This window comes from Cyprinodon tularosa, unplaced genomic scaffold, assembly GCF_016077235.1.
Source record: "Cyprinodon tularosa strain WSP-4 unplaced genomic scaffold, ASM1607723v1 ctg57, whole genome shotgun sequence".
Classification (NCBI taxonomy): Eukaryota; Metazoa; Chordata; class Actinopteri; order Cyprinodontiformes; family Cyprinodontidae; genus Cyprinodon; species Cyprinodon tularosa.
This window is the reverse complement of record NW_024039307.1, coordinates 898575-1186932: the sequence shown is the minus strand read 5'-3', so window position 1 is coordinate 1186932 and position 288358 is coordinate 898575. Positions and strand designations below refer to the sequence as shown.

General features: G+C 39.5%; 5 protein-coding genes across 10 annotated transcripts; 3 read left to right on the top strand and 2 right to left on the bottom strand.

The window, feature by feature from the left end:
- Nucleotides 1-53593: 53593 nt before the first annotated feature.
- On the top strand, nucleotides 53594-121819 carry samd11 (sterile alpha motif domain containing 11). Of its 4 annotated transcripts, none has more exons than XM_038305987.1 (13): nucleotides 53594-54666; nucleotides 55456-55547; nucleotides 69701-69876; nucleotides 80370-80479; nucleotides 91052-91144; nucleotides 97076-97240; nucleotides 104798-104951; nucleotides 114174-114286; nucleotides 114800-114878; nucleotides 115019-115815; nucleotides 117127-117260; nucleotides 118562-118672; nucleotides 118919-121819. In XM_038305987.1, the coding sequence occupies exons 1-13, from the start codon at nucleotides 54213-54215 to the stop codon at nucleotides 119201-119203; spliced, it is 2763 nt and encodes a 920-aa protein (XP_038161915.1). In that variant the 5' UTR covers nucleotides 53594-54212; the 3' UTR covers nucleotides 119204-121819. The 4 variants fall into 4 exon arrangements, with proteins under 4 accessions (XP_038161915.1, XP_038161917.1, XP_038161919.1 ...); XM_038305991.1 differs by lacking the exon at nucleotides 53594-54666 and adding an exon at nucleotides 54827-54977; XM_038305990.1 differs by lacking the exon at nucleotides 53594-54666 and adding an exon at nucleotides 55279-55340.
- A 933-nt stretch (nucleotides 121820-122752) lies between these two features.
- noc2l (NOC2-like nucleolar associated transcriptional repressor) lies at nucleotides 122753-155202 on the bottom strand. Its single transcript, XM_038305992.1, has 18 exons — nucleotides 155183-155202; nucleotides 154691-154810; nucleotides 154313-154502; nucleotides 153990-154227; nucleotides 153205-153295; nucleotides 153033-153111; nucleotides 152828-152938; nucleotides 152632-152745; nucleotides 152305-152493; nucleotides 149424-149563; nucleotides 145496-145607; nucleotides 142729-142842; nucleotides 138916-139017; nucleotides 138513-138656; nucleotides 128715-128828; nucleotides 128417-128552; nucleotides 126889-126978; nucleotides 122753-123012 (listed from the first exon to the last, which is right to left on the bottom strand). Exons 1-18 carry the CDS (start codon nucleotides 155200-155202, stop codon nucleotides 122876-122878), a joined length of 2241 nt encoding a protein of 746 aa, XP_038161920.1. The 3' UTR covers nucleotides 122753-122875.
- A 4028-nt stretch (nucleotides 155203-159230) lies between these two features.
- On the top strand, nucleotides 159231-177696 carry klhl17 (kelch-like family member 17). 2 transcript variants are annotated; one of them, XM_038305929.1, is made up of 12 exons: nucleotides 159231-159805; nucleotides 162778-163042; nucleotides 164626-164747; nucleotides 164832-165053; nucleotides 167998-168114; nucleotides 168208-168421; nucleotides 168525-168669; nucleotides 169019-169186; nucleotides 171769-171857; nucleotides 171981-172054; nucleotides 172148-172329; nucleotides 175608-177696. In XM_038305929.1, exons 2-12 carry the CDS (start codon nucleotides 162829-162831, stop codon nucleotides 175834-175836), a joined length of 1776 nt encoding a protein of 591 aa, XP_038161857.1. In that variant the 5' UTR covers nucleotides 159231-159805; nucleotides 162778-162828; the 3' UTR covers nucleotides 175837-177696. The 2 variants fall into 2 exon arrangements, with proteins under 2 accessions (XP_038161857.1, XP_038161856.1); XM_038305928.1 differs by lacking the exon at nucleotides 159231-159805 and adding an exon at nucleotides 160130-160540.
- A 14448-nt stretch (nucleotides 177697-192144) lies between these two features.
- On the top strand, nucleotides 192145-208874 carry plekhn1 (pleckstrin homology domain containing, family N member 1). Of its 2 annotated transcripts, none has more exons than XM_038305927.1 (16): nucleotides 192145-192321; nucleotides 194505-194595; nucleotides 194751-194912; nucleotides 195564-195644; nucleotides 196856-196946; nucleotides 198494-198627; nucleotides 199890-200036; nucleotides 202318-202398; nucleotides 202502-202577; nucleotides 202806-202951; nucleotides 203551-203706; nucleotides 204815-205057; nucleotides 205359-205514; nucleotides 205707-205937; nucleotides 206156-206216; nucleotides 208121-208874. In XM_038305927.1, the coding sequence occupies exons 1-16, from the start codon at nucleotides 192248-192250 to the stop codon at nucleotides 208303-208305; spliced, it is 2115 nt and encodes a 704-aa protein (XP_038161855.1). In that variant the 5' UTR covers nucleotides 192145-192247; the 3' UTR covers nucleotides 208306-208874. The 2 variants fall into 2 exon arrangements, with proteins under 2 accessions (XP_038161855.1, XP_038161853.1); XM_038305925.1 differs by having other exon boundaries at nucleotides 205704-205937.
- A 5913-nt stretch (nucleotides 208875-214787) lies between these two features.
- On the bottom strand, nucleotides 214788-224906 carry perm1 (PPARGC1 and ESRR induced regulator, muscle 1). The gene is made up of 4 exons (XM_038306050.1): nucleotides 224804-224906; nucleotides 219545-223080; nucleotides 215690-215806; nucleotides 214788-215391 (listed from the first exon to the last, which is right to left on the bottom strand). Exons 2-4 carry the CDS (start codon nucleotides 223056-223058, stop codon nucleotides 215276-215278), a joined length of 3747 nt encoding a protein of 1248 aa, XP_038161978.1. The 5' UTR covers nucleotides 223059-223080; nucleotides 224804-224906; the 3' UTR covers nucleotides 214788-215275.
- Between the last annotated feature and the right edge of the window lie 63452 nt (nucleotides 224907-288358).

Below are 288358 nucleotides of genomic sequence, written 5' to 3'. Positions count from 1 at the left end.
TCTCAGATTATGCACCAATCAGTTACTTCCTTTTCCTGGTTTTTCCATCGTAGTGCTGTGTCGTATGCAGATTTACATAGGATCAAAATCTTAGATTCCAATAACGCAGATTTATTCCTCTAGTATAGGGAGTGTAGGGGTAGATAAATTACTTTAGAGGTTTTTATTTATTTATCAGAATGGCAGAAATGTCAGTACATTTTTTTTATATCAAAAGGGCCTTTATACCAGACTGTGCCGAGAACTGGTGGTAAATGTTGTATCGTCAAATCTGTTATGTCTGGTTGATTTTGTGTGGAGTTTTGTGTCTCTTTCTCACCTTCTCCCCATGCGTGATGTGGCAGGGACGTCCCACTCCCTGCTGTGCCTAATCAGAGGGTAATCAACTGGAGCTTAAAGAAAGAGTGGGTTCCTGAGACAGATCCCAGATTGCTAACCCACATCTTAAGTATAGTAATCAGGCTCCACTAGCGCTCAATGAGCTGTTAACGTTCTTCAGTAGTGTTTATCCATTGACTTTGTCCTCTGTTCCCAGTTTCTTGCTGTTGATTGCTCCTCTGTGCCTTGGGCCCCGTCCACACGAAGTCAAAACGAACATGAAACGCTGATATTTTCCAAAATGTTTGCCGTAAAGACGGAGACGTAAAATAAATGTGATCGTCCACACGAATGCATGAAAACGCTGCAAAATGTATGCCAGGCCTGTAAGTGGCGCTGTGGTGCCAAAGCAAAAATAAGCGACGAAATGTTGGGCATGCGCACTAATATTTATACATGGTTGCCCTTCGGGTCCATTTTCATGATTAAGTCAAATTCAGGTGCTGAACTATGTCGTCGATATTGCTCTGTTCTTCCTGGAGATAATCCAGAAGAAGAAGATTCTGTTGTAAGCCCGACAGCAGGGTGAGTAGCATTAGCAGCAACAGCGCCATTGTTGTTGTGATACTGTGTCGCGCATGCGTGTTTAGAGGCGACGCTATGACGCATGCGTGTAAAAAAAAATATGAGGTTAGAGCGTAAAGATGGAAACGCGAAAACGGCGTTTCGAAATCTTCCCACTCTGAAGGCTGAATAAAAAAAAGATCGTTTACAGACCCTCGAAACGCTGGCTTCGTGTGGATGAGAGGCTGGTTTGGTGAAAAATTTGTGCGTTTAGGCCAGGGTTCGTATTCGTGTGGACGGGGCTTTGGTCAATTCCAAATCCTCACCCGTTGGCTTGTGATGAAAGTCTTGGCTTGCTTCCCTCCAACAAATACCCACCTAAAGGCTCTCTGTATGAGTTACCTGCCTGTTCACCCTGACATGCTTCCTCGCTGCTGGAACCTGTCACCTCATCCCACCGCGCACTATATTACTCTTTTTTCCTTCTAGAGCGGAACTGGATCCTGAATCTGTCAATAAAAAGCAGAACCATGGGTTCTGGTTCAGCTTACATCCTTAAAATGTACACATTTTACAAATTTACTAAGAGATCCACCATAATAGTTAAACTTTGTTGATCTCACACTGGAGAAATTTACCTCAGCATTTAACCCATCCCCTTCTGGACCAGCGGGCTGCCATTGTGTGATTTTCTTATTTTTTCATCACCAGTTTTTGTATATGAAATATCAGGTTTATGTTCATCAATTCCATTCATTTGTTTTGAGGAAAATGTGGCAGTTGAAAGCAAACTAAATGAAAAACGGAATCAGAGCATCTGCAAAAGTAAATGAACCACAGCTGCACTGGTAAAGACAATCAGGTAAAAGACTCAGGTGAAGCACATGTTAGTGCTTGAGTAATCAATTAAGCAGACCAATCAAATGAGACGTCCTTGGGAAAAGTTTGGAGGTGCACTGGTTAAAAGGGAGACGAAACCAAACAAACCACTGTTGTGTCAAGGCATAAAGACCAGATCAACAATGCCGAGAGGAAGGGAGACATCTGAGGACGCCAGGAAGAAGGTGGTGACAGCCCATCAGACTGGGGAAAGCTATAAGACCATCTCCAAAAGATTCCAGCTTCATCCATCCACTGTAAGACAAATCATTTACAAATGGAGGGCACTAGGCATCACTACAACTCTGCCCAGATGTGGACGGCCGTCAAAACTTTCACAAAGAAGCACCAGAAAAATAATGATGCAGGTAAAGGCCAACCCACGCATCATCTCCAGAGAATTGCAGACCTCTCTGTCAGCGTCTGGGATAAATGTACATGTGTCTACAATCAGGCGAAATATCAATAGACATGGCATTCATGGGAGAGTTGCTAGAAGGATGCCTCTGCTCTCAAGAAAGAACAAAGCTGCACGTTTAAAGTTTGCCAGAGAACACTTGGACAAACCAGAGGCTTTCTGGAAGTCCATTCTCTGGACGGATGAGTCCAAAATTGAATTATTTGGCCACAATCACAGGCGCCATGGTTGGAGAAAAGTAAACACTGAATTTAAAGAGAAGAACCTCCTCCCAACAGTGAAGCACGGTGGTGGAAATGTGAAAGTCTGGGCCTGCTTTTCTGCCTCTGGACCTGGACGACTCCATATTATCCAGGGAACCGTCAATTCCCAGGGCTATCAACAAATTCTTGATCAGAATCTCCTGCCATCAGTCAGGGAGCTGAAGCTGGGACGGAAATGGATTATGCAACAAGACAATGACCCAAAGCATTCCAGCAAAAGTACCAAAGAATGGCTTAAGAGAAAGAAGATTTGCACTCTGGATTGGCCCAGTCAAAGTCCAGACCTCAATCCCATAGAAATGCTGTGGCAAGATCTGAAACGGGCAGTACATGCCAGATGTCCCTCCAACATCTCTCAACTGGCAGAGTTCTGCAAGGAGGAGTGGACAAAAATCCCAATAAGCAGATGTGAGACACTTGTTTGTGGTTACAGAAGACGTTTAGTTGAAGTAATGGCTGCAAAAGGCGGTTCCACAAGGTACTAACTGAAAGAGTTCACATACTTTTGCACTTGGCATATTTTCTGTCTTTGACAAATAAAATACTTTTGTTGAATAAATAATAAAAAGATGCATCTTTTTTGTCTTTGTGTTCCTTATCTGGAAGGTCCGCATTACAATTTGAGCTTTGGATGTTGATTTTACATGATTATTAAAATTTTTCTTTAGAAAACAATGGCCATGTTTGGATGGTTCACAAACTTTCAAGCAGCACTGTATATATATATATATATATAAACTTTGGCTGAATTTCTACTTCACTGCAGTAAAAAAAAAAAAACAGGTGTTTTGTATTGGCCTGTAGAAAAATGCACATACCAAATGGCTCACAATGTGACTATGGATGAGATGACTGCACGTACGCATCTCCGAAGCATTGGCATGTTGCTCCACAGGCGCAAGGAGGAGGTCGGGGTTCTCCGGTAGGGCGTCAGGGCGACATGGCATTTAGAACATCGGACACCTTTCTGAAAAACAAGATTGGGAGATCCCAGATGCAAAAAAGTGCAATGTTGCAAGGAGTTTTGTGATATCTGGTATTGCGTGGGTCCTCCTTGTGGCTGGCTCCGAATCCATTCGGAGTTCCCCCAACAGCTCCAAAATGGCAATGCTGGATAAATGATATGTTTTGATGATCGTTTCCTTGTTCATTCCAAAAATATTCACACGGAGTGAAAAAATGCGTTCTCTGCGTCTCCTTGCTTCATTTCGATGTCTCCTTCTTGCGACAATAACCGCTGCCATGTGTGCGCAATTACGCATACAGACCATTTGCACCTTCTTTTGAAACGTGTTAAATATAAAGTCAGATATCGTTAGCAAAATAGCTTTCAGGATTAATAAATCACTTTGCGAGTGCTAAATTAATATATTTACATGTTCTCCTCCCACAAGACGCACTTTTGCGTGTAAACGCCCCATATTGCATATTCATTGCAGAAAAAGTACTAAATGGATAAGAGACGCTATTTAGCACGTTTTAAAGACCAAATCCTTTTAGCACGCTGTTGATAGATCAGTTTGTACATTTTTTAGCGTGCGCAGTGAAATAGCTCACGTTTTTATACACGCAAACCTTTGATAGAGCCGGCCTTTAGAGCACAAGCACACTGCTAACCACTAGGCCAACACTCCCCCAATTAAGAACTCCCCTATGCGAACTTGCCCATAGATGAGTTCGTAGATGTTAACAGCAGATCTATATTGTGTTAATCCTTTTTCTCTGAACTGACTGCCACTCATTCATTTATTTGACTTTTTTTAACCAGTGGGCCCAAAATGTCTAATTTCACCATAACTCCCATTCAAAATATAAAAAAATCCCCCTGTAGGAGTGTCTTGTCATACTGTCTTGGGGGAAGGGTGCTTTGTAGCAGTTACTGTAGGAGACTGGTGATTGAGAACCAACTGCAGAGCAAGATTGCATGTGAACATAGTTCATATAATGCTTGGAAATTGTGTATACAAAGGAGTGAAAAATAGTTGAAAAACATAATCAATAAAATTATGCAATGACATCACCCTTCAGCATGAATTTCTATTTGAAAATGGAAGATTTTCCTAAAGAGTTTGAATGAGGTCAAATTGGATTTTAACTAATTCAGAGCAATCTAAACATTTTCCAACCAATTCACAATGCACACCTGAGAGGTAAAAAAAAACATATTTTTAAAATGTTTTAAATTATCTTCTTAATCAGAAATCAACAACCTTGAATGAAAGGTATAGTGGAGAATGTTCTTTTTCCGGGTGGATCATCAAAATAAGTGGTCCTCTTAAATGTCAATCATTCTGGTGATATGTTTACGAAATGCCGTCCTATGTGCTTGTCCCCATTTTAACTTGTCGACAGAGTGGAAAAATTGCAAATCTTCTTTTGGAAAGTAAGCTTGTATGAGCGACGCAAAAAGTAACTTTTAAACAGGGTACGAGGAGAAATACACTTGTGCAAGCTCTCGCATGCGTTTAGTAGGCATTTCCTCTCGGGAGCGGGTACAAGGTTTTGCATGTGCATTTTTTTAGAGTTTAGAGGGAAGGTCTTTTAAAAAATTTACGAAAATTCCCCACTATTGCTTTAGTTGATCGTAAACCTTCTGTGATTAAGCTAGTAACTAGCAGACATGACAGGACTCCTACCACTTGAGAATAGAACTAGACTTTGACACTTCAACCTAATAAGGCAGCGCAAACAGTACAGAAATCCAGCACCGAGAATCTTAAAGATTCACCCATGAAGTCCAACTTTGAAGAGCCTCCACCTCTGGAGTTTTCAGCTTTTAAACTACACTCACATCCTAATAGTGGGAGTGCCACTTCAATGAATCAGTAAAACAACTTTTTTCATCATAAAGGTTATTATCTGATATTGATAAATGTTTGCTGTCCACTTTTTATGTTTTGCAAGTGAGCTTGTATTATGAACAAGAGGAAAATGTCTTACAAACTCGCCATCACCTCTATTTTTCTGTTCATTAAAGAAGCTGCAGAGACTCGTGTCTTCAAAACTGTTCACCATAAGTTGATAGTAATCTGCTTTATAAGTCAGGACTCAACTGAAATATAAAATATCTAACATACCCACACAGCAGGTGAACTACTGTAAGTATTGAACACTCCACCCTTTTTCTCAGTAAATATATAAAAATATATAAAACATAAAAAAAAATCTGTGTGTTTTTGTTGACCTTTGGACCACCTTTACACTTTATTTTGTTTTTATGATTACTATAGTGTTTTTCCTGACTTATTGTTATGAACTATGTTTTTTAGTTGTGCATTTCTTTAATTCTGATTATGGTATATTTGATAACATTGTTTTTTTGGATATTCAAGAGAGACAATATCTTATATATTTATTGTATAATTGTTATAACATTTAACTGATTAATAATTTTGATCTGCAATTGAAATAGCATCTTCTTTCCTTGGCATTAATGAGTTAGTTTGTAGTTATTTCAAGTTTAACATTCTGCTGGCCTGAAAGAGTGCTTCCTAAAATCATGAGGTGAGATGCACGTTTTTGTCCGCAAGATGGAGCCAAAGTAGTTTCCTTTTGTTGAGGAATTTCTCCAGCCATTTGTGGTTATGGAACAGCAGAGTATCAGTTTCACCAGCAGGGGGTGCTGATGCTTCGTTTTCACAAGATACAAAATGTTGACAGCTTAAGTTTAGGGTAAGCAAATTATTTGTCAAGATTGGTTCCTGCGGTTTATTAGTCTCTGTGTTTAAAATGTCATACTCGTTTTACTTTATAATGAACAATGGAAGAATGTGAACAAGTTTAAATGATATAAAAGGATGCTTGCAATATAGACCATAAATATGTACTTGATTTTAGTGCCTTTCTCAACATTGTCTGATACTTTACAGATTAGCTTATTACTTATTACTTAGATTATTATTTTAAAGTTAATACTTTCCTTAAAAGTTTTATCATTTTGTTAAATTTCAAAATGATTTTGTGCAAATCAGTGTTTTAAAAAGAAATGAAAATTTGCTGCATAGATTCCTGAAAACATCTTTTAAGTTATTTATGGCTTTTTTTCTTCTTGATGATATAACCTTAAAAAGGCCAGGAAATGATTATAGTGATTTTCTACCTAGACTGGACTGTAGGAGGCAAGAGGAGTAAAGCATTTCTGTGTGTTTGGGAGCTTGAACATGTACAATGTGTGTGGAGGACTGGGGTCATCGACTACATTTATCATCATGAAGTCTTTATTCTTTCACCTTCCTCACAGCTGTTAAAATCATTGTGTATAATGGCCACTGGTTTGTTGGTGGAAAGAACACAAAGATCTGGATAATCCGCAGGTTGATAATAAACAGCCAAAGTCCAACAGACTTCAGATCAGCATCTGCAGCATTCTGGTTATTTTAGACGTATAATATATAGTCATGAAGTAACTAAAGATAACTAGGCCCAATTACTCTATACTAACTGTCTCTCTTAACTGGAATATCCACTTAAGGTCCACATAAGTCTTTTGGTTTAACGTATAACTGATATGGGCTTTAGGAGCTGGACTTTATCAATTTTAGCTAAATAACAGTTTTTTTATGGTTTGTTTTTAACTAATATTGTTGCACAACCACATTCTTCTTACAGAGTTTATACTTGTGTATATGTTGTTTTTTTTCTGATTATTTTTTTCTCTTGTGTGACGCCTTTTGCATGTACTCCAATCTCACTGGTTGGTTACCTCACTCAAATCTGGGCTGAACAGGATTGTCTGAAAGGAACCCTGAGGATTCTCTTGATGTGGATCACAAAGTTAAAATCTTCAGGGCCTATAAAGTCCAAAGTATGGCCATATTTAATATACCATAAATGGGTCCTTCCTGATTTAGATTTGCACATTTTCAGGCCTACCTTGATCGAAACAGAGCTCTTAGCCTTCGATGTTTAAATTTATTTATTATAATTTTTTTGTTATCACTTTAATGTTTAATAATTTTTCATTTAAGATTTTTTGCTATTGTGTTGCTTTTGTTTTAGGACATCGTGGCCAAAATAAATGAAATCCATTTGCTGCTGCCAGGATTTGAGTTCAAATTTGTCCACATGTGTGGAGCTTTTTTATAAGGTACAGTATGTAACGCAACACATTCATAAAACCAATTGGTTATATAGAAGGGGTGTTTTTTTTCTTCATTACATCTTTAAATGTTATTTTTGTGAGGCTTATTGCTTTTGGAGCTTACAGTTCTACATAGAAATTGATCCCTAAAATTAACAGCACAGGTTTAAAATTATTGTGAATTTTTACATGAAATTACAAAGTACAAATTATACTGACAGATTCCCACACGTCTTTGCGCCCACATGGATTATTAATTCAGCAAAACTGAGAGCTCCAAAATGTTGTGTTTTTTTTATTGCCAGGACCGCTTCACTTCCCGTTAGTAATCGTGATTGACTGCAGCTGTAAACTCCTCTGTGCCAACATGAGAACGGTTTATGTGACAGCTCCCATTGGAACAACCCACACACAGCACACTGGAAATATCCAAAGAGTTTACAGGATAGCAGATTTTAACAAGTCAGATTTATTTTACTGTAATTTATGAAAAACGGCAGCTTGTACCATTTTTCAGCTAAAAAAAACATTTAGATGTAACCCCATTTTAATTTTTTGACAAGTGAACAAAGTTTCCCAAGTTTAGAATAAGACTCAGAATCATCAAGAATTAAAACCTTGCATCTATGACAAATATTACAACTTTTAATTAAAGTTAAAATAAAAAGTTAAAATGAGTAAAAGTAAATATAAGTCATTGATACAAGAAGAATAAATAAAATTCCCCAGAAAGTTATTTATTTTCAGAAAAACGAAAACAACCAGAGTTATTTCAACCCATTGAGGCATGCGGGTGTATTTTAGCTCAGGAGATATAAAATTCAGTTGTATCCTTTTAGAAGCATGGAGGTGGTAGCAGCACGCTCTGGGATCGTTTTAAACCTTGGTAAACTGTACAAAATATGTTTAATAATACCAACTAAAACAGACTGAATACAAACCCTCTTTTTTTATTCATTTAGTTTACAGGTTTAAAATGAAAAATTATTTTAAATCAACCTAAAATTTTTGGATGTTTAAAATTTTACTCTGGTGGCTTTGTGTAAAAAAAAAAAGGCAAGGTACAGGGAATACAAATACAAATACAATACAATACAAATTTGGATTTGAATAATAACCTGGTCTGTAAATTAAGTTGAGTTATTACAAAGCCACTCTGACCCTTTCTAATTAAATGGACGATGAATTTGTTGTAGCTATATCTGATGTGAAAGACCTAAACCTGAGTATACATCTGCAGAACAGAGTGGCCCAGGTGAAACGGGCTGCAGGCACCGATCTCTATTCACTTGATTGCTGATTGCCCAAAAAAATGAAGTTATCGGTAGCCATATTGGTACTCCCCACTCCCACGGAGACGCACCATTAAAATGCCTACCTGTGTAGCATTTGGCTGCAAAAACAAGCAGTTTGCTGGCTCTGGGAAAACGTTTCACAGGTTAATTCACATCTAAGCTTACCTTTAGTCTGACTATCTCAGACTGACTCAAAGATATTGACTTAATTATTGACATGTCTAAGGTTAGAAAATAGAAAGTAGATTAAATAGGAAGTAATTCACTGTTAAATGTAAATGTAATAATTCTTTATTAAGTGGATGACGCTTTTTTGTAGTGTTTGTTGTATTTCAAATTTGTATTTCAAATTTAAAAAAGTCATGTGCTGAAATATATTTTATGTTATATTACATTAATTTTGTTGTGATGGATTTGTATAATATGTCATTTTACATGATTTATATACTTCATTAGCTTCATAATGACTGTGCATTGTGATGTGCCTATTTTTTTTTACATAAGTTACAGTAATCTACTTATTCTATGAAACACCAAGTGTGAGTCTAAGTGATGAATCTATCTTTATTTTGAAAGTCTTAAGACCCCTTCAAAATTAGAACAACATCGTTGTTTGACGCTGTAGCACACATATTGTTTACATTGCGACCGTCCTAACCAGGGAGCACAAATATGGCTATCTGCAATCCAATGAATGAATAGAGATCAGTGGCTACAGGCTTATTGATGCATCTGCAACTGCTGAGGTGTCAGTCTGCTCATCAGACAATGTTTCAGTTGTGAAGGATCAAATAAAAAGGCTGTTTTAAAGATTTTCTGTAAAAACTTACAGAAGGTCTCTATAAAAACATATTTAAAGTTGATAAAAGAGGAAAATAAAAATAAAATACTGTATGTATTATTTTTAGTTGTAATTCAGAACCCTTAGAAGATTGGAACCTGTTTTGATGTATGTATAGATATTTGAGACATTTAAAAGTTGCGGCATGCACAGTGACACAGTTTGTAGCACTGTTGCCTTGCAGCAAGAAAGTCCTCGGTTTGATTCCTGGGTAAGAATCTTTCTGCAGAAAGTAGTTTGTATGTTTTCCATGTGCATCTTTGGGTTTTCTCCAGGTACTCCGTCTTCCTCTCACAGTCCAAAAAACATGACTGTTAGATTAACTGGCATCTTTAAATTGTTATGTGTCTTTGTGTTGCCCTGTGACAGACTGGTGACCTGTAAAAGGTGAACTCCACCTTTCACCCATAGACTGCTGGAGATGGGGACCAGCCACAATGTGACACTGATGGATTAACCAGGAGAAGGTAGATGGAGTAAACCAGGCATGCCAAAAGGCGGTCCGCTATCCTGTGGGTTCAAGCACAGCTGACTTTCATTGATAGCTGATTAATAGGCTTTTGCTTAACTGTAATCATCAGAATCAGCAGTGTTAAAATGGCTCCAAACAAAGACGCTCTCGGGTGAGTAACTTGTAAGAAACTTTTTCTGTCTTACAGGTTGATGGATGGAACAATATGACAAGTCGGGTAGATAATGATGAGGAAGGAAGGACAGCAGTTTCAAATGGGAAAAAGGGAGATTAAAGTAAAAGGGGAGAACGGTGGATTGACAATCAAGGAAATAAATGGGAATTAGAAGAAAGCCGTTCAGATGAAGAAAGAGTTGTGGGAAGGAAGATTGTCAGAGAAGAAATGAAATTAATATTTTGGTTCAGTTCCGAAGATAAATAGTCATTTGAGACCCATTTTGTATTTCCAGAAGAATAAATAAGAAAATTGGGAATGAAAGGTGCTGCAGCTATGGAGGCCAGCAAAGAGTCTACTATGGAGAATGTGGAGGTGAGAAAGAAAGCAGTAATACAACAGGTTAAAACGACAAAAAATAGAAGCTACGCAGAAGCAGTGAAGATGGTTCAAGGACGAAGGACAGGAAAAATGAATCAAGCTCAGAATCAGGTACAAAAGCAAAATGAAAAAGAAAGATAATTTCACTCCAACAGTAGAGGAACTCGTTTTATTCATAGCATATGTCATCAGCTGCATAGACCAAGCATATGATGGAGAAAATCAAAATCATTGCCAGAGGAGCTGAGAAGTCTTTAGTACTGAAATAAGTTAGTTGGGAAAGCATTGTTACAAGGTTGGAGATAGAGGGCAGAACAGGAGCATTCAGAACACAAAAGATAAATAAATAGATAAATAATAAATAGTAACTATAGTAGATAAAGATGTAGGATATTGGGTAATTATACTATTGCTATAAAGTACAGTAGATAGATTTATTTGTTAGGTATACAGTGATTTTGTTCCACAATCCATACCAGTAGGTGGCGGTAATGCACTTTTAAAATTGCCTTCCAATAGCCTTTAAACATTACAAAAGGAGAAGAAGAAGCTGTGCTAAAGCAGGGAAACCTCTACAGCAGGGGTAACCAATTAAAAATCAGCTGGGTACGAATAAAGAAAATCAACAAATAGTAAAGGTCCAGAGACATTTATTTTTATAATCTGTTACTTTAAACAGAATTTAACACTGAAATAAAATTAGGTGTTTATGCACCCATGTTATACATTGACTTTTCAAATAAATAAAAAATATTTTATAAAAATAGAAAATTTGTTTTGCATTTTAGAATCTAAAGTGTTTTTTTTTTTCTTTTTTCTTTTTTAAGTAGAGAACAACAATCATTCCATTTGGTATATTGACAATTTCCTGATTGACGTATTTTATAAAACACCTAAACTGACGTTTTTATTTTTTATGGCTTAATGAGCCCAGTGGGCTCCTGGCTGACCTGCAAGGCTTTAAACCTGGGTTTGAATGGAGAAAAAGCCATTCTAAAGCACATATCAAAGTCCTCATTTTGAGCCTGGATCGATATTTAATTTTGATTCTGTTCATGGTGAGGAATCCTGCTTCACAGTAGTACAGTAGGTTGAGCCAAACATACTCAAAATGTGCAGGGTCATCTTTGAGCATAACATTTCCCTTTTCTGTCACCAGTTCACCGCAGTTCTTCCAGCAGTCCACACTTTCTTTCACTTGTTTTCATAGTCTTCTCCATCTTTTCCATCGCCCAGCTTGCCACAGGTTTGCCTGCTGTGTCTAAAAGCAGCTAATAGCAGCAGCGCTGATTGACACAGCTCATTGGCTAATTTGTATCACATGTAGCCTGGCACCGGAGGGATTTACCGTACAAACAGGACAAGCGGCGCAAGTGAAATTCGTCGGACAACATGCAGTAATTTATAAATGTTTTAAATCGGGTTGGGTTCAGATTAGGCAGCAGGTCTGCTAATCCGTGACCTCTGCTCTAAAACCTGCAGGACAGCGGCTCTTAGGGACCGACTTTGGGTATGCCTGGAATAAACAGTACATTTTCTATGCAATCATTTGATATATTAAAATCTTTATTCTGAGTAGTCTTAAGTAAAACAAAGGTATACCGAAAGCAAAGTTACAAATATAAACATTGATCGTTTTAGTTAGGAGAGCATTTTATGCAGAACTGTCCCCATTTAAAAACCCCCCTCACTTAATATAAAGTGACAAACTAAATTAGATGAAGGTCATAACGATGACAAAATACAGAAAGGTAGCGTTCATTGTCTGTATAAAGCATTGGTCATTTTAGTCTTTAATAACAGAAGCCATCATCTTTGGAGGAAACTTGTCTTACTTTGTTGTTACAGCACATGTCAACAGTTTTATCAAGAAGTTGTTTTGGAAATGCCATATTTTCTTTTCCTTTTGACAGCAATGAAGGAAACCTTTTTGTTTTATTTAATTGATTCTCATATTCTGTCAGAGCGAGCTGCCATGATGTAGCTGCTGATGCTCATTTGGCATTAAAGCTGTAGGACAGTCACTACCTTCCAGGTTATAATGCGCATCATCACAGCTTCTCATTTCCTTTTATCTCTGCCAACCTTTATCTACTTTTGTGGAAAGTCAGAACTTATTTTGCTTTGTGTTTCGGTTAAATTCTGTTCCCGAGATGATTAAAAGCCAAACATAGATGATGTAGATGATGTTTTATCGTTATCTTCCATCTTCAGGCGAAGTTGCAACCTCCAAGTGAGCAACCCGACTGACTCTTCAGATGATGTCAGCCCACATCGCCTTCATGAGGTAGTGTTACTCCTCCATATTGGTCTCATGAATGCTTCAGATATCTGTTGGACTGTAGTTAATTGGTTTAGTTAAACCTAGGAAATTTAATCTTGTTTGTTGCAAGGAACAGAGTAGCAGTGTGACAAGTTTGAAGTTCAAACTCATGGAGGGTAAACATCCTGAAGCCTGGACTCCAGGTGTAGTGGTTCTACAGAACGTTGTACACAGTTCTCCTGATGGGGGACTGCTGTTCTTAAAAAAAACTACACTAACAAAAGAAAGTTGCCTTCAGCCACCTTATATCAGAAGGCAATATTGATCTTTTGGGTTATATTATTGTTAAGGTGGAGTATATTCTTTACCTCAGGTTTCATCATACCTCTCTGCTGCATCTCCTCACATAGTTTAAAACGAAGGACTGAATGAAAGTTTCAGGTGTTGTGCTTGTTTAGTTTTGCATGTAAGGCCTTGTGCATTGGCTTTTTCTTGTAAGGGTGCATCCCATATGTTGCAGTGTGTGCAGCACATGAACAAACGTGTGCTCATGTGCTGCGGCCGATGCTGACTTCCTGAGGCTAATCACCACCTTCTTCCCTGCGTCTTGTTTTTTTTTTTTTTTGCCCATCTCTCTGCGCCTGTGTGGATGTTGTGTGGGCACCCTCTGGATTGCCTCACTGCCGAAGCATGCCGGACCCTGTTATCCAGCCATCCATCTGTGTTATTGATTTCTCCCCCCCCCCCCTTTGTAGAGTTTCATCTTTCCTTCACTTTTCCGTGGAGCAATGGAGAGAGAGCGAGGCCGGCGAGGGGGCAAGGCAGAGATCTGAGAGCTTGTAGGAGGGTGTGGGGTGTGGGGGGGTGGATGGAGCAACAGAGCAGCGGTGGAGCTTTTGAGTGAAGGGCTGTGAGAGGTTGGGAGAGGGGGGCATCCTGAGCCTGGACTATGGATGAGCAGAAAGAGAGCCGCACTTGAAGTGCTTTTTTTTCTCTCTCCCTCTCTTTTCGTTTCTGTCCATTCTCATGGGAGCACCCCCCCCCACCCCAACACACACATATACACACCCCACCACCAACTACCCTCCTTCCTCCTCCATCCTGCTCCAAAGCGCCTCTGGTACACACGCTCCACTTGCCACCCCCCTGCTTTTCCTCCTCCTCCTCCTTCTGTCTCTCGCTCTGTCCGCCTGCCTGCCGTCTCTGCTTCCCGGGGGGCCCGGGCAGTGCTGGCGGCACAGTCGTGATTTGCAGGAGATTTGTCTAAGTGAGAAGCAATTAGTGAGCCTAAGCACCACTAATGTATGCATGCTGGGGCCACTGTCGCCTCTCTTGCTCTAAAGTCCCAGGACCAGTTCAATCTCGGCCTCTGTCCGCTTTCCCCTCTCCAGGTCTGCTCGTTTCATCTAAATCTGTCATGTAGATGCCAACACCCATGGGTGACCCTCTCCTCTTTGATCTACAGCCATTATGCTCGGCTGACCAGAAGTTCTAAGATTTGAATCAGCATTTGTTCCTTTCTTTTCCTGCAAGTTCTGAAAATGGAGAATTCACAAGCAAAGCTGTGAATCCTGTAAACCTGAGTAAGGCTCATTAAAGTGACTCCTGTCCTTCATGTCCTCCCACCTGAGTTTCCACAGGAGATCTGAAGGAGGCTTAAGTGAACCTGTAAATTTAGATTTGTTAATGAGAGTGAGGGGGCAGCATGATTTATGTGCAGTAACTCATCCACACACACTGGTTTGCAGCCTCAAATGAACACCCAAACACAAACGCACGGTGAAGTGGAACATTTGTGGGTGGCAGGATTCCCTTGTTGTTTGCAAGCGAGCATGCATGAGGGATGTTCTGCTCTGCGCAACTCCTCAACTACTTGAAGATGAACTTTGCCCTTTTCTACGCGTTCACTCTCCCTTACCCAGACAAAAACAAGATTAAGTCTGCTCATCCTTGCGCTGCGCCGACTGCCTTCCAAGTGGGAGCCTACGTGGGCCGTGGGTGGTTTTGAAGCCGAGTGCTCGTTAATTAAAGATAGGCTAATTACTGGCGCTTCGCAGCCTGGCTTTTGCAGTGCTGATAAGAGGATAATCCTGGAGAGGAGAGAAAAAAAGCAGCGATCGAAGTGGTCCCGGGTAGACCAGGCCTCCTGCTTGACTGGGCCAGAAGAAAATACAGCCCCCCATCCTCTCTGTGCTCCCCTAAAGAGCAGGCTGTGCAATCAGAGTATAGAATATTCAAGTAGACTGCACTTCAACAGGAGGAAGCCTATATACCAGGCTCAGAAATACCAATCATTACTGGTTATACTCATGGTTTCTTTTTTATTATTCCTATCCTTAAGTTTGGCTTAGAAATAAGTACAGTAGCATGGCACTGAGTCCCTCTACTGACATTCTTACTTGTGCTGTCATGTAAGTCGATTTTCCTGTCATGATATCTGTTTTCAAAGATATTACATCCCACCATTCCTATAGGGTGCTTTAAATCTGTTTTATTGGAAAGAGTCCCAGACTGAACAGAGTTATCCTGGCTCTATCGAACATAGAATAATCCAACACTGCTCCTTTGCCACCTGTTGCTGCGAAGTGCTGGTCATGTGGCTGAAAGAGGGTTACCACACTACTCCATCGCCTTAAAAGAAAGAGAAATGTATCTGAAAAAACTAAAGGAGAACTCTCGTTTTCATCTTTTAAAGTCCCTGTCCACATTGGCACTGATATTGTGAAGCTGTGTACCCCTCTTGTCCTGTATAATGAAAAAAACCTTTAATATCTCAATGTAGACACTTTTAAAGACTCAGTTTGGTATATATAAATGTAATTTGGATATCCAGAATTATAAGAAAACAATTACCGGGGTAGAAAACCACATTGAACCACAGTCATTGCTGCAAGAAATGGAAATGTCATGGGAGCTGTACAAAACAAATTTTTGTTTTGTATCCACTCTGTCTATACAAAATGACAATAAAGTTTGTCTAAACCAAAAACATTGGAGCCGTTTTTAAATAGTTAGGCCTATTTCACATCCGTATAATATTATCCTGAATTTCTTTCCATTTAATCTCACGTGTAACCCAAAGATTTTATCAACTGGGACTGATTGACTAACAATCTCCCAGAAAACGAAAGCTGGAATTGACTTTCTTTGAATTATGATGTAGTTAATGTCAACATGACTGACACCTTCTGGCAAAGCATAGTTATTACAATCCTTCTCAGTAAAGAACAGAAATGTAGCTGGGTCTAAAAGGTATAACAGTTCAGAAAACACACTCTGCCTGTTAACCAGCCAATAAAAACAGGGAGGAAAAGCAGTACAGTTAACTTTAAGCACTCAATATATCTAAATCTATCTAAGGTTATTGCTCAAGTCATCTCATATAATTTTATATCACTTTTATAACTGTAGTTAGGTGTTAAAGTTTTAGCATTAGTGGTGGAGGTTTTTGATAAAGGTGACCACTCGATATATATGGTAAGTTATTCGGGGGGCATTAGCAGGGGGCGCAAAGGCATCTAAAAAAAGGACAATTTAGGGCCTTTTTACTCCCAGCCGCACCGTAGATGAGTTTTACATCTTATTTCATTGTTGATTGAGGGTAGGGGTGCTTTCCCAGTGCCAGCATGCATAAACCTCTGCAAAACAGCAGTACGCATAATTTGTGCTTATTTGCTTATAAAATCAGTGAAGATCGAGCCATTCATTTTATGCTTATTTCTGATTAAATCCTGTAAAACAATAGTTTTACTATACAAGGAAAGTGAAAGCCTTTCATTTAAAACCTCATAAGTTGTCAAACAGTAAAACATCCCTCATGCTACAGCCTTTGTAGGAACAAGCACAACCCCATACGGAAGAAGAAATGTTAATAATCACATTTACATTGCACCTCACACCCAAATGACTGTGAGGTTTCATGACCTAACTATCATTCATGCTTTTCTACCCCATATTTTGTCTCTGGGAGTTAGCCATTAGCACTTGCTGGGCTGTTCCCATATGCTGGGCCCTCCACAGATCTATAATTCAGAGGTGGCAGATGTCTCTATGCATAATTCATGAGTGCCGTTCCATGCCGGGCTAGGAAGCAAGCGAGCTAGCGGTAGAACCATCACAAGGTCCTCTCCTATAGAAGATCTGCTACATGTTGACCTGTGGGTCTTGCTTCCCCGCAGCTTTTTCTAACAAGCGAGCTACAGCAAGCTGTTCAGATATGGACAAAGTATTCCTTTTTTAAAAGAAGAATAAACCTAAGGGCAAAGTTTTATATTTCTACTACCCATGCCTAAGTAAGAATCCATGTTTGTTTGGTTTCAAAGTTCCCTGTACTTTTTTGCAGAGTAGATTCTGCATCATTGTATGTTAATTTGATGTTTGGAGCTGTGCTATATTTAGGTATTTATTTGTACACATCACCTTACACATATGTTGCAAATCACACCTACACACCTGCTAAGACATTAGCAGCCTGAGCAAATACAAAGAGCGGGAGATAAAACCCGTAGCGACACCCATGATCACAAGCTGCCGCCAGCGCCAAGTCTGGTCGGCGCTGAACCAGCAACCTGATATGTCCTCCGGAGCCTGTGGAGGGGGAGAGAGGGTGTGGGAGAGAAGCTTCCACAAAGTCTGGTCGGGCCGTAACCTGAGCTCCGGGCAGACAGCCGCGGTGCCATGCAGTCAGGCATGGAGAAGGAAGAGTGTGTGTGTGGGTGTGTGTGTGTGTGTTGGCTTCATATGGGATTGGTGACATGCTGCCACATGTTTGTTACCACACTTGGGACTGGGTCTTATAGGTGTGGAGATTAGAGGACCACCACATTGACACCAAAAGTATCTTTGATATTTACTGAAATCCATTTGAATACCCCTCTTTGTCATTCCCTCTCTGTAATTGATCATTATGAGACAAAATGTCCAATGTCAGTGAGTCATACAGCTTTTCTCTCATTAGGGCTTCATCCCTTTTCTCTTTGCCCTCATAAGCCTCCAGTTCGACCGTCATCCAAAACATCCGAGCAGAAAGCTGCTGTCAGCTGCCATAGTGCTCGCTGCTCTTGCCAGAATGCTGCCCTTTGCAGATGTAATTTGCAGCGTGTGTGGTCTGGAGCACATTTTTTTGGGAGGAGAAGATGGCTTAGGGGTGACGTGCTTTTCTTTGGACTGGTGGAGGGACAGGAGCCCTTGGTACGGCTGCAGTGGGCGAGGAGGTTAACTGAGCCACAGCAGAGCCAAGATGCTGCCTGGGATATTGACAGGTTGGGACCTGAGGGCTCCTGCAGGATAGGAACACACTGCCAGAGGCTTGGTTACCACCACCGCCTGCCTGCCTTGGAGGGAGGGAGGGGTGTGAGGAGGAGCGAAGGTTATTTGGAAGCAGTGAGGAAAGGCAAGAATCTGGGATTTCTCAGAGCAAAAAAGATTACATGAAGGACATGGCTTTCAACTTGGATTCTGTTTTTTTTATTTATTTGAATTGAACATCCTGAATTAATAAGCGAGAAAGTTAAAAGCAAATATACCCACTTTATCTAAAAATGTAGTTTTTATCTGTAGCCCCAATGTAACATCAGCATTCAGCATATGGGTTAAAACAGTGATATTTACACATTAATTGAATGTGAAAAGTTTAAAACATAGAAGTAGAGTTAAATCTATACAACAAATACATCTTTAAACAAATTTGAAAGCATTATACGTATATTAAAGACAGTTCTGATTCACAAAAAGCTACTACTTAACATTTTGTTTTTATTCCAAGACAAAATCCTGATTGAAAGTTAACAGTATAGAATAATTAGATCTTTTTAAACAATAACTGATAGATATTTTTATTTTATTTTTTAGAATTGATTTAAGAGCTAAACCCTCAACATACAGGATTGCATAGTCTGTACTTTTAAACAATATCAAACTAAGTTAGATAATATAACAAACAAGATTACGATGCAAACTAAATGATTTCTTTTTTTTACTCAGTGATTGTAAAAAGTTAGAAAACTGTTTGTATGAGACCTACCTATCAAAAAATTGCTCAAAAGATACTTTTTTTTAATATATATGTGGGTTATACATTTTCAAAAATAAAATCTTAATGCTAGAAGACGGCTTGTTCTGCAGAAATAAAAATGTCAAATTTTAGGTCATCTGGAAACATTCCTGCAACTTCTTTTGTCGTTTTATTGTGAGTAAATATATAAATTATGGCCTGCATATACTGACATATGATAAGGGAAGTCATCATCATACCTACTTTAGAAAAAACTTCAGTAAAGAGAGAATGTAAATTTGAACAGCTTAGGTAGAAAACAAAAGGTAGAAGGTGAGATCTGAAAAACTGTCGAAAAATGATGCAACAACTTCATTCAGCTCTTACATTAGCCTGAAAAAATATGATACAAATCGGCTATTTTTATCACCTTATATTTGTTTTCATGTATTATATTTAAAGCTAGATTTATGTTTAAACTCAAAAGGAAATAGAATAGAAAACTGTGAAAATACGTGTGAAGTCTGCATTTGTCGTTCCAACATCTTTCCAGAACTGCTTTCGCTTAGAAACGAGCTGAGTATATAGTCTTTGTGGTTCAGGGTCATTTGCCATGGAAACGGTGGGGCAGGTCAGAAGGTGGCTGGATTAGCTGAGGAGGCGCTGACGGCTGTTTTGTGATTCTCTGATAGAGGTGACCCACCCCTAACCTCCATACAGATCAATACTGCCTCCTTAAACCTTCATTTGGCCTCGTTTTGCACGCGCCCACCTCCAATTGGATTCAATTAAAGGGCTACCTTTCCTTTGAAGAGACGTCTTTTTTTCAGAAGTGCAAATTTTATGTTCATGTAGTGGTATTTATGTGGCTATATTGTGATGGAGTTGTATATTATTGATTTCCTTTGAGCCTGGAGGGTGTCTTTGGTGAATTTACAAAGAAATTAGTCTGGTTGGTGTTGAACAAGTGGGTAAATATGAGGTCAGCAAATTTCCAGTCTTGCTAAGATTTCAGAGAAATTATTTACAGAGAGATTGTGCAGGTGGAGGGAGTCCCTCCAACGCAGGAAAGCCTTTGAGAAGCTCCTTCCTGTCTCTTTGCCTCCTCCTCAATGCACTTTTGTTTCTTCCTCTCTCCCCCTCGTTCTCACTTTCACTACTCGTAATCCCCGCTGTTGACTACGAGGTTACGATATTCATATTGCAGGGAAGCATATCTATGTGGGTGCTTGTTTTTTTTTCTTTTCTCTCCATTCTGGGGTCACCCTTTTCCACTCCCCCACACAAGGAATCACCTCAAAGACACATTTGACTGACTGAGCCACAGCCTCTTCCGTTTGTTTGAATTTGCACTGTAGATGATTAACTGTGTATTCGGGCGTGTTAGGAGTCACAGTATATCTTCTCAACAGAGTAGAGCTGTCGTGGTCTTGGAGGGGCTGTGTCGCACCCAGGGCTCTGTGGAGCAGCAGCACAGGAAACGCGTCAAAGCGTAGCGAGTTAACTGGAACCAGATGTCTGAGGCTACCGACCGGGGGATTCTCATTGTGGAACAAGAGCGTCAGCAGGGGAAGTTCACTTCCGCTGACTGTCTCTCTGTGTTGGCCTTGTGTTGCTTTGTTTTTTTTTTCTCTATTTTGGGTTGGTCTCATATCTCTTGCTAGTAAACTACATACTGAAGAGCCACAAAAGGGAAACCCTTGGTACCTACACAGAGAAGTTAGTCATACTCCTGTCAGATTTCAGTTTAAACTGATTTTTTTCTAAACCAGGAAGTTTGTCTCCGATAGGCAATACATGGCCTTTCCTAAAAGATATAAAAAATGTAAAACTGTGTGTCAATCTCATCACCTAAACTGACATTTTTACGTTGGTTCTCAAAATATATAACCATGTAAAACAAATCAGTTTTTATTTACTATTTATTGGAAGTATGTTGTTAACCCTTTTAAACTTATCAGTGAAAGAATCTGTTTCGGTACCATAGAAATCAATCTCTTCCTAAAATCACTTTTTTCATATTTTCACTTGTATTTGGATGGTTTACCTTTAATGAGTGACTCAAAATTCTTTGAAGTTGTAAGGCCACATTATCATCACCCTAATGTTGATCTTCCCCCACAGATTTTGTGCCAGATTCAGATTTATAATGTCTAGCTTATTATTTATACATATTTTTCAAATGTAAAGGAAAAAATAACATTATTTTTTAAAATAAAAATAGGACTAGGAATTTGAACAATACCTCGGTATTCAGCGCTCTACTGTCCATACTATTTAGAACCATCTTTTTCTGCAGTTTAAGTACTGAGGATTTTGTGGGATGTCCCTACCAGCTTTGCAATAAAAATATTTGTCACTACTCTTTGCAACACATGCAAGCTCAGTTATGTTGGATGGGAAGTGGCTATTAATAGCAGTTTTTCAGGCTTGCCACAGATTAATTAGGTTAAAGTCTGGTATTTGACTGGAATATTCTGTCACACTAATCTGCTTTTATTTAAACTATTCCATTGTAGCCATGTCTGCATGTTTAGAGACATTGTCCTGTTTGAACGTGAAGCTTGCTTTACATTCTTACATGATGAACTGAACAAAGCTGTTTCAGGAGTTCAAAGCTTGGTAGGCTAAAATCTTTATTATTAAATTCAATTTACTTTTCAGGAGAGTTTTTAAAAATGCACAACTGCACCGCCGAAAACTACTTATAGGTATTTGCATCCGTACATTCATAGTTTTATCCTTTTATTAATTTATGTGTGTGTTCCACTAGGGGTGCAGTTAATAGAGGTAGGACACATTGTGTGTCCATTGTGGTCAGAGATGCTGCTCTGAGGAAACACTTTGGAGGTAACCTACTCACCTATGTTTTTTTTCTCCTTTCATTCATCCTAATTATACCTGGATCAACGGGGACACATTCCAATCAATTTCTATTGTGGAGTAAAAGGTGGTCAGTGTCAATAGCGTCGATAAATATTTGTAACGTGATTGTAATATTAATAAAAGTTGTGCAGCTTTTTAACATATGCATTCGTACTATTGAATAATGATAATATTGATTTAAAAAAGAAAAAAAAAATGATGTTGGTTTGTAGTTTTTTTTACCCACATGCAGAATCACATTGAGAACAAGTGAATCTTAACGTTTTATTCAGAAGCAACAAAAACTTAGAAGAGAACTACAGGAAGTCAGTTGAACTTTCTGGTTGGTCTGAGGGGAGAAAGAAGAAACTGGTTGATGACAATGATGACTGATTGACTTACTTGAGAAATGAAGGGGAGGCAGCAGTGGGCTTTGCAGACTGTAGCCCAGAGGTCAAGGAGAATGTGAGCGAGATCCGAGAGTGTTGGTCCTTGCAACAGATGTTATGCTGGAGAGCAGACTGGCAGGTGATAAAGACTAAGAACTGCTACACACAGGTAAGACCTTTTCCATGAAAACTGGAGATGAACTGAGGTTCATTGGTTTGCTGGAACAATAACAGTATTGACATTAAAAGAGATTCTCAACAAGATAAATTTCAACAATTAATGTATTCCTGGTTTAGGTCTTTGGTTGGAATACCATAAGGGGTAATCATCCGGCGGAGACAGATGATCCTTTGCCTCCTTATACTAATAATGTTCTCAGGTGTGCAGCAACACAGATCGGCCCAGCCACCACCAAATATCCTCTCTTACTACCTGCTTTTAACACGAATTTGTCTTAAATTTATTTCTTTTAAATCACAATTAATTGCCCAGCCCAGTTTTAATGTTGCAGAAATTAAATTCAAAGGGTCTGTTTTTAAGGCAGCGTAACGATTTTTATAATTCAGGTTGTTTCAAAGTTTTAGTTTTTATATTTACTGAACACAGCAATTGAAGTGTGGCAGCAGCTCTGCAAGGTTTCCTGTTTCTTCTTATATCAGTGTTACTCATACTGGGAGATGGAGTTGGCCTCCTTTCTCTGCCTGGGAGCATTGCATGCCCTCCACCATCTGATCCCCCACCCTCAAATTTATCCTGCATACTGTACAGTACGAATGTGCATTTTAGCTCGCACTCAGACACACACACAGTTATTTCCGCATGCACTGCTATCATACAGTGCACATAAACATATATGATTATGCCTACACTGCTGAGGCTGCACAAGTCCAGCTGAGCCTCCAGTCAGCCCAGTCTTGCCAAAGCTCTGGTTTGGCCTTACCCCAGTCTGTTTGCCACTGGAAGATTGCCCAGTAAAGTTCCCTAGGCAACAACAACACACACACTCACCATCTTGGGGTGACAAGTGTCCTCGGATATCATTTTTCAATGATAAATATCAAGGTGTGTCACTCTGAAACTAGACAATCCCATAAGCACAAACAGTTGGATACAAGTTTATGATTTTAAGTATTTTAATACACTATCAGTGTTTGACCAAAGCTGCATACTTGGTTGCTTGAAGGTGAATTGACAAAACCTGCAGGTCCTGCATAGCTCTGGGTGAGAGCTGCTTTCAGCAGGCCGTTAGTCTTATCATCATATGTACACACATGCATACACACACACACACACACACACACACACACACACACACGCACACACACGCACATACAAGCGATGTCCCCTCTGACCCCGTCCGTTTCCTGCCCCTGGCTGATCTATTGGCTGATGCCTGCCCTGTGACTGTAGAGCGAGAGAGAAAAAAAGGAGGGGAAATAATAAAGAATGTGTGTGTGTGCAATGGCCTGTCCCAGCGAATCGATATCCGTCTCGTATCCGTGAGCTGTGCCTGACCCCTGGCCGACCTTGCTCAGCGTTGGCAGTTGGAGTTTCTTTTTCATTTGGGTCTGAAAACATGAGAGAGACAAAGAGTTTTGCCCCATGACTAAAAAAGGACTTGGGTTTCTGAGGAGTGTGAAAAGTCCTCACTTAATAGTGACAGTCTGAGGAGGCAGTATTGGATTTGGAAAATGTAAAAATAGTAAGAAAAAAAATTGTTACCGTGTGATTTTCAATTTTGTTGCTGGTGATGCTGGTGCTTTTTTTTTTATTTTTTTATCTGAGAAGCATTAAGGGTTCTTAGAATCTGGAAAAGTTTAAAATTCAATTTAGGGGTTTTCCAGATTCAGATAAGTATGAAGTAAGAAAACAATTATTCCATTCCCATTTTTTCCCTCTTGTTCCATCCATCCATCCATCCATCCATCCATCCATCCATCCATCCATCCATCCATCCATCCATCCATCCATCCATCCATCCATCCATCCATCCATCCATCCATCCATCCATCCATCCATCCATCCATCCCCTGTTTTCTATGTGATTTTGATTTTAAAGCCTGACCGCTGCAGAATTTCTACCATTAATTCTTGGTACACATTTGTATTTAAAAATTGACTACAAAGGACTTGGGAACTATGGAGATTGTAGCGTGGAAGTAAAATAATGCTTGCCTTGTTTCATACAAAAAAAGAAAAAAGTTAATTCATTTAAAATTTTGCATGAAATGACCAAGTTCTGTTTAAGGCTAAGATACTCAAAGCCCCTGAGTTGATGTGCCCGTGTGCATGCACACATGCATAGGCCAATGTTTCTGAATCCAACTTGCCTTGACGTCAGTTTGCTAGTTAGACTCAGCCTTGCGTGTTGCTGTGTGCTGATAGAGGCTTTTGCTCCAAGGCTCAGCGAGGCTACTGGTGCTGGCCGCCGCCGGCATTAATTGAACCCTGCCGCGAAGGTAAGGGAGCAGAGGAGGAGGCTGTCAGCACGAGAGAGAAAAGGGGGGAAAAAAAGGGGGAAAAAAATAACGCAGTGAGGGCGAAGTGCCCCTGGGGGGTTGGGTCCCTGCCTGCCTGCCTTTCCTTCTCCTTCTCCAGCTCATTCCCCCCTCCCCGTCTAAATAGCCGTGCCGGCGCTTCAGGGCTTCCTGTGCCTTATCTGCTGATAATTGGGCACTGGAGCTCCACAGCTCACTTATGAAATATAGATTTCTGACAGAGGGGAAGGATGGGGGGAGGTAGAGAGTGTGCAGGCAGAGAAAAGCCCCTGGTTGTATCAGCTCTGCAGTGTTGCTCTGGCTCATTTAGCAAACACAACCCCGATAGTTATGGCGAAGGCCGCTGTGCTGAGCAGTACACACTGTCTCACACAACTGAAAGACAATGTTTTGCTTCTATTGTTTGTTGTACCTACAGGGCTCAAAGAACAATAAGATGTGGTGGTGACTGATGTGTACGTTATGTCAGAGGATCTGAAATCTTAAGCGCCTTAGAGATAAACCTGTTAATCACACCTTATATTAATAACACCACAGATCCTACTAATATTATTTTAATGGTTACTTTTAATTGTCCAATGTTTAAAAAAGTCTAAGGATTTTGCTTGTATTTGTTTGATTTTGCTTCAGTATGACCTGATTGTATGTTATGAAATACCGTATCCCTTTGTGCTTGTATGAAAAACTATGTTATCCTCCTGGAGCGAGTTTGGGATGCTGTCTGCAGTCTCTTGGGGTAACTTTATTGGATCACAACACGAAGAGAAAATCCCTATGAGACCGGGGCTAACTCACCACACATTTTTCTTCTCCAAAGTTTTTCCTTTTCCTTTGCTTTTAACAATACTGCTCTTTTAGAGTCTCAACTTATAGGTTATAATTAAAAAAGATTTAGTTAAAGAGTACTTATGTAAACATGTATTCTCTTAAAGTAAACCAGTGGTACTGAAGGATCTAGAATATATTTTAACTGGACAAAGAATGAGGCTTATGAATGTTCTCAGTGGTTATCAGAATCAATTATAATCAATGTTTTTTCTTTTGCAACACCAAAGGGTTTGTTTGCCAACATTTGTTAAATTGGCAAAGACCTAGAACGCTGCTAAAGGCTCAGAAACTCAGTGTGGATCTGAAATAGAGAATAGTTCATTTACAAAAGTGAAGGGAAAGTTTTTTGGAAACTATTTCTAAACAGCAACAGAATCCAAGTTTGTAGATTCAAAGCACTTTATCTAAGTAAGTTTATTATCATCATCATTTATTTTGTGGGGGAAGTAAAGCCAAGCTGTCGGTGTCAGATTAAAGGAAGTTTGTAAAGAAGGTTTGGAACAAACTAAATAACAGAGGTTTGATGAAGCCATTGGCTGCAAACTGCTGGAACATCAGTGTCTTTGTCCACATTTAACCAGGAATTGCATTGGCTTTGGCAGACTGTATGTTAACCAAGAATAAATCCCCTGCTCAAAAATTTGTGTGAAAACTTAATGGACAATTTAGCTGTAAGCACAAAAGAAAGGCTCTCAGAAGAATATTTTAACAATCAGATGTTTCAACTCAAGATGAGGTTTTCAAACCTTAAACAACTGTAGTGTGTCAACTAAGTGTCAAGCAATTGTTGGTAGTAGCATCATGCTGTGGGACTGTTCAACTTGCTGTCATAACACCACTGGTAAATTGCACTAAGTGAATAAAATAATGAAGGAGGATTAGCTCTTCACAATTCAATATGGCTCAACTTTGGACACAATTGCTGTGCTCCAATAGAAAAATGGTGCCAAACACATGAATTTGATAAGTCAGGCTAATGTTAACTTTCTGGCAAGGCCTTCCCAAAGCTGTTGCAAAATAGCAGATGATTAAAAGTCAAGAGTGTGGCAAGAAACCTTCCATTTAAAAGGAGCCTGAAAACGTCTGCCATAGAGAACTGGACAAACAGCTTTTTTTTGTTAATTCAAAGGGTAGTTGAAGGGAAAGAGTGCTAAAAGACATTAAGCAAATGTTGCTATGTGCCTATGTTTATATGTTATAAAAATTGTATGTTGTAAATCATTTTGAACCCCGGGTAGGTATACCAAATATAAACTTTTAGTTTGATAAAATGAAACTGCATCAGTTCAAACAGTCTGAACAAATATGTCCTCTTTTACAACATAAGGAGCATAGCATTAAAATCCAATAATAACTATGAAAACACAAGGAAATATCTACTAGTATAAAAAAATCAAATTTTATAAATAGAATCAGTTGCATGTCTCAGTTTTTTAAATTTTTTAATTGAAAATGTCTATTACAATGTAGACCCACTGCACAGATCGGTTTATTTGATCTAAACAGTCAAATGTGCTACAAAGAACACTATTACTGAAATACGTTTCCTGCAAAAATCTACTTTATTTACAAGGTAAAACAGGTTAGTATTAATCCTTTTCTTTACCAAGCTTCTTGTTTGGTTTTGTTTGGACAAAGTGGTAGTGTTGGTCAATAAAACACGAAACTCTCTGCACTGCGAGTCCAACATATTCTTTTAAATGACAATTAGCATGGTGGCCCAGTAGCTGATTTATAGCGTTGTTTTTGTTTCCTCTTGTTCCTCTCACGCTAATCACCTTCTTCTCCGACTGTTTCATCTTCAGTAATTTGCAAATAGCTTAATGTGATACAAACACATGAAAACACATGCAAACTTGCCCTTATATAAATATGCTAGTGTTCTATATTTCATTTAAACATTACAGCCAAGAAAAAGGAAATGGACTTTGCTGCTATTCCCTCAAGATTTCTTCTGGGCATACAGTTAATGTCTCTGCTGAAGGTCTGGTATCTTCTGACTTGGCCATCGACATCCACTAGCAGTCAGCTGCTTTTTTTGAAAGGAGTTTGCAACTTTTTTACCTTGTTATTTATTTTTTAGTATTCATATAATTTCTCTTCTACTTCTGTGTATTTTATATCAATTATAAAGAGAACACAATATTTGTAAGTCTTTGGAATTATTCACAAATGGAGAACACACAGAACATTGGTGATCAATGTTCTTCCCACTAGAATTACTCCTGGTGTGCATCAGCAAGCCATTCAGGAAGTCACAAAAGAATCCAGAACATCTAATGAGCTGAAGGCCTTACTTGTCTAATTCAAGGCTAATGTTCTTTATTAAAGGAATAGTACACCCAAAACATGATTAGCCTTCATTTTCTACTCACCTCCATGCTGAACAACACTCTGGAGTACTTTTTTGATATCTCAAATGCATCTGGAGATCTGGGAGGCTTCTTGCTGTCTGCTGACATTCAAATAATGGAGGTCCATGGCGCCCGAGACAGAAAGGTCCATAAAAGTCCACAAAAACGTGTCAATATTCCTCCATACTGCTCGTCCAATGTAATCCAAGTGTCCTGAGTGGGTAGCATCCAGAATTTACTCGAAACGAAGTCATTTAGAATGTTTTTAGAGCATAAACAGTAGTGTATAGGATTTCCTAATAGCGCCCCCATGCGCGCTCGCGATTCTACGGAAGCCGGCAGACCAAACCAGCGCATTCAGCTCGGCAAAGAACTCATGCTCTTCCTCAACACTGAAGTCCTCAGACATTTTTCTTTCGTTGTTTCTTTCTTTGCACAGGTAAACAGCACATTTCTTCTTCTACGCTTGCATTATCCGCAGACCAGACGCTGAATGCGCACTTTCTTCCGGTTTGGTCTGCCGGCTTCCGTAGCGTCGTGAGCGCGCATGGGGCGCTATTAGGAAATCCTATACACTACTGTTTAGAATCTAAAAACATTCTAAATGACTTCGTTTCGAGTAAATTCTGGATGCTACCCACTCAGGACACTTGGATTACATTGGACGAGCAGTATGGAGGAATATTGACACGTTTTTGTGGACTTTTATGGACCTTTCTGTCTCGGGCGCCATGGACCTCCATTATTTGAATGTCAGCAGACAGCAAGAAGCCTCCCAGATCTCCAGATGCATTTGAGATATCAAAAAAGTACTCCAGGGTGTTGTTCAGCATGGGGGTGAGTAGAAAATGAAGGCTAATCATGTTTTGGGTGTACTATTCCTTTAAGTAGCATGTAAACTGTAAGGTGAAAAACACAACAGGAGAAAAAAGCTCTCTCACAAGGAAGCATCTTGAATGCTGGGGAAATATTCTACGATGAGTCGAAAGTGTGTTTCCTGTTTGCTCTTCCATTAAAGTGACAGGTTTTCCAGAAGAAATCCCAATCAACAAACATTCAGACATGGTAGAGCCACTGTCGTTTGATATTGCTCTGCTGCTTCAGGACAAAGGCGACTTCTGTCAACTCATCATTTCTGCTCTCTGCCAGGAATCCTGACTGAGAAAGTCAGAATGCATTAATGCATCCTCACTTATTACGCAGCTTCTTCTGGACTATTCTGCTATGACTTTTAACTAATTTCAACTACTGTATTATAATTTTTTATATATTAAGATTTTTATGACATTTTCTTGGCCCAAAGAAATGAGTGGAAAACTTAAAAAATTACACTAAAACTTCAGCTAATTTGCTCTTTAACGTATTCTACATACCTTCAGCTAGAAACACCATTCAAATTTTAAAACCTTTCCGCACTCTTACTGTTTAAAGCAGCTTTTTGCTGTCTTTTACAGTTTTGCTTCAGTGAAGCTTCAAACGTTTTTAAGATGTTTTAAAGATTTTTGGTTTTATAATGGAGGTCAATGACGGAATCTTTGTGCTCCTAGAGTTGGCCGCTCTAGCCAAGATTTTACTTTTGGCAAAAAACTTCTGCTTACTGGCTCTGTGTTTAAACTACCCATACAAAATATACATCAAAATGAAGGTATTTTTGTCAGGATTCTGGAAATGTAACCCTCGTTGGTGTGTGGTTTACAGTTTTCCTACAGACTACGCAGAAGTTCTCACCCCCCCAATAGAAATCCAATGGTAAAGTTTCCAAAAATCACAGACGAAAATTCAAAACGACACATATTTTCGTATCGCCGCCTCTTCTTAACTATTTGATGTACAAACATGAAACTTGGTATAGAACATCTTCAGACCCTTCTAGCACTCACATTGAAGACGTTTTTTCAATATGATTTATGGTTTAGCTGTTTAGCTTTCTTCGAATTAACAACTCAGCTAAACAGCTAAATAGGGATGGGAATTAAAAACCTGTTCCTGTTCAGAACCGGTTCCATGTGTTCCAATTGCATGGCACTGTTTGTCAGCTCGCTTCACAATTCTCTTAACGATTCCAGGCAGCACTAGCCTAGCTCTGGGCAGCACGACTTACATCACGTTTTTTACGCATGTTACGCACACGGCATTCAGTAAGCAAGTACGACGTGACCAGGCGTAAGTCTAGAAAAGCAAAACAAAAGCGATCAAAGCGATTGGAAGTTTGGCTTCATTTTAAGGAAGGGAAAGATGGCAACAAAGTGCTTTGCAATCATTGCAAAGTGGCAATTACATCTGCGGGAGGAAACACATCCAACATGCAGAAACACCTGCGCACACAACATGGCATACATTACGATCGCTAAAGTTATGACCAGCATGGAAGGCAACGCTGATGGTAAGTAGCTAGTTTTATATCACTGGCTGTGCTTAATGTGGTTCCTAGTAAATCATATGCCATTTCTAGAAATAAACCCAATTCCTTCCTCTCTTTGGGGTTATTAAGGGAATTCTCGTTAATCCAGCCCTTGATTGCTATCAAGGTAGAAACATGAAAGTCGGCACATTTGTTCATCAAAGCTTGTCTATGATCCAAATATTATTTCTGTATCTATTATGTTTTTTGATTTATTAAACATAGTTCAACACAATTTTTTTCAAAGAGTTTGGTGTCTTTTCAAAAACATTTTGAACTTTATAATAAAGTGACAAGACACTTTGAAGTGACAAGATGGCTAACTCTCCTTATTATACCCATGGATATTTTTAGCTTCCTTCTAACACAAACAATCTGCTCTTTCCAACTCAAATTTTCATCAATGACAACTCCCAAGAATTGTGTAGAAAATACCTGAGCTATCTCAGCAGATTCAATTTAAATTAAAGTTGAGTCTATATTGTATGACTTTCTGCCAATAAAAGCAGCAAAATTTGATTATTTTTTTTAATATTTAAAGATTATTAATTTAATTTAAACCATGCAGCATAGTCAGCTAGTCCAGCTTTGTAGTATTCTAAAAACTATGTTTTCTAATATTCTTTAAAAGCATGTTGAAATAGACATTGGTCTATCGTTGGTATAGTGGAACACTATCCACTTTATACAGACGAATAACTTTGTCAACTTTTAATTCTTCCAGCACAATGCCTGTTTGGAAATTTATGAGAGAGTGGTTGTAAGATGGAATATTTTACCTGTTTGATAAGAAATAATAATTTTTGTCGTGGCCATCTGCAGATGTTTTTAACTGGGCAATGACATCACTTCCTGGCTGTGAAGGGGCTAAAAGGAAAACAAAATAGGAAAAGAGCCTTTGATAAAATCCAAAGGATTTCCATCACAAGCTGGAATGAAATCAGCTAGTTTTTGCCCAATACCTACAAAGAAATTGTATGTTCTATTGAATGTTATTTTGAAAGGAATACTTAGAGATTCTTCACCACTCAAAAAAAACAAAAAAACAAAGGTAGATCCTAGGAGGAAAGCTGATGTTTTATTTACCACTAGATAGATTTCATATTTTTTGAACACCTGATGAATGCTTTTATAAAATATTTCTTTTTTGCAGAGCCAATAGAATTTGTATATTTATTTCTCCAGAATTTAATTTATAGACAGCATGATTGAGCAGAGTATAATTCAAAGTTATCGACCTTCAAGGAGAAACATTTTTTTTTTCAAAGCACAATGCATTTCATAAATCTAATCTAACCACCTGATGCTATGTTAACATCAGTAAGAACATATGTTTTACTTTTTTATAGCTGCTTGACATGTGCTGCTAACCACCATACAGAAAAGGTGTGACAGGGGATTTGTATTAGAGCTGACCAAAAATGCTTCCCCTTACTTGGCATTTAGTTACCATCAGTCTGGAATTAGCCTCTGGAAATTGTCTCTCCAGTCCACTTGTGCATCTGAGTAATCCAGGGTCAGATATTTCCACGGGGATAATGTCCAAGTTCTATGTGGCAATGCCCACCTTTGTTTACGCTGCACCAGCCACAGTTCCATGGACGTGGCAGTGGGTTGCTCCGTTCCGTTGGATTTCTCCAGGTTGTTCACTCTTTTACGTCAAGGTCTGGTGTGTGTTTGTGTGGAGCATGTTTAGCTGCAATGGTAAAATAAGTGGTACTTCTTTAGTCTAGCCAGCGATGGCACCTCTTGAATCGAGCCTTTGACTCAGAGTGCCAATTAAAACAGAGGACTTGTACTATTTTGGACAGACAAAACATCTGTTCTCACAGCTTCCTGAGTGGAGCTTCCAGGATGGTGGGTTGGTTGTGTAAGCCTATGTATTTACACAAACTATATAAATGGGTAACTTACAATAAACCAATAGAGGAGAATTAGTCACACACAGCCCAACTGATAGACACACACTTATTGTTGTTTAAGTTGTTGGTTTACCTTTAGACAGCTACGTCCATCTTACCTCACTGGCCTTATTGCCTAACAGTACTCTGATGTTTTTCCTTCCAAACACAAAAACAGTACTTTTTGCTTTGTCTTTATTGCTTTAAGTTTTTTTTGCACATATCATAGGGTTCTCTGCTGTGCCAAAGGTCTTATTTCATTCAGCGAACATGTAGCTGAATTTAATGAAAATGATAAATGGTTCGGTGGTTGCTCTCAAGCTGCTACATATTGGGCTGGACTCAGAACCGTTTGAAGTGGATTTGTGGGGTATAAATAATGTGTGACTTTGCGCCACGGATTCTGCGGTATAGCATTTTTTTAGCTAGTTTGAATCAATCCTGGTTTTGGTATATAGTGAGAATGTAAATACCTCCAGCAGTTACAAAGCAAATCTTTGTCTAAAAAAGTTTTACAATGTTTATAGGCACCAACTTTACATCAAACTCTTATCATATCCATATTGCAATAATTTTTTTTATTAATTTGATTTCTGATTAAAAACATTGTAAAGTTTATTTAGTGTCACATAGGGTGTAATATGTAAAATGGGGTTGTTTTGATCTGTTGTTCATGAAGTAAGGACAAACTTTATTTCCATAAGGTTTTAAGCACTAATATAATGTAATCATTTAGGTTTCCTGATATGCTCATAATAGATATAAATATCTATAATTCTCTGAGCTGATTGGGTAAAACCACCAATTAGCAACTGCCTCCCATGTTGCAACTGCCTCCCAACTGCCAAATATTTACCATTTGTATGTGGCATGTTCTTCATCCATGACAATTCCAATGTTTTCCTGGTACATCTCAGATGAAAGCATGTCCCTCCATTTAGAAATGTCAAGTTTTACATCAGTAATGCCAGCTTCAGACACTTCGTTGTCCATAATAGTAACTAAAGGAGACAGTATTATAATTATAGCATCCCTCTGAAGCTTCTTTAAATGTTTCACAACTAGCAGAGTTAACTAATAAATCCAATTTCTTACCAGATCTGATCAGGAGGGACAAAAAACATCTTCCCCATCAACAAAGGCACAAATCCTCACCTTTTACAAATTTTTCAAAAAAGAAACAAAGGGGTTTTCCATCTAAAGTAAGCACAGCCATGTTTGTTTTACTTTATCCTGCCACTCCGGGTTGACGTGAAGCATGTCACTGCCTTAAATTGGTTTAAAACATTGCTGTGTTCAAAAATAAATACACCTGTTGGCTTCTAGCAAGATGTACTGTATTTTAGGGAGTTTGTGAATTTATAAATCTTGCAACAGTTCATCTTGCTTGCAAGGTAAGTTTTATTAACCCATTGGAATTGCATTTAGAATTTGTTTGAACATGTTTTAATTAAATGATTTTGAAATAAATTCTTACATTTTGGAATGGATTTTGTTGTAAAGGTATTTCAAAAGGTGCAGAGTTATCTGTTCGACCATGAACTGAGTTTGAATCACACTGTCATCTATCATCCTAACACACGTATTTTAGGTGTATGTTCACAGAACAACACTTGAGAGTAGGGAAGTTATTTTAATAAAGAACATTAGTCACAGCAGCATCTAATTACATAACATTGTGATCTGCAGATAAAGTTGAGCATCATGTAATGGTTATTTAAGCTTTGATCACTGAACTAAAATCCTTTGCTTGTTTATTGAAGCACAGCAGCTTATTAGCTTTGCAGTGTAAACATTAACCACTGCCGTCTCACTACATACAATGAAAAGAGTGAATGCTCGTTTCACAATTGGATTCATTGTAACAGGATGCCTGTAGCCCACTGGAGGCAGTGCATCAGCAAGTAGCTTCCTCCGCATCTTTGATCCGCAGCCTACACCAACCACTTCCCAGTTGGATCAGTTTGAATTTGTCATGTTCTTCCCTAACTCATACCATAGATTGGATCTTTCTACTGTTAAACAGGCTGCAACGTTCCAGATGTTCGCAGCTGTCTGCATCTGGTTTGGCTTTGTTCTGGGAAGTTATGCTTTTTTAACTTACCTCTATAAGACCTTTCCAGCCTCTTTTCTTTTACCACCTGGATGCTCAGTCTCCTCCTCCACAAAGGAAGAGATGTTTCCCTGTCTACAGAGTGGAGCAGAGGGAATCTGTAGGTCGAGCAAACATGAGGCTGCAGCCAAAGCTCCTGATACTCGCAGGTGATGGATAGGTTTTAGGGCAGATTTTGAGTAACAAACGTTGCTTACCTTTTTGCTTTAAAGTATTCATGAGGATCTTCCACCTAGACTGAACTTTTCTCCTACAGACTTGAGTGCACTCCTGCATAAAACAAATTTCACTCACTGGAGATTTAAGGTATTCATGTTTTGAACATTAAGTTTAGAAAGTCGACTAGTTTTTGATTTACGTTCTGATCAAAATGTGGAGATACATGCTTAGACGGATGAAAATGTAAGATCCTGGCAGATTTAAAGTCTTGCATCACTTTAAATATGTTTACATGTTTTATTTAGAGCGTATCTTTTCTAGTAACACCGGTGCAATCAAACAGCTTATATTTATCTGCCGTTTTCAGCAGATGCATCACAGCTTGAGCTGGTGCACATGAATCCTTTCCTTCACTGCTGCTCGCCCCCACACACCCTCATTGACAAACACATGAACATGAAGGCAGGCATCACACATACAGAATTAGCTACCCTGAGACAGAGCGCTGTATTGGGTTTTCTTCAGGAAGCGCAGCTCCTCCAAAGCGATGGTCAGATGAAAGGCAAAGAGTTGTATCGATCGGCCCAGAGCAGGGGGTGGTGGTGGAGAAGCGGTGAGTGTGAGTGGACTCAAATACAGAGCCTATCACTGTGTGTGTATGGGTGTTTGTCTGATGCAGGGCTGCCAGCCAGGCGAGGAGCAAAAGGCCAGAGGAGTATGAGGGTTGTGAGGGGAGGGCAGTGAGTTGTCGCAGTGGCCCCATGGTTCCACCGTAACCCCCTGGCCTCTCGGTGGAGAATCTACAGCACACACGCCTGCAAACATTCCCAACACCAGTCTGCTGTTGTTGATGAGAACTGTCAGAGAATGAAACAATATGGCTGCAAGCAATAGACACAGGGTTGACAAACACACAGAAACATCCAGTTATCTTGTCTCACACTTTAAATAGAGAGTATTTTAAACTTTCTTTCACAGGGCTAAATGTGACGATACTACTTCTACTGTAGGTTTTAATAGAAGGTGGGGAAGGTTATTTGTTTTATATGCTTAGAATCATGTAAAATTTAAATTTGAATTCAAATCTGTATTATGAATTCAATACTTTCATAAGAGAAAGTTTTGATCCTTTGTGATTATGCAGTAACTGATTGACAACCGAAAAACAAAACTGTCTATGTCAATGAAAAAAGTAACTTGGACTTATGTTATTTACATTTATATAATGTATTAGAGGTGCATCTTAATAGGAGCACACAAAAATTTTATCTGTTGCAATAATTCAATTTAAAAATGTTACATATGATATAATTATTACTAACATAGGTACAGTATGTATTCCAAGGTTTATTTCTGCTAGATTTGACGATTACAGCTTAAAGGTAATGTAAACCAATTTTCTTAGAAAAGAAGGACATGACAAAGGTCCAATGAGAAAGGATTTCAAATCCAAAAATTTAGTGTTGTGGTAAACGCAAGCATTGGGAAGTCTGTAAGAGCTTCTCAGCAGACAGTGGCGCAGCCTCAGCAAGGAGAGTAAAGGAAAAAGTTAACTGATAAATAAATGAGCTGTTATTACTATAATATGATATTGTTATATTTTTGGAAAGTTTAATGGAAGGAGGAAGTGTGTTAGAAGGAAAATGGACGTAAACAGCAATATAAGCAGGCTTGGGATGATTGAGAAGCAAACCGATGTGATGAGTTGTGGGTTTTGAGGGACATTCCCTTGGAGCAGACTGGGGTCGGACCCTGAGATTCAGGACCTACCACACAAACATGCCCTGGAGATACGGCCACAACTAATAATCTTTTTCTCTCCTAAATTAAGTGCATTCTGTTAAAATCCGAAAAGCAGTGGGAATTTTCCTTTTTCTTCCGAAGCTAACCATGAGTAGCGATAGAAGCCGATAACAAAGTATTCCTCCATATTTTATAGTTATGGACACTATGCTTGATGCTATACTATGCTTGCATCACAGGAGCTTATAAATATTTTATATCTACTGGTTGCACAAAGATGTGTTGTCTGGTAGCATTAATATATAAAGAATCTACTATTTAGAGTAGCTGGATATTCAGATTTTTTGAATGAGAAATCTGAATATCCAGCTTTGTACAACTGTGATGCAGCATTATATAGCAGCATTGGATTTTTGTCACATTTCTTTACCCAATAAATACATTTATCTTTTGCATTTTTCATTATGGATCCAGAAACAACAAGCAAGCAGCCAGCTGTGGCTTGTTTAAATCCTCCCCCAGCTGCCTTATCAGATTCATTTGGGCCAGTACAAGACCATGTGTGGACTTGGGTTAGGTGTTGTCGACCCCGTGTGTGCTTTGTGCCCCAAGGGAGAGATCGGCCCGGGCGGCTTGCTAATTGAAATGTGTTGGCGACTCATTGACGTCTCGGCTCCAGTTTCAGGGCTATTTCAACTGCGGTGCTGATTGCTGGTTTCACATCTCATCGGTAGGAGAAAAAATCAATAGTAGCTGGTACAACTCAGGTTTATTCCTTGCAAGCAGACATTATTGCTTTGCAGAGGTGAGTGTGATATAGATATATATATATTTTTGTCATTTTGTATTCAAGGTTAAGCCAGAACAGCTGGACTCTTCTAAACTCAAATGTCTTACCGGTTTTGGGAAGAGGTTTTCATTGAAATCAGGGAATCAGGTGTTGAACAGAATCAAAATACCAGGTTCTTTCTTCATTTTATGTAAAAATGTCTTTGTTTTTATCTTGAAGAATTGTTACCAATCTGGATCGTTACGTTAAAACCTCAATATAGCATTTGCATAAATATATCCCCCCCCCCCCAAAAAAAAAAAAAAAAAAAAAAAACTAAAGAAAACCTAAAAACATTAGTTAATCAAAACTAAACAAAAATGGTCAATTTCACAGCAGTGGAGGCATTTTAGAGTATCTACTGTGCAAAGCATCTAAAACAAAACGGGTGTGAGTTTATGCTGGAAGCCTGAGGGAACACAGTACAGGACTGAATGTTCCAGCCTTTTCCCACTCTGCCTTTAGACTTTTTAACAAAAATGTGTATTAATCATGACTTTTTTTTGTCTCCGCAAACTTAAGGTTACGACACAGACGTCCAGCTCTAATGTGACTTTTTAATTTACTTATGCTATTTACTTTCACCACTTTTTATCACTTTAGTTAAGAAAATTATGCGATACATAGCTAATTTACATTGGGAAACTACCAAGTATATATCCGATTATAATATTTTTTTTCTGTATACTTAGATTTTTCATTATATATTTAAAGCTCTGACGGATTAATTGAAGCTGGTCAGATTTATTATGAAGATGGATAGAGCTAAGTACAGGTCTATCCTGAAAAAACAATAAAACTATCTGCAGTTGACCAGTGGCTGGGGTGGAGGTTTTTACCCTCCAGCAGGACAAAAGCACCAAACAAATATCCAGAGCTACGATGGACTGGTTAGACCCAAGCAATGGTGGAAACACTTGGAAAAAAGATGTTTACTCATTCTCTCAATCCAATTATTATACAGTCATGATCCAAATGTAGACAGCTGTGTTCTTCTTCAGATTCTTGATTATTTTAGAGCCCACTTCAGCTTAAAGTATATTTATCTGGTCAAGTATAGTGATACAACAAAACATATCTCATAAGAGTTTAATTTAAGCACTGATCTCTAGACATATTCACGGTTTTCTTGAGAATAAGAAAATCACTTAAGTATACATCATTATCTATTATCTATTTTTTGGTTAATTGGCACAATCTGTACTTCCAGCAGTATGCACATTGGAGTTAAAGTTGCTTACCTGCTTATCACTTTTTTTGGGGGTCCTTATCAGTTTTCTTCCCATAATTGTACATTTCAATCAAATAAAAAGAAGTAAATAAAAACAAACCACTGGACTTCATTTCCACGTTTGAAGACGTTTTGCTTCCCATCCAGGAAGCTTTTTCAATTGTACATTTCAATATGCTATGGAGAAAGATGAGCAGAAAATGAAGGTCTGTAGATTAGCGCACTTTTTAAATTTCTATTTCTTTGTTTTTTGAGGAATAATTGTTGTACTTTGTGCATTATTTTTCCCGCCACTTATTTCCCTATGTATTTCTTTTTTTCAGCACACATTTAAAAAAAATCAAATACTATTTGAAGGCTAATTTATTTGAGCAACTCATTTCACTAAGACAAATATTATAGATGAATCAAACACAGACTGAAGTTTTCTAGTATTTATTTCTGGTGATTATTATTTTTCATGCACAGCTAATGAAAACGGTATATTTGACATTAGACAAATATAACTTTCTTTTGCTAAATACAAAAAGTGTGCTTGGTGAAAAGTTTGTTTAATACCTGCTAACAGGTTGGTATTTGCCAATAGGTCCAACAAACACGCAGACGAGCCTCATCATATTACATATTCTAATATATTACCTGTAGACCCTTAATTCTAGAGTGTTAGCCTAGTGGTTAGAGTAGTTGTGCTTTTAGAAGGTTGCCAGTACCCGGTTCAATCCCCACAGCCTGTACTCTGGGTTCCTGAGTGAGACCCTTAACCCCATACTGCTGACCGTTTGCACACAATGGCAGCCCACTGTTCCCCAAGGGGATGGGTTAAATGCATACAGTGAATTTCCCCATTGAGGGACAATAACGGGATTTACATAATTTGCTTTTGCTCTGACCTCATGGTGTCAGTATTTTTGCCTAATTTTTCACTAATTGTCCCCATTATTTGAAAGTTATACCTTCCAGGGGTCTAATGATTCGCTAAACTTTGGACATTAAAAAGGAACCAGAACATATCAATGAGTTCTGTGCACAGAGCTTCGTTTCGAATCAGTAAGCCGGATCTCTTGAAGGCTAATGTAGCCCACTATCTGGGCTTTGGCTGCTGGCGCTGGTACCCTTCAAACACAGAGAGAGCCCTTTGAAAAATGGATTGCGGAAGAGATAAGAAATAATTTATGTTCCTATCACTGCCTCGCACAAATATGGTGGGGAATACTGTGCCAATAACTCCCACAAACTCAGAGAGGCACGCTATCTTTTACTGCACAAATTATTAACGGCGCTTGGGAGGAAGGGGAGACGCTGTGCATTTTTTTCTAGATAGACTTGGCTCATTGCTTGTCGAAGCCTGAAGTTCGCCACCGAGCTTAACAACCAAAGATAAGGACTCCTGAACTGCAACGGGGGCTTTAATACAAGACGGCGTAAACAATGATGTCAATTTTTTATTCAGTTATTTAAAACTAAGCTGCATTGAGTAAAAGTTTCATTAAGACAAGATGAGAGACTGTAAAATCTTTGCTCTCTGTGTGCGTGTGCTCGTGTTGTGGTGGTGTGCGTGAACAGGGAATAAAAGGAGGAGGCGAAGGGAGGGGAGGGAGTCCAAAGGGGAGTGTTGAGGGAGGATACTCGGGGTCGGGTGTCCGCTCGCCTCTGTCGGCTGGCGTTGACAGCTACAGACGCTGGTCTAAAATGAGAATCCTCCTGGGCCGCCTGCCTGCCCATCCAGCAAGAAAATAAATCCCATGTGGAAGAGCCGCTGTGTGGGATCAGAGACAGCCGCCTGACCCCCCAGATCCGCTGGGGGAGGCCAAGGGCGCCGACACGACAGCAGAACCCCCTCCCTCCCAGTCCTCCTCCTCCCCTCTAGGTTTAATGTTACGCTGCCTGCTTGCCAACTCTAAAATTCTGGAGATACAGAGCTGCTGGCTGGCCCCACTGTTTCAGTTTTAAAAGGGGCTTAGGATCTTTATATATATATATATATATATATTTATCAAGGGTTTTGGGTATATTTCTAAAATGGGAGATAGTTCCACCTGTGCTGACAGGTGGAGACAGTCTGAAAGGATTTAAATCCTCAGTCTTCAGCTGTATTATAAGATGTGCTGGTGTGATTTCCTGCTCCAAAAACACTGTCTGGTGGGCAATTAGTAAAACACTCTTTGGATGAGTTTTCTGTAGTGCTGTTTAGTGATATCACCAGATGGGTGGCTGCAAAATGGCAAAATAAAAGCTTTTCCAAAGAGTCTTGTCTGAAATTCAACAGTTTTATCGGTATATTTCTCCCTTTTCATTTGTGATGTATCTTAACGTGTGCAGAAAAAAAAAATTATTCTCAAAGCCCAGTGCTTGTATCCCCTGAAACGTTTCCTGAAATTAAATTCCACAAATTCCAACTTCAGAGAGCTGAACTCCCTTCAGGACCTCAGAGAAGTTTCACGTCTCAATAAAATGAAAATTAGTTGGCAAAGGTAGCCCAATTTTTGAAGGTCTGGGCATAGTTAAGGACTACTGCTTTATTAATGTTATCTGTAGGATGCAGTTCTACAAGTAATAAAATGTTGTTAGGATCAGTATTGTGTTATTCAGTCTGAATGGTATACATCTATAAAAGAAGCCTCATGTTTACATTTTTGTTTTGAACATCTTCAACATGTGACACCAGTGTGAGGTCACACTGTGTGTGTTCTCACTCGATAATCCTCAGGTTCTCTGTAATACTTTCACTTAAGAGATTCAGCAGAGCCTGCAGGTGGTATATTCTGTTTTCTCACATTAGGCATACAGGCAGGGGGCTGAACTTGTAGATCATCCATGTATGTAAGGTCAACACAGACAGAATCAATACAGGAAAAGAAGACATCTGTGTTTTTGATTGATTTTTGGCGAGGGGCTGCCTCTTTTTCTTTGTATGAAGGAGGTCACCTGTCTCCTGAATGCAGGTTTGTGCTTTATTATGTTTTCTTATCAGATTTCTTTTTCTTTTTTTTGATCCACTAAAGAGCCCAGGAAACCCCTGTGTGTTGATATAAATGATTTGTGATTGCAAAAGTCTTAATTTCCTTTTTTAAAATAAAATGTGACCTGATATGATCTTTTTAGGTGGAGCGGAAACAGAACTGCAGTAACTTGTTTTAGTACTCTGCTCTTTGTAACTGATTTAGAGGGGGACTCAAAACATTTCCAAGCCCATTTCCTCAACAGATTCTGCGTTTTAAGATAATTTACAGCTTTAAGCTAAAATGCAAATACGCATTTTGAAAATAAATATAGCTCTGTAAGTTTTTATGTACATAACGCTACTTATAATGCAGCCAAACTTAGAATAGCATTAACCACTGAAATGTTTTTCTAATAACTAATCTGATGTTTGGTTTTGGGATGAATCAAAGGATCAACAGTGTGCAGCAAGGTTGGAGATGATCTGACGGATTTAAGTGCCTTGAGTGTCAGAGTTTGAATCATTTTATCTCACCTGCCAAATTAAGAAAAATGCAACAAAAACAAATTTTTTGCTTTGTTTTTGATGGTTGCACATATTGAGAGAATCTATTAGAAAATCTCAAACAGAAAAATATGAAGGTGCTCTATAGTGCTTCTCAAACTTTTCCAGCTTTGCTTTTTTTGACAACTTAATTATTTTAGATTAAAAAAAGATAAATCAGAATAAAATCACCTGACTATCAACAAAAAAGATTTCTCAAATGTTGAATGGATTAAGAGAGAGAAAATGTATCAAAACCAACCTTAATTTCAATGGATTAACTATAGTTAACCTGATTTCCTGGTTGCATTTTAGCTGCAGCACTAAGACCTGATGATCTGTAGAATCAAGACTAGTGTTGTGCCGATGCCATTTTTTGGCCCCGATGCCGATACCGGATATCTGGCTGAGCAGTATTTGCCGATACGGATACCACCTGTTTGAAATTGATGTGTGTGTGTGTATATGAAGAACTGCGTACTACTTGGATGTAAATTAATTGCCATCATGGCTGCCTACTTTTAACCTATTCTCATTATGAGTTCGTATGAAATCGTACGAAAAGTTATGCACCGTAATTTCGTACGTTTTGGACGTTTTTTTCATCGTATGCGCATGCGCATCTTACGCACAATTCAAGAACATAGAATATAAATTACAATTAGCCCTAACCCTAACCCTAAGATATAAAACAGCAACCAATGTAGTTAGAGACATGAATAAGTGATTATTACACTGTTTTTCCCAGTTTTACGTCCGTCCGCGGAGCTGCTTTTTTTTCCTGTCTGCCAGCACATGCGCACTGATGTGGTTTTTTGAGGAAAAACGTCCAAAACGTACAAAATAGTGTGCATAATTTTTCGTACCATTTCATATGAACTGATAATGAGAATATGTTGCTACTTTTGTGAAGCAGGAAAAAGACTGATACAAAGTGAATCTAATAGAACTTTTTATTGCCTGCCTGGAATGGGTGACAATAGTTGAATAAACTTTTGGCTCTCAAAATGGTATCGGCCCAACACTAATCAAGACATTGCTTGACTAGAACCTGTCTGATGACATGAGGTAGACTAAGATTAAAAAAAGACAATATATCATTCTCCAGGTTAAAGAAATTCAAATACAGAGGAGAGTTGTTGGTGTCTGAAAAGAAGAGCCTTCTAAGCCTTTAGGACTTCAGTGAACCTTAGCAAGAACTTTTGTGGAACTGGCCTGTCCACCAAAATGATTCCAAGAACCAATCAGCAGCTCATCCAGGAGGTCAGAAGAGAACCCTGAACATGGGATAAAATCCACCTTTGACATTGTGGCTTAGATAGGGATCCACTCTCAAACACCCTTCAATACAGCTGCAGCTGTGCAAAGAAGAGTATAAGTGAAAGGTTCTTCAAAAGTGTCATAAAGGACCTATTTCCAGTCACAAAAGCTCGATAGCAGATGTTGGGACCAAGGCTGACTGAACCATTTTGTCGTTCTCTTGGAGCCAGATCAGCATAGATGGCTTTTCATTAATGATAAATGTCATCTGCATTTGAAAACTGCATTGTCTTTACTCATTTTATCTTTGCCTGAGATTAAAATTATTTTAAAATTTGAAGACTCCCTGAAATTTCTGTTGCGAAGGTGAGTTTATTCAAACTTCAACTGTCAGAGTTGGTAGGTAAGAAGCAGAATGCTCTTGTTTTTAGTCTAACAGGTAACAAAGAGCTGTGAGGTTGTTTTCTGTAATTTCCAAATAAGTTTGACAACTTCTGTGTTTAGTGAAGTCCCATTAACTGATTTCCCTTTGACCTCTTGTGTTGGGCGTTTGTGATTTTTCTGTGGGAAAGTTGGGACAGGGCTATTGTCTCAGCTTTCAACAGAAATCCATCCCCTCCTTTAATAGTTAATTACTCTCGCCGTGTCTCCGGCGGCGTCTGGCTGTGGATGACTGGGGAAGAGACGGAGACGCTTCCGTCTGTCTTTCTTCCCTGTTTTCCAGCAGGGGCAGGCCTATATATTCTGCTGTCCGTGTCTGAAAGGCTGGCTCCAAGCGCTAGGGGTGGGCTCTCCCTCTCTGATGGTTTTCCAGTGAGTATTTGTCAGGTCAGACTGTGCACAGCCCGGCGGTCTCCGCTCCTCTCCCCGGGTTATTTATTACCTCTCTCTCCCCGCCGGCAGCGCTGCGGCTCCGGGGCCGCTGCCAACAACGGTGCAGAGGCGGGGGCCTCTGAAGGGGGGATCCCGCTGGACGATGAGGAGGAGAAAAAGACAACTGTTCCTCAGCTGTTTCATTTGAAATCCTCTGTGAACCTTTCCCTAGCGTTAGAACTCAAGGTTTATGGCTTATTGAACAATAGTTTGAAGTTGATTATTTTAAATTGTTTAAAGCCATATAAATGCATTACAACAATTAACTAGTAAGTATTTTGATAACTGATGTATTTGTTGATTATTTTTCAATTATTTGATTAATAATCTGATAGCAAAAGATTCCATAAAGAGACATTATGTAAGTTTTAACTGAAAAATATCTTTAAATTTTCTTTTTATTTGACCCTTTATGGCAAAAAAAAAAAAAAAATTGATGATCAGATTGACACCTTGGTAATCCAGTGCAGATGCATCTATAAGCCTTTAGCCTATTTTCCTTGATTTACTTCAGGTTTGAAGTTCCCGTTGTCATGATCTTGGCAGTGATGACTGGATTATTAGTTCAGTTCTTCCACCTGCTTAGCTTCACCCAGTTTTCATCTGCCCCCATCTGATCCAACTGTTCCAGCTCCTATTTATGCTGCCTGTTTCCAGCCATCAGTGCCAGATTATTCAAGCCTAGTGTGAGAGTTCTCTAATGTACCCTGTTGTTTTTTTGACTGCCTGATCCTGACCTGTTTCTGCCTCTGGGCTCCTTAGTTTGGCTTGCCCCAGTTCTGGTCTGTTTCTGTGTTAGGACTGCGGATTGGACTTTTCCTGTTAACAACATTGGATCCGTCCCCTTTGGTACCTCTGTGTCTCTCTGATCTACTGGTCTGGACACCTGCTTTGTCCTCTACTCTGGATTCTGCCTCTGGACTCTTCTGCTCTTCAGCATCTGCTGGCTCTACAGGCTGCTCTGCCATAACCCTGGAACTCTCTGGGCAGCTCCGGCCGCAAGTTGTGGAGAAGTCTTCCGACTGGTTTCCTCTCCTTCCTCTGGACATGGACAGAACTACGAATCAGGTTAGTGATTCACATGCTCGTTACTGTTCCCCGTCTGAGTTTAGTAGTCACTAACCTGAGTATCTATCTCTACAGAGAATCCAACAAGCCGGTCCCTGCTGACGAGCCACGCAATCCTGAGCAGTCAATAAAGCATTTTAATATAAAACAAACCTGTTCTGTCCGCCTAAATTCTGGGTCCTATTTTCTGAGCCTTAACACCCGCTATGTTTGGCTGATGTGGCTTCAGGGGTGTCCATTTTAAAAGTTTCAGACCTAGCAAACAATCAAAAACTTATATTCAAGATAGATTTTGTGAATATTGAGAAGCATCCTGCTCATATAGACACCAATGGCAACTCCAGGTAAAACTCCAGGTGTTTTGCAGCCTAGGTGGCACTATCATCAGCAAACTCTTTAATGCCTCTTTAAGGAAGATTTAAAAAAAATTTTTTTTTTACAGAATTTAATCCAGGTGAAACAAAAAAGTTCACCTTGAGGAGTTCTGGATAAAGCATTTTGATGGACAAACTTTTTATTAACTTCAATGCAAAATGTTTATTCATGTTTTATATATTTTTTACAATCCTGGTATAATTACTGCTCTTAGAGGGTTGCTCTGTCAGCTGTAGGCATGTTTTAGAGACTATACTCCAGTTAACGATTAATCGATGACTAAATTAGATGATGATTATTTCAATAATCAATTAATCATAATTAATCTGATTAATTGTTTCAGCCCTACTCTAAACACATATGGAGCCCTTTGCTTTGAATACTATATAAATGATTAGTAGCTGCTCTGTTTTATTTCCTCTACCTCTTAATAGTCATTTTAGCTCATCTATCTGTTGTTTTTTAACCTTATATACATGGCTTTGATGAGTTTTGCAGATGTTTTTAAATGTGCAAAATGTCAACTCTAAACTTCAATTTAAATTAGCATTTTTCTAAATCTAACAGGCTGTAACCCTATGAGGTAAGACCTTGCTACCAAAAATATATATTTTTTTCTAAAGCAGTATGTCACACATAGATAGGCCTCACATATTGCTAGCCTGTGAAAGTGACATAATTGTTGCTCACATTTACAGCGGAAACATGAGACCTACAATGATACTTTTGAGATTTTTTTAAATGTCTTCTTTCATGAAAATAAAAGAACTTTGTTTTGTTAAAAAAATTTTATGCTACAGACAAAGTTAAGGAGGTGCATAGTTTTAGTAGAAGGGGATTTTTCTGATAATTCCCCTAAATATGATGTAGCTGCCTAACTGTGAGCTTGTTAGGGTTTAATGGCTCATCTGGATGAAGAGAATTTCGGATTTACTTCTGGATTTGACTGGACCAAATCTACATCAGTGCTTTGATCTCTGGCTATGTTTAGGATCATTTCCCAGTTCCAAATGACTGACTGACTCTAATGGATCTTCCAGAGTTGCACTGTATTTACCTACTGTAGAGCCACATACCTATGAACTCTAAAGGCCTGGTTATACTCCCCGCAGCAGTGTGTCGCTGTGAGCTTGTCGCAGATATTTTTTATTTATGCCCTATATTGAAGCGAGTCTGTGCTATGTTATTCCATGCCGCAGTACATGAGGGACAATCACGAACTAGCTGTGGAAAAACGCAAGGGGCACGTTAGTGCGACAACGGAGGGACGTGAGGGTGAAAAAGAGCGGGGATCCAGGTGGAAAACGGGTCCCAGTGTTCTCCTCACCTCACTCTTCCAGCTGGTCCAAGTTGTTATACAAACAAAACAAGCCAGTAAGGTACCAAACAGGAAATACGCATAGTGTAGAGCAGATGTAGATTTGACCAATCAGAGGCCTCCTGTCTGCGTCATTGTCTGGAGAGGTGCACCAGAGTGTCTGTGGCATGGGCGGGGGCACATTTGCATTCACTGCGACACACGCAGACGACCTGGTTTCTGAGTATAAATCAGCCTTAACAAGTTTTCCTTTCTCTGCAGAAGAAAAAAAAATCTCCACAGCATGATGCTGCCACCACTGAGCCTCAAACTGCTGATGACGTTCAATGTAGGCCATTAGATGCATGTACTGTATGTAGCGAAAAAAAAATCACTATTTCGTCTCATCACTATGAAAAAACGCTATGTGTTGATCTATCACATCAAAACTCAAGATTGTAGGTTAGAAACTGGGAAAAAAAAGACTAAATGTTATTATATTAGTACAAAGAAGATTCTAAACCATGTGAGTCTGATTAGTTTTGTGAAATTATCACTGTTGATATTCTTTATTTTAAAAGTTGTGACAAAAACAAGAAATCAGAATAAAGATAATCCTCTTTATTATAATCTGGTTGTACGCTAACCTCCGGTTTCTCTTTTAAACAGGCTGGTTATGAAAGGTTATAGGAGGTTTCCCTGGTATTCAAGCTTTTTTTTAAAGCCACACCAATGCGGGTGGAAAAAATATACTCATTTAACACAACCAAATATAAGAAGATATGAAAGCTGGAGTGTTGTCACTGTTCAGGTTTGGGGAACCCCTCTGCGATTAGCCCCAGAGGGTGAGTCACGAACAGGGACGAGGAGTGGGTGTCGCCTTGGGTGTCCCCTTTATGACTAGTTTCATCAGGGCTCTCCCAGCGGTGCAAGCTCCAGCGCCAACGCACCGATCGGCGAGGTTTCCATTGAGACATTTCGATGTGGCGAGGGCTGGTTTGATGAACACAGAAGTAGAGAGTTTCTCATCTAAAACGTAGCGTTCCACTTCCTTGAAACGGCTTTGTAAACATTCGCCCTAAATGTCAGCAGTTCAAGATTAATGTCAGCAGTGCTGCTCGGTGCACTCAACATGTGGTGGCTGACTTTATTGTTAAGTTGAAATGTGTCGGCTTTCGATTTCATTTTTCACTCTGAGCTCACTTTGGCTGACTGATGGCAGTTCTTTTATATTCTTTGCTTTTTCTTTAGTTCTGTGTTTTAAATCTGCTTTGCTCTTCTCCTAATCCACAAAGCCACTAATTCCCTTACGTTCCCCTCAGACATCACAGCTCCTGGTGTCCGAGTGGAAACATGTCAGTTTACAGTCCACCGTCATAGTGAGGTAGCTGTTGGCAGAAGGTCTCTGCCAGTCTGCTGGGTGTTTGCCCCCCCCCGGTGCTGGATGCGGGCCCCGCTCCATCTCAGGCCAGGCTCTCTGCTCCCTGGCCCTCTCCTGCACCGCTTCCGCCTGTGGTGCGTGGTGTGCCTCCTTCCTGTGTGTGTCAGAGGCAGTTTGGGCTGATTTATAAGCTCTTGACACATGGTGCTTTGGACCCCTCCTCTGCTGCTGGAATGGCTATTCCATGTGTCTGTGGTAGATCCACCTGGGTGGTTCTCCGCTGGATGGGGGTCAGATGTGGTTTTGCTCTGCAGCGCCAGGAGCTCATCGAACCTGCCCCGCAGACAGCGTGGAGAAGAAGAAAGACGCTTTCAGAAAAATCTGCTTCCAGGCTTGTTTTCCAGTTAAAGTCACAGGTTTCTTATATTCCCACTTGTTAGGAGTTGTGCATCCAAACTTGCTAAACTAAAATACAAAGTATAAAATAAGCCAGTTTTAAAGGGTTTGTGGAGTTTTAAAAAATGTCAAAAAGTAAAAACCTCTTTTTGCTTTATAAGTTAAACTTAAATTGTATGCCATATAGGTCTGAGATCCAGATGTTTTTCTGCATTTCCTTTCAGCATCGCCAGTGCATGATTAGTTACTGATAACTGCAAATGTAATAAAACAGACAGTTTTCAAATACTTTACAAATAAAACTCTGAAAAGTGTGTCATGCATTTGTATTCAGCCTCCCAGAATTATCTGCAGAGGAATTTTCACCCTTCCTCTTCAGCTCAAAGATTGATTACGGTAAGTGTAGATTTGACTAAACGTATCTAAACGTAGAACTCCATCTGTCATCTTGGCCAGCTTCTTCGTTTCTGCTGAAGAAAAAGAACCCCACAACATAATGCTGCCAGCATCATATTTTCACCTAATGAAGCTCCCATTTAGGATAATCGGCAGTGTTATTTTTCTTTTTCGCCTTGCTGTTTTAGCCCAGAAGTTCAGCTTTGGTTGCATTTGACCAGAGAACCATTTTTCACAATGATTTTATTTGAGATGTAATTATGCTTATATTTAAAAATTATGTGTTGCTTTATCTTGGTCTGCCACATAAAATCCTGGTAAAATACAGTTATGACTGTGTGTATAACCAAAAATAATGGGAAAACTTCTTTAATAATAATCTGTATTTTAAAAATTCAGTCCAACAACATATGGCTCATTTTTACCAACCCACTCCTTCCATTTCTAATTTGAAAGCAGGAACAGCTCACATTTTCACAATTTGAGAGGTTGCGTCGGACATCTTTGGCTTCAGCATTTGGGTGGTAACAGGAGACAAGGTGGAGTCCTCGTAGGTGAAGTATAACAAATAGATGGTTGCATTCAGGCGGGAGGACGTAACCCACCCAGTGTGTTTGAGCTGCCTGTGGAGGTCTGCATGGGGACTCTACCTTTGCGGCTACCTCTGTCTCACCACAACTGGTCAGAAGTTTGCATACACCCATCATGGTCATGAATCTTTGATTCATTTGAAAACATTAAATCATTTATTTGAACTTTATTTTCACTGGGATGGATTTGCAGAGACATTCACTGATTTTACTGAAATGATTTAAATTTTACTTTAATTAATACTGACTTTAAATGGAGTGTATATTCTAATAGAATTGAACGTATCCTTCACACTGCATTTGATGCTGCATACATGCTTTTTGTAAGCAGGATTAAATTTTTGCCTTAACTCCTGCTGCATATTTAACCAGCTTTCTTGGGGGAGGTGCTTTAAATCAGTTATGTTTCTGGCATGAACCATTCATAATCCAGGTTTGGGCTCTCGAACTGATATGCTTCTTTTATGTATTCAGTTTTTATAATGGATTTATTATAGAATAAGTTTTTAGTGGAATGATTAAATTAGTGTTTTTGTGTGTCAATGTTATGTGACAGCCATGGTTTGGACTATACAGCGGCCAGAGTCTCAACCCAAGACAGACTTCAAAAGCCTATCTAATCTACTGTAGAGGCTGCAAATCATAAACTTCCCTTAACCTAAGCATAATGCTGCCACCACAATATATATATATATATATATATATATATATATATATATATATATATATATATATATATATATATATATATATATAAATATATATATATATATATATATATATATATATATATATATATATATATATATATATATATATATATTTATATATATAAATATATATATATATATATATATATATATATATTTATATATATATATATTTATATATATATATATATATATAAATATATATATATATATATATATATATATATATATATTTATATATATATATATATATATATAAATATATATATATATATATATATATATATATATATATATATATATATATTTATATATATATATATATATAAATATATGTATATATATATATATATATATATATATATATATATATATATATATATATATATATTTATATATATATATATATATATAAATATATATATATATATATATATATTTATATATATATATATAAATATATATATATATATAAATATATATATATATATATATAAATATATATATATATATATATATATATATATATATATATATATATATATATATATATATATATATATATATATATATATATATATATATATATATATATAAACTATCCCAAGAACCAATGAACAACTCACGCAGGAGGTCAGAAAAGAACCCCGAACATCTACAGCTCTGCAGGCCTCCCCTAGGGTCATCGGCCATTATTCAGAGAGACTGAAGGTGAAAACCTCCGTTGATCAAAAAGTAACTCATAAAATTTAACTTTATTAACTCAGACAACAAAAGTAAATAAAATATAAAGAATTTAAAGTGGTCTGGTGAAAGTTTGGGATAAAATACACCTTTGAAATTCTGGCTTTATACAGGGATCCACGCTCACCCTTCGAACACCCTTCAATACAGCTGCAGCTGTGCAAAGAAGAGTATAGGTGAAGGGTCCATTTAGAAGTGTCATAAAGGACCTATTTCCAGTCACAAAAGCTTGATGGCAGATGTTGGGACCAGGGCTGACTGAACCACTTGGAGCCAGAATAGCATAGATGGCTTTTCATTAATGATAAATGTCATCTGCATTTGAAAACTATATTGTCTTTACTCATTTTATCTTATCCTGAGGTTATTATTATTATTATTTAAGATTTTAAACATTACAAAGTAAAAAAAATAGCAGAACTGTCTCTCTCAAAGATGAATTTGTTAATACTTAAACTGAAAGGCAGAGCTGGTAAGTAAGGTGCAACGAAGCAATTTGTTTACTTAAGTCCAAATAACCAAATTGTTTTTAAGCTCTTGCGTCTATCCAGCAGAACCTGAAGATATCCATTTTCAAGCAAGCACCGTCTGAACTGAGAGTTATCTTGAACTAGGTTCACTTTGAACAGTAACACTGTGGTTACAGCAGCTTCCTGTTCAGGACAGAATCGGGACTTGGTGGAGCTCGAACACATTTCCTTTCTCCTAAGGACAAAGGTTTGGTTCAGACGGTTGATACTTGGACACAGATGAGTTTTTAAACAGGACAATTTTTCCAGACACATGACAACTGAAATGGATAAATAAGGCTAACTCAAACCATTACCTGTAATGGTGTAACGACACAACAATAGGTCCATAAGCAACAACAGGCCATAGACAACCGACCCGAAATATGCCCCATAAATACAGACTTGATCATTTGATCATTCTTCACCTTCACTAGACATGGATATACTTTAGTATATTCTGCTGTAAAATGAGTCTTATCGGGCTACCTTCAGCTTCACAGCCCCCCTCCTCACCCACGCTCTCTCCATTCATCTCCTGGTCGCAATCTTTACTCACTGTAGCAGCAACATCCACCTATTTTGGGAATTTTTTTCCGTTCTTCCAGCAGCTCTTCTTTGCTTTTTCTTTTCTGGAATCTGCTTAAGTACCTCTTTTTGGTATCCATCGTCGATAACACATGGTACGTAATGGTTATGGTTTTAATCTATGCTCTGGATTACCCATAATTCCAAGTCGTGGTGTAAAAAATAAAAAACTCAAATATATCATTCTTTTAAGATCTTTATTGCGGTTTGAAACATATTATATGAGTGTATTTTTTACCAACTGTATTATTGGTATGGTATTATTACCATATTAATTAGAAGTACCGCTGTCTGCTTTGCTATTGGTGTTGTGTTTAAACGGCTCACCATCATGTTAAAATCTGCCATGTGTTGGGGTATAAATAAGGTCCGGTCAGTCATCTTGATATTAGGTGAGTTTTAAGAGGAATTTTGTGCACCATTATATCTGCAATGAGACATCCTAGTCCACAATTGCGAAGGGGGCCAACCAGGTGTCAGTGACGGGGCCCCTAAGAGTTTGAAGGCCCCTAAGCAACTGCAGTCTCTGCTTACCAATATTTACGCCACTGATTGCCTGTTGAAACTTAAAGTTATTATGGAGGATTTTCATGCATTTTTAAAAAGACCTGCCCTCTCAACTTAAAAAAACAAATGTGCATGGGAAAGCATATACAAGCCTATTTCTCCTTCATGCTCTGTTTAAAAGTTGCTTTTCTCATAGCTCATACAAGCTTACTGTGTCTGAACGTCCGCCCTAACCCTTAAATCCCTCAATCACTATATAGAGCGGGGACCATATAGTGGTCATTATTGTGAACTCAGTTAACTGACTGTTCAGACAGATGATCACTGCTTCTTGCTCCATTGGTCACGTAACTCCTCCTCCACCACGCGGTGCATGCGCCATCTTTGTTATTAGTCACCGCTGTCGGGTAGCAACAGCCTATTGCAACAGCTGGCAGCTGTGACAGCAAATCCCATAATGCTTTGCGAGAAGAGCTCGCAAAAGTTGAGAAAGGTGAGCTTCAATGACTGTCTGAAACCGTAGCTCACCACAGATGTACGCCTAAACATGTGCATGTGCAGAAAAAGATAGCTAACGGGACGAGCAGGTAGGACACCCTTAAACATATCACCAGAATGATTGACAGTTAGGAGGACCACTTATTTAGATGATCCACCCAGAAATAAAGGATCGTCCTCTATACCTTTAATGCAAAAAAGGAAAAATGATCTCCAACATCCATAAAGACTAAAGCTCTAAAGGTTTGCGATTTCCTTCTTTGTCTAACTGTCATTCTACCAAATATTAATGATATGTACATTTTTAGGTTATCTGTACACCTTTTCGTTCTGTTTTTAGTTAAACACAGTTTAAAAGCAACTTTAATTGAACTCAATTAATTCACCTGCTGAATCCGAAAGCCTTAAAAAGTTCAATTTGATCTGATTTTGCTCAGAGCTGCAACATAAAGAAAGCATTCAGTCAAACTTCACATGATGTTTCTCTAATCTTTGATAAAGATTAATGTTTTCAGCTGGAAATGAAACCGTTATTTTACTCTTGATGAGTTGGTGGCTGGTTACTTCCACTCGCTCCCAGTTCTTCCTGGATGGGTCTGTGTCGCTGAGGCGCCGTCCCTCGCAGTCCCCCCTCCCCCGTCCCTTCCTTCCTGCGCTGCGCTCTCGCCAAGCCTCCGCTGTTTAAATGGGCCAAGTTGAGAAGCGGCGGAGAGTGCAAATCTTGTTTGGTCTGGGTCTGTGAACTTCAGCGTGACTTCAGCTACACCCTGCAGTCTCATTCTTAACAACTCTTTCAAAACTTCATGCGGCATTAATTACAAACTGAAAAATACTCAGTTAAAGTTTGGTTTCTGTTTAATGACGTGTGGCGATATGGTTTATTTTATTTTATTTATTAGATAAAAAGTGTAGGTGATATATAAATCCCAAATCCCCACGAAAAAAAGAAAAAAAATCGGTTTTAATAATAAAATCGTTTATATTTCTCCCAGTGATAGGACGAGCCGCTCTAAGCAGCAGTGATCTAACCTAAGTGGCTCAGGGCTTCCCAGCATGTCAGGTATTAACAGAGCGACTCAGATTAAATGTGGGAGGTAGAGCTGCGAGGCTGCCGCTGCGACCTGGAAACTACTGAATGGGAATCTATCCGGCAACTTTAGCAGACCGCTCTCTCACGGCGACACGGGGGCTCCTCTGCGTAAAACCGAGCGGCGCGTCTTCCAGTCTGGCTCAGCCCAGCTCGCTCGCCAGCAGGACGCTCAACTTGGATCAGGCGCGCAGCTTCTCACTCGGCTCCCACTAACATGCCTGCCATCAAAAAGGAGCGGCTGGATGGAGACGACATGGCTCTGACCGCCTTCAACCAGTCCGAATACCTGGCCCCTTTAAATGCCACCGCCATCCCAGTGGTGACCCCGCACCCGCCGCCCTACGAGCACATTTTCGCCCATCATCGCGCGTACTTGGGGCTCCACGACTCGGCGCTGCATCACCAGCACCTCCACCACCACACGGACGACTTGATGCTGGAGAGGTTCTCCTCCATCCCGGACTTTCAGCCCTTCTTCGATAACGGGGAGCCCTGCATCGAGGTGGAGTGCGGAGAGAACAAGGCTTTGCTTTATATCAACAAACTGTGTCAGGGCAGTAAGGGACCCTCGATCAAATACAGGGGCGAGTGGCTCACCCCCAACGAGTTCCAGTTTGTTAGTGGACGGGAGACAGCCAAAGACTGGAAGAGGAGCATCAGACACAAAGGTAAGATTAACTTTCATTCAATGTATGAAAACATTTTATCATCCCTTTTAAACTCCACTGTGTTTTGGAGTGAAAGGGTTACAGCAGTCAGTGCGTAAGGAGACAGATGGGTAAAAGGCGCATAGATAGCCTCCTCTCTCCGTCCGAGAGTTTGGCACAGACCCTGGGCTGCGATCGCTCTCCATGCCAGGGCTTCTGGATGGGATAAGATAAAAAAACAGGAAATATTCCCCTTAAAGCTTTATATCGACTTGGATCAGGTTGTCTTTCATGGGATTTGACGCTTTTACGCAGTAAAAGTTGGACTTAAAGTAAGTGTTGTGACTCAAATGAACTATATTGCCTTTAATTGTATAGCTGCTGTTTGGATACATTTTTTTTGGAGTGTGGTAGATCCAATTTTAAACAATTTAGCCAAATATTGTTGATTTTTTTATGTGTTTTTCTTAGTTGGTTGGGATGTATTTTCTGCTACGATGACCTCCAGTTTTTGCACACACAAACAGGGGCAGGAGTGACACATTAAGTGGGTGTGTGGGGAGGGATGTCCCCCCCAGGTCCATAATGATATCCTAATCATTTGTTATGCCATTTCTTATGGCTAGATGACAGTAGGCTTCTGTCTGGGTAGCTGTCCACACTGTGGATGCAGTTAATGTCAAAGTCAAATGAGTGTAAGTTCCATTTATCTGCTGGAGCTTTGAAAGTCTAAACTATCTGAAGCTGGTTTATAATGTGAGAAAATTAACTAGTTTCTAAATATCTACTGTATATCTTTTTTTTTGTTAGGGAAAAGTCTCAAGACTCTTATGTCCAAAGGAATCTTACAGGTGCACCCTCCAATTTGTGACTGCCCCGGCTGCCGGATTTCATCTCCAGTGGTAAGAATGCTGCTTCGTCTTCATGTTTAAATTCAAAATTAAAAGCTTTTTATTACTTCTAGAACTCAAATGCATCTTTTTGTTGTTGATGTTTGTGCTGAAAAGGGTTCAAAGATTGCTGAGAAAATCAAAATAAAGCAGCACGTTTACAGCATTTGTGGATAAAATACTGTATTAAAAAATATTTTTACTTAAAAAGAACTTTTTTTAGTGCGTAGGATTACTGTGTGATCATAGGATCACAGACAAGTCTTTACCAGCTGCATCCCATTTTGACTTTATGCTTTGGAATAAATTGGACTGATCTGAATCCAAACTGGGTCCCATATAATGATATATGGACCTACTTGCTTGTTAAGTACCTCAAATGAAGTTTGTTGTGATTTGGCACTTTTTAATAAATAAAAAACCTCTCCTGTTTGAAATAATCGATTGTTTCTGCGATGAAAAGATGCATCTACGTTTGGTTCGCTTGATAACAGTTGGGCTAGTGGTTCTGGTATTTTTCCGAGGGATCTATGTGAGCACATTCTAGACTTGCGTCTCTTTTACCCTTCATGGTGAGGACCCCACAGGCTCACATGTCAAATTTGATGGTAATTCTTCACAGCTTGAACAGTGGATCCTCTCTCTGCCCTTTTGTGTCGAAAAGAGCTCTTTATTTAAAAGCAGTGAACTGCCAATTAATTCCTCCAGACGTTAGACATATTGTTGGTCAGGATCATTACAGCCTGACTGAATCAGCTTCCTCCTCACCTGTCCGCCGTTGAACTCTTGTTTGCCTAGCTCTTTCCTCAGGGGCTCGAACCGGGGGCGCCGTGCCAAACCTTGAGGCCTTGCAGGTGTGTCACGATTATGGCATCACCGCACTCTTTTTTTTCTTCCCCCTGCGTCTGTGTGTCAGCTTTGAGCAAGCACGCCATCAAATCTGTTCACACAGGTGCAGCCGGCTGTGTGTGTGTGTTTTATCACCACAGAGCGCATCTGTCGTCGCTCCCAAGCACTAATCTTGAGGGAAGGGTGTAAGAGGCTTAGCGAGCTACTGAGCACGGCTACCGCTGATTATTGTGTGCGAGGCATGCAAGGCGAAGGAGGTTTTGATAAGCCGGAGGTGTTTGAGTGATATAGGTAAACTGGTGACATTTCTTTCAGCTGAGAATGGAGACCTACACCTTAACAGGAAAGGTCCCAGCCAAAACAAATTACAAAGAGGAGGGGGTCATATTTTGTATTTTACTTTATGAGATCCTGAGCGTGCAGAGTTGTGTTTAGGCTCATTACAGATTTGAGAGTGATTGGTTTTTTTTGGCCTGCCACGGCTTGTGCGGTTCCACTTCAATTAGAGCCTTGACGGAGAAAACTTTGTTACTTACGTAAGCAGAGATATGAGAGCCTTAAGGTTGTTGTTGCTGTAGTCTTTTCTCCTGCTTCCCCACTCCTTGTGTGGTGGTGAAGCCTTAAGCCTAACCCACCAAGTTAATATTACCCTAACCCCCCCACACACACTCACACACTGACGCACATGTTGGCAGTTCCATGTGAGGCAGTGAGGGTTAGGCGGAGGAGGTGAGGCAGCGGGACTCGTATAGCCTGTGCTGGCGTCTCTCCCCACTGACTGACTCCCCTCAGGGCATGGCTGCAGCACAGCACTCCCTCATTGATGAGCTCTCTGCTGCAAACACACACACACACACACACACCAAGCCTGCCTACTGACACAAATTACCTCATGCCGACATTTATTTTGAAAGTTTGACGGCTGAACTTTGAGTGATCTTGTTTCGCTTATAGGCATGAAGCAAGCGATCATAAAGTGCAGCAGCTGTTTGGAAGAGGTTTCACCTGCCTGCCCAGTAGCCGCTCATCATGACACAAACTGCTCAAGAGCTTAAAAATGGAGGGAACTTTTGATTATTTGGATTCCACTGTGACACTGGGTCAGAGCATCTTTTAAAAAGTTGATTTATTTTTTATTGGTGTAGAAAGACGAAGCATGTATGTAGACCTTTGATATATCATACACATAAAGTGACACATGTGAGGCATTCTGGCTAACAGCTTATGGAAAACCCTAAACTCAATTTCTTAGGGGTTTAGAGTTTTACATCAGACCTATAAAATCATTTTAATACACATAGTTCAGACTGCCTGAAAGTATGTCCATGTACTGCATTTTACAGCCTTTGAGCCCATTTTGCCTGAATTACAGCATGAGTGTATCATGGCGTGGAGGTGAAGAGCCCGTGGTTCTGCTGAGGGGTTCAGGAAGCCTAGCTTGCTTTAAAAGCATGTCTGAGTTGGTATTTATCCTCTTTCTCTTGAAAATAGGGTTTTTCTGCAGGGTTTATGTCAGGAAAGTTGGATTGTAGGACAAACTCACCAATACCTTATAAAGAAGGCAGAAGTACTTTTCACAATGGGGGAGGGAGTCATATCCTCCTGAGAAAAAAACAAAAAAGGTGCAACCTGCAGCCTCATCTTAATATCACTATGCAGTATTCTTCGTGTGACAAACTGATTGGACTTAAATAAATGTTAGCACACTATTAGGGTGGAAAGCATTACAGATCTGTGGGTGTATTATCTCTACTTAGGTGGTGTTTGTTAATGCATCGTAAAAATATTTTAAAGCGGTTAAGCCTGAATTAAGTTGTTAATTCCAAAACAGAAGTAAAATTTCAATGAAAAACATTAAAATAAGATGGAAATATAAATGAGAGTTTCTATTTATTCTGCTCAGTATCTGGGCCTATGTTTGCTAAGCACTTTTTTTTATCATCTTAAGTTTTGTCCCTACCCTGACATTTACTGACATCACAGCATATGGCCTTGAGCAGCATTAGAGGAAGCATGAAGTTCTCCTGATGTAGCTCAGCTCTGACTTTGGACTTGATCAAACACAGCAGACCAACTACTGGAAATTATATTCTTTACCAATTCATCACTGATTATGAAGACCCCTTGATCTCAGCTATGATCATGTCCTTTTTTACTCTCTACTCCAGACTCTGGGATCTCAAAATATAAATAAAATGTTCCTCTGAAAAGATTATGCCTTGTGATTATTTTAATTACATTAACACAAGCTTTTCTGCACATCCTATCAAAGCCTTTTCTGCTTGTGCACTTTATTTTCTTTATAAGTTTTCCTTACACTAAACTTTCTGTTTGTATTCTGCATAAATATGGCATTTTGTGTTTAGCAGCCACTTTTCCTGGCTAACCTTTGTTGCGAAGACTTGTCTATGAACTTTTCTTTCCTGTTTTTATTGATCTAAATGTCTGAGAACCAATATTTTGGGGTCTTCGCAGCTGGAAACCATTATCTGCACAATTACAAGAAATAAATGTTACAAATATCGCTATATCTGTAAGAAGTATACATTTAATTCCTAAAGTTTAATTACTAAAATACACACAGTCCTTTATAGTGTCTTAATGTCTTATGAGACTGATGTGGTTCTGTCATGTACGGCCAGAATCAGGCGATTCATCTATTATTGACCCTTAAAGTTAGTTTCTGTTATAAGTTGTTGGTTTATATATATTTTGTTTGTTGATATGTCTGGGTTGCGTTTAGGTGTGTCTGTGTGCGTGATTGTTTTTAAGTCCAGTGCTGGCCTTCTTGTTAGGCCTGCATGTGCATCAGTGTGTGTGTGCGTGTCTCCTCCCAGGAGAGCAGGGCTTCCTCTGCTCTGTTATTTCAGCGGAACTGGCGGAGGCTGGGAGGAAATTGCTCTCCCCTCCTCCTGCTTGTAAAGACCTCTTCCAATCAAGGGCTCCTTTCGACGGAGTGGAAATAAACCCGCTGCTAGACGCACATCTGCACGAACACACAGACACATCACGCACTTTTGATTCCTTTCCCTTAAAACTTTCAGTCTATCCCAACTCATTTGTCTCCATGAATGTTTGTGATAATTGCTGATGTTACTATGCCTTGCAAAATTGTTTGTGCCCATAAATGCCCTTTTTTTGGTAACTTGTCATGTTACAACTTCAGTCATATGGATCATTTGATAGATGTTTGATAGCTGCAGAGATTTGCTGTTTATTCAGTATAATCAGTCAACAGGAGGTGGTTAGCTGTACGTTAATCTGCTCATTATGAGAGGGCACGAAGAAGGTCTTTTCTGAAAGAAAGCCAAAATGCACGTACAAGGAACGACAAAGATATGAAGACCGATTAGAGGAATGTAACTCTTTCGCTTAATGTGGTGGAGTGTCATCGTATTTACCTGGTTACAGAGGTAGAAACACAGTGGTGGTAGCATCATGCTACATGATGGTACTGATGGATAGAGCTAAAACAAGAAAAACACTAAAAAGGAAATTTTTACATCAAATTATTTGCATGTTATGATGGCATAGTCACAGTTTAGCTTTGAAGGCAAGACATGATAAAGGCTCAATATAAATGCACCCTGATATTTTCTATCTTTACACCTCAAATAAATGAGAAACCCATATATTTTTCCATTCACTTATCTATGTAGACATTTATAGTTGTAATATAAGAACATGTACAATAGAACACGGTGTGTGGATACTTTTAAAAGGCAATGTGGATGGTTTGGGTCAGCTGCAGTGAGGGTCCATTTGTTGTGCGGCTTTTTTATTTTTTGTGACTGTATTTTGGATTGTATGTTGTCTATCCAGTGCTGCTATGGCAACACTAGAATCAATGTTTAATCACCATAGGACTGCAGTGTTGTCAAAAATATTTCTGCATGTTAGTGTGTGTCTGTATAGGTTATGGATTTTACCTCTGTTACATAGAGACCAGCTTATGTGCATGAAAACATTTGTTCGATTCCATCTTCTCCATATGAGCTATTTATTCAAAATTGAAAAAAAAGAAAAAAAGTTAGCCATCGGCTTCAGTATTTGTGCTCCCGAAAAGGAAGACGCTGGATGTATTTTCATGCACTGTGTTGCGTCGTATGAGTGCACTGATGTGATTGATGTGAGTGTGAGTGTTTGGGTGTGCGCTCTGCTAAAATATGGCTCAAATATGTTGGAGCATCTGTCTATTAGCCTAATGTGGTTAACGCGATGACGCCCATGGCGGTGTCTGTTGAAAAGCCGCCTCCCCAACATCTGTGAGTGGTGTGTGGAGAAATATGCACTAGCCAGTCAGCTAGTTTTGGCTGCTTTAGTGCAGATGCAGAGCAGCGGGCCTGTTATGTCAGTCTTACACATTTCAATGATTAATCAGTGCTTCCAAAAAACACTTTAAAGTATGCAGGTATTATGGGCTGCAACTAGATTGGTCTTCCACCATTAATCTGTAGTTAAGGTTATCTGTCTCTTCTCTAAAACTATCAGCAGCATTATCTTCGATTTAAAAGCCAGTTTCTATTCTTTGTCAAGATGAATTTTACAAATTTTCATTCTTCCTTAGTCTGGTGTCCCTCTTGGCTCACCCTTTGCTGGTTTGTTAAGGGGGAAGGAAAGGTACGGTTGTTACCTGTCTGAAGCCTCACTCTGGGAAACTCGGTGGGACTACACCCACACACACACACACCCACACACACACACATAGAAAGAATGAGGGAGGAAAGAAAGAAGAGGGAAGGGGGAGAGCAAGAGGCGCGCTTGCACGCCTGACTGCACCGGTACTGACCTCCCAGCGCCGAGCCGGCAGCCTCCCCTCCACCTCGCCGCCTTCCCTCGTACCAGCCCCCCTCCCCCCGCCTTGTGCCGCTCCACTGGGTTGCAACTGCCCGCTCGGCTCAGCACACGGGGGCCGAGTGCAAGAGAGCGTGCGTGTTTGCCTATGCGTGTGTGCATGCGTCCGTTTGTGTGTGAGGTGTGGGTTTTGGTCGCATGCCTGTTTGCCCTGAAGCACATTCTCACTTTTTTTTTCTCTCCTTCTCACACATGGCCTTCAGCAACCAAGTGTTGCCCATGGTCTATATGTATGCCACACACAGCTTTATGTTTTTGCCTCATGAAGCTGTGGCATTGGTATATAATCGCATGGCTGAGTAATTGTTGCGTTTATGAAACAAAACCTTATCTTTTGACATTGTGAGGAATACAATCTTAGAACATCAGAGCCTTAAACTTGAACTTTAAACCACACTGTGCTGCCCTTATCCTGAGTGGAGTGTAAACATTATTTGGCTTTTAATAAATCAGGCTCCAACAACATTCTTGCTCACATCTAGGATCAAAATACTCTATATTTAGCAAAAAACTGACATTTAAGTTTGATTTCTTTTAGGGCTGAGTGATATGAAGAAAATCTAACATCATGATATATTTGGGCTACACCGTGATACACGATATATATCACGATATGTTTAAATTACCTTCAAAAACAAGAAAGTGCATAAAATTGCACTGATATTCTCATTCGAACTTTTGGTTTCAAATGTAATTTTGTTTTATTTTAACCAGCTCAAAGCTTTTCACTAATATTTCTGCCACATTATGTCTTTGGGTGTCAGTATTAGACCTTTAACATGATCCCAGCAATCAAACAGGAAACAAAGCAAAAATACGCAATACTGAATAAATTGCAAAATAAAAAAGGGCTCTTTTGTGCATAATAAAAAAAAAAGGGTGGAATGAAAAATAAATTGATCTTAAATTACCAAAACAAAAGTGGAAATACCGTCCAAAAATTAGATTAAGGGCAAATCTGTACGTATATGAGCATTATCAGAGAGTCTCCAAAATCTTTGCACTGATCTTTACGGGCTGGGAATTTTAAAGAAGCACAAAAAGTTATCAATTTGTGAACATTGCCAAGTTTAGACAACGCCTGCAAAACCTCTGAACAAGACCACATAGCACCGCGGGTATCAGAGCATCTAAAAATCATTTAAATAACGTAATAAATAGCATCTGTGATTTCCCTCCACCTCTTCCTGTTTCTCTCATTTGAGATCACTTTTTCAAACCAAGAGGCCAATGCCATCAGCTTCACAGCTGATTTATTTAATGTTTTAATTGGTGTGCGTGGAGACGCTGACATGCGGGGTTTACAACATTCTTTATTTTGCAGCAGATATCTCTTTTGGACTTCTTATAAATTAGCAACTTTTGTTCGACATCCTGGGTGTGAAATCCAAACCACTGTCGTATATTGCTTAGCTGAAAAACCTGTTGTCGCCATATTTTGTTTGCCGGTTGCTGTAGTGTGCATGCGTGCCGTGCAGAAAATAATCCTGTTTGGAGGAGGGGTTTATGATGCATTCAAAATGCGTGGGAAAAATAAAATTCTCAGTAAAATAGATGCAGACGGCTTAATGTCGTCATGCGAATTTGTTATCGATGGCTGCGCTAGAGTCATTTTTAATATCGTGGGTGGAAAAACTTGAGATACATCGAGTATATTCGATATATTGCCCAACGCCAATTTCTTTGATTATATATATAGACAAACAGAATTTGATTGTGCGAACATGCTAGATGGTTGATGGGTTATGGTGCATTATATAAAAAAGTTGAGATTGATCAACATATGCAAATAAAATGCTTATTAATGCAGGTTTAACCAATATACCTTTGGAAAAAATATGTTAAAAGTGAAAAATTTATATAGAAAATTTTCAAGTAAGCTTAATTTGCAAGTAGGTTTAACATTAATAAAATGTGTGAAAACTCAGCACATATCAAACCTCTGGTCTGTTTTCTATCTCCCTCTGCCTAACCCTGAACAGAAAGGCCCTGGCTGGGTTCTAGATTGCTATGAGGCAACATAACTCAGAACTGCTCCCAGCTCAGAATCAGATTAAGTTTATTGCCGTTTAAATCTATTAAAAACATAAAGAATCCATTTGTTATTTAGCTACAGAATCAGACAGGATTCACTGGCCAGCAGTATCCACAGAGGTGCTTCATGCCACCAGCTGGCTTTTGTTTGCATTTTTCAACAGTTGTTTGTCAGGTGTGTTTGTCTATGCTCATATGATTTGATTATAACCAAACAAGGCAGATTTAAATCTTTACTGTGGCATGTACTGAATGGTTGGCTGTTCTTTTGTGTGGTCATTGTCTGAAGGTTTACCACAAGAGTTGAACAGCTCGGCTTAGTTAGTGGATGATCATTTTTGCTGTTGCTTAAACTTTTCCAATTTTACATCTTTTCTGTAACATTATGCTCAGATGTTATCAAATAAACCTCATTAATGAGTTCCTGGGATAATCTGTTTACTGTTAACCTTTTTGATTCCTCACATCCAACTATTACTTACTCTGATTTTTCACAGCAGGGAGGTTATCAGATGCCAGGTCTGTTATCAGTGTCCAAGTTTTAGAAAATGTGAATTAGAGTCACATTTTCCTACATGAACCTATAAAAATGTCACGCCCCAACATTTGATTCATAGATAAAGAGGTGAATGTTGACCAGAAAACTAGTTAGACCTTTAGATAGGGTTGGATTTTACTCATGGCAAAGTAATAGTTTGTTTTGGCCCTGTTTCAAAGCTCTTAGGTTATCGCTGTAATGACCGCCTCAGCTCCCTCTCCCACCCTCCCTCCATCTCCATCCCTCATTCTCCCCCTCCCATTCACCCTCAGTGCTCGCGCCAAGTCTGCCCGCCATCCCGCCTCCACAAACACACACACACACACACACACACACACACACACACAGTGAGGTAACGGCAGACAGGCGCGTGACTCATTAGGCATTCGTCCCCCAGGGAGATTGCCGGGGGGGCGCGTGTGAGGCTGGGAGAGAGCGGCGCAGCTGCAGGAATGTCACGGCCAGCTACTGCTGTGTGCGTGTGGGTGTGTGCTTGCACACGCAAGCTGGAGCCAGTGGCAGGCTACTGCACCTTTCAGGAAATAACGCAAGGAGAAAGAAGAAGGAGAGAGAAAATAACCCACTCATTAGTTCACTTTTGGACCAAGAAATTATTTAAAAGTCTAAAGAAATTTTGGAGAGAAAGCTTATGGTATCTCTTTGAAGAAAAACACCCTTGCTGGCTTGACTTCTGTTGACTTTTTCTATTCCAGAGAAGCATTTTGTTCCTTTTAAAACATACTGCTGCTGCAAAGTGTTGCATAACAACATCATCACAACAGGATGTTTGTGTATGATTATATAGAAAAAAATAGTCCTACAAATGCATAGATAAGGACACCCTTTAAATGTTACCTTTTACATAATTTACTGTTTTATCTGGCCTTTTTATTCTGACATGATGTGGCACAACTTAACTAAACTCTACTTATTTGAAATAATCATAAAGATAAAGTTAATTATTATCTGGTATCAACCCCCTTTTGTAGTTTCTATTTCAATTTACAGTCACTGATGACTTCAATAGATGGCTTGTATGATAATCACTGCTTGATGCAATATTTGGCATATGAATCAAAGCTGATGTGTATCTCTATCGACTTATTGTGCCTTAAAATAAGAAATTGATTTTAAATTTCTAAACAGATGCTACCATATTTTTTTATAAGTGAAATATGTGAAGATACAGGAACATATTTTAAAGTGTAAAAGAGATCTTTCCAGCCAAGCAGTCTGTTTTAAAAAAACAAACAAAAAAAACAAACTTGGGTGATACCCGAACTGAGCAGTTTTTCTTCTGCCCTGGCTGTTTTATTTTCATAGGTAGCACCACCTACTGTTTTGGAGGCCAACTGCAGCATTTATTGTAAACACAGAACAACCTGCTATGGAGGTTAGACACAGTTTTGACTCGCATTGAATGTTCGACATTGATTTCTGACCTGGGACCAGTTTATTTCATCAGAAATTGTAAGAGTAGGGCGTGCAGGTGGTGCATTGGCTTCCTGTTAAAAGGGACTTTTTCCTCTCCACTGTCGCTAAAAGCATGCTTAGTGTGAGGGATTACATTTGAGTCAATGAGTCGATGCAATCAACTGGTTTTCCTTAGATAGAAAACTTTGAATCAATTTGACTGTATGATCTGGTGAACTGTAAAGTACCTTGAGATGACGTGTGGTGAATTGGCGCTATAGAAATAAACTGAATTGAATTGGTTAGAGAGTATGGTCAATGTTCCATTCTATATCAGGCTAGGGCAGCATGTCCTCCGTCCTAATCAGTGTGATTGTATCCAACTTTATTCTGAAAAACCATAACATTATATTGCACAGCATTGTGGTTTTGTGGTGAATTATATCCTTTCTATTCTGCTTGTTGGTCTTGTGTCTGTAATTTGACAGGGTGTGTTGAGATACACAATCTGGTGCTTGAAGGAGAGATTTGAAAGCAGTCAGACAGGAAAATCTCTAGTCTACAGTTTTTGGATGTAAAGTTACTTAACATTTGTCCTCAGTCCCGATAAACCCATCTTTTCTCTCTTTTGCATCCATTGTTCTACTGACTCCTTCTTCTACATTTTTTCTTCTTCTTCTTGTTGTGTTTATTGGCGGTTGGCAACAAACTTAATAGTAGCATTACCGCCACTTACTGGTATGGAGTGTGGCTCTCGTTGGTCTAACGCTCTTTTTTCTACATTTTTTGCTTCTGTGGCAGTGTTAAGAGCACCACCCTCTGGCCTGGCATAAGTATTGCAACGCCTTTTACTGCTCCTCTGGCTTCATGCGTTTTCATCTTTTCACTCAAACTTTTCAGTGTGGAAAGTCTTTTCGACTCCATGTGGACATAAGCAAGAATTGAATAACTGCATTTCACTGGGACTTTAGAGGAGATGGCTAAATGTGTTTAAATAGTGAAATGGTTTGATCTGATGTGCTCTTGGTGCCTTCATTTTGTAAAAAAGCCGAAAGTAAATCTGCATATTTTTATATAGAGCAAATCTGTACGTATATGAGCTATAGGTCATACTATAATAATTTTTTTATATTCTTTCTAAACAGCTGCGTTTGCTTTAAATATCTTTTTATATTTGTCTTGGTGCGTATCATATGGAGTTTAATTGCAGTAATTGCTGACCCGATGAGGCTGTTTGGATCAGTGTTATCAGTGTTACTGCATGCATGTGCCTCTATATGGATGTTTTTCTTTTTGGCATCTAACGTGAAGCCCAGATATATTTCTTGGCTGCCTGACTGTCAGACTGAAAGCGTGGGAGGCGATATTCATAGAGGTGCTTTTAGTGGGACTTTTATGAGAGACTTTTTTCCATGGCTGAAAGGAGGTTGACCACACACACACACACACAGCAAGGTTGCACGGGCTCAGCAAACACCCCCGCGTGTTTGTGTGTGCACATGCTCGGCTCTCTTCCTTCGAGCACGCCTGCGTAGGGGCTGCCAGGGGTGTGTTCTGCTTCATGTTTTGTTTCGGAGAGCCCTCCTCTGTGCTACGGAAGTGTTGCCGGAAGCAGTGGGAGCTCACCCCCGGTTCTGCGTCAGTGCCACTAAAGAAAGGATTGGGGCTTTCCGGGAGGAGGGAGGAAGGGATGGGGGCTGTCAGCCTGGGTATGTCACGGCCATGTGGGTGGTTGTCTATGCGCGCACTCATAGGCGCAGTCACGACAACTCTTAGAAAAGCTATTCTTGTATCCACTGCATCGCATGCTTGCTTTAAGTAAACCGCCTGCTTTGGAGGGGAATTACAGGTGTCTGAGAGAGTTTGCACACTTTTACATGTGCTGATGTTCAGTTTAAAGTTTGCGTATATTTTTTTATTGTTTTTCTTAAGCTGTGAGGGAGATTTGGTCCTGACCAAAAGGGCTAATTTGCTCCAAAGTCGTGTTTTTTTCCTGTTTGCCTCCTTTGTCATCCTGTTTGGGCCCCAGCACTAAATTCCTACACCCTGATTATGTGAGGAAGGACCTGTGGTATCACAAAGTAAAACCAGTATCCTTAGACGCTGGAGCACAGCTTGCAAAAATCCCCAGAAGGAGAAAAAAAAAAGTAAGAAAAAAAAAATCTCTTTCCTGGCAAGACAGAAAAAGGAAAGCAATGTGCAGAAGCCTGTGGCCTGCACATCCTAAGGGATGTTTTCATCTTTCTCTGCTCCCCCAACTTGTTTTAATGTCTGCCATTTGAGCTACTCCAGAGGGGCTGCACCTGTTTGCCTCTCGGCTAGGAGCCCCCCGTATCCCTCCTCCTGCCCCCGCCTGCCACTCAAGCTACTGCACCTCCTGGGAAGGATGGATGGAGCGAGGAAGGAGTGGAGGAGTGTGGGGTTGCGTGTGGTGGAAGGGATAGCTGCAGGGCTTGAAGGCGTCCGGGAGCCAGAGCAGAGATGTAGGCACAGAGAGTGAAAGAGAATAGTTTCCAATCCAAGTCCAGTCTCCCACACTGGACAAGGCGCTCCTACTTTGGAGTGTTCTCTCTTTAATGTTCGACCCTCCACATTCTCCTTTATTGCTGTATTTTCTCTCATCTTCTCTCTCCTCCCGTACAAACCCACATCTGCTCGCCTTCTCTCCCGTGTTAGCTTGTCCTTTCAGCCTATTGTTCCTTTGCTCTTCTCCAATTTCTGACTCATTCTTCTTTACTCCCAGCATCTCCCACTCCTCGGAGCTAAGTTTTTCCTCTGCTCCCCTTTCTGCCCCTGTTCGTCTTTTTCTTCTCCCTGATGGCACTACGTAATCTGCAGTGACCTCTTTAGGTCACATTAAAGGTCAACCAGCTTTACTCTTGCACTCCCCTGGGGCCACACTCGTATAGATGCCTTTTCTCTAATTCTGGCAGCTGTGATCAAAACACTCTGCGTATGATTCAGCTGATTTGATTCAAAATACAAAATACTGATTTCAAACCATGTATTTTAAAGTTATGTTTAATCATGGATACATTTATGTGACCTGATTTAGAGAAAACAAAAACACAATATCAGTTGTGCAAAGAAACAGAAAGAAAATGCTCTTGTTCTGCAATACAACTAAATAAAACCAAAATGCAGCTTAGTTGATGTTGCTCTTTATTTTCTTTATAAGATTGTAAATAAACTGAATAAAACTGGAGTTTAACTGTTCTTATGTGATAAACTCTGTGTGAATGCTTATCATTTTGTACTTTGGAGATTGTGGTTAATATGCAGCCATGCTTTTTGCATGGGTAAAATAGAGGACTTTTTGTACCGACTATTTGTCAACTGGTACGTTTCGTACCCACTTTGACAACCGGTTGTTTAACGTCATTTTAAATCACCGTAATGATTTGCCCATGGTGAACTGTTTAGAAATTAGGTTTTGTTGCTCCAGTAAATAAAATCTGCCAACAGGAGTTTTTTTTTGGAGTTATTTCGGTTCAATCTGGGTTCATCATCTGTTACATTTTAATAAGATCCGACTGGCTCTAACGTAGATCCTGACCAAAAACAATAGAAAATCCTCAAAAACTGAATTACAGCTCGATTAAATTATCCCTGAGATGCGACCATTTTTATTGTTTATCTCCAGAGTTCATCAGAAATATGAAACTACCAGGAAAAATAAAGATTTATATTTCTTAAAATTTAAAAACTGCATCAATACAAAAGGCCAGCTTTAATATTTCTCAAAACAATTTAAAAACCAGCCTAAAGTAATTATCTTTGTAGGAGATTTATATATATATTTCTGTATATAATATATATGTTTTTTTTAAGACTTTAATTTAACTGATGCATTAAATTAGAACAATTAAATTGTATTTTACCTGGGAGGGTGGGGAGGATGATTGGGGGACATATTCTGTCATTTTTACCACCTAAATGGAATCAAAACCTGCAAAAAACTAAAACTGAAAAATATAAAATCTTCTGGAATATTATATAATTAGATAAAGCTGTATTTGAGTTTAGAGATTTTTTTTCTTATTGTTGGTAATTATTTCTTGGTAAAGAAAAATGTAACTACTAATAAGAATAATTCAATATGTGATGGTTATGCCCAAATATATCAAGTTGAAATGAGGGTTTGGAGTCTCTAAGTCAACAAGGGTCATAAGTATTTCCAGCTGAGTTAAATTGCTGTTAAGCAAACCTTTTAGTTATTATTTTTTAATTTTACACTGCTTTGAACTGTTTTTCATATTAAATATTCTCTAAATGTTCCCTATAAAAGATCCAGTTCCATATTTTGATATAATCATTAATTATTAGCTCAAAATAAAATATTGTGAACCTCATTTTGTTTGTATATTTGAAAAACACACATTTCTTGTTTATAAATATGCTTAAAAAAAACAGTTTCCCAGGTGGTTACGAGTCGTCTGAATGATCTCGCTAAGCTTTCTTCTGGTGTGGTTTGCAGAACCGCGGGCGCTTGGCAGAGAAACGCACCATTCCTCTTCCACCCAACCGGGTTCCCAAGAAGGAACTGGCCTCCATTTTTAGCAGTGACGACAGCGAAGGTAGCGAGCGGGCCAGTGGGGATCATGCCCACATCAAGCAGGAGGAAGATCTGCATTACAGTATCATGAGAAAAAGGTAAGACACCACTAGATTCAAAGGCCATGAACTGTGAACAGGATTTTTTGTAATGCAAATTTGCAGCTGTGTTTTTGAAGAGCCTTCAACTTGTGCAATTTTGATTTGTTTATTTTATCAATTAATATGTAGAAAATGTGTGATGTGACTTTTTATATAAACAATTTGCCTTTCATGGCCTGGTTTATGTGTAAGCAGAATTATTGCCTCAAAGACTGATGCCCCATTCGAACTGATGGACCCTGATGCTGATCTGAAAGTTCAAGAAAATATTTGCTTTAATTGAGTCACAGTCTGATGCTTCATTTCATCAGTATAACACGATGTGTTGCAACCAGTTGGATCCTGAATAATTCAAAACTAATTTTATTGACCACCATGTCGGTCCTTCCTGAAAGGGACAGCTGTGTGCACATCCAACCAAAAGATAATAATAAAAGAACTAAGATAATGTTTTAGCAATGCATAACTTTAGCCTTTATTTTTTAAGATATTTCTGACTAAAGGTACAGCTAAAATAAGTTTAAGTTACTGTCCAAAGGACATTAACGCTTTGCTTTGAATGAGCTCCAGCATCTAATACAGTATATTTCACTGTCATTATAATCAGTAAAAAACACTTTGATTTGTTCAGGAAAATCTATATTCCCTATATAAAAAAATTAAATGTGGTTTTGTAATTTAGTTTTGCATGGCAAACATACAAAACTAGGTCCAGAGTTTTAAAAAGTGGCAACTCAATGTAGTGGTCTGGTTTGTCAGGGATCCGGCTGATGTAATCACTGATAGTAGAACTAAGGGAAGATGAAAACTTAGGTGATAAACGCATATTTAATCCCAGAGGGGTTTGGTGTTTTGACCAGCAGTCATTTCATGGTCATTTAACAATTGAGATGGCTCAATTTCAGACAGAGATGCTAAATTTGGACACTTGGAGCATTTAGGCTGATCTATTTGTTTGTGCTGCTGCTTTTCAGGTAGAATCTCTGCTGCCTGCTTTATCCATGCTTTAAATTGATGGGGAGCAGATTGATTGGAGGGCATGGATTAGGGTGGCATGGGTTTTTTTCTTCTGCTTTTATCTATTTTACTAGCTGTAAGCATTGCGGGTAAAAGAAAAGAGAAAATCCCACATTAATCAAACAAATGTTTGAGGTGTAAGTCCCATTCGGTCCAAATGAATGCAGTCATACTTTTTTTTTTGCTCTTATTTTAAATATTTCCAGTTACCCGGTTATTATACGGATTTTCCACTCAGTTAGCATTTTTGTAAATCTTTTTGTATGATATAATTGGCATTCAAAATGCTGAATCGGTTCGTTGATGGACGTAGAAAGTCCCTGGTTGCATCAGAAACGTCTTGTTAAACCTCGTTAAAGCGGGGGATGTTTTTCTTGTCTTGAGGCTTCCGTGTGACGCAGCGGACAGCACAGCAACTGTGAACCTTTAAATGGATCCACTAACCTCGTTTAAGAGGGCCTCCCCTCCCCCTGACACTTGTGCCGCTGGCGTGTTAAGATGATAATGAATTTAAAGAACACTTATGACTAATATATCAGGTTTTTACCCTTTTGAAAGGCGGCGGACACGCTGGAGCCGCAGCTCCGGTCTGTCGTTGGCATCTGTCTGGGCTAGGCTTTATGCCTCCGACGTGGGTCTGGACAAACAGGATAATGGGATGTCCAATCATGAAAATGTGATTTCCATTGACCGCAACTCCGTAAGTGAGTCGTAGAAGGGTCTTAACAAATTGGATTTGGTCAATGGATGTGAAAAATACAGGGCCTCTGTGTACATGTGTCAGTGTGTCTGTACTGTCTCTTCCTCACGTCATCGGGGCTGACAGGAGGTCTGTCACACCCACTCAGCTGTAACAACTTGTCTACTGTAACTGTACTCTAATACATTCATCAGATGTGTCATGGCAATTTTCCCTAAGTTTCTGTTCCCGACTGAGCAGTTGATCTTCTGAGCTGCTTTAGAGCTCTCACTCTCCTCCAGTTTTTTGTAAAGTTAGAAATTGCAGTGCAGTTTTTTTGTCCTGTAAAGAGGAGTCTGGTTTATTATAAATAATGTGCAGTAAACATTTGGAAGGGAAATATTTAGTAAGATTAAACTAAATGTAAACTTTTTATGGCCAACATGCTGAATCGTCATGCTGCATTCTGTGAATCTATGCCCACTGAGAAAGCATGGTGGTGGCAGCATTATGCTTCTACGTTTATTTTAAAAAACAAAGACTCTGGAATTAATTAACTGATATATGGAGCTAATTACAGGCTAATATTAAAAAATATGCTGTTAGAGGTTCGAGAAGACCTAAGATCTTGGAAATTCGATTTCCAGCAGGAAAATAACCACAAACATAGAGCTGGAGGTAGTGAAAGGTTTAGATCGAAGCATATCGAGCAGATAAGCCCAGTTAAAGTATCAAGAATCTGTGGTAAGGATTGAAATTTTAGGTTTAAGCTGACTTTGTCTGAACTTTTATAAAAAACATTTCAGTCAACAGGCGATTTTTTGCTGTAGTTATTGTGTAAAGGGAGTTCCACAAAGTATTGACTCTTTGGGGCTAGAAACAATCGCATGCATTTTGTATTTAGCTTTTAGTTGGAAGATAAAATTTAGGCTAAAATTGTCCTTCAGCTTCATGGATATTTACTACTGTTTTAGATGTCCCACAGACATGTCCAATTAAAACTACTGAAGTTGAAACGGGCGAAGTTGTATGAATACTTCATCAAGCACAGTTCCTCTGGAGGGGAGGTGGATATGTAATTTCTGGGAACAATAAAACTAAAGGGGAACTTTGTCCTTGCTTTATGTTCTGTGCTACAGGCTTATTTAGTCTTTATCTGTATTACAGATGCATATCAATTTCAGAATTTATTTAAAAAAGTCCTGGTGTAGAATCACCTTAGTCCAAAGATACACTGACTTTTAAGTTCAAAACATAGGTAACAGTCTTTGCTGATTGTAGAAGTGTTATGATGACATCTCACTTCCTCCTAATCACTAAAGTTCAGTTTGGGTAATGATTTGGAAACTGCTGATGATACCTACCTTTCAGGATGCACCCTAAAAAATATCCAACACACATGTTGATGAATACCAAACATCAGCCCATATTTTTTTTTAAAGGAAAATTTAATTAACCGAAAGATAATACATAAAATAAACTAGATTAGGAACAATACTTCTTTGTTATTACGCATCTAAATTTCAATTGCAAGAGAGCATGGATCATTCCTCCCTCCCTGCAGAAGATAAGATCTTTCCATGGAGAAGCATTGGCTCTTACTCCCTAAGAAAACAAAATCTCATTTTTCATAGAATAGCAAGCATTTCTCTGTCTGAGTGCTTTGACATTTTGTCCTCCTGGATTTATCGAACAACTGTGTCATTACCTTATGCCAGTTGGGGGTCATGGACAGTGTGATATTACTGGAAATGGCTCTACCCCCAAAGCGCTAATTAGAGAGCTCGGGGGTTTTATAGCTTTTTAGCGGAGCTTTCCACTAGAAAACATGTTTGTCTTGTTTGCGTGCATTTACCATGGAAACACAGTCAGTACATCGTAGCTGCTTCTCATGTGTTGGCTACCAGCAAAACATTCATTATTTTCACACGTAACTGTATTGTTTCTTTATACATGTTTACTGGGAAAAGATATCTGGAGCTCAAAGCTTAAGGTTTATCACCTTCAGCTGTGGCGTTTGCAGGTCTTACACATTATGTCCCCTTAAAGTGTTTAGGAAATCCGCTTCAGCTGAGAGTTTTGTGGAAGCATGAATGAAATGCTCTAAATGTTGCTTCAGAAATAAACATCTCTTAATATTAGTTGAACATTATTAAAAAAGAAGCTAATAAAGAATGTAAGAATGCAGAACTTCTGTTCGACACAGCAGCATTGCAGTTCGCTCTGTTTCAACGTATATTTCTTTCCTCCCCCTCTCTTGTCTCATTTATTGACCTCATGTCAGCTTGTACAGCTGGTATAAGGGAAGCTAGACTACTCTTACTCATTTATGTATCTACACCTGTATTTATTCATTACCTTGTCTTCCCACAGTTGGAAGTTAAGGATTCAGTGCTGAGGAGTTGTGACAGTTGTGTACGCTTTCACTAACAGGAACCAGAAGAACTTTCCAAAAGAAATGGAACACGTCCTGCTTTAGACACCTTGTTGTGTTATTGTTTAGCTCTGCTGTGAATTAAGCTACGCCCAAGCCTCTCTGCACTTCTCTCGTTGAATATTGCATCTTGCATGGCTGTATTTGATTGTTGCTGCAGGCCACCTGCACAGGTTGGAGCAGCCTGTATGCACCAGATGTTATGCAGCACTCACACCCCGTTTCTCTGTTTCCTTCGTTTCCCTTTCTCCGTGCACACCCTCATATCCCCGCTGTCTGACTGTCAGCGCCTTCCCAGTGTTGGTGTGAGACATGGCGTCAGGGTGCTGGGCTGCCAGCTTCTGCCAGCTCACAGTGTGACCTCCAACTCTGCTGCATCAGCTTCATGTGCCAATGCCACAGTGGGGCACTTCTGTGCATTTATAGTGAGACGACTCCTAGTGTGAGCGGAAGAGTCTTTTCATGTTGCTTTAGCTGGTTCAAACTGCTGTGAGTGCTTTAGTGTAGGAAGGCAAATCCATTTATAGGAAAAGGTTTTGCTTCAGTGTTTGCCTTTTTTTGTTCTATTTTCTCTTGCATTGCCAAAAGCCTTTAAACAACTTTAATGTCCAAAATTGAACTAGTCTTCTTAACTTCTTGACTTCTTAACAAACTACATGTATACGTCTGCTAATAAAAAACAGATTTCTCTGCATAACTGAGTTGATATTTATTGACCCATTGAACAAGGAGACTCTAACTGCTTAATAAAGTAATAAACAGTTATATTTTATAAAATAATTAATGTAACTATAGGCTGAGAAGGACATTTAGCCTCAGTTCTCATAAACTGTCTTCAGAATAGTAAATGAAGCTGGTTAAATATTTCAGAGGAGAGCATTTCATAAGAATGTAGCACTGGGACGTTTTGCTGGATTTCTCATATCCTGGACATATTTTACAGGAGATAGAAAAGACACTGTAAAATGTCCATCTAATGGGACTCCCAACGTTGACACAATACTATATCCTACTAATTCTATTAGGTATCATATGTTGTCATTGGGGACTGGTGACCTGTCGAGGGTGTACCCCGCCTCTTGCCCATAGACAGCTGGAGATTGAGACCCCAGTCGGGATAAAGCGTGTCAGAAGATGGATGGATGGATGTTTTCATTGGACGCCATCAACAATATGATTTTTTCATGCATTTGAAGTTATCTGTGTAAAGCTTTTGTAAATTTTTAGCCATCATATTTGAACCTTTTGGCATTAAAAAAAAAATGAGTACACCCTGAAGTGAAAATGTCCAAAGTGTGCACCGAGTGTTAATAGGGAGTTCCCTAGAGCTTCACTGACTGCCTCTAGAATTCTCTTTTCACTGATCTATGACAACAATATAGACTGGCTGGATGAAGGACACGTTGCACTCCATCATCCTACATGTATGCTTGATGGTGCCCTACAAATGTTCACGAGGGTTAGCGTCTGGAGAAATGCTTGGCCAGTCAAGCACCTTTACCCCTAATTTCCTTAGCAGGGCAATGGTCCTCTAGAATGTGTGTTTGGGGTTGTTACTTTGTTGGAATACTACCCTGTGGCCCAGTTTGCCAGTGATATTTTGCCTCAGTATATCCAAGATTTTGGGATTCATGGGTCCCTCAGTGAACTGTAGTGAACAGCCAGAAGTGCTCTTACAACCCTAAACCATGATTCCCTTACCATGTTTGTCATAGTTCTATCAATCCATTTCCTTATTCTTTGTGTCTTCTGCAAACTCTTTGCAGGTGTTCTTGTGCATCATTGTTAGAAGAGGCTTTGTTCTAAGACAGCAGCTATTAAGCCAAATTTCATGCAGTGTATAGTCAGAACACTGACATGTTGACACTCACCCCTCCAACCTCTTGCAATAATTATATGACTATTTTAACTAAAAGAATCAATATTTGAAACTTCTTATATGCACTCCACTACTTTGGCTGATCATTGCAAGGCCTGTTCTGAAAGAAGCCTGGGCTTAGGCTACTGTATATTTGGGGTCAATCAAGTATCTTTATGAAGAGCAATAATGCAGCTCTTTTATTTATCCTCAGAGGCTGTGTCCGAACATCTGCCCTAATCGCTATATAGGGCACTATGTAGGGATTAGGCCATTTTAAATGAGTGTCCGGACATCTAGTGTATGAAACATTTGCGGATTCCAAATTTACCACAATGCACTTTGATCATTACTGATCATCAATAGTCACTAATGATCAAACATATCCCAGATTCTCCTCAGGCTCTCCTCTCAATTAAGTCCACTATATAGTCCTCGCTCTATATAGTGATTTAGGGATTTAGGGCGGACGTTAGGGCATAGCCAGTGAGCTTTTCTTTCCAATACTAATCGATACGGAATTATAAAAAATATTCGCTATTTATATTGTTCTCATGTGTAAAAGGAAACCATTAATGTAAATTTCAAAGTTCTAAAAATGAATGATTTTTTTTCTTTATTGACTTGAGCAAGTAGAGGCTTGTTTTTAGCACTGCTATTTGCTTCAAGATGGTATGGTTTATATATGGGCTGAATCTTTCTGTGTGCAGTTTGCTTGTCCTCCCAGTGCACACCACTGAGTACTCCATCTTCCTCCTGCCATCCAAAACCATATGTGGAAGGGGACTTGGGGTTTCTAAATGGCCCTTAGGTTTGAATATGTCTTTGGGTTGCCCTCTGATGCACTGTGGACCTATCCAGAATGTGTTCTGTCCCTCTATAAAACAAAAAAAGACATTGAAAACTGAATCAAGTGATAGCTTTATTGAGCCATTGTATAATGGCACAGATTTAAAAGGGATGATAGAGCAAACTATCCCCAGTCTTGTTTAATTAGTCATGTTGAAAAACAGTTAAATCTATGACAGATTTTTCAGTGCAGCCATGTATTCGTCCACTCATTCCCTGAAGGCCCTGTGCGCGCTGATGAGGGGACAGTATTGACCAGTTAAGGGATGAGCCAAGGATGAGATGATTGTCTCCGGCGTGTGCCTGGTTGATAAGGAGGCGGCTCATGTCCTTCTTAGCTATCAGGCCTCATATAACCCTGTCTATCCTCTCAGAGGCCCCGTCCTTCCCAGTTTACCGTGGCCTTAGAAGCTCCTTAGGGAGCGCTGACTCAGGTGACTGGGTTTTAAACTACATCCCCAACCCCCTCTCCATCTTCTATGAGTCGAGGATGACCTTGTCACCAACCACAGGAAAGGGGGAGGCAGAGCAGAGGTGGGTTGGGATAGGGCTAAGCCCTCATTAGCCCAAGCTGAGGCGGGACAGCTCAGGAGAGGTGCACTAATTACCTAACTAACAATGTCCTTGGCGTTCATGGCTTAGAGTAGCCACTTCGCCATGGGATAATAACCCCCTCACCTCTCTGAGAAGTTCAGGATGGCATTATCATGATCACTTTAAATGATGGACAGAGGGTGGTGTTATAAAGCAGCAAGCTGGCTGATTGATTTGACTGCAACTTCTTAGACTTATGCACTGTAGAGTTTGTGAAGGATGTATTTTTTTGCTGGAGTCACTGTGTGATACATTGTAATATGACTTTTAACTATCCTTCTTTGTATCTCATTTACCGTTTAAAGAAAATCATGGGGCTCTCAGACGCAGATAGCTACCAATTTTAGCAAGATACACCCTAAAAAATGAAGTCTGTAATTAGTCAAAAAAAAAGTATCAAGTCGAGGTCCAATCAAGCGTCTCCTTGCCTAGCAACCAATGGGGGCTGTTTTGTCTGGGGCTGTTTTCTGAGTCACTGGCTCTCTGTGACTGAGAGGTGACTGGTGAGGCCAGCGTGACGCCCTCAGCACTACCCTTCAGCTTTACTGTTAGTGTGTGGAAAACAGCTTGGCGACCAAAAGCCTGACATTACAGCAGGAGCCTGTAATCATGGGACTGTAAAAAAACCCCAAATCCAGCAGCCGCAAACAGTGTGGCCTCGTCACGGTGGTGGCAGCTAAGGACCATTCACCGCTTCTTCCCTGTTAAACTGTGCTTACCGTGTCATACCAGACCCCCTTCAAAGATGATTGAGCTTTTGGTAAGAGGACAATTCAAACATTTATAGAAGATCTTTGTTTCCAACGAAATATGACGCTGATATGTTTAAATACAGGATGGATGGAGGAATGTGGCAATACTGAAGAGGCATGAAAACTTCTCAAACCTAATATATATGTTCACCACGCTTTACAAAGCCATTGACACCTCTTTGCTACTTTCATAATAATTTCACCAAATTTTTCGTCAGTATTTCATGTGTTGTGTCAGGGGTCTCTAACTAAAATCCACAAGGTTTGTTGCCCTGCAACTATGCTTCACCACACCTGACTCCAATAGGATTTCGTTAGCAAAGCTTGACTGCTTCTAAAGAGGTAGTGTAACCATTTGATTCAGGTTATTAAAACAAGGGAGACATTTAAAAATTGCAGGATACCAGCAATGGTAAATTAAAAAGAAAAAGTTGCATCGTTTTTAACTATTTTTGTAAATAACAATATAAGACAATATAATTGCTTGGATTTAAATGCAGGTTGTCCATTCTGATACTGTATAGAACCATCTTTACAGCTTTGGGGTTTTAGTGTTTCTACCAGCTGCTCACATATTAAGACTTTTTCCCCACTATTACTACATGGGGAGTATTTGGCAACATTAGAGCTTCACACTGTATTGATTTGCAATATTTCATCAAAATATTGGTGTGAGAAATCTCATCAATCCAAAGCAATCACAAATCACATTAATAATATAATGGCCTGTTGAATGGTCTCTAAAACTACCATTATTGCTCATAGCTGATGTATATGTCACTGCTGAGACAATAAAACTCATTGAGTCAGGAAAATAGGAGGTGATCAATATTATTGTTACTGCAAGTTTTAGCTATCACTATTAAATTCCTTTCTGAAGTCATGCACCCCTACTGAACATCAATTTTCCATCTGAGTTCTCAGGTTTGACTGGGTAACTTCAATGCAGGGAATATACATTGATATAACCCATACCATCATAGCTCTGGCTGTAACTTAGAGTAAATGAAAAAGCTCTAGTTTTAAAGCTTTTGGATCATCTAGTGGTGTTACTTTAAAGATTGACCTTTCTTTAACTCTTAACAGCTTGCATATTGTCTCTGGACCTAACTTTCTTTTTTTGAATGATTGAATTGAACAGTGTTCTGTGGTCTTTGATATCGTTGTATAATCTAGCCACTGCTTTAAATATCTCCATAACCTGATTTGTCTGCTGCGTTCCTTGGTCTCCATGAGGCCACAATGTAGCTTAGGTAGATTTACACACAGATGGACTTGACATGTTTGGTAACTTCAAAACTCATTCATTGTAAAAAAGAAATGTGTGAATTTTAAGGCGTATGAACTCTCGTGGAATGCACTGTAGCAGTAATAGACATTTCAACTATAAACCAAGGTTTATGCGTCTTTGAAGCTCTCATACAGAGTGTGATGACACCAACTACTCATACTCCAAAGCTGCCATACACCAGTCAGACGCTAAGCACCTATTTCCCCATGATTATTCCATTTTAATGCAATCAGGAGGGTAATCAGATTGCAAATGAAACTCCTCCATGGCACAGTTGTGTTAGGAGTTTAGAAAAACTGCAAATAGGAAATCTGGAGCCCCAATCAAGTGCAAGTCTAATCTGCAAACCCTTTTACCGATCATACTTTAGGTTCTACAGGGCTTAACAGGATCCTTCTGGATGCTTTTGCTTATGACAAACCTCATGTTAAAGTCTTTCTTAAGTAGTAATATTGCATTGTTCTATGGCCGTTGTTTTAAATATTAAATCATCACTAATTTCTTTATTTATAATCTCATATATTTAACTCTGTAATATGATGAAACATGCTAATAATGAGATAACCTTTCATTGTATTAAGTTGCTATGTCTTTGAAGCGCCCCATCAGTAACAGTGGTTTAAAAAGAGTCATATTAAGGTTTTAAGCTTCTAAACTACTTATGAGTTGTGAATATGTTCATTAGTACATCTTAGTGCGTAAGATGAGCAGGGATGAGACCTGAAAGTGCTGGATGCGGTAGTCTGTCAGAGTGCATTACAGACCTCAGAGCTAAGAGGCAGCAGACAGGACAGCCACCTGTAGCTGCACAGTCTCTGTGAAGGAGTGTTGTTTTCTTTTTTCAATAACTGGACCGGGATATCTAAATGAAGGATTTCTGTGGTGAGAGCTGCTCAAGTCATTTTAATGGAATGTATTTCATCTTTTTCTTTTTTTTTCCATGCGGTCTCCGGTTGTAATGTTCAGTTTGTAGATTGCTTCTCATTGTGCTGTCTCTTCCTGTGTGTTTGTTCCAGTCGGGACGGTGACCTCTCTACAATTATCTCTAACCTGCACCACACCAGACAGCACGGTATGCCCGAAGAGCAGTCAGCCTCTGACCACAGCACCAGTACTCGACACACAGGTAGGAAACCCACAATCTTCCACTATCATCCTTCTCCCTTGTCTCTTCTACATGACTCTCTCTTCCTTCGTTTAGCTTGATGACCTTTTATATGTTTCAAACACACATGCGCCAATTTCTCTAATTAACGTTAACTTGTTTGGCTGAGGGACCTGAAAATAAGCCTATTACTCCTTCCTAAAGGTCGCTCTTAAGTTGATCGCCTAATGTTCTTCCCAGATTCTCTGCCGCACCCCAGGATTTCATGTTAAACCCCCTGTTTTAAATTACCTCAGAATAAATAGCTTTGTTTGCTTTTAATCCGGTTTCATGTGAGCCCAGGAACCATAGTGTGCATGTGTTAGTAAGAGCTTTTCTTTCAGCTTACACAGACTGCATTTAATTACAGCTATTTGTCAAGGAACCTGTTAGGGGGTACGCCAGGGTTATCAGTATGTTACTGATCTTCAATAAAAGCTCACTGTGCTGGATGTTTCTGACAGATTTTGACTAATACATCAAGCATCCAAACTTTTTCAGTATTCTATATACATTTGATACTTTCTATTGGAAATGGACCTATATGACAGCATGAAGTAGGCGATTGCATTTTAGTAAGCCACATATGTCCCAATCTAAACGACAAGCACTTTCACTGCCTTCGATAAGAATTGAAAACATCCACTATCTATTGTTTGGAACCAACGACTTTGCTCCGAATTGGTCTGTAGTTTGACCCTACTGTCTTGATCCCACTAGCTAGCTACACAAGTAGCTTAATCACCTACGACCCGACACCTCCATACTTACTCCTTATATGCTCACCTCCTGTGTCTGCTGGATTAAATGACCATACGGTGCCTGTGTTATCGGGTAGGGTGGGTAAAAGGAGGAGGCAATACAACAACCAGCTTAGGCAGAGTCTTAGACCCCAGTTTGGGGTCTGACCCCCCCCCCCCAAAAAAGATAAATCTGTCTTAATCAGCTAATGGAAAAGTTCAAACCCTGAAACCGTTTTTTATAAGAGGGGAGGTAAACATGGGTGATAATGGGGGACAGTAGGGGCGCAGTATGCCCTATGCCACCCTAAAATCTGCCCCTTTGAGCATTAAAGGGAGATTTAGCAGGCAGCCTAAGCAGCTCGCTTTGTGTCTGTAAACAGGTCCAATCCGATCAGCCGCTGGCTCTAATTCTGTCTGCCAGTGAAATTAGACACACAATTTTTTAGGCACACACCTAACACATGGCTATAAAGATGCATGCCTACGCAGGCTTAAAACTGCAACCCAAACACATAGATGAGGTGCACATTTAAACCAGCTTCCTGCTATCATGTTGTGTGTGCACTTCCACTGTTTGACCTATCTACCAATGAAGTGTTAAGGACAGGTTAAAAGTCTGATGCAATAAGAGGATCTGATGGAAGAAACATCTAGAAATTGACAGGAAAAATAAAGCTGACGGAGGTATAAGTGGAGGGATTGTTGTAACTATGATGGAGGAAGGTACAATGTGTGTATGTCGGGGGTCAGGAGCAAAGGGAAGCAGGCTTGCCTGGTTGTCTCTGTGCTGGAGTGGGCCATTAATTAAATCTGAGGGACAGACAGGAGGGCTGCCTCCCTCCTGTTCTTCCGCACTCCATCCGTCGTTCTTTCCCTCCATAGCCATTGGCTATTCAGACAGAAGTGGGAAAGAGGCGGGGGAGCGGAGGGAGGGGGGTGGAGGTGGTGAAGGGAGCTGGGCGCCGACGTTGAGAGTCTGGCTGCCTGTGGAGACTGTAAACTGTGGCTCTGCGGTCAGACCGGAGACTCAAACAGGCAGATAAGGTGTTTTTGGGCCGCTGCTCACTCCCTCTCCCTCCCTCACTCTGCACACTCAGGCTCTTAGAGGCAGTTACAGCCTGACGGCACGTGTTGGTCTGTGTTAGTGCATGAGCACCTTTCTCTTGTTGCTTTAGATGTTTGCTTGCGTGTGAACCTGCAGTTCGTCATGTTCATTACATACTTCTTTAATTTTGCCTGAGGATTGCTTTTAAAGTCCTTCCAGCAAGTTATTGTTTACATAGCATAGAAAGGAACTTTTGCATCAAAGCAAACACTAGAGGATCAGTAGCGATGTTTGACTTGGTCTCACCATAACTCACAGGAAACAGCAGTTATAAATATCCTAAAAGATTAAACTGCTTAACAGAGGTGTAACTGCACCATATAAAAAGCCTATTACTGGAAAAAGATGCAAGCAGTTCTTACAAGTGATTCATTTCTAGATGGTATAAATACAGGGTTGTGAAAATATTTCCCGCCACATTTAAACGATCTAGATGATTTCTGTGATACCAATAATTTAAAATGCTTTTAAAGATCCTGCACATTATAAGAAGTGATGAATTGTGCTATGAATATACAGGTTTAGGTTTCTATGTAGCAGCTAAAAACAAAGAGAGAAGCGAAATGGTGGGATTGTGAAAGCAAACTGTGCATAATAGCAATAAAAGATGGATTTAATGATTATTTATTTTGTTTTTTTTTTGCTTATTTTGATATAAAACCTGTCTAAATAATCATGATTTTAAGAGTTGATAGAAAAGAAGTATTTGTACAGCTTTAACCACATTTAAAAAATGCAAACTTACCTGCAAACTTCATCTAAATGTTAGAAATAATTCCCTCAAAAAATGGCTCTTTCTGTTGATCTCTGAACCCCTCTTGTTTGATCAACATTAGTACTGTAGTAAGATATACCAGGGTATCAAAATATAGCAGCTCTATTGCTTCAGATACCATGAAGTTTCAAAGATGTCTGCCCTCTGCAAATGATTAGAAATGCAACAATCAGATTTCTATTTTCTTGAAAGTCTTACTTGGCCATTGCAAACTTGACCAATTTCACTTTAGCACATAACAAGTATAGAAAGCTGTTTGATAAAAGTATTACTTTTGAATCCAAAACATGCAGGGATTACAAGGATATATCCACTAAAGCACGTAAGCTTCCCCAGACTTTTAATGATATTAAAACAGCACTAAAGTGTACAGTGTTGGTTGATGAGTTCAAAGACCAACAGGGTATATATTTAGTTTTTAAGATGCTATTTGAGCTAATCGTGAAAAACTAACAAGAAAATACTTTTTGTGATTCAAGAAGATAAAGAAATATGTGCTTCTATGTGTTACAAGCACACTTTTGGTTTGAAATATTTGCAGCCTTCTGCGTCCCCTCCTCACATCTGAAGAGGCCAACAACTGTTGGTATTTAACGGTGAAATGGTGACTTTAGTATTAGGAAGGTTGCCATTTCAAATTATATACCAGCAAATTGGTGATGATTTCCCATCACACTGGAGTGATTCAGTCCATTTTATGTACAAATAAACAAGCTAATTTACACTGGGAACATTTTTAAGACAGAGGGTGAGTCTTTTAAGCTGCTCCCTTAGGAAGTCACCATAGCAAGTCAGGACAATTTCCACGAAGGCTTGGCAGAGTCTGACTCAGACTTAGTCCGCTATACCACATAGGGAGGTTTTGAACACCGAAATAATTTAGACATAAATTATATCCACACCTGATCTTTGAAAAAGTCGTATTACTCCAAGCTGTAATATAAATGAAGAACAACCAATGTAATGTAAATCCCTTTATTGTCCCACAATGGGGAAACTCGTTCTCTGCATTTTGACCCATCCCCTTGGGGAGCAGTAGGCTGCAATTGTGTGGCCCCAGGGGAGCAATCAGGGGTTAAAGGTTTTGCTCAGGAATGCACTGCTGTAACTCAATAGGCCAACACTCCCCTAACCAAAGATAAAATACGGTATTAGAAATCAGCCAAAGTCTGCACTATGCGATAAATTACATTTAGTAACAACACATCCTATGTATGTCTTGACTGGCAAAAGTATCATATGCCATATAACCAACCTGTTTTTTTTTTTTTTACCTAATGAGCAAGTGTTTGAAATATCGGTCAGCGTAATATCGCAAATTCATTCTTTTAAACGTGTATGTTAACATTAAAGATAGAGAATTTTTTAAAATGCAACCATAACAAAAAAGACAGATATGTCTGGTAAGATAAAGTACATAGTTCAGTGGTCTAAAGGATCAAAATCACTGCCTCTGTCAAAATAAATGTAGAAACTTTTAGAAACCAAGTTTGTTGTTGCTTAGAAATTAATATAGTTGTTATTGTTTTCAAGAAAAGCCCACTTATTCTGCTCCTGCCATTTTACTATGGTTATGTTGTCTTATCCTCTAATAAGGCCACAGCAGGGCAGAGAGAAGCATTTGTATTCATTAACTCTAAAAATCCAATAAAACACCTTAGACTGAAAAGACGACTTCAGGGCAATGTTCAAGGACACCAATCAGCAGTGCTGTTTCCACTGCTAGTCACAAGCAGGAGCGACTAAGATCCTCTTTGTTTTAGTATCAGCTAACTTGCGCAAGAAACTTGAAAGCAAAGTTTTGTTTTGTTTTCACAGTAATGTCTTGAGTATTGTAACACCTGTAATCACAGCACAATATTAGACATAGTCATAATGCATCTGTGAGAGCTTGACTTAGACTTATGCATTCTTTGAAATTGTTAAATCCTTCCTAGAAATATGTAAAATGAAAGGTTTCTAATGTTTTATTTGTGATAGTGTAGTTTTAACCCTTTATTTTGTATATTAAAAGTGTGGCATCGAAATAATGGCATCATCATGAATCAAAGAGATTAAAGATGAATAAGTAAATTGAAAAGCTCCAGAAAATAAAGAATCAACCACTCACATTTTAAAAGTTTTTTCGTTGTTGAAGCTCCAGTTGGTCTGCCAGCATGTTGCCCCTCTCAGGACTAAGCAATGGATGCAGCTGTTTTATTTCCATCATATTTACTGGTCACAAGATCTCTCTATTGAAAGTCAGCTCTGCTGCTGCTCTTTATGCCATGTGTGATCGCCTAACATTATCTTTTTCTTTGGTTTCATATTGTTCACCTTCCCTTCCTGCTCTGCTCTGCCCCCGTGTAAATTAAGCTACGTACTTTTCAAAGTTGTGTGTGATGTATGTTGCTTTATCAGACTGTAATGTGGAGGTAATAATGCCAGAAATTATTTAACTGTCAACTATTGGTCCCGATGGAGCGACATGATGATGTCGACCAAGAAATTCTACTGTTTATACATCTAGATGCAGGACAATGACGAATCCCTCCTCTGCTCTCTTCCCACTCCCTCTCCCTCTCTTGCATCGGCCCGTAAGCCAATCAATGGCAGGGCTTTCAGGGCCGACGGAGGCCCCGGTGCACGGAGGGGGATCAATAAGTTATTAGCACCATTCTGTCAGCTGTAATGTGGAGATTGATCGGGGGGCTGTGGCTGGCGGCCCACCCCACGTCCCCACCTGTCACACCCCCGCCCCTCTAGACCTCAGCTCCACACAGTCCACTCTCCTCCTCTCCCACCTCACCGGACTGATAAAGATGACAGATTAACAGCATAAGAGGGGAATTAAGGAGTCTGGCTGTCCGCACTGTCAACAAGCTCTATGAGATGGAGTAAAGGAAGGAGGGTGAGTGACGTTTGAAGGGGAGGAGGAAATGAAAAACAAAAAAAGGATGGAGAATTGCTCCCTTGCTCGTAGGTTCACCCCACTGGTGTCACTTCAACATTGAAAAGTCTAGGTCTTTCCTTTTTCTCCTTTCCTTATACAAGTACAGAAGATCTCAATTAGCCCATTGAAAAGGCAGAATATGCCAATAAAAGTTACTTTGAAAGAATATGATGCATATGATAAATAATCTTCCTATTTAAAGTTAAAAAAAAAGGAATCCATGCATTTATTACCAGTAATTCTTCATTACAATTAAGGCAAAAGGCTAGTGCACGGGGTTAGAAACTTAACTCCAAACAGTCTTTGGGGTAAAACGGCTCATATAGCAGCTTGCAAAGCTCTTGGTTTGGCATTAAGAGGAAGCGCCTGTGCTCTAAGAAGCCCCATTTAATTGGCTTTAAAAGCTTTCCGCCCTCAAATCTCTGGCCCTCAGGCACTTGCTCAGGAGACGCGGCGTCTTGAGTGAGGTCGGCTCAAGAGACGACTCCACTCTGTGTGTTTTGATCATGAGAGGCTTTGGGTGTGGATGTGAATGTGTGTCTGTTCGGTAGAGGAAGAGGTTTAACTAATGGGGACTGGATGGAGACCATCAGTGATTTTCTTTTTCTCTGTTTATGAATGGACCAGTGAATGTAATGTTCAAAACACCGTTTCAAAATGAGGGAAAAACATGAGTAATCATAAGAAGAAGGGATTGTCACATGCATTAGGTGTGTGTTCGTGCCCTTCTCCATTAGAGCTTTTCTTTTCTTCTGCCTCCATCTCTTATGGATGTTATAAGGACTGTGTCTCCTTAAGACCTGAGATGAAACGTCAAACATTTGATCATTAGTGAACCACATTCTTTTTTTCCTTTTCTGTCTGAATCAATCACCTTGTCCTTCACACCAGGACTCCTTTAGGAGCACAACAAAATCCAAAGATCCCCAGCTAAGCCTTTTTCAACCCTTTCTTTGTGTCGTTTCCTTCTCAAACATTTTGGTAATCAGTTTTTGATTAGGGTTCTTTTGCAGATGTGTGTGTGTAAGGAAGAAGCAGCTGAAAATGTAACAAATTGGTACCAACCCTCTTTATTTGAATAACTTGTTGCACCATGACTGGAAAAGTTATATTGCTTCCTTTAAAATAACTTTATTGATTAATGTTCACTTTTGTTCTTTTCGTTTTATTAAATTTATGCAACACTAAGCTTTTTTCCCTCTATTTTGTTGGAGGTTGACACACATCCTGGAACAATAAAGGATCTTCTGATAGATTTTAATGTGACCAATTCACCATTGTCTCTGTTTCAAAGCATTCAGAAAATTAAAAATAATGACCCAGCATCACTTTTTCTGAGGTTTTGTGCGGTATAGCATGCAATTTATCTAAGCTACATTCTATGGCACCTGCAGAACATGTGAACATTTTCAGTGGGTTGTCCAACATGACAAAAGCCCCATTTACACTACACTCTGAAAACAGATCCTCTCTCGGTCCGAACTTTCCATTCGGACCGACCTTGGACCTGTTAACGATGCTGAGCTTGGTTCCTTACGGCCGTTTACACATCACGTTAGCATGGTTCCTTACCTCCTAGTGACAATCTACGGTACTACTCTCTGGTAGGAAAACTTAGTGATTATGTTTTGTTCCGTCCAACATCACCTGGATAGCCTTCTCCTCCTCCGAGTCAGCTGACTGTAAATAGGAGATGCTCATGCGCTCTTTGTTATCTGAGAACCAAGCCTCAACTGAACCGCGGTGAGCTCTACTGTTGAACTAGTACCAGTTTAGCACGGTTCAGTTGTGTCTAGCACAGTCCGGTTTAGTTTGCGTGCCATTTACACTAAACAGTTGCCTCGGTTACCGTGCTCGGACTAATCTCAGCATGGTTTCAAAAGGGTATTGTAAATGGGGCTATAGAGACTGTATAATTATCTAATTTCAGGCTAAAATACCAATTCCATTGTTATATCTTTTTACCTGCTCAGATGAACTCTAATTGCACTTATTTCACAATTTTAAATGAGTTTTTTAAAGTTGAAATATTGCAATAATTTATTATGCACTATTGGATCTTAAGAAAATGGTGGCCGACAGGTGAAGAGCAGTAAACGAAGAAACGAGCTGCAAAAACACGTGTGATGCAAACTCCAAAACACTTAGCGCTTAAAACAAATGCAAAAGAAAAATCCTGCAAACAAGAAAGAGCTGCAAACAGGTGAAAATTTGCAGCAAACAGACAGAAGAAGGAACAAACAATGCTGATATCACTAAAAATAGAAGCAAAAACCTAAAAAAAAAAAAATGTAAACAGAAAAAACAGTGACCACAAAAAACATGCTGCAAGCAAAAGCAACATGCTGCAATCACAGCAAGAAAATGATGCATAAAACAGCAGCAAACTCGCTGTTTTTACTATTTGGATTATGTTTCTCTCTGTGGTTGCTGCATTTTGTTTTTGTTTGCTGTATTTTTTGTTTGCATTTGTGTTGTTTGTAAGTTTTTGCTTTTATTTATAGTTTGAAGCATTTTCTTTTTGCTGTATTTTTTGTGTATTTTGGAGTTTGCATTTAATATGTTTTGCAGGTCATGTCTTAATTTACTGCATGTTTTCACCTGCTTGCAGCTCATTTAGTTTTTGCTTGCAGCGTTTTTGGGTTTTTTTTGCATTTGTTTTTGTGCTTGTGTGATTTGCTTTGCACATGTTTTTGCAGCTAGTTTTGTCGTTTACTGGGCATTTGCACCTCTCGGCCACAGTATAAGAAAGATCTAAATAGAGTTTCACTGTGCTACAAGAGTAAACAAGACAAAAAGGCAAGACCTGTTGAGCTAGTAATATTGGCTGTTCATCATCTGATCAAGAGTTGAAGATCTTGGCCGTCCACAGCAGTAATTCATATGATAAAAATAACATTTCCTTCATACACCCCTTTGCAAATTCTCAGTATTAAGCACATGGGCTTCCATGTGCTTAAAAACTATGAAGAAATTTAATGGAAGCTAACTTTTTGTGTAGATCTTGATCTTGTAAAGGTTGTGCTCTTAAACGTTTAATCAGATTACGAAAATCTTATTTTAGTTAGCTGTTCTTTAAACAAAAACCTGCATAAAAGTTTTTTATGTCACTTGTTTCCATTCTTAAAAATCCTTGCAGATTTTTATTTGGTTTTAAGATTTTGATCAGGACTGTATATCTTACATATATATACTGTATATCAATTACTAAGAGATACTGTATATCAATGACTAAGAGGTTTAGTCGCTATGAAAAGTAGCCGTGATTCTTGCTAAGCTATGTGGATGCTCTGTCTGCAATGATAAAGATAGACTCATCTTGATTTGCTGATTCTTGAATATCAGGGAGGGTTGTCTTATAATTGACTTAACATGTCTTTTTGAATTTCCAAAAAATATAAACTGTAAACATAGTACAAAAGAACTTTAGTAGATATTGGACTAAATAACTTTAACAATAATTCAGGAAACCATTTTAAATAAATAAATAAAAAAAAGCTTCAGCAATTATTGTTAGAGTTTAAGCCCCAAAAAGATTTTTTGGTCATTTTGCTAAATTCAAGCCCAGTTCTAATTTTTATTAGGTGGAAAAAAAAACTATATGGCCAAATTTGTGTACTTATTTACTTACACTAGAACAACTTTTCACAAATTTAAAGAAAATAAATGCTTCAACCTGTATTCAAAATAAAAACTTCCAAGATGGTAACTCTCCTCCATTAACCAAAGTTTTTTTTGCTGGAAGTCAGACAAGTCTTTGACAATTGATGTGGGCCGTAAATATCCAACTGTGCCGGGTTTAGCTTTGCTGCAAAAATATGTTGTTGTGTTTTTTTTTTTTTTTTATAACTCCTTTTTTTATTATTATTTTCACATGCTGTTTACACATGCTGTGCAAATGATGAAAAATTGCTTTGTAGAAAAGGAGAAAGCGAGGGGAATCATTCTCCTCGAGGGTGGAAAAACAGCCCCCCTTCCTCCTCTCCTCCATCCCTAAAAATATGCATCGAGAGGTGAGAAAGAGAAGAAGCAGTTGCTGTCGTGGCTTGGCTGCGTTTGTGCAGGAAGAAACAGAATAGTTGGAAAAAAAAAACGAGAGGTGCACCAGAAATAAAAGAAGATAGAGGGAGCGGTGACAAACGGCTCCTTCCTTCCTGCCGACGCTGAGAGCAGTGTACTCTGCATCCCCTCCCTCCGCTGATTAGGCCCGTATTGATTTGAGGCGTGTTTGTGGGGGGGAGGCGAGGAGGACTGGGCGGGAGGGAAAAGAGGGAGATGAGAGGGGAGGAGAGGAGGAGACGGCAGTGGGGGCTCGGTAATTGTACACTAGATGCTCCTCTTTGTTGGCGGGGGGGACAAGAGGGAGGAGGAGGAAGGGAGTGCTAATAGGAGGAGAGAAGAAGAGCTCCTGATGGGAGCAGGGCTCAGACACATCTAGATGGGAGTAGAGGGAGACTGGAGCAGATGGAGAAGTGAACATTTTTCAGGGGGGAGTAAGTAGAAGGCAGAAAAACTAAAAAATACATGATTTAGCCATAACGTCACCTGACATGAACTTCACAGGAAGAAAAGAGGGATGATGCGCTGCACATTAGTTAGGTCAGACTTTGTTCCAACATCTGGAAAAAAGTGGAGAAGAAGATAGGTGATAAAAGTTCAGTAAGCACTGATGGATAGAGACATTGGAGAAAAAAGAGGGAACCAGAGCCCTTCTTCTAGCCTCAAACAGAGCAACACACGTGTGAATTAGCTGGAGAGATCTGTCATCCTCAGCGATATAGGCTTTCCTCCTCATCACTGACAGAACAGGCACATCTCCAGCTGCCCGTGGCTTGCTTCACCTCCTCCATTTCTCTTTCTCTCCAACCATCACTTTCTTCTTTGCATTTCCACAGCAGCAGACGTGTATGCAGGTACACAACAGAGCAGAGTATCAACATCAAGAGCGCTCTTTTGTCTTCTTTTCCCCCTGACTTCTCTCTCTGTCTTCCATTGACAGACGACCTTCTAGGCAAAAGGAGAAGCTTCTCCCCAAACAGCAGCAGCGAGTGTCCCTCTGATAGCAAGAAGTCCCGCAGCGTCTCTCCAAAAGGTAAGATTTATATGTCATGAAACAAAAGTAAATGTTCCCCAGTGGTGCAGCATAAAAAGTTTACTTAGACTTGTTATTCGTGAAAGGCAATAGGTGGTTATAGGAAAAAGGACAGAATAAAAGTATGATCAAGATTGGGGCGTTTTGTGTTACAGCACTTTAGGGAGGTGCGCAGAGCATGTCTACTGTGTGATGCTCCTTCCTGTTGTAAAGGGCAATATATGAAATGGAAATCAACATGCAGCAGCTACATGATCTAAATATTAATATGCCCCTCTCTGCATCATTGGATATTTACAAATATGAGAAAAAAACACCAGTTTATCATGAAGTCAAACTGAAAAAGATGAATGACAAAGTTATTTCGTTTTTTCATGGGATGCTTTACTGAATGCTGCATCACAAAATTTGTATTTTTTTTTATAGATGAAGTAAAATCTTTGTCCAATTGTTTAGAGAAAGAACTCTGATTAACTGTTAGGTGATTTGTTTTTATACATATTTCATTTACTTTGTTCTAGAACCCTTTAAAGATGGCTGTTATCTGTTATTAGAACAGGAGCAGAGGTGAAGTCACACTGTGTGAGAGATTAGGTGTTGTTAAACTGCAGTTAAACAGGTATTCACTACTTTTCCAAAACTACAATACATTTTAAGAGCTGCCATCTTGAGCCCTTTAGCTCCTTATATTAATAACACAATAAGTGCAGTTAGATAAAATAACTGTAAACAATACTTTAGTCCCTGTCTTCATTGTTCTCTAACTTCTCTTCAAATCTATTATATTCCATGAGACATTTGCCGCATTTACAATACCCTTTTTAAACAGTGCTAAAATCGGTCCAAGCTCAGTAACAGAGATAACTGTTGAGTGTTAATGGGACGCAAACTGAACTGGACCGTGTCAGACAAAACCAAATCGCGCTTACCTTGTGCTATTTCAGCAGTAGGGCTCGGCGCGGTTCAGTTCTGGCTCGTTTCTCAGATAACAAAGCCTGCATGAGCAAACCGCGTCATCTCCTTACAGTCAGCCTCCTTATTAATAATGAGATTTCCGACATTCATAAAAATACTAGCCTCCCCCGTGCCACGCGATTTCCAATGATGACTGCTTAGCAATATGAAGAACCACGTCTGTTGTTTCCTGCATCTGTAAGCCCTGATTAGATTACCGTTTGTCATATCCACTTCAAGAATCAGAATCAGAAATACTTTAATAATCCCAGAGGAAAATTACTTTTGTTACACGCTCCAGTTACAGTTTTTTATATATATATATATATATATATATACATATATATATATAATATCACAATAATAACCAAACTTTCTGAATGTTACGGGCACCGTACCGTAACAGTACCGTAAATCGTCACTAGGAGGTGAGGAACCGTGCTAGCGTGATGTGTAAATGCTCGGCAAGGTTAACTGATACAAGCTTGGTCCGAACTCACAGATCGGTTTTAGAGGGGTAGTGTAAGTAGGGCTTTAAATGCTACAAAGAGCTAAAACAACAGCTTAGCTCCATGAGATTGAGCCTGCAGTCTGCAGAGGTCTACCTCCATAAAAATACAATCTACTTTCTAGAAGCATCTTACATCATTTGTTCTTCTGAGTTTCTTATCATTGATACTGAATACAGCTAATCTTCTTCTTGCAGTGACATTGTCCAGGGCCAAGAGTTGTTAGAGCTAATGAGTCCATTCACTGATTGGAACAAAAGTAAAGATCAGATTTTTTTGCTACTGATCTGCCGATGCTGGCCGGTTCAGCAGATTTCTCAGTAAACATCAACCTTATTTTCCTTTTTAATCCTCTCATTCTCCCCTGTTTCAAATCAATCAATGTTGATTGCACAGATGTAAAAAAAAAAAATAGATCCCTCTGAAATACTGGCTGTTGAATTTTTCATCATTTTGGACTGTCTTTGATTTTTCTGCCTCCCAACACTTCAATACGATACTCTTTTGGAGATAAATACATGTGCAAACTCCCTCTAAACCTTTTTGTAGCTTTTCTTCTAAAGTGGATTTACAGATTCAGTGTTTTACTTTTTTTAATACCACAACTTTCCACGAAAGACAAATGAACAGTTTTGTTTTGCCACATTTTAGTGCCAGTTTAAAATACCACTGCATCTGTGGTCATTACAACCATCTCACCTTGGTTAAGCTACAACCACTGTGTACTGCTGCAGCTCCACCTCTGTGCTATGCTCCCCTCTCCCTTTTTGTAGTGTGAAACCAGCCACCCAGCGTGGGGCCATCACAGCCACAGAGCCCAGTCCCTGTTGACTAGAGGGGGACCTCTGCTGATGCATTATACACCAGAGCAACAGCCGCTCACTGCACATCCTACTAAACATACACTCTACAAACATCAGCTGGAGGACCTTTAGGTTCTGATGGGTCCTTGTTTGGACCTCTGCCCACTGGGTGACCTGTGACTATCTGCAATCCTGCCTGGAGCCTCTTCCTCTGTATATTCCCAGCCATTATAGTCCTACTCAGACACAAGGCAGCTTCTAAAAGATGCATGGGGTTAGTTATTGGCTGAGGGGGAGCCTGTTGGTTTAGTGTTGTGTTTGTGCATTCTGCCTTAGCTTCCTTTTCAAAGAGAAGGGGTAATGGGGGGTTCTATTTAGCATCTCATGGGATATATCAATTGCTTTTTTGCTTTTATATCAACGATCCTTTTATTTTGACTTTGCATATATTCCTCCATTGGTGTATAAGCAGACTTAGTTCCCATAAATGTGCCCCTGCAGCATCTAAGTCTTTAAATAAATGATGTTGATGTTGTGTCTTAACCTTTAGCTCTGTCCACACCCAAAGCCTGACTCGACACCTGCTTATGAGGTAGATTTTCCGGTTTCATCTACTTGCCATGAAGTCTGGCGACAGACGCTATCTTTTAATGACTAACACAGGGGAAGAAATAGACTGGAGGAGAGTCTGAGAGAGAGAGGGAGCAGCGTGTGGATGGAGCCATGCCGCTGTGTAAATGATGTCTGTTTTCCTTTCAGCTGCAAAGTCGGCACCCACCGCTGTGTTTAGAGAGAAGGAAAACTTTAGACAGGCACAGACTAGTTGCACACACACACATGCATGCTAGCACATACACTTTAGGACCTTGGGTGGATTAGCAGGAACTCGACGGCGGAGACAGAGATGCGTGCGTGTTTTGCTTCCTCCCCTCAGCACCTCCACCTCCGCTCCTCAGCGCCACTCCTGCTCGCCTGCCCGGGGCCAGACTCAGGTTTCAATAAGGAGGAGGGTGGTAAAAATAACCCCAGCTTTCCTTCTGCTTCTCCCTCCTCCGCCTCATCTTCTGTCTCCTTCTTCCAACTCCTGAACCACCTTCCCTTGTATCCCCCACCACCTTCGCCTTAGATCATGTTACTATTGACAGAAAGGAGGGAGGAGGGAGGTCAGGGAGTGAGACAGATTAACCATGAAGGCTGACAGCTCTTTGGGTATCAAAGACAAAAATCTTTTACTCTGCACCATTTTGATGCAGTTAAATGCATTTTATCCTCATGGATATTTGTACGTTTCCTTATTCACTGCTAAGAACCAGTATTGCATTGTGGGTATGGAAAATGCAGCGTTTTGTGTCTGAGAAATTAAGAGTTCATGTTGAGGTCAGACTCGGTGTACATCAGTTTATGACTCTGTATATAGCGTCATGTGAGGAGTCTTCTTATCCTTTTGGGTAAGTAATATGTGGAAAATCTTCTGGATAGTGTCTGAAGGAGGCTTCAGACTAAGATAAACCCTAAGAGTGCAACATTTTAAAATCGTAAACATTTTTTGTTGTATTTCTTCCTGCTGTGTGTTTCTTCTTCATCTAGACCTCTGGGCCCTGTAGAATTTTAAACGTTATTAAACTACATGTTTAAAATTCACTCCTGATACATTTCAGTATCAGATTAAAACCCATAGATTCAATTAATAATAGGATTTTTTTTTCAAATGCTGGGGAAAGTCTTAAAGTTGTCTTCAGTTCTGTTTAGAGTAGAGTTAAACCAGGCAAACTCTGTGCGATATTTTCAATCGTTGCACGCAGCTACAGCTCAGACTGTACAACAAAAGGGTTTAAAAGTTTAAAGCTCACGATGCATGTTCTCACACTGTGCGGCCCGACGCTCTTATGGAACCTTACGACTGCCAACGGAATTTCAAACATGTTTGATTTTCTCCCATCCTAACAATTCCCGATTGGGAGGAGGTCGTGAGAGGCTAATCGCCCCTACATGATGCATGATCAGGCTGAAAGTCGGCCTAATCGAAAAATTCTTGCACGATTGGAGAATCGGCCGGAAAAGGGCAATAAATTGTACAGTATATGCCTGGCTTTAGGCAGGATGCCCGTCCCCCACATATTGCTGTGCAATGCAAGTCAGCTGGTTTAATGAAGGCTGCAGCCGTTTTCTGTCTAAAAATATGTTCAGATTCTTAATAAAGCTATTTAGAAAATCTCCAAAGCTGATTCTGTCTAATTTGGGGAATGAGATGTACCAATCCACTTTTGGAAACTATTGATTTCTCTTCCTTTTTCTAGTATGGACTTAAAGGGATAGTTCGGGATTTTTGACATGAATCTGTATGGCATCCCCATCACCAGTGTCATGCAATCATACTGACTTACCCCTGGCAGCATCCTGTGAGCAGAGTTCTCGTCCAGCTTTGGTCAAGCCGAAAGTAGTCCGGCAGGTTTGCTAGACCCAGCGAAATAAAACGTTTCTCTTCCCAAAACATTATGTGTTCAAAAGAGTGATATTTTTGCATCCCAAAAACTTTGTAGTGGAAAAAGTCACACGTCGTTATCACTTGGTCCTATTTTCTCTCTGTTCGTATCAGTGCGCGCGACACCATGACCTGACAGCTAGGGCCTACTAACCTGACAACAGCCAGATGCATGTCTCGCTCCGCCTAGCTCCTAGCTGGGCGGAGCGAGGCATGCATTTGGCTGTTGTTAGGTTAAGGGCCTACCTGTTTGATTCGCGATTGTTTACTACTGGGGAAGATGTCTGACTACGAGAGCGACGAGGAAAACATCGACTTCCACTTAGAGCCAAAGGGATATCTTTATGAACCCGAGTACACTGACGATGAACTTCGACAAATGGAGTTAGATCGGGCAGAAAGAGAGAGGGTGGACAGAGAAGTGATGGAAGCTGAAGCCGGAGCCGCAGGAGCCTCAGCTGGAGCTGCGATATCCAGGGTGGCCGACAAATCATGGTGCACTTGTTTCAAGTGCCAATTAATGCAGACAGAGGTGGATGCTACTGTTGCCACGAGTGGGATTTAGTAATGCCCGAGATACAGAACCTTTCCATTGATGAGGATGTCGGAGTTGCAGCAGCTGCTGTCTGCATCACAAACAACAGCGACTTCCCTGCCCTCCTCAAAGTTGAGCTCGCTGTCAGAATGACGGCGCGCACTGATACGAACAGAGAGAAAATAGGACCAAGTGATAACGATGTGTGACTTTTTCCACTACAATGTTTTTGGGATGCAAAAATATCACTCTTTTGAACACATAATGTTTTGGGAAGAGTTTTATTTCGCTGGGTCTAGCAAACCTGCCGGACTACTTTCGGCTTGACCAAAGCTGGACGAGAACTCTGCTCACAGGATGCTGCCAGGGGTAAGTCAGTGTGATTGCATGACACTGGTGATGGGGATGCCATACAGATTCATGTCAAAAATCCCGAACTATCCCTTTAAACAGAAAATTGATATTAGGAATCATTATGTTGTTTAAAGATTTAAGTCAAACATTAAGTTGCCCTTCTTTTCACTGTGATGGAGGCTTAGATCTCAATAGCCTGCAGGCTGCTAAGCAATAAAAGTACTTTATCCATTGTCTCTATCCATCAGCGTGCATTGAACTTTCTGATGACTCTGAAAACTCTCCTGTTTTCAGAAAACTCGCAGAGTCCCGTGGTGGAGGCAGGCGGCAGCCACGGCCACATGAGCCCCGTGGAGCATTACAGGCGCATGATGTCAGCACTCAGCGAGCAGGGGTCCTTTGAGGAGCAGCAGCAACGCCTCTACCAGCTGGCCAGCAGTATGGGTCTTCCCGGCCACGGTCAGTTTTTTTCTTCTTCTGTGGATTCTGGTTGTCATCACCTCTTCTTTTGCATCTAACACCATAGACACCTCTTTGCAAAGTTTATTTTTTTATTACCTTTTTCCAGAAACAGTGTAACTTTATGTCTTGTTTTCTTTATTTTGTTGAAACTTGAAACTTAATACAGGTCGTGTTACAATGTCTTCTATAAAGTAAGGCTTCTGTCAGCTGTGACCAATCCACCAAGGTGCAGTGCTTCTTTTTAACCTCAGTCTTTGGCGCTGTGTTCAGGGTCCTGTGGTTCGCTTTGCTACTCTGCTGCCAGGATAAAACCCAGGCCTCAGAGATTGCTGACATTTCTATTTGTGGTGCCTGCCCACCCAGCGTCAAAGTGTCACTCTGGGTGATTTCTGACCACCCTGACTCTCTGCTGTTAACAACACTCACAAGCCCTTACATGCACCAGCACCACGACTGATTCAGGGACTCTTATTGGCTGCCAGCCGAGTCCTCTTAAATCTCCCTACAACCAGGAAACCACAGTTGTGTCATTTATTTGTGCCTACAGAAAGAAAATCTGATTGGTTTAAGCACAAGAAGGGTGGCCAATTGAAGAAAATGTAGTTTGCTTTTTTGAATTTCTTCTTCACTATCATTACATGTCAACATTTTCTTTTCCCACAAAAAAAAAAAAAAAAACCCTGCCATCACATTTCAGAAATGTATCACTGTAGCATGGATTCAGTTGCCGCTTTGACCAAATTGTTGTTGATCTACTTTAATTTTTATTTGATTAGGAATGATTTTTAATTGCTGGCTGCTGATCTAGAAGGGAAGGCCTATAAAGGCTTTAATTGCCCTTTTTCTGCGGAAAAGACGGTTTACAGGCGAAATGCGTCACATTATGAGCGTTTTAAGGGCTCGGTCTAATCGCTGGCTTCCTTTCCCAGAAGCTCCAACAGTTTTCATCCAGGCCCTTTGGTTCACTCATCCATTCACTTCTAGATTCCAGAAACGTGGATAGTGCCCTTTATCCGGCTAACATCCAGTGCAGGTTAAAAACCAATCAGTGAAATAAAAAAACATTAATAACCACAGATGTACTGACAGAAAGTAGTGCAAGATTGTGAAGAGAAAAGAAAAAGACTCAGAATGTTTTACACATAAAAAATCAACGGTGTAACAAGTAATTGCACTGAGTTTTTACATTGATACCATCAAATAAAATCTGGTTAAATCAGTTAAAAAGTAATTTAAATAGTAAATGGAGCCCACCTGTGTGTGGTTTAATCTCTTCTGTAAGGATGAAGAAGAAATGAGATGTGATCAGATTTTTCTTTTTAAAACAAAATTCAGTCGGTTCCATTTAGACTTTACAGTCATGCACCATCTGTGTCTCTATAAAATACACAGAGATTTGTGTTTTTTTAGTGTGAAAAAATGCTCAGTGACACAAAGTCTAGGCGCTCACTTCCTGGAGGAGCCCTGGGCGGCACATTGGGCAACTTCCTCCAGATAACCAGTTTATTAGTTTATTTACAAGATGCGTTATTAGACTTCCCCTTCCTTAATGAGCAGGTGGAGCTGGATAAGAAACGGACACCGGTAGACCCAGATGATGGCACAGTGGGAGATGGATGAGTTGTCTCTCAAGAGGCTGACATGAATCTCCCCAGCGAGACCTTCTTGACATTGACCTGGTCTCAAATAAGCTCCTCCATGACCCCCTTCCTCTTTACTCCCCCTGGGCCCCTCATGTCTCCTATACATCTCCCTCTCATGCTTGCTCCGGCACCCCTTCCCCTCCTCCTCTTTTTCCTTACCGCCAACTCTCCCTTTAGCCTTGGTCCCCGCAGAGCATCCTTTCATGTGTTTGAAGTGTAGGGCACAGAAAATGAAAGTGTGTGTGCACGTGAAAGAGGTGGGGGTGAAGAGGATGTGTGTGTGTGTAGGTGCAAGGTGTTGTTTGAGAAGCTCCCTTTGGACCTGATGGGCAAAGGAAGAGAAGGAGGGTAGCTGGGTTGTAGAAATGGCCAGGAGGGCTTTCCCTCCCTCTTCACATGATGAAAGAAGGATGAGGGAGAGGGAAAGTAAAATGAGAGGTGGGGGGAGAGATCCAGATGAAAGTGAGAGGAGGAGTAGGATGTTTTGTCTCCTGCAGTTTGGCCCGACTCAAAATGTGGAGAATCTCTAGCATTATCCTAAAAACAAGAATAGAAAACCCAGGCATTTGATTGGTCAAAGGACAAAGACGTTTAGTGCTACAGATTTAGCACGTATTTACAGCTGCTCGGGCTTATACCACTGGCAGAATGTCCTCCTCGTGGAAAGATTCTTAATTTTCTGGTGCATGCAGAGTTTTTGGCGGATGAATGTTAGCTTTTTGAGAACCTGCCAATCCATGAAATTCATCACCAGTCCAGCCAAGCTGTATCAGCCAGCCGTTCGCCTTCATTCTCGTGCTGGGGAAAACCAGCTTAACTAAGGGGATTAAGCTCAACTTCAGGGCTGATTGTGGTGAGAAAAATGGGATGGCACGGAAACCGGGTTTGTTTTCCAAAATAACTTACAGCTAGGAAAGAGGCCTTTGAGTGTTTGTGTTTTTAATAAGGACTTTAATACGTAATAAGAGGGACACTAGTCCTGTGCTCCAACAGCTGCACCTCTGGATGAGAGCATTAGTTGAAAAATTAAGGATCTGAACGCCTACGCTTTGGACCCAAACACACACAGACTCACACAGGGGCAGAGCCCTGGATGACCCTGCTACTCTCTGTTCACATAAAAGAGAAATAAAGGGAGAGAGGGAGGGAGCAAAATATGAACCCAGTGCTTCACTGAGGTTGAACAAGGATACACAGGATAAATATAGATGGTTATAACAGGAGAAATTAAAGGAACAGAAAGAGAGTTACCAGTTTTCACTGGTTGCTTTGATGGAAATTATCATTTTTATTTGTTTTCCTGTTGAATATAAATCCTGTGTGACCCCCCTACTGCCATCAACTAACTCACATATACCCTGCTATGTAGCCTATTAGACACATAACGTCACCATATTGTTTTCATTATGGCGGATCAGAACAGACCTGGGCACGGAGTCTGTAAGCTGTGCAGTGCCTTAAGTGTTTCTCAAAGTTTTAAGAAACATTTTGAGAGAGCTTTTTTGAGAAAGTTGATTTCTGACCCTAATAAGCAAAAATACTGAAATAAAGATGGATAAATTCAGTCAAGACCTAACTTTTAGTTATAATTTAGCACCGAAATTATCTCTAAATCAAATTCCCACCCCTTTGATTTGTCTTTTCTATAAGCATGAACAGTTAATGATAAAGATAAGTTTTTTTTTTTTTTTTATTGTACCAAATAAATGCCAGCATAATGTAGAGTTTCTACAGCAAGAAAAAAAATTGTAACAAAGTCCTACAATCATCCTTCAGAGGATCAATTTTTAGCAGATATCTCTATGCTGTTGCAGTTTTGTCAAAGTGTTATTTTAGGTATTTAAAATTGCTCACATAAACCAGTTCTTCTGTGTTTTTAGATGCAGAGAATCAAATTATGATACAGAAATCTGTAGAAACCCCTTCTTGTAATACACTGTGTGCAGAATTATTTGGCAAATGAGTATTTTAACCACATCATCCTTTTCATACATGTTGTCCTACTCCAAGCTTTATAGGCTTGAAAGCCAACTACCAATTAAGTAAATCAGGTGGTGTGCATCTCTGTAATGAGAAGGGGTGTGGCCTAATGACATCAACACCCTATATAAGGTGTGCTTAATTATTAGAAAACTTCCTTTCCTTTGGCACAACAGGTCAGAAAAGAGATTTGAAAGACTCTGAAAAGTAGAAAATTGTCAGATGTCTTTCAGAAGGGTGCAGCAGTTTGGAAATTGTCAAGCTTTTTAAGCGGGATCATCGCACATTTAAGCGGTTCATAGCAAGTAGCCAACAGGGGAGCAAGAAGCATGTTGAAAAAAAAAGACGCAAAAGAACTCCTGATGAATTGAGAAGGATCAAGCGTGATTAGTCACCAGTTGTGCCATATTTCAGAGCTGCAACATGTCTGGAGTGCAGAGAGGCACAAGGTGTTCAATACTCAGGGACCTGGCCAAGGTAAGGAAAGCTGAAAAGAGGCCACCTTTGAACAAGACAAAACGTCAAGATTGGGCCAAGAAATATCTGAAAGCTGATTTCTCCCAGGTGTTTTGGTCTGATGAAATGAGAGTGAGTCTTGATGGGCCAGATGGATGGGCACCAGGCTGGATCAGTAAAGGGCAGCAAGTTCCTTATCGACTCAGACGCCAGCAAGGTGGAGGTGGGGTACTGGTATGGGCTGGTATCATAAAAGATGAGCTTGTGGGACCTTTTCAGGTTGATGATGAAGTCAAGATCAACTCCCAGACCTACTGCCAGTTTCTGGAAGACACCTTCTTCAAACAGTGGTACAAGAAGAAGTCGCCATAATTCAGGGAAAACATGATATTCATGCAGGACAATGCTCCATCACACGCATCAAAATACACCACAGCATGGCTGGCCAGAAAAAGTCTAAAAGGAGAAAAAATAACGACATGGCCCCCTTGTTCGCCTGATCTGAACCCCATAGAGAACCCGTGGTCCTTCATGAAATGTGGGATCTACAGGGAGGGAAAACGGTACACCTCTGTAAACAGCATCTGGGAGGCTGTGGTGGCTGCTGCACGCAATGTGGATCACAAACAGATCAAGACACTGACAGAATCTATGGATGGAAGGCTTTTGAGCGTCATGGTGAAGAAAGGTGGCTGTATTGGTCACTGATTTTTTTATTTATTTGTTTGTTTTTTGAATGTCGGAAATATTTATTTCTCAATTTTGAGTTGTTATATTGGTTTACCTGGTGAAAATAAACAAGTGAGATGGGTATATATTTGTTGTTTATTACGTTGCCTAATAATTCTGCACGTTAATATTTACCTGCACACACACAGTCTTTTGGGTTGATTAAGAACACAAATATGGCCCAATAATAAAAATAATCCTCAAAAATACAACTTGCCTAATAATTCTGCACACAGTGTGTATACTTATTATACTTTATTATTATATTATTATGTGATGTTCAATTTAATTAAAAAGGTGGGAAAACAGAAAAATCAGTCAAACAAGTTTTTTACTGTTTGCGTTCTACTGTTAGTGGAAAATAAAATATATACATTTTCTACTTAACGCATCTTTCCAAACTATCTGTGGGTTTAGGATCTAGAGCTGCAGAAGTTAGAGCAGTAGATAGGATGTGGTAGGGATGCATTTAGGTGTGCAGCTTTGATTTTAAATCAGTTGCTTAGAAGACATTGTAGAGGTCCCATAATAAAAATTGCTAAAGCATGCCTTTAACAGAGCCAGCCATGCAAAATAATTGTGACCACAGAGAACTCAGAGGTCACCTGTTCCTCCCTGTCACAAGTGCACTGCAGCCCGACTCTGTGTTTTGTGTGTGTGTGCATGCTCTGGGGCTTCACTCTCCTCTCATCCTTCTCTTATCTTTCTCAGCCTACCTCTACCCCCCACCCTCCACCACCACACACACACACACACAAACCCACACACTCTTGTCTGCCGCCAGCCGAGTCCCCTGTGGCCCAGCGCGGCAAACAGATCGATACACCGGAGCTAGGCCGCATTAATATCTGTCGCTTCACCCCCCCCCACCACCACCACCCCGGCGCCCACTCAGCTGCTTCAGTACACACACGCACACACAAAGCACACAGTTGGGCACGCACTAGCAGGCACCTAAATCACGCAGACACACAAAAACACACATCACACCCGTACTGGCGGCGGAAATGGCCCCTAGCTCCCGAGGGATCCGTCTAATTAAAAAAAGGGTGGTGGAGGGTCGGAGGGGTGTGTATGTGTGTGTGTGTGGGAGGGGGGAAGTGGATAGATTGAGGCAGGGAGCGAGAGGGAGGAGAGAAAGAGCCGGATGGATTTTTCTCTCATTAGAAGCCATGTCTCCTGGTGTGGCCTGGCCTGGCTGATAATGATGAGTCCTCTTCTCCAGCAAGGGAGAAAGGGAGGCCGAGGGAACGGAGAGGTGGAATGAGGCGAGCATTTGAGGGCAGGAGGTGGAGGGAGGGCAGGGGTGGGGGGTGGTGATGATGGCAGCAGGGGTGGGGAGGAATAAAAACATTGTGTGCTTGTTGTGTTGGTCAGGTGTTAGAAAATATCTGATTTTTGTGACCGAATTCTGTATTTGTAAAGCAAAACAAGTCTTTAGGTAATCTGGTTCTACTTTAAGCCGGGAATACACTGTACGATTTATTGCCCTTTTTGGACTGATTCTCCAGTCGTGCAAGAATTTTTTAACTTTCAGCCTGATTGTGCATCGTACGTCGTATAGTGTACAGGGGTAACAAGGGGTGATTAGCCTCTCACAAACACCTCCCCATCAGGAATCGTAAGGTCGGCAGAAAATCAAACATTTTTGAAATTATGTCGGCCGTCGTAAGTGTGCATCAGGGCGTTGGGACGAAGTGTGAGAACATGCATCGTGACCTGCATCCAATGATTTAAAATATCGCACAGTGTATGCCAGCTTTAGCTACATTAACACTGCAAGCAAGTGTGACCTAAATTAAAAATTTTTTGCCCATATGAGACAAATTTTCCAGTTTTTCACAGCATTCTAAATATACATTTTTAGACTGTCATTAGCCAGGCTAGCCAGTTAACTGTCTTTACATAGCTAAACTGGGGTAATCTGTTACCTAGACAATAGGTTCCCACCATGTCTGATCCGCAATCGTTCATGACTAAGTTTTCAGCTTAGAATCATCTAACATAAACGTTGCTGTACTTGGTCCATCCTTCCTGTTGTCTGATTAAAAGCTTACTCTCTTTTAACCTCTGTAGCTTAAATGAAACTTGGACAGGTCTCAGCATGTTTTAGTTTTCATTCACCATGGTGCATTACATCTCATTTCTCAAAAACGCTGCTGTTAGTAATAAAGGTTAACTTACACTTCTTTACTTAGTAAGAACTTTAACATTAAAAAGTGCCCCAGAGTGTGTTTACTAATCCAAATATTATGGTATCTTTTTTAGTTAAGCTAAGTTAGTTTAACTGGCCAGTTTCAGTCACCGGACGATTTCTGTGCATCTCTACAGAAAAATCCTGAAACTGTCTTTATCTTTAAGAGAGCCTTCTTTGACATTGTATTTTGCAGATTAGCAGTTTATGCATTCATTTATCTGAGAATGTTGCTCTGTTTATGTGAAATAGAAAAAGCACCTCATAATATGCATACTTTGTTTTTATGCACTGACTTAAATATTTATGATGAACTGTAGTTTTTATTGTTAATTTCATTACATCTTATGTGTTCATGGCCCTACAGTCTCTTGCAAAATCAATAAAGCAAAGAATCTTACAGTGAGTAATTGAGGAGTTAGTTATTGTTTTTATTCCACGTTAAAGACAGTGTTGCAGCATGAACGTGCAAAGGCTAAAACTATAAATCCATCTGGATTTTTATCATTTTGACAGTATTTACTGATCTCTGTGCTTCTCCGGTTTCTGCAGACATACTGCGGGCTCGTCAGGAGGCGCTGGCTGCAGCAGTCAGGAATCCCGCAGCCTTAGAGGCCCACCTGCCCACAGCAGGCAGCTCTTCATCATCCAGCCAGAGACGCAAGCAAGGTCTGCCACAGCACCGGGATGCGCATTACACCGACAGGTAAAAACCTGCCAGATGAGCCTTTTCCTTCTTCACAGTGCCATATATCTATGGCATAAAAGAGTAAATATCTAACCATAGCCTCCTTTACTGATGGCCAGCGAGGAGGAGCTTAAAGCGTTCATAACCTGTCGGTTTTCATCAATTTTTGCCATTTTCTTTTTACTCCGTCTTGTTTTTCCAGAAACATCTGCTCTCATGTTGGGCTTTCTCATTCTGCCCAGTTTCCACATACATGTCTAAACTAAGGCTCCAGTAACATCTTGGCTATACCGCTGTGGAGTTGTACGCCTGCCCCCCTCACCCCCCCACAGCGTTGGCCCCTGCGCCTCCCAAACAAAGCCAGGGGCAGCGGGAGTGGGCGGGTAATTGCTTGTCGATTATTTATGTGGCGCGGGAGAGGCGGGGGATCGATAATGGGCCGGCGGTGCGGCAGCAGGGGGTGTGTGTATCTTTGTGTGTGCTTGTGTGTGTGTGAGAGGCAGAGGGAAAGATTGGTGAGGGGTAGGAGGGGGAAATGAGCAGGAAGCAGATCGGCCAGGCGCTGTGTGGTGCAGCTCTGGGAGACCGTGGGGGTGTATGTATTTTTGTGTGTTAGACTGAGGAAGGGGGGAGCTTAGTGTTTTCCGCGTGTTTGTTTGTTCCATTTTTCGAGCCAGCGCTCTCCATGCGTGATCATCTGTGCGTACTAAATCTGGGTTTGTTTGTGTGAATATGTCTCCTAATTTGTGTGTGAGGGTGAGAGGCCAGTGGCGCAGTGTGAATGTAGTCGGCGAGCCGCGCCTGTTCTCTGACAGAACACTGAGTAATTAGCCACACAGGACTGGGGAGAGTTAACCAGACCTCACCGTCCATCCATCCATTACTGTCCAAATCCATCCTCACATCTTCCTTTGAGCTCTCTTTAACCCCATCTCTCTGAATACGTGCCTTGGAGTAAATTAAAAAAAAGATTGATGAATGGGGGGACATGTTGGAGAACATTTCAGCTGGGTGCTCTCCCTGTACGTAATCATCTGCTCATGACCAGGACAAGGCTTGACTGGCATGTTATGGCTCTTCATATTTTTTTGGCCTAGTATCACCAAGGTTACACACTTGAGATTTTAAACTTCTTTTGACTGGGAGCTAGAATTTTAACATCTAAATTAGCCAGACATTTTTGATATGAACTTATTATGGTCAGTTTTTTTTTTTCTTTAATCAAGAAAAATAATACCTTCTTTATAACAAACCTCCCTGAAAACATTCTACTAATTACATTGCAAAAGGCATTTAAATGCCAAAAAATACTCTTTAATGGTATTAGCTTCTTTTCAGTAAGACTGCAGCTGCTTGATTCCTTTGATAAAGCTGAATTAGCAGGTATTTCTCTATATCTTATGAATCTCCTCCTCTAAAGAAATCATTAGCAGATTGCATTTTGGTTTTGGTCCTTTTCTACCAACTGTGTGTAAATTCATACTTATGGAACTTGCTGATTGGTCCTTTGTTTCCTCTCAATTGTGACATAAGGAAATAAGGATCATTTCTAAGACTTAAGATAATATACAGTTATACATACGTATATGTGAATATACAGCATTTCTGTAATTGACTTTATTATTCATGACAGTGCATAACAGCAAATAAAAGAGGTTAGTATGAGTGTGTGTTAAAGGTATAGTGGAGGATGTTCTTTTTCCAGGTGGATCATCAAAATTAGTGGTTGTCCTAATTGTCAATCATTCTGGTGATATGTTTATGTAAGGCCGTCCTACGTACTCGTCCCCATTTTCACTTACTTGTGGGGAGTCTGACAATGGAAAAATTGCAAATCTTCTTTTGGAAAGTAAGCTTGGATGCAAACACCAACTTTTAAAGTGAGCATGAATGAGGAGAAATGGGCTCGTGTACGCTTTCCCAGGTACTTACTAGGCATTCTCTCTCAGGAGCAGGTACAGGGGTTGTGCATGTTTTTTTTTTTTAAGTGGAGAGGACGGGTGTTTTGAAAAATCAGTGAAAATCCTCCACTATACCATTAAGGTATAAAATTAAAGAAAGGTACAAAAAAACTAACACTCAGATATTCACATATTGACTCAATTATAAACTTTACCATTTACTTTAACTATATCATATTGAAAAATGATGATCGAGAGCAAGAGAAATGGATGATCTGCTTGAATGGATCCAGCTTTGGTTTGCTTTTCTGTGATTCAGACTTTGTAGTGCAACACCTAGTGGGTGACTAAGGTTGAATCCTAAATATACCAAGAACTTTTAGCCTCCCTGTGCTTCAATTTTGACTTTTACTAACATTGTTATGTTGGGCTTTTGGTTTATCAATCTGGTTTAGTTATTTACTCCATAGTACAGGCTAAACAGCCAGGTTTGGATCTTTTTACTATCTGATGAACCATTTTAAAGGATAACTCTGTGAGCCTTGCTGCAATTCATGGCTGCTGCAAGTCTTTGGATGATGTTTGCATTATCAACCTGAGGGCTGATTTATAGATAGGGACCCTGTGTTTCCATCAGAGCCAATTTAGATTTTTAAGAAATGATATAATCCTTCAGATTATGAATTCACATTCGTACTTTTAGAGATCAGCATTGAAAAGTGTGCATTAAATTAATATAGGTAAGTCTATTAATGGCATTAATAGTAAACAGAAAGTAAGTTCTCCAATATATATTTTTGTTCTGATACTTAGAGGTACTGCTTAACTTAAAAAAATCCTCTAGTTTCCACAGGAGACTAATGCAATTTGGCATCAGTATATCAGAGTTCAGTCTTTATTAAATAATGGATAAATCTCACTGACTATGTTGACCAGGCTCCTCTGTTGGTTAATCACTCCCAAGGATGGTACTTGGAGTCTCGCTTTTTCATCCTCTTGAAGAAAATCCAAATGGCATAGCATAGCATATTCTCTGAGCGGCAGTGTGCATTCATTGTAGTCAAAGTTTAGCGAACCCGCCCTCATGTTTTAACATGACAATGACCCTCTGTGAGGTCTATAAAGAAATGTTCTCCCCAAATGCATCCCTGAAGCCCTGCTCCAGAATGTAAAGAAAGGCTTCTTCAGCCTGATTAATATTAGCGCCAATGTATTGGATACCAGTAGAATGCTAGTTTAAAGGCTTTGCACAACAGGGTAGTTTGAGAGTGCCAGACTGTAGCATCTATCCAGAGTTAAACGTTAAGAAAGAATTACAAATATGTATGATTAACAAGCTAAAGTAAAACCAACAGAATGAAAGCAAGTGAGCGAAAGATAGAGGCTTCTCTAACTCTCTCCGTGGCTCACCTTTCCATCGACTCCTCATCATTGATTATCTGGGGCCCATTAGGGCCCATTGTTAAAAACAAATCATTAGGACTGCTCGATAGGCTTAGAGCCTGGCGCTCCATTTGTCTGGCCCTAAATGGCACTAGGCTCACTGAACATGTGCAAAGCAAATAAGGGATGGATGAAGAAAAGTAAAGAGAAAGAGGAAGTAGAGAACACAGGAGGTAAGAACAGGGGTGAAGCAAAAGGAGACGGCGAGGTGACGGAGGAAGATGAACCGAAATAGAGAGTAAGGAAATCGAGAGAGTGTGAGATAAGGGGAGGAAAGGGGTGGAGGGAAGATGCAGAGAGAGACGGAGATAGCAGGAGGGAGAGAGAGCAAGCGTGGAGGGAGCCTCATCCATTTTAATGAGCTTCCTGTGTAAATGTGTTCCTGCGGAGAGGGAGCCGAAGGCGGCCGCGCGGCGCTCCTAATCCCCCCACGCTTCAGTCATTAAGGGCAGCCCTTCACACATACACACACACACACACACACACTTAAAAACACTGGGCCTGCGCTGTTGCAGGACGGGGCCGCTGTCGCCATTCTGACAGGTCGCCACACACCAGTGAGTTCCCCATGAGCCTGTGGCCTGTCTGCAGGGAGAGACGCACAAAATCCACTGATAGAGTTCAGCTTGATGATGAGTCCACCTTGCATTCTCGGTTTGCATCCGTGCTTCTTTTCAACCTTTTGCAAAAAAAAAAAACCTAGCAACCCCCCCCCCCCAAAAAAGGCTAAATGTTTTTCCCTTATCTTTTTATAGCATGTCAGTGGTTTGCCAACAAAATGCACAGAGTGCTAAAAGAAAACCACAGACTCAGATAAATAAGTGCACAGAAACATGTGTGCATCATGCACCCAATACACACCAACCCGCCTAATGTCTGCCACTCCTTCCGCAAAATTGCCTCCTATAAAAGGAGGAAGAGAGGGATAGATGAAGGAGAGGAGGGGAGTGTCAGACGCTCTCTTTCTCTCTGCTCTTTCTTTTTCCTCCCCGTGATTAGGCCTAATTATGGTGGCGCAGACGCCTGGCAGCCCCAGTCATGCAGCTTTAATTGACCGTTATTCATCTGCGGGCAAACGCTAGGCAAGGCAGCGCAAGGAGAGGGAATATCAGAAAGAAGGGGGGGTTGTGATGAGAGTCTGGCATGCGGGAGCCTCGGTGGGGGTGGATGGGAGTTTTGCGGACGCTGTGGCGTAGCCTAGTGGAAGTACGCGTCGCAGGGCTAATTGCTGGCCCTGAGGGATTAGGCCAGGTGATTACACACTGGGCGGTGTAATTACATAAGCGGCGGCTAACGGGGTCTTGGCTAGCGGCTCCGGGGTCATGCGCCATAGCCCTCACCCAAGATTAATTGGAGCTGCCACTGGAGTGCGGGGTAGCCACGGAGAGGACGGTTATACGATTAGTATTAGCATTTCAGCGGCAATCAATGAATACAGAGGCATATACACACACAGCTAAGCTTCCCCCCTCAGTCTCATCTGCCTGCTCCTATTCAGCATGTGTCCTCACACTCCTTGCTGTTCCTGCCGTTTAGAGAGGAGAGAGAGACTAGCGGGCGCTGGCTAATTTGAACACAGTCTCAAAACAATATCTGAGGTTTCAAGCGTGCCAGTGTTGGTTTTGACTTTGTTTTGCTCAGCTTGTTTCCCATGTTTGCTTTTGTTGAGCGGCTGTCAGACAGCTGAGCGCCAAGTGGTCAGATGGTAGCAGAAGCTGCTCCTAATCCCCACGCTTCAGTCATTAAGGCACCCTTCAACATCATAGCATAACAAACACACACACTTAAAAACACTGGCTGCGTTGCAGACGGGCCGCATGTCGCCATTTCTGACAGTTCAGCAACACATGAAGTTTCCCCATGACTGTGGCTTCTGCAGTGAGCTGCACAAAATCCACTGATAGGTTCGCGGCGTAGATACGAGCTCCACTTCCCGACATCTCCCTCTGGGTTTGAAACCGTGCATTCTTTCAACCTTTGCAAAGAAAAAATAGCTACCCCCCCCAAAAAAGGCTAATGTTCCTGTATCTCTTATAGCATGTTCTTGGTTGCAACAAAATGCACAGGTGCTAAGAAAACACGACTCGAAATAAGTGACAGATAACATGTGTGCATCTGACAATAACACCAACGCTAAGTCCCACTCGCTCGCAAAATTGCCTCTATAAGAGGTAGAAGGAGATGAAGGAGGGAGTCGTATGCAGACGCTCCTTCCTGATGCTACTATCTTTTCCTCCCGTGATTAGGCCTAATATGGTGTGCGCACCTGAAGGTTCTTGCAGCCCCTCATGCAGCTTAATGACGTTATTCATCTGCGGGTAACGCTAGGCAGGCAGGCAGGAGAGTGAACTATAAGAGGGGTTGGATGAGAGTCTGGCATGCGGAGCCTCGGTGGGTGGACTTTGGATTTTGCGGACGCTTGGCTAGCTAGTGAAGTACGTCGCAGGCTAATTGCATGGCCAGGATTAGGCCCAGTGATTACACAGGCAGTGTGAACTTACATAGCTGCGGCTAACGGGTCTCCTAGCGGCTCCGGTTCTGCGCTCATAGCCTCACCAAGATAATGGACCTGCCACTGGGAGGGAGGGTATGCCACTGAGAAGGACGTATATCATTTTTCAGTTTCAGCGGAATCATGAATACGTAGGCATATGACACACGCTAAGCTTCCTCATTCATCTGCACTGCTCCTATCAGCATGTGTCCTCACACTCCAGAGAATAGTAAGGAAGAAAAGTGGTTATGTACAGAGCTGGAAACTGAGACAAATGACTGGAATAGAGATGGCTGTAAACAGTATTATCATCCAGCCAATGCTCAAGTCTTCACATACCTGACATCTGCATTAGGTCAAGATGCATGTTGCACATTCCTGTGGCAGCCTCCTACCCTGGATTGCCAGCCATAGCCATTCCTTTGAATTTTCATTTATAGCTTTAAAACCACAAGCTTAAACCAATAGACCGGCACAAAAATCTTGATTTTGAAGTTTAAGAAACATTATAGATTTTCTACTCCTCGTCTTGCACTTTATCCAGGACTGGGTCGCGGGGTAGCAGTCTCAGCGGAGACTCCCAGACTCTCCTCTCCCGAGACACCTCCTCCAGCTCTGCTGGGGGAAACCTAAGGAATTCCCAGGCCAGCTGAGAGACATAGTTCCTCCATCATGTCCTGGGTAGTCCCCTGGGCCTTCTTCTGGTGGGACGTGCATGGAACACCTCCCGAGAGAGACGTTCAGTGGCATCTGAAAAACAAAAAGCCAACTCAGCCCAACTCCTCTTGATGTGAAGAAGCAGCTCTACCTGAGCCCCTCCTGGATGACTAAACTACTACCCCTATCTCTAAGGGAGTGCCTAGCCACACTGTAGAGAAAGCTCATTTCAGCCACTTCATCCTGTTCTTTCGGTTATGTTCCAGATTTCATGACTATAGGTGAGACCACCTGGCACATGTAGAGCTTTGCATATTTGCTTGGCTTTCTCTTTACCACAACAGACCGATGTAGCGTCCACATTATAGCAGCAGTTGAACCAATCTGTCTATCGATCTCCACCTCCATTTTCTCTTAATCCCAAGATACTCGTACTCCTCCACTTGAGGCAGGAACTATTCTTCAACTTGAAAAGGACAATGCACCTTTTTCCAGTTGAGAACCATGGCTGTGGCCTTTGAGAAGCTGAATCTCATTCCTGTCACTTCACACTTGGCTGCCAACCACCTTAATGCATGCTGTAGGTCTTGACAGAAGGGAGCCTGCAAAAACTCGTCTGCCAAAAGCCGGGACAAATTTGTCTGGTCCCAAAAACAAAACCTCCTCCGGCACAAGGGAGCCTGACTGGTGACAGAGGGCAGCCCTGCTGGAGTCCACCGAGTCCAAATTAATACTAGGGACCAAAATTATACTCCCGTACCTCTGGAGTTCCCACACATGGCACCACAAGGGATGTTAGATGACTTCTCAAGGTCCACAAAACACATTTGTACTGGTTGGGAAAACTCCTAAGCACCATGCAGAGGGTGTGGAGCTGGTCTGGTGTTCCACGGCTCTGATGAAAACCACATTGCTCCTCCTGAAGCCATTTTTCAAAATCATCCAGACTCTCTTCTCCAGCACCCTGGCAAACGTCTTTCTGGGGAGACTTATTTAGTTTTATACATAAAAAGAAAAAAGTCAATTCTTTGTAGAAGCATCTTTCTCTGTAGTTTCAGCTCCCGCGTCATTCTTGTCCAGTCTTTTTTTTTTCTACTGAAGTTCCACAAGCTTAGAGGATCAGTTTTCAAATTTGCCTCAGATTCTAAATTGAATTTAGAGTTAAACTTGAACTGGTCTTGTCTGGTCTAACCCATTATATTGTAGATCTGGCTTTAGGGTGTGTTTAGTTTTAAGCACTTTGCAGCTTCTGAACGGATTGTACCATTGCTCCATCACATTTCTTTTTCTGATCCTGCTAAAAAAAGAGCATGTCCATAGGATTGTCTGTTTAGAGGCATGTGATATTTTAGCATTTCTCTACACTTGTTTGGCATGTCGGCCAAAGCGAGAAGTGGTAGAGCCTTGTTCCATGATTGCTGTGTCCGTTAAATGACTTGCGGTCAAGCTTAAATAGGACTTCTTGGGGCTTTCTTTCCTAAATTATTTTCTGCTTCCAACATTTCTATTAGCATTAAGGGAGCGTTTCCAACTACTGTAATTTCTGTGCCTCATTTAAAAAAGCTCTCCAAGCTAAACTGTGGATCTCTACAGGACCTTTTCTGGTGGCCCCATACAGATGGATGGCTCTATTTTCATTGGTTTTTCATTTGTTTCATTTGTCTTATGCACCATATTCCATTTTCAGATGAGGGATTGGACATTCCTCTGAGAGATGTTAAATGCTTTTATAACCTAACCTTGTTTTAAACTTCTCCACAAACAGAAGTTTGTGCAAGTTAGGTTCAAGAGGGTTATTTATGGGGATAAGAAAGGAGGTTAACTATAAATCCACACACATTTGATGCTTTTATATATGAAAAGTGTTGAACCATTTGTTATTTTCTTTACATAACACTTTTGGTTTGTAAGAAGACAATATGTTGGAAACACTGTCTGTGATTTGTCCTTTAAGAATGTGAACCTTAGCGAAGGGGGGTAAAGGAAGAGAGTAAAGAGAAGAAAAGAAGTTAAAAAGGAAGGAGGGGAAAGTGAAATAAGCAGAATAAACAGACAGGATGAGGGGTTGGAGCAGGAAGGTACTTAAAGGTGAAAGAAAGGAGATGGCAAAAGAAATCTATCAACAAGACTAAGATTTTCTTTGGACACATCAGTATAGAGATGGGAGATGGTTAAGACAGAAGAAGTGGGAGAAAGGTGAGAGGCACCTTTTCCCCCTCAAAGAGAACAAAAGATGATGGCAATAATAGAGAGGTCTTTTCAGAAGAAGAGTTGCTGGATGCTCCATCTTTTCAATGAAGTCGAGAGAGAGCGACAGGGAGGGAGACGGAGCGGGGGCCATTAAAAAATGGGGAGAGAAGAGAGGAGTGTTAATTAGGAGGTCCTTCAGCCTGTGGCCCCGGTCAAGACGCAGGGGCCGCCCCAGCTGTCGGAGCGTGACCCACTGGCATTGTGCATTCAGCCTTCATTATGTGTGTGCGAGAGAGGCTGCAGGGGGAAGGAAAGGCTCCTGTCCAGGGAGCAGCAATGGCCAGCGACGGATGCTGCGGCGTGACAAGACTGATGAGGCACAGGAGTGACATGGGGGCCCCCTAATAAAAATACAGCTTATATATCAGTTAGGATGTGAATACAGGCTTCTCTTTACAATGACAGCACAATTCTTTTTGTGAAGGTGTTTTTCAGTTAAATCCAGAGGGTTAATTCATTTATGAACTAATGCCTCGCTTTTATTTGTTTGCACAGAGAGCTGTCCCATCCTCCACCCCTCCTGTCTCCAACTGCTCCTCACGTCACCTTAGGGCCTCACCTACGGCCTCCCTTCCTGGGCATGCCCTCCGCCCTTTGCCAGGCTCCTGGTGAGTGATAAGCAGAATGTGCTTCTTTTTCAGTTAGAATAACCTTAATATTCTTCCATTTCCCACGTGCAGATTTTACTTTTTTTAAGCGTTATATCTAAAGTCCACAAGGCCACAAATGAAAAACTGCCATTAATGACCCCAAAGTGCATTTCAAAAGTCTTACAAAGGAAGCTTTTTCATTTTTTTAGTGCGAGAATTTCACTTTAATTTTTATTTCATTGTAAAAAGTCAAGAGAAAGGAAATAGAAAGCAAACTTTAGAATTTAGTAACCTTAATTTTAAAAAGACATATTAGCTAGACCAATTCTATGGTGAAATGTAAATGATAAAAAGTGAAAAAGTTCACTGCTTTATTAAAAAAGTGGATTAAAAAATAATTTAAAAAAAATGCAATTTCAACTGTCGGTCCTCCCAATGTTTTCCCAGATCAGTGCAAATTGGCACCAAATGAACCAATGTTCAGTTGTGAAATGATGTGAAAGTGCATCTCTGACGTTTCGTCTCTTGCAGGTTACGGCTTCCTGCAGCCTGCCCAGGCAGAGATCTTGGCTCGGCAGCATGAGCTATTAAGGAAGCAGAATCTGGCCAGGTTTGTTGTTACTACTTATAGGTTAGAAGTTTAACTAGAGCCTGAACTGTTGTTAACCAAATTTATTTATTGCACAAGCATAAGAGACGTGAAGAAAGAGGTTTGTTTTGTCAAAGTCTCCGCGTTTTTTTCTTTTTTAGGCTTGAGATGTCGGCAGAGCTGCTTAGACAGAAAGAGTTGGAAAACCTCCACCAACAGCAGCAGCAGCAGCAGCAGCGACTTCTTGGCTCAGACCCTCTAGGAGCCCTCCCTCCCGGCTTGCCCCCTGACCATCCGGCCCTGCGCAGTCTCCACGACATCCCAGAGGGACACCCCCTACGAGAGGAGCTGATCCGCCGCTCAAATGCGATGCTGGTGCTACGCCACGGCACCGCCACTCCCCTCCTAGCTCTCAACCAGCAGCAACAACAACAACAACCAAGGGCGACCTCCACACCCAAAGACACACAGGTTCACAGCTCTGCTGTCGGGCCGGATGGCGAATCCAGAAAGGCCAGCCGCAGGGAACCCGAGACAGAGCTTCGTCCTGGAGATCACAGAGGAGGAAGAGACGACAGGGGAAGGGAGGGAGACATGGAGGTACACGATGAGGAGATGAAAGACTCAGACAGTGAGACGGAGATAAGCGAAGAGAGGCGAGAGAGCTTCGTTTCCAGGCCCAGCAGTAAACCCGGCAACAGAGAGAGGAACAGGGGGAAGGAGCCTGGCAGCAAGGCAGGGTGTGAGAGTGCCAAAGAGACCGGCGCAAGCTCAGGGAGGCTGAGCGCCTCCGGCTCAGCAGATACAGAGTCACCTAGTCGCAACCTCTTCACCCCTGGACATGGCAAGGCCGATCTCAAATATCACCTGCCACCAGGGTTCATACCACCTTTGCCTGCTCTTCACGCTCAGTCGCTGCCCTTTGGATTTCCCTACGCCAGCCCTTACTTCCCTGCGGGTGAGAGAGCCTCAACACATACACACACACTGCATAGAGGTGACATGTGAAACCCATTAGCATCACTCTATGTGTGCATGTCTCCAGTGTGGCGACCTCTACTTGTTAGGGGCCCTAACTTTGACCCCAAAGTGACCCACGAGTATCCCCCCCACACCCCTCCCAGCAGCACAGCCACGTAAACAGAGTACAGGGGGAGGGGCAGTTTGTTGTCAGTACATACAGGCCGTCCTGCTCCTGGACCAGCAGCAGCAGTTACACCATTTATTGGACCTTTTCTGAGCTTGGAGGCTCAGCATGTACAGCTGAAGCTGAGGCGATGGAAATCCAATATGTTCATATAAACTGTCAGCATATAAATCAGAATATTATTACACAGTAAATAAAAAATAAGAGGTTAAAACAGGACAACACCCAAGTAATGCAAGCACATGTTTGCATTACTTGCTTTACTGATAAGCTGCTATGAGACTAACCGTATTATGTTTTGGTAAAATATGCTGCAGTTTTAAAACAACTTTAATAAAAGTGTTTTGCTTTAATTAAAACCAAGAAACAATGGTTTGTAATACTGATCCATTACAAGAGAAGCACTGCTCCACAGTAAATTTTAGGGTCTTAATTGGTTTATTTTTGTTACATGGTTATATATTACATTACTAAATTTTCATTTGTCTGGCATAATTTTCTAATTTGGAAGTAGTTTTCAGGTAAACATTGTTTTAGTGCAGACGTTTGCTCTTTATAGAGGAACAGAGTGTTGATGTTAGCTGGGTATTTGGTCAGGCATCTGCTCAGGCAGGCAGTCTGCAGTCTCTATAAAAGATATGCAGCTCCTAGCCTGACACAATCTGTTTTTAAGAAATGATGCTCCAAAGAGAATAAATTTAGCTGCCTCCCTGCAGCTGTCATTCCTCCATATAGATGAACACTAAATAAGTTTGTTCGTTAACTCAATAGAGGGGTCTTTAACCCACTGTATGGAAGAAAGTTTGAGGTTTTAATGCTACCTTAACATTAACTAGCTGATGTCCAACAGCTGTACACATGTTGCTGCTCTCCTGCTCGCCGTTTCCCAACCTTAGTCAAATAAAACAATCACTAAAAACACTCAGACCCTTCGATTCACATTTATCGATTATTCCGCTCCTTCCATATTGACTCTGTTTATCTCATTATTGTGCTTTCCTCTTTAAACCCACCGACTCTTGAGAATTACTGATTTTGATGTATGATTCAGCTGTGTGCGCTCGCTGCATATATTGACATTTCACCGACTGCTGTGGGTATCCTTTGATTCTTTATTTCCAGGCTCTTTGGGGGGTCTTTTCATGGATGGGGAGGACTCGACAGCGTCAAACCCTGTGGAAGACGTCAGCAAGTGGAGCGTGGAGGATGTGTGCGGCTTCATAAGCAGCCTGGCTGGATGTGCTGAATATGCACAGGTGAGAGCTCAGGAGGAGAGAGGGGGAGGAGAGGGAGGCCAGGGGCAGGCTAATAACCATAGAAGAAGAGTAATAATAACTTCAAATACCTGGTGGATTTTAAAATGAATGTCCTTATGCTGAGGTAGAAATAGCAGAACTGCAGGTTTTCTCCGAGTTTACTGTGAATGTGAGCAGGCGAAGATTTGAGTGTGAATGAGTGTGTCTTTGTGTATCACTTGTATGTTTGAGCATCATTACACCAGCATTTACAAAACAACATTGTAAAAAAGTAAGGTTTATCATAGCACTAGCTATTAAAAAATTGATCAGATATCAGGAAAGATTATTCTGAGGGTTTCCACACAATTTTGTTAAAAACCAAATTCTCAGGCTTTTTTTTTTTTTATGAACATTTGAAATTATTAACACCACTAAAAGGACAAATATTACTTTGAAAAACACAAAAACAAGGAAAAAGTAGGAAACAGGAACAATACTAAGACAGAATGTAAGGGGGAAAAAAAACATTTTGAAAGAGCAAGGCAGAAGAAATGACGGACAATAGTATAGACAGATGGAAACAGAGGGTGAAGCAGACATTTAAACAGGAGGAACTGGAATAAACTCTGAATTTTTTTTCTCTTATACTTATCCAGACCTGGAAAATAGTCAAACTCTCAAGACTTTTTTTCTGGACTTTTTTTGAACCCTGAAATAAACACGGCATTATCGCTACCAGCCAATTCAGTCTTTTATTTTCTACAAAGGGGAGATTATTAGTGTTTCCACCGCTTTCATTACAATACAAAGGTAACTGATGATACTCAGCAACATGTAGGGGAGGGGACCCCCAATGGCCAGAAAAACAATGACAATGTAATGGGTTTAAAATGGTCTACCTTTAGATTAAGTAGTGTTTCAGTTCTAAACTTAGATTTTCAACAATTAAATAACAGATTTATAAAACTTCTCTCTTCGAGGCCCGGCAGACACAGCCAAGGGTCTAAACTGAAATATCAGAGACACTATAGTTGATTTGACTCTCAAAGAACAGCTGCAAAAATTGATGAGCCGTCTTTAACGTAGACACATCAGGCGGTATTTCTCCTACTCAGCTGCTACCATAGATTTGTATAATTAACATATTAAAGTGATCAATAGAAAAGTTACTATTCAGAAATGATTCCTGTTATATAAGGCCATTAGTCATTCCATTACTGATTCATCCACACTGTATAAACACTGATGGGCGTGTGGTGGTAGAGGGTGTGTGTGTGTGTTTGTCGGGGCTGTGGCTGAAGCGGCTGTGTCTCTGCCAGGTGTTTCGGGAGCACGCCATTGATGGGGAGACACTGCCGCTGCTCACTGAGGAGCACCTGCTCAACACCCTGGGACTAAAGCTGGGGCCTGCGCTCAAGATCCGCTCACAGGTACACACACCACACACCTGCGCGTGTGTGTTGCAGTGTGTTAGAGTGGGGCTGAGTGTGTGTGTGTTTCTGTCTTTAGGAAAACTATTAGCATAGCATAGAATAGCTGATCCCTCCCCTTCTTAAACTCGCCTGCCCCTCAAACTGCAGCCTCTCTTCTTCTCTCTCTCCTTAATAAAGTAAAAATAACCAACATGAGGCCAAAAGAGCTGTTCTGACAGTCGTATGGTTCCTTCATCTCTACAGGTGGCGCGGCGTGTTGGCAGGCTCTTCTATATGACAGGATTTCCTCTGGCATTCCCGTTTCCACCTTCTGCCATGCTGCGCCCTCCGGACCGGGATCGAGACCCCCTGACCGCAGCATCTGACGCCCCTTTGACTCTCTCTCTGTCAATGCCGCACCGCCCAACCTCGACCAGCAGCAGCTCCTCTCCGTACAGCGGTCCAACCGCAGGATGCTCGTCTCCCAAACAGGAAAACGGCACAGGCTCTGCAGTGGTGGGAAGATACGAAGCTAAAACCCCCTCGTAGGAGCGATCCTGGCGGTGAGGGAACCAGATGCGCCTAAATCTGAGACATTTAAATTTTAAAATGATGGGGAATCAGGCTGGAGAGCAGATGACAGAGTCTGCAGTGGCTTTGAGAAGAGCAGAACCCAAAGAAACTGGGTTGGAAGGGAGAAATGCGAAGTGACAGAGGAAGGGAGGAAAGGGAGACAGCTGGTCACAGGCAGGCTGCCAAGAAAAAGAAGCTGAGTCCTGCAACAAGACGCGACATTCTTGCAAATAAGACTCCAGCAGAAACTCTTCTCTCCTTCCTGGGCACGAGGAATCTCTCCTCACTCACTTTTCTTTTTCCTCCAGTAGCCATCTCTGACTCTAGCTTTACCCTGCAGAGGCCAGGAATTAAAAGCAACATGACTCCCCTCCTTTCTTTCCTGCCTCCCAGACCATCTCCCTGAGGATAAGCAGCAGTCACCCTGTTTTTATTCAGGCTGGAGTTGAAGCCTGTGCTGAAAACAAAACAAAAAAAGCACCAGATCTGACCAGCTCCCTCTTGTATCACTGCAACTATGCATTCCACTGTCCTGATACCAAAGATGACCGGATATGTGGAAGAGGAACTCCCCATGTGTTGGTTTCTTTTTGCATTAATGGTCCCACAGGGAAATGCTAAAACTTGGGCTTGGTACGGCAGACCCTGAGGCAGAGCTGTAACAGTAACTGCATCTTAGTAAACACAAAAGTTATTTTATTCCAGTAAAATGCCATCCAGAAACTAAAAGTCATATTGTAACAGATTATATCTGATTGTATTGTTACAGCTTGACAAAACTTCATTTCTTTATAAACATGTTAGCTTACAGCTAATGAACCTCTCACCACCCTCACTAAAAAAACCAAATACATTTTCATTAATACAGAAACGTAGGCCTATTAATATGTGCAACCTTGTACTGTTCAGTTAATGTACCTGCTTGGGCTAATTCACAATGAACCCCTGCCATCACATTAAGGTGACCAGAGGTTCTGCCAAGTTATAGAAGTACTTTTTCCATTCTCTGGCTCAGGATTTGCTTAACCCTCTCAGGCTCAAATTAAGTTGTAGTTGCAGGAAAAAGTCAGATATTTGGAGAAAATGATCATATGGGGTACTTTTTTGAGAGAGACCTTCACATGCAATGAATTCTGGGATGTTGCAGATTTGCAACAGTGGCCCAGAGTGGTAAATTAACACTGAAGACTGAATCTGATATGAATGTTAACTTTATTTGAATGTCACAATCAAAAAATTAAAACAATAATCGAAAAAAAAAAAATTTCTCTCTAAAAATTAGAGACACATTTTTCTCAAACTTTTTTCCCACCAACATCTCAAAAACTCTTGTTAAGCTGTTGCTCAAAATATAGGCAAACTAGTAGATAAAGCATGTACCATCCATTGGTACCTGTTTGGGCACACGTTGCGAATCCACAACATTGAAATCGAGATGCCTCTGGTGAAAAACCGAGAGATAAAATCTGCTAATTGGCATGTGTCATATCTATACACATTCATGATTCATCTTATGTAGTATTTATTTCAAAATAATGGAAATTGGTTGTATACTTAAATGAAATTGGTGCTTAGAAAATCTCAGCCATGTTGAAAGTGAGTCAGCAGTGCTATCTAGTGGGCTGGAGAGAAACTGTTTGTTGCAAATGCACAACTAAGTCCTTCTGTTGTACTTCTGAGTAACAAAAACTCTTAAAATATGGATGTGGAGTAATTAGCTAAGTGGCATTTAGCTGTTGCAAATCTGCAACATCTGCCTGGAGAGGGTTAAATGCAGTGCTGTTATTTGTACAATTTCTTTCTTCCACCCAATTTTCCATGGTGTTGAGTAAAGCACTCTGAACTAGCAGAAACGACAGGCATACCCCTTCTTGTAAAGGAGGAATTATGGAGTTTCATTAGCTGTGAGTCAATCTGTTTGCGTCATGAATCGATGAGAGTTCCACTTTTTGAATTTATTTGAATGAATTAACTTTTGGATGGTTTATCTTGATGCACCTGTAGTGGACTGTTTAAGGCAGAGCGATTTGCCTCAGAGGGTGTCTGTCTACAATGTCAGTGTACACTTGTGTTGACTACTACGAAGTAGGACAAACATGCAAAATTGTACAGAATTGCGCTTGAGATGAAAATATTCTGGTGGTACTTACATTTTTTTTGTTAACGTAGTTGCACGACTAAGAATTTCTTTACTGACAAATGTGACTTGCTGAACTTTGGTGGTACTTTGGTTCATAATTTTCTTTAAAAAATATAAAAAAAAACGATGCTCCAATGCTAACCCAGCATATAAATACAAGGACAAAAATATTTATAGCATTTTGATGTAGTAGATAAAGCAGATTATGATATGTATTAAAATCAGCCCTTAAGATGGATTCCAAAGATACTTTTACTTTCTTTTCTCTTGGTTGCAGGGAAAAAAGGCACAAAGCTCTTAATGCAAATGTTTTGAATTTCTTATTGATTTTTTTTAAATATAAAAAGCAATGAATTAATAAAAAAAAATGTTCTCTAGATTTCCCTTCAGAAGTTTTGTTTTCATCCTATTTTTCTATTCACCACACAGGTGAAATAAATCCTAAAGAGAAACTCTGCTGCCTCTTGTGTGTTTGAAGCCTTTTTTTCTTCCCGGCGGTTGTGGTTCTTCCGTAAAAAATGTGCAGAATAGGAAGGAGGTATGTGGTCTCCTGTTGTGTGTGTGTAATGAGGAGGGGGGAGGTGACCCATGAGGGCCCAGGTCCAGGTCAACACCAGCTGTTGAAGTGTGAGGTTCAGCCGCAGGCCAAGGCCTCCCTGCCTGTGGGGGCAAACGTGTCCCTCCTCACACACACACATACACACAAACTACCACCATCTCAGCGCCTTGCTCACACTTACCTTCCTCCTTCAAAGCACCACGCTGTGTTAACTCTGATGGGACTTCCCTTTGCTTTAGGCGAGCTTCTGCTTCAGAAGCTTCACAGTGAAATCTACTGCAGAGGAAACGTGACGGGGAGTTGTTTAAATCAAATCTCCATTATGTGCTGTTTAATAACCCTGCAGTGAACACCTTTTGATGCCTCCATTATTTGTGCAAAATCATCTTCGTTTTAATGCTGAATTTTGGGGAAAGAATCCCAGAAGGGAAAGCCTGTAGGAGTGGAAATGTGGCGTCTGAGCAGATGAATGTGAAGAGATAGGAGACAGTGGTCCGGGCAGGGGGGTGGGAGGCTGGAGCTGGCGCAGAAACAGAACAGCCTGTGTTGCAGCTTCACCACCTGGGCAGAGTCTTGGCACAGCATCAGACACCGCTGCCATCCTGGCAAAGCGCCGTCGCCGCGGGGCTCAACACCCGCCTCGCCACACCCTTCCTCTTGCCCGGCTCAAAGCGTCCACATAACAGCTCCCTCTTTCTTAGCCTGAGGGGAACTACAGGTGAGGACATGTGCAGAGGATGCTTTTCTCCTTTTAGGTGCTTTACCATCCATCACACTGCAAGTGATTAAATCTTCTAGTTAAAAAAAAGGAGACAAAGTACGAAGATAAGGGTTCATAAATGTTTTCTTGGTTAATAAACTTACATCATGATCGTATCTTTTCTGTACACATGAAGCAATACAAAATTTTAAAATTTGAAAGTAGAACAACACTGTGGCTAGGTCAAACTCAGTCCTCATCAGACAGCTGCAGATCTTCCACCACGTCTTCCTCTCCCTCTGCCAGTTTTATCAGAGCGGCAGAGGACAGTGGCTGAGGAGCCTTGGAGGCATTTTCATCCTCCTCTTCATCATCGTCTTCGTCACCTGGAAGACAAAGACAAGACCTTTATTATCCCAAACATACTTAGCTTAACTCTCTACAATTGTGATACATTTGAAAGTTTTCTAAATAATTTCCCATTTCTGACACCATGTATTTGGAATCAATACCCTGTGGGGTGCAGTGAATTGCTACGTTTAAGGACGCATAAATACTTTGTTTACCCTCAGTTCTTCAGCCAGTATTATGGTTAATACAAAGATTAATGATGTAGAACATTTAGTAAAACACAAAACCTGGTCAAACATGACATTTTCCAACACATTGGTGAGATTTAGTTGACAAAAGCCCTGCTAATATGTAATATTTAAAAGTAAATGATGTCTACCAAGATATAAATTTAGGTTATTCACGAGTGTGACAGTAATTGTGCAGACTGCTCAAGTGCCTCTTTCACAATTAAGTGTTCCAGTGTTTAAATGGATAAAGGCTCCATTAGACTGATCACTTTAAAAATACCATCTAGGTTGGCAGACATGAATGCGCTTAGCGCTGGCTGGGACATCTCAGACCTATAGGTAAATTCACAGTTATTTGGTTCCTAAAAGTAGCTTTAGGCAGAGATTTAGTTCATTGCAGGATAAGTTTAACATCTGTGGGGGACTATGCACTGGAACGAGTAAAAAGCTTTAACGCTAAACATCCTTAGATCCTGAATAACAGTGTCCTGTGGGATCTATAAGATTTAATATAGACCAAAAATAAATAAATGGGCTGGTTTTGGATAACTGCAGAATTCTAGGTTTCCAAATCGGTCTTTAGATACGCAAGGTTATTTGGAATCTAATAATTGTTTCTTACTGTACCCATACGTCCTTCTGTTTTCTCTACATTGGAGTTGTGTGCACTGACCTCCTGTCCAACACCCGTGATAGACAGGAATGGAGTGGGTGCAGTTGGTCAGTCTCACTGCTAATCCCGTATCAGAGCAATGTTCTAGGTCAGGGGTCTCAAACCGGTTCCAGAGAGGGCCGTATGGATCCAGGTTTTCTTTCCAACCGGGCAATGGCACACCAGACTCCATCTCTTCAACTGAGTGCAATCTGAACATGACGACTTGACGAGATGAATCGAGTCTGGTGTGCCATTGCTTGGTTGGAAAGAAAACCTAGATCCACACGACCCTTTCTGGAACCGGTTTGAGACCCCTGCTCTAGTTAGTCTAATTTGCTGATAAGCCAGTCATCATCATGAGCCAGGAAATCTAGTGATCCCAAAAAAGCATTCCCTCCTAATTAATTTCCAACATCCTCCGGCAGAGCCAAGGCATCCATATAGATATGAGGTGTCATAACAGTATTTAGATGTGTTTAGCCATCAGTGTGAAAGCCTCACAACAGGGATGCATCGCTCTTGTGATCATTGGGAGGAGAAATGTGAATGTCAGAAAAAGCTTAGATATTTCAAACACTTATTTAGAATTTAAGCTGGTTTATGAACCTTTTTTATTCAGTTATGGCTTTACAGTGTGAGCATATATCAAACTGTGCTTTCTGATCTAATAGTTAATCTACAATTTAAGTTTCCTATGAAGTAAAATTAAATGTCAGAATTATGAGGCGACCTGGTGGTGCTGTATGCCAACAGATGACCTGTACTGTATCTGGTCTGTCACAAAAATCATTTGAAGTGTCAAAAGGACCAGTAACCTCTGCTGCTCAACTATCACCACAAACTCTCAAGCCAAGAACTGCTTCCTGTCCGACTTCAAAATAAAGGCATATTTCTACTTTCCTAAGTTAGACTGTTATATAGCTTGGAGGTGACTTCTACACTCAAATCAGCTGACCAAGATACAGAGAGACAACGGCTAATCACATCTAAGGACACAAAAATTTATAATGGCTATGTTATTAATGGCGGTAAATGTAGCTCATCTGGTAGAAAACTTTCTGTCATTTTGTCTCCAAATAATAATAATTTAACTTTATTAAAGGAGAAGTTCGGTTTTTTACACTTTAAGCCCATTTTCTGTAGTGTCCAGGATGAAATCGAATGAAGGACACCAAAATTATGACAATTGCTCCTGTCTCTGCTTTTTGGCTCATTTAGAATCAACCCCTGGCTGCTTTAGAATGGCTAGCATAGAGCATGTCCGATAATGTCCTTAAAACAACCTTAAACGTTCTTTTTTTAAAACATGCTACTCACCGGGTCGTCAGCGCTGTTCAATGACGTTCCAAAAAAAGTTTCGTGAAGAAAAAAAGTTCCTGTAGTGTTTTATTTAGCATTTTGTAAATCCCATTGAGTTCTGTAGGAATAGTCAATATTCCGCTGCCACCGGAAACGGAAATGGGGCCTGTTTACACAGTTGTAGTCTTTTCGCTTCACTCTGCGTACTCCGACGTCGAGGTGCTAACGTCTCTGTTAAACACTTTAAAAAACTCTGAAAATGGAATACGAAAGGTGGATTCTTGATTCTCGACGTCGGAGCACACAGAGTGAAGCGAAAAGACTACAACTGTGTAAACAGGCCCCATTTCCGTTTCCGGTGGCAGCGGAATATTGACTATTCCTACAGAACTCAATGGGATTTACAAAATGCTAAATAAAACACTACAGGAACGTTTTTTCTTCACGAAACTTTTTTTGGAACGTCATTGAACAGCGCTGACGACACGGTGAGTAGCATATTTTAAAAAAAGAACGTTTAAGGTTGTTTTAAGGACATTATCGGACATGCTCTATGCTAGCCATTCTAAAGCAGCCAGGGGGTGATTCTAAATGAGCCAAAAAGCAGAGACAGGAGCAATTGTCAAAATTTTGGTGTCCTTCATTCGATTTCATACTGGACACTACAGAAAATGGGCTTAAAGTGTAAAAAACCGAACTTCTCCTTTAATCTGACACAGGAGAAATTCACCTCTGCTTCTAACCCATCCCTTTGGGGAGCAGTGGGCTGCCACTGTGCTGCGCCCGGGGAGCAATGTGGGTTAAAGGTCTTGCTCAGGGACCCAGAGTACAGGCTGTGGGGATTGAACCCGGTACTTGCAACCTTCTCAGAGCAAAACACACTGCTCTAACCACTAGGTCACCCCAATGATTATATCAAGGCATCAACTACAGAAACTTGGAAACACCCTGAGTAAACCTGTTATTATCGAGACATAACAGCCACATGATAATTCCCTTTAATTGATTTTTTTAGCATGTTAACATGAACTGAAACCTTAGCAAACTGGAGTAATAGGTCAGGATCAGCTCTACTGCATGTAAATGTCAGAATCCTATGTTCTGTTCACTATACAAAGGAATTGATCTTTTAATTTTTGTTTTTCCCCTGAAAACCTTCTCATAACATTGCTTTAATACATAATGCAGTTAAGATTCATCAGTTTTTTTTATTTCCATTTCTGTTTGATATATTTTTACAATTTCTATTTTAGTTCTAATTGCAGATATAAGTTGTGTTTGACCATGGAGACATCGGAAACACAATGTAGACACAATATTATATATATAATATATGTAAGGTTGTGGGCTAAAGATGGCCGCCCTCAATCTGCATTGTGTTTGAGTCCCACTCAGCTCGTAGGAGTCCCAATAAAAGTGTCTTTAATGATTCTGCTAAAAAAATAAATTTTCAATTTTTGGGTTCCTCCATAATTACGTATGGAAATGAAAGGCTTTTTTTTTTAAATCTATAGTTTTTATATAATGTATTCATTTGATTTTTACATATATTTATGAAGTGGTTAACTAAGTAAATATACAAAGTTTAGTTGTTTATTTTATTGATGAGGAACAAACATTTGTCTAAAATGAACAGTTTTAATTATAAAGAAAAATATTTGGTTTAAAATGTCTATCCTTAAAAACATAGTAAAATGAAATTGTTTGGGAAGTGACATGATACAGACCTGAGTCTCCTTCCTCCAACCCTTCCTCATCGCTCAGGTCAGAGACATCCTCATCATCATCATCCTCAGATTCCTGGTTGCCCTTCTTACCTGTGAGAAACAAGAAAAAAACAACATCAAAAACACAGAGATTTTTGTCTCTGCTTTCTTCCCTCAGATACTCCTGAGCTCGCACTCCTGCATCTGTGACGTCTGAGGACTTTGGAGACGCGGATATGTGGGCCAGGTATCAGAGGCAGCTGGAAGTGTCTATTTCCTCCAGAGATGGAGCTGAGAGTCGATTACAGGCGGTGGCGGCGCCGCTGCTGCTGCACAAACACCCATGACAGTTTACTACCGGCAATTTCAGACATCTCCTGCTCAAGGCCTAAATATAGCAAATGAAGATAGCAGACAGGTTCCAGAGCTACAATCAGGACGGCAGAGGCAGTGCCTGTGTGAAGTTTGGAGTTTTTCTGAACTTGTCCTCAGAGGAGATTGTGTGTTTGTGTGTGTTGTCTCGCCAAAGGGACAAACTGGGGTCCAAGGGCTTTGAAGTTAGGAGCGTGATGAAGAGGCTGACGTTGTGATGGAAAGAGGCGAAGCAGAGCTGCTGCTTTTTTTGTGCAGCTCCACACACGCAGAGAGATAAACAACATCTATTAAAGCATCAGGTAGCGCTCGGCTCCCGTCTGAATTAGAAACAACAAATGTGCTCTCAGTCTTTGAGGCTTGCATGCTGCACGCAGATTTCCGCAGCGCTGCCTCAAGAGCTTTGCCCCAAGATGACCTGGATGACATATCACCGCCACATGCTGACAGTCTGAATCATCAGCCCCCTCCTCTCCCTCTCTCTCTGCTGTTCGCCAGACCTGGACTGGACAGCGCCGTGGCTGTGCAAATGGAGAAAAGTCACAGGGGAGAGAGGGAGCAGCCACCTCTGGTTTGAATTAGGACCCTCCCCTGCTGGGATGCAAGTCTGTACTTCCTGTTTTGGGGGGGGGGGTTTCAGCTGTGTGTGAGAGCTCTCAGGGTGTAGGCGCTTGCCGGCAGCGGCCCATCCGTTTGTGGGGGCTCTCCCTACAATGAAGACCAGATGCAAAAGAAAAAAGGAAAAGATAAACCCTGCAACAGCCGCCTCCTTTCCTCTGGAGGGATTTTTCTGCTTGCGGCACGTCGGAGTCCAAAGCTGTGAAAGAGGGGCTGCAGCTGCATGTGACCCGCAGACGACCCCGAGCTGATTGGGCTCCCTGCGAGAGGGAAACGGACCAACAGTGTGATAAAGCAGAGATTTTTCTCTTCAGATGAATTTAAGGGATTTAATTTCCACAGAAACAGCCTGAGAGGAAGTGTTTAGATGGTGTGACACGGTGATGTGGACCATATACCCAAACCTTTCCAGATAAAGGCAGAGGAATTGGAGATAACTGTAATCACCTTTAAACCTTGCTTTCTAACTTGATGTGACAAAACACTGCCCCCTAGAGGGCAAGATCAGTAGTCTTACCAGAGCAAACTGGTGAAAATCCAACTGCTTAAGTTTTCTTACTTTTGAATTTGAGTCCCAAGTCGCTGTCGTCCGAGTCGCTGTCAGACTGGAACAGATCCTTGAATTGCTTCTTGTCCTCAGCCTTCTTCTCTTGGATCGTCTTCCGTTTGATCTCCGGCAGGTCCAGATCCTCCATCTTTATAATATTACGGAAAACAAGTCATATATAAAGATGGTGTTTTGATATTTCTGCCAGTGAAATGTTTTACAAAACTGTTTGATGATCAGTAATTGCAAGCGACTCTGAGATTGACAGAGCAGAGGCTCATGTGGGTGGGGTTTTCCACAGGATAATTACCCTGTCTTTGCCAGAGATCTCCAGCTGGATCTCCTTCTCTCTCAGCTTCTTCCACTGGCTGTAGTATCTTGTGAGCGGAGTTCCCTCCTCCTTGGTCTGCTTCTCCCAGGCCGCCTGATTAAGAAAACACAACGAATGCACGTGTAAGGGAACCAGGAGCTTCACAGAATCTCTCTGAAGCATTTATGGGGGTTCTCTTAGAGCCTCTCTTCCAATACGTTACCTTGAGCACCAAAGTTATAGCGACAAGCCATTTTATGTGAGGGACAAACAGAAAGAGCAAAACTCATGAAGCTTGTATTTGCATTCATTCCCCTTGACTTAATGCTTTTTAAAACAAATCTAGCCAAAGTTACAGCAGCGTGTCTTTGAGCTTCAGCACATCTATACACTGAGATTTTGTCAATTTAACGCAGTATAGCTCGAGGCTCAGTCAGTTTAGATGGAGAGAATCTGATCATTTCCAGATCTTGCACAGATTCACCACTAGATTAAGCTCTTTATTTTTATTTTCTTTCATCTAAAAGGCTCCATTTTATCTCCAGCTGTACGTATGGTCACCCTATAGAGCAAATTTACATGAAGAGCACATTCCCTCAACAGTTGCAAGCTAATTTGTGTTAATGGCGGCTGTAAAGTTACAAAATGATGAAAGCAGTCATGAATAAATACGAGAGAAACAGAGGACCGATTGCAGAGGGCTGAAAGAGGAGTCTTCTCCATCTCTTAGAGGTCTGGGAGAGATTGATTAGAGCCAATCACATTATCTGACCGACAAACCCAATAGTATGCAGTTTGGTTCAACCTCAACACAATCTGCTGTGAAGCATTTAAAGACGAGAGATTTCAGGGTTTTAAAACATAAAACTAGTTTCGGTAAGCCAGCCGTGGATGCAGGCAGGGCATAATTAATTAGGCTCACTCTCAGTTTGGGTGGCATGTTAGTAAGCAGGGGGGCTGGTGCCCAGAGGGGGGCTGTGGCCTTTTCCACGGTGGCAGCAGCAGGGCTGTCCCCTCTCCTCCGCCTGTGGTGACACCTCCACTGCTGCCATGATGCAGGGAGTCGGCTCTGCCGCGACAGCCTCCGCTGAGCAGGGATCTGAGCCGACAGGCACTGGCACGGCGCCGCCCCGGTACACAAACACGCTTCCAACACAAAGCAGTCAGCTAGGAAGATTTAGTTAGAAGTCATTGCTGTAATTAATGTTGAGTCAACTTGACGCCTGGCCACATAAAACCACCCATGGATGAATAACTTTGTACATTTTCACCTTTTATTCCTAAAACAAACCCAAACAAAGCGATGCTCATTATTGCATACATGCTGCTATCCTAAAAGCCTGTTAGAGCTCAGAATAAATTCCTGTAGTAGCAGCCTTGCCTGCAGCTCCTTCCTAAACTACAGCACCACCCAGAGGAACAATCACATTTAACCGTCCGTCTGAAACAGAGGAAAGGTTCTCCATCTTCAAAGCTCGCCCCATCTCAGCCCAGTTTATAAAACACAGGCAGTTTAGTGTAAACTGAACTGTAGAGGGTTACATTAACGCATTCCCTTTACATTGGTCTGCTGCCACAGTTTGGTCATTTTATCTTATTTTGGTTGTTTTCTGTTAGAGAAGAGTGTTAGTTGAGCCCCAGATGAAAAGTAAAATAAATGATAAAACAATCAATCTGTTCCGGTTTAACTCCAGCCTTTTCTCAGTGGTTAAACATTTACTTTCATCTTCGATCTCTGAGAAGTTACTGGGATTGGCGTTTGTTTAACCACTAAAAATGTAACCAGGCACAAAGAAAAACAAAAGAAAAACAAAAAAATACTTGGATAAAAAAATAAATAAAAATCTGGTAATGCTGAACGTTTTAGCTGACAGATCAGTGAACAAAATAAATCTAAACATTTCATACAGAACAGGTAGGAAGCACAGACATAATAGCTGCTAACAGGTATGCTTGATAAGTAACTAACTGATCATAAAGTAAAAAAATAGATCTTTCTCTGATCAGTGAAAGGACAATACTTAGCTTTACCACCAGAACACACACCCGAGCCCGTGACATCATCAATGACCCCGCACACCCCCACCATGGACTGTTCTCCCTGCTGCCTCCTGGGAACAGGTTCTGCAACAGCTTTTCCCCCGCTGCCATTAGATTGTTGAAACTCTAATCTAGACATCATATTTGCACCATCAACATGGCTGATTTTTTTCCTTTTTTTATAAGCCCTTTAAAAAGAACACAACTCCATATCCTACCACATTTTGCACCACATTTATTTATTTTTCACTGCACTGTTACAATAGGGAGCTAAACATTAGCTATAGGAAGCTAAATGTGGAAATGCAGAGCTGCTCCGTTTCATCCTTTAGGGCAGCGGTCCCCAACCTTTTTTGCGCCACGGACTGGTTATATGTTAGGCAATATTTTCACGGACCGGCCTTTAAAGTGTGGGGGGTAAATACGATCAAATAAAATCATACGACTGCCATAAAGTAAAATACGAACAGCATAAAATAAAACTCACCATTATGTGGAATTAGTGAGAGACCTGAGCTTGTTTCTCCGAAACAAGTCAGTCCCATCTAGGCGTAATAGGAGACAATGACACACGAAGTGTGCTGCTAATGTCCTGTCTGCTCCGGGGACCGCTGCTTTAGGGAACCGTTGGATTAAGAAATGTAAGGAAATTAACTGCTTCTAGCAAATGTTGTCATCACAAATATAAAATGCTAAAGGCTGTTTAAAAAGACCATTTTTATAATTTATCATTTTTTAAATGTTATTTTACAGAAGCTCGTTTATCTGTACATTTTTTCTTTCATTCTCTCTGCACAGCAACGCCACCAGCAGTCCTAGTATAACTATTTAACATGGACAGAAAGACTTCTTTCAGCATTGTTATAAAAATCAATCATTTAACAAAGATACCATGTCCAAAATAAACAATAATGGCTTTTTATGCAGGATTTATTTTACTTTCAAACTTATTTCAGTAAACCAAATCTTTTTTTGAAGGGGGGGGGGCAATAACGTCGATATTAATGGTTGTTTTAATTCTTCACTAGAAATCATAATCATTGTAAATATCTTTGTTTTGTCTGAGTAAAACAATGAGGTGTGTGATGAAAAAACCTTGGCTCAGGCTAAAGTAATAAATCCACCAACCTACTGATGAAGATCAAGCTAAGGGTGTAAAAGTAAAAGGTGCTGCACACTTAAGAGCAACAGCTTGGGGCTTCAAACAAGGAATGTGGGACGGAAAGAATGAGGGCTCCTGATCAAAACCATCAAATCTGCTAATGTAGGCTCTGATGTTGGTCTGTGCTCCACTCCAATGGCAAACAGCCTCTTCAGCAAATTAACCTCAGAAGTGACACGTGTTAGAACCCAGCAGTTGGTTTAAAGCATTTTGAATGTGACGAAAACTCAGGTGCCAAGCAGCTGATAAGCTGTGGGGAGCCGCAGCATGATAAACTGAAAAAATGACGAACCTTTGTGAAAGCAGGTTTTTATCACTACATTAAACCATGAATTACAAAACTCATTACAACTGCATCTTTGTGCGCGAGATTGATGAAATCTGAAGCTTTAAAGGTGACTTGCATCATCCCCCTACAGATTAATCCTATCAAGTTTTACTAGAAATGAAACTCTTTTTAAATGAAAGGTGTGAAGCATTGAGTCTTCATCCGTCTGAAACCACCAGCATTAAACAACATAGCCTCTAAAGTTTCTCACACTTCGTCAGGCAGCTGCTGAAGCGACAGTAATATCAGGATATCACCATCGCCCTCACAGAGCCACAGGTTTCCATATCTTGGGGTGAATCGATCTATAAATCACATCTGACCCGTTAACAACCTTTAAAAAGACTGACCTGCTGATTCCAATGCTTCATAACTGACACCAGCAGCTCTTACTCCTATTTTATTTGAAAATTATACATTTCCCTAAAACATGTTTTGACTGCACCTGTGGTAGGATGTTAATAAAACTGCCTTGCCTAAAGTTCTCAACAAACTTTAGATGATTGACAGCAGATGTTTTTCAGACCTTTGCTGAGGTAGATACGACTGGCGGAAAATATTAATTTCACATTTAAAGAGGAATTTTGGGGTTTTTTTTATTTTTACATTGGGCCCTTGATTTTAAGTTATTACATCATGTTCTAGTCATCCATATGAGTTTTGTATTATTTGGAGCCATTCTGAAGATATTCTGTTAGGTTATATCCAAGTAACATCTTCCTATGGGCAACGAGTTGAAGGCACAAACTAAACTGTTCATAATTTATTCTTTATGGTACGCCAGCATTCATAACATGTAGGCGAATCAGATCCGTGGTTATATTTTTTTATATTTATATCTTTTAAGAACAAAGCGGCGTGTGTATGACGTCATCCACGCCGGACTGGAGTTTTTTTTTTTTTTTCCAAAAAAAAACTTTATTTAACCAATGTACATTACACCAGGCGGCTATGCTCTACCTCTTATATATTCGGCTAGCTAATCTGAATCGTTCAATTCCATTTTGAGAGCGAGATCATCTGTGGTAGTAGCACTAGACATCTTCCAGGCATGTGAGTAAAACTAGCAGCAGTTCAGCGGACAGGATGAATGAACGGTAGCCGGCGCGCCCGGATGACGTCATACACACCCCGCTTTGTTTTTAAACGATATAAATATAAAAAATATAACCGCGGATGTCTGGGGGAGGTGATTCGCCTAAATGTTATGAATGCTGGCGTACCATAAAGAATAAATTATGAACAGTTTAGTTTGTGCCTTCAACTCGTTGCCCATAGGAAGACATTACTTGGATATAACCTAACAGAATATCTTCAGAACAGCTCCACATGACACAAAACTCATATGGGTGACTAGAACATGATCTAATAACGTAAAATCAAGGGGCCGATGTAAAAAAAATGGCATTCCCTTTTATTACACTGCCTTGCCTAAAGTTCTCAACAATAAATAAAAACTTTAGATGATTGACAAATGATTTTCAGACCTTTGCTGAGGTAGATACGACTGGCAGAAAAGATCAGTTTCACATTTAAGCATCAGCCAACCAGCGTTTACCCACATATAAGGAAACTTGGACAGATTAAAGTACTGCAGATTAATCTACCGCCCAAAGTCACAAGCGTAAATTATCATTTATTTTTAACAATAAGGGATAAATAGAACCATAGCATAGAATATAATTTAAGTAGTATCTATTTCTCATTAGTGCGGCAGAACATACAGTAGCAGCTAATAAAATGGTCCTTCCCAGTCAAACGCCAGCAGAATCCCCTCCAGCTTCCAGTCTTTGGAGTGACCCCTCCTTCTCCTGGGCGTGCATATCTGACCCCCCCCTTTCACTTAATTACAGGGTCTGACAGGAGATGATGCTTCTCTTTAGATCGTAATTTCCACAAATCATAACAGAAAGAATATTTTAGTACAAAGATTAACAAGGAATTGTAGGGGACCAGCCAAGGACCCATGAAGGACAGTGAGGAAATTTTGAATGGCTACGACTGTAAATTTCCTCTAAACACAACTTTGAATAGTCCTGCAATTTTCCTGTAATATATCAGCCTGACAGATACGTTGTATTTGGTGGAGGACATGAACAGCCCAGCTGAGCCTCTGCTGTCGCACCTTAATTCTAATATATGGTTAAATAGCTGCTAGGAATAACTATTTCAGATAAACCAGCAAAAGCACAATAATACAGAGACAGATCCAATCAATCAGATGGCAAATAAGTTAGGCCAATATTATTGATTCTTTAAATACTGACTTCCTCTAAGCATACACAGACAATAAGATAGAGGCGTGAGCGCAGCTTAATCAATAAAGGTACATATAATGTGACACTACAACCACAATTCAACTACATGCAGGTAAGGATGGAGGGTTAAAGTGGAAATAAAAAGATACAGTATGAAATAGGTGTAAATGTATAATGAAATTAATGTAAAATGAAATAATTAAATATACAATTTTATATTAAATACGTCATTAAATAATTTAATGTACCATTAAATCATGAATAGTAATATTAATTAAAGGAATAGTACACCCAAAACAAGATTAGCCTTCATTTTCTACTCACCCCCATGCTGAACAACACTCTGGAGTACTTTTTTGATATCTCAAATGCATCTGGAGATCTGGGAGGCTTCTTGCTGTCTGCTGACATTCAAATAATGGAGGTCCATGGCGCCCGAGGCAGAAAGGTCCATAAAGTCCACAAAAAACGTGTCAATATTCCTCCATACTGCTCGTCCAATGTAATCCAAGTGTCCTGAGTGGGTAGCATCCAGAATTTACTCGAAACGAAGTGATTTAGAACGTTTTAGAGCCTAAACAGTAGTGTATAGGATTTCCTAATAGCGCCCCCATGCGCGCTCACGATTCTACGGAAGCCGGCAGACCAAACCGGAAGAAAGTGCGCATTCAGCGTCTGCTCTGCCGATAATGCAAGCGTAGAAGAAGAAATGTGCTGTTTACCTGTGCAAAGAAAGAAACAACGAAAGAAAAATGTCTGAGGACTTCAGTGTTGAGGAAGAGCATGAGTTCTTTGCCGAGCTGAATGCGCTGGTTTGGTCTGCCGGCTTCCGTAGCGTCGTGAGCGCGCATGGGGGCGCTATTAGGAAATCCTATACACTACTGTTTAGGCTCTAAAACGTTCTAAATCACTTCGTTTCGAGTAAATTCTGGATGCTACCCACTCAGGACACTTGGATTACATTGGACGAGCAGTATGGAGGAATATTGACACGTTTTTGTGGACTTTATGGACCTTTCTGTCTCGGGCGCCATAGACCTCCATTATTTGAATGTCAGCAGGCAGCAAGAAGCCTCCCAGATCTCCAGATGCATTTGAGATATCAAAAAAGTACTCCAGAGTGTTGTTCAGCATGGGGGTGAGTAGAAAATGAAGGCTAATCATGTTTTGGGTGTACTATTCCTTTAATCAAATATGCCAATATATTATCAAATATAGCTCAAATTATGACATATTTTTATTCATTTACATATACCTTTCAATACTTCACTCTGTATTTATATACTTCAAGGTGTCTGCTCAGTAACGTCTTTAAATTATTTAAGCTATCAAATTCACTCATTAACCCATTTAGGCCGGGAAAGCATTAATGCATTTCTACCATTGAAGCCGGGGGCGCTGTTGCGTAATTCTACCATTGACGCCGGGAGAGCATATAAGTCAAGCAAGGAGAAAGAAGTTTTTTTCAAGCAAACATGGAGGAGTTTGACAGAGAAGAGTTGTCGGAAGGCAGTGTTTTTGAGGAGTGTGTCGGCTTTGATGACGGTATAGATGAAAATGATGACTTTGAACGCGCTGAACCAATCGAACTACCAGCGCAATGCACGGAGTGTTTTCAACCGCACACCTGGAGTGAAAGTTGATTTGCCTGCAGACGCCACACCGCTGCAGGCATTTGAGCATATTTTTAATGAAGAACTTTGGATGCATCTTGTTACCGAGACGAATAGGTACAGTGACCAAACAAACCAAACTCCAACAAGAGCAAAGATGGCAAAGTGGTCACCCGTGACTGTGACGGAGATGAAGACATTTATTGGGCTGTGTATGGGCATGGGACTTCTTGTGTTGCCAGTACGAAGAGATTATTGGCGACAGAGTAAACCTCTCTTCAGGACGCAGTTCCCCCAAAATATGTCCCGGGACAGATTTGTGGCCATCTGGAGGTAAGTTGTATGCAATTTATAACACAGACATATGCATTATTATGCATAATAATACTGTTAATAAGTAATCATCAGATAGTTATTTATGTAATGTTTGTTCTTTATTTTAAAAACGTTTTATATTGCACATTCTCAATGAAGACATGATCACATATGGAAAAATTAAAAGGTTGAATTTTTTTTTTTTTTTTTGATTACTGCTTTTCACTTTTTTTTTGGAAGAATTTCAAAGATAAAATATATTTTGAGTTCTATCTGCTACAGAAGCTGAGATATCAATAATTTACTAGGCGTTGACACAGTTGCTGAATTTACAGAAAAACTTCAGGTTTTAGGGGTATTTTTTAAAATCGGCCATAGGTTTTTAAGGTGTTTTTTCCAGGCGTTTTAGGCCTAAATGGGTTAAACTGAGGGGGCGGGATTAGGTCTGCTTCCATAGAAACCGAGATGTCTGATTGGCTGCTCATCACTGAACTTCTTCCTGGGTATTTTTTCCTCCTCTAAAGTAGAAATTATTTTTAAAAAAGTGTTGAATTTAATTTACTGTGCTTTAGATCAGCAACTTTAGTCTCTATTATTCTTAGATTGGTCCTTAAGATGTTGATGAAAGTCTGCGTTAGTGGGCGGGGCTAGCACTGATTCTGCTGAAGTCTGTGGCAGCTCTCACCTTGCTAGACCTCAGGAAGCTCCCTCATAAGCTTTTAGATATATTTCAGATCAAAGCAGCAACTTTAAATTCAGCTGGTGCTATTTAACATGCTTTTACTCTTATTAGAAAGAGAGTTTGCCTAATATACCTTGACCCAAAATCGCCTTTTTGACCATAAACCTGAATAATTACACCGCCTTAAATACAGCTGATGTCTGTGTTCATAAACCAACATGACACAAAATGCATTATTTCTACTTCAACGGGATTTCTTTGGTAGCCACTGCTGATCTCAGACATCCAGATATATACTTGAAAGAACAGCAGAGGTTTTGTCTGCTCATTAGGCTGAATGTGATACTGATACGCTATTGGGACTAAACTGGTCAAAATTAGGGCTGAACGATTTTGGAAAATAATCTAATTGCAATTTTTTTTCTTTATATTGCGATATAATGCAATGTTTTCCCCCAGTTTAAATAATCATGTCTTTTTTTAAACATATACAAACAACAAATCAATCTGTTTCATCGCTGTGCAGATTAGGTGCTAAAAGACACGCTGTGTCCTAATTAATGATCGTGTTCTGCCTAGGATATATTTCAATCAAAATTGCAATTTAATTTTGACTTTTCTCTACATAACCACAAGCAACAAAAATGGCCTCTAAATAAAAACAATTGTAAACAAGGACTATTTAAATCAAGAACTTTTAATGTTTTTATTAATCAGAATATTATTCAAGAGAACAGCTTTTAACTTATTTGGACATCAGTCCTTGTTGAACATGAAGTCCAAAGTGCAACCAACAAACCAGTCTATGTATTGAACTGATTAACTGGTACTTAGTGCTATGTATGAATATATAAACTCTAAAACAAGTAATAAAATTAGATTATCTCACTGCTGCAACTGTCTTCCCCTTCCATGTGGAGGCAAATCCACTTTAAAACATTTTACTGACACCTAAAGAACGCGTCTGATTCACTAATTGTTACATAGCGAAAAATTGCAGACGTCCGCGATTTGGAAATTGCATTTTTTTCAATCGCGATTATATTGAAAATGCGATTAATTGTTCAGCCCTAGTCAAAATGCTGTCATAAAATGCCTCTAAAAAAAAAAAACAGATGGTAACTGAAACGCCTAAGGAAAAGAGAAATGTAATCTGAGCAATGAATGTTATTTTTTCAAGCATGCTTCTGTGATGCAACTTCAAATAACATTTTAATTCTAATTTTCGATTGACAAACTGATTGCTTTGATTGCAGTCTTGAACTATATGAACATGTGAAACTATGTTATTTTTAGCACTATTTTATCACTTTCCATCTCACCTGTATAACAGAGGACCACCTAACTCCAGGAAAAAGTCAAATTCTTATAAAATTAAATTCTCCTCCTTGTGTACTCACCACAGCTGCAGCATCAGCCACTCCGAAGGCGGCCTTCTGTCTGCGTCCTGTGATATAGCTGCTGTTCTCCTGTATCTTATCCAACAGCTGCCGCACTGGCTTGGAGTAATTGGCCACTTTGCATTCCTTCAGGAAAGCCTTCAGCTGCAGGGACATGGATGAGAGGAACCAAGAGAGGAAATGATCCTGTCACTGATGAGCCGCATTCAGGCAGAGACTTTTTGATGGTTTCCCCTGAGGGAGGCAGATTTAGCTTTCCTGAATCTTCCATACAGGACATAAACTGCTGTTGTGTTCTGCTACACTGCTTCTATACCCGACTGAATCTGTATGTTACTCTGTGGATTAGTGAGGTGTAGTTGTGCAGATAAATACGGGTAAATAGGTTTCAGATCTCGGTTACCTGCATGATTGTAGGCAGGGCGATCTCAGGGAAGCCAATAGAGAAGGCCTGGGTGTGGAAGTATTCCAGCATCAAGTCATACAGCTGGTCAATCAGCCCATCCTGAAATTTAAAAAAAGAAATAAACATTTAATGTGTAAAATATACCTAAAGTACCGTTCACTTGAAAAAGTACTTATTAACACATTTTAGACCGTTTACCTAGCAACACCACTGAATAAAGCTGGGTACTTATACAACGACGCACTTAAGTTCTTTCATATGATTTTCATCAAAGCTAAACAGAAGATATTTTGCAGTTCAGAAAACCTTATTTTATGTAATATGATACTCAACAAATGTGGATGTATGCCGGTGTTAGGCATCCACAATGTCAGTATTTTAACCAAAAGCAAGCTGCTTTTTATTCAGTTCAATTCAGTTTATTTAAAAATATAAAAATTTTAAACTTTTTTGCATTGGAGAAATGCCCTTTTTTAACCCATTTGGGGAAGCGGGGGTGCCTTGTCAGTCCCAGGGGGCAGTGTGGGGTTAAGGGTTTGCTAGGGGTTTTGGGGGACGGGGCTTAAAATTAGAACCCCCAGCACCCAACGAATCCCTTAAATTGGGCCACCCTTTTATATGCCCCAATTCAAAACAGTTTCTCAAGGCGTTTTGAAATTAACCAGTCATACAGTCAAATTAAAGTTTTATCAAAGGGAAACAGTTGATTTATGACCCTTGCGGAAGGCAATCCCCCAACCAAGCATGAGCGACAGGGGGGAAAAAAACTCCCTTTTTAAAAGGGAAAAAACCCCCAGAGAACAGTTCAAAAGGACCCCCCCTTTGATGAAATCTGCAGACACCAACAGCGTTTTTACATAGTAAACTGCTAATGCTAGTCTGGTAGCCAGCGTTAGCATTTGAGTAATGACATTGGAGTAACTTAAAAAAAAAAAAAAAATCTGCTTTAATTTTGATTGCATATTTTGAAATCCAAGGAAAAAGGTTTTTCTTTTTACCCCACCCAATTTCCCTCTGCCCTTTTATTGAGCTTTACCAACGTGACAGAGGTTTCCATAAAATTTTGCTCTTTAATATACTGCTACTTTTTACTTGAACATATTTTCCTCAGTTTAGTCCTTTGTTTGGCTTATATTTGACAAAAAGGGAAAGTTTTAGATACCGTTTTTTCCCACATAAGGGCACTTTAAAGTTTTTTTTTTTTTCCCCCCAAAATGTGCGGGGCGCCTAGGTGCGGTGGCCCCATGTGTGTTGTAAATGCGATTTTGAACCCCCTCTGAGGAATAGAAAGGGTGGGAATGTAAGGAGACCAGCGTTTTTTTTTTCCCCCCCCTCCAACGCTGTTAAAATGTAACTCCCGGTGCCCCTTAAGTGTGTAAAACATGGGGAAGCAAATTAACCCTGTGCTCGCTGTTCAACCGCTCGACATGGGTTTTAAACCGACCCAGCAGGTGCACAGAACCCAGCGAGTTTACATGCAAAGTCAATGGTTGACGCGCGTAAAAGGGCTGGGTGGCTCCGTATGGATGCGTGGCTGAGGCAGGTGTATCTGAGAAGACTAGGGTTTTTCCACGCATCACCATTGCTGCGTGCCCAATCTCACAGCCGATGTGAAAAAAAAGGTGAATCAAATGAACGCTGTGCTCGCCGTTATCCCGGGGGTCTGACAAAGGAGCTTCCACTGCTCGACATCGGTGTGACGCGGCCGTTCAAAGTAAGGCTGCGAGCGGCCGTGGGAGCGGATGGATGACAGACAGAGACCACAGTTTCGGGAAAAAGTGGGAGCAGCGCCGGGGCAAGTTACGCCACCGTTTGCGGATGGATTGTAGATGCTTGGACTAACATATCTGCTGGCTCTGTTGTTCAAGCTTTTGCAAAAGCCGGCATTATTTCTGAGGAGCTGCGCTGCACGGAAAGTGACTGACAGCGAAGATGGGGAAACTGGCATGTCTGATTTAGCGCAGCTGTTTAATTCAGAAACAGAGGATGAGGACTTTGAGGGGTTTGATTAATACTCTGTAATAAATACATTAATAAAGCACAATCATACTCAGTTTTGCTCCCGCTCTATTTTTCTACCTGAAAACTTAATTCAACAGCAGCCTATGGGCCGCGGGGCATCCGGACTCACCTCCGCAGGTGTTTTTTCATCTAAATAATCTAAATCTTTTTAAGTGAGAAAGTCCACCTGAAAATTTAATCATTGCAGTCAGTTCATCCAGATTATTATCCTGCCTATGTTTTAAGTTAATCTATGCCTCAATAAACTGTATCAGAGGAGTAATCACAGCCCTGTGTCATCAGCATGCCGGTTCCCAGGTTTGAATAATACTTTGTAATAAATACACCTTGCAGCTTTATTTGCTGTGATCAGTGGGAATAAAGTAGTTTTAATATGTTTTTTAAGTGGGAAAATCCACCTGAGAGGACATGTACCTGTATATAAAAAACGCGCCCTATAGTCCGGTGCGCCTTATGTGTGTGTTAAATACAGAAATGGGACACATAACTGAGACTGCGCCTTTTAGTCCGGTGCGCCTTATGGTCGTGAAAATACGGTAATATCATGGTATCTCTGGGATGTTCAATTTAAATTTTAACACTGTGGTGCATTCAGGGCATCTGTATTAGTTTTCTGCTTGTTACAAGAGAGGGATGACATTGATAAATGTGACATTTTTCCATATTTTTGTTTAAAACCACAGATTGAAGAATTATACTACTTCACTGGCTGCTTTTGAGAGTCAAAATCTACCAAAGCAACAAAGCTAAAAGCCCTAAACACTAATTTTCTTTAAATGAATAAATTTTTTTTATGCATAAGAGGAGGAATTATGATTTATTGGATAAGACTCCAAGTGTAACATTTTAAGAGATGGTTATGCTACTGATTTCTCTACAGGTCTCCTCATACACTAAAGGTATGAAATAAAAAAAACATTGTAAGAAATGAATATAGCCAACCTTTATTTAAATGTAATTTGAACCAAAGATAATTTTGTTCCCCATTTTTATATATCTAAGTTTTTCTGGGTTTTGTTCCTTCCTTTCTTGAAGGAGTCATCATGTGGTACACTACTTGTCTACAATTCCTGTTTATAATATTTTGCATAAACAATTCATTTCGTTTCTCCTTTTCATAGCCTTTTTTCCTGCCATGGATACATAGTAGAATTTGACTTTGGTGTATGGACGTTTATGTGCAGAGCACGCTCTTGGGGGCTTTTCTGGTTTCAAAAGCAGGCCCACACAAAGAAACCCAAGCTACTTTCAGAACCCGGATTTCCAGGCAGGTTTTAATTGAAGCCCTAGACCAACCAGACATATGAAAAAAAAATAAAATTCCTGAGTGTTGAAACCTTTAAAGCACATTATATAAAACCTGCATACATTGTGCAATAGAAATAAATGTGATTGTTGTTTAGCCTCTTTAAGGAAGCACAAGTCTACAATGACACAGCTTTGTAGCCTGCATCCTGTAATGAAATCTAGAGTTTAAGGAAGATAATTTCTATTTGTTGTGAGTTTATGTGGCGGCAGTTAAGGTGACAGCAGTACAAACAGTCCTCATGAGCGGAGAGCGCGGGGGATAATCCCAGACAGTCGTGCTGCAATCCTCTTTGCTGCGGCACTCAGCTTGGCGACTCAGGGACAGTTTTAGAGCCCTGATGAGGGGCTGTCAGCACTGCCCTCAATCCCTTTCTCAACACATCCCAGGCTGTTTGAACTGCTCGTCTGATCAGCTGTTTCTTCTCAGAAGAGAGCAGAAATAAACACGGTCTATTCCAACTCACTCACAGCAACACTCACCTTGTAGGCTTTCTCCATGAGGTTGACCTTGCTCAGCTTCAGGATCACTGCAAAGTTGATCGGTTTCTTACTCATTCGACCTGGTTTCTTGTTGAAATCAACTTGCTGGAACATCTTTAAAAAAAAAAGAGAAAAAAGCATGATCTCAAAAAAGACAAAAAAAATAGAGCAAGGCCAGACGAAATACTAATCATGGTTCTGAGATTTAATATTTTTCCAGACATAGTGAGAATTAGCATCTTAAAGGTGCAGCAGGAGATTTTTTCTGAAATAAATGGTCCCCGTTACCACGCGAAATCAACAAGTAACCCCCACCAATCACAAAAGACAGTCCGTTTCTGACACGTCAATCACGGTCGTCTGCTTGTCCCTCCCCGCTGTGCGCTTACCCCGACACAAGAACGAATCCACCCCCAATGCTCGTCCAGGAGGCCATGGCAGGAAGCTAGCCCCTGTTATGCTACATTCAGTGGCAAGAGACCATTTTTTACTCCTTAACTGTGCTAGCTTTAGAAAATAAAAGGCGGAAGTTCTCCTTTAATTAAAATGAATAAAAAAGACAAGGTATGGTGCATCCTGGGTGTCTGGAAAAAGGATGTGTCAGCCTTTTCTGAGAGACAATGCATTCACAAAGTAAAATAAAATAATGACCCTGACAGGCTGCCATAGAAGCAAGAAGTCATTCTGTCAAACTTGTTGCTCATCTTAGGTGGTAGGTCCTAATTGCTTTTCTCTCCTCTATCATTTCAAAGATGTTTACATGATCAGAGGAGGTCCTTATTCTCCTTGTAGCGAACATACCTGCCATCTGTGTGCAGTGCTGTTCCAAACTGTAGCTGCCTTTAGGATTGGCAGCAGTGCTGCCTTACAGTATGCCAAATGCACCATATCGTTTTACAAGACACTTTTAGTAAAAGCTAGTTTTTAAATTGTTTTATCAATGCTCAGCAGCCTGAAGTCACTCAGTGTATATTTGCTCATGTCCTACATTACATTTATTGGACAATCTCTTGTAGCTGATTGAGTTATTATGAACGACTATGATAAAACAATTATATGCAACTATGAATCACAAGGCGAAATTAAATTGCTTTAATCCATTTACTTCAATTTCAAAGTATAGTTTTCTTCAAAATAAGGGTTAATCATAATCAGTATTATCACAGCAATAATTCTGCAATTAAATATTTACTGCAGGCCGATTATGAGTCTTTGCTGTGACGCATAAATATGGGAAAGTCTTGCTTTTTTTTTGTTGGATTCTAACCTTCAACATTAGTAAATGAAGCCTCAGCATATTTTACTCCAAAATGAATTACGGGATTAAGTAAGAGGTCGCTAGAATCATTATTTGCATAGCTGCTCAATGAAAACTGGAAATCAGTGTTTGTTAGGGAAAACCTGATTGGTTAATCTCTAAAAATTTTGTTGGTGTGAACTGTGGAGAAATAGTGAAATTTTCATCAGTTTTTAGCTTGTTCAAGTGTTAAAAACACACCAAACCCCTTTTCTTTGTTGTATGTGGACAGTTGGACAATAAAATGTATTAGTTTGTGGAAGGATATTGAAGCTGATGTGTGGGCTATTGGTCTATGAGCTTTAGATTCCACATCTGCCCACAGTGTACAAGTGAAATCTTTTTTTTTTTTTTTTTTGAGAATCAAGCTATTTCTGACTCCGTGTGTGTGGTCATTAATGCTCTCTGCGTGCGCAGCAGTGCAACGCTCCTGGCCGGTGCAGTCTGTACAAACATAGGATGTGGTGGCGGTCTGTGGGGGAGCCAGAGGGAAGTGGGAAGGCATGGGCCAACCCTGGTGCGAATGTACACTTACACACACAGCTACAGAAGCAGGAAGCTCCAAATCATACACCCCCCTCGGAGAGTCGAGAACACACACAGGCACAGGCGTACGGGAGGAAAGGGGGCGCTTCTGCCGTCCTAATTAAAACTGCAGCAGCGCACCTCAGCCTGCCTTTAACAAGAGGAACAGCGAGGGAGAAAAAAAAAACAAAAAAAAGAAAACACAGGAAGTGTTGTGCGTCACAAATAAACACAGCTTGCTTTCGGTGGGGGTCTTTGAGAGTGCGTTGGAGTGGAGGAATTAGGCCATAGGCAAAGAGGATGTGGTCTGCAGAGCGCATTAGGACCAGAGTGTAAACCACAACCATGCCTCTGTCACTTCGGTCAAACTGCTGGATGCACACTAACATGCACACGTAGAACCAGCAGTGACCACTCCCCGGTGGGCCGAGCCTCCTGCTGCAGGCAGCACACTGCTTCCATCCAGAAAAACCACAACTAAGACTCGCCGCGTGTGCAAAACACTTTGCAAACTTTCAGACGCCATGAGCACATGCGAGCATGTGATTAACACCTGACCTGGAGAAAAGGCTGTCGGTTGGTGACCCCCGATCAGTTCTGATAACAGAAAGGTGCCTCGAGCACAGCTCTGCTCCTCGACAGGTTTCCTCCCGAGCTCCTTCTGTTGTAGCCGTTGAGACCAAGATGCACTTCACATGTCGCTGGTGTTTTTCCACAGCAAACCACCGACGGAACATTTCATCACATCAAGCTTTTCACAGTTTCCATTTGAGACAAAGACAACCGACCCACGATTGTGTGATCAAGATCATCTCCAACATCTGAGATGTTCACATTGGGTTTTGATAGTTAAAACCCAAGTTCCCACAGCTGGAAACATACTTTCACTGAACCTCTGAGGTCTGGATGGGGATTCCTGCGTGTGTGTGGGGAGGGGGGGCTTACCTCGACAAGGAAAGGCAGAACAGGCACAAAAGTGTTGGTGCTACTGGAAAGCAATGTGAGGGCTCTGCAGCAGTGCATCCTCAGAGGGTAATATTTGGCTGTTGGCACCAGTCTGGAAACAGAAACACAGATCATTGACGCCACCTGCTGTTGGCAAAAGGTGTAGCAACACATTGGTTCAACAATATGATGTTTCACTAGGGTGACCAAGTGTCCTCTTTTTCCAGGACATGTCCTACTTTTCATACCTAAAAGAACGTCCGGAGGGGAATTTTAAAATCTTCCGGGATTTTGGTTGACCACAGTGCAGCAGAACCGAGCCGTCAGCTTCAGGGCTGGTCTGGGAAGTCCGGCAGACAGGGGGAGGGAGCCTGCGGGGGACAGAGCGTCTGAACCTGACCCGGTGAAGGTAGGCGGGCGGAAGCATACCATCACCAGGGCGGATTCGGCCACTCTGTCCCCGGCTGGCTCTGGACCAGCCCCAGAGCTCCTGGCTCGGTTCGAATGCCCAGTCCAGGTCCTACCCCCCAAAAAAGAAAAGCGTCTTCCTTTTCAGAAACCCAAATCTGATCACAATGTTTCACTGATAACAGCTTTAGAAGTTTGGTGACTTTTCAGAGGGAAACATGAAATTAACAGCTTCCATAAGCTTCTCCCTCAAAAAGTTCTCTGTCATCTCCATCTTCACTGGGAGTGGGAGGCCTACTGGTGAGAGCAGTGCGCTTGTGCTCTGAGAAGGTTGCAAATACCCGGTTCAATCTCCACAGTCTGGACTCTGGGTCCCTGAGTGAGACCCTTAATCCCAGACTGCTGCCCGGGCGCCACACAATGGCAGCCCACTGCTCCCCAAGGGGAGGGGTTAAATACAGATAGGAAATTTCTCTGTTTTGAGATCAATGATCTTCAGTTATCATTATTATTATTATTATTAACCTGAAGTACAAATCTAATCATGTGGCACTTGCTGTATTTTTTACTCACTAAAATGTTATTAAGGCATCAAAGAACAACATGAGCAAACACAGCTGAGTATTTGGTAGGCTGAGCATTAAACCGATCTTTATGTTTCCTTTCAAAGTTGATTCTGAACTTTTAACACATCAGTAAATCTCCATCAGAAAACAAGTCCAAAAACAGAAATAAATTGAGAAAGGCTTGAGGTTTTTTAAGGTTGATGTGGAAACCAAAAAAAAAAAAAAAAAAAACTGCTAAAACTGCTAAAAGGTGTCAAATATCCCAGCGAGCTGCAACAAGCTTTAGGCTGTAAACGGAAATCACTATAGTAGAAGGTTAGTTCTGGCATTTTACACACTTTTCATTATTACTGTTTTATCATAGGGGCAGCTTTATCCACCACCATGGGATGTAATAAACATAAAGAAACATGAAAGAGACAGAAAATCTTTCATCCAAGAGTTCACTCAAATGATGCCTTCTGCTAGGGCCCTCTACAGGAAATGTGCAGAGGAAAACTCCATCTGAAGCTGGCCACACAACAGCAATGCAATAAGAGCCTGCAGTTATCGCAAACACTGACAGCTCAGGCCTCAGAATCGTTTAAAAAGACCAAGTCCCACCTTTATGCTGCATGTCGATTCATATGAAGAACTAAAACCATACGCAATCTGTATTATGGTGGATTATGGAGCTCTTGATGGATTTCCGCATATATGGCTGCATAATATGGCTCCACAAGTAGCAAACCCATGGTGATAACAGGGATCTTTATTGATAATTGAGAGATGCTTCATTACTGGCTCAAGTAGGGCTGCACAACGAATCGATAAAAATAAAAATCGACTTTTAAAAGCGTTGGCAACGAATTTCATCATCGATTAGTTGTGTCGCGCGATTAATGCGTCATCCGCCGTCATCACATCCACTTGACTGAAACGGGGGAAGAAAAAAAAATATGGCAGAGCGAGTCAGCGCCGCAGGTGCCGTGTTGCCAACTCAGTGACTTTTCAGACCCCTCCAGCGACTATTTTTCAAAAAACGGACTAGCGACAAATCTGGCGACTTTTTACGGTGTCACTGGCGGCTTTTGGAGAATCTTACGTGAAAGCATGTATCGTTCCTACTCTGCCGTGGGGCGCCTCCCCCATCCCAACCCCGTTCTCCCGCTCCCGCAGGAGTCCCTCTTAGCGCTGCAGTCAGAGCCGCAGGATGTTACCCTCAGCGTCCAGACTGCAAATGAAGCGCGCATGCGCCGGGATTGACGGTGCAAATTGATCACAATAATTAAAATAGCCTGCACTTTGTACAGTGAAAAAAGTCGTAACATGCAACTTTTGTCAAAACAAATGAACATGGCACGGAAGCACCATGTTTGTTTGGTTTTAAAGTGGGGAAACGTAACGTTAGTTTCTCAGGTAGCTCATCTGATGCTTTCCTTACCGTGTTAGTAGGTTACAGACAGTGATAAGGTTGGCTACTTATTTTACCTTTAATTTCATTTGAATTAGTTTAAGCAGCGTTTATATTTTCTTTATAAATAAATTAACTTGCAAATTATGAGGGCAAGGCTTTTAAAGTTTAAATCTTCTGGCAAAGATAAAGTAAAGATCCTGCAATTTATGGAAGTAAAGCAGAATACAATCCAGCAAGATCAGTAATATGTCAATTAATTATATGCAACATTCCCATGTAAATATCTGTCTTTGGAGGATGTGTGTTTTAGCACCCCTAGTTCTCTCATTTTTATTCCAAATACAATTTATAATTTGAATCACAGGGCTATTTTTATCTCTATGGTTCAGTATTTTCTCAAGTAGCAACTTTAACTGCTATACTTTCCTGTCTTAAAAGGCAGAACTCTTCTAGTCTAAAAAAACCTAATTTGTTGAAATGGGGGGACCTATTGTTTGAGCCCCTTAGGGGCTTTTAAAAACAAAAATGTATGTTTTTGCGCTTTATGAAACAAAGTACCCTATATTTTGTGGATGAACAGCTACATTTCTCATGTAAGTTTGCGTAGTTTTAACACAAACATTTATTTTTCATATTGCACCAGTACAGTTAATGAGCAACCTGTACTTGTGTGCTTGTTTGTTCTGTGTAAAATGTTTATTTTGGAATAAAGAGGTTAGTATAAAAAAATATTTTTTGTCCGATTCATCGATTTTTAAAATAATCGTTAGTTGCAGCCCTAGGCTCAAGTAATCATGACCAAATATGTAGAGAATATCTCATAATGACACTGATCTCGTAATTATAAGATAAGCTGTCTGATTTTTTTCTTTGGTGAATGCAATACACTTCCATACAGGAGAAACTTTAGTTATGTTGCATTTTTACATTACATTATATTACTGCATTTTTGTTTGATCAATAATCATTTCCATTACAGCAGCCAAACCATTCAGTTCTCATCTAATAACATGTTAGACATTTAAGACAAGATGCTCAACATATCAGAAGTTATTCCAATATAGAAGAGAGAAAATTAGTGGTGTGGGTGTTGAATTACTTCATTTCTAATATTCTTAATAATATTGTAAAATAAATGAATCAGATGCAGAGACACAAGAGCAGAGGTGCTAAATTACAAAAGATGCTAACCTTCATGAAGCACAGTATTTAACAAAACCCTACAATCAAACAGGAGGAAAGTAATTCCTCATGTATGTGATGTATTATTATAAAAGCTCACTTACTTAAATTTGTTATGTATATAAAGCAATTATTTTGACTTTAGTTCACTGACATATGCAGGAACATCTATAGCCAATTTAGAAGGTGATGTTTTTCCCTCGAAATATCCTGTTATAACAAATGTTACACAAGTCACCAAATACACAAAAAAGAAGAATTATATTAAAGAAAAGAAAAAACAACTGATAGCAAAAAGTGGGCGCGGCAATTTGTGTGCATTGTGTTATGGTACGGCTGCTGAATGCTCTAATGAAAAATAAAGCTAAATACTCACTTGATGGTGCCGATAATGACTTGGCAGAGAGGATAAATGAGCGGCTGGAGAACATCACTGGGATACAAGGTGCTGAGGACCCGACACCACAGGTACAGGCAGTGGATGAACTGCCAGTTATACACCGACTGATACGCCTCCTAAAAACAACAACAATGAATATAATGTCTGTTACAGCTGATCTTTGCTTTCTATCTCCAAATGATTTCATAGTTGATGATTCTTAATGTGTAATGCGGCGTGGCACCTTGTTTTTAAACAGTCGGAAGAAAAGACAAAAACCACATCTTTGCTTGGTCAGTGAATGCATCACACATGTTTAAAGCACCCTAAAACTTTCTTCAGTGTGGAAAGCATAGCCCCATTTACCCTTTTGAACCCGTTGCAGAGAATGTTCCGAGCACGGTAACCGAGTTACTGATGAGTGTAAATGGAACGCCACTGAACTGCACCGTGTGAGACACAACCCAAGCGTGCTAAATCTAGAACTAGTTCAAGAGTACGGCTCAGCATGGTTCAGCTTAGGGGTGTAAATCACACCCATCATGGCGATTCGATTCAGTATCGATTTCCTGACCCAACGATTCGATTATTTTCGATACTCAAGAATACACCACGATTCGATTCGATTAATTGTTTTTTTTTTTTTACACCTTACAGGCTAAACAAAGTTTCAAGTTTGAAATAAATCAATGAAAGCTGTAATATTGTTATGCATTTTCTTTAGAAACAACAGCAAATAACAGAAGTAGAAAAGTTGCATCAAAAAACACTGCAAAAATACTGCACATTATCAGTGTAATGAGTTCAATGCAATACCTCGGCTCCATAGAAACTGTCCAACATTTTTTTTTAGAATGTAATAAATATACTCAGGAAAGAGAGATGTTGTGTAGAGAGTTAGACAGGAATAAAAATAAACTAGATATAAGGGAATTGTTTCAAAGGTCATCTGGGGATGTAGTTTTTGGTAGTATTTTTAATTTTCTAAGAAGAACGGGTATTTTAGGGAGAATACAATAGTTTGTCTGGTACATACTCCATTCTGGAAGGTGGCGGTAATGCACCTATAAGTTGTTTGCCAACCGCCATTAAAAAAAAAGAAGAAGAAGGCGGCTCCAGAGTGAAGACGTCACCGCCCCCTTGAGAGACGCTCCGCTGCTCCTCTCCCAGATTGTAGCTGACCGCAAACAGTGCACCAGACAGGAGGCCGGCTTGTTTTGTTTTTATGACCGAAATTGCGGAAAACAACTCGTGAAGTTTGACCCGCTAGAAGAGCGAGGTGCGCGAGAACGCTGGGACCCTTTTTCCAGCTGAATCTCCGCTCTTTTTGCCCTCATGTCCCTTCGTCGTCGGACTAAACTCGTCCCCACTTCCTCGCCGCCTTGGCCGTATCTAGACCCACAGTGTGTAGCTCAGACCACGCTTCAATACTGAGCATAATTTAAAAATGTCTGTGTCACGCTTGCTGCAACAAACTGCTGTAAGAGTATAACCAGGAAGCGTGGTAGGAGGGCAAAATAGGTTTAGCGGCACCGCAGCACGGGAGGGAGAATTACACCCAGGAGCAAATGGATAAAAATAGACCGGAGGAAAAAAAAACATGAATCGATTATCTTGCGGACGTGTCGATGCATCGGATCGTCGGCTTTTGGATCGATGCATCGATACAAAACGATTATTATTTACACACCTAGTTCAGCTATGGCTCAGTTCTCTGATAACGAAGAGCGCATGAGCAGACTTCGTCATATTTACTGTCAGCGACTCATTTCGAGGGTTTTCCTTCATGTCCGGCTTTGCAATTCACAGATCTCTTCAGCTGTTCACAACACGAACTTCTTCTCCGCCTAAAAACAATAAATGGCATTAAAAGAGTTTAGTACGACCTGTGATGATGCCGAGTAGCAGCTATACTATAGCCCCATTTACACTAACCCTCTGAAAACCGTTCCATGCTGAGCTTTGATCAGGTAACCGTGCCGACGGTTCCTTAGGACCAGTTGCACACCACGCTAGCACGGTTCCTGGCCTCGAGGTGGCGAACTACGGTACTATTAGAGGTAAACAAGCAAACCACCATGGCGGCGCCCCTAACATTCTGGAAGTTATTATTTTTTTTTTATCATTTTGATATTTGGTTGTTTGCGGCAAGTCAGGCGAAGAAGGCAGCCTTTGGTGAATTTACTTGACAGAGTCGGCCTTTGGGAAGGGGATAAACAATAGACTAATCAGGGCTTACAAACGCAGGAAAAAACAATGGATGTTGAGGCTCATCACACTGCTAAGCAGAATCATTACTCGCAATCGCGGGGCGAGGTACGGAAGCTAGTATTTTTACGAATGGCTGAAATTTGCCTGAAGTTTTTAGTTGATTACAGAGACTGACTGTAAGGAGATGAGGCGGTCTGCTCATGCGCTCTTTGTTATCTGAGAACTGAGCCAGAACTGAACAGAACAGCTGTGCGTGCCATCGGACCGATCTCTTGTTTTTATAAACTTTTTCTTTAAAATAAAGATTTTAAATAATAATACGCTTATCAGATTTAATTAATTTTAAAGCCAATTAAGGCCTTAATTAAAAAAAATAATAATTTAATGACTGCAGTGAGGGCACTACCTCATGTGCTTTTAAAACAAGTTTGGATTGTTTCACTGGTAGTGCCCCATGTTTTCAATGAAATAAGATTAGAACATTAAAGGTTTATTTTGACCTTATAACAACTGATGGTGTTAGTTATAAAAGAAAAAAAAAAAAACTTAAACATGGTAGAAATGAGAATCGACAGGTCAGGCTTTTTAAAGATCTGTGATCAGCCATAAATCTGCACTCCTATAATATGCTGGTTTTCAGTGAGAATGAGTGGTTGAACCAACCGACCTTTTTCTTCATGGTCATGGCGTTTCTGAGGTGAATGGCGAGCTGTCGGATGTAGATGAAGGCCTGCTGATAGGCGGCCTGAGTGTCCAAGGCGTACATCTCTGTCAGAGTCCTCTGCATGAAGTTAATCATGGGAAGCGCGTTGGGAGATGTGAACTTGCAGTTTTGCACATAAGAAATGTACATTTGCTGCAAAGGTGAAAGAAAACCGACTTAAGAGAGAAATTTATGCACAACACAAATAATCCTGATTAATCCAGGGAAGGCGGGACATTTGGTCTAAGTGTCGGAACAAGGTTTTCACACGTGACCACTCCTGCTGCTCACCTTTAAAATAAGATTGAGATACGTTTCCTGTTTGTGTCTGCAGATCTTGTTGAGGGCCAGAAAGGCAAGAACCCGACTCGTTTCCTCTCCTCTGCTCCACTGCTTCAGAAGTTGCTGTAAAATGAAGGTAACAGCTTAGAAACTAGGGGCACTCTGACCATGAAACGCTCTTCATTGTAACCCTATGCAGTAAAACCTTCAGCAGATGCCGGCACTGTTTGGGCAGACACAGGTAATACGGTATGAGCTGGTTGACGTGCTTCAGGACGGCAGCTATGACGGTTGTTTCCGTCAGACAGGATAACAACTGCGGATGGAGGAATAGAAAAGAAAAGCAGCTATTAGAGGGATGGTGTTAAATAATCTGTGTTTACTCTGCTTTCACACATCAAAACACAAACCTGAACTATTCCACCCAGATATATCTTGATGTCGGTCTGATTCCTTTGCCATTTAGGACTAGATGAAGGAAACGTCAATCTGAGGACAAATCAGGAATCAATCCTGGATCAGAACAAGATCTCTAAAGCCAAACAGGAAGTGATGTCAGTTGATGTTTGGGTGGTTTTATACTTGTTCTGGTCTTTGTTGGGCTTCAGGTTGAGCATCCTCTGGAGCGCCATGTGAATATCTCGGATGCAGAACAGGATTAAAGCGTTGAACACTGCAGGGTTGAAGGAGGAAACTTTCAAAATGTGCAAAAATGGAAACTTAAAAAGGCAAACTTAGTGTAATTGTTCTAATGAAAAAAAAAAGTTAAATGTAACTGAACTTATACAGAACTTTTCAAAGCAACTGTCCCTGATGCGCAGAAATCTATAAACAGCCCGTGGAGGTGTCAACAACTGACAGTTAAATTAATTTCTATTTAATTTATGTAGGACTAATTCACAACAGCTGGAATAGAACCCACATCTGCTGCATTATTCAGTACACTGAGTCACAATAGAACCACAAGCCTAGCAGAGAACAATTAAGTTGATCCTTCAAAATACGCAAAGTAATAGTTCAAAGTTGTTTTTTGTGTTTATTCTGCAGGATTAAGGGAGCACCAAGTCATATTTTTGCAAGTCTCAAGCAAAGACAGTCCAGTCCCAAGTCTCATCATTGCTCTTGTCCAACTTCAAAATTCAAAGTTTATTGTATTAAACGTATTGAAGTGTTTTTTTGTTTTGTTTTTTTGACTGTGCAGCAGCTCAAGTGAGAGATAGACCATCTTTGTCTACCAAAAATGCATTAAAGCCTCTAATAAGTTTGGATTCAAAACAAATCAGCCTGGAGTTTTTATGTAGTAATCAAAGCAAAAACATTTAATTCGAATCAGAAATGCAGACATAGATCCCTGCGTGGCGACATACCTGAACTGTCAGCCACCTTATAGCGGCACTGACCGCCTCCTTCGCCCTTCGTCGTGGCAACGGCGGCCTTAAAGGCCTGTGTGACTTCTCTGAAAAGTCGGGGAGTGGGCTCTTTCTTCAAAGCAGCTCTCCACGCTTCAATCATTTTGCCTGTGACTTTGATTGTTTCCACTGCCTTTTTGGTCTTCTTCGAAGCTTGCGCTTCAGCTTCATCATCCTCCTCATCAGAGCTAGCTTCCTGTATTAAAAAAAAAAAACCAACAGATTCAGCAACATACACTTTGGTTTCATTACAGATATCCACAAAGCAGAAGCTGGGTTACCTCTAGTTGAGATGGTAGCTTGTGGTACTTATTTTCATCCTCATCCTCAGAGCTGTCGGTGTCGTCGAAATTGAGCAAGGACTGGTCGTTATCTTCCAGAAACTTGTAGAACTCTGGATCTTTGCTCTTTAACCGGGACAGCTGGTCCTTATGCTCAGAGGCTTTTCCCTTCTTCTTTTCATTTGTACCGCTAACATGATACAGAAAAAAAATGTGTTGGAGAGGTTTGTTCATAGCAATGGGTTGCATACTCCTAGAACCTTTTTTTTTTCCTTTCATTTTTTAAACATATAATTATGGGTCATATTAATTAAGGGGCTTCTACAGACACTTCTAATACATTGCTTTATTATATAATAACTACAGCAAAAATCTTACATCTTAGGATTTGCTTCTTTCTTTTGCTTCTGTTTTGGAGTTTCTTCTTCAGATTCATCTTCCTCTGGAGACTCAAATCCTGAGACCAGGAACTCGTCCACATTAAGGTCCTCTAATTTCCTACAGTAGATAAGATGAATGCAGATGATGGACAATTTAAAACAAGGGAGTAAAACAAACAAAACGTGGTTATAAATAAAAAGCAGCAGTTTAAATGTCGGGTTTGTTTGAATTTTCATCAAACATTTAGTCCCAGATCTGTGTGATAAAACAGTAGTAAAAAGAAAATGTGATTAAAAGGAAGCGTGTTAGCATACATGCTACATGCTGGCAGCGTGGATAGTTAAATCATAGCAAAGTTATCTAAAACTCTTCCTTGTAAACTCCTAAATGACACGCCTGGTTTTAAGAGCGGTATATCTTGATTAACAACCAGATTTAAAACAACCACCGTTTCATGTTTCGCTCAGCATAAGAATATTTAACACAAACCTTTTCTGTTTCGCTGCCATGCTGGATTCACAACGTGACGCCGGTTTGACGCAGGACTACGTTACCCATAAGCCCTTGGTGCTAAGCGAATCCGGTACGTTCCTTAACAGTTGGCAGGGTGACGGTCTGGCAGAAGTGAGGGGAAAGCGGCGTTTAAACAATATTCCCGTTGGAAAACGTTTTTTCCTCACATGGCTCGGTTTAAGAAAGTTAGGTTTAGAATATAAGCTTCAGAAAGAGATTACTTGGAGTGTTTTTTTGTTTTTGTTTTTTTTTATAACACAGGGCATACAACCCTGCTTTGATTTTTATGGAAGCCCGTTTCCGCCAGTCTGTAAAAAAAAATGTATCTCATTATAATGTATGGAAGTGTGTTGCATTCACCAAATAAAAAAAAATGTGAAAGGTTATCTCATAATAACGAGATCAGTATCTCGAGATCTTTTCTCATAATAACGAAATATTATCTCATAATTAATGCATCTTTTCTCATAATAACGAGATATTATCTCATAATTATGAGATCCTGATCTCAATATTATGAGATCTTATCTCATAATTACGAGATGAGATGTCATAATTATGAGATAATATATCATATTTAGGAGATCTGGAAGGACAGTCAATGCTAATCTCCGCTACATGAAACATGAACAATGAGTGGGTTGTTAGATTTAATCTGCTAATTTTTCGTTTTAGATATGCGACATTGTGAAATACTGAGTTTCCGGACTGAATTAATTTGAATTTGTCAGCATTGTAAAGTCCTTAGAATTTTTTTAGGCGAAGAAGCCCACTCTGACTTCACACTTTTCCTGCAGGAGCAATTAAACCAGCACGGGCTGCTTTATGGTTGTAAATGAATGCGTCTGAAAAGCACTGTCCATCGATATCTTCTCAAAATCCTAAATCCGCAAGGAGAGCTGAGGCTTCTGTGATGACCTCAAAACGTTGGATCCATAATTCGAGGCGAGACAGGCAGTGGGAAAGTTCAAAGCGTTTATGGCAGAAAAATCACTCCATATCCACAGGGCAAAAACAGGTCACAATCAGGAAAACAGAACAAGATATAGATCACTAGTTTATCTCACCAAGCTGCTCAAATAACCTGGCGCTGACAGAAGGCAAGCATGCAACATAAATAGCTAAATAACCAGGTGGAAATGGAAAAACAGAACCATCATCAGATCGTGACAGCTTCAGAATCGTTTAAAACGACCAGATCCCAACTACATGCAGCATGTTGATTCATATGAAAAACTAAAACCAAACAGAATCTGTATTAATAGAGCTGTTGACGGATTTTCGCGTATGGTCATATCGCTGCATGCTTACTCCACAAGTACTAATCCCAGGGTTATAGATGGATTTAACGATGAAGTGAAAAATAGGAGCAGAACTCCAACGCATATCATGTTAGACCTGAGTACAGAGAACTGTTCAGTGGAATAGATGCAGATATTCTTAATAAGTAATCATGAAGACCAGTTTTGTGAGAGATTCTACATTATGGGCTCAAGTAAACATACCAAATATATAGATAAGATCTCATGATTACGAAATGAGATCTCATAATTACAAGATCTTTATCTCATAATTATTAGAAAAGATCTCGTAAATATGAGATAAGCTGTCAGATTTTTCTTTTCCTTTGATAAATGCAATACGCTTGTCATCAGATTTTTTTTTTTTGTGCGGTGGAAACGGGCTTCCATAGATACTTAAGCGGATTCCAGAAAAGAAAAAGGAAAGAGTTCATCGGCTACCCGAAGATGGGGAACGGCAGGATAGTAGTTTTAGATGAGTCAGCGGTCTAGAGATTGTTTGGCGAGTAATATGTTGAATTTAAAAGTGGTTTTGGCATAATCTGGTTTGTGAGTGGATCAAGACAATGGCTGGTTGTAGTGGGGGGTGTTCGGAAGATGAAAATATGGATACAGAATGGTCTAGGGTAGGAAATAGAAGAGAGGGAAGAGATAAAATTAAAAAGGGATTAAATGTTGGAAAAAGATCTCTTGAGGATGAGAAAGAACGAATTGAGACAAGAAAGAAAATTATGATGGAAGACTGTAAAGTCATATTGAAATTTAAGGCTGGACAGGATATGAGTGGAGTAAGTCCTATCACCTTGTCGAATGGACTAAAGAAATTTGTTGGAGACGTGGAGTTAGCTAAAATCCTGAGGGATGGAAGCTTACTTATCATTTGTAAAAATGCAGAACAAAAGAACAAGGCCCTAAAATTACAAATGGTGTGTAAAAGGGAAGTGATAGAAAGAAAGGTAGTTGGGGAGGAAAGAGGAGTGAAAGGAGTAATATCAGGGATTCCGGTAGGAGAAAACTTGGAGGAGCTAAAGAAAACAATAAGAGGAGGAGAGATTATGGGCATCAAACGTTTACAGGCTTTTAGGAATGGGGAGAAAATGGACAGTGCATCTGTTCTTCTGGATTTCAAAGGTAGAGTTCTGCCTGATAAAGTGATGATTGGCTACATGAGTTTCAATGTAAGAGCTTATATACCACCTCCTCTAAGATGTTACAAATGTCAAAGATATGGACATACTGCAAATGTTTGCAAAGGGAAACAGAGGTGTGGTAGGTGTGGAGGTGAACATCCTTATGGTGAGTGTGGAGATAATCCTGTTAAATGCTGTAACTGTGGTGGAAATCATAGTGCAGCGTATGCAGGGTGCATGGTAAGGAAAGAAGCAGCTGAAATCCAGAAAGTTAAAACTGATAAGAGAATTACTTACGCTGAAGCAGTGAAAGAAGTTAAAAAGAATGATAATGATCAGAAAATAAATTATGAAAGGAAAAGGATGACAGACAATAATCAGTGTAATGTTACATTAGAAAAGTTGATTCCTTTTCTTGCATACATCATAAACTGTTCAGAGCAAGCAAAAACTAAAACTGAAAAAATAAAAATTATAGTTAAGGCAGCTACAAAGTTTTTTAGTATCAAAAACTTATCTTGGGAAAAAATTCATGATGAGCTCAGGCATGGGGAAGGATCTCTGGAAAATGAGGCCTCTCAAATCATTACATAACTCTAATATTACAATGGGACACTCGCAGTTTATTAGCAAATGGTCAGGAATTTAAAGGCTTCATTAAAAATTTAAATAAAAAAAACAGATATAATATGCATTCAGGAAACATGGCTCAAGCCATCATTGCAGTTTAGTATTCATGGTTACTCAATATTACGTAAAGATAGAACAAGTGGGAATGGAGGAGGATGTGCCATATTTATAAAAGGAAAAGTTAAATTCATTCAGCTCTAAATAATATCAGATTTAGAATTTATTGCAGTAGAAATTTGGACAAATGAAGGGAATCTTAAAATTGTAAATTATTACAATCCTTAATAGAATCTTTAAAATAGAAAAGATAAAATTTGAAACAATATTAGAACACTGGTGAGGGAAAATAGTTTGGTGTGGGGACTTCAATGCACATAGCACTTTATGGGGAGATCAAGATGATTATAATGGAGGAATTTTAGAAGAGAACATTGAAGAAAAAGAATTGGTAGTTTTAAATAACGGGGTAGGTACTCGGGTAGACTTGGTAAGAGGTAAGGAATCGGCTATTGATCTGACTTTAGTTTCTCAATCTATTGCTAATAATTGCAGTTGGAAAGTCTCTTAAAATAATGAATAAGCATAATACAGGGTGTTGTATTTGTGGGAAATTAGAAATTATCCAACATATTTTTTTTAGAATGCAATAAATATACTCAGGAAAGAGAGATGTTGTGTAGAGAGTTAGACAGGAATAAAAGTAAACTAGATATAAGGGAATTGTTTCAAAGGTCATCTGGGGATGTAGTGTTTGGGAGTATTTTTAATTTTCTAAGAAGAACGGCTATTTTAGGGAGAATATAATAGTTTGTCTGATCCATACTCCATTCTGGAAGGTGGCGGTAATGCACCTATAAGTTGTTTGCCAACCGCCATTAAAAAAAAAAAGAAGAAGAAGAAAAAGGAAAGAAGAGCTGCTGGAAGAACAGAAAAAGCTTCCTAATGGGGGCGAATGGGGTGTTGTACTTCATATGGGGCCGGCCGGCCCAGATAATGTTGCTTACGGGCCTATTGTTGTGTTGTTACGCCATTGGATCTATTGGAGGTCCAGTGGGAATTTCAGGATCATAACCAGTGCTGGAGTTAAGCTCTAATAGCGCCTATTCTGCGTTCCGCCCGCCTTGCTGGCTCGGAAATCGTGCGCACCCACAGATTTGATTTTGTGTTTCTAATGTGCGACCAGCGTTACTTGTTATTTAAATTAATACAAATTTACCCATTTAATGAAACACTGGTCCTTACAGCGACTGAAATAAAAAACCTTCCTTTTTAAAGTGATGATTTACTTTGGAATACAAAAACCCATCGAAGCGTTGACGCCAACCTTTATATTTAGCAGCCAAAGCTACGCACTCAGGGGACTGCACTGTTTTGGTGCGGCACGTGAGGTTTAAATTGAATAATCCGAGGGTGGGAAGATTAGTTTCGCTTCTTTCTTTTTTTGTATTTATCAGTTGTTTTACATAACCACAAACCTGGGCAAGCTTACAAACCGACAAAAGACAGCGCTGTCTCATCGACACCGGAGGCGGCAGCGGGTGAGTACCGTCTGCTTTATCCATTCTACAAACTAAAGCGACGCTAGCTTTGCGAGCTAGCACACACGGAAACAATAGGGGTTTCTTTACATGCTTGGTGGCTTGTCATTTAAAACATACGTAGGAATGTTGAATATCTGTGTAGCGTTGATTTTTAAATTGCGTTTTACAGCAGAAACATGTCTATTTAAATGGTTGAGTTGGTTTGCATTTGTTTGATTTTGACTCTCCGGGATAACCGACACGGACAACCGCTAACAATAGTACGGTTAAGGTAAGCTCCACCCTTCGCGAAAGCCCTGCGAGTCTATATCGAACGCACTTCCGTACTCAGCCCAAACAAAAGGTGGCTTTTAAGACGGTATGATGTTATCTTCCCGTGATTAAAAATCACAGTGTTAGTTCATCAGCTTCTTATGCTCTACTGCTTTATTTTATCCCCTGTTTATTCCTGCCTATTTACATCGCAGCTGTCTGTGCAGTTTCACCAGCCGCACTCTGGGCTGCTGTGGCTCCACCTTAACGATCCGATTCGTGCTGCTCTTTTTTGTTTTTGCATTGACGTCAGCGAGTACAGCACAAAACAGAGGCTTTCTTCATATTTCCTATACTGCTGTGGTCAGAATATGGAAAGAAGAGACAGACGATGGTAGCGATGCTAAGGCAGTCTGACTGCGACTGTTGTTGATTCTCTCCCATCAGAGGACACCGTGTCCAAGGATACCCGCAACACCGGTAAAGAAACTGCAGCTGATGGGTGCTGTCATTTAAAATAGATTGTGTTTCCTATGATTACCTAAGAAAAACTATTCTGCTGCAAATCGTGTGGTTTTTGTCAGTGTCAACCAGAGACAAAAAAAAAAACATGTGATTTCTGTTTTAGTTTAGTTGTGATCCAGGGCTCAGTATTGCACATATGCATGTTTCAATGTGCAGCAGTATTCCTCTGAGCCTGACAGGGGATTGCTTCCTGACTCAGGGATACAGTTGGTGTTTTTGTGGTCTATTGTGTTTTGGAAATAATGTGCTCCTGAGCTGGTCGCCAGGCAGCTGTGATGACATTTGAGATGTCAGAGGGACACCAGAGCATATGCAGTTAAAGGAGCTTAATAAATAGCATCTCTATTTATTTAACAGCCTTTTTTCCTAGTTGTATTAACCTGATATGAGAAACTTGAACTTCAAACTGGTCAATAGTCCTTCAGGAGGAGATTGTCTTAGTGTGTTGCTTGTAAATAAATCTTTATTTTGACAAAAATGTATCAAAACAATAGTGCTGTACTCAAGAAATAGAAAACAAAAGCTTAGAATAAATGAAAAGCCAATGCAATCAAATAAAAAAATCTCATAGTTGGTAAAGATGTGATCAAATGAGGCAATAAAGATGCAAACATTTAATCAAACACATTTAAAAGCCAGTGAATTAAAATCATGTTTTCCATGTGATTTAAATAGTTGGTTTTGGGGTCTTTTATAACATATCGTAGCAGTTTGGGAGTTTGTATGTCAACAATAAAACTTTAAAGTTGATCATAAAACTTTATAGCTTCTTACAATTACTGTCTGCAAATATATACCATTTATAGTGAATGCATAGCCTCTGTGCACTTATAAATAAATATTTAAATCCTGTATAGCACTTCTGGATAGATGCAAAATGCATTTAGCTACTTTGTGCTTGTGACAGTGTAATGATAATAAAGTTTATTTCTCTATTCTTAAACTAACAGTGACCCAGAAAAGAGAGGGATGAAATTGGAGTCACTCCCTTTTAAATATTCCAGCTTTATTTTTAATGTGTTTTGAGGCAACGCTCTGGGTTTCACAGATCCACTGCAGTACTTTCAAAAATACCTCTGGAACCAAACATCAGTTAAATATTTGTTTGTTGCATCCTGATTGAAAGCAAGAAAATGATTGCAGGCAAGTTTCAATTTCAGCACGCCAACTAATTGAGAATTGTTGCTTTCATTGTTTAAGGATAGAGAAAGACACACAGACATCATTCTTGAAATTGGAGCCCAACTGTTTAGAGCCACTCTGTTGAAAACAGTTGTCAGGTCTATATGCATAACAACAACAATAAAAGAATCTAGGGTCAAAACTTCTTGCAAAGCTTTCTTTGCCTTTTAAAGAGATTCTAGATAAATTAGATGACTTAAAAATGAAGCATGTGAATTTTTGATAAAGGAAGAATTTTACTAAACTCCCTGTTAGTAAATATTCAACTGACAGATGGCAGACAGATATGCGATAGGGCGTACCTTATAAGTCGGGGTATTAAGTAAATATCCCAGTGTTTATTTTTTTTCCTTATAATTAGTGGAAGGTCCTTAGTATTTACAGCATGGTGAATAAAAGGATGGCTCTGGTCCGATCGCTGTTCATGGGTTAAGTAGAAATGCATTAAAGCTGCATGGATGGAGATTGCAATTTTTGAATGCAATAGGATTTATAAAATTATCCCCATTTATTCATCAAAAAAATAGTTTTAAAATTGATCAGATTAGTTCAGATTAATTGTTAACGCAATTAATGGATATGGTAAATGAAAAATATTTATTAATATTGCACCTCACTGATGATAGCAAAGCAATGGTGACCACTCTGATATTTCAGTAATATGTTAAGCAGCCTTGCAAGGAAATCTGAAATTGTAAATGAAAAAAGAACATCAAATAAAGGGCCTGACCACATTAATCTGACTTAAAGAATAAAAATCTTTGCTGTCAAATTAAAATGTAATTAAACTGGACTGGGATAAATTCATGTCAGCACTTTGCATCCAGCAGCACTTTGTTGCTCGTGTTGTGTTTGCGGGGACTTGTGTCATATCTGACAGGACGGCTCCTACTGCTGTGACTGTATTAACGATGATGGATCAGGACACCTGTCCAAGTACCTGCCTAGTCTGAAGCAATGGAAGAAGGTTTTAATAAGAGAAGGGGGGCTTTGTTTTCTTACCGTTTCAGTTGCCCAGCGTGCCGCCCAAACACAAAGCCACCACGGCAGCGCCAGGCATCATGATGGAGGGGGGCATGCAGCTGCTCAACCGCGATGGGCACAGCATCTCGCACAACTCGAAGCGGCACTATCACGACTCCTTCGTCTCCATGAACAGGATGCGACAGCGTGGCCTGCTGTGTGACATCGTGCTTCATGTTTCCAACAAAGAAATCAAGGCGCACAAAGTGGTGCTGGCGTCCTGCAGCCCGTATTTCCACGCCATGTTTACCAGTGAGTTGATGATCTGCTTCATACTCCACTGTACGGCAAAATTATCCAGAACCTTTGGGTTTGTTTTCACCAATTAAAAAGTGCATTTTTATTTAGTCCCTTTTTCTGTGATAGTCATCACTGAAATTCATCCAAGAGATGCTTGACAAGAAAATAGTCCCCATGTGAGAAATATAATCCCAGATTTAATCTAGTTGTTCTGCAAAGGCCTCTGAGGTTTTAGGGAACATTAGTGAACAAATATAAGGGAGAAAAAGAGAGCAACAGACAGATTAGGGAGAAAAGTTTAAACCAGATTGAGGTTATAAATCAACATGCTAAGCTCTCAATGACTGTTCAGTCCCTCATTGGAGCTCCAAAACAATTTGCACCTTAAATGTTGTTTTCTAGACCTAAATCCAAAGGGATGGCTTGTTGGTCAAGCTTTGGCTTCCCTGGCTTGAAAAATTGTTAAAAATGTCAGTTTCTAGTTATTTTTCTTCTTAGATGTGTACAAATAAACTAATATACCGTGTGACACCACTACCTGCAAACATTCAGCCTGTTTGATTTTCATCGTCCAGAAACGTGATTATTTTACTAGAAAGTTTTACAGCTTAAATTGTTTTTTAAATAAGGTCACCCACCAAAGGATGTGTGAAAGTATTCTTTTAAAGGAAATTTATGTAATTTGTCTTTTTATTGATGGAACTTAAAAAAAAAAGTAGATTAAATCACCTGTAGTTTCTAGATTTGCAAAATCTGGGTAAACATACCATGCTATACTCACAGCTGTGATTGGACTAAATGGTGGTTTTATGGTGCAGCAATTTGATTAGCTTCTATGTTTGGTTTTAAAGCCCTAGAATTACAACAGTACAGTCAAATGAGCTAAGCTGAGCGCTAAACAAGCTACAGTATTCAGATTTTTAATTGTCTGAAAAAGCTTAAATTCAATTCCACATCACACTTATACACTAATGTGATGCTATACCCCAATAATTGATTAAACTCTAGGATGGTAGCGTGAAAAAATTAGAGAAAGGTCAAGAGGCATACATGTATGTAAGGCACGGTTTGCTTTAATCCTCTGAAATGTACATCAAGAGGGTTGAGACGCATTAAACGCTGACAGCAAACCTCAAGTATTTCCTTTAGTTGTAGACGTAAAGCCCCAACATCCTTTACAGCTTATCATTTCCTCCTTGCTGGTGCTGTCTGAGGTGCAGGTGGTCAGAGTTCTTGCTGTGGAGACTCTGACTTCCTATTATTTTGCAAACCGAGCTGGTAAACATCTGATTTAAAGAGGCCGTTAAAAACGAAGCCTTAAAAAATCCGTTTGTTTCACCCCATTAATCATATTGAGAACAGTTTTTTTTCCCTTTGCATTCTTCTGTTAATTTTTAAGAATGTTGGAAAAATATCACTAGGTCCAAATATTTCATCACGTAGAAGGGAAGAAACTTATCTGTGCTGACGTTCAGCTGCAGGGTTGTGTACCTTAGCAGATGCCAACATGACTGAGGAGGGAGTTGATCTGGATCAGGCAGAGTAACGGCTTGCTGGTTGCTCTGTGGCTCATTTGGTTCTGTTTGGGCGTTTAGATGAGATGTCTGAGAGCCGGCAGACTCATGTGACCCTGCACGACATCGACTCCCAAGCTTTGGAGCAGCTCGTCCAGTACGCCTACACAGCAGAGATTGTGGTCGGGGAAGGTAACGTCCAGGTGGGGTCGAAGTTTTCAGTTTGAGTCAATTAACCATGAATATAAAAAGGACTGTTCTTGAACCGTATATCACCTTGTGGATAGACCTTGCTCCCAGCCGCCAGCCTGCTGCAGCTCAACGGGGTGAGGGACGCATGCTGCAAGTTCCTCCTCAGTCAGCTGGATCCCTCCAACTGCCTGGGCATCCGAGGCTTTGCAGACACGCACTCCTGCAGCGACCTGCTCAAGTCGGCGCACAAGTACGTGCTGCAGCACTTTGTGGAAGTGTCCAAAACAGAGGAGTTCATGCTGCTGCCGCTGAAGCAGGTAGGCTGCTGTGTTTGCTCTGCTGACTCATGCTCATGAATTTTAATAATGTATTCTTATTGTAGGGAGTAAAGCTCCTACAATGTGTAATGTTACAATGCTTAGCAAAAATATTGCCTTTGTATGTTCTTGAATTATGCGTTTTATTACATTTAAAAACACAAACTTGAATTTGTTTTATTAGAATCTTTAAATAAACAAATCAAGGAGGAAAACTGTGAGGTGGAAGAAAAGGCAGCATTTGTTCTCCTCCTACCCTGACTTTCATGGAGAGCATTTGTTAGCATCACCTTTCAGGTTTTCCTGGATATTCCTGATTGGTTTAAGGGCTGGACTTTGACTAGGCTATTCTCACACAGGAATCTAATTTTGCCGCTGCTCTGTGAACCGCCACCCAAATCTCAAGGCTTTTGCGGCCTCCAACAGGTTTTCTTCCAGGGTTGCCATTTTTTCTTAGCTCTAGCCATCTTTCCTGTCACAGTGGAGGTAAAGTACAGGTGGGGGATAGCGGTGTGTCTTAGACGTGGCATTCTTTACACCCTCTCTGTTCTCTGAGCATTAGCTGGATCCTTTCCATTCCATTGCCTGGTGTCCAGTCCATCTGCTGCATCCACTCAGCTGAACCGCCACTTATTGCTGTTTGGGCTCGGCTGCAGCAGTGCTGCTCCTGGAAGTGGTAATTAGGCAAAGCCAGTGACATTTTCACAGCTGCTCTACTGTTTATAGAGCAAACAACTATGTGTACGCCTCCTACATATCAGTAAGAGTTACTAGTCTGGCTCCAGTATTGTCACCAGATTAGACCGATATTAAGGGATTTAGCCATCGGTTTATTATTTGTATTAGTAAGGCCTGAGAAGCGTCTGCAGATTATACAAGTCGTCGGTTTTTGCCGCTAGTTTGTTTCTCAGATTAGCAGGTCACCCTGGAAAGCTGCGAAACAGCGGATCATCTAAAGCCATTTTCTATTGGATAAAATAATAAATGTTTGTATTTCAACATTTAATTTCCCTTTTGCATTAATAAAGTATTTTCCATTTATGTTTTATAGATTTGTGTGTTAAGTTGCTGCTCCTCTACTCACAGATTACTGGTTAAATAAGGAAAGACAAAGAGTCCGGAGTCCTTTCATCGTGTTCATTGTTGTGTTCAGGTTTCAGTGATAATTTTTTTAATCTATTTATTTTGATCATTTAGGTCAGGTTTTCATTATGGAGTTATTCCTTGATTTCAGCTTATGCAGTTAGTCCAGTATTGTGCCAGATAGCTGAGGCTGATATGTTTTTCTGCAGGTCAACCTCTAAATGTTCCCTTTCAGATATGTCTGTGTAAATAAGGAACATTTACCACGCATTTATTGCAACCGTTTTATTCTGGAAGATCTTCTTGCCTGTTAATAATTGTTCATACTTTAAAGGTCTTTTATTCATCCATGCTGCAGCTGTATAAACGTAGCGTGGGCTGTAATGACCCAACTGTGATGTCATAAATCAAATCTGAGCTCGGTTGTAATAAATGTGACCTGCTGTAGTCGGTCTTTGTGTTTTTGATTCAGCTGCTGCTGCTATATTTAGTCATAAAAGGCACGCTTTGGTTAAATTGATATGATGATTTATAACCAGGGGTCTCTTTCATCAGAAGAAGCACATCTTCGTTTTCTTTTTTAGTATTGGGAAACAATTTGTTTGAGTGAAATAAAAAGAAATGCTTTCTGGGAGTGAAGTGGATTTCCTGTCAGGATTAATTTGTTAAAAGCTGCTGATGATAAATTCTCCTTGATTGGACTTAATTCATTTTATTCCACAGTTCTACTGCAGGGTGTTTTTTTCCATCATATCTAAAGCACTAAAAGCCCTGCAGGAATAACTTCAAATAAAGAAGGTTAATTTTTCTGGTCTTTGTGATCAAAGGGGAGATGAAGGTGGCTTTAAAGCACACAGCTGCTCCCATTAGCTTCGCCGCTCGTGCAGCAGTGGAGCCAAAGCCTGACAATGTTTCTGCCTCCAAAGGCCTTAGACTTAAAAAGGCAACGTTAAAGCAGATTAAAGGTCTACTGTTTTCTCCAGGTCCATTCTTCTTTCCACAGCTTTTCCAAACTGTTGCATGTCTGGATTTATTTCTCTCTACTGAAAGACTGTGAGCTCACAGTGCTGTGAAATATGCCCATATTTCTTTTCATGTTCTGTGGGGGAGAAATCAAGAAGGTGTGACAGTGATTAGTCAGCGTGGCTGATGGCTCGCTGATCCAGGATCACATGGATGCCATTTTGAAGACGTTTTATGTTGGTGGATTAGAGGAGGCTGTGTTCCTCAGTGGCGGCCAGTAAGGACGGTGGCCACGGCAGCAGCTGGCTGCTCTGTTCCCTTCAGACCCTGTTAGCTTAGCGTTGACCTGGGAACGGTGCCAGCCAGCCACTCGGACCGCCGTTTTATGTGCTTGAAGAATCACAGCTTTAAATAAATCGCAGCAAAGGCTCAGAGACCATAACATAAATACAGAAGATTTTATGTGTGATCAAATAACTGCATCAAATCTGGAGTCGTTCTTTAAAATAATGGAGCAAAGATAAGGAGGGTTTCTTTAGCTTGTTTATATTTAATCACAAGAAAACCTCAAACTGCAAGATATTCAGTTTGAATTGATGTATAACTCTGGAGGATCCAAAGCGCTGAATCTATTGAAGGATCAGCTATTTGTCCACTATAGGTGGTGGCGGTATCATGCTGTGGGGATTTTTTTTTGTTTGGAAAGCACAGGGTTGCTGATTTATGATGGAAAGCAGATAATCCTGTTTGATGATGCAAAAGACTTGAGAGCAGACAGTGGTGTAGCTATACTCCCCCAGCAGGAGGAGGGTTTTTATGTAATTTATCTGAATGTTATTTCAGATTAGTAAAGGAGCTGTGTTTGTCTAAATTTTACCTCCCTGTCATGTTTTTCCAGGTCCTTGACCTGATCTCCAGTGATAATCTAAACGTGCCGTCTGAGGAGGAGGTGTACCGCGCTGTGTTGAGCTGGGTGAAACATGACATAGATGGACGGAGGCAGCATGTGCCGTGGGTAAGTAAGGGTTTTCTGCTATCCATCCCACAACAATAAACACCAACCCATGTGTTTATTTTTTTTCCCCTCTATATCGTTCTTTTTCCACAGCTGATGAAGTGTGTGCGGCTGCCTCTGCTGAGACGAGACTTCCTGATGAGCAACGTTGACACGGAGCTGCTAGTGCGTCACCACTCAGAGTGCAAAGATCTGCTGATCGAGGCTCTGAAGTACCACCTGATGCCTGAGCAGAGGGGCGTCTTGAGCAACAGCCGGACGCGCCCTCGGCGCTGTGAGGGTGCCAGCCCCGTGCTCTTTGCCGTCGGTCAGTGTGTCCCTGAATTCACCCATTTGGGAACATGTAGGGGGAAAAACGCATCTCTGGTTTGTCTTACTTCATGCATGTATAATAAATCTTTTTTTTGCAGGCGGGGGGAGCCTTTTCGCCATCCACGGAGACTGCGAGGCGTACGACACAAGGACGGATCGCTGGCACATGGTGGCATCCATGTCCACACGGCGTGCACGAGTCGGTGTGGCGGCCATAGGGAACAGACTCTATGCCGTCGGAGGGTGAGTGATAAAACTCACCAAGTTGACCTTTAAATCAAACACTGAGTGGTGCCAGGACATATAAGACCTGGGGACTTATCTTTACAGCACTGCTAAAGCAGAGGTCATTATTTATCCTCCCTAAAACAACTGTCTGCTGTTTTATGGCTCAGACTGAACATGGCTGCTCCTCCCGGGTTTCACAGATCTACACATAAACTCTGGTTTCTTATAAAAACAGAAATATCTGTATTGAATTTAAGTTTTTTTTACTGCCTTGTCTGATATTTTCTTCTGCTAATGATCCTACAACATATAATCAGTGCAGTACACAATGTTTACTGATCACCTGGACTTTCTTACCCATTAGGTATGATGGAACCTCAGACCTCGCAACGGTGGAGTCCTACGATCCCATCACCAACTCCTGGCAGCCCGAGGTTTCCATGGGAACAAGGCGGAGTTGCCTGGGTGTAGCTGTCCTGCATGGCCTGCTGTACGCTGCTGGGGGTTATGATGGAGCTTCCTGTCTGAACAGGTGCACACACACGCACACACCTACACAGTGATGAATACAGCTCCTTAGTATTTTGAATCTACAGCACGTTGCAAAAAATATATATATCTCTTGAGAATTTCTCAGTTCGTCCATATTGGAACTAAAACTCTCCAGAAGACAGAAAAAGGATTTTCAGAATTAGTTTCCTTTGATACCTTGACATAAAATCCGGTGCAACCAAAGGCCTTCAGAAGAGGCCTAATTAAAAAGCTTGTTTTCCTATTTGTAATTTAATCTCTGTTAAAATCCAGCTGATCTCTAAAGGCTTGTTGGCGAACATTAGTAATCAAAGCACATAAAGAACATATATAACCTCCTAGAATGCTGCATTCTCTCTTGAGATAGTGGGCACTGTAGAGGTCCTGTAGGGAGGATAGAAGGTGGCCATTGGTCCCCTGGGCAGTGTTGAAACCCTCCTTGGTGCCTTCCTTTGTGGCACGGTGCAGCTGGAACCACACAGAGATGCAGTATGTCAACACACTCTCAATGGAGCAGTGGTAGAAGACAGATGGCACCTCCCTCTTCAAGTCTAGCTCCTTGAGGATCCTCAGGAAGTGCAGCCACTGTTGGGCCTCCATCTCAAACCGCAGTTGGGTCTCCATTGGAGGTCTGCATCTACCTGCACACCCAGGAGCTTGAAGCAGATGGCCTGCAGATTAGTATTTCTCTTTCTGAATCACCTCCTCTGTCTTGGATGTGTTGAGGACCGAGTTGTTCCCTGCACTTCACCCGACCAGCCTCTGGACATCCTGTACATCTCGTCACCTCCTGACATGAGTCCCACTAAGGTTGGGTCATCTGTGAATATGAAGTTAACGTTTTCTGGGTGGCGGCTGATGCAGTCATAGGTGCATAGAATGTAGAGCAGAGGACTTTGCACACAGCCCTGTGGGGAGCTGGTGTGATGCTGAGGGCTGTGGAGAGATGTGGCCAACTCAGAGGAAGTCTGTGACCCAGTAGCAGGTGGTTACAGGGAGTCCAATATACATAAGTTTTTGTTATCAGTCAATCTTGGAGTATGGTGTTGAAGGCAGAGCTAAAGTGCAGCCTGACATGGCACCCCTGCTGTTCCAGGTGGGAGACAGTGAGGAGCACTCTGTATTCTGTCGAACTGCTCTGTAAGCAAACTGAAGTGGGTCAAATGTGGATGGGGGGCAGGATGATGTGGCATCAGACCAGTTACTGACCACTTCATGGCCACATGTGTGAGAGCAACAGGTCTGTAGAAATTTAGACTGATGATGATGGTTCTTTGAGGCAGTGGAACAATAGTGGATGACTTCAGGCATGGTGGGATGAAGGACTGAGACGGTGGCTCTGTCAGAACGTCCGCCCTAACTCCTAAATCCCTCAATCACTATATAGAGTGGGGACAATATAGTGGACTTTATGGTGAACTATGGTGACCAATTGGCCAGATGATGGCTACTTTTTTGCTCCCCATGGTGCCTGCTCCATCTTGTTATTTGTCACCGTTGTCGGGTAGCGACAGCGGGCCACTATACCAACAAATCCTGTGACGCTTTGCTAGAAGAGCTCTCCTCGCGAAGCATTTCGGGATATATCTGCACGCTACTGACCATGGATGATCACTACTTTTCAAAGTTCATTGTGGAAAATTTTGAGTCCGCTACTTTTTCATACACTAGACATTCAGACACTAATTTAAAATGGCCACTATGGAGTGCCCTATATAGTGGTTAGGACAGACATTCGGACACAGCAAGTGGCTGATTGAAGATTTTAGTGAAGACCATCCCTGTCAAATCATCTGGTCCTGCATGTCTTCCTGGCGTCTATTGCTCTCAGTTTGCACCTCATCTCATGCTCCCACACCTAAGGCTGATTCTTGTGTCTTTCAGCAGCCTCGGGTCTTTAGACCTTAAAGCATGCAAAGAAGTGGTTGAACTCCTCCGTTAGCGCAGCATCGCCCTAAGCTGTCATGGTGCAGCTGGGTTGAGGTTCTCAACCATGAGAGGGGTGCATGCAGGGATCATCAGCATGGAATCTGATAGACCCAGATGTGATGGTGGTCTATAGTTTATTTTATTTTGCTATAGATCTTTTCCAGTGTGTTTACCCCAACCATGTTGCACATTTCACATGCTGATTGAATCTGGTAATCACTGACTTCAGTACAGCATGGAATGATATGCACTGCCTCAGGATGAGAGCTCTGCTGGCTGCTAACTTTGTCTATCTCCCCCAAAAACATGGTGGCTATGGTGAAGCCATCCAACCAATACAGCAGAGCTTGAGCTGTTCTGCAAAGCAGCAGAAGAAGTTTGCTGAAGCTGGTAGAAATGTACCTGAAGTGACGTGTTTGGTGGCTCTGTTGGTTATTGACAGTGAGGCATTGAATGAAAATAAGTCCCACACTTTGCAGACTGCTACAGATTTAAAACTAACGTTTATCACTAAAATCCTATCAACCAACATGCAAAAGACAGCTGCGGGCTGTGTGAATATTTGGAAAGGCAATCAGATGTTTATCTTCAGTGGATTTATTGTTGGTCTGACGCAGTAATTTTAATAAATGTTGATCTTTTTTCCCCTTGCAGCGCAGAGCGTTACGACCCTCTGACCAGCACCTGGACATCAATCGCCGCCATGAGTACCAGAAGGAGATATGTACGAGTAGCAACTCTGGGTAGGATCTTTTTTCATTATTATTAAGTTTTATTTTAACAGCAGTCGTACAGGGGGAGTTGCTGCCTTGGTTCTTCTCTGCTAATATTTATGTTCTCTGTTTACTCCCCATTTTTCCCTGCAGACGGGAGCTTATATGCGGTGGGAGGCTACGACAGCTCCTCACATCTGGCTACAGTGGAGAAATACGACCCGCAGGTAAACTGCTCTGAAATGTATCCTCAGAGATGTTGGCAGCTTCAGTTTCACTCAAGCTTTCCAGACTAAATACATCACCTCTCTGACGCACAGAGCAACACGTGGACGGCCATCGCTAACATGCTGAGCCGCCGCAGCAGCGCTGGGGTGGCCGTGCTGGATGGCATGCTGTACGTGGCGGGAGGCAACGACGGCACCAGCTGTCTGAACTCAGTGGAGCGGTTCAACCCGAAGACGAACACCTGGGAAGGAGTCGCCCCCATGAACATACGCAGGTCAGCCTTCAGCAGCAGCACAAACAGCGCAGGCGATGAGCGAGAAGTCCCACCTTCATCATTATTTAGTTCAGTTTCTGGTTGTTTAATGTAATAAACACTGCCGTAAGAAAGAGAGAAATAGTTATTTGGGATCTTCTATGGATTAATCGATGGAACACAAATAAATACGTCCTTGTTTATATAGGTGGTTCTGCTTTTAACATTGGTAATGTTCTTTGCAGTCCATCACCTGCAGGGCTGCTTAAAACCACATTTGTCCATCATAACAGATCAAATTACAAATCTAGATATTTCCAAAGTGTTTTCTTTTTTTTCTTTTTTTTTAGTTTAGTTGTTTTCGGCCAAAAAGAATGTGAGGGAGATGATGAATAAATTGGATTCTTTTAGGAAACTGAACCCGAGGAGGCACACCCTACCGAGCTGAACCGTCAAGATGACCCAGTTCTTCTGCCTTTGTAGGGCTTCAACTGACAACAAGAACCAGCTGAACATGCGTTGGCATTTTAAAGCTCCCAGCTTTTTATCCCTCAAAACCTTTTTAATCGATCTAGTCCAATAAATCCTTCAGTCTTTGGTTTATGTGACAGCTTTGGACAATTTATCGAACCTCCCCAAACAGCCATCTCTTTAGTAGATGTTGTTTTTTTTGGATTAAATAAGTAAAAAAAGCTTTATTTGGAACTGAGTAGGAAACAAGTTGGGAGTGAACTAAAACAGAGTAGTACTTTATCGTCACTTTTCTAGGAATAGAAAAGTAAATGAGGCGACCTTCTCTTACACTCGCTGTACAGTTGAGTGATCAGCCTAAATGTGGATGCATGGGAAAACATCTTCTCCCTTCTTTACACTGCTATGAACATTGAAATTGATTCGATGCATCTCAGCCCCCTGAAGTCCAGCATAATTTCCGCCATTTTGGAAAATGTTTGTTCCAGGTTGTTTTCTGAATTACTCTTTTTGGTCGAATACTGAGACCCTCTACATGTTATTGTTGTCAGTTCTGCTTCAAATTATTTTACAAAGATTAAAATCTGGAAGTAGTTTTTTTTCCTAGTCTGAGTCGCGAGGACAAACACCAAAAAAGTTTTGAAAAAATGGATATTTAAATCCATGTCAAGTGTAACTTTTAAACATTTTTGCTGTTGGCCTGTAGCTAAAATACCAAGCAACAAAGGAATCAAATGTTTGTTTTTAACAATGAAGAGGCAATTTTTCTGATAATAATTTTCACAAAGTTTACTTAAAAGAATCTGCATGATCACTTCAGTCTTTAACAAGTTTAGCTCCTATAGATTATGACAAGAGGACGCACCCCCGAGGTGTTCCTGTGGTGGAAAATGTGGTGTTTCTGCTTGTTCAGATGACCTAAAGCAAATGGATATATATCTAAGGGAGGTTTATACAAAAATTAAAAGGCTTCCCTTTAATTTTAACTTTGTAAAGAAAATATTGGATAAGACTATTTCTCTTAAATTAGGGCCTTAGATTTTGTCTGCTGCCTTCTTAAGGGATAAACATCAAATGATTTCCTTCTCAGATACATAATTTTCTTATGACTTTGAAGATGAAGAGTTGCAGAAGAGGCCGGCGTGCTCACATTTACAGCAACATGTTGTCTCAGATGGAGGGAAATCTATAGACACAGCAATGCTTTAGGAGGACATCGGAGAGAGAGACGGAAAACCTGATAACAGCTTATAGATAATTCATGTTTGTCTTTGAGAGCTTAATTAGTTCTCATCAGTCTCCTTTTATGTCATCCAAAAATCCCACTGAAAACTCAGACATTTTACAATAGGTAAAAAAATAAAACATTTTACCAAGAGTTTCATGTAACAGTCGAAAGACAAATACCTGTTGAACGCCTATTGCTGTAATCCAAGCTTTGGGTTTGCAAATGGAGAGATGTTTGATCGTTCCTCTTTGCAAAACACTTTAAGCCTCACACTGCTTTAAGGAGGGCTGGTCATCTTGGGTTCAGATCGCCAAATAGATCGGTTAGCTCTTTCAGAGCCATTAAACAAATTGTTCATGTTCTGATCTTAGGTTTTTCATAGCTGCACTGACTGCATGTTTAGACTCATTCCCCTGCTGGAAGGTTACCCTCCACCAAAGACTCTTAAGAGGTTTTCTTCCAACATTCTCTCCTCCTCCTTATATCTCTGATGAGCTGTTGCATATTGGCCAGAAGTAGCACTTCTTCCACATGTTTGCTGTATCCAGGCTTGTAGGTGGCTACAAATTTTACATCTAACCACTTTATTTCAGTAGTGGTGCTTTTTTCCCACTCTTCCATGAAGGATAGATTTGTGGGGTGCATGCTAATGGTTGACTGATGTGTAGCAGATAAAACCAAAAAAAAAAAAAAAAAGACGGTTTCCCTTTCCCAAAGAAAACTTTCTCAAGAAGCTTGGGGTTTTAATGTGATCCATGGTTTTGTGGCCGATATTGCATCAACATTGAATCATAGATGGATGCAATGAAACAAATCCAGTCATTTTTCTAAATAAATAACCATTCAGGCTCAAACTATTTCAATTATATCTGACTGATTAATTTTCTATTCTTTTTTTGCAACTGATATCAAATGACAGAGTAGTACCAGGCTGCTGTTGCGCTCAGATAACATTAGGGTTTTATGATGCATCTCTGTGTTAAACCTCTCTGACCTGCTGCGTTTCTGTCCTTTCATGCTTTTTGTTCTTGTTGTTTCCAAATGCTCTCTATCAAACCTCCCAAAGCCTCCAGGGACGGCTGCATTTATACTGAGGTTAAAATGCACACTGGAAGGATCTATTATGATTGTGTACCTTTTGAAGGCAGTGGGTCACATTAGATTATACTCAGGGATACTGCAGTGAAATGGGTCAGAAAGGATTCCTTATTTTATTGCATTTTCTGCAGGTTAAGCTAAAGAAAGATGCGTATATATATATATATGTATATATATATATATATATATATATATATATATATATATATATATATATATGCATATATATATGCATCTTTAGTTTAATCTGCTGAAAATGTAATAAAATCAGGAATCCTTTCTTTCCTCTTCATAGTTATACACTACTCTGCATCGTTCTGTTAAATAAATTTTTTAAAATTAATTTAAGGTTGCTTTTATAAAGCATAAAAGGTGAAGCAGTCTGTGAGAGGAAAATAAATACCCTGGCAAGTCGTGACTAAATAATATGGGCTGTAATGAAAGTATTTATAAAAACCAGGAGGTGAATGATCTACAAGTCATCATACATCTTATCTCCTAGGAGCACTCATGACCTGGTGGCTATGGACGGGTGGTTATACGCCGTGGGAGGCAACGATGGCAGCTCAAGTCTCAACTCCATCGAAAAGTACAACCCGCGCAGCAACAAGTGGGTTGCGGCCTCCTGCATGTTCACGCGCCGCAGCAGCGTGGGCGTAGCGGTGCTGGAGCTCCTGAACTTTCCGCCGCCTTCCTCCCCCACCCTATCGGTGTCCTCCACCAGCCTTTGACACGGGGTCACCGTTTGGTTGACCTCGGCCACCGCTGCTACAGCCCAGACTGGATCTGGGAAAAGACGAAACTGTTCTGTGTGAGAAGCAGGGGAGGAGGAGGACTGCAGGCAGCACATAGAGGGAGGGAGGACTACTGAGGCCTCCTTATGTGGTACAGTACACTCCAGAATTATTAGCACCTGGTAAAACAGGATAAAATATGACGATAGAATACGAGTCTAAATACATTGGAGTTTTTGAAAATAATATAACAATGCAATTATGAAATATTTATACTAAAGTTTTCCCCTTATTTCTAGATGTCTCTTTTTGCCACGTTGCTATTAGCTCTGAACTGCACCGTATCTGGTCTGGATTGCCTCAGAGCCCCTCTCCGTATATCACAATCATTCAAAACCTGTTTCTTGAAAAATAAAATAAAAAGCAAAAGGGTGCAGCCCATCATGATTAGTGTTTGAAACACATATCATAAAACACCCTGATTCTGTAAAGTTTGCTGTTACTTTTGGGTTAGATGTCGTAGTTTTCTGCACAGCTTTTCTTTTTTTTAACGTCAGAAGTTTTTCACAATAATATATAATATATATATATATTAAAAAAAAGACGGATGCCGAACGATTTTACTTTTGGAATGTAGCCTTTTAGTGGTTGTACCATGCATGTTTCCTTCTCAGCACAGATTCTCCTCCTTCCAAAAAAAAAAAAAAAAAAAAAAAGAGAGAAATGTAGATGTGGTGCCACTGTGCATCGCTAGGTGGCAGTAACAAGCAATGTTTAAAAGCACTGCAAGAAAGCATGGATACAAATAACAGGCTTTGCCCTCAGAACTGTAAATGAGTTTGGATCTTTATTTATATAAAATGACAAATAATACAGAAGTATATGTATTTATAAGATCTAATATATTCTGTTTTAAAGAGAAAGAAACAGATCCAACTATTTCAGAGTGTTTTATTATTTATTTAGGCGTGTGACGTGCATGTCATGGACGGAAATGGGGAAGAAGATTGAGAGATTGAGAGAGGACTGTGTGGGTCTGGGATTGTGGACTGCTTGCTGTGTTTTGCATTTCTTAATGTTTATTCACTGCCACATGACCCTGTACCTCACTGTATATCTGATTGTATTTATTGTCTCTTACCTAAATTCTTTTTCAAAACGCGTATAGGTGCATTGTTTACTCCTCAGGATAGCCAGGCTTGAAAGGTGGATGCTGTCGTTTACTTTCTCCACTTTGAAATTGATCCATATCTGTTTTTAAACTGTGTTTAGCTCATGTTTTAGGTTCTACTTTTTTCAAACGAAGCTGAAACGACGGTGTGCGTTCCGATCGCATAAATGTTACAATGAAAACCTGCTTTGTCTGAAGTATTCCCCTCAAACCCTTTAGGTCTAGTCGGATGTCATAGCTGAGTTCAGTTCATGTGTAGTGCAGTGATACCATTCCAGACTTCTAAGAAGTTGTCTTTTCTCCTTATTTTAAAGGATTTAGTTGATCTGTTTTATTATTTTTCATTTCTCCATATTCATTAGTGTGCAAAGGTAGAATTGGAGCGTTGATGCCCTTATAAAAATGTGATTTATTCTGTAAAGTGAGTTAAAAAGCTGCACAAATTCACATAAGACTCAAAGCCTTTGTCGTGTGGAATGAAATGTACATTTATTATTCAGTTTCTTAGTTTTGATTTTGCAATTTTATTGTGACTGTAACCCTTTTTTAAGTTTGTGGTCGATGTTGTGATATTTGTTTATTTATATGTTTGCTATTTATGAAACTTTACTATGTTGAATTTTGCACTATTATGAAGTGGAGCAATACCGTACACTTGAAAGGAAATAAAGACGTTTTCAGATGTGGTCAACATTTTGGTGTGCTTGAATTAAACCTGTTCACCTAAAGCAGCAGGGTTCGGTGAACCGTGCACAGGAAGAAAAGCTGAATTTCCTTAAAAAGGTCTGTGCGCACACAGACACACATTAAAGATTCTGTTGCTAAGCGAGGTCTTTGCTACGTTGACGGTACACATTTCCTTGGTAGGTCTCCAGCATACTCCTCTACCGCAATGATTTAAACGGACAGCTGAACACTCTCAGTTTCCCCTTCTTGACCTCAGTCACATGGCATTCACACCTGTGGCTGCCCCTGGAAACACACAGCCACATCTCCACAAACTCCATAAATCCCCACTTTGCAGATCTGCAATACTGAAAAAAGTCTGAGAGTTTTAATGGGGAAAAGTGGGTGACGTCTTTAAAACATTTCATTTCATTACTAAAGAGAAAACATGTTGATACAACAAATGCATTCCAGATGACTGATGCCACTCCAGATGTCTTCAAGGTAAAGAGAAAGCTCAAGATGATTTTACTTTAACTATACTAACCTAAAACAAGCTATGTGGGTTTGATTCATCGACAGATATAAACACTCTCCCACAGTCTAAACTTTGTGTGTGAACTGGTATCACAGTTTATTTAAAGAAGTGTATTTGCAATGCAATACTTTCCTACTTGAAGTTAGATTTCCTATTAGTATGTAAAAATTTGATTGGATGATTTTTAAAAAGCTGGTGTTTTATTTTTAGATATAGGCCCAAAGGAAAACAGTAGACGCATATGAGTCCTGAAAATATTCTTAAAGAAGATCTATTCTCCATAATTTATTACAATTATGTATGCATGAGTTTGACCTACAGTTCCAGTATTATTACTTAATAACATAACATATTAGAATTTACCCAAAAAGGTCACAACTTGCAATCAACCTACTCCTATAACTATTAGTCAAGTGCACATATTTTCAACAAGTGAACCAGTGAGCTCCTTGCTGTTACTGCACCTCCATCAAGGTTGCAGGTTGTGAATCTTAAACAGTTATTCACACTCCTTACTGAACACAGCTGCACAAATTAATGTGAAGCAAAATCAAAATACAACCTTTTTTTCAATTAAAAGAAAAAAATATATAATTGTGATGCTTTATTTACAGTTGTATATAAGGATTGAAACTAATTTTGATCTACAGCCCTAAATCTTTGATACATTTCTTTCAGATGTTACATTGTTTTCTACTGCCAAATAAAAGATAATTTACCCATTAGAATTTAATTTTCTACTTAATATGCATTTTTTAAAATGATTTGCATGTATTGTATTTAACGTTCACTAAAATCATTTCATATACTTGCTTTTATGTCAATACATTAAATTCTGATAGCTGAGGAAAATATTGCAATATATAGTGATATTGTAATATCGCCATAATATATTGTGATCCAAGCATTGTGACACGTATCGTATCGCAAACACCCGTTCCAATACTCCCTCCTAGTGCTGTGGGGGGGGTAGCTTCATAGGATTATAGTTTTTGGCCTATATTCAAAATGCAGTGTGGTGGACAGTCCAGGAAATCAACCCTAAACCTACAGTCTGACCTAAAAGGTCAAATTAAAGTATAATGATGTTTTAGACTGGCCTAGTCAAAGTCCTGACCTGCCCATCCAGTCTGAACAGGCTAGAGTCATTTTGAAAGAATAACCAGACTGGAAAGAATTGTTCTCAAAAGACTTAAATGAAATGCAGAGAAAGTTGGTTTATAAAGTATTGATTCAAGGGAGCTGAAGACAAAGTCATAGTGTAATTCCTTCCACTTTATAACCTGACATAGTGTCAAAAAATCTTTTCACCAGGCTCCGTACATTTTCACATCTGTGTTATACTTTGTGGTATAATAATTGTCTTTTTAATTACCTTATAAAACCATATAAGTCTAACAATGCTAATAGTTTTTCTCAACAGAATCCACCTAATCGGACATATTGAATGTTGATTAACTTCTATTTCCTACTACCAGCCTGTTTGATGTGATCACTGGATTTTATCAAAAGCTTTATCATGATAAGATTGAAGGGTCTTTGGAAGCTTTTTCAATATGCAATCTACCACACATGTAAGAATTGAATCAGCTGATCTGTGGCTCATCTCTGCTCCTTGGATGCTAATGAGGTTACAGCTTGTCTAGACAAATCTTCCTGCTCTGACGGAGCTTATCTGGAACAGCCTCCTTCTTCTCACCTGGTGTGCTCGTCTGCAGACCCTAATCAGGCTGACACCATGCTGACAGTGCCTCTTTACCATGAGACTTTCTCAACCATTGGATGTTAATTTTAATACAGTTTAATCAACATTTTTGCAAACAGGGGAAATTTACAGGAAAGTTAAGGGTTTATAAGATTTTTTTTTAGAATACTGTATTACTCAGCTACTGTTATCTTTTGATGTGTTTTCTAAGCCCACACTGTTTTCTATGAGTGTTTCGCTGGGTTTGGAGGGATTCCCCACTTCTTCATTTTTAACATAATATCTTAGTTTTTTTTATATATATATATATATATAATTTTTTTCTGTCTGACAGATCTGATTTTATCCTGTGGTATTGTTAAACTGTTTTCTAATGCTTTGTAGCCGCCCTGTACATTAGAGTTAAACTTCTCTATGAACCATCAGTGATAGTTTGGTCCTAATTTAAAAAACTTGATTTAAAAAAGCTTGATTTCTTCTTTTCTCTTTAGATTAAGTAACTTTTATCTAAGCTATTTTATTGGCAGTGTCATTCACACTTATGAGAAGCCTTACTGAGGATGTGTTAAAAGATGAAATGAATTCCTTTAATTTTATTATGATAATCAGTAGCTGAAATATTAAGTAATCCATCATTTAATCAGGAGTTTTTTATTTGCAGTACATGTATTTGGCAATGTAAAAACAACAACAACAAAAAAATGTTACATCATGACATATAACTGAAACTTTTTCTAAATATTTTACACTTTCTGAGAAGAGTCCCACCCCACACACACACACACACACATACTCATTCTGCTATCGTAGTGAGGACCATGTGTTGACTTCCATTGATTTTCAGTTAAAACCCTTTCTATGCCCTAACTCTAAAACCAACCCTAAACCTAACCATTACCAATGCATACCTCACCCTAACCCTAACCAATTGTCACCTTAGCCCTAAACCTAACATTAGCAAAATAGCATGTTAGGACTGGCAAAACGTCCTGACTTTGCAACAACTGGTACTCAATTTGATGGTTAAAGTGGAAAAATGGTCCTCACTCTGACAGCTAGACAGGTACACACACACAGACACACCCCCACCCTCAAAAACACAGTGTCATCATTGGACCACTTCCAGTTCCTGAGCACCATCCTCTTCAGAAACCTGAGGAGGTCTTCACAGAGGCCGTGTTTGAATGAAGGCCCAACGGAAACTTCCTGTAGCAACTCAGGAAGTATAACCTCCCACAGGAGCTGCTGTCCATCCTCCACACCGCTGCCATTCAGCCTTTTTACACACATCCATGTCTGTGAAGTTTGGCTCATCTAAAAACACAGGACAGTTTTAAACAATGAACAATTAGATCAGCAGAGAGGATCATCGGCTCTGACCTTCCCTCCTGTACGAGTGTAGGGACAAAAATAGAGCAGTTCACATCTCTGCCGACCCCACACATCCTGGCTGGTTTAGACGTTTACCTTCGGCTCGGCACCAAGGAGCCCGAAAACAACATGACACAAAGACAGTTTATTCTCTCTAGCTGACTCTATGAGGAACACAATGGAAACCTCAAAGTCTGATACTGAGTCTGAGACTTTGATGGAAATTAATTACTCTGGAGCTTTAACTATTAAAACCTACCTTATTTATTTATAAAAAACAAAACAAAAGATGAACAGAGAAAACAGAAACTTTTACATGCTGCTATAATCCTTATATTTATATTGTCCCTTTTAATATTTTTTTTTCAATTAATTAATTAATTAATTTTACATACTGTGGTTGTTTGAACTGTTGGTAACCAAAACCAAATTCCTTGTTTGTTAGTAAAGAAAATGTGTAAGACATTTTGATAAGCTACCACTGTCCTCATAAAGCAATGCTAGGAGGAATTAGCATCTTTAGCTTTATCATAGTTACACCTTAGGGAAACACAGACTAGGAACTGTAAGGAGTGCCAAATATTTTTCATTCATTTTATTATAAAAATATTTTTAATTAATCACCGCACTAAATGCATAGTAAGCATGGATTTGAAGGCTTTATTTTATTTTATTCTTTTATCAGATTATTTGAAAATGGCTATAGTTAATTTCTTCACATTTTTATTCCTTAAGTCTGACCTGGTTTACACACTTTACTTAGAATATGACCTTAAACAAATAAGAAGTCTTTGTACAGAATTGATACCAGCAGGTAAAAGCAGCCTCATGTTTAGTTATATTATTTGTTTCTTGTGATCATTTTCAAGTGCTGAATGTGGAAAAAAGATCATAAAATGAAATGAAATCAGACTAATTTTCCCTTCAAAGGAATTCTGAGGTCTAATGATGATTCTTTTCTTTATGGCTGTCTTCTGTGAGAACTTTAGCACTCTGGCTTCTCAGTTGGACACCCGATGTTTGGGTTCTCATATCCAGACTCCGTTTTAGTGGCCTGAGGTGTCACTTTAGCACTAATGCAGTTACCCGCTGACTCTGGAAAAACACAACCGAGTGATTTCCCAGGGAGAGACAGAGTTCAGCCCACCACACATGGAGAAACGGATGAATGGAACAGAAAAACAACGCTTTAACATTTAGCCAATTTAGAGCCTTCAGATAAATGAAGTACATTAAATTAAAGAAATCTTAATTAACTGTGTGGTATCCAGACAACTGAGGAAACACTTTTTCAGATGCTGTCAATAAAAGCTTAGCATCTGGAAATGATTATCATAGAGTGGTTGCTGTTGGCAAAGCAGTCAGTAGTTTCCCTTCCACGTAAACAATGAGAGACAAACATTAATATTGATCAGGGAAGCTATAATCTGTCATCAATATCTTACCTGCAGCCAGGCGCTCAGTTTGGAAACACAGATCAGTCGTCACTACCTGTGTGTCGAGCTAATGGCATTTCAGAAGGAGAGCGCCTTTAAAGCAGATTAATATAATCATCATTTGAATCTGAAATGGTGACTATTTAATGAAAAAGCAAGGAACTGTTCATTTTAACATTTATTTTGCTTTTAGTGAGAATAACAGAAGGTGTTTTCTTTCCAAAACTCTTTGAATTCAGACATTTTAATATATTTCCTGAGTATTTGGTAGAAAGAGCATTTTTGTGTTGTAATTTTGGCCCTTTGCTCCTGAAGGAATTCACACATTCCTTACACACACCTTCCTCGCCTCTCTGTGTTTTCTATGGGACTGATATCAGAGCTTTGTGATGGTCACTCTAAAATCATTGGCTTTGTAGTTCTTAGGTCACTTTGTAACTAATTTGACTCTTTGCTTGGGGTCATTGTCCATTTGGAAGAACCATTTGCACCAAAGCTTGAACTTCCTGGCTGATGTCTAGAGAAGTTGCTTCATTTGCTCAAATCAATGTTTATTCAGCTTCTGCCCCTGATATTTCACCATGGCCTCAGACAAGCTTCCCCTCCCCAGTGGGCACCGTTACATCAATTTGATGTTGAAGATTGGTCAAGATTTTGACTTCCATGATAATTATTCTACAGAAGCTTATAGTTGTAAAAAGGTCCAACCAATAAATCAATCTAGCATCCAAATACTGCCTCATATTGCTAATAAACATATTTGAACTTAAAACAATATCTCTGCACAAAAACTTAACATCAAATTGACGTTGATTTGATGTCTGGGAATAAGGTATTGAATTGATGTCATATTGATGTCACAAAGCATCTTGGGATAAGGGACTTGCAACAAGCATGAAGCTATTAAAATCTTGGTTGTGTTATTCATGCTGAAAATACATGCACCATTTGACCACCAAAAGTGGGGAAATGCATTATATTTCAAAAAACATTTTTGAATTACCAATTATTTTATTTTATTTTTTATAAAAAAAATTTTTTTTTTTTGCAACCCGAAAAAATAGCAATTGTAGAACATCAACTTAGTTTAGATGATCCAAAAATGATTAATATTAGAACTATTGACAATATACTTTACAGAATTGCTATTTTAAAGGCCATGCATGAAACACTGCAGAACTGCAATACAGCTGTCTTGTATTTCAAACAGAATTGGGTTTGTTTAGGCCATTTCCTTCTCAAAGGAACTTTTTTTTTTAATCCTAATGAAGGTCCCGTGAGACCGCACATTTATCTAAGTACATGTCGGGCAGTCGTGGGAGAGCGGTTAGGGTGTCAGACTTGGATCCCAAAGGTTACCGGTTCGACTCCCGACCCGCCAGGTTGGTGGGGGGAGTAATTAACCAGCGCTCCTCCTCCATGACTGAGGTTCCCTGAGCATGGTACCGTCCCGCCACACTGCTCCCTTGGGGCGCCATTGAGGGCTGCCCCCTTGCACGGGTGAGGCATAAATGCAGTGTTCACAATGACAATGGGAGTTGGAGGAGTTTCCCAAAGGGCTTTCACAAATGAAGCCAAGTCTGTTTGCAATACAAAACGTTGCAGAATCTTTCCGTCTGTGCATATTTTTAAATGTTTTTATTTTCAAATGTTTGACTTAAAAACAATGTCAAAATAACATCAATATCATTATTTGAGTGAAATTTTACAAAAGCTTGACATTGAAATAATGTCAAAATGACATAAATAAAATCATTATTTGACATACATCAAATTGATGTCAAAGGACTGATGTCAATTTGATTTACGTTTTTTGACCAAATTTTGATAACAATTTGATATCGGTGTTTGATGTTAAATTGATGTTTAATTGACATCTTTTGCCCACTGGGTCACCTATATTCTTCCAAGCGTAACGTTATTATGATCAAAAGATTTTAATATTGGTTTTAATCCAATCACTAGACATGTTTCTAAGTATTCAGCTCAAAAATCATCTATCTCCAAATTAAAATATAATCTGGGTTTAATTTAGCAGTGAGATGTTTGGTTTTATCCTAAGTGGCCTTTTAGGTCTAATTTTTTCATCTCTCAGAACAAGAACAAATATGATGACTGGATGATTATACTAACATTTTAGTCATTTGAACAGATACATTCAATTCAATTCAAAAACACTTTATTAACCCCAACAGGAAATTAATTGTATGATAAATAAATAAATGTACCTTTGTAATGAAAATAGAGCCAGAACTATATTTTTACATTCAAATACTTTTTTCTTTGATTGAAAAGTTCTTTTTATTGAGGTGAAGGTGTTTTTAATTGAAAATATATTTTTTTGATTGAAGCAACCTTTTTTCACCTGAATAATAAAGACAGAAATTTACCTTCATACACAAGTGGTATCGCAGACGTTGGTCCATTGGAGATAACCAAGCTAAAAAACGATAGCTTGATCCAAATACCTCAAATATTTATGGACATCTAGACTACAGCGGAAGTGCGTCTGCCGTCACCATAATAAGTGCATCTGAATAGAGCTGGCAGGTAGGAAGGTGCTAGGATCAGGAACGTGGATCATATGTGTTAGTAACTGGCTTAATGAGAAACAGTAGCCTCAGTGGTACTGTAATTGTTTTAATTGCAGATATAGTAACTGTTTAGCACCTAAAAGCAATGCTTTATGCTGAGCTAAACTGTCATAGTTCTGACTATTAGAAGTTAAACTAATGTTCATGGACTGTTCACACTTCTAAAGTGGTATTTTTTCACAGAAACTGTATAAAATATGCAAACTTTAAACCAATAGGATGGTTTAATAACTTAAATAGTTAGATTAAAAATAATAAATATGTGTGGTGTTGTGCTAATATATATAAACATCCATTAATTGAGGATAAAAATGGTTTTTGAATTGAAAAGGTGGTTTATTTTATTGATATAAGTTTTTTTTAATTAAGATGTGATTAACTACAGACCCTGTAATTGAAAATGTGAATCACGTCCCATTACTAATTGATATATAAAGCAGGCATATGGAGGATTGCTCTGTGGAGATCCATGATTCTCTGTTATTGGCAGTGTTCTTTTTCACTTCCAGTGATGTCAAACAAGGAAGTAAAGTGTTTAAGGTGTTGCCTTTAGAGAAATCCACAGATGTTCTATGAACCTCACATATTGTGAAACAAAATAGGAGACGTTTACAAATCACCATCTGGACTTTCCTGAATTGTAGGCATGATAACCTAGTATGGGTGGGTGGGTGTGTGTGTGTGTCAGTATTCTGGAATTTAACAAAGAAAAATAATTTTGGCCTCACTAACTGACCTACAGAAAGAATTTAATCTGATTAAATCCAGAAAGTGAGGAGAAAACGATATCTTATTACGAGGTGATCGAGATCATCTGAACTGTAAATACAATTTAAACACTGGATTTACTTAAAGAGGACTTCAGCCTCCAACTGATGAATCTGTGGCTAACTCTGCCATGATAGTTAATTTCTACAAAGGAATACAGGATTCTGTGCTCTGATAAAAAAAAAAAATCATGAAACATACTTTCAGAAATCCAAAATATGCCTTTAATTAACATCCAGCATGTTTTTTCACTAACACTCTTCTGATATAACATTAGGGTGTGGGTAAAACAAGAGTTATTCATTAATATGATAAAAAAAAGGGCACTAATTGATCTTTTAACAGTCTGTTAGGCTAACAGAGCTAAAACAAACATGCTTATGTCAGGTAAATATTGTTCTATTCTCTTTTTATTCATGTAATATTTAAGAATGCCTTCTAAAGTTCACCCTTTAAAAGGAAAGGCCACACAGAATGAAGGGAGAACTGCTGGTTTATTAACATCTCATTTATTAGCATCACATATAGTGACGTTTAAAATCTATTTGTGGACATATTCTTTAAATATACAAACACATATTAAAATGAAAAAGAAAATATTTAAAAAGTTGTATTGATAATAACAGTACCAAGCCAAATTGCATATCCCAACTTTTCTTGAGCCTGTAACTACAACACGTATACTTCAGTTTGGGTTTAACTTTCACCCACATTTGCAGAAATTAAACGGATGATTAACAAAACTTTCTTTTTAGATATCAGATGTAACTTGAACTAGTAATTAGAATTTTCTTGGCACATCTTTAGGGTTGTTTGCCTCAGCCTGCCAGCCTGCCAGCCTTTACTTTCGGTGCACTCATGCAATTCTTTGGAAAAAATCTTTTGCACAGACTAGAAACAGCCAACTGAAACTTACTTTGCATTATCATTACCCATCATTTTTGGCTTCTTTAACTATGAGCTGAGAGATAAGTGAGTCATTGGTTTTCCTTTTTGTTATTTTTTTCTGTATGCTAGGGTGGGGATGTCTTGCAGTTTTTTTTTTTTTTTGTATTAACAGCTCCGTTCAAAGGTGTGTTAATGAATACACAGCTTTTCTGCTGAATTTCATCTGAGGCTGAGTTTTATGAACACGTATTCTTCAAATACGTCAATGAAATTTGGTGATTATACTTAAGGTGAAAGTGACAAAAAACACCATTAAGTGTTATTTTCCTAACTACTTTAGAACCAGTAATCAATTAAAATGTGACAGAACTTTGTAAATGTGTCAGTATCTGTTAATAAACCAGGTTCCAAATAGGGATCTGGTTAAAGCAAATGTTTTTGTCACTGTTTGTGCTTCTTTGATTTTTTTTCCTTCATTGTTTTAGTATTTAGTCAAACTCTCCTTTAACACTTTATGTTCTTTAGCTGTTTCCTTTGTACTTTTCAACCACATTTAAACATTATTTTTCTTTAACTCTTTGTGACATTTTGCACGTAGAGGAACACAGAGATAGTCTTTATCGATTCCTCTTTGTTTTAGTGTTTGGTTCAAGTGCACTTTTATTTTCTCTGGGGTTTTAGTAACTTAATGTGTATTGTTAATATCACCACTGTGTGACACTGGACCTGTCTTGATTTGTTGAAATTTATCAAGATATTTTGGATTTAGTGAAAATTCAAAGGTTCAAATGTTGTTGTTATTGCGACACATCCTATGAGATATCTTTAATTAGAAAACTAAGAAATAGTTTTTTTTATTATTGTTTTTTTGTGTCCACCACGTTACTATTATTACACCTGTTGATGTTAATTTTGTGTCATCATATTAAGGCTTTATTAAGGTTCTACACTGGGATGGAAAATACAAATTAAGGGCTTTTACTTTTACTTTCTTTTTGATAACGATAACAAAATGCAACATAACTGGAAAGCATAGTTGGAAACATTTAGCATAAGTTACAGCAAGTTTTTCCTCTTGGTGTCAGAAAAAAATCCCACTGTGTGAAAAAACATTAAGATATCAGTTTGCTGTTAAAAGACTTGAATGTTTTTGTTTTTCTTCCTCTTTTTCTCCCAAACACACAAATACTGATCTTGGTAACTTTGAAGATAAAATCTGTGGTCATTGAACAAATGCTTTTATTATATAAATGCAACATTAATATATAAATTATATATTAAACCTTAATATATAAAAGTGATTTTTGTGAAAAAGAACTTGCTTCTAAATCTTTGTATTTCTGCATAACAGACAGTAAGTTTAAGGTCCCCTACCGATGGCTGGATGGAAAGTTGTGTTCTATGGCAGTAAAGCAGCTGAGAACCATCATACTACCAACACCATGCTTGACTGTAGACATATTTTTTCTCTTCACTCCCAGAAAGGTTCCTTCAGCCAAGATATGTTTCTTAGAACTATTGAGGATAATGAAGGAATATCTTGGAAAAAAGTAAGATGTACCTTTGTGTGTTTTAAAAAAAAAAGATTTCTAGATTGTAACTCTACCATGGATGGAAGTCTCTGTATTAGTGTTTAATCCTGAACACTGACCTTAGTTAAGGTAAACCTGCTCTGCCAGTTTTTCTGTAGCCTCCTTGATAAGTTGTTTATTCGTTCTTGGAGTCATTTTAATTGTAACTGATCTGAGACTTTCTGATGTCAATGACATTTTTTATTCTTTTTTTTGTTTATAATTTTGCTTTGTTTTTTTCAGATGGGCCACGTTGTTGTGTTTTTTTTAATTCAGTATACCGGTACTCTAAGTTTCCAGAAGGTTACCAATAAAATGATGTCTTGATTCTAACACTGTAGCAGTAATCAGGTTTGGTGTGGCTTGTGAAACTGTATTAAAATGGTTTATCTGATGAATTTAGTAATTTAGTGAGTAGAGAAATTTATGTATTTTTTAAATAGATGTACGTTGATTTAGATCGTTTTTCTTTGCTCAAATGCCTTTATTTGAAAAGAAAAACAACTACTTTAGGTATTTAATCAGGTTATTCTTGTTTGATATCAAAATTGGGCTGATTGTCTCCTATAGAGGTGCCTGAGTTCAATCCACTAGAGGCTCGATCCTGAAACCTGTACTGTAGATGCATCCTTTCTCCAACATACTCTAACATTCCACATTCTCCAGTAGGCCTCTGAGGAGCTGAATGTTTGTATCCTGATGAGGAAGTCCAGTCATTAGATCCAGTTTTGTTGAATCAGGGAGTCATCTGAAATTTGGACAAGGCTCTATCGGGAGTAAAGCATCTCAACAGAACAAAAAAAAAAGCAAAAGTGTAATAAATCTGTCAATAAGCAAATACTTATTTAAGCATAAATGTTAAGCTTTGTCTATCAAAAGGTGACCTGCAGTGAACAGAATGCAGAAAGTTAGAAATTAAACTCATCTCATGTGTAGATCAAAAAAAAATTTGACTACCAAATGCAGTTTTAAAGAATGCAGTCGAGCACTGACAAAGGCTCTTCTGTTAACACCCCTGTGTCTGTTAGAGCCTCAGGTGTATCAATTTTCACCCAGCAACAGGTTGAACTGGTTGAAATTAACTGACAAACCGCAGCATGCATTTCAAGCAATGACAAAAATGTAGCACAGCTCTCCATAAGACAGTGACCTAAATACTGAGCAGAGCGAGCATGACCGTGACTCTCTGAGCTATCTGATCGATAAAAATCATTTGAACATGATCCATTTAAAGGGATCAGCTCTTCCAAAACAACCTTTTCTGTTCTGTCTAATCAGAAATGCAAATTAGAGACTATTATTAGTGTGGAGAAGGAGGGAGTAAAAAGTTTCAGATGACAAGAAACAGACTAATATTATGAAATGTTTGTATTTACTTCATTCCCCAGGAAATAAACAATAGGCTGAAAATAAATGCTTTGATTTTTTTTTTTTTTTTTTTTTTTTTGTGGGTTAAGCTATCCTCTATCCAGCTACTGTATAAAGCTATCCACATGCAAACAAGGTGCGTTTGCATACACTATCCCTCTGGAAAATCTGACCTTTGAGTTTTTAAATTACATTACTCCATTGTTGATATTAGAACCAAAACAATTTATGATAACATTTTTAGAAGTTTTATATCTACAGTGCCTTAGAACAGCATTCATAACCCTAAGCTATGTCACATTGGATCACATCAGAAACACAATGTTCAATGTAATTGGTGATGACTGTTTTTAAAAATTGTACATTAATTTCTTATCAATGCTTTGTAATCTAATGCTCCTAAATAAATCGGTTGCAACTAGTTACCATAAGATGTTAAGTCAAGAGAGCTCCCTTATATGTGATTTAAAGTCAGTATATACTAAGCCATTATCTGTTAACCTCAAAAGGTTTTTTTTCTGAGTGAACAAGCAACTTCAAGAAGACCAAACAGGTCAGGGAGAATGTTTTGAAGACATTTAGCTATTTCCTATTTGCATTTTAATTCAATGCATTGGTTAAAAATAATAAATAAATAATAAAAAAAAACAAACAAATAAAATGGATATTGGAGATATGAAAAAAAAACAATTCTCTGCACATGACAACATTAAATTAGGAAGTTTCCAAAAAGCCTGTAGTAACTAGTGTTGCACCGATACCGATACCAGTATCGGACGGGGCCCCGATACTGCCCTAAAATGGTGGTATCGGTATCGGCAAGTACCAACAAATAGGGCACCGATACCATTTTGAGAGCCATAAGTTTATTCAACTATTGTCACCCACTCCTGGTAGGTAATAAAAAGTTCTACTGGATTCACTTTGTATTAGATTTTTTCCTGCTTCACAAAGGTAGGCAGCAGCTTGACAAAGCCATGATGGCAATTATTTTACATTATTATGGTATCGGTATCGGCCGATACTGCACAGCCAGGTATCGGTATCGGGGCCAAAAAATGGCATCGGCGCAACACTAGTAGTAACTTTGGAGGAGTCACAAAGATCAACAACTCAGTTTGGAAAAATAGTTGATGGGAAACCAATTAGCTGTTCACTTTTAGGGGGGTGGCAAGGGTTAGGGCATAGACCTTGGAATCCCGAGGTTTTGAGTTTGAGCCCCACTCCCACAGACTGCCACTCTAAGGTTGCTAAGCAAAACCCTTAACCCCACACTGCTTCACTGGGCGCCCCACGATGGCAGCCCACTGCTCCCCAAGGGGACGGGTTAACTGCAGAGGTAAAATTTCTCCAATGTGAAATCAATAAAGTTAAATTATTATTATGGCTGCTATGAAAAGCTTAGAGGAAAAGAGTAAAGGAGTCATGAAATCTACAATTTAAATTTTCTGACAAATTGGAAGGGACACAGAAAAACGCTGAATATGAAAAAAGCACATAAAACATAATGTATTATGGAAAGGTGACAAGGCACATTCATCTCAATGGTGTTATGGAAACATCATTGCGGGATGATGAACATTTTGAAAGGTGGGAAACTAATATTCCCAGAAAGCCTCCAACCTATCTGATTTAACCCAAGATAAAAGCATTTTCCTGTTAATCATTTAGTCCTTCCTTTATAGTTCCCCAGTATCTGCTGTTGTGTTGGTCAACAGAATAATTTCTTAATCAAGCTGTGTTTATAATGAGACAAATTGTGAAAAAGTTAATAGGATGGAAACATTTACGTGCTTAAGAAAAAAAAAAACACCCTGGAGTAGAATGAAACTCCCCAGATACTGTGTTTCAAAATGACACCTATGAGATGAAGGCCGGTAATAAATAGAAAACCCAAGTGCGTATGTGTTTTCATGTCTGGGCATGCCATCGGTAAGTCCCTCTTTCCCCCTGTGATTGACACACACCAGCCACTGAATGTCTGGTGGCTCTGGGGACCCAACAATGGGCTCCATTTGGCCCCTGAGAGGTGTGAAACGGCACACTTCTAGCCGAGCCCCCCTTTGTAGCAGGGATTGATTCAGCAGACAGAGGCAGCAGCTCACAGGGAGTGTGAATCCTGCTGGTTATTCACCAGGCAGCCAGGCTGTGACACAGCCCTGAACTCCTCCCCCTTCACACACACACTCACTCACACACACTGACTTTATCAACTCTCTCCCTGCCCAGCCCTCACAGTACCAGCCTGACTTCTGCAGGGAGCACACAGCTCTCTGGATTCCACCCCTCCATCACTGACAGTAGGCTACAGTTGCCTTCACAGTAGAGCAGCATGGGGAGCAGCATTTCATGTGTGCCCCAACACAACTTCAGGTTCTCCAGCAAGAGCTTCATTCGCCGAAACAGGTAAGAAGAGCTCACCTAAACTCTGTCACCATAGACCTATTCTCAGAGATCATGTCATGTCCTTCACTGCACCTGGTCAGTTTGGACTAATGATATCAGCTGGAAGGGATTCTTGGTATCTGACGGTTTGAGCAGGAGGGGTTGTGAATTTTGTGAGGCTTGGTTCTGGATCATATGGTAATACTGGATGGACACAGAGCACAAGTGTCAGTGATCTAGTTACCATTCGCCTCTTCCTAACATCCCTGTGAAGATGATCTCCCAGCTGTCAGTAAATCTGTTTTAGGTTAAAGAAATATATGGGTTAAAGTCATTTAATCATAACTGAACTAAGAAAAAAACATTTTTCTTTGCTTTTCTTTTTTTTTTTTACTCCATTTATATTAAATCATTGTATAGTGAGGGGCCTGCCCTCTTTAAAAGCAAAAATAAGTGGATTATATTTTGGTTTTCTATGTAGTTTCTTGCAGCCCTCTTTGATTGAATGTCTGGGCATGTCCCAACTTTGCAGAACCGTCACATCTGATTCTGATTAACCCTGAGTAGATGCACTTTAAGTCCTGTGATATATAGTTAATTGTCTAGTTTTCACTAATGGGTCACTAAAGAAAATGCTAAAAAAAGTAAAAAAAAATCTAAGCAGCTTTAACAGGAACAGATTGGTGACCTTCCTAATAGGATTCAGGTTTCCTGTTGCATTCTCACTCTTTGTGTCACTGAATCAGGTGAGGCTCAGGTATTCCCCAAAAAGAATGAGAGCCAGTGCTTTTGAATACAGCAGCAGAGACCTGGGGAATGTTGGGTGTGCAAACCTATTACTACCTGTCTATTATCTACAATGCATACCTCTTTCCCTTTGCAACTGCAAGGTTGCATGACACTGGGTGGCTTTCATACCTTTCATACTTTTTAAGTCCCTTTAAAATAAAAGAGATTTAAAAAAAGTAACACTATCATTCACTTGACAGCCGTGAATGATTATTGTTGGAATTGGACTTCCTGAATAGACAGACCGTGTTTCCCACCATGCAAACAAAAGCCTGCGTTGTTGTAAGGCGAGGACACTGGCACACATGTGTACAGATAAACAGATAAAGCACAAGCTGACAGTGTAAAAGTAGCCCCAGGATTTTATCTCTGCAGCGAGGGTGCTTCCCTATTAAATGTGACAGTAATGGTAACAGATGAGCGACATGTAAAACAAAAGGCTGCATTGAGAGCTGATTTTCCTATGCATATGCTCACCATCAGAGGCACAAGACCTGATTGTCCTATCTTTTAAATGGCTGTCATTGATGGAATAAAGGCTAAACTACTAACTTTGATTGACTTTTAAGAGAAGAGACACAAAACATGATTAGCATCCAGTAATCTGCAGCAGCACTTTAATTGGACTGTTGCTATTTACATGCATTCTCTCCACCAAACGTAGGACATTGTTCTTTCTAATAGGAAGATTATTCTGACAAAGGCAAAATGATTATGGAGCCGATGTTTGAACCTTGCAGTTTATCCATGCAAAATTACCTTAAACTGCTTTGTGTCTTAATGTAGCTTATGTCGCAATGTGGTTAAAATATTTTCCAGATATATCAAGGATTGGCATTTTACCAATTTTAAAACTAAATACTTGCAATTTTATGTTGTATGTGCTATTTTCAGACGAAGAATCATAATTCAGAATATCTAAATTGCTAATTAATTCAGAGGTTATGTAGTTAAGCTTTCTTTTGCACGTTAGCATGGTTAGCATAAGGGTTCCAAAGGTTTTCAGCTTCGTTCTCACCAATTAGCAACTCTATCATAATAGAATATTATATTTAAACGCATCAACAGCTTTTTGTTAAAAATGTTGCTGTACTCTGGTCAGCCTTCCTGTTTTCTCCTGAGAGTCTTGCTCTCTCTCACTCTTCTGTAGCTTAAATCACAGAATGTCTCAAGATCTTTTACATAGCTTGTTTCATCTTTGTTTATTCTCTTATATAATTTAGGAAAAAAAAGAAATACTATTGAAGAAAATAGCCAACTTTGTGATCAGAAATGCTACTTTCACTGGCCTAAAGAGACAGATTTTTCTGTAATACAACATGATAGCCAGGCTGAAAACCAGCCCATAACATGAACTAGGCATTTTTTTCCAGTGAATCTCTAATCATCCGTTATACTTTTTGTCTCTCGAGCAGCAGTCGCCTGTTTCGCAAGAAAAATCCCCAAGAGGGACAGGAGAAATCCAACAGTATCATAAATATCCTTTGCACAGTCACCCCAAGGAAGGTAAGAAACCCTTTCATCTCCACTGAAACAGCAATAGCACAACAATAAATCATCCGTTCAACACAAAACATGCGCTACATGCAAACATCTCTCAGTATCTTCAATTATAAAAACAGTTTCTGTTTATATTTCACTAACATTGGGGCTTGTTGCAGGAAATGTCTCCTAAGGACCTGCAGACGATAGAGAACATAAAATGGGACCCTCCGTTCGCCTATGACCCGGTCAGTGGCTGGAAGAAGAGTAGCATCAATGTGAAGAATTTTGGACGAATGATTCATAGCTCCAAAGTCCGCTTCCGGTTCCTGCACTGTCAGGTGAGTGGAAGAAATTCATTTAGCAATGACTGCATGATGAAATATCAGGAAAGCAACTGCAAAGGAAAACAAAACATCACCTGTAAAATCCTCATTGTGGTTTGTAACAATGACCAAGCCCAGAGTGACACATCCTCCCAGTCATCTGTTCAAAGCCTGGGAAGTCCAGATCTGAACCAAACAGCTGGAAAGTAACAGGATGTTGCTCTACAGCTTTTCAGAGCACACTTTGGTTTTGACGTGGTGGCTGGTTGTGAATAATCTCACCAGTTTTCCTCAAACAAGACTGTAAGCTTGTGTTTGGACATGCTCTCCTATGCTGCAGTTGTGAAACATCCCCAACAGAGTTAGAACCTCAGGGTAAGAGAGAGTTGCTCTGATCCCACGGGCTGATAGAGGACATGCCGGCTTCTTGCGGTGGGAACTGTAATTTTTCAGTGCTGTGACACAACAACACTGTCAGAAACCAAAGGGCAAAGATTGATGAAAGGAAAAGCATCATGATGGCAAAAGAACACAATGTATTTTAACGTAAAGAAAGGATCCAGCTAAGCTCAATCATGTTATGAATCACCTAATGAAAAGTAAACAAACTAGCATCATTTTTTGTTAACCTTTTCTATAATTCCTGGCTTTCCAACTCTTGTGCAGGATATACACGACTGCTACCTGGATCTATTCGAATCACATCTTCATTTTGTCTCCAACAACACAACTGGACTAACGTATCAGGTGAGCTTCTTTTTTCCAACTTCTAAATCCAAAGTGACGCATGATCCAAGTTTCGTATTTCATATTTAAAAGTTAGATTTCTTAAACTCATACATTTGGATGTGCCCCCCTCCTGGCTACCAGCACGTTGTTGGTAAACAGAAAGTATGATTAAGTTTCAGCTGTCTCGTAAAGCGTTAGCGGCCATTAATCATGGGTTTAATGAGCATGCTAAGGTCTCAGCTCCCCGTTAAGGAGAGACAGCTACGCACCTGTAAGCAGTCTTAGTCAGACTGCAGATGAGCTCAGAAGGATACAGACAGGGATTCATCGCTGAGATACACAGTCTGACCTCAGCATCATGGGGTTTGGTTTGTTAATGTTTAACAAGCCGAGTGAAAATGCAAACAGAAGGGAGGGTGTTATGGCCATGGCCTTCTAACTGGTGTAACACAACTTTTAGTGCAACTTGGGCTGGAAATTATGAATTAAGTGCCATGTAAATGAAAGCGATGCTATATTTGACTAAAAGGTTGAAACATGGAAAGACATAAACATGTCTGCCCATAATATTTTTTACAATGAACAGTCCTGTGCATGTTTTAATGGAACTCCAAATGCCAAATGTAAAAATCTACTTTTTTTTTGCTATCAGCAAAAGGCTTCTGATGCAGGGAAGCCAAGAGTATGAAAACTTTCCCGTTTATCTGCAAATTCCATACGGATCCCATTATTAACTTGCATTTTTAAACTAATTGTCCTAGTTTTCCTTGCTGCAGTTATATTTGGTCAGTGTAGTGGATCTTGGAAAAATATTTACTGAAAAACAAAACAAATTGAGCACTGCTGTGATAAAAGTATAAGCATTTTGTCCTTGTTTCTTTTAACATGTATGATGATGATAAGGCTTTATTTTGAACACGTTAAAGACTATCATTCAGAACCATAATAGTAGTAGTACTAGTAGATGCATATATATTTTAGTTTAAAATACACATAGTGTGTGCTTTTACTAATGCATTTTAATTTAAACATCTAACAGTGAGGTAAGACAGTAGAACAACACCATTCTTCTTCCCTGTGTTTTACAGAAACTGTACCTCTTTTTAAACTGGATCATGTTTCAGCTCCACAGTGTTACTTCACATGCAGCACTGCAAAACATATAGCCTGGAAGCTGATTATTTAAAGCTTTCTGTATTAACATGTTTGTCTTTTTTAACATTGCACAGGGAACTCTGCCTTTGAAGGAACTTTCCATCTGCAACCTGCAGCAGAACTGTAATCACAGCCAACCTGAGGAATATGCCTTCCAAATAAATGGTAAGATTGTCTTTACAAGAAATGGTTCAGGCAGGGGTTGGCACAGAGTGCTTGGTATGTTATAATAATCGGGTTTGTTTTATTGGTTATTATCCCGAGGGTTTAGAAGTCAGATCTGGAGATCTTTTTGAATTTTAATATTGTTTACAGGTGTAATGTGCATATAGCGGCTGTTTAAGTATGGTGTTGGTACAACTTAATGTGTTCTACTGACTGGATCGACCCAGAGGGAGCACTATTTTCAGGCTTTACCCCGCTTCAGTGATTCAAAAGTGCGGCGACCCTCGTCACCTCTTCACCTCCAGTCAATCCCCAGACTAACTAGAGCCAGGACCTCTTCACCCATCGGTCAGGCAGGGGTGGTGGGGCGGTTGTTGTTAGACAACAGGTGCACCAAAGTCAGCTCAGCTGTCATGCAGATAAGCCCGGCTACAGCTCTTAACCTTGTCACTTCGCTTCACATAATCTATGACACAGTCCAACAACTGCTCTGTCAATAACTGCAGGAAAATGGTATTTAGTGTTTTCCTTACAATAAAGTAAGCAAACAAAAGCCACTTTGGGATAATCCACCCCAACCATGACAGTATAAGGTTTCTGTAATACAGCTTCCCTTATCATTACCACCTGCCTCCAGTCTATTCTGTCAAAATATTTAAACTCTTCGGTGTTCCTGTATTGTAAACTAGCCCTGCAGTTTCTCAGATCAAACTTCTCACATTCCAGTATCGTGTTTCAGCGCTTGTGTTCTTCAGTAAGAACTCCTGCTTGCCGTTTACAGGAAATTGACAAAAAACATCAAGGGGAAGTAAGGATAAAGAGTTCTGAGTCAGGGGGAAGATATGATGTAGAACTCCTCTGTGAGATGAGTGTTGGTGGGGAGTTAGAAGGTGACGATGCAAATCCAGCTTCGCAGGATGTGAAAGAATTCCTGGAAGCCCCGGCATCATTTTTATTAACATGGCTGTGAAAGTGAGCTAATGATGGTTAATTGCTTGTAACAACAGCTTGTAACTTTTGTAAACTAACCAGTGGTTTAAATGCTCACATCTTGCTGGAATTTTGAAGAAAAACAACCTTTTAAAAGAGTGAAAGGGTTTAACCTTTCCCAGTAAGAGTTCTTTATTGAGAGCCAGTAAAAGAAAAACAACTCTGAGCCGAGCTACTGCTTATCAAGGAGAGGTCACTGTTCAGCGGTTTGGTTCCAGACTATTAGAGTACAAAGCCACAGGCTGGAATGAAACAGAATATCTCTGGTGGTTATCTGTGGTATGTGTAGAACTGAAATGTAGGGGGGAGATTGAAGCTAGGATCATCTTGGCCCAGTTCGTCCCCTCTGGGTAAGAGCAATCCGTGGGAGGGTATCTTTAAAATACCAAACACAGCAGGTCAACAGGGGCTTTCATGGTCTTACATGTGGTCTACATGTGCTAACTTTTACTGTATTTGTTGCACAACCTGCAGTAAACAAAAGATAGAAGCCGTGTTCCTTTATTGCCGAAGCTAATATGAACCTGGGTGACCTGTTTGCTCTTCATTGCCCGCAGGTGTCAGCCTCAACCCCATCATCGTCTACTGCGCCACCCAAGACGAAATGGACCTGTGGTTTGGCCTTCTGAAAGAGAGCATCGAGCAGAACGGAGGCACCGCTGTCCAACCTGAAAATTACACCAGAGTGAGAGTGAGTCACAGAGGGGAAAAGTAAAGGAGTGCCCCGCTTAACTTTAAAACTTTCACAAATCAAAAAGTCGATTTCCTAACTCAAAAGCATTACTTGACTGTATTTCTTTAAATCTCACTGGCAAATTAGCTTTTGTTTCCAGCCACTCCTGATTGAACAGGATGTGTGTGTTATTGCGGTGACTCATGTAAGGCCGCTGCTGGATCTCATTGAAACTAACTGGGAGAGGCTCGAACTACATTTTGACCCACTTTAAACTGGAGCCCAATCTCACAGGAGGTTCAAATTGGCAAACCTGGATGTACAGTATCAGGGAATTTTAAAAAACCGAAGTAAAGGACTCTATGCCAATTTTGTTATAAAGACTGAAGTCATTGAAAGCATACTGCAGTCAGCTGCCTAACAGACATGCTGCTTATAACTTGCAAACTTTCGCAAAATGGCCTTGTTTTGGCCAGCTGGCTGGCAGTGGGCAGGAACAGGTGAGATAAGGGCTCCACAAAGCTTGAATATATACTGAGTTAGTCCTACACTTCCACTGGCCTATTAAAAACATTTTAAACCTTGCAGTTATATGTCAGAATAGTATTATGTTAAAATTAACTTTTAAAGAAACTTGGTATACCTTGGTAAATAGCCAGTGCCTAGCAACAGGAAAATTTCTACTCGCCCAAACCTGCTCTATGATAGAAAAAAATTAACAACTCAACGTGTGACAAACAAGGCCGAACAAGAAACTAACTTCATCAAGCACTAAAAGTCAGCCGGATGGTTTGGGGGTTAAAAGAAATCTCCCAAACATAGCTAAAGAGAACTGTAGCTATTCCCTTTGTGAGATTAAACTGGGATACATGCAGCTATTTTAAAATGTTTAACACATCTCACCAGTGGTTCTAGTGAATTGAATGGAAGCTGTAATTAGGCATCCACTTTTAGGTATTTGGGAGAAACAGGAACTTCCAGGAATAAGATAGCAGGTAAGAAAAAATAACATAAGGAATGCCTTTAATGTCCCTAAGGGGGACATTTGTGTGTGATAGTGGCAAATACACGTATTCAAAAGATATACACATTTATACATATAAAACTTAATAATATGAAGAGAATAATAATTAAGGATTTAAAAGGTTAGCTATGAAGTAGAACAGAAACAAAGAGATCAAATTAGGATTATGAATTTACTATGAATCCTATTTTTGTCTCCAATATCCTATGTTGGTAATCCTTTCTCACTTTCCTTATCTTTTTTTTGTACTCTGCAGCTAAACCAGAACAAGTCAGAGGGAAGAGAGGAGCTGAGGAACTCAATCAACAGGGAGCCCATCTATGAGTGGGAGGGCTCTCAGCGGGACAGCCTGGGCCCCATCACCTACGTCACCAAAGTCCAAGTGCAGCACCTGCCCTGCCAGGTACGAGTCCACCGCTCCTTATCAGGAGTGAATCACTGCTCCCGGTCACTTTTTCTCAAAAAACACAGCGTACTGTACAGCTGACTGTAACTTATGACACAAACATGTCTCCAAAGTGTGGGGATTTTTTTTCTTCTCATGATTAAAAGGAGGATAACATCAGCTCTAAAGCCAGGTGACTCACATAGTTTCTAAATTGCGCAACACTCTGCATTACCTCAACACAATGCAAAAAGGTGAATTAAAAGGGAGGAGTCCATATTTGTCCTTCAGAGTCTCCTTACAGTGTTTAAGGACCACAAAGTTGGCTACATGCAACTAGCTGCCAAGCATGTCTGACTCCTGCAAACAGAATCAGATAAGAGCACTATAAATATGGAGGCAGCAGTTAATCAAAGCAGTAGTCCTGACACGTCTTGCATGAATATCAGTTAATTCTTCATGGGAAGCGGCGGCAACCCTATTGAAGTGATTTAGGGCCTGGGTGTGTGAGAGGCATTTGCTCGGCACACAGAGCGACTCAACTCACCTCACAGCTGGAATGTCAGCTGTCTGTCCAGAGACACGCCCTCCACAAGGGAAAGGAAACATAAACTCCGCTGGTCCACCGCACCTTAAAATGCCCTGTGAACTGGTTCGACCTGAGAGCTCTCTGGGAACTCTGTAGAGTATTAAATGATAAACCCTGTTATTCTTTTTCATTGTTTGCTACAGATCTCTATGTATTATCTTTCTTGGAGTTCTCAGGGTTTGTTCCCTTGTGAATTATTTTTAAAACCTGTTTATCTTTCATAACCATAAAGCTGCAGTGTAGGACTTTTTTTAATTTAAAGCACTGTTAAATGGTATGAAAAAAATATGTTTTTCATGCAGAAGATAACACTCCATGCTTTTTCATTTAGTGAAAATCGGGATTAGCAGAAGAATAGCAAGAAAATCCTTATAAGTGTGGCCAGGCACTAAGCAATGTACATTGAGGGGTGGCAGAAAGTTGATAGGCGCCAGAACCTCAGGGTCAATCTACACTGCTTCAACAGGAAAATTAATGAGCAAAACATTTATATTTTCTAAATAAAGACAAACTATACTTTCCTACAGCCTTTGCTAACAAATAGACACATTTAAACATCTGTGCTTTCTAGATAAAAGGTATAGTGGATAAAATTCTTTCAGCTTTGAGTTCTGGGGCGAACATCTTTTCCATTGTCATTACTTACATACTTTTATCAGCAATCATTCTGTATAAAATTAATATTGTCAAGTAATAATATCTACATAAATTGATTATTAAGTTTTTTATTAAAATAGTTATTTATCTATGATTTCACTGAAGACTCCTAGATGACTTACAGAGACACATAATTTTCTCTTTACCTCATATAACACAAAATCTAGTTCTAATAAGATCATGAATGATCATCTTTAATGTCAGTATATTAATGTGCATAATTAACCACATTGTTTTTTGTTGTCAAGTAATTGTTAATATATTAAAATGTTTTGAATATTCCACTTGAGAGTATTGCTGCTGCTACCATCTGTATTTGAGGGGGAAAAAAATGGTAGGGGTTGCCAGATTCTTGGAAAAATTCTGTCTGGTTTATGAAAAAGATATTGCATATGTCAATTCTTATATCTTGAAATATTTGCATTGAGCATTAAATTATACAGCTGTTTAATGGAAATGAAGGTCAGAATCAGAGTAGCACTGATGATCTTCCTGTCAGAGTAGCAGTCCAATATAAAGTAATGTAAAAAAAATACAAAAAAACATCCCAACAATTTTAAATAATTTTAAACAATACTGTTTTATTGACTTCTACATAACTTTACATCCATTTTCAGGTAGTTACCCCGACTGGAAACTCTTTACATCTTCTGCCCTACATCTTTAACGTTGGGCTGTCATCACAGCAATATACCAAGCTGTGTTTACCTTGACTATTATGACTTTGGGTTGTTAGACATCAGATAGACATCTGCCAAGGTTTTTGTCCATCTTGTTTAAACCTTTAAATTTTACACTTAGGATTACATTTAAAGGGTTTTCCACAGTAGGCACAGTATAACCGGCTGCATCATTTGAATATAACATGGATCTATCTCTTTAAACCTGCAACACAGACAGGAAAGAAATCAGCTGATTTCTAAAGTAGACAGTACAAATATCAGATATTCTAAAAACAACCTAGAAAAACACTGAAACTTGAAATTTATTGCATGATGAAATGATAACCTACAGTAAAACTGCAAGTGTTTCATTATTATCGTTACTTCACAGGAACAGGATGACAGATTGCTGGTGATGTACCCTTCGACCCTAATCTTCTTATCAGAGGAGAGCAATGGGCTCTTCTATAAGGTACTGTTCTCGTCCTAATGGCCTTCTGCTTGTAGATTGTGTTCCCATTACTCTGTATGTGTTTGCATAAAGCAGTTATGTTAAAGTGTTCCTCTGATTACAGGGCAAACTTCCACTCAACATGATTACAGTAACCACTCCCTGTCAGGACGTCAAGCCCAACACCTTTAGGATTGAAGGTAGGAGCGCTGAATCAGTAGCACTCTGACATGTTAATAAGTGTGCATTATGTTGTCTGTTTCATGCTAAGTGGCCCTCTTGAATCTTCTTGCGTCACAGAGTGCAACCCCTCTATGAATGAGAAGGTTTTTTTTTTCCTGCCTGTTGAATAATGTTCATGCTGTTGCACATTCCAGTGAGCAAGCAGACCGAATGATGGGCTTTGTTCCTCCATCCTCTCTTCACAGGCAAGCTGATCAACCCCATAGTGGTGTCCTGTTTGGACAGGACAGAGTTCTACGACTGGATCCAGCAGTTCAAAGCTGCTGACGTCCCTGTTGTCAGCCCCCCACCCCCCGTCTATGACATCATTTACACGCCAACAAACACAGAGGTGAGGCTGTTCGCTTTCTCTCACAGAGAAAAATGGATGTCAGGCTGTCCACAGCTGATCATTATTGTAAAGATCTGCCCTCAGCTCAACTACTGGTGGCAGACATGGATCTATAGGGTGGTGACAGGGTTATGGGCAGCGTGTGCTGAGGCCTTTTTACCCTGTCAGACTTTTTAAATATCGATAAATGACATGCCCTCCTGCAGGCTGTCACAGAACATGCAGAAATTCATAGGAATAACAAATGAAACATTTCTCAAACTTTTCCATTTACTAACCTCACTCTGTGTAACTGTAGGGTAGGATTGTGGGATTAGATGTTTTATTCATGGAGATTTTCAGACAAATAATTCGGCCACACCAACAGTTGACATTTGAATTTAATTTGAATTAATCAGTTATTCTGAAAATAAAGAAACCTCATTTTCTGGTTAGATTAATTCAAGTTTGCTTCTTTATCAGTGAACTTCATAGTTATAGACAATGAAGATAAGGAGGTTTTGTTTCCTGCAGCCCTGCTTGGATAATTAAGACAGAATATTTTAACCAGGTTTTGTGTATTTATATGTAAGTAAAAGATTGCATTTTTGTGTCTCCAGCAAACGACAAAGTTTGACAGATGGAGTGGAAACAGCCAAGGGAGAGTGGAGTCTGTCAGATACAGCCAGCCGCCAAGTGGACGCGGGTCCTTAAACCTTCAGCTACCAGTTCATGAGGAAAACCCCATGTCTCCTGGATACGCCGAACCTCTCTGTGTAAGGCAACATTTTCCCACGCAAATGAACAAAATACCAGAAGTTATTAAACTTAGGCTATGATTTGGTATTTGTATCTTCAAAAGTTCAGATAAATTTGGTCCTAGAGAATAAAGCTAATGGCTTAAGTGAGAGAGGACAATTTAACAATTGAACGAAGCAGATTTCTACTGTCGCTGAACAGCTTCAATGCAAAAAAAACAGCACGGTGGTTTATGGGTTCCACCTCTTACCTTAATTTCCTGTGTAAATATTCATTTTCCGCAGCCTCTATAATAGCCCAGTGCAAACTTGAAAATAGTTTGAGATCCAAATAAAAGCATTTGCATGAACCGCTTGGATTATTTTAGACTATTTCTAATCTGGATTTCCTCAAAATTATGAATCTACTTCTGGTAAAAGATTAAACACCTATTACCTTTTTACTGTTAGTCCCTATGGGATTTGGATCCTAGTTGCGTCAGGAGGGATGTTAAAACTTTGTGAGCTAAACTCAATGACTTAATATGGCGACACCTGAAAATGGGAGCAGCAGAAAGGATAAAAACAAAGCTTTCATTAGAGAATGAATTGAAAATCCTAAATTAACTATTTCAAAGTATTGAACTAATAAAACAAATAAGAAATAATGATGATGGAGTTGGCATGCACTTCTGTGAAGTGAGTTAAGTCTTTTATCAAATAAATGATCAAACAAGAGTTAAGCCTCAAATAATCCTGATACTGACAGAAAGCCCAAACTTGGAAAATCACTTTCAGATGTTCTTGTTGAAGTTCTAAATCAGCAGAAAAAGTCTGATGGTAAACTTCTTGGTTCTATTTGAAGTCCTAAAGATCTCTGAATTATCAGATCCTCTGACCAAACTCCCCCAGGAGAGGATCCTCCCGCCGATCCAATTATCTTAAAAAGAGGGCAGAGTGCCCAGAAGTAATGTGCTGCTAAACTTTTGACCTTAACCAGCCATCTTCCAATTAATTTAGTGGATGTTTTTCCCATTCTAAAATGACTTTGTTATATATATATAAAAAAAGCAATAACACTCCTGCTGGTGTCGGAAAAGTTTCATGGCTGACTCTCCTTGCTGGATGTGGTTGTTGTTTCTTACAGTATAGCTCCAGTCGCCCATCCTCAGTCGAGACAACCCGCCTGGGCAGCAGGACCAACAGCGTGTCCTCCCAAAACAGACCAGATCGTGACCATAGACCTCTGTCGCTGCGCTACTCCTCTCCGCAGCAAGGCTCCTACCTGCAGCCTGCAGAGAGCTCCCCATTGTCTCAGGTCTACAGCACTCCCTACTACGCCCTGCACCACGCCAGCCCACAACGGCTGGAGAAAGCCCCACTCATAAAGGTAAGTCAGTTTGGCATCAAGCTCGATAATCAAATACTCCCTTTGCAACCGTTGCCTAGCTTTACATGCCATAAAGCAACTGAAATAGAAACCAGCAAGCTCATGGGAGGGTTCATCTGATGGGGTTAACAGATGGGATTAATACAAAGTGGGGTTGAAAGATCAATCAACTTAATGATGCATATGTCTTAATACCCATTAGGATTTATAAACAAAGTGTAACCTAACCTGTTTTCAGATTAGGCAAATCCACCTGATACTTTCTGCTTTTTTAAACACACTTTGATTCTGTTTGGATCAGTCTAACAGCTGGAGCACACCGCAGACGTCCCTGAACTACCCACTAAGCACCAGCCAACGTCACTCAGACCTGTGCGCCCCACGTCAGCCTTTGTCTCCTCTCTACGATGAGCCATGCACCCCAGAGATCTTCAGCCTGGAGGAAGCCAGGCCAGTGGTAAGTGGGTCAACGACACTGGATATTTAGTTTCTTCTTACACCTTAACAGAATGATACCAACAAACCTAGGCACATTGTCAGTGCTGGAAATCTTTTCTCTCAAATCTTTCACAAGATAAATGTAAAGTTAGATGTTAACAATATTTGAGTATGAGCACATTTATTTAGCTGTTTGTGTCTCTTTCAGCAGCAGAGCTGGAACAAACCGATCCAGCACCACCAACCGGACACACATCAACTTCCCTCCTCTTTCCAGCTGCGTACTCCCCCCATGGGCAGACGCACCAGAAGAAGCCTGGTCCTGGCCAACAACAAGGCTATGTCCTTCGACATGGAAATGCCTCAAAGTGAAGAAGAGCAGAGAGCAGAGGCTGTGTCGAGGCTGAAGCTCCTGCCGATGCCCTGCCAAGTTCAAGAGCAGGTGAGGGAGCACAGAGGTCCACACTTCCCAGGAAACTCTAGCTTCTGGAACGCTGGGCTTCAAAGAGAAATGCCAGCGCACTATGAGCGAGTGGAGCTAGTTTATATACTTTTGCTGAAGCGATATTTGAACAGATGCTATTTATGAAAGACCATGATGGTTGTTTGTTGTAGTTTCACATGGAGTTACTTTTTTTCTGTTTCCCCATCTACTGACAGATGCCTCTCCCTTCATGCTCTCAGAGGAACATCTCTCACATGCCATATGGTTACTCACCAGGTACGGACTTATGAAACCTTTCTTCCTGCTTTACCTCAACAGTTCAGCTGTGCTCAAAGTTTGCAAAACTCTCTAGAACTTCAACTCATTTTGTGCAAGTTGAGGCACATACATCATGTGTTTTATTGGTTTTAATCATTTAACTTCCCTTTGGGATTATAAAGAACTTTTTTTAAATTAATTAAATTCGGCCACTAAAAATGAGAAGCAGAAGCAACTGCGAAAGTAAGGCTACGTTCACACTGCAACCTGAAGTGACCCAAATCCCATTTTTTTTGCACAAAAGCGACCTGGATCTGATCTTTTCATGGCAGAGATCCTAATTTTTCCAATCCGACCCAGGCCACTTGGCTATGTGCTCCTGAATCTGATGTGAATCTGATCTTTTCAAATGTGACCTGCATGTGAACGATCAGGTTGCATTCATTCAACCTGAACACCATTAGTAACTGACATAGGTCACTATTCTGCTTCTTGCTACACAGAAGCGGCAAGAAAAACAAACACCATGAATGCAGTTTACACAAGAGATCACATACAAGTCGCATATATTTGGCTATATACCTTAAAAACACAATATTTTCAATATGGTTAAATATAATTCCTGCTCTCTGTGATATCAGCCACCATGGTTTTTGTTTTTCTTGGTGCTTCTGCATAGCAAGATGCAGAATAGTGACCTTTGTCGGGTATTAATGCTGCACAGGTCTGATGAATGCGACCTGGCTCTTTAGAGACAGGTCGCATTTGAAAAGATCAGATTCATATCGGATTCAGGACCACATAGCCAAGTGGCCTGGGTCGCATTGGAAAAAATCAGATCTGTGTTGTTCAGACTGTCATGAAAAGATCAGATACAGGTCTCATAATGGCAAAAAAAATCGGATTTGGGTCAGTTCAAGCTGCTGTGTGAACGTAGACTTAGATGTGTTTCTGCTTCAACACACATGAGTCAAATAATCAGGTCAAATAGCAGGACTCTGGGGAACTTGACCATACGGAAGAGATAATTTAGCCATTTGATTCAGGTTTGCAGGACACCAAACATCAAGGAGTGGAATTGAGGAACCCAATTTTAAAGGGTTAACTCTGTGAGGCTCAGTAGAAACAAAATCATGCTACACTTTCCAGATTTTGCTTTGTAGAATATTTCTAAAAATATTTTATCTTTGCCTTCCACTAATCTGTGTTGGTCTAAGACATAAAATCTGTAGCCTTAGAAACACAAAAGGGGAAAAAGGTCAAGGCACAACATGTGCGCAATAAAAGGCGTTGACAAAGGTGTTCTTTTCTGTGATTGGTCCGAAAAAAACAGACACAATCATTGATCCTCTTTAAGCCTAACCGCAGACAAAACATGATTTATGGAAGTCAGCACCATAAAAACCACCACAAAACATCACTTAGACACACTAAAAGGCTTATTTGATGTTGGACGTACTCTGGTTGGATTGTTGGAGCTGTAGCTTCTTTCAGCAAGTTGACAGATGTTGGAGGGTTACAGGAGTGAAGGTGCATTAAGGGTGCATAATGTACCCTTGGAAAGGGGCCTAATTGTGCCTTGTTCCAAGATTAAGATCAACGTTCAGACATGATATACATCTTTGTGACTGACAGCACACAACTGAACCCACTGACAGGATTTTATTGAAAAGAAATACCTCTACAAGGTGCTGACATGTGATTTCATTCCTCAACTTGCATTATGATGTATTATTAGAAGGGAACCTTAGTCTAAGTAACAACGATGAAGGTTAGGCATGTTACACTACAGGATTTACTCTGAGGTTGTAGTTTGAAACAAGACAGCAATAAACCTGCTCTAGGACTTTGTCCAAGTTTTTACAATCAGGGGAAAGTTAACTGGAAACTAACCGACTCTTTCTTTTCTCTCGCCTCTTTAGATCGCCATTCCTACCTCGAACCCACGGACCCAGATGACCAGGAAGTGGACTATGACAACATTTGGGAGTACGACGGTGAGACTGGAATGATTCAGCCGGCTTGTGGAATTTCGACACAGTGGACAGGATTAGACTTTGGGGCCCGGGGCCTTGGTCCCATGGCAACTCGCCAGAGATGGTCGTAAAACAAAACAAAAGGCCGGCGCTCGTCTGGACGTGCTCAAACATCAGATCACTATCAGAGGGATAATAAAAGCCAACGGTTGCAGCTATAGCTGCTGCTGGTGTGTACAGAGTAAAGCAACAAACCTGAGGAAGTGCTTCGTCAGATGTTAGTCGAGCCGAGGACAGAATGGAGAGTGCGAAAGGAAAGAAAACTGTTCGACAGTGACAGACACGCTTTATTTGTCTGGTTCATATGTAGCATTTAAGACTGAAGTGTACAGTGCATCGTGTGTAGCTTTATTATTATTATTATTATTTTCTATTCATTATTTAAATGACTCATTTGCATTTTTTTCAGGAGTCGCTCATAAACCTATGTTTAATGTTGTTTCTAAATTAAATCATTCCATTGCAGCTTTTTTTTTGGTGAACAGTAAGTTAGTATGTTTTTGTAAATGTTGTTAATAAAGATAGCTGCGTTCTTAACAGAAATAGATGTGGCTACAACCGATTGACCTAAAGGTGCTAATACTGTATTGTAACTACGACCCCACCCCTTTGCTCTGTAAATGTTTTACTTTTGTATTCTGGTGTTTGTTTGTTTTTTATTATTAATATTTGAAATAAAAAAATTGGATACATACTTTTAGGTGTATCTCTGTTTATTTTCAAAATGTTATTTTTTTTTATCAAAATATTGTTTATTTAAAGGGATGCAAAATTATGAGAATCTCAATTTCTAAAGAGTTTTAGCTTATTCTTTAATACATCCTGGTTTCAACTCCTCTCTGTTTGATATCCCCCTTTGCTGAGGTAATCAACAAGACAACATTTCTGTCTGTGTTTCTGTCTGTTTCTGTCTTTGTTTCTATCTGTGTTTCTGTCTGTCTGTGTTTCTGTCTGTCTGTCTGTCTGTCTGTGTTTCTGTCCTACTGTCTGTCTGTGCTTCTGTCTGTCTGTCTGTCTGTCTGTCTGTGCTTCTGTATGTCTGTGTTTCTGTCTGTCTGTGTTTCTGTCTGTCTGTCTGTCTGTGCTTCTGTCTGTCTGTCTGTCTGTGTTTCTGTCTGTCTGTCTGTCTGTGTTTCTGTCTGTCTGTCTGTCTGTGCTTCTGTCTGTCAGTCTGTCTGTGTTTCTGTCTGTGTTTCTGTCTGTCTGTCTGTATTTGTGTCAGTCTGTCTGTGACAGCAAACCAGAGGGTGACAGCAGTGACTACGTTGTTGGTTTGTTAAGAAAAGTTAGCAGGAATTGAAAACTCAGGAATGGATTTTATGGAAATGTTTTAAGAGAGGGGTGTATCTTGCCAAGGAACAATTAATTTAAATGTGGTAATGATCCAGATTGTGTGAGTTTCAGCTATAGGTGTATAGGAAACCATTGCTACTTGGCAGAGGTCTGCGCTCTCTGAGTGCTTTTCCAGTTTCTGCATGCTGTCCTGGTGTGTGGCTGGGTTCTCTGTGTGCTCCAGCTTCCTTATGATTTTCCAAAACAACTACATGTGGAGTAATTCTAGATTAGCCTTGGGTCTGAGGGCATTTTTTTTACTTGCTTTTTTACTTGCACTCTCACAAGTATAGAGCAACAAAATTCACTCCCTGCATTTAACCCATCCCCTTGGGAAGCAGTGAACTGCCATTGTGGGGCTCCCTAGGAGCAGTGTGGGGTTAAGGGTCAATCCAACCTCTGGATTCCAAGCGCAATGCCCTAACCACTAGGCCGCCACTTCCCTGGGTATGTGTGGTTTTCATGTCCAATGCCTCTCTTCTCACATTGTTACTCCTGGTATGGAGGATGGAAAGAGGCCTGAACAGTGTGTTCATCAGTTTAAGTCAAATTTTTTTTTATATAGAATTGGTTAAATAATGGACCTTTCCAAGTGGTTGAACTCATTTTAAACTGAATAGATCAAAGTCTGGGTAAGACAAGTACACCACCTGCTGGAGAAAATGTATTTGTATGATTTTTTAGATAACTCTAAAATGTGGTCTAAAGGGTAAAAAAAAAAAAAATAAACTCCCCTGTTTAGGGTTATGTGTCACACCTAACAGTTTTACATTATTATGCATATTTCAATATCAGAGAAAAAAAAAGTTGGGGGCTGCATGGTAATGCAGTGGATGGTAATGTTGTCTTGCAGCAAGAAGGTTCTGGGTTCTCGTTTCCCGACCTGGAGTCTTTCTGCATGGAGTTTGCATTGTCTCCCTGTGCATGAATGGGTTCTGTCTGGATACTCCAGCTTCCTCCAACAACCCAAAAACTTGACTATTAGGTTTATTGGCTTCTCTAAATTGTCCTTTTGAGTGAGTGTGTGTGTGCATGTGTGTCTTTGTGTTGTGCAGCAATAGACTGGCGGTCTATCCAGGGTGTAGCCTGCTTCTTGCCCATAGACTACCTGAGGTAGGGATCGGCCTACAGCAACCCTGACAGGGAAGCGGGAGAAAATGGATGGATAGATAAAAAAAAAAAAAAAGAAAAAGAAAATAAATCAAACGTGAGATCAGAAAGGTAAGTTTTACAACCAATCTGGCCCAGGGTGAAATGTAATACTTTGTGTTCTAATACATTAATCAACCAAATCATTTGACACATTTTCGTAGACTGACTCAATGCCTATTTACTGCCTGATTGTAGAGTTAAAAAAACAATCTCTGAATGAGAACTTTTGTGGACAGCATGAAGTAGGGTGTTATATTTCCAGTGCAATCGAAAGAAGATAGGAGCAAGTCTATCTTTGAACTTTTTACAAAAATCCAGGGGCTCTTTCACTCTGAAATGAAACAATAGAATTATTAATTTCCATCAATGTCAAATTTTCTACAATCTCCTTTTATAGTCAGAATCAATTTTTGGAGTATTCAAAAAACAGCGCCTTCCCTGATGGAAGAAGAGACGGGGCACTCGGGGCTGGATTCGTTCATCACCCAGGCTGATGCAACTCATCACCTCATCACCTCAATTATTGTTGAGATCTGGCCCTGTTTCAACTGTAGAGGGATCCCAACCTTAGCCTCCCCAGGAATGTCTATGCCAGGGTTCCTGGAGAGGAGAGTGCGGCTGATTGTCGAATCTCAGCTTTAGGAGGAGCAGTGTGGTTTTCGTCCTGGCCGTGGAACAGTAGACCAGCTCTAGACTCTCTGCAGGGTTCTTGAGGGTGTTTGGGAGTTTGTCTAACCAATCCACATGTGTTTTGTGGACCTGGATAAGGCATTCAACCATGTCCCTCATGGTGATCTGTGGGGGGTGCTTCAGCAGTACGGAGTTGGGGGCCCTTGACTAGGGGCTATCCGGTCTCTGTACAAGTAGAGCAGGAGTTGGGTCTGCATTGCTGGCATTAAGTCTGACTTGTCCCCGATGTATGTTGAACTCTTACAGGGCTGTCCACTGTCACCGGTCCTGTTCATAACCTTTATGGACAGGACTTTCAGGAGCAGCCAAAGGTTGGAGGCAGTCTTTGGGAACCAGTGGATCTCTTCCCTGTTTTTGTAGATGATGTGGTTCTGCTGGCTGTCTCCTGCCAAGACCTACAGCATGCACTGGGGCGGTTCACAGCTTACTGTGAAGTGGCCGGGATGAGAATCAGCACCTCCAAATCTGAGGTGATTGTTCTTGCCTGGAAAAATGTGGCTTGCCCCCTTCAGTTTGGGGGAGAGTTCCTATCTCAAGTGGAGGAGTTCAAGTATTGTAGGGTCCTGTTCACGAGTGATGTGAGAATGAAGCGGGAGATCAGTAGAGGCATCAGTGCAGCTGCTGCTACAATGCAGGCGCTGCACAGCACATACGTGGTGAAGAGGCAGCTGGGTGAAAAGGCGAAGCTTTTGATTTACCAGTTAGTCTACTTTACTACCTAGCTATTAAATCTGGATCATGACTAAAACAACAAGACCCCAGATACAATCGACCGAAATGAGCTTTCTCAGCAGGGTGGCTGGGATCTCCCTTAGAGATAGGGTGAGGACCTCGATCATTTTCGGAGAAGCTTGGAGTAGAGATGTTTTTTTTTTTGAGGGGGCATCTTTTTTGGATGCCCCTTGGACAACTCTCTGTGTAGGTGCTTGAGGCAAGTCCCACTGGGAGGAGGCCAAGTAGAAGACCCAGGACACGCTGGAGGGACTGCCTATGTCTATTCACTGGCCAGGGAGCGCCTTGTGCTTCGCCCAGCAGAGCTGGAGCAGGTGTCTGCGGAGAGGGTATCCTGGAAGTCTCTGCTTAGACTGCTGCCCCGGCTACCCGACTAAGGTATCCCGCATAAATAAGAGGACAATGACTATGAGACATTACAGTCTGTCATAACATTCAGTCGATTAAAAATAAATCTTCCTGGAAGATGACTTATGTACATTAGAGTAATATGAATACTGCCTTTTAGTGGGATGTTTAAATCTCCATGGATCTAAAAGTTATGTGTATCTATGAATGATTTATTTGTTTTTACAGATTTAGGTGGTTTTGATATTGACTGAGAGAGGCGATGCTAAGTGTAATCCATCACCAGGTTGTAATCTCCAGACATAATTAAGTGATGACTATCCAGATTTGGAAATAGTCATCATCAAAATTCGGGCCGTAAATAATAACCAATATAAAGCGAAGATGAAATAGGTCCCTCACAACCTTCCCATATCTACTATTTGAGTCCAAGATAGTGTTTGAAACAAGGAAGGGAATCTGTTTATGAAAGAGTATAGCTACGCCTCTAAATTTAAAGTTAGATTACGAATGAAACATTTGCTCTACCCATTCTTTATAAATTTTTGACAGGTTTTGAATTGGAAGGTGGCTTTCTTGCAAAAAGGCAATACCAACCCAGAGGTGTTGCAAATGAGAATGAACCCCTTTTTTGTTCTGATTTATGAATGATATCCCTTAATTCGTATATTCTATCATCTGGTGTAGCATTCCAAAAACTCCAACTTTCCTTCAATATTTCCTTTGTTTTTACCCAGTGAACTTTGAGAGGCTTCCATGAAGCTCAGTCTCTTGGCAAACTCATTCATGCCCTCCTACACATCATTAATGCACTGGTCATAAACACTCAAAATCGAATGTAGAGAGGCAATTGACTCTCTACATATGAGTTGATAGATGCTTTCACAGCTGTATTATTAGCTTGGGCTTTAATATTGTTAGCATTTGCATCGGTTTCTTTGCCTACGCTAACTGGGGAGTCTTAGTTGCATTTCCCACTCTGGTGTTGTTGTTATGCTATTTTAGGAGGTATTTTTTTCACCGTATTTTGACACTTCTAAGGCATTGTGACTCTAGTATGCAACAGTACAGTCATGGGGTAAGAGACCTGCCAAAAGTTCTCCTAAAATAAAATGCTGTTCAGGAGGCCAGAGAGCCCAAAATACCATCTAACACACAGCAGGCCTCACTCACCACAGTGAAGGTCAGTGTCCATGACTCAACAATATGACGGAGATGCTGCAATGTGGCATCAAATGAAGACTTCCAAGCTTCCACTAAGCTCCAATGCATGTCTCATATTCCTACATCATCTCAATTATTCTGAAGCCTTGTTGCATGTTTTTGTAAAAATTATGAGAAAAAGTGGATATTTTTTTAAGGAGGGCATCCAGTTGCATCTCTCAAATAACGATGATAGAAAAATATATTCTACTCCCTATACAAAAAAGAAAATAAAGTGGAAATCATGTCACTTATCATAATCAAAAATCACTCATGGTTGCTGAATAAAGAGAAATTTGGCCCATAGTGGGCTAATGTTTCTCCACATGAATGAAAATGACACATTGTCAGGAATTAAACATGTTTTGTAGCTGTGGTTGCTATTAAATGGGGGTTTCTATATATAATACCAGGTTTGCTGGTGAAGATTCTCAGTCATCCAGGTCATAGTCATTCCAAAAAAGTAAAAAAAAAAACAAAACAAACCACTGGACTTTGTTTCCAACTTTGAAGATGTTTTGCTTCCCATTCAATTCAGAAAACAATAATGTCAGGTTGATCTGGATTTTGTATTTTTATATTTGCTGTTTATTTTTTTAATGCACTGTGATATCTTTTGTTAAATATTTGATTTTTTAATCTGAATATTTCACTCTAAATGACTGAAGTTAGTCTTCTATGTGTGGGTGTCGCCCTCTAGTGTCCAAATCCCTACACGTATATAGCATTCCCTGATCAGGAACCAGAACACACTTATTTTGTTTCTTTTAAATAAACCAGCAGCTCAGTGTAAAACACACAGCAACAAAACACTCCTCAGGCTTTTACAGAGGATCTTTCAGGAACAAAATGCCCTTCAAGTAATTTATTATATAACTGATACTGGCACAAAATGCTGTTCTTAAAATAAAACATTCCTATCCTTTTGGTAAACTGCCATGTTGAGTACAGCATTGGATGGCACCCCTATAAACTCGAGGAGCAACTGGCGGTGAGGATATTTTACATACTGGAAATAAAAGCATCTACTACATAAAAATCATGTCTAGGTACAAAAAAAACAAAGGCTCAAAGACTTTCCCCTGAATACTTAAAGTGCTTCAAATTTACATTTATTTATCACACATTCATCTGTCATCCCAAGTCTGTACAGCTCAGAGAAAACCTGCCTCTCTTCTTCTTTCAGAAATATTATTTACAAATTTCTCAAACTTAATTTTTAACAAATTTCTTTTTTTAATCTTTGGTCATTTTAAACCTCATACAAATGCTCTCAGGTTTTACAGGATTCAGAATCAAAATTAAAGAGCCTGAAATTGAAATCTTAGAAACATCAACAGAACTTCAGCACAATTCTCTGGAGGGCTGGTGTCCTGCAGCTTTTAGATTTGATCTTTCTCTTAAACATCTGAATCAAAAGGCTAAACCGTATCACTAGGAAACAGCTAAGCTCAGCAGAGCTCTGATAATGAGGTAAAATCTATGTCAGGTTTTGGAAGCACAAATTCATCAAGATTTAGATTTATAGGAAATTTATAGGAGATTTATAGGAAAGAGATCACAGTTTGTTTAGATGCAGAAAGATCAAGACTCTGTCAGAGCAGGAAGGCGGGACCTCGTCTCAGTGGGTGCCGCCTCTACTTTGACATACTTGCGCAGGTATCTGATGGCTGACAGGGCACTTACATTTGCCAGCAGAACTAAAAGAAAGAAGAAACATAAAAAGAATCAACAGGAGATTTGAACATTTAAGATTCAGTTTGTTATTCTACAATCAGATTTAATCATAAAATATATCTGCATTAAGTTGCATATTGTTTAAGAAATCACTTTATAAAGCTTAAGATTGTTTCTAAGAATCCGTGTAATATCTATCAATCTGTATATCACATTTCACCTGACATAAAAAGGAATTACTTTAAACAGGTTCAAAGCAATATTTGATTTAATTACTCTATTAAATCTTATTGGTGCTTTACACAGTAATAATCCACCTACCGGCCTTCCAGGCATCACCAATTTGAGGATTAGCAGTCTTTAGCACCCATGATGCAAAAGCAATACAAACCAAACACATATCCGACTGGTTCAGAGGCAGGAGGGGGGCATCTAACCCTGAAACAACAGACACAATTTTAAAAAGCTACAGTATATATGCATGTACAACACATGGGATTATGAAACACTGTATATAACACTATAGAGAACATTATTTTCAAAGGTTTGCAAAATCTGCAATGAATCCTTGCATGCAACTATGCTTTACTACTGAAAGTTACAGTCTGTAAACACAAAACTAAGCCAACAAGATAAAACTTAAAAACTAATTAAAAAGGCAACTGCAGCATGTAGAGGAATCCCCGAAGAGACACTCCAAGAGAAGGCATTTTAATTTCCTCTCTACACATAAATCACAGTGCTCCTGACAGCTTAGAGGAGACTCTCATTGAGTGAAGTCGAGTTATCACGTAGGACCATGCCTCTTGGCTCTAACATCACGTTCCCTCTGTGTCATCCGACAGCTGAGGGAAGAGAATCCGTCCCTGCCGTGAATGTTACGGCAGAGTAGGTGACATTTCTACATCACAAATGTCCACATGTGAGATAAACAAAGACAGAATGACAGAAGAGGTCAGATAAGCTACTATTGCCCAGAGGATCAAGCTAAATTTGATATGATTTGGCTTGCATGTGCAAAGATACAGCTCTGTTGGGAAGTTCCTGAGCTTTTCTATATTATGGGTTCATTTTTTTAGGTTTAGGAAAGAAAAGGGAAGCAAATACCTCCTAATTGTTCTAAATTTGGGTTATATGCCTTCTGTTTTTAACTCGTCTGTTAGGGAGCAATGTGCTGCTAAACTGAGTGTCATTTTGGAAGTGTTCTGGGGTTAGGGTTTGAGAGACAATCTAAGGTTTAAACCTTGCAAGCTTGTTTAAGTTTTCTTTTTTGAGATTTCATTGGTTTTATTTTACATTTTGTGTTATTCTAGTTGTTTTGGGTTGTATTTGAGGACTTATGTATTTCTTGTTAACCCTCTGTTGCCCTCTTGTGTCAGTCTCCCTCTCTTAGCTCCCTTCTAGATTTTTCTGTCCACACCTGCTCCCAATCTACTGATTAGCCTGGTCTTTGTTCTGTTTGACATCTATTCTCCTCATCTCCAGTTATTGTTTGCTGCTTTCTTGCCATTTCTTTGCTCCTCATGTGTGTTTTCCCTGCCATCACCTGGATTTTGGCTTTCTGTATTTTGTTTGTGGACTTTTGCGTCTATTGTCCTTTGGAACTTTATTAAATCAGAAAAAGTAATCTCTGCTGGCTCCTGTCTTTGCATTTGGGTCCTTAACTAACTTCCACTAACCTGACAGTGTCAATGTTTCAATTGTCAGCCTCAAAATGTTCTCAGCTGAAAAACAAAAAGCTTGAGATGATCAGGAAACACCAAAGAAGCTCAAAAGGTCAAGCCCGTCTAATAGTTGACTATGCAGTATCCACAGCGAGGACAGATCTAAATTTTTGGCAGTCTGCTGAACTAGACTAACTGGACTAAACTGGACTAAAGTTTGGAGCTGTGTACATGGACTGACCAAAGACTTTAAAGTCTCCTGAAGGAAAGTTTTAGCATCAAATTAGACAAAGTTTGAGCTGTTTGGTAAAAAAATGTAAAATATTTGAAGGAGTCACAATGAGGACTTTGTAAATCATTTCAAATGACAATGTTAAATAAGTAGGAGGTCCAACAGGACAATGACCCCAAATACATTTTTGTAATGAATGAATAGATTAGTTCAAATATAAAGGTAGAGTATCTTAAAAAAGAGGATCCTCCTTACAAATTTCTTCTGTTATTTGCATTTTTGAAGCAAAAACATTTTTTCAGATCATCCAACTTATTTTAGTATTAGACTAAAACGAACACCCGAGTCGATACATGATGCAAGTATCAAGCTAGACATAGATTTTATGTAAAAGATGACAAACAAGCAGCCTGGTCCAACGTTGAAATATAACCATCCCTTGTTGTGAATATAAACACATTTTAGTTTAACTATCCAGCTGCATCCAGGAATAAGAAAGGCTTATTGTTCGTCATATCAATAAAAAATTTGTTTGTTTTGTTTCAAAAGATCATATGTTTAATATTAAAATGAAATGATGTGCCCCCCTCCCCACTTAATTGCCACAAACAAAGGATAAATGCAGATTGCCTTCATCATGACTTTACTTTAAAATGATGCACATCCTGCTGATTTAGTTCCAGAGCTCCGGGTGTGAAGTGAGTATGATCAAGAAACTTTTGATGGACATATTACTAAGTATATTCTAAAGTGAAGGACCTACTTGCTGAGAACTTTTTTGCAACAATCTCTAACTTGTTCATGACAAGGTTTAACTGTAAAAAGCTGCATTTTTGTTTGTTTTTCTCTCTATGTCAAATCAGAGATGTTTCTGTTTCTCTGCAGAGATATCATAAGGTCATGATAGGATAAAATACTGTATTTTTTTAACAGTCTAAAGGTATGAATTACACATCTCTCCCTGAATCTTATGATTTATCAGCCTGTCATATGTTCCTCCCTTCAGGAAGCTACTGGCTCCCAGTGTCCAGATGTTTAATACTGAGTCTGTCAGAAGAGAAGATAACAAGAAATATACTGGAAAAATAATTTAGATCTTTATTACCTTGTAATAATTCACCTTTTTTTAAAGTTGGTCTAACTTTGAACATCTTTGTTCCACTGTGACTTAATCCCCCCTCAACCCACAGCTTCATGCAATAGCTTAAAATCACCAATTCTTTTCTCTTAATTTTCTTTTGATTAAAATAGTGTAAAAAAAGTAATTCCTGATAACTACAAACAATGTCAAGGGATTAACAGAATTCTCTGATCAAGTCATAATTTCCAACTCCCTTAGAACGACTTAAATCAGTTTATGTTGCCTGTTTATTTCTTGACCAAAATGTTTTTTTTTAGTTTTTAAACAAGTCAATCAATAAAGAACAATTATAATTAAACTGGAGTTAAATTGTCACCTGAGATTCTTAAATTGATTTTATTATATGCAAACCTTGTTGCTTCTATAAATAATGTAATAGGATTGCTCCTCCATTATGAAAAAAAAGATAATATTTTTTTCTCACTCTTTATGATTAAAGCAGTCTAAATCTTTCCTGCCTTAGGTCAGTGAGAATAACCATATTAAATTCTAGTTGCCAACAGCCAGAAAATAAGACAGAATTTGTTTTTAGACGTTTACATACATTTACTTAGTAATTAATTTTAAACAGTGTTACTTCTGATTTAATTCTGATTGCTGTACTTTCAGCAATTTCCTGTAATCTTTGACATAGTTGTCCATAAGCCACTTTGTGTCTAAACTGGGTAAATGATTAAGGTTGTTTTCCATTTCAAGGACCCCGGTGGCTCCAAACTTTAACCACACTGATTTTTGAAGATGCTGCTTCGATATATTTACATTGTGTTCTAATGCAGTGCTGCCTTTTATTTAATGAAATAAACCAATCCCTCCTACAGCAAAGCATCCACACATCATGATACTGCCACCCTTGTGCTTTAGATTTGGGATGGTGATCTCTGTTTGCACGTTTCAATTTATTATCATAGATAAATGCTTAAGGTAAAAAGAATATTAAAATCTTTCTTCAATTATTTTGCATTTACCAAAAAGAAATAAGTTAATTAATCATAATTAGGCTAAAACTATGACAAACTTACTTAGAATACTTTATTTCAAAGTGCACAGAGTTAAATTATCTATGCTTTTCCTGCGGCCAATATTATAACAATAACATGATTTGTTTGTTTTCTTGGTAAACAGTTAAAAATTTTGCTTACTTGGATTAGAAACAGCCACCTCCAAGCCTTCATATCTGCATTGCTCCAGTGCGAGCTGTCTGGAGATCCTTTCCTCCAGGTGGTACAGCAGTGGATCGGGGAACATCACATCTGGATTGCCCAGCGCGTTTACTGGAAACTCAATATTCTGAAACTGGTGTCTGGAGCTCTGCCTTACAGGGACGAGTGACTTTGTCCCCTCCTGGGTCGTAGATGGTTTGAAGCTAATCTTTCGGAAGGAGAGTGAACTCAAAGAGAAGAGATCCCCTGTGATGTCGCCATCCGTGAAGAAATTCTCATATATATCGGTGGTAACATGCGTGGAGTTCACCTTATGGCTGAACCTGCTCACCACCTTGACAGGGCGACAGTTTTCTTCTTCCTCAGATTCTGAGGAGGAATCATCAGATGAGGAGGATGCAAAGAAATGCTCATAGGCCTCTGGGAACTGGAAGTTTCTAGTTGAGCGAGAGTATGAGAATATAGGAACTGGCTTATCTTCATTTTTCTCTTCTGCTGTTAAGAGCGGGTAGAAGAAGCTCTCCTCATCAAACTCTGAAAAGAAATGATCGTATGTTTCAGGGACAGAATTTCCACCGGCGTAGAAGGTGGGTGAATCTTCTTCTGGTGACTGGCTGGAAGCTGACTCTTTGCCTCCAAAGAAATACTGAAATATGTCTGCGAATGAGATGTTGTAGCTGTTTGTTGAGGATGAAGGTAAAGTGTCTTTCTCTGTTTTTGCAGTCCCGGTGAGATATGTCAACTTTTCGGGATCCTGCTCTTCCAAGATTTGTACTGCATCCTCTTTGCACCTGTAGCTAAAAGACTCTGATTCCAGAGCCTGTAAATTGTGCACACTGACTGTTTTAGAAATCTTCTTAAGGCATTTATGTGCCCTTTCACTGAGGACAGGTTGAGATGAAAATGTCTCAGGTTCCAACACAGTGCGCTCTGGACAAATGTCTGGATTTTGGATTATTAGCACAGGTTGTCTTTGCCAGGTAAGAGTTTGTGGGCACGACAAAACAGCCTCACATCTTTCCTCTGTAGCATCTACCAGCTTAGAATCCTCGTCTTCAATATAAATGCCTGAATCTTCCGCTGTGTCCTCACTTTCTTTAACAGCTGGAAGTGTGTCTGGTAGAGAAAATTTTCCCTCGTTTCGTAGACCCAAAATGTCGTTTATTGTCAGTTTCTCCATCTCCCTCCAAAATGAAGACATGGCAAACACAGAGTTTGGCATCTTCTCCGGTTTTTCAATTTCTGTGGATTCAGTGATGACCTGTGCAGCTTCGTTTGCCAAGTCAAGCGTTGATTCAACTTGGCTTTTGGATCCAGAAGAAGCATGGTGTACTTCTTTATCAGACAAAAGATTGGGCCGCCCTTCTACAGCTTGATCCGATTCCTGCTCAATAATAGATGAACAAATGAGAAACTTATTTTCATTATAAAGTGAAAGGACAGATTCTGCATCCAGAGAGACACTGGATGACACATGCATGATATCTGAAGGACTGGCTTGGAAGTTTTCTCTTTGGGAAGCTTCGTTTTCTGTCTGAATGTTGCTTGTTGAATCCAATATTTCAGATTTTTCTTTTTTGTTTTTCTCTGAATCGACGTTTGAAGTCAAAGCCTCTGACAGATCTAGTCGTTGGTCTGATTCGAAACAAGAAATATCTCCAGACAAACAACTTTCATTAGGCAACCTTTCAAGATGCTCTGATGTTAAGTAAGTGTCGATAACTTCATCCAAAGTCTCGCTGTGGAATGCCTTTGGGTGAAAAGAAATGATCCCTCCAGTTGTGTGCACAGAAAGGTGAGTGTGGTCCTCTGCAGAGCTATTTTGATTTGTGTTTGGACCAACACTCTCCAGCTGTTCTTGATGTTCAGAATCATTTTGACATGCTGTGCATTTGTCCAGGCCAGAATTTCCAGTCTCTGTGGCCAGGTCTGACATAGCAGAGGATAGTTTGTCATTTTGGAAAACTTCCATAGCAAGAGCACATGACCCTGCAGCCGGTAAAGTGTTGAGTGATTTGACTTCTGCTGTTGAATGTTTTACATTTTGTTCATTTTCACAGTCACTGAGCGACACATTTCTTTCATCAGACGGCTGAAGTTTGGCAGATTCTTCTTCCTGCTTCTGACTTTCTGACTTTTCTGTTTCCACTTCAGCACCAGAACCTGGCAAGAATGATTTTTCAAACAAACCAGGTGATTCTGTAACCTGAAACTCACTGTTTGGCTGTAAATCTGCTGCATCATTAGCAATGTCATCACTTTGGCTCAGGGGGGGGCTGGGTGTGTGGTTGGTGGGATAATTGCCAAACGCACATGTTCTTAGTGGAGATTGTTGGCATTGATTGTCACTCGGAGAAACAGACAGGGAGAGTTCAATTTTTATCTCCTGAGCAGAGAAATTCTCTGGGAACTTGATGGCGGTGGGATTGGGAGTCAGAACATACGTCAGATTTTTCTGTTGTTCTTTAAAATCAAGCTTCTCCGTCGATAAAAACAAACGTCTTTCCTCTTTTACCGTGAACTGCTCCCCCTTTGAGTGCCTCTCGCAAGGATGTCCACCTTCACCTGCCTCCAGACTGAGTCTTCTCTTCTTCCTCCTCTTCCTCCTCATGGAGACTAACTGAGACCCCTCAGGGGTCGACACCTGATCTTCTCTGCTGCTGCACCTTTTACAGAAAGTTTCCGGACTTGTCAGCAAATCTTGCTTGACGATGTCATCCATACTTCTCCACATTTCCAATCTGCAGGACTGAGCATTTGTGTCTGAGCCAAAAACGCTCTCTGCTGAGTCGTGAAGTAGATTGTACTGTGCTTCATCATCTGGTACGCTGTCTGTGAAGTCTTCCTCTGTTATGTATAACTCTGTTCCTGGTGATTTACAGAAACTTAGGGAAGAGGTGCTGCAGGTTTCAGGTTCTGAAAAAAAATTGGACTCAGCTGTAACTATTTTCATTGTGTTGATGTTTCCATTGGAGTCAATGGGCCTCTGAGACTCTTTGCCAAATGCATTTTCCACCCTATCAGGTGAGGTGTTTGACTTAGGGAAACTTTTTGGCAGAGTCCTTCCACTGACCTGCTGTTCCTCTTTTTTGGTCACTTTGTTGTTTCCATCTGTCTCTTGGCTCGTATCTGCCTCTCCTAGATCTTTTAGCCTTTCAAAAAATATGTTGACAGACTGAAGGTGTATGTCCTCCTCACTACCCGAGAGAACGCTTTCAAATCCACTGCTCTCATCTTTACCAAAGCCTTGCACCGCAGCAGGAGAGCCAGCGTCTTCTGCAGGGCTGCTGACAGGGAGGTCAGACACTGGGGAACTTGGTGTCAGGTCAACTTTTCGGGATCTCTGGGTGAGAAAAGAGTCATCGAAATCACTCATTCCTGAATCGTCCACACGTGCCAATGATGGAGGATGCAGGTTGCACTCTTCACACTCTGCAAAGAAGCACTCCCAGTCTCGGTCACTGATCTCCAAGCTGAAATCAAAGTCTTCCATCTGGCTTTGGGCTCAACAGAACCTGCAATATAAAACATTCAAGACTTCAGATGATTTTTATAACCCTTGATATACAACATATTTTCTTTAGGATAATTTAAAGACAAACTGAGAGCTTTTGAATCAAGTGCAAAGAAATCACTATCATATTTTCAGCTGGAGGACTAAACAAAAGAGTTAATGTGTAGCCTAAAATGTTTTAACTACACGTTAAGACATTTTATAGTGAAGCAAGACATACTACAGTCACTCAATCTATGTAAATCTTTCAACCAATCAAAATGCTTAAGTTTTACAACCAATCACAACAAACTCAAAGAAAGGGCTGTAAATCAAATGAGCATGGCTGCTGTCAATGGAAAGGAATTACTGCTGTTTACTGGTTTGAAGCACAAAGTATTGATCATATTGATGCCATAGAAAAATATCAGCGCTCTTAGACGAGAGGCTGTTTGGAAAGGGTAAAAAAGACCCAATAAAAATTTTTGAGTCCATCCTTCTACAGAAGGAATATTTTGGACTGGAAAATTTCAAGAAAGGAGGTTGAAAGAAGTAAAAGATCCTCTATGCTAAATAACAACCAGGAGCACGTTAGGCTCAGGAAAGCCTCATATCAGTACATTAAATGTGTAATTGTATTATTGATTAATTGATTGATAGAATTTATTGATCTTACAGTGGAAACATTTACTTATCACATCGGCTCAATAGTCAAAAAGACAGTGCCAAAAGGATGAAAAGGTGCACGAGTTTTATGCATCAAAGCTAGAAAGCATTGTTCTGGTAGAAAACATCAGTCATTGGTTGGCTGTCCACAGACCCCTGCCTTGATAAGTGTTGTAAAATTTTCAATCAGCTGGTTAACCATCAGTAAAAGGTTAAAACCCTTACATAAAGTAGAATAAACCGGAAAAAAAGTAGTGAGAAAATTTTTAAATAATAGTATTTTTTAGAAGCTACATAAGTTCAGAAGGAAAGAGATGAAAGAGGAGTCAGGAATGAGAAATCCTTTTCCTTAAAACGATGAAGATTATTTATGGTTTTTAAAGTTGTGTGTAAAGTCTTCCTTTAAACACACAAAGCTAGGAGCTTCTCAGGTTTCTATGTCTTTACAAAAATGTGTTAAAGCAATTAAATGGAGTACGTATCACTGTTGTGTCAGTATTTTATTGACTGTATGATCAAAGTTTACCTTCAATCTTTTTGGGAAAAAAATCTAACATCTTGATATCATCTGAAGAGCCTCATAGATAGATAGATAGATAGATAGATAGATAGATAGATAGATAGATAGATAGATAGATAGATAGATAGATAGATAGATAGATAGATAGATAGATAGATAGATAGATAGATAGATAGATAGATAGATAGATAGATAGATAGATAGATAACCACACAGCCTAGCCCAGTTTTGAATTATATAGTTTCATGTTAAGTATTGCTATTATTATCATCACTGCTATTATTTCATTATATAGAAATATTTGACAGTTTCTATCACTGTAAATGTTAAGCATGAAGTTGCAGAGGTTACCTCAACTGGGAGATACCACCACAGCTTATCGTGCAATAATAAAAACAAACACGTTTTTTGTTTTTGGAGTATCTTGCAGCATAAGTTAATAATGCTAATCTTATATTTTAGAAATCTTTATACTCTGAATTATGCCAAAATTTTCTAGTAATAAAATGTAACTTTGTTTTAGTTTGATTTAAAAAATACTTTTCACGCATGTTCCTACCTGTCCTGCTTCAGCTGAGACCTCGTTCCACCCGGATCAGAGGTGGAGGAAGACCCTGCAGAGCCATGTCATACTCTTTCTGGTGGGCGTTTCTCCTGCAAGAGCAAGCAGTGCAGCAAGCCCCATGATATGTTAAATATAGAGCGGTGCTTTAGATCACGTAATACACGCAGTGTTCTTACAGCACCCGTGTCTGACAGAGGTATAGCATTTCAGAACTTGAAATAGATTTTCCACCAGGACAGATCTTCACTAGTACCATCTTAGTTTTAAATACAATTTTAGTTTGCAGGCAGATGATCTCTGCAATACTTAGCCAAGTGTCATTCCTGGAGATTTATATCACTTTTTCAGAGGGATTTCTTATAGACAAAGTTTGAATCCAGCAGAGGGAGCAGCAGCTGCGTCCTGTCAGTGACTGTAGAACAGCAGCCCCTTGCCAGATATGATGGTCATGTGAAAATGTGTGTCAGTCAGCTGGTAACAAGGTGACGTGATGGCTGCAGAGTAGATCCCCTCCAGTGTTTCCAGATACATTTGAGTCATAGAAAAAGGAACAGGAGGCTTATAATAGGAACACGTACATTTTATGAAGTCATACAAACAAGTTTACAGAAGAAAACATTATTTACTAATTTTATTTAATTAGCTAAATAAGTATTTTATTATTGAATTATACAAGTTCAGACTGACACCAGAAGTCAGAGCCATCAGATAAAAGGAGAATGTTAGTTTTATATTATGCTGAAGTGTAATGTGGTTGTGCCATGTATGGTGTAAGATAACTGTCTATAAAAACATAAGCGTCTTAATTTGAAATTGTAAGTAAATGTTGACCTGTGAAAATACAGGTTTGGAAGTTACAAACAAAAAACAGGAGCATTGATACAGCTTTGCAACAATGCACATGCAGATCACATATTTACGAGTAAGAATCAATCTTACGAGAACCGATTCAATTTAAGAACCTGATAATGAAACTGTTACTGTAGCTGAAGGGCTAAATTCAAATGACTTCTAAAAGCAACTTAAAAACCTGTAAAGAAAATGCCTTACTTCATACTATCTCAATGTGACAGTATGGACCTGTTACTATATTTCTGGATAACAAAGTTTTTTAAATAAATATTCCTTTGGCTCAGTGGTCAGCATGCATGACATTCATTCAGTTCATTCATACATTCAGTTTGTCTGCTGAATAGTGGGTCCAAGGTTCAGCGTCCGTTACATCATCTGGAATTTATGTACTCGTAAATTTGATTCATACTCAAAAATCTGATTTGTACTTGTGAATTTGACGTTTGCACGTCCATTGGTGCAAAGTTGTACCTTTGTACTTTTTTTTGTAACTTCCAAGCTTGTATCGTCACAGATGAAGCACTTGAATTGTAATGCAATTTATGAGTTGACAACAAGGAATGAATAGAAATTTTAAATGTATTCATGTTAACTTACATTTACAAATTAACATACGTTTTAATTGACAGTCATCTCAGCCCATACAACAGTGTTTATATTAAAACTGTTTTTTTATTTTCATCCTTTAACTTTTTTGTTAATCTTGTTTAGTTTGTCTGTTAATCGGATTTTAAGTACATTTGTGTGTGCGTTGTTCAAGTGCAATTTTAATTACATTTTAACTCCTTTATTACAATTACTCATTATATTTTTTATCCCCATTTATAGATTTCCTAGTTATTTTCTGCTTAATTCAAATTAATTTCTGCTTATTTTCATTTCAATGTCATTAAATTTTAGACATCCATTATTTTTTTCTTCTGCACCATTTACAGTAGCACTTGTTTCCTCTGTTCTATATTCAACATGAATTTAATAAATATGTCAAATATCATTTTATTAGTGCTTTTAGGAGATTGTTTTGTTTTCAGTGCTCTAAAAATAAAGTTGTTTAATTTTCAGGTTTGTTTTTTGTACATAACAGGAAAAGTCCCTTTTCCCCCATTTTCTTTTCATTTACCAATTAACTAATAATCTAAATATTTCCTCACATTTGGATCAGTTAGTGATTAGTCACAAAAGCGGTTTAAAAAATACTATGATAAATATTACTGCTTTATCCAAATTCCAATTAAATTTCTTTCACAAAACAAGCTGTTTGAAATTACCTGGCTCTGTGTGAAAGTATACTTGCCCCTCTTCTTAAATTACCACCTCAGTGGGATTTAAGACATTGTTTTGGTTCGATTTCACCAGCCCAACTCAGACCTGATTACTTTTGTCTTGTGAAATTAAGAACTGGTTTTAATAAACATTACAAACGTAATTCTAAATTTCTAGGATAAAAAAAAAAAACATTTGCTGAACAAAAATACCATGAAGCCTGTCTCAGATCTCCCCAAAACATTGTCATGACCCCAATTACTTTTGGGAGACAGATGAAGAACTTCTCATAAAGTAAAATTTGGCATGAAACCAACCCAGTGTTGCAAGAAAAAGAAAAAGCTACAAGAGTCAAACCTTAAAAGTTTAAAAAACAATCCACTTGACTTGGTTTCCAGGGTTTGAAGATGTTTCGCTTTCCTTCCAGGAAGCTTTCTCAGTTCAAATGTCTGGATCCGCAGTGACTTTGAAACTAAGTCCAGTGGATTGTTTTTTAAACTTTTACAGAGTGATTATGACCTGGATGACTGAGAATCTTCATCAGCATACGAGAGTTAAAGTCTTGACAGTTGAAGCTTGGAATGAGGCAGAACTTTGACAACTTTCCATAATTGACCAAGTCCTGAATTCTGCTCTCTAGCAAGAAAACCATTGAGAGGACATCCAGCTATCAGCCACGACTTCCACAATATTTTATGTTTCCGTTACATTTTAGGAATACTGTATGTTGTCTGAATACAGTTAAACTAAGGATGTTTAAGAAGCATAGAAATCAGTGGGTGCAGGATATTTAGTAAGAAACCCCAACATATAACTTTTATTCTAATTAAAGATGTTTTTCCAAACAGATAATTTGTGAAGTTACAAATGAGAAGAAGACAAAGGTCACTGTGTGCATAGTTAGTAACTGGTCCTGGCAGATACACAGAGGTTGTGTCTGTTTAGTGAACTCATTGTTATTCAATTGACAAAAGAGCAAAAACAACTGAAAGATGCCAATGGGAACATTTTTCTACAGAAATCTACTTTAAGGTGTTGGATTGACATAGAAAAATGTAACTAAATTTGTTGTTTACAAGCAGTTTTTTTGAATAAAGTCTAATTCAGATTAATATGAGGGAGAATAAGATGGGGTGATATATGATCGCAATATCCTAACTAAGAAACAACCTGATGATACAACACAAAGCCTAAAATAAAAACAAACTAAAATACTAATAGGATTTAAAATAATATCCAGGATTGTTTCAATAAACAAAACTGTATCTTTTTCTAATAATTTAATTATAAGCCTACATGAGAAAAACATTTTTTACATTAGTCCTACTTATCATAATTATGTATGAATTGCAAGATATCTCTTTACTTCTCTAAGTTAAAACTATCTCACAATGTTAGGGTACATATTGCTATAATATATATATTATCATTGGAGGACATGAGCCTTTGTTTACAGTCATTAGAGAGACTTAAACAGCTTTAAATGAGTCCTGATCTTGTTTTGAGCTATTAGAGAGTAATTATCAGTTTGCATAATGTGCTTAACTATTGTTAAATATGTTGAATATCAGTGAATCAGTTGTAACAGATTATTTAAAAATCAAAACATGGGACGACAGACTTAACTGCTTCATTGTCAAGCTATTTTAAACAAACCCTGTCTTTTATAAATCCATCTCTACAATCAAGACTGGCCTCTGCTTCTCTTATCAAGCTCTATGTGTAAGCAATTATATAATGTTCCTGTAGACTTCACCTTCTGTAGTTGATTTTAATCACTTTAGGTATTTATAAGGAAACAGATGCTGTAATTAGTAGAGCCACAGCCTGAGCTGCTTGCCCAAGGCAGAGGGTCTTTTCCATTTATCAACACTGATAAAGAGAGAAAAGCCATAGCCTGTCTGTGTGGCTTCTGCACCTGGGGGCTGTTTTGACATGGGTGGCATTCTGTTTCCATCAACAGGATTAGGCCCACTTATGAGTGAGTAAAGAATGGGATCTATTTGGGCTTTTTTTCACAGCTGCTAATGCGACAGAATTTCAGTCTGATTGTTTACCATGTCAGGGACAGTAATTCAGCTGCAAACAAGAACCAGTAAACAGCCGCATTCAGCAGGAGCTCGCTGACACCGTGTTTAAACAGAAAGAAGTTTGTAGAGGGGTCCCGTTACCAAGCATCCTCGGTTGGTGGCATCCTTTACATAACACAGGCCTACAAACTCTTCATTACAGAAAGCACAGGGACAAAAAGGTAGAACTTAAAAGTTTTTGTGCTGGTTTAGAAAAAATACCCTCAAAATTTGCACAATTTGTAAGCAGAATGAAAAATAATAATAATAATATATAATAATATATATATAAATAATAATAATAATAATAATAAAATAATAAAAGTGTGAAAAGCACTACAAAAAATGTATTCCAAGATTGAGAAGATACAGTATAAACTATGGTGCTGACTAAAGCGGGAGTTAAACCTACAAAGGCATTCCTATGTGCATGGGGTGATTAAAAAGTCAATAAACATTCTTATTAATACTGATACTACTGATACAATGCTATACTTAGACTTTACAATCAAATTAGAAATAACATTACACATTGATTGATTGATTGATTGATTGATTGATCAAGTGATTGATTGATTGGCTATACTAACATTATCAGGACAGAAGGTTGGTGTATAAAACCTTATTTTTCTGATTCAACTTTAATCTTGTAATGTTACAACTTTTTTCTACTAATATTATGGCATTATCTGCTAATGATTTTATTCTGGTACATTTATAAATTTATTCTGGTATACATAATATGATGTCTTTATTTTCATAATTTAAAGAAATGTATAATATGATTCCCTCTGAATTCTTTTCTGTTGTATTGTCACAAGTAAGTATATATATATAGATGGCAGACTCTGTTGACAGGATGTTTGAATCAACTCATGTTAACAGGATGATGATTAAAGCTATATAGAAAACAATCCTATAATGGAGCCTTTGGTAGATAGTCAAAGTTCTGACCTGACCTAATTTAGAATCTGGGGAAAAGACTAAAAAAGAGCTGTTTTCTGATGCTCTCCATCCAATCTGTCCTAGTTTGACCTATTTCATAAAACAGAATAGGCAAATTATTTATTTTGTAGATGTAAAAATGACTTACAGTCATTAAAAGTGAATTAATAAAGCATTAGATTGAACAATTATACTTAACAAACAAAGAAGGCATGTATACCTTTTTTTCAGTCCATCATTTTGCACCAAAAAAATCACAATAAATAATCAATATTTTGTTGCTGTTAGTTTAGCAAAGCACTATCCTTACCGCTGGGAATTAGGGAAAGATAAAGAGGGGTGCCTATAAAAATCACTTGTTTCTAAAGATAGGCCACAGACATTGCTGGCACAAAAAGAAGATTGACAGAAAACAAAGATCTTGATTCTTTGAGTGTTGTTTAAAATTCTGCAGGCTGTTTAGATATCCACATAAAACAAAGATATTATATGAACAAAATAGGGTCATTTCCGTAATATTTTTGTCTTTCAGGGCAAAAAAAATTAAGATGAGCCTTAAATGGGCCTAAGAATGTATTTGGATTTTACAAATTAATATGACTTTACAAATTAGTATGATTTTACAAATTACTATGACTTTACAAATTATTATGATTTTACAAATTACTATGCCAGTAGCTCGCTTTGGTTGCTTTATGGCTCATTATGTTTATTTCTGTGTTTAACACTTTATTTTTGCTCCATTTGTTGCTATACTTTCATGTTCTGTATATTTACCATAACCAGATCATATGACTGGAGGCAGGATATTGCACATGTGCAGAATGTCAAGCTGGATAAGACAGGAGTAGTACTCGGAATACATTATGAACTTTGGCGTTCCCTAAAGCGGCATCCAAAGCAGTTAGGTTGATGATAGTGTGGGTAAATATTGTTAGGATATTTTGACATCTTACAAATATGTTTATGCCTGCTGCAAAACTTCTGTTCGAGGTAAAAAGGATCAAGTAAACGCTCTGTGTATAGTGCTTTATTTTAACATGAACATATGACTTTTGGTGTTAATTTCAAAGGGAAGTTTGTCACTAGACCCCTTTTTGATGTTATTTTCCTCTGCAACGGTTTTTATCTTGGAACTCTTCTATGCAGGTCATTTCTGGCCAGTCTTACATGAGGGAGGCATAAAAACTGAACCTTAATGAGGAAGAGAGAGTTGAAGTTCTTTAGATGTTGAAGTGGGGTCTATGTGACCTCTAGGATGAGTCGTTCCAGGGCTCTTAGGGTAGTGTAGTCTACCAGCTACTCTGGATACGTGTTCAATATTTTTACCATTTAGGGATAATTGCACTCACTGTGGTTTTCTGCAGTCCGAAGGCTTCTGAAATGGTATTGTAACTATTTCTGGATAGATATATCTTAAATATTTTCTTTCCCACTTGTCCTTAAATTTATTTTGCCATCATGATGATGACTAGCTTTTAGGATCTTTTTTCCTATTTAAGTTATTTATTTATTTTGAGAAAAGGTGTGGCTAGACAGAGTAACCTCAGATATTTAGCAAGGTTGTGGGGATCTTCACATAGGTCCATGTAGGATTGCATTTTTTTTTGTGCCTTAATCATGAAAAATTTTCAAGCCTGCATTTTGTGTTTCAATAACTGTAGGTGTTCTGAAACATTAAAGTGTGACAAACAAGCAGAGAAAATAAGAAATCAAGAAAGGGAAGAACACTTTTTCACACCACTGTATTTTCTGAACACAATAAACAATATTGCTTTGGAATAAATTTTAAACCACACAAACCTGACTGTACCACAAAGAGACTGAGAATTTAAGGTGAAAGACTGAATTTAAGGTGAAAAGTAGTTTGTTGTTCTAACCTCTATTTAAAACAAAACATATACATTTACATAGTTCTTTTTTTTCTATTTTTAGGTAGCTTTACTACAAATTCACAAGGCCTTCTCTGCACTATAAAAAATCTTCAAAAATGAGATCCTTCGAATAAAAAAAAAAACCTTAAACTGATATGAACGAAAGCTTTAATTTATCTGATGGTTTTCAGCCAGATGAGTTTCTTCTACAGAGAAAACGGCAAAAATTACAAATGACCTATAAAAGCAATTGATTAGTTGAGCAAGTTTCTCTTGCTTCATCTTTATGGACAATTTTTGTTTAGAGCTGCAGTACATAAGACTTAACACAGGATGGCAACAGTTAACCACTGATGGATCTAAATAACTGGATCTAAACACCTTAGTGTAAACATTTCAGCTTTATTTTGTTGCACAGACTGAGCTGTCAATAAATTAATCTAGCTGTTAAACTAGATTAACTGTTTTCCAGTGATGAACCATCAGAAATTGAATTTTCAGGTACCACAAGTCTTTAGCAAATTGTATAAATCAATTAGCAAGTTGTAAGGCACAATGAAAATGCAATTTGTAACAAACTTTTTTAGTACATGAAGAGACGCTAAATAAAAGCGCATGTTTAGTTAATTACAAAATATCCACAGTTGTGATGTTAACAGACCAAAACACACAGCTTTGAACAGTTGCATGATCCCTGAACTCAGGGATTGAATGCAAAGGTTTATTAGGATTATTAGATGAGCAATTTGCATAACTGTAAACCGTTGTGTTATTGCTGTAAACATGGAAGCATCAAGTTATATTCCTGCATATTTGCAAGGAAAAGTTTGAAATAAAGGCATGCAGATACACCTAGGAACATCTAGACGTTAGACAAACAACTGCATCCATCATACTTTTTACACAGAAGAACAGATTAAATAAGCATTAAATGCTTTGCCTGTTACTACATCTGTCTATAAATCCAGATGAAGCTAAACCATTACATTAGATTACAGGCATGTCTTGAAGACATAAAAACATGGATGAGTCTTAACTTTCTGCTCATGAGTGCAGACAAAACAGAAGTTATACTCTTTGGACCAGATTTTTTGAAAAAGAAAGTGATAGGTCAAAATTAGAAATATCTTGTACAGGATTGATGCTGAGAAACTAGTCCATGCATTTGTTACTTCAAGGCTGGACTATTGTAATTCTTTACTATCAAGAACTTCACAAACTGCAGTTGAAAAGCCTTCAGCTGATCCAAAATGCTGCAGCCAGAGTTCGGATGAAAATTAAAAAGAGAGATCTTATCTCTCCTATCCTAGCCTCTCTTCATTGGCTTCCTGTTAAATCAAGAATAGCATTAAAAATCCCCCTTCTCACATATAAAGCCTTAAATGGTCAAGCTCCATCTTGAATCAGGGATCTGATTGTTCCTTATGTCCCTAACAGAGCACTTGACTCTCAATCTGCAGGTTAACTAGTGGTTCCTAGAATGTCTAAAAGTAGATAGGGAGGCAGATCTTTTAGTTATCAGGCTCCTCTCCTGTGGAACCAACTACCAGTCTGTGAGGCAGACACCCTGTCTACACTGGAAAAGATCCAAATCTAGATAGACTAGACTGGTTTTCCATAGATAGAAAACTTTGAATCAATATAAATAAAATAGACCTAACCACTAGTTCGCTACTCCCCCTTTCTAATACATTATATTTATAGAGCCACGTAATAAAACTAGCAGTCTTAAACATCAAATGATAACATAAATTTAACCAAATCATAAAATCAACAACAATCAAATCTTTTTGAGTGACACTCTTATATAACCTACCAGAGACTATAGAATCAAAACCCTAACTGATAAATAAAAACTAGTAGAATCTGTTCTAAAATCACACACTTTATGTAACATTTTTTATATTGAGTATTCCTTTGCTGCGATGGACTGGCGACCTGTCCAGGGTGTACCCTTGCCCATAGACAGCTGGAGAAAGGCACCAGCACCCCTTGCGACCCCACTTGGGATTAGGCGTGTAAGAAAATGGATGGAGGGATGGAGTATTCCTTTGATTTCTTTTAAAGCATGCAGAATAGTTCTCCTTCATATTTGAAATCACTGTGAAGGATTTATGTACTTCCTTTTCACTCCGGTTTTCCAATTAGCACGTAAAACCTCATTGTACAGTGGCCAGACTGGATGTTTTGAAAACTGCATTCTTCTGTGACATGTTTATTGCTCTGAAACGAAACAACTGGAGTTATTGTACTGCCAGTCAAACTAGGTGCTCAGCTTACTGAGGCGCAATTAGGGCAGCGTGCACAGGGCATGCACTGAGGGCTTAATAGTTGTACTGTAAATAGAGATTCTGGATGACTTCAGGTGTAAACTGCTCAGGTAGTTAAACATTCCTACTTCACTAAAATAATCCTTTGCAGTTGTCTTAAGACATTTTGTTTATCTGAACTGTCCTGAATGGTATAAATATATGACAATGTAAGTATGGAAGGGCAAACCCAACATTTGCATTTGTTCTCCATGTAGAGTATCCTGCCTTCGTCGCAATCCTCTTCCTCTCTTTGGATGGAAGCCTGGATAGCTGTTTACTCTTAGTTAAACATACTGTGAGCGGTAAGAGAAATCATTCTTCTGTTGAATAGATGTGCTGGTTAATAAGTAACTGCAGGACAAAGACATGCCCGACGTCACAAGCCAAACGATGGCCTTCCTTCCTCCAGCTCAGGTCACTGGGGTTATCAGTGACGAGGGGAACAATAGGAAGTGGTGAGACCAATCAAAGCACAGCATATCATTCACCTCCTGCAAGTCTTCATATGGATCAGATGGCGACTGCTGCCGGGTAATAGAGCTGTCTGTCCACTCGTCTCACTGCTAACACAGCAAATGGATCTCTGTAGCTGTCAGCACTGCAGCAAGCATATCACCTGTCTTACAAGCTTTTCTGATCTCTCATTAAGCACATTTCTCTCTGCCTGTTCTTTCTGATAGTCATGATAGTGTTTCCTCTAAATAGCTATACAGAAGCCCAGATGCTAAAAAAAAAAACATAAGTAACTTGGAGACAAAGTTTGCATACCAGGATAGAGTATTTACTAAAATCCATCAACTTTATATCCAGAGCATTACTAACCAAAAGTATTTCCACCAATTAGAGGTCTCAAAAAGCACTTTCACAGGACAATCTGACAGATTAGGGGTAATGTTCCATTTAAAGAACAACTCATTGCGTTTTGGAGCTGCCCACATCTAATTTTTTGAAAAATGTACAGTAAGGAGGTGATAATGGTGGCTCAGGAAACATGGGAGTGGGGTTTGAGGGCTGTGGTGGACAGATAGATTGACAGCAGCGATGACAGAAACACAACTTCCTCTCCACCGTCTCACCAGAAACAGAGTAAATGGTTAGTTTGCAGGTAAGGTAAATTCAGAATTCACAAACTCCAAAACATAGATCTTGCCAGAAGCCACCAGATGTGTTAGCCTCGATACAGAAATGTTTTGGACCAATAAAATGCAGTGACGTGTAAGACGTCACCAAGTCAACAAGAGGTGGAAGGCTGAAGCATAACAAATATTTTACCACTAGCTTAGTCTATTACTTTTTGAAAAACAATAAAAAAATTTGGAATTTTTGCCTATGTGGATGGGATGAATTTTGCGTGTCCCCCCGACCAGATTTGGTAAGATTTTGATAGGGGACAATTAGGAGGTGGTGAGACCAATCAAGGCACAGCATATCATTCACCTCCTGCAAGTCTTCATATGGATCAGACGGTGACTGCTGCTATTAAGCTTCTCTGTGCATTTTGTTTGATTTCTAAAGTCAGTAACATGGAGTATTAATCAGAGAAGAAGCCGTGCTGACACAGAATGAGCTGCCACAATGTGTGGGAGAACGTGTTGTGAGGCACAATATGAGCCTTGGACTCCACAATGCTGACCTTTTTTAAAGAGTGGTAGGAAGGAAACCACTGTTGGAAAAAGGCATTAAGAAATCCTGTTTGCCATGCTTCATTCAACCACTGAGGATTTTAGAAGCAATTTCCTACTGAAGTACATAACTGAAAATAAACAAGAATACCTCCATAATTAAAATGCCGTTGTTTGGTACCAGAGCAAACGTAAAACCGGAAAGAATATATTTATTTTTCTAGTAGAACAACTATCACAACATTAGAAACAAATGAAAAAAGAAAAATGCTGCAAAACTAAGTGTTGCAGTCAGAAAATATCATACAAACTCCAAAATACACAAAAAACAAAGAATATACACAGAACTTGGTGTTGTTTTTGGTACTCACAGCATTTTCAATTTTGCTCCTGCTACTTTCGTTTTTGCTTTGTTTTTTGTTGCACTTGTTTTTGTGGGTTTCGGGGGTTTGCATTATTCATGTATCTGCAGCACTTTGGTATTTTGTGGTATTTTCAGCCCTTTTACACCTTTAGGCCTTCATAGCCTGACAACTTAACCTGACCTTTGCATGGTTAGTTAAGAACTTGACCTCTATGAGTGAAAAATTTGAATAAACACGTATTTAAAATCCCCTCCTATTAGCTATTCAGGTCAATATATGCAATATATGTGAATAGAATAGTCATACCACTACCTCACCGTTGCTCCTTACCTACTACACTTTAACGTAAAAGTAAATTCACCTGTATATAAGCCATCCGGATTGTACATATTTGTATTTTTTTTAATCTTTTATTTCTTTATTTCTTATTTTTATTTTGTTTTTCATTGTGTGCGATACAGGTACACTTGCACCTTAATGCTTATTTTTACCTTGATATACTGTATATACCTGGATATATAGATATTGTTTATTGTTTATTCTTAATGCACCTTTTCCTCCTTGTTTGCACCTTCTTTGACTTCTATGCCAATATGTGACAAGTGAATTTCTCCGCTGTGAGATCAATAATGCTCATCTAATCTAATCTCTTCTAATCTAATCTTAGAACCATATTTTCACCCACATTAGCTAAATGAAAACAAACAAGCAAAATTGAGATCACATATCAGTATATCACATCACACATCAGCTTCAGCCAGCAGATTTTATTCATTTACCTTGCAATCAACAACAGAAGAGGAAGCAGAAATGTTTGATCCTCAGAGAAAAAAATCTGATAAAAATATGAACAAAGACAGGTGAACTCTTGAAGGCTTTTCAGAAAATCCTTAATATCCTTTCAAAATCTCTTTTTGGTGGGGCAGTCCCAGAAGATGCGAGCTTGATGCAAGGACACCTCCACAGATTCTCATCACTTATTTTCCACACTCCTCCCGAAAATAAAATATTTTAACAAAGGTTTAGAAAATCTTATTTTTATTTTCCGCTCAAATTTCTTCTAGAATTACTAGAGTTACATATACTAGAGGCCATCCATAATGCAATTTAGCTCCATTTCACTGTGTTTTTTTATATGCTGTGTGTTATCTGACTTATCAATCATAAATATTTGGTATATCTTTTACTCTTCTTTTTTGTTTACCACACGATTTCCAACCAAACTTATCAGAAGGTTTTTTAGCATTTGTAGACTCTCCTCTAATTTGCCCCCAGTCTGAATGTTTTGCTAAATAGCTTTTTACTTGTAAATACCTATATAAGCCACGAGGGGATGAACTGAATTTTATTTTAGTTGAGACATTGTTATAATTACATTTCCATCACATATCCGATTCAATGGGATTTTGTTGTCAGCCAACAAAAACAGCAGTCTGATAAAGATGGAAGGAACTCAATATTTTCATCTTTAGACATTGCTCAGGAGTGGACGGCAATTTCCTTTGAATGTTTCTGGATCTTACACCAAATATTGAATATCTGTTTAACTAAAGTTGATATTTGGCTTTTTTTTCTGAGACTGCAGACTGAGAAATTGGAGTTGTAAGAAGGAAATTCCTGGGAGTGAATATTCTTCCATAGATACCCACTGTGTCTTTAAATCCTGAATTATCCAAGCCACAGTGATTCTCATTAGAGAGGTCCAATAGTGTCATTTCCAATTGGGCAGCTTTAAACCTCTCTTTTCCTTGGGTCCTTTATTCTCTCAAATACATTTTGATATCAACTTATCTGATAGTTTGGATTGTGGTATAAAAACAGCAAAGTTCGGACATATGAATCATAAAACTGGAAAAAAATGGATTGTTTAACATTAAATTCCCCAAAGGGAGAAATAGGGTGGTACATCCCATCAGTTTTTATTTATTTTAATAATGTCTCATAGATAGATGTGAACAACTGTGTGGTCTTAAGGGTGAGATTTACTCAAAGATATTTGAGCCCCTGTTTGGATAATGACATATGATCATTCAGCTGTGAAGGCCAATCCCCAACAATCATCAAGGATTCAGACTTATCTGAGTTGATCCTAAAGCCAGACACCATGCTGTACTCCTTCAGGCTATGGAGCAAAGCTGGAATAGAAGTGATAGTCCTCTCTAGAGAAAAACATAAAATATAATCAGTGAAAAGTGATAATTTATGCTTCTAAAACAGATTGAATCTTATCTGTTTAGCTTAATAATCAGATGGGTAACGAAACAATAAAAAAGTCAGAACAGTGTCCATTGACCCTCACCCATGTTGGTTTTAATAACTACTTTTTTTTTTTTCATTTTTTAAAAGTGTCATTGACACCTATATGTCTTATTATCTTTTGCAGAAAGCCATAGTCCATACAAGTCCTTTTCAGGTCCAAGCCCAGATACATTGCTGCCGTGTTCCTTTTCTTTGAAACCATTTGGGGCTCCTTAAAACTTGACTTAGTGACTTATACACTTATAAAACTTTTGTCATTTTGTGTACACATAGTGTATACAACATTACATTTTGTTTTGTACAGCTTACACGAGCAGCAGCTTAGCAGTAAAATAAACATTTTATTTCCATAAAGTGCAGCCCTGATCAAATGTAAACAGTGTGGAAGAAAAAAACATGGCACAAAAACACATTTATATGAAAGTTCAGATCATTCATTATATATGGTGCAAATATACAAGTATTCTGGTTTGGGATCATCAGTGTGATGCAGAGTCTGTGACTTGATTTAGAGTTTTTTCAACAACAGTCTGATGGCAGTGGGGAAGAAGCTTTTACAGAATCTACTCGACCTGCATGGAATGCTGCAGCATGGAGAACAGTCCATGATGGGGGTGTGAGGAGTCATTGATGATGTTACGGGCTCGGATCACTCACAGCTGGAATGAAATATCTTTAATGGAGGGAAGAGGAGCACCGATGATCCTCTCTGCTGTTCTCACCACTTCTCTCACTTTCTTCCAGTCTGAGGCACTGCGGCATGTCTATGGGGCTTGTGTAGAAGAACATTATTAGTTTCCTGTCTGTGGGTGTTAAAACCAGTTGGATCAGATTGTGTGAATTTCCTCATCTACTCTGTTTGAAAAAAATGGCAGTGAGTATTTTAAGACAAACACAGAGAAGGCTGATGGGCCAATCCAAAGAGTTGGGTCTTCATCTTTATACCATCAATTTTCAGGTTAGAGATGGAGGCTGCATAGAAAACAATACATTTCAGCAGCAGAAATAAATGCATGTAGCCAGTTTTTAGTGTTTTCTCGGTATAAGTAGGATGCATATAGGAATGGCTGCAGCCTGTAAATCTCATCTGGGCTCCAGAACCCCATGGTGCTGTTCCTCAAGCTGAATCAAATGCTGTGTGTGTGTGTTTGTGTGTGTGTTTGTGTGTGTGTGTGTGTGTGTTTGTGTGTGTGTGTGTGTGTTTGCTGTACCCTGGGTGCCCTCTGGATCTGACTCAGCCTAAGTGGGCGTTGACCTGCTGTGGGTATGGGTCATCCCCATAAGCAACCTCAGTGTGAACTTCCATGCATCTTGATCTCTGTATAGAATGCCTGAGGGCATATTTTTTTTAGCCATAAATCAAAGAGATGTCTCTCATAACCCAATTTGTGGTCAAAGAGCTTCATATTTCCTGTTGCTGCGGATCATCAACCCTGTGAAAACGTCTATGAAAGCAAATCTGTGCTCAAGGTTTCCAACTCTGTATCCTTACCTGAACATGGAGAACAATCTGCAGGTCTTAGATCTGTTCTCAACTCAATAAGACAAAATCATGTAATATCTTTTAGATTGATAAACTATATGTAGAGTTGGAGCCACATCTGGAGCAAATCGATTTGCAAAGAAAAGGAAAAAGAGTTAAATAATGCCACTTTAACTTATTTATCTACTTTAACACATTAAGACAGTGCCAGAGGGTGTTTTAATTGATTTTATCTCAGTGTTTGGTAGTAATTCATTCCAGCCAAACCCTTCTAGGAAAAAGCGATTCTGTGAAACAGGTCACAGCCTCTGAAACGTCATTGTTTCATCTGTTACACTGAAAAAAAGATCCAGAAATAAATAAAAATTTCTTAAATTAAGCATATTTACCCTTAATTTGAGCAGGTAAAATGCACTGGAAAAAAATAAAAATCTAGACGAGTCATTTTTTTCTTAAAATAAGTGCATTTGCCCTTGGATTAGGGTAGTAAAAGAGACATCTTGCCAATGGAACAAAGCAATTTACACTTAGAATAAGAAAACAGAATAGCATTGTTTAATTTCAAGTGCATATTATCTAATTATCTTATTTATCAGAGTAAAAATACTCATTCCATTAGCAAACTATCTCATTTACCTACTCAAATTAAGGGGAAATACACTTAATTTAAGACATTTTTACTTAGTTCTAGATCGTTTTTCCAGTGCGATGATATGCCAATAGAATGAGTATTTATTTTTTTCTTAAAATAAGATAGTTAGATGAAATATACTTGAGATAAGAAAATGTGACTGATTTTATTCATTTTAAATATAAATTGTCTTATTCCAATAGAAAGTGTCTCACTTACCTCCTCAATTCAAGACAGAATGCATTTATTCTAAGAAATTTCTATCTTTTGCAGTGTACTGGTTCACATCAGTTCACTTTTTGGCATTATTGGCTTCTATTTTTCTGAAAGCAGACTGACAGGACTGGCATGCATCAAAGGTGTCTGGTCTGGACTTTATCATGGGAGGCCTGTATGAAAAACTGATTAACTCTATCCTTGTATCACTGCTAAACCTTCAATTCACCAATGATTGTGTCAGATCTCAGCCAAACAAATATGTGGTGAAAATCTCTGATGACATAGCCATGCTTGGTCACTAAACATGGCATCCTTTTAAAGAGGCCATTATATGGGTGTGTTTACTGGCGTGATGCTCACCTTTTCCCAAACCATTACAGAAATGATAGTAGAGATTCTGGTAGATTCATGGTCAGTTGGGGTTCGCCTCCATGGCTTTACATTGGCACAACTTGTAGTAGTTTTACTTCAAATACCTGAGAATTCATCTTGATAAGAACCTAAAAGGGCTCAAGGGAAAAGGCTTTGTACTTAGGTGCGATCAGTTTGTAATCGAAAGTAGGAAATTGTAACCTCAGAGAAGGAAATTTGAAATGCTTTTTAATTTGGTACGCCTTTCACCCCCTTCAATGAACCTTTTCCAACCATTTGCAACCAAGTGTGGATTTAGTTTGTTTTATTTATGACATTTTTGTAAGAAAATCTTTGTTTTATCATTTTATTGTTTATTATTATTTATAAGTTTAATGTAAAGTTACAGATATGCACAATGTAAGCAAGGCAGTAAAACCAAATTTCTCCAAAAAGAGACAAAAGATAATGATAGCAAAACTTTGGAATTTTTTTAAGGGAGATTGCATGAGGTAACCTTACCTCCAAGGGTTAGTTTTACAGACTTGTTTGTTATTTAGCATTTTTTAATGATGCTTTGCTTCAAAGCTGAATGCCATGTCTCGCACTTTGGATGTCGTTAACTTGGTTGCCAATGAGGTGTAGAAGATTTTGTAAAGCAGGTCTCAACAGACTGTTAAATTACCAGAACCTCCTAGTCAGTGCTTATAGGCCTTTGCTGCTTCAGAGACTAAGTGTTTCCATTGAGGTCATACCATTCATGCCGCTATCTAGGAGGTCCCTCATAAGTGCTCTCAGGCTTGTTTCAGTCTTGGGAAATGCAGCTCTTTAAGAAAAGACACCCCTCACCTATACAAGACCAGAGGCCAAACAGAGGGTCTGGGTAACAAGAGGCAAATTGAAGCTATTTGCTTGGTTGCTGTCACGGCTAAAAGGGTAATATGAAGCAAATACCAATGTGTTCCTTCTGTTACTAGAGTTGTAAAGGAGAATGGTCTGAGGTAGACATCCAGACTTCCATGATTAGCTTCTAAAACTGCATTATTATTGCCCCTTACTGCTGGGATACCAGAATAAAGTGCAAGTAACTGTAAAGTGTTTCAATGAAGTTGTTTTTAGAAATTTCAGAATGAAAACAAACAGACAATAAAAATGTTTAATATATTGTAACTTCTAGAATCCTGGGACATCTTTCTAGGGGAATATTTTGCTATAAGACCACACTTCTTCTAAATATAGATTTCAATGGCCTCTTATAATATATGGACTGTGGCAGATGAATCAGCTTTTATGAGTGGTTGCACTTCTAAGAAGCTAGCCATCAAATCGAGTTAAGCTGGGTGAGTGTTGATTTGCATTGAGGTGGACGACTTGTTGAAGTGCTTTAAGCTTTCCTTACAGAACATATTTCCTAAATTATTTGATTAATGTCCCTGTAATTTCACAATTATATTCATCCAGAGTAGCATTCAGTTTTCACCAAGATCTTGCACAGATGAGAGGAGGGTCAGGCAGCTGCTGAAATTCCTCTCCAGCACTCGTTACTGTAAGTTCTTTTGTGGATGGTCGAACAAAGGAGAAAGAAAGTAGGTCAGTCAGTCAGTCAGTCAGTCAGTCAGTCAGTCAGTCAGTCAGTCAGTCAGTCAGTCAGTCAGTCAGTCAGTCAGTCAGTCAGTCAGTCAGTTAGTCAGTCTATTTCATTAGAAACTGGCAAAACCTAAAGAGAGTGGTATCCAATTATTTTGAAGGAAAACGTGAAGAAAAGGTAAGAGACACACTAGAAACAATTTACTCCTTATCTTAAAACGTTATAGAAGTTAACTTTGGTGGAAAACCTGCTTTCAATGAAAACATCTTCTGGATGTCTTTGTTTTCTCTCTTATATACAGACAATGAAATACCATTGTGACTCCTCACACCTTGCAATATTTCATCAGAAAAGAATTATATAAAAAAAAGAGTCATTTTTGCCATATACTGTGGTTTTGCTATGAATATATCCACCCACGCTTTGTTTGTTAGAAAATGCTCAGAGGAAAATCCCCCAGGTTGTATGAAGTTCAAGAAGACTGTTTTTTTTTTTTTAGCAAAAGTTTATGAGCTGGTGAAGAAAACAAGCCAACAAAAAAACACAAACTTGAGCAACCTGCTTTATTTTAATCGTTACTGCACAGGGCATGGCGAGCTGGGAGTCTATCCCCCACTGCAGCCTGGGAACATGCCAGCTTGTCTTGGGAACTTCCAATCACCGTTTCCCATCATGTCCAATCTTTGTGCTCCCGCTGTGTCGTAATATAACCTTGGGGGGGGATTGGCTGGACTGATAAAGGTTGCTGCTGTCAGCGGGTATATTACAGCTGAAGCTGCTGGATGGCCTTCATGATATTACTAAATACTAGCCGCTGCTTTGAGGTTGCTGAGGTGAAATGCTCCGTTGTTGCTGGTGGGGAGCCCAGCGCAGCTCTGGATCTCACAAGTTCTGGTTGATTAAAAGTGTTTCAGCACAGCGGTGGGTGCTGCTACCCAGCTGCTTGGCTTGGGGAAACTAATAGCATCATATATTAAAATGATAAACTAGGGCTGTTGAATGATCCCACAACAATCAGAACATGAGAAGGACATCATGTAGTGAGAGAGAAACCAACATCATGAGGCCATTTTAATATTTGCTGGATGGAGCTAGTTGGATCTCATTAAATATTGGCTACCAGATCACTAAGATGGTTTCTGTAGAACCGAAACAATGTAGGGATAATAAAAAATGAAGAAAAGCGACTTTTTCCTTACATGGTCTCACACTTCTTTATGTATTTCTAAATCATGTACAAAAGACCCATATTACTTAGGTAGTACACTTCAATCTAACCAACCCCCTCTCCAGATAACTTTCTGCAGCTCAAAGCTTTGTGACCACATGGCCTTTGTCAAAATCAACTTTTTTTTTTTTTTAAGTTGAGACAAAACTAAGCTAGGGAAGCTACAAACAAGATCGATCAGACGAAAAACTTAAAAGGATGTGTTTTCAGATGAAACAATGTGTGGGATTTGAATCATTCATAGTTGCATAGACGGCCCCACAGAGACTAAAGGAAACAAAAGGGTGTTAAATTTCTTGAGAACAAGCCTTAATTTTTTTTTTTAAGATAACAGGTAAAATTATCACAGCATTGCACCATATTAGACAGAATAATACAGATATGGGTCCAACAGACAGCAAGTCCAGACTTTTACACCACAAATCAACAGTGTCTTTGCTAAGGGTCCAAATTTCAACAGAGTTTCATAAAAAACAACTCTGGTTTCTGCAAAAATCACCTCAATTCTGGTTTTGGCCTGGTGGAGCAAGTGGGCCATAAGTACTAGTTTAGCTTGTGGCTGTCAGTTTCAAGATGAGATATAGGGTGGAGTCATACTGGAACAAAATAGTACATTAATCACTTTGCATCAAAGGAAACAAAGCAGTTGCTCAGCCAACTAAACATGTATTTCATGAATGAGACGCTGTTTAAGCAAAATGCCGGTAAGACCACTAGAAAGCAGACAAGATTAAAACATCACTGCATTAAAATGGTCTAATGTTGATGAGCAAAATGAAGTAAGTCACGTATTCTATTGGTTTAGAGAGGAAACATTGTTTAACATAGATTAATATTTTACCTTGAATAATGATCAGTTTTAATATCTAACATAGTCTTTTTCCCTACTTTAACCCACTGACACACTTAACAAAGTATTTTTCTTTGTTTGACTCAACCAGGCTCGGACTGGTGATCTGTGATACCGGGCATTTGCCCGGTGGGCCGGTCCTATTTTCAGCGTGCAAGGGCCAACCCTCCTTAAATTATACCAGCCCCAACACTTACTCTCCGGCCGAGGCACCTGCCTGTGACAGTAAATAACCCAAGGAGCTCAAGAAGTAATACAATGTTAACTAGCTAAATGATGTCTGCAGCATATAGAGCCCTTCCTTGTCATGCAAATCTTTGTGACGGTTGCCATATTGTGTAATTTTCTATTTCTTCAAACTTTAAAATCCTATTTCTTGAAACTGTAAAATCTTGCAACAAACTAAATTATAATAAAACTAAAATGCTTTCTTTAAATCAAACTACGATGTTCCTCTTATATTTGGCGAATTTATGTTTGAATATTTTGCAAAAATATGTTGCAGTGCATAAAGGGGTTTTGCATCCAAAAGGCTAACGTTTCCCATCTTACATGCATTGACGTTACACAGCAGCAGTCACTGTCGCGTCCGTGTTAATAACCAATGCCAGTAAAACTGCATTAAAGAAGTCTTGGTGGTGGTTGTTGTGTGATGCTTGTAGATAGATTGGTTAATCCACAGTGTGTATTCGTATTGTGTTTCACATTTGAGATGCATGTGTTTGACCTGTGCCGGTCCATAAGTGGGCCGTTGTAGGTGGAAAAATCGTTCCCAGTCCGAGCCTGGACCCAACAGTATTAACAATGTAAGCCTGGTTTATGATTGTTGAATATGTGATTATATCTGTTTTTAAACTTTACCTATATGCAAATATAATCAGCCTCCATTTGTGCAATAATGCAAGCCTACTCAGAGCTTTGTTAAAAATAAAATAATAAAATAGGTTTTGGCTTCCTGGTTTCACCATATAACAATTAGAACCATATTTAGACATTTCTTTAGTGAAGGAATCTAGGTCAATCTTGTAAAAGGAGACCTAGCATCTCAACAAGATTTAGTTTTTCTTCTCACATTTCTGTAGAACCTTTATCTCTCCAAGGGTCAAACTCACCGACCAGAGCAGCTTATGAATAGATGTTTTTTAAATTAAAGTTTTTTGAATTTTTAAAGATGAGCATAACAGGCTTTATAGAACATGAAGCAACCACCATGTTTCTCCAAAATAATGGTGCGTTAAGCATATACTGGTAGTGGTAGTTTACTGAAACACATTGTTGACATGTAGATCTAAAAGTATCCTTTTGGTCTTATGCTACACTGCGTGAGCTAAATGGTGGTCACACCAGATACTGACTAGTTGTGGGCAGTCTAAAGCACACCTGTACACTAATGATGGTGTCTAATTAGCATCTTGGTAAGGCACACCTGTGAGGTGGGATGGATTATTTCAGTAAAGGGGAAGTGATCACTATCAAAGATTTAGACAGTTTTGTGAATAACATTTGAGGTAAATGGTGATATTATGCATGTTGAAAAAGTTTTAGATCTTTGAGTTCATCTCATAAACTGTCACGTCTTGGTTGTGGTTTAGAGGACCCAAATGGAGAAGCAGAGAGGCTGAGGTGAATTGTTGTAGTTTTAATGATGAAAATAGTTAACAAAGGCAGGAATCAAAAAATCTAACTAAGAATGTAACACAGACCAGAACCATGGAGACATCAAGGGAAAACACGCACAAGGAGCCAGGGAAAGACGAGGTGAGACGACAACAGCGATGACAGGACCAGCAACAACAAGGAACCAACAAAGACTGAGAGCAGAGGGAGAGCATAAATAGCTGACAGAGACAAAGGCAGGGCTAACGAACTGACAAGGAGCAGGTGTGAGAGGAGACAACGAGGGAGCCAAGGGGAAAGGAACACACACACACACACACACACACACACACACACACACACACACACACACACACACACACACACACACACACACACACACACACACACACACACACACACACACACACACACACACAAGAGGGCAACAGAGAACAGAAAGACATGAGAACTAACATAAACTAGAAATTACAACAAAAAAGGAATTAAACCAATAAAACTAGGAAACGTGGAGCAAAGTAAAGCCCAACAGAAACAAGACCATGACATAAACAATGGGAGCAAAACCAAAAGTGTTGTGTTTATATTTTTGTTGAGTGTAATTACCTTGACAGCATATCCTGCTTGAGTCTTTGTTGTCATGACTGAGAACAGAAGGATCCAGTATTCAGGCAAGACAGACAGTGGGATAATTTCAAATACGTGTTTATTAATACACCGACTGCAGACCTGCAGTAGTAGCGGCTGGGGCGTCAAAGGCTTGAACCTCTGCAGGAGAGAAACACAGGTTAGTGACCACAATAATCTGATGGAGGAAGATTATGAACATTAGTCACTAACCAGGTTTAACAATTCAGCCTGTGTCCTGAGAACAAGGTAGGATCCTGCCAGTGGGCTGCCAAGAGTGTCCCTGACACTGCAGCCCCGGAGGACAGAGAACAAGCATGAGTCCAAAGGCAGGTCAGGCACACAGAACAGAACAGGGAGGCTCAGAGGTCCAAAGCCATGTCAAGCAAACAGATCAGAACAGGAACAGGCAAGTGCAGAGGTCCAAGAGTCCGAATCCAGGTCAGGCAAACTGATCAGAGCAGGAATGGGCAGGGTCATAGTTCCAGGAGTCCAAAGACAGTTCAGGCAAACCGTTCAGATGGGATCAGGCAGGCTCAGTGGTTGAGAGGCAGAACAGGTCAGGATCAGGTAACCAGAGACACTTATTTAATGTATTCATGTGCAATTTAACTGTATATCTTATTTATTGGAAATACCACAATAGTGAAATTTTGCATTTTTGAATTTAGCTGAATATAACATAATTTTCTACAAATTTGTTATGGAAATATATCTACTGATGGATGAATTATTATCATATTCAATTATTTATCACTACTTGTCTACTATTGAACAGTCGTTTGGTAAGATATAGATTACTGTAAACTGGACACCCTTTTAGAGAACTTCACTTGTTCCCACAAGGCGATTCCCTCCTGATTTCACCTCAGGGCGTAATGCATCTTTTCCTGCTGTTTCACCTTCCCTTATATGACCATCGCAGCTCTCCTGCAGTGAACCAGTCTGCCCTGTAAAAAAAACTCTTTGTAGGGAGAAAGGGCTTCCATAGGTTAGAGTGGCCTGAGGACGAGATCTCCCACCGGCTGATGATAAACACACACACAGTCTTTGTCTTTTTGCTGGTAAAAGCTGCAGTCCTTTCCTTTACATTTAATGGGATGCAGGACTCAAAGTTGTTGAAGTAGATGATGTGTTTCTAGACTCTGTATATCCAGTATATTAAATGAAAATATTTGCTGAATTTTGTTGTTGTTGTTGTGTCTTGTTGGCATAGAACTAAAACACCATTCTGTAGGGGAAGGCAGCAGACGTAGATGGCCACACTCTTCTGCACTTCCCTGCTGTGTCTTGCTTTCAGTACAGAGCTATTTCAGCGGTTATTGATGTGTCTGCCAACTGAGAGCTTTCTAAACAACCACCCTCCTGCAACAGGTTACAAGTCCAGCTTTCCGCTCATTAGGGTCTAATTGATTGTAATCTGGCCTTTGAGAACTACCGGCCCGCTATGGGGTTGTTCAGCACATGCGAGTGCCCCCACTGTCCCTTCTTCTTTTGCACCTCACTCAACAGCAGTTCCTGGAGTACAGACACAATTGGTCCCCTCACATGCAATCATTAAAGCGGGAGGGATAGCATGAGCTCTTTCATACATAGGGCCTCTGTGGACCAGCTTGAGACCAGGGACAGTAACCGCTCCGTCTGCCCTGTGGGAGAGCCCCATCCTGGCCTGTCTATTGTTGGTCTCAACCTCTTGCCGGCGGCCTGTGGCTCAGGCAGCATCAGCTTGATTTGTATGGCAAGGTTCTCTGCTAAAAAGAGTCATGCAGGGGAGCTTGGTCAATATTGGTTTTAAGAGCTGGAGGAAAAATGTCAAAATGTTAAATTCTATTGACATCCTCCTACTGCTATTTGTTTCTATGGCAAAGAGCCTAGTAAGCCATTAGTGTAAACAGGGCTTTGTCTTAGAGATCAGCCTCCAGCAGGAGGTTGCAGAGCAAAACTTTGAGACAGTGGGTCTGATCTGGATTAAAAGTGGCCTAGCTATGGAGCTAAAGAATTCCTGAATTTCAAAATGCTAAGATCTTAATATGATATAATGTATCTTAGGTATTTTTTTATTGTTCTATTTTATTTCTAACTATTTTGATAATTAAGTATCAACACAGCTTTAAGCAAACACTTCCTGTTGGACCTGCTTATTTGCATCCCTTGCATGCAGTGATCTTTCCAAATGCAAATGTTCTATGCATGTCATTGTTTAGAAAGGTAAAGGCAAACAGCAGCTGTTTTACAGCAGCACAGTTTCCTTCCTGTTCTCCTCAGCTCTGTTTGGTCTCCTTAAAGAATATTGTAGAATCTTTATTTTAATTAATGCCAAGCAACAAACCTCTCATCTCCATTGGTTCCCTCCCTTTTGCCCTTTGCGTTCTCCCACCCTCCCTCTTTTCTCTTGCCTGTTTAAACTTAACTTTATAGGGTGGCTGACTTTTGTGTTGATTCAACCAGTCACTTCCTCCGCATGGAGACAGGGAGGGACATGTCAGCCGTAACAAGGGAGCTCATAAAATAAAGTAACATTTTAACTTCACCTCAGAAACTCTCTCCCTTTGATTTTAATCACTTGTATTTATGTTCCAATGAATAATAGAGCATTTTTACAACACGTGGAATCTCGAGACACTTTACAAAGTCAGTTCAATCATATCAAATAGACAGATTGACTACAATTATAACCCAGCAGATTGTATCAATCGACAACCATTGTTGTTTCGCAGCGTTCATTCCTCCTTGATGAGATGGTAGCGAGAGAGGACAGTCACTTGACCTAGCAGAAATCCATAATGCTGAACAGACATGTAGTAACAGTGGGGAGGAAAAACTAATCTTAAACAGGAAGGAACCACCAGCTCAGACAGACTCGCTGTGAAGGGAAATCTCCTAAAACTAACTGAGCAGATCAAAAAAAAAAAAAAACACAGAAAAGGAAACACTAAAATACTGCAGAAGCACTTTGTATGTAAAAGAAAAGTCTGAGCAGATATTCCCTGGGTCAGTTTTCAAGTCAAAAACAGAACATGCAGTTAGTCAGAGTGAAAGCTCAGCCAATAGCGATATCTAGCAGAGAGACAGAAGCCCGATTTACAGTACCCTTTTGAAAACGTGCCGAGATCGATCTGAGCATGGTAAACAAGATAACTGTTGGGTGTAAATGGCACGCACAACTGAACCGGAATGCGCCAGATACAACCGGATTGCGCTAACATAGTACTAGTTCATCAGTAAGGCTTGGCGCGGTTCAGTTCTAACTGATCTCGCCACTTTCAAAAGGGTAGTGTAAATGGGGCTAAAGAGTGCCTGAGCAGGCCGCATCGTCTCCTTACAGCCAGCGTCTGTAGTCATGAATCAGTGTGATTCATGATTACAGTGTGATAGCAGTGTGATGAACCTCAACTCCTGTCATTGTTACCTGTGTCTGTAAGCCCTTATTAGACTATCATTTGTAGTGTCCACTTCCCAAAAGTCTGTCAAATAAATTCACCAAAGGCTGCCTTCTTCACCTGACTCTCCACAAACTTCCATGAATGCTACGGGCCACCATGTTGATTTGCTTGTTTACCTCTAGAAAGCAGTAGTACTGTTGATCGTAACTACAGTGCAAAAATGATCTACAAATAAGTCAAAATTTCTTAAATTAAGTGTATTTACCCTTAATTTGAGCAGGTAAATGAGATAGTTTGCCAATGGAGTGAGTATTTTTACTCTTAAAATAAGATAATTAGATAATATGCACTTGAAAAAAAGATAATGCAAATGAGTTTTCTTATGTAAATTGTCTTGTTCCATTGGCAAAATGTCTGTTTTACCTCCTCAATCCAAGAAAAAATGCACTTATTCTAAGAAAAAAATGACTTATCTAGATTTAGATTTTTTACAGTGTAGGAGCCGAGGAACTGTGCTAGCCTGGTGAGTAGATGGTTGTAAAGAACCAAGTCTGGCACAGTTAACTGATCCAAGTTCAGCACAGATTGGTTATCAGAGGGCAGTGTAAATGGGGCTAGAGTTAATTACTAAAGTTAGGACCAGATTGTAATATGTATACACGTTGTTTGCAGCAGAAGGTCAGCCAATGCACGTGTCACAGTAGCTATAATGGATAAAAACATCTAACTCAACCGCTCTTCAACTAACATCTGAAGTGTTTTGTTTTGTAGCTGCTGATATTCTTTTTAAACTACACATTTGGGTGTTTATCATTATCTATTTTATAATCTAACACATTTCTGTTGATTGTTCATTATTTTTTCCGAAACAAAGAAAACATGATTTGAAAAAAACGTTTCATTATTTATCACAGGTAAGAAAGGGGAATGCTTCTAAATAAGAAATTAATATTTAAAGGGGTCATAGAATGATTATATAGGGTATTTGGTGCTGGTCCTTAAAGTCTCTGAAAAGGGTGTGTAGCATTGGTTGGGGGGAAAATTACATATTTGCTGTTCTATGAGCCCTAATGCAAGCCTGATTAAAAGCCCAATAAGGTTTTCTTTCTTTTATGGTATGCTGATGAATATCTGGATGAGCTGTGCGCTTATTGGTTGGTTTACAACGATCGAAGCTGCAGAGAAAAGATGCATCATAGCAACAAGCACTCCCTCACAGAAACATCAAATTTAGCTTTACACCTTGCATTAGTTAGAATTAAAAGTAGATAGAACAGGGGATTGCAAATCATTTCAAATTGATCTCATAAATAGGTTCTATCACAAGTTTGAATTTTTAAGGGGATTTTTTAATGCCCACTAAATTTTGTAATTTACTGGGCAACCAGTGAAACTGAAAATGATGCAAGGGGACCTGCCTGTATGAAAATACCCGCAACCTTGATAGAATGCACAGAATGATGAAATAACTAGGTGCAGAGTTTTAAAATGTGCTGAAATATCATCCATTCCTTCATATATATGCAGAACATCTGCTGATCACCAGAATGTAAAAATTTGAAGGAGAATGGAGAGAATCCAACTGCAATGTGATTTATCGAACCTGAAACTGATTGTGGGTGCGGTTTCTGTGCCTTTATTTAGTATGTTTGAAAATTAGATGAAAACTCATAGTGAAAATGTGTGCCATCATTTTGGAGAAAAGCCGGAATGAAAACAGAATAGAGAGAATATTTTTAATGTTTGTGTTAATATCTTAGGGCTATCAGAAATGAAAATAGTACATGGAGTGGAAGTGAATTTCCATGAGCTGGAAATTACTATGAAAAAATAACTTTTAAAATATGTTATTTCAGTCATATTGGAAATAAATAACTTCACCCTGTATGTTGCTATCTTATGGTTGACACAGCTCTCTTACAGTGAACAGGACAAAATAGAATAGAATAGAATAGAATAGAATAGAATAGAATAGAATAGAATAGAATAGAATAGAATAGAATAGAATAGAGCATTCCATGCCATTGGCGGAGAAAATGTGTGTGTGTTTGTGGGAAAGAAAATAAGTAATGAAGGCATAGATGTAGAAAGAGTGAAGTTTGAAAAACAACAAAAATAAAGATGCGTGTAACAAACAGATATTGATGAAATAAACCTTGAGGGTCCAGAGGCTAGTCGGCAGGCAGGGGGCTGAGGCCAAAGGCAGAGGCTGAACTGAGTGCAGGCAGGCAGATTCCAGACAGAGATATTCTCTATTTATGTAACAGTTGTGTAACACCTTGTAACTTAAAAGAAAGACAGATGCCACAACAGACTCAAAGAAACTCTTTATCACTGCCCCTTGCATTCCCTGTCTCTCCTGTCTTCCCTCGTTTAGCCTAGTCTGGGAAGGAGTCTTGTCAGAATTGTAGCAGCCAGATTAAACTAAACAGTTTGATTTATCTCCATCAACTCTTAACAACATCTTCTCAACTCAAAATAAGCTAAGGTAGGCCATGCTAGTTTAATACAACGCTACTGTGCCTGTAAGGGATTGCCGGGGGATAAAGGGTTAGGAATGCAAACTCTCTTGGGTGGTGGTAAATATTCACTTTTGTTTGTTTATAGACATGCTAAAATATTAAAGTTTAGCCATGGTGTTTTCCATTTCAGTTTAATTACATAACAACTGTTTGCCTCCTGCTGCAGTAAATATGCCACCAGCTCAATAACTCCAGAAATGTTTGCATGCAAGATTGGCCAGACTCTCAAATGAGCAAAATATAGACATCAAAAATGTTGGTTTAACAAAAAACTTTTTGGATGCCAAATATTTACATTTGCATATCTTCCTCCCATAGTTTTGCTTGGTTTGACCATAAGCATATGATTCACAGTCATGAAGGCACACATTAAAAAAAGTTTGCACCCACTCTTCCCCTCATTTGTAAATAATTTTGCACCTATGGCAACTATGGCAGAATCATCTGAGAACTTCTAGATGTGGCATCATGGCGAGTTGATGGAGATGTCAACAGTGTAGAAGGTGAACGGTTTTCTATGGGGCCCCCATGCTGCAGACCAGCCTGTTAGAGACACAGCTAATGGAGAATTTCAAAAACTCTGATCAACAGGAAGGTATTCTGGCTGCATATATTTTAGAATAGCTGTAAAATATTCCATTATGCCACTTTTAATTTATGTAGAACAAAAAAAATACAAATTTAATTGCTGCATGTTTGTACATTTTTCATTGTGGCATTATTCTACAGCAAAGAAAAATAAACATTAAATTAAAATCAACAGGATCCGCATCATAACGTATATAGTTGGCAGAATAAAACACATATGAAACCGAATTATCTAGATTTCGATAACAATCCATAGTGAAGGATGTTGCAATGGATAGAAAAAATTGAGATCAAACAAGAAAGAGAATAGTTATTAATTTCTCTCTAACAGTATTTTTTTTTGTTAGTAAATTTCGTATCATATTTAGTTTTACTCAAGAACAGTTACTCTTGTGAAAAACACATTGACCTCAAAGAAAAGAATCTGCCACCACGGTGAAAGTGAACACGTCAAAGAAATGTAATAGTCGTGAAAGGAAGACACATGTGGTTATGGCACGAACTCCAGATTGTATTTACTCATTGTGATTGCCTTAAACTCACCCGCTTCTGTCGAGAGAATGAGTAAACATCTCCCTCTCCCATGTAGACCTGCTGTAAACCAGAGAGTGAAAGACTAAGGACAAAAGAGCTGTCAAAGGTTAAAGAAAAGCAGGTTGAAAGCAGTTTAAACAGAGGAAAAAGCAACTGAACAAGCCTACATCGCTACTGATACCAAGTTTAGCAGGAGAGGGAAATAGAAAAAAAACCCACGAATAGGAAAAAAACAAAAGAACAAATTGACTTGAGAAAAACTGTAAACTTATAGACTTCTGTTGTGATCACCAGCAGCCACTGGCTCAGGATGTAAATGATCCCTGTAACAATGGACATCCTCCCCACAGTGGCCAAAAGAACTCATTTGATGAGGCTGCCCCTTTTAGATGATTTTAAATCAATTTAATAGAATTATTTCTAGAAACCCCTTCAAACTGACAATTTTGTAAACAAATATTGGAGTATTGCAGTTTTTAAATGTCATTCAGCTAAAGAAGAAATAAACTGAGAGTACCTCAGTTATTTCATAACTTCAGCAACTTCACAAAATGAGTTCATGAGAAAGCGCCTGTTGCTGCCTGCCCAGGAAACAGCTGCCCATACATTATTGTTGTATTTTTGGTGAACCTTTCAACTATTCGCCTGTGGATGAGAAGGGCCAAAGCAGGAGATGGTGTCAAGGGCATGTCGATTTAAATAAAGAGCAACTTCAGCTATTTACTTCTTTTTTTTTATTGATCTGTCAAAATGACGATTCAGCAGTAAAATAAGAAGATTTGCTCACACTTTGTTGACAGTTTTAGGGTTAGGAGCAGTCGCGGCTAGGGGAGTTTTCTCCAGGGGGGGACTATAAGTTCAAATTAGACATATACCAAAAACCAATCAAACGTGTACAAAGTTATCACACTGGTATATTTATATGAATCCCAACAACAAAAAACATTATAAAACACTTTATAAAAACAAGAACATAATTTCATGTACAGATTTCCTTTTTGTACATAAATCTTGCCCTTCTGATGCTTTGTGAAGGTACATCTGTGTTTTGCATGGTCCAATATTGTTCCACAAACCTACAAAAGTAATGTACCAGTTTAATAATGGAGAAGTTATTAGTCGACCTTATATTTTCTAATAAATAAGAAAAATTTATTCTCTGAGAATTTGGTTATTTATGCAGCAACAAATTAACAGACATCTAGAAAAAGTACACAATATTTTATTATTTTCCATGTGAATCCTAGACTGTTCATGCTTCTTGCCTTTTCTAAAAACAGCTTTAGAACATTCCTACAGTACCTGTTTTTATCCATGCTGGGTAAGATCGTGACGTTTGAAAAAGGAGTAAGGCAGTCAAGGCAGCAAATAAAGTGTTAACCTCACTGCATGCAGTTAGCCAAGCCTTGTAGCTAAACCAGGTCCTGGAAAAAGACAGAGGGCCGGATTTATCAAGATCCAATTTTGCGTGCAGTAATTTGCGCTCACAAACTGGAATTGTGCGCGGGGGCTGAACCATGGTTTGAGGGTGATTTAACAAGAGTGATTGCGTAACCTGTGGTAGGGGCAAAACTGTTGGAGACACCCTATTTAAATGATGGTTTTGCATGTTTTGTGGTTTGCGGCAAAGTAGTTTGTAGTTTGTACAAACTAGTGCATTAAGAAATTTAAATCGTACAGTGACACCCCCACCCCCTCCAAAAAAAAAAATTATATATATATATATATATATACATATATGTAAACTTTGGTAACCTTTATTCCCTAAGGTGGTATGTGGCTGAATTTCTACTTCACTGCAGTAAAAACAGGTGTTTTGTATTGGCCTGTAGAAAAATGCACATGCCAAATGGCTCACAAGAAGTGACTGTGGATGAGATTACTGCGCGTACGTATCCCCGCAGCATTGGCATGTTGCTCCACAGGCGCAGGGGGCAGGTCGGGGTTCTCCGGTAGGGCGTCAGGGCGACATGGCATTTAGAACGTCGGACAGCACTTCTGAAAAACGAGATTGGGAGATCCCAGCTCTTGCTGCAACCGTACGCTGGAATGACCCAGATGCAAAAAAGTGCAACGTTGCAAGGAGTTTTGTGATATCTGGTATTGCGTGGGTCCTCCTTGTGGCTGGCTCCAAATCCATTTGGAATTCCCCCAACAGCTCCAAAATGTCAATGCTGAATAAAACGATATGTTTTGATGATCGTTTCCTCTTTCATTCCAAAAATATTCACACGGAGTGAAAAAATGTGTTCTCTGCGTCTCCTTGCTTCATTTCGATGTCTCCTTCTTGCGACAATAACCGCTGCCATGTGTGCGCAATTACGCATACAGACCATTTGCACCTTCTTTTGAAACATGTTAAATATAGAGTCAGATACCGTAAGCAAAATTGCTTTCAGGTTTAATAAATCACTTTGCGAGTGCTAAATTAATATATTTACATGTTCTCCTCCCACAAGACGCACTTGTGCGTGTAAACGCCCCATATTGCATATTCATTGCAGAAAAAGTACTAAATGGATAAGAGGCGCTATTTAGCACGTTTTAAAGACCAAATCCTTTTAGCACGCTGTTGATAGATCAGTTTGTACATTTTTTAGCGTGCGCAGTGAAATAGCTCACGTTTTTATACACGCAAACCTTTGATAGATCTGGCCCAGAGTGTACCGTCTCCATCTGTCTTTTGGACTGCTGATTAATTTGGATGTTCAGCTGATTAGGGTCGAAACAGTTTCAGCTCCAGCCTATCTGCTTCTCTTTGTAAGTTTGATTCCCCTCCCGACTCTGCCTGTGAATCACCCGCACAACAACTGTGGCGACAGTTCCTGTCACCTCAGGGCGTAGCTTTGGTGCGCCCAGAGCTCTCCTATACATCTGTATTGCAGAGGAGCTACTGTGCATGTACAACATTTAACAAGAGTCAATAGGCAAACATTTTTTGTGGCCTAGGGCGGAAATACGTCACCAATCTGACAAATAACGAAATGATGCTTTACTCATCATTCTAAATGAAGTATTTGTCTTGCAAATACTTTCTTGAAAATATATATCAGTATAGTTTGAAATTATCAGGTAATATCAGGTTAATGAGTTTTGTGGGCATTTGCAAAATTATATATTTACATTTCAATGGCTTTTACACAAAAAACATTAGGGGAGTAATTTGGGGGATTTAATGACATCTAGTGGTAAAGTCTCAGAATACAATTACCTAAAGTATGTAGAGCAAAGTAGGATTTCCATAAAGTTTACTGAAAAAACAAAAAGTAGAACTGCTGTATTTATTTATTTTTTTCTTTTCTGGGCTACTGTACATACTTCTTACATAGCTTCCACGCTCCTGACATAGATGCTTTTTATTTTTATTTTTTGTAGCAGTATTGTCTGGCTATATTTTCCAAAAATATAAAACTTAAAATTGGGCACCGAAGTGAAACAGTTATCGAGGGATGAAACCCGGAGTGCCCAGAGACTACCCATACATGCAGAGGGAGAACATGTAATGCTAAATACCCCGGTTTGTGACTAAATCCTAATTATGTAGCATCCCTTTGCCACCTACTGATATGATCTAGTTTAAGGGATTTTAAAGACAGTTGGAAAACTACCCTGTTCCAACTTTAAAGGCTCTTCCGCTGTTTTACACACCCTGTTAACTCTGTAGCTTTGATAGGTAATTGTTTTGGTCTTTACTTGGTTTAAAAAATAGATAATGTCTAATACAACAAATAAACCCTATCAATGTTTTATGTCATTATATATCAAAGGATGAAATCAAAAAGATACAGTTAGTGAAAAAATTAGTACACGGTTAAAACTGACATTTACAATATTGATAAAGTTATTTAGCGTTACTATTTTTACAAGCTGGTTTTGAACACTTTGTGGGTCTTTAAAAGTGTATTGTCTATAATTTGTCCATGGCATGCCAGGCCAGTAATCTATGCCTTTGCTCTGAGTGCACAATACTATATATATATATATATGCTGGCCCAAACTCTTTCACTGTCTCGGAGCCCTTGAAACAGCAATTTTTATACACCCTTTTTATGCTTCCTGAATAAAACTGATGTAAGAAGGTGATGCTAAAATTGTGAATTTGGAAAAAGAAAGATTAATAGATAAAAAAAATATTGCATATTCTCTTTAACTTTCTGCGTCCAAAAACTATTCCTGTGGCTGAACACAGAGGAATTATGACTCGGTTTGATTGGGCAGTTTTTCACAAGGCGTTTTGTTGTGCCTAGAGCAGAACGGTAGTGGCGTTAGGATGGTGCAGTCAGTCTTGTTTACTGACATTCTTCATCCAATTTGACTGATTTTACAATTTCTACTGAAGAAGAATTCGAGGTCTAATGCAACAAATGGGAGCTCAGCACAGTAAAAACAATCTCTGATGATGTATAGTTGGTTTTTGTCTAACAGGTTACCAATTTCAGACACCTTTTAAAACATGGACTCTGCCTCTGTCACGGACCTTAGACACCATGGAGTGACTAACAGTAAAACACACATTGGCTGTACTGACATCGTTATCCGGTAAAAACATGTAAAGACGAATAGCTTGCAGTTATTTCACCACAGATATATACGTATATATTTTTTACTCTTAATGGTGGCATTGTATGAGGTACTTTTAGTTGTAGGAAGCTGCAAATAAAAGGAAAAAATAATTTGTCAGGAAGCAAGCATTCTAAAGAACTGTAAAGAGTAAAGTGTGGTGAGATTGAGATCATTGTGTATTAAGCCATTATGCAATAAATTTTTCCAACAATGAATACACTGGTTCCACATAAGCACTTCCTCAATTTGTGCTTTGATGAACTAGAGCAGTTTAAGTGAAACAGGAACAGGGTCTGCTTTAAAAAAAACTCTAAGCTTTGACAGCTGTTCAGCACAGGATTACATGTGTCTTCAGGCAGAAACCTGTGATAAAAAATATTCACTGTGCCTTTTTCTGCAAACAATGAAGAAACAGATCCTCTAATCCGGTACCACAGGTGCACAAATACCTGTGCAAGCAGAGTTAATGCGGATAAAAGCTCATGAGAGAGAGAAAAAAGGGAAGGAGCAAAAGTTCCCACACTTTGACTGTTTTGTTTCTCTGTGTCCTATTTTTTTACTCCTGCCAAAATGCAAAGCAGCACACCAACCATGAATGAAAAACAATGATGGTGGAAGGGGAGAGGGGCAGAAAATGAATAGACAGAAGCAAAACCAACACAGACTCGTGTAACTCACCTGTTGGTGAGAGTTTTTTTGTTTGCTGTTCATTCAGACAGTGGGCGGCAGGGCGGCCCCTCCCTGAGGCTGCCTCGGTTCCCAGGTAGAGAGGCCAGCGATGGGAGGAGAGTTCCCACCACGCTCCCTAACTGTTCTCACAGAAGCTCATTGGTGCAAAGTTGCCTCATCGCTGAAACATGACTCTCCTGCAGCGACGCGGGCAGGTGTACGCCGCTGTAGGGCACAGGGAGCAAAGGGAAGTGTGTGTCAGACAAGAGCACAAAGAGACGTGCGAGGAGGAGGAGGATGATGATGAAGTTTCGCTCAGCTTGATCATACCGTCAGACACAATGAGTATCACACATGTCAGATGGAGCTCAGCTTGTGGGTGTGTGTGTGTGTGCGTGTGCGTGTTGTTGCACCCAAGTTTTCCCTTGTGTTCAGCAGCTGCTTCACCAACCTGAAGTCATGTGTAAACAAACAGAGGGTATTTTGCCAAAGCATAGGCAAATGAGACTTCTTAACCAAATGATGGTGTTTCCCACAATCACCTTTACCTGAAAGATATTTAGCAGTTTTTCCACTGTTGTTTTTCTCTGGTATCAGCCACGTTAACGAGGAGTTTTGTTTCTTTCTTTTGACTCATTTTGTTTCCTCTGTAGACAAAAAACTCCTGACCTATTTTTTACACATTTTTAAGATTTCCCTTTACGGGAACTGATCTGATTTAAAAGTCTGCTTTCTGCAAGGTTAAGGTGTAGTGAGAGCACAGTCACAGCTTTGGGATCATATGATTTTCATTCCTTCATCCAGTAACTTTGATTACATGCAAACATTTTCTGATCTCATGCAATGTTCTTTTGTCTGTAGTAATGATTACAGTTGCATTGATCAATGTGGGGGCAATCGGATTGCCACACTGTAAGCTATAAAGAGAAGTTTTGCCTCTGAAAGCTTTTAATAGACATGCCAGCCCACCTTAACTTGCAGGCCATGCATACCCTTAGTGAATTTGGACGGACCACAGAGATCCACAATTCAGATGTGACAAAACTGTTGTTATGTTGCTTTGAACACAAAAAAATTGTGTTTAATGCAAGAGAGAAAAGAAGAAAAAGCAGTATCAAAAGAAAGTCATAAGAAGTCCAGGGATGCCTCAAACATGTGGAAGATGTGCTCTGGTCTAATGAGGTCTTAAAAAAAGGCCTACATTCAAAATGCTATTTGTCATGCAAAACCAACTGTGCAAATCCACCAGAGCCACACATCCCAACTGGGAAATATTAAAATATTAAACCAGAGGAAACCAAACCAGTTAGTGACTGCAGAAAAGTTGAGCCGACGATGGATGTTTACTGTCCAGCAGGACAATTTTACCTCGGCGAGAGCAATGATGGAGTTCAGATTAAAGCATACCTACATGAACAATCCACTCAAAGTCCAAATCTTAATCCTGCTGAGAATATATGACAAGATCTCATGTTAAGAGATGTCTTGTATCCATTCTGACTGAGTGTTAAATCAGAGAGGTGAAATAAAATACATTTTAAACTATTTTACAATTACCCACTATTTTGTTGGTTTATCACGTGAAACACGAATGACACATCTTGAAATTGGTGTTTAACATATAACTACGTAATAAAGGTGCAATAAACCTACAGTCTGTCATGGTGTATAAATAAAAAATTACTTTATAAAAAAAATCTTTTTAATTTCTTGTCTTTTTTTTTATCTAAAGGTTCGTTCCACTTTTATGAACCTCCTGTCAGACAATTTACTTTTAATAAAGAGTTGCTTTTATTTTACCCATGTTCTCAATTTTCAGAAATGCCTCTAGTAAATCTGCATGAAGTTCAACAAGTCACCCAAGCATTATCTCTACCTAGACTGGTGTTTGCGTCTGAATTCAGAGCAAATACACAAAAGATATCAGTGAACTCACTCTGCACCCGGGCATACCATGAACCTCTGGGTAGCTTCCTGAAATCAGCTCTTATCACAGGATATCACTTCAGCCGAGCAGAGTGACAGCTGACTTCCTGGAACAGCTTTAGAAGGCATGTTTCCCATGGCTGGAAGAAGCACGTCCTCACCTGAAGTCATAATGGATGTCATTAAATCACTCACATTTTAACATTTACGTTATGCTTTGCATGCACCACTCATGTTATATACCATAGAGAGTGGGTAGATAAAGTTTTGCATCTGTGCTCTTGTTCTTATGAAGGGGTGATGAAAATTGGTCACTGGGTTTAAGGGGAAGGCTCTGCAGAGCTTGAGAATATTTATATGAGGTGCAAAGAAAAGCTAGTTGAAGGTAAGCTGCTGTTATAAAGTTTTCTCTGGAAACAAAATCTTGAGAAAAAGGTATTGTTAAACATTACATTCCTCTGAAAGATGTAAATAATCATATATATGAACATGTTTGTGGGTGTGTGAATGAAAAATATGTGAGCAAACGTGTGTCTGTGTGAGAAAGCGGGTAGGTCTGGCTTCTGCCTCTGTCAGTTAATGTGTGTCAGTCTACAAGCCAGGCAATGGGCCCGGCTGCGTGCCTGCTCAAACAGCACGTGTGTGTGCGTTTGTGTGTGTGTGTGTGTGTGTGTGTGTGCATGCACAGCCGCTGACGGGAGCTGTCACTATCAGGCCCACACATCTTTGGCACTGTCTGTGTTGACACTCTGCCCGAGGGGGAACGAGCCTGCAGAGGTTGAGGAGAGCAGCGGTTTCCCACGGCTGCTGCTCTCCCTCTCGGCCCTGCCTCTGCATTCCAGGGCTGCCAGTGCTCTGTAAATGTTTGGACAGCCTTGAACAAATAACACACCTTGAAAGGCACAAGCGCAGAGGTCTCTCTGCTGCTCCCTGCACACTCCTTCTCTTCATCCACTTCCTTAAACTCACATAGCTAACACCCTCCTACCCCCAGATGTCCCTGGTTCATCCTGGGCCCATCTGACCGCAGCCCTCCTTTAGATTTCCCCAATGCTCTCGAAGACACAAATAAACACCCGCATGAACTGTGTTACTACTGTAAAGACATGCATTCAAATTTGCAGCACACACCTGCGCATATGTAAACACTCACAAAACACACACATGCATCTGTTTTTTCTTTTAAGGGAAGGATCTTTGAGATATTAAATTCAGTAGCAGAACAGTAGAGTTAATGCTTTTTATTATTGATTTCTACACTCTGTGTCACATTATTGAAATAAATAGTAGCTTAATTGATCTAAGTAGACTTCTGTTTAAAGAAATGTAACTGCTGGTATATTTATTTACTGTCAGGCACACCAGCTATTGCAGACGATAGATGTTTTTCTGTTGGTATCCCACTAATGCAGTGTTGAATACTGTCTGCATATGATGTTAAAAACAGATTTATTAGGGGTTTTTTGGAAGCCATGTCCAGCAGAACTGTTTTTAAGTTGTCATCACTTTTTCTCTCCTTTGGTTGCTTATGTATGATAGTACAGTAACTTGCAAATGTATTCACACCCCTTGGATTTTCCTGCAATAAAATGTTTTGATATAGTTAATTTGGGATCTATGAGACAAAAACCTGTTAGGAATCCAGTTTGTGTGGATTGTTTGTGTGTTTCTTCTCTCTCCACCACCAGGTGGTGCCCTGTCCTCGTTGGGTCTCCCTGCACACCTGTAGCTCGTTGGTTCATTACTGGAGGAGTACTTGAGCAGTGGGCTCTCACTAGCTCAATGCCAGAGTGTTTGCCAGTTTTGAGTACTCTAGCCAAGCTAAACCCAGCTTTTTATTCTCTTAGTCTAATGTTGTTTTTGTCTTTGCTCTTCGGCAGGAAGCCTTCCTGTGAAAACTGGATTCCTGGACCTTCTCCACCTGGAAGGAATTACTGAGATCACTGAGCAGGGGAAAACCTCTACATGATCCGTTCAAGTCCCCATCAGAAATTCAAGTGACAGTCCGCTCCATTACTCCTCTGGGTCCAACGTAGGTCTACCTGTGCGCTCTCTCTTTGGAGAGCGCACAGCTGGATAATTCCACACAGACTGGATTTAAGGATTGACAAGAGCCCCCTCAAATGTGAGTCCCTCTCCAGCATAATACTTGCCACAGTCTAGTTTCCCACGGTCCCTGAACTGATCTCTGTGATCTCCCCTTCAGACTTTCCAGTTCCGGTTCACCAGTTCACTGAGTTCCAGATCCAACCTCTGTTTACATTTCAACTAATAAACCTGTTAAACTTTTCCCCATGTTCTCTGAGTGGTTTCTCTGCATGTGGGTCAGATTCCTATATGATAAAACCTAAACAAAGATGTGCATTATTGTGAACCGGGTGAGATCATGATTTGGACTTTTTCTACCATGAAATATCTTCAAGAGACATTCTGTAAGTTTTTACTGAAAACTATCGTTAGGATAGGCTTTTTATTTGACCATTTATGACAAAAACATTGATTGATGAGCAGACTGACACCTCAGTAGTTCAGTGCCGATGCAGCTATAAGCCTCTAGTCTATTTTACCCAAATGTACTTTTGGTCGATTCTCGCACTATTTCTGCGGAACTTACGTCAAACACATCCATGTTAAATGGGTCCGGCCTTGCAAACAGTTGAAGCAATTCATTCAAGATGCATTTTGTGGATACTCAGAAGCAACTGGCAGCTAGCTCAACTCCGACAACAAAGGCAACTCTGCGTAAGGGGACAAAATAAAAAATACTTGTCAATTACGAGTGCAAGTAACGAGAATAGTGCTGCAGTTCTGTGTTTTGACCACAGGTGCCATAAAAATGCCATAATGCCTCTTTGAAGGTCATTGCAACAACAAGGACAGGTCTGGTTTGAGCAATGAACCAACGTTAAAAAAAAACAAGCTACATTTTCACTCCAGCAGGTTTTAAGGGAAGCCTTACACACATTTTGACATGAAAAAGTCACATTTCCAAGTGATGACTCAAATGTTTGTTCATGCTACACATATTGCAGCCGGCCTGCAAATAACATGGAACAGGAGAGATTAAGTGCTGCTCTTGCTGGCAGGGAAGAGTTGAAAATCTAACTATCAACTTCAAAGGTGCAGAGTGCATTTATCTGCTGCCTCTCTGGTTTTTAATACTCTGTAGGGCCAAGTCTTGATCTCTGTTGCTGTTGGCTACATTCTACAATTATGAATGTTTTCATATCTTTTTGAGAATTTTGAGTAAAACTCAGTTGCCTATGAATCTAAGCTGGTGACGAACTGCCAAAAACGTGACTGCTTTGCAAAACTTAGGACAGTCTAGGTTTATTTTATGCAGATATGATTATAATATTTATGAAATTATACAAGAATGACTCCATACAATGATAAAAGCACTGTCTTAATATAACGTGAGTTCTACCAGGATTTTTTCGGGGGGCTCTACATGCTCTCCAAAGCACCACAAACACTTTCAGCCAGAGATGATTTGTGAACACGATAGTAGATTAAACCGCAAAGCAAAAAAACACTTTGACAACACATTTGCTTTCACTAGATAAGAAAAGCTATTGGTTCAGACTTTCTTCAATTACAGTGTTTTAACTGACCATTTGTTTGGCCCAGAGCCTGATGAAAAACAGGATATAACCAGAAACCGTATGATTTCCCACACAGCTCCCAGTGCTGCTGCTTGAAGTCTGCCAGCAGCTGTGGCTTCTGGGGTGAATCCCACAAAACATAATGAAGAACAACTTCCACTGCACTCCTCAACTCATGCAGTAGCTGCTCAAACGCGCCTCTGTTTTCATTGTCGGGAGGCCTCGGGGTGCATATTTCTGTAATTTGCCTTTTTGTGCTCAGCAGTTTTGCAGCTGTGATGACATTTGGGTGTCGCCCCCCTGTTTCTCACGATCTTTCTGCCAACGCTGCTCCGGCCACTGGTTGCCGGCCAAGACGGAGGTCTGCTGTCAGCCCCCACTCCTTATGTACACATGCGTACTGAGAGATGGTGCTTTTAGATATAAACACTGTAGGAGAATTTCTGCAACCTCCAAGAATTTTCATATCTTGTGGGGTTTTCTTAGCTGGAGGTTTGCAGAGGAACATTTTGCAGTTTTTATTTCTGTTGGGATGAAAATCTTTACCTTCATTTGAATTTGTGAAAACTAAACCCTCACAATCATTTATTAAATGGCTTTAAAAAACTGCTAAATAGTTTTTCCACTTAAATTTTTTAATCAGATTTTTGATTTTCTACTGGTAAGTCTAAGATCGGTTTATAAATCTGATATTTCTTTCCACAGCAATTGTGCCCCTTTAAACCAAAACCCTGATTGTACCAAAACCCATACCATCAGAATGGGGTGTTTTCTGCTGTCTCAGCTGATATGCACAGCCTAAGTTTTGCAACTTTATTTGCACCAGATAAACAAACTGTCTCAAAGCTTATCTTTTTTTTTTTTTTTTAAAGAAAGGCCATGGCTATTTATAAACACTGTGGGAATATGTAGTTCATAATATACATGCTAAAAAAACCTCTAAAAGTAAAACTTATATGATACAACTGCATAGGTAGTGGGTGGACATCTTCCTGCTAAGATTCTTCTTATGGAACCGGCTGTTAAATATCTGCACAGTAGATTTAATCTTCTCCTGTCTGCAAATAAATAATTAAGTGAGCTTTGCGAGCCTCTAGATAAGGTGTGTACTTCAAAGGGACTGTCATCAAAATTCTCTTTTGACATTTGGCACACGAAACTGTCTGAGCCTCAAGCATATTTCACACTTTAGACTGATAGAAAAAAAGAGTGCTGCGGCCTACTGTCTGTCTGCCAAATGTGCACTGCTGCCAACTTGGTAACTGCTCTAAAAAACAAAGTAAAAATATTAAAATCAATTTAAACAACTTTGTCTGGTGCTGGAGGAAACCCTGTGTGATAGCATGGGTCTTAATTAGTATAAAGGTTTGCAAAAATAAATTTTGCGACAAAATATCTGTCAGACAATAGGATAGACCCCGACGGCTGAATGTAATTGGTGAGAGGGATAAATTATTTACTGCTATTTAGAACTATAGAAATTTCGAATGTATTCCTTTAAATGAAGTACTGGAGTGAGATACGATATTCTAAAATGAATCAAATATGTATTTTAGTGACAAAAAGCCTGTTAGGGGCATCCCAGTTGTAGGAGATCTAATCAAAGGCTACTTCCATGTCTTGTCTGCATCGTCATAAACATCATTTCACTAATATGTGTAAATCTCATCAGAATTATAACACTGCTCTTCCTTGCCCGCCCTCAGCTGTCTTGTCTGAAACCTGGCTCCAGCTGCTGTCCATTACAGTAGGAATGTATCCCCTGGTCACATGGCAGGAGTGTGGTGGCACATTAGTGAAGGAGTGACCAAAAGTCTGGACCACTTGTGAGTTATTAACATGGCACAGTTGAATCGCTCCCATGCCCCCTGTTTATCCCACCCTGCACCACCCACTCTAACAGCAGCTGCTGGACTATGGGTTTCCCAGAGTCAGGAAGCAGGGAGTGTGTGTGTTTGTGTGTAAGAGCTACAGGGAGGGGATTTTATGGGGTCATGGTGTCCTATTAATTGGTTGGACATGCATGCCGATGGTTCCTGTTTGGTCTGTTATGATTTTGGGAAGAGTCATCAAATCACTTGACACAGCTGGGACTGCGCCTTGACAATTACTGTTGATTCATTAACAGTGAGCAACATGCCGGGAAGTCACTCCATGCGTAATAAAATAAACAACTTTTATTTTAGAGAGAAGCAAGCCTCTTTAATTTATTGTCTCTGTTGTGTGAGTGAAGCTGCACAAAACCACTGCATGTGATTCATTTCCTGGCCCTGTTGCATCAAAGGGAACCAAAGCTCTGAAGGGCCTTTAAAATTTCAGAGGAACTCAAATAATTACTCTTCATGAACAGACTCTGTGTTGTACATAAAGTCCTGGTATTCTCCCTACATAAAACGCATCAGTTATTGTTTAAATCTGGTTGGACTGGGAGAATTTGAGGACTCCACTCTAGACGTCCCATATAAGCCAGGAAGGGCTTAAAACATTGTGGGTTGCAGTTTCTCTTCACAAAATCCTCCAGCATATTCAGGCAGGGAGCACCTGGGCGGATCTTTTGGTCTTAATGATATGGCCAACAAAACAACCTAAATGATACTTGAAGTTTTTTCAGAGCTTTTCACTAATTACAACATTGGACAAAAAAATCAACCTAGCGTTCCCTTAATTGGCTCCTTTTCTTTAGTGCACCTATACATGTCCATTCAGTCATGAGATGGTGGCAAACAAAACCCCTGCTCCCTCCTTGACCCAAAACATCCCTAATTGCCCTCACATGGTCAGCTTCACATGTTTCTGGACTAACCTAGAGTGAAGCAATCCTACATGCAGGTAACAACTTAAAAAAAAAAAAATTCCAATGTTTTATTTTCTTTGCAAGTAACAAACAGATAGTTTACTTTCATATATTTCATTATAATGTGTTGTATTTATCTAATTTGCATTGATTAGGGATGTAACTAAAAATAAAATTTTTCTAATCGATCCAGCTGTCGATTATATTTTTGATTATTGGATTAATAACCAGATAGCAAAAGGTTGCTTAAAAACATTTTTTACAGAATTAAACCAACTGAAACTAAAACTTTTCCCCTTTTGGACTACTGGATAAAGCATACTGACAGAAGAAAAACATTTTTTTTTTCTTAATTGCAAAATGCATATAAATGCATTTTTTTTTCTTCAATTTTTGTATAGCTACTGCTCTAAGTGGTTTGCTAAAGGCATGTTTTAGACTGTTTACTCCAAATGTTTTTTAATGGCAGTTTAATGTGTTTTTTACAATCTCTATTGTTGTTTAAATAAAATATTTGACTTTTCTTTATTATGAATGTTACTTGCAAAAGATTTTTAACTTTAAGTCCAAACATGTTATGCTTTGTGGCACTCTGCACAGTGGTTCCTTTTTGACCACCACAATGTATTGAGTTAATACAATACTTTTTAACTTTCATTTATATTCATATAACGACTAATCGATTATTAAATTAGTTGACAATTATTTCAATAATCGATTATTCCAATTTTTTCAGACCTAGCAATAATAGATCCATACAGAATGACTGATAATTGTGAGTAGGGAGGAAAAGACACATGTCCAAACTGTAAATATTTGTCTCTAAATTCCTTGAGCAAATTCTTGGGTAAACACAATTCCCTTCAGAAATAACTTTAGTCACGAATAAAGCCCCTTCTGCAGCACAATATAAATAGAGCTTCTCTTTAAAGGCCTGAGGTGTTTGTTATTAGAGAACATTAGGAAAAAAAGCCTGATATAGACCAAGAAACAAACCATACATGTCTGGCATGAAGCTGTAAACAAGTTTAGATTAATGTGGCAGTTAACACTACTTTCTCTGTACAACATCCCCACTACATGGCAGTGGTAGCCTTATGCTGTTGCTTTGCTTTGATTCAGCGGGGACAAAGAGTTGATGTGAAGATGAGCTGAGTTAAATACAGTTGAATCCTTTTAGGAAATCATGTTACAGGCTGAATGGAGGCTTGAAGTAGGGATGGATGACTACTTCCCAGAAGTACACAGCATTTAAATGGCAAAGTCCACAATTAAATCAAGTTAGAGATCTATGGCTCCATCCCATTTGAATGAGCCAGAGCTCTACTGCAAATCAATAAATCCTACTGCTACATAAATATTATGGTGCTGTCATTTTCAGCAAGTAATTTCTGTGTTACAACATGATTAATCTGCAGGCTTTAAAAACTTTCCCTACTCTATAATTTGAGATCCTCCTTGGATTAAGATATCAGGCAATGGAGAGCAGTAACTGAAAGGTATAGCATCTTTTTCAGGCATTTTTGTTTGAACTGTCATCATGTTGGAGAACCCATTACCTTCCAACGATGCACATAAACCTGCTCGTTCTTTTTATTTGATTTGTTTATTTGTCAGGGACAGTACACATTAATGAACATTTCTGTTAATGTGTCAGTATTTTATATGAAGCTAGTTTTCAACTGTTGTCCCTGGTCAAGGTTTACAATGCCAATTCATGCATCTTTGCATCTTTTGTTCAGTAGGCTTAACTTTTCCGGTTGTAAATTGAAAGTTGATAGTTTGCTCCAGGAGTGTCTCATTAGTCCATATTTTTTATCCCCAAAATCCTGAGACTTGACAGCCCGTCTCCTTGTGTTGTCTCCTACTCCTTTTCTACCATTTATCTCTAAATATCTTAGAGCTGCCTTTCCTCCTGTTTCCACATCCTAGTAAAACCTACATTTCTGATGAACGTAGCAGCTGTGATCACAGGAACATGGAGGTCATTGGAGATGGTTGCATCCTCATCATCAGCTCTTGAAAGTTTGAATCTACATGTGATACTAATAGAAGTTAAACATGTAGTTTGTAACATCAATATAAAGCAAGGTTTAATGCTCTCTTCAAGGGTACCAATACATCTTTACATGCTATTATGTTTTATCTTTCCCATATAACAGCAGTTGGGTCTTACAGATCTTAGCGCTGTAACCTTACAGCAATTAGGTCCTAAGTTAAAATCCTTGCAGAGGCCTCTCTGTATATAAGCTATGTTAATCTCCTGTGCAGAAGCTGGTTCTCTCTGGATACTCTGTCTGCCTCCCACCATTGAAAAAGATATACCAATAATGGCCATTTTTAGTCTTAGATTTTAAAGATGTTGGATCCCACCTTCTTTACTACTAGCGGATAAAGGGAGGCACCAGCAACCCTGTAAGGACCAAGTAGCTTTAGAAAATGTCTGGTTACACTAAATACATGTGTACATTAAACAGCTGCTTTCATTACATTCACTTTTCAGGTGAAATGAAGCATTGCTTCACTGAGCTGCAAAGGTACCAGGAAATTTGTCTGCCTGTAAATACATGCACAAAGAATCAGGATGACAGGAAGGAGGTTGGTGTTAGACCACTTCCCTTACTCTGTTAAGTGCATGCAGTCATATTTTCTGCTGTTGTTATTAATAAAAAGGAACAATATTCTGCCCCGTCTAAGGTGATGAATCACTATGGTTGTAATGATGACAACATTTTGTATGTGGTCCTTTCAAGAGGCCAGCTCTCATGTTTATGTTTTCCTCTATTGCCTTTTTGTTTCTCTTTTGATGTCAGGAACCTGTGGCTTCTTTGCACGGTACATGGCTAAGTACAACTCTCCTTTCGAAGCCGTGACCCAGCAAATTCACACGTGGCATTTCCGTGCCGAGTTCACACCAGAGCATCGCTCCGCCAGCAAGGTGACCCACATGGCATGTGAGGACAAACACATGTAACATAACTTAACGTTACGTTTTCAGGACAGTTTGGTGGTTTTAAGTAAAAAGCACGTTAACAGTTTTCAGCAAATCCCTGGATCAAAGAGGAAGAAAAAAATTAGAACATGTGAATCTCTGCTACAGGTCATGTAGCACTCTGAGAGTCATTCAGCTCTGTTGAATATGATTCCGACAGACAAGTGGAGGAGCTGTAAGTGGTTATTGGTGTGTGTCTTAGTTGTACTGAGGCTGCTGTGTGGGACTCTCTTTTCATTCTCCTTCCACTCACACAGATCCCTCTGCACTCTGACCCCCATCAATAAGATGCATTCAGACTCCATCAAACAGACAAGCTGATGCACCGGCAGCCACGGACCGCTGGGGGAAGAAACCATGGGAAACACTCTCCTAATTGCCCCCCAAAACCTTTTTAAAGAATATTAAGCTTCATTAGCTGACCATGCGTCTTTCTTCTTTGGGCCTTCTTTAAAAGAGGGCCACAGAAGCCCACTCAGCCAACAGGCCATTAAACCTGACAGGTCTTTTAGAGGCAGATAAGCTCTGAGAAAAGTGTGGTTAGCATCCCCCGACTTAAAAAGGAAGGAGAGTAACAGGTTAGTTGTCTGGTTTCTATCAAGTTCTCCGTGCAGTCTGACTCGCTCAACCGAGCTCTGACCCATTAGAGCCAATTAGGTATCTTTGTTGAGTGAGTATTTGAAAGTCTGGCAGGGTAGATCTAAACAGAAACTAAGTCAGAGGATCTTTTAAGGAAACATTATCCAGCTTTAGTTATGTCATTGAATTTTCCCAGTAGTGGTAATTTTTTTCTGCCAGATGGGGTTTTCAAGAGGCCTTATTAGGTAGGCATCTGATACCTTTACATCTGCAAGGAAATACCTGTAGGAAATGCTTCATATCATGGTTAATGTACACTGAATAATAATCACAATGAGTCTTCCTATTAGTCTTAAGATAGCTCCACCCAGAGAGATCTGCTGTAAATTTCTGAAGTAGCCCGCAGAAACAATTAAAGGCTTTACTGATTTAAGTGTCCAAGATATTTTCCCCGATTTGTTTCACATAAGCTGCATTATTCTAAGCCTCTGACTTAGTCCCCCCAGGTGATTTCAACCATGTCGGTCACATGACCCACTTTAAAAGGACGGGATAAAGCGAGCCGCATGTTAAAGCTGATGTTTAGTTGTTTTTTGTGCTCATGCCTGAACTCGCCTTTTGGCTTGGATTGACACCAGAGGATTTAGATTTAAAACTTGAGTCTCACACTCATTTTAGGGAAAATAAAATCTGTGAACTATATAAAATTTTTTTATCAATGTGTAAAATATAGGAAATCACCTAATGTAACAATGTTATGGCAAAACATAAATACAGTTTTTAACTTTGACCTCCAATAGGCTGTAAATGTAGTTTAAATCAACACATAGCCAATATGGCTCATATCTACCACCATATGCCCTACATATAACAGATCTAATGTGATCTACGACTTAATTTCAAATTACCAATCTAAGGGTTTTAACACTTACCCAGCACCTAAAGCACAGTTGTTTTCTTAGCAGATGTTTTCCGATTAGCTGCTGTGTGCATAGACTCTCCCTATGACCTTGTGACATCATTATTCAAGAAATGAGTAAATTCGGTCCCCTTATTGGACCAAGACAATGACATGTGTTCCTGGGAATAGGCTCTCCATTAATCAAATGCAGTTAAGCGCTAAATAGGCAGATCCCATAAGAGAAGATCCTGCCCCCCTTTTCTTCATGACTCTCATCAGCTGGCAGAAAGAGGATTCATCACCTTGTCATCCTGAGATAATAAAAAGCTATGAGGAAGCATGGCCTGATGGGATAAGGATGAATGTGTGAACCTGCGATGCAGCGGGACCAACCGCCGATGGTCAGCGATGGGCAGGGCCTTCTTGTTGCCGACACAAAGCCGTTGCCGTGCAATCAGCTCGGTGTAAAATCGACCCTCACAAAGGCTGACAAAGGCAGGGGGCTGGTGGCTGGGGTGGGAGTGCGGCAACACAGCTGTGAGCAGAGTCTACACGTCCCGACTCAATATGGGCTCCCCTCACATCTGTAGCCGCCTGGCCTGTGCTTCCGCCAGATCCCAAGCACAATGGGGGCCCTCAGTCGACCCCTTTTGTTGAAAAGTTTTTCAGAGTTCCTATTTAGCCTAAATCTTAAATATTTCATAGGGCCTCCTTCGCCCCAAACTCCCTTTTCACCGCCATTTGAAGAGCATCACCAGGACCTCCAGTCCGCTGTAACGCCCCAAAGACAACAAAAGATTTCTTTTTAAACTTCTGGGGACCTGCTGTTGCACACAAACAAGCAGTGTCTATTTCCAAACAATAGAACCATCTCAAGTTTCTTCTAACAAACTAAGCTTCATGATTTGATGTGTTATAATAAAGCAGAAATCCATAGGCTGGTTTCAGGCATTAGGGACACATTAAAGTTGCATTAAAAAGGTTTTACATATTTATATGACAGCATTTCGACATTGAAATACATTTGCCAGATAATTCTGATATTTCATATTAAGGCTTAAACATCTGACATCTTAAATGTTACAGTATATTATAACAGGATATTTTAACAGTTTGATTATTATTCCAGATGAAATATTCATCTTTTTACAATCAAATATTGAGGTTCAACAAATATACTTTCAAAATAGTATTTTTTCGATGAGATACTTTATAGACTGAAATTAGGTTACTCTCTCTGCTGAAATGTGGCTTAGTGCTAGCATACAGTCCTAGAAAGTGCATCAAGCACAATTAATCAGTTATTTTCTAGGTTTAAAAAAAAAAAAAAAACATTCACAAACGAACATTTTGCACACAAAAAAAAATGTTTTGCAAGACAATAGCGACATGGCTGATCCAATCCAATATCAGTGTTGGACCCAATACTGATGTAATCCATCCTGCCTCCATGTTTATTCTTTGGCTAACCTTTCTATTTTATTTTTTTTATCGAACAGATGTTTAATAGAGGATATATATTTTGGGTGATTTAACAGATTACTTATAGTTTATGGATAAAGCTCGATGCAGGAGCATGTTGTTAGTGGTAGTCCTGCAACAGAGAGAGGACTCTGCTCTTTAAAATTGCTTTCTTTGCAGATATTACTATTTTATTGATGTAATATAACTGTTACCGCTCTTAATGTTTTCACAAAACACATAGCATAAATGTTTACCCCTATCAGAACATAAGAGAAAACATCAGGGCTCTATAGAGAAGCACCTGAAAGATTCAGCAGATAACAGAAGTGCGAGTTTCAATTTACTTTTTTGAGTTTCCAAACTGACAGCCTGTTGGAACACTTTGACCCAAAATTCCTGCACTGGTGCATGAAGATAATATTAGTACCGGTATATCAAATGTTTCATTGTTGGGAAATAGAACTATTTTTTTTTATTATTATTATTTTGATAACAAATAGTATCAGAGCCCCAAATGTACAATACACACTTAAACTCTCATGAATGCTCAAAAATAAGTCTCATGCTCTTGTATGGTTCACAATGAATCCACTTCTAAAGAGGGCTCTCTTGTATTATACGTTTCTTTAAAAGCGTCCCATTAAAAGGGAGTTTTTCCTCTCCACTGTCGCAACAAGCATGCTTGGTGAGAGGGATTACCTTTGATTCAATGAGTCAAAGCAATCAACTGGTTTTCCTTAGATAGAAAACTTTGAATCAATATGACTGCATGATCTGGTTGAATTATAAAGGGCCTTGAGATGACATGTGTTGTGAATTGACGCTATATAAATAAACTGAATTGAACTGAAAAGCTGAAACTTGATTGAATTTTAAATATCATTATGACGTGTCGTCAAATAGTAACAGAGAGTCATTTAAGTGTTAGATATACATGTAGGCCACACATCAATACAACCACAGAAGAGGTGACCAAACACTCCCATCTAAATATTAAACACTTGTTAATAGCTTTTCCAGCCCTGCAGCAGAACTTCTGTCACGATGGACAAAATGGACTGAAAAGGATTTGCCTTTGCTTAAAGCCTTAAACTGGTGTGATTGGATGGAACAACAGAAAGGAGCTTTTGTAAAACAGAAAAAAAAAAGAAAAACTAGAGGAGGGGGGCTGTTTTATTCAACACTTTTAAGAGACCCTGATGAATTATTCAGTGTTATCATTCAACTTGATGCTCAATTATTATGTTTTTTTTCTTTCTTCACACGTGAGGGACCCCAGCAGACGGGGGGTATCATAGAGGGGCATCTTGGGGGAAGTAATGCGCACACAAGGACAAAACAAGAATGGCTACGGCGCAGTCACTCTGCTGTCAGCTTGATAAATATAATGTGTCACCAATTAAAAACTCATTGCCATTCTCTAATTCAGCCAAGGCCTTGTTAACCGCTCCCTGGCAGGGAGGCTCCAGCAGAAGCCACGGCCTCTCCAGCCAGCTCTACCATAATGACGGCCCCTGATTTCCCATCCTTTTAGAACGATGGCCCTTTCTTTTGGCATGTAAATAAGACATTCATTGGGCAGCACGTTTCCAATAGAAAAAAATGACCATCTATGTCTTTGATTTTCAACTTTTTCATGGGAAAACAAAGAATTCTATAGTTTCAGATTTTATTCAAAAAAACTCTTTTTTAAAGGATTTCTTAAGGAGCTTTCTCATGGTAATTGTGTTGACTCAACTTTGTGCAACGTAGCCATACAACGCGTATGAACCCTAGCAGGAGTCCATTACGGAAATACCATTTAGCAAGCTGTTTCTGTGAGAAAGTCAAACGTTTAAGGGGCTTTTTTGTGCTTGTTGGGGACAAGGGTCCCAGAGGAGCAGCAGGAGTCCACCAGACATCAGTGAAAATAAAGGCCACTCAGGTCTGAGATAGTTCCCAGCTGAAATCCAAAGTGTCAAAGTTGTAGAAAAGCAGGTTTTCTTAAGCAGCATCTGACTTTTTTGTCAACCATGACTGCTATCCTGTTTAGCAAGTCTCTTGTCTGACACATGATGAGTGGATGTTGTTAAACCTCCCACCCAAGATCTCTAAACCAACACACCTTTGGTAAAACCTTTTGAAAACAAATAAAACAAAAGAAAACAGGAAAAATAAATCTTTGTCAATTTCCTTGTCCCTTTTTAAACAAGGCATTATTCATTTGCAATTTAAAATCATTTCAAGAATCCTTTTTTTCTATCTGAAACTATTTCACTAAAGGGAGTCTGTTGATCCTGCTTACTTTACTAAGCATCAATGGTGAGCACTAAATTTTTCACAAGCACAGATAATAGATAATGTTTCTTTAATTACCATGCTATTAGGCATAAAATATAAATAGAAAGAGAAAAAAACATCAACTTGTTTTTGCAGCACTGCTAATCACTAAAGGCATTTAAATACACCCCATTACAACTTAAGTCAGGTTTTTAAATGTATTCATTCATTATTTCATTTATTAGTGTTGTGGCAAAAACTCAACCAAACAGAACAATCACAGCATAAATCAATAGCTCGCTACTCAGCTTTTTTTATGTTTTAGATTATGCATCAGCTCAGTTAGATGTAAGAGAAAGTAAAGCTGTGTCCGAATGTCTGTCCTATATAGGGCACTATATAGTGGTTACGGCATTTTAAATGAGTGTACGAATGTCTAATGGATGAAAAAGTAGTGGAATAAAATTTCCCATAATGCACCTTGAAAAGTAGTGATCATCCATGGTCACTAGACAAGCACAGTGGTGTCAAAAGTACACACTTTTGTTACTTAAGTAGAAGTATAGATACTGCAGTATAAAAACACTCTGGTAAAAGTATCAACTTTACTTCTTTACTCAAGTTAAAGTGAAAAGGTATGTGCTACAAAAACTACTCAAAGTATATAAGTATAAAGTAACCTTTAAAAAAAACAGCCAGATGCCACTATATGAATTGAAAGCTCAATTTTTCAACTTTCTATTTTGAGATAGGGCCAAGTTGGTCTCCTGTTGGTCTCCGTCTCCGTCTCCTGATATGCTCTGGCGTGTGTCCGACCTTTCAGACATTTTGACATCTTTTCCTGAATCCTACATTGTAGCATGGCATAAACAATTCACGTTTGCAGTTTGAAGAACACCTGCCTGCATCTGATGATTTCCTTTGGCATCAGCACAAATTTGACGAATAGCTAACCAATGAGTGTTTGCGTTATACGACTCATCAATTACACTAGTTTTCACTAGATGTGGATGGCGCCAATGATCTGCATTAGATGGCGCACATGACGTGAAATAAATATTTATAAACATTAAACCAAAGCCAAGAGTAACGAATAACATTTGCTTTAAAAATGTAAGGAAGAGAAACTACAGATACTTGTGTGAAAATGTTATGAGTAGAAGTCAGAAGTAGGAAGAAAAATAAGTAAAGGAGTAAAGTATAGATACCTAAAAAGTTTAGTTAAGTACAGTAACAAAGTATTTGTACTTCGTTACCTGACACCTCTGTACAAGCAGATATATCCCGGTATGCTTTGCGCGGAGAGCTCTCCTCGGAACTTGCTGTCAAAGCGCCCCACTGTTGCCATAGGCTGTTGCTACTTTGTCGACGAATAACAAAGATGGTGCAGGCAAAGGATTTACGTAACCAACAGGGAGCGAAAAGTAGTGATCATCTGTCCAGATGAGCTCACTATAAAGTCCACTATATAGTCCCCGCTCTATTTAGTAATTAAGGGATCTAGGGGTTAGAGTAGACATTCGTGCACAGCCGAAGTGGAGTAGCCTAGATATTAAAACTCCCATGAGCCATTGCTTTAAAATTTTTTAAAAAAGTCTTTTTATAATTACTTTTTTAGGTATTTTTTTATATCATTTAATTTAGGGGTAAGATAGCCTTTTCCTTCCAATATATGTGTTATTTTCCATGGTTTAATTTTTGTTCCATAGTAAAACTGTTTGATCATCTGAAACATACAGTGTAAAAGTAAAATAAACCCAGAAGGGGATAAATACTTTTTTGCAGCACTTTACCCACAGAGCAAAGCATTAATCCCAGATCTGTCAATAGAACTCATGGAGAAGCAGTTTTGCATATTGGACCCAAAGAACTTCTCTTATTTTATTAGTTTAGCTAAAGCTCTTTCAAAGGCAGAATCACGATAGGAGGCTGCTGATACATTTGAAAAAAATGAGTATTTAAAACAACTATTATAATGCAAGTGAAGAAAAAGTATGATTGGGTATGAGGGATCATTGTGTCACTGTAGCATTTCTTCTTTGAAATTTCTAAGTAGGAACTAATACGCAGAATGTTGGTTCTGCTGGTGCCCATGAAGCAGAGGCTCTCTCCTGCATGAGCAGAATAGCAAGTGGCAACAAAAAAAAGGGCAATTTCAGTTCAGAGCTTAATGCCTTAAAGTGTTTCTAAGGACCTTATTTCTAACTCTAAGCAAGGCTCAGCCAGCAAGGTTTGTTTATATGTTTTATACCATTTTATGTCTTACTTTTTTCTTCGCACTCGTTCAAGTTTATGTTTTATTTTAATTCGAGAGGGGTGTAATATTGTTAACAAGGTGGAGCACTAACAGTAACAACTGTAAGCTTGAATAATCTACATTGAGGCTGACTTTCTACTATTAATAAAATAACTTACTTTTGAGGCAAAATGATAAATGATGATTGAATTGTGAAATACAAAATGCAAAAACCTTAGAAAGAGTAAAAGAAGACAACAAAAATGCTGCTGAATCTTGCTGAGTGTCTTGTTTTATTCTCTTTGTGTCTTTGGAGTGATCTTGTTAAAAACAAAGGCAGTGGAAGTGAAAGAAAAAATAAACACTTTTAAAACTGGTTTTCACTCAATAAACACAAAAAACAACATCAAATCCATGAATGAAAGCTGCTGAGTCATATATTTAGGCTTTATTCTTCCCTTTTTAACATCAACCTTTATTCTCAGCAGCTGGGAAAAAATCAGGTTTGGAAGCTTTTCTTAGAGCAGAATTTCTGGAATTCAGGGGGTCACATTTATCAGAATTCCCAGCCTCTTAGTCCCCATCTCTGGAGTTATTTGCACTGATGCTGGAATGCAATATATTCCATTCAACAACGAATAAGCCGGGTCATCTGGAAAAATTAGAGAGAAGGAGGAGAAAACAAAAGGAATGAGGTGCAAAAATCTGAATGAGCCCAGAACCCCATCTTCAAACTCCAACAACCCCTCCTCCTCATCTCTGCCCGCTCATTATCCCTGTCAAACAGAGCCAGGGCCCACTTGGCACAGCCCTGTGGACTTAATTGAATTAGACATACCCGCTTGTTTAGGCATTGTATGGTGGCATGAGAATCTCCCAGCCACCCCTATAAAGGCCGAGGAAAAAAGAGGGATCAGCAACACTTGTCGGTAGATCTGAGAGTCTGGGATTCTACAGCAGAGGACCACCAGCCTCCCATCATCACCTCAGTGCCAGATGTAGAGGTGTTTCAGAACCAGACACAAAGCTGTGATCAGAGTGAGAGTCGCATCTAATTTAGTCAGTGTTACAGAGAATGGCAAACTCAATTATTAGTTTGCACATCTATAATATCTATTAATCATTCTGCATTCTGACCCATTAAACTTGATAGGATGTCAACGATGAAGCAGATTTAATAACTGTCATCAAACACAGGCAGCAGCCAAGACAATATAATGATTTAGATAAGAAAAACACTTAAATATTAACCATTAGCAGAGAGCAGAAATGGAAATGACAAAGCAGAAAAAAAATCTATAGTACTTGTCCTGATCAGGACCTAGTATGACAGGACAGTAGCACAGCTAACAGCTATAGAAAAGCCACCACTACTTGCTCCAACATTATGTGATATTCAATATTTTTTTGACAGCCAATTAGAGAGATAAGTATTATTTAAGGTCATTAGAAATTGTTTATGCTCCTGATGTTCCTTCTTCCACAGTTTTGTTTTTCTGTCACGTTTATACGGTGGCCTACAGGTGCAAAAGTGCAGTTAACAACGAATCAAACTGCAAAAACAAACTGCAAAAATGCAGGCACAAAAAACATGCAACAAAAAAGAGCTGCTAGCTAAAAATGCGGCAATCACTAAATATAGAAGCAAAAACTTGCAATGAACAAAACAAATGCATAAAAACAATGCAGGAACAACAAACAAAATGCTGCACTCAAAAAATGAAATATTCAAATCACAGAAAGTAATGCATATAATAAAAACAACCTTAAACTCAGTCTAATAAAACAGAAGTGCTACAGACTACTAGAGGCAGTCAAACAAAGAACTAACCCAATTGGACCAGTGTTACTCATAGTACTATAGTACATACCTATGCTGTAATATGGCCTGTTTGACGATGAAATGAAAGATAACAAACCTCTTCTTTCTTCTTCAAATTATTTTTTTTAAGTCCTGAGTTAAAGCTTAACTTCCTGTTTATATGGAGGGCTTGGTCCGATATAATTTGCTATTTGTTGAAATCCCTGTATGGGTCCACAGCACCTCAAGATTGTTTGAAGCTGTTGCTGTTTTAATTTTTTTCTCTCTATGATTTCATCATTTTGTTTTTGATGCAGAATGTTTTTGTAGTTGTTGCATTTGTTTAGTTGACTGGAGGATTTTGCTTTTATTTTTAGTGATTGCATCATTTTCTTTTCTTTTTTTGCAGCTTTTTGCTGTTACATTTGTTCTTTTGGTGTCTGTGTGTTTTGGACTGCATCATACACGTGTTTGCAGCTCATTTCACCATTTACTGCACTTTAACCTGTTATCAGCTCCTTTCTCTTTAACTTGCAGCTTTTGGACTGCATCAAGCATGTTTTTGCAGCACAATTCATTGTGCATTTGCACCTGTTAGCATACATTTAAATAATCAAAACAAGTTCTGTATCAAAAACGACATAAATAAATGTGTATAGACCTTAAAAAAGCAGTGATATAATTTCATTTATTTGTGGATTAAACAACCAGGTGGCATATAAAAAAGGTATTATCCTCTAATCTTAATAACTGGTTGTGCCACTGCTGGCACATAAGCTATGTATGGTGATGTATCAAAGCATTTCTTATAAATTTAAGCTCAGACTTTGATTAGGCCACTCAAATACCCCTAATTTTTCCCTTGGTGTGCTTTGGATCATTTTCCTAAAGCACTACCAGTATGTTCTTCAAGTTAAGGTCACAAACAGCTTGACATTGAGCTTCACTGAGGCAAGTAAGCCATTTAGATGTTGTTCTTGGCACTTTTGTCATCTATTTAATGATAACTAATTTGGTATAACTTTGGTAGACAACTTCTAAAAATGTTTAGCACTGTTCCACAGCCTCACTGAAGATTACTATCATATTAAAGCCAAACTAAATTGGTTTTATTTCTACTTTTTCCAGATTGGAAAGATTGGACTTTCCAATTTGCTCTTGAAAGTATTCAGGTTCAGATCCTATAAGTCTGCTTTAATTTCAGGTTTTGTATAAGAAATTCCTTGAATCTAAGGCCTTGTTGTGCCTTGCAAAATTTAATAAAAATGTTTAATCTTGACTTGATGATGATTTAACAGATAGGAGAAATAATATTTTCACAAAAAGGTCATATTGAAAAGGTTTTTTTTTTTTTTATCTAGTTACAGGTTTACATTTAAGTGTGACAAGAAGAAAAATACCTAGGAAATTTGAGGGACCAAGTAAATTTTTATTGTATTCAGTGCGTTCATGTTTGTGTGAATACTTATTTTAAATTTAGTGTTTTGAAAGTCTATCCTATAACAATTCATCCCATAATAATTCAACATAAGTTGGTTTCTGATCTAAAAATTGGCTAAAATATGTTTAAATGAAGAAAAATCAAGCAAATTTGGGCAAATAATACAATTGAAGGAAAACACAACTAATTTGCTGTTTCTTTTTATTGTATTAATCTAACCCCTCATATTTTTGCAGCTGCTGCTCATTCTTCCTAAATCTTAGCCACTATTTAAAAGCTGTCCCTTGGCCATCTGTTATGATGCTTGGAGGTGTTTTAATGGAGCTCTTGAGATACTTAGTGTGCCAGCTTAACCCTCTGACTTCTGCCACCATCTTGGGGCTGACTTTAGAGTCAAGAGTCACTCACTTTGTGGTTTGAGATTTCTTTTTCTTTCTCTATTTTCACTTAAAATACACAGAAACCTCTTCTAATGTGATTGCCCTTTCCCATTTATCCAGACTGGTTTTAAATGGATACGCTGTGAGGGGATGCTGAGGCTCTCCGACTACATAACGCCACCTCCCTAACCCTCGGGGTCAGCTCCAGATTGACACTATAACCCACATCCCTGATCCTCCTTCAGTCTCTTTAGATGTGCACCGAGCCAGCAGTAATGTGGCCCGCACTTTATTCATTTAGGGATCAGCCAAGCTGAAAAGATAAGCTCTGAATAATTGGAGTCCATGGACCACAGAGAATCTGATGGGATACTCCGCTCCTTAACTCCTTTCCCCCTCTCTTCTTTCTTTGCGCCCACATAACTGGGAGGACAGCCCTTGTTGGATTCAGGAGGACAGATGGGTAAAAGCAGAGTGGGATGATCTGTGATGCTTTGGATGCTGGCTGCAGGGACCTGTCATTCACGTGCAGTGGGAGGGCATGGAGCAATGAATCCTTCACAGCCACCAGTGGACAAGACAGACTTCTGTGTGGACACCAGACATCCAGACAGTTCTCCATCCTGCCTCCTTTTATGTGTTTTTTTTTTCTCTCTGATTCAGCCTCTGTCATACTTGCTGCTGAGACAATATTTCCCAAATTGTAAAAGAATCCTATGCAGCTGGTGTTTGATGGAAAAAAACTACAGAATAATGATTAAACACTTCATCAACAGCCAGGCTGCATTTAAATCTGTATCACTCCTTGTTTTGCACTAACAAGGCTGTTTAAGTGAGAAAAGATTAAGTCCTACCTTTCATGTGTCTTCTTGTCAGTCCCCTCAACTCTAACTCCTGTTTTCTACCAATGGAATTTCAATCAGTTCCATTTGACTTCTATTTATATATATCTTTTGTGTCATTTTGTTTAAAACCATTGCATTTCATATTAATTATCTTTGAAGATGTGCTTTTTGTGAATGACAGCAAAAAAAATATCACTAGAAGTCTTTAATCTCACAATAGATTTAATTCTACATTATTTTCAGAAAACTTATATTAACACCCTCTGGAAGTTTTTATTTTTTATTTTTCTGATCCCAGATTATGCCATTTGACAGATTCTGACCTCTTGGTCAATCATCTTCCTGCTGGATGCTACTTATTAGACCCAGAAAACAATAATTCCTTACAGGAGAATATAAACAAATATTCTTATGATTTGATTATTATAGTTGGCATGAAACTGTCCCCTTTTTAGATTCAAATCCCCATGAGCTCAGTAAATGTTGCCCAGAAGCAGACAGCTTGTTTTTTTTATTTTTGGTTTTATAAGTGTTTTAAAGGATAAAATAATCAAAACCTGCTAAGCTGATAAATGCACCTATCAAGCAGAATATGCCCTGGTTTTGATCTCTTTTATCAGAGTTCAGCTGTGAAACGCCTGAAATAATATGCGGGGTTTAAAAATACTGCACCGGAAGTTTTTTTTTTTAAATATCAAGGTATGACCGTATGTAAGACTGATAAAAACATAACTTGGTGGATCAAGCACAGTTTGGATAAATAAATAAAAAATAATAATATAGTAAAAAAAAGTTACTTTTTTTGTTATTTCTGAAAATTAAATTTATATATTAGAATGGTTAATTACCGGTGTTAAGCATGCTACATTAAAAATGAAGTACTTATATTTATAAGTCACTTTTGCTGAAAAATAATACAGCAGTGAGGAGTTAACTCTGCAGTTACTTTTCATGATTTAGAAAAAAAATATTAATGAATTTAATTGACTTTCAAATTATTAAAGGTGTAAATACATCCCTGAGCTCAGTTGTCAAATATTTAATGTTTAATAGTAGTCAATTCATTGATTAATGAAACGCTGTACACTGAACTACACAATTTATTGTAGTGTGTAGTTTGGTGGGACGAGAAAGACAATACACTTTTAATTAGCAATATATTCATTTAGGTAATATTATAATGCACTATTTTTATGATAAAATAATATTAATTAAAATGATGATTTAGTACTCAATGCAGAGTAACTGGTTTTCAACTGACTACAAAGTTCTAGCAGAAGGTTGTGGGCTCCCGAGTTTAAACAAGGGAAATCTTTCAGTCATGTATCTGTAACATAATGGAATAGGACAACACAAGGAATATTTAATACAATATTCTGTGCTTTCGAATTTGCTGAGAGTTTGACAATTGTGTGAGAGAGTGTTTTTTTTTTTTTTGTGCAACAGGATATAATATTTTTTGTTTACTCAAAAACATGCCTGACCTTTTTGATGAGGTTTAACACAATGCAGCAATTATGAATGAATGAATACAAATGAATGAAAAAAAATAATGCTCCAAACTGTAAATACTTCAAAAGGCAAGACAAGTTTATTCAAATATCACATTTCAGAAGCAAGACACTTAGAAGTGCTTCAGAATATTAGGTCTATTACTTATAACCTCTGGCACCTAAAAATGATACTGAAACTGCTCAGAGGACTGCTCTTTCCAGCAGCCGAAGTTTCGTTGCTGATTCTTTGTCACAGCAGAGCCTGATTAATGGATTTTAACTGAAAGGAATAAACATTCAGTGTTAAAAGTGGTTGCTTCCGATATTGGTACCTTAGTCGCATTCGCTGGAATTATCCTGTTTCACCTTTAGCGTAGGTTCAGCACACACCAAAGTTTAAGCTTTATTAGATAATAAGCTTGAAACATCATGTTAAGTACAAGACCTTTACAAAAATATGTCAGTAGGTGCGTGAGTTTGAAATAAATAAAATAATTAAAAAGGGAAACATAGAATATGTTGAAAATTATTATTTGGTTAAAAGGGGTCAGTCACCATTACAAATTAACTTCATCATTAAATTTTGTTCTTTTTCAAGAGGTTACACTCACAATAATCTTAAACCTGTAATGTCAGGAATAGGATGGATAGATTCCCATCAAATAAAAACACTGAAAGTATAAATAATTGTCACTTTTAAAAGATTATTTTGTTTTTTACCAAGATTTAGATTTTATATTAAATGTTATTAACAAGTAAAAAAAAAAACAATAATATCAGTTTAACCTAAAATGCACTTTGTTAATCTTAAAAAGAAATTAGAGACTGAAGCGTCTCATCATTCAAGAGTTTGTGTGGTTGGTGATGGTTGTGGGAAGGATGCATTTGTGTTGCAGCAAATATGAAGAGATCTTATTTTTCAGAGCTCTTACTGAATATACTGTTCCTAAATTACAGTCATGTTAACAGGAGAGTTATTCAACATGTTCTTAGTGCCAAAATGTGAATATTCATCTCTGGAAGCTGAAAATGAGTCCTTAAAACAGTTTTCTTAATCAGCTTTTTGTTTTTAGTTTCTTAGTCCTTGGTTTTAATGTTATTCTGAACATAAGGACCCAGTGGCTGATCATGCTTGATATATTGTGTTTCTGAAACATTGTTTTGTAATGATACCTGTCTGTTTCTGCTTCAGAAGCTGTTGTTTGCACTCTCTGCTTCCTCTGCTGCACTGAAAGTCAGATCTGAGCGGTTACACCTGCAACAGCTCTAATTTCCAGGAGTGACTGCACCTGGAAGGAGAGCTAAATACTCCTTGCTCTTCCAGTGGGTGACTGCCAGATTCTTGACAGCCACATGTGTGACTACACTATCCAACATTCCTATTTTTGACCTCCTGATCTCGACTTTTCTTTTCCCTCCCTCCCTCCCTTGCACCTTTCGAATACCCCTATTGGCTTCTGGTCTCTGGAAACTGACCTCCCATGCTGCCTGTCCAGGAACCTCTATCCTAAAGACTGCTTCTCCGTGCATTACCCCCGGATTGACTGTCACTCCCCACCGTCAAGTTTTGGATCAGATATTCAATAATCCAAATAATCTAAATAGATCCACTGGGATCGCTCAGCCGAGAAGGTTGGTGGCTTTCATTCAGTCCACCTTCAATGCCACTGAGTTGTTCTCCCACAGTGATTCCACTGCCAGTCATTTCCTGTAACTGGAACATTAATTAACTTTAAAATAAATTCTTTAAATGCGTACGGCTTGTATCAGATGAATTATTGGGTCTTTAGATTCTCTTCACATATTAGATGTTTCTCTGATTGATCAGTCCTGGTTGCTACTGCAGTTTATCACAGCTTTGTTATGTTTTTTTCATTTTTATGAAATGCATGAAACCTGCTGCCTCATAGATGGGGAATAGTTAGTAACTCTGAGCAGTAACATACAAGCTATGAGGAGGCTGCAACACTACATGTTGGTGTGTCAGGGCACTTGGTCCCAAGTCATTGGGAGATCCCATTGCAATTATGCAGTCTAGTGTTACATTCAATTTTACATTTTATGTCTTTCAAGATTTCTGTTATGATTTTTTTTAAGTTCAATACAGTATTCACTCATAGCTTGATTGAAAAACTTTTCATATGCAGGGATTTCCCTACATCTAGTCATTGCCATCAAAACAACTAGGACTGTCACATTGTCAGGCTGAGAAAAAAAGTGTATAAAAGAGGGACATCCTCTTGCTCTTGTTACCAGAGGCCAGGCGTCGTTAAACACAATAACTCTGATTATTACAATAACAGCCGGTACCGCATGTGCCATTAAACTGGGCCGCGTGGCACGACAAGCTCAGACAGCCCAGCAGCCACTGAGTGAAACAAAATATTTTCTCTGCCCAATCACATGGGCACATTGCTTCCTGTCCTGAAGGCACAACACCCACCGGCTCCTCGTACTCCATTAAAACTTGTTTCCTGTGCTCCAGGACGTTTTTATGGGGGGGGATGATAATAACAGTATGATCTCACATAAAGCACTCACTGTTTACAGCACTGAAAAGGAGAGCAGGAGAAGGGCAAAGAACACTGTGTTTTAGGATAAAAATTGGATTATGAGGATGATAAATTTTGATTTCTCCGCCATCTGGCAAGTTGGCTGAGGCAAAAAAACAAGCCAGGATGTGCTGTTGAATAGGGTTAGGTTTGTTTGTAATAACTTTATTAAGATTCTATCTAACTTATTTTGTGCCTCATAATGTTGTCAGATACTTATGCATATAATGTTTTATTTTATCCAGCTCCAATCTGAAAATATACTAGGTTTTAAAAAGTCCCTTATATCCTCTTCCCACCTGACTGAAAGTGAGTAATGAAGAGGCGACAAGGTGGGGACTGGAGTGGCCTGAGATATAAATCAGTGATGGTTTGTAATTCTCTTCATTTAAACAAAGGCCAAGCGAATAAAAACTCATTAAGCTGACATGTGAATTGGCAAACAAACTGTTTAATGTGTGTCTGCTGTATGCCGTGGGTTTTGTTTCAGTGGGTGGGGGGGCAGCCCAAATTTACATCTGATTGGAGTTTAATGGCCCATGGCTGCTTTTACTGCATGGCCACTATGGTAATCAAGCTTTTCTCAAGATTTTTAGCAGAGTAAAATGTCCCTTTTTTGTCCATTTGAAATGTGTCATGCGAGCCAAATGGGGCTGGGAGCTTGTATGTATCAATTTGTTTCTGTTGCGAGGCCCAAGCCGGGCCAGCAATGAATATATGGGCCATTGAATTCCAGTGCACAATGACCGCAGCTGATGCTGTTGCCACAGAGACACGCCCACACAAAGGGTCGGAATGGTGACATATGGTCCGAACCTGCCCAGTCGCTGGACCCCCAATAGGTCGACTGCATTGACAGACAAAACCCTCTGTTAGCCATTTATCTGTGCTTACTCATTTCATGGTAAGATAAACTTTTTATAAAGTTTCCGCAGGCAATGCATGAGAAGTAAACGAATGGGGGAAAAAAGGCGGTATGTAAAATGGGGGAATTCATTATTAAGTGATTAACAAAGGCTTCTTTACCACCTGCTTCTACATTAATACGGATATTAAAGGCCACTCTTCTTTAAAGAGAAATAATTGAGATTAGGATTAACTCAAAGAGGTGATTCACAGTTTGAAATTATAAAATCACATCATTGTATTCCAAGGAGCACTCACTCAAAAACCCAAGAAGATTTTCTTCAATATTTATGCAAATCTTTAATATCCCTAACTTTATTCCTATGAATAGAAAGAAGAAAACAATAATATATACATTATACCTCTGAAAAAGACCTACATTTTACAAAGTTATAGTGGTTTGTATTTATTCTTCTGTATTATACTTTTTTTGTATGTCGCTGATGACATAATGATTTATGTAACACAGACCTAAAGATATCCTAATTAAAAAGATAGGCCTTTTTTTTTTCTTTGACAGACTACAGACTGAAAAGTATAAATATTTCCAAGCATTTCAATGCTATTCAAAACAAAAACTCTCAGAACCAGTCAGTAAAGTTGTACTAATAACCAGAAGCTTTGTGAGAAAGAAAATAAAGATTGACTCATTTCATTACTCACCTCTGAAGTATGTGATGATGTCATTCTGAGTTTTACATTGTGGGTCTTTCTTAAGGAAAAGTAAATCTAACTCATGTGTTTTTTTAATTCAATTTAGTTGTGCTTTTTATATCTTCATTAAGATAATAAGGATAATATGTTCAAGGTTGAAGTATTTAATCTATGGTGCTTGATCTTTTTTATTAGATGTAATCAAAATTGACAAACTATTTTATACAGCGCCCAGGGAAAATAATGAAATTCCTTAAATTTTATGAGATTCCGGCAAGTTTTAGCCATGAACTTGAAATTTATTTAA

What these genes read in the sequence shown, in the direction of transcription:
- samd11 (XM_038305987.1), top strand. Translation starts at nt 54,213, where the DNA reads ATGCCTGCCATCAAAAAGGAGCGGCTGGATGGAGACGACATGGCTCTG. An exon ending in CGCCCTTTGCCAGGCTCCTG is followed by an intron (nt 114,287 to 114,799) that starts GTGAGTGATAAG and finishes CGTCTCTTGCAG; the next exon opens with GTTACGGCTTCCTGCAGCCT. An exon ending in AGGAAGCAGAATCTGGCCAG is followed by an intron (nt 114,879 to 115,018) that starts GTTTGTTGTTAC and finishes TTTCTTTTTTAG; the next exon opens with GCTTGAGATGTCGGCAGAGC.
- noc2l (XM_038305992.1), bottom strand. Translation starts at nt 155,202, where the DNA reads ATGGCAGCGAAACAGAAAAG. An exon ending in AAAGAAGCAAATCCTAAGAT is followed by an intron (nt 154,503 to 154,690) that starts GTAAGATTTTTG and finishes GTATCATGTTAG; the next exon opens with CGGTACAAATGAAAAGAAGA. An exon ending in TCATGGAGAAAGCCTACAAG is followed by an intron (nt 139,018 to 142,728) that starts GTGAGTGTTGCT and finishes TTTAAATTTCAG; the next exon opens with GATGGGCTGATTGACCAGCT.
- klhl17 (XM_038305929.1), top strand. Translation starts at nt 162,829, where the DNA reads ATGATGGAGGGGGGCATGCAGCTGCTCAACCGCGATGGGCACAGCATC. An exon ending in TTTCCACGCCATGTTTACCA is followed by an intron (nt 163,043 to 164,625) that starts GTGAGTTGATGA and finishes TTGGGCGTTTAG; the next exon opens with ATGAGATGTCTGAGAGCCGG. An exon ending in CCCCGTGCTCTTTGCCGTCG is followed by an intron (nt 168,422 to 168,524) that starts GTCAGTGTGTCC and finishes TTTTTTTTGCAG; the next exon opens with GCGGGGGGAGCCTTTTCGCC.
- plekhn1 (XM_038305925.1), top strand. Translation starts at nt 192,248, where the DNA reads ATGGGGAGCAGCATTTCATGTGTGCCCCAACACAACTTCAGGTTCTCC. An exon ending in TGCAGCACCTGCCCTGCCAG is followed by an intron (nt 200,037 to 202,317) that starts GTACGAGTCCAC and finishes GTTACTTCACAG; the next exon opens with GAACAGGATGACAGATTGCT. An exon ending in TGGAGGAAGCCAGGCCAGTG is followed by an intron (nt 205,515 to 205,703) that starts GTAAGTGGGTCA and finishes TGTCTCTTTCAG; the next exon opens with CAGCAGAGCTGGAACAAACC.
- perm1 (XM_038306050.1), bottom strand. Translation starts at nt 223,058, where the DNA reads ATGGAAGACTTTGATTTCAGCTTGGAGATCAGTGACCGAGACTGGGAG. An exon ending in GGTGGCTGTTTCTAATCCAA is followed by an intron (nt 215,807 to 219,544) that starts GTAAGCAAAATT and finishes CTGTTGTTTCAG; the next exon opens with GGTTAGATGCCCCCCTCCTG. An exon ending in TGGTGATGCCTGGAAGGCCG is followed by an intron (nt 215,392 to 215,689) that starts GTAGGTGGATTA and finishes TCTTTCTTTTAG; the next exon opens with TTCTGCTGGCAAATGTAAGT.